At 43.2% G+C, this 248,663-nt stretch overlaps 3 protein-coding genes across 3 annotated transcripts in view; 2 read left to right on the top strand and 1 right to left on the bottom strand.

Annotated features, from left to right (window-relative positions):
• Positions 1-7,408: 7,408 nt before the first annotated feature.
• On the top strand, positions 7,409-34,117 carry SULT4A1 (sulfotransferase family 4A member 1). Its single transcript, XM_032220727.1, has 7 exons — positions 7,409-7,763; positions 18,054-18,184; positions 22,588-22,668; positions 22,777-22,903; positions 26,013-26,107; positions 27,189-27,327; positions 33,963-34,117. Exons 1-7 carry the CDS (start codon positions 7,595-7,597, stop codon positions 34,073-34,075), a joined length of 855 nt encoding a protein of 284 aa, XP_032076618.1. The 5' UTR covers positions 7,409-7,594; the 3' UTR covers positions 34,076-34,117.
• A 20,864-nt stretch (positions 34,118-54,981) lies between these two features.
• Positions 54,982-199,392, top strand: EFCAB6 (EF-hand calcium binding domain 6). Its single transcript, XM_032222120.1, has 30 exons — positions 54,982-55,153; positions 57,719-57,939; positions 61,277-61,359; positions 61,930-61,996; positions 76,563-76,699; positions 83,382-83,520; positions 90,474-90,587; positions 92,327-92,475; positions 95,512-95,622; positions 105,446-105,557; positions 108,699-108,866; positions 111,779-111,850; positions 111,976-112,136; positions 119,703-119,876; positions 121,504-121,675; positions 124,800-124,914; positions 131,197-131,312; positions 132,245-132,480; positions 146,255-146,351; positions 148,237-148,355; positions 151,298-151,486; positions 157,909-158,064; positions 161,465-161,663; positions 166,608-166,796; positions 178,491-178,694; positions 187,085-187,282; positions 189,261-189,438; positions 192,065-192,249; positions 194,877-195,026; positions 199,270-199,392. Exons 1-30 carry the CDS (start codon positions 54,982-54,984, stop codon positions 199,390-199,392), a joined length of 4,506 nt encoding a protein of 1,501 aa, XP_032078011.1.
• Positions 199,393-223,516: 24,124 nt separating this feature from the next.
• Positions 223,517-248,663, bottom strand: part of MPPED1 (metallophosphoesterase domain containing 1) — a 72,394-nt gene continuing 47,247 nt past the window's right edge. The window contains exons 4-6 of the mRNA XM_032222081.1: positions 238,012-238,127; positions 230,307-230,420; positions 223,517-223,635 (exon numbers count right to left, since the gene is read on the bottom strand). Coding sequence (XP_032077972.1) covers positions 223,517-223,635; positions 230,307-230,420; positions 238,012-238,127 — 349 coding nt within the window. The remainder of the gene's footprint in view (positions 223,636-230,306; positions 230,421-238,011; positions 238,128-248,663) is intronic.

Here is a 248,663-nt window from a genome sequence, read left to right as displayed (position 1 = left end):
ACAGAATAGAATAGAATTCTTTATTGGCCAAGTGTGTAATGCCATTTTCCTGCCAATTAATGTTGAGACACTTGTCCCTTGCCCAGAGTTCATTCCAGTTTATTCCCAAAACAACCAATCAGCTAATTTATATTACAACCAAAGCAATTAAAGCAGAATTAAAAATAAGCATCACTCCTCCAATGAGAAACACAACTTCTAAGCAATATAACCAAGTGTTTCAGAAAAAAACCTATTTAGTAACAGTTCTGTTTACTGGCATATTCCGTTACAATCAATGTGGCTACATACGCAGTTACAATTGGGATTCACATCAGAATAAAGATGTTGGACATGAGGCTGACTAGAGAAATCTGGATTGGACTGTATAAATTTATCTCTGGATTAAAAGACAAAATGCCACTACTCCATCTTTTGGAGCAATTTCCTACCTCACAAGACAACTTTCGTCAGCTTTTGAGAGCAAACCATTTAAAAATATTCAGAAATGCTAAGGTGAGCTAAGTATCCTGCTGGTTTTAGTAAATTCGTTAAATTTCTTAGGAAAAGAGTAGAGATTTGATGCTGCAACCCAGGTCTATGATCCTTGATCTAAGCTCTGTTCCAGTGTTTCTCAACCTTGCCAACTTTATAACATGGTGACTTCAACTCCCAGAATTCCCTAACCAGAGTAGCTCGCTGGGGAATTCTGGTAGTTGAAGTCCACACATCATAAGGTCTCCAAGGATGAGAAACACTGTGTGTATTCCAACTTGCTTAAACTGCCATAACCTAACCTACGGGCTTCATAGTGACTTTCTGGAGTGGAGTTATAGTCAAGCCCCTTCTCTCAGGACAGAGATGGGGGCAATAAGAGTCTTGCCATTGACCAGTTAACCAGCAACTCACCCATGAAGACCAACTAGCAGGACACCAAGGGTACTACCTGAACAATCCAGTTTAGGATAGTCATTCTATTTTCCTGACCTCAATATTGCATTGAGAAACACTCGTGAAGACACACCCTTCACAGATATGAGTTGTCTCGACAAATTAGGCAAGTCGGAAGGGTTGAGCCATCTTTACTGGATCCAAAAAATCAGATCATATCTTCAAGCATTTACAAATCTTCCCAATGGCCCACTTCTGAATTCTTCCTCTCCTTGAATTGTGAGCAAGCTGGAATGAGAATAAGCCAGCAGATTGGCAAAGGCTAAGAAGAGAGCTATAGGCTTTCAAACACTGTAATTCAGATCAAGACTGGTCAGATCTGCCATCTGTCACCGCTTCAACCCTGCTTCGCTGTGATGGCAGCCTTCCATAAAATGGGAAGGGGAATGGGAAGATAGGGAGAGGAGATGACAGGAAACAGAGGTGCCATCCAGAGACAACAGTTGAAAGACTCAAGGTCACAAGCCTGGGAATAGAATGAGAAAGGCCCATCCAAAGAGATGCCAAAACATGGAACTGTTACCAGAACACTAATTTGAACCTTATGGGACACCACCAAGATGACCAAGCGGGGAGAGCCTGGGAGAAAAGAAAGTGACCGAGGTTTTGCGGGAAATCCTCAGATCTGGCTTCACCAGCTGGAGTCGAGGGTCTTTCTTTCCTGAATGTTCAAGCTGGGACAGTATGACAAAGACTGACTTTTCCTCTTAAAGAGAAACCTGGAGATAACACCTTTCACTTCCCTTCCCAAGAAACAGGACAGCATGTATAAAGTAACATTTAAGCTGCTTTCTTGGCAACTTGATTGGCATTCTTTACAATCTGATCATATTTCTTACCTGTCTTGTGGATTAAGGTTTGTAAAGTACATTAGGGTTTTTTTTATTGTAGTTTCAGTGCAGAAATGCTAAAGACTTTGGTCAGGTCAGAACCTGGTTAATGTGACCAAAGGTTTGACTGTTTATAAAATTTGACAGGAGACAAAGTCTAAATGAACCTTTTTGTCCTCTGATGACTGATAGCAAAGTAGTGTACATAATTTCATTGTTATCGTGTTTACTGAACTTTTAAAGAGGGAGCAAACCATATAGAGTCTACAGCTTTACTTGTTGGTTTTTAATTTAAGCTTCTTAATCTCTGACATCTTATATATGTAGCAACTCATTAGTGCCTATCATTTTCACAGTTTTTTTCTGGCTTATTATACTATTATTGCTTAATGTTACAATGAGATTACATTATAAGAGTAGTTTATACGTGATCAAGTTTGCATGGGGCTGTATTTGGTCAAGTACCAAAATTAAATAGGCTGATTTTGCTTCTCAAAGTTAGCATCTCCTGACTTCTTCTGTTGCAAGTCAATTCACAGATAAAATTCTAAAATTACAGTGGCAACAGCCAGATAACTATAAAACAAGGTTTTTCGAAACACATTAGTAAAATTCAGCTTTAAATGTTCTACCTGTACTTCATGGCAAGTTTTACACACACGCACAGGCACAGGCACACGCACACACACACACACACACACACAACCATGTTTTCCTGAAAATAAGACCCAACTGGAAAATTAGCCCTAGCATGATTTTTCAGGATGGTTGTAATGTTGTGGTCCGGCAGCGGCTTGTGAAGCTGGCAGCAGAGTTGGACAGTAAAGAGTTTGAGGAGGAACATGGGTCAATTCAGAAGTTCAGGGGAAGGCTCGGACGAGGGCTCTGCATCGGAGGCAGAGAGGAAGCCAGGGCCATTTGGGAGTTATGTGCTGCCTACCGGAGCCCCCAGAGTTGGACATCAGCAAGGCAGAGGAACAGGGAGAGCCTGTTCCCAGTGCACGAATGTGCAGAGCTGCCAGAAGGCAAGAACAGTTAAGACAAAAGGGACGACTTGGGAGTAAGGCCTGGAGATGATTGGCCCCTCCCTTAGGACATAAAGAAGGAGCAAAGGCACATGAACCTTTGCAGGAAGCAACTTCGTTCTGTTTGATTTAAATTCTGAAGCTCCTTTTTGACTCTTTGCTCTGTGTGGCCTTGCAAGCTAACTGCCAAATAGGTCTGGCAGCGTTTCAAGGGAGGTAAAGGTGGGTGCTTATCAGCCTTATCCCGAAAGACTTTGGCAGATTTCTGTCGGACTCTTTACAAACTATTTGTGACTCATTAAGGGCTGTGAATGAACATAATTCACAGCCGGTGAAATAAAAAGAGGGTTTTGGGGACTAAGTGTGTACTTTTTAATGTATCAGGAAGCGTAGGTCAGAACCCGCCAAGTCCAGAAACTCCTTCTTGCATGGAAGCCTGTGGTGACCAAATGGCCTCCATCTTCACCCGCATCTTTAATAAATCACTGGAGATGTTATGTTCCTTCTTGTTCTACCATCCTCCTGGTTCCCAAGAAACCCTTCATCAAGGAACTGAATGACTATAGATTGGCTGCTCTGACATTTGCAGTTATGAAGACCTTGGAAAGATTACTGCTCACTCAACTGGAATTCATCATGGACCCACTGTTAGACTTCTTTCAGTTTGCCTATTGCGCAAATGGCACAACAGATAAGGCTGTCAATATGTGCCACACCTTGCAACATCTTGAATTCCCAGGGACTTAAGCACTGATCCTTTTTGCAGACTTCAGCTTGGCCTTCAATGACCTTCACTTTAACCTGACTCAGCTAGCTTTGCTTGTCCATTCTTGTAGGTGGATTCTTGTAGGCCCTTCATGGTATTGGATCTGGGTACTTGAGAGACCGCCTGCTGCCAATTACCTCCCACAGACCCATTAGATCTCACAGGGTTGGCCTCCTCCGGGTGCCATCTACCAGCCAATGCCACCTGGCTATTACCCGGGGGAGGGCCTTCTCTGTGGCAGCTCCGGCCCTCTGGAATGAACTCCCCGCAGGGATTCGGACCCTCACCTCTCTCCAGGCCTTCCGAAAAGCCATCAAAACCTGGCTTTGCCGGCAGGCCTGGGGGTGATGAGTTCCCTCCCCTCTCGACATGTATGGTTGTGCGACTGTTGTTTACTTTTATTATTTGTATTTTGTTTTTTATGTTCCCTTTTTTCCCCCTTGAATTGTTCGCCGCCCTGAGTCCTCCCGGAGAAGGGCGGCATACAAATAATAAAATTCTATTCTATTCTATTCTATTCTAAACTTTCTGACAGGTAAGAAGCAACAGGTGAAGCTAGAGAAAACCCAAACAATTAGCATAGGAGCTCATCAAGGCTATGTGATGTCTCCATTACTCTTCTCTCTATATACCACAAGTGTCAAACTTATGGTGTCATGTTGCCTTCACGTGATGTTTCACAATGTTTTTCCACAGCTGGGGTGGGTGTGGTCTGCACATGACACATCCAGCCCATGTGCCACCAGTTCCACATCCCCGCTTTATACAAATGACTACATCCCTAAGGAGCGCTCTGTTAAACTTCTGAAGTTTGGAAATGATACAACAGTTATTGGTCTCATTCAAAGATGGTGATGAGTCTCCGGTGGTGGGTTTCAAAAATTGTTCGAACCTACTCTGTGGGTGTGGCCTCCTTTGTGGGAGTGGGTTCCCGCCCATGTGACCGGATATGAAGATGCCGATGACACTTGTCAGAACCACCTTAAATTACCGCACACACAGCACTGGAATGCATAAGAATATGATGTAAACTTGTTTTTTAAAAGGCATCTTTGGTTTGCGTTAAAACAACTTCAACACACGCAACGTTCTGATTGCACCACAAACTCAGTAGTCATCCTTACCTTTCACAGAGGCACTGAGTTTTATAAATATGAGCCTGATAGTGTAGAATAATCATATCCAAGGACCAGTGGTGGGTTTCAAAAAATTTTGGAACCTCCTCTGTAGGTGTGGCCTGCTTTCCAGGTCCACTGGTGGAACCTCTTCTAACCGGTTCGGTAGATTTGACGAACCGGTTCTACCGAATAGGTGCGAACTGGTAGGAACCCACCTCTGCGAGTCTCCATATAGATGGGAGGTTGAACAACTGGCTCTGTGGTGCAGCCGGAACAATCTAGAGCTGAACATGCTTAAAACTGTAAACACAGTGGATTTTCAGAGGAGTCCTCCTATTCTACCACCTCTTGCAATATTAAACAGCATGTTATCCATTAGACTCCATGTTTTTGGGTTATATAATCTCCCTGTAGTTGAAATAGACACTTACCATTGTACGTTTTGTATATGGCTAACCTTTTCCAGACTGAGTGCCCAAGGCACCCGTGCACCTGAACCCCCAAAATGCAATGCATGTACGACTCCCTTGCATGTGCCCACCCCATGCATGCGCAGCCACCCCCACATGCCCCGTGCATGCACACACACACACCACATGCCCCTGCACCATGCATGCATGCACACACCCTGTGCATGCACACAAACATCCTGCGCATGTGCACATACCCTGCACATGCATGCACATCACCCTGCACATGTGCAAACAGCTCCCCCATATGCCCTGCCTGCCCCTGCGCATGTGCATGCATGGCAGAGACCCGAAGTCCAGCTGGCCGGTGGGAAACAGAACTGGGGTGACGGCTTGCGTGCCCACAGAGAGAGTGCTGTGTGCCACCTCTGGCACACATGCCATAGGTTCACGATCACGGGTATATGGTATGGTTTGGTATGGAATGGGAATTTAATTCATTATATTGAATCCACTTGTATTAATCCCATTCATCACAATCAGATATATCAACATTGTTAATTTGTGGGTTGCTTGCTATATAATGGTGAATGCAACCACCATGGTTTGTAAATCAAACTTTGTGTGGTACTAGATTTATCACAACCGTGATTTATTTAATGAGCCACAGCCAAGAGGTTGTGACTTAGCACACTGTGTGAGCTTTTTCCAGAAGCAACTTTAAAAAAAACCAGTAATGGGTCTCTTCCCACAAAAAGTCTGTATTCCTAAAACTTAAAGAGTCAAAATAATAGCAACAACACTTATATACTGCTTCCTCAGAAGGATGGAAGGCTGAGTCAACCTTGAGCGGTGAGAATTGAACTGCCTAACTGCTGGATTGGCAGTCAGCAGAATCAGCCTGCAATATTGCATTCTAACCACTGCGCCAACATGAAGTTGGATTTGTGCTATCTGGGAAGCTTGTTTGTTAGCTTTGATTTAGCTGATTCCCCCAAAGCTAAGCAGTGTCAGACCTGGTGCTGTAACATATTCAGATGACAGACCAGTAGGATAAAGGTTCCTATCTCAGCTTTCAAAGCCTTTAGAACTGCAGGGAAATAAAAAACCAATTACTACCAACCTGCCTTCCATTGGGGACTTGTATACTGCAAGAGTCAAAAAGAGGGCTGTGAAAATATCTACAGAGTCACATCCTGGACATAAACTGTTTCAATTCCTACCCTCAAAATGACACTGTAGAGCACTGCACACCAGAACAACTAGACACAAGGACAATTTTTTTCCCTGAATGCCATCACTCTGCTAAACAAATGATTCCCTCAACACTGTCAAACTATTTACTAAGTCTGCATTACTACCGTATTACTATTAGTCTTCCCATCGTTGCTATCACCCATCTCCTCCCACTTATAACTGTATGACTGTAACTTCGTTGCTTGTATCCTTACAATTTATATTGTTTCCTAATGATTCGATTGCTTATTTGTACCCTATGATTATATTAATTGTTGTACCTTATGATTCCTGATGAATGTATCTTTTCTTTTATGTACTCTGAGAGCGTATGCACCAAAGACAAATTCCTTGTGTGGCCACTCACATTTGGCCAATAAAGAATTCTATTCTATTCTATTCTATTCTACTCTACTCTACTCTATTGCATGAATGCAACTCATTTGGTTTGTTTTACAACACACCCGACTGTCGGGACTAGACAAGTATTGTGAGAATGGACTGCAACACAAAGATAGGTTGGTCAGAGAGCCTTTTTGCTGGGGAGGGGGGATGGATTCAGTGACAGATGATCCCGATTTTGCTGCCACCTGGAAGCGTTCATAAGAGCACGCTCTTCCCAGTTCGCGGGAAGTGGCGTTTAGATTCGATCCGAGGGAAGCTTCAGATGAGAGTCGTGTGAACCCGGCTTACGTGCAACACGGGTTCTCGGCGGGGCTGCTCCTGAGCTAGTAACCTCCGTGGCTAAGGCGCCCTGCTTGTCGATCACAAAGGGTCGGCAGTTGGAATCCCTAGTATAGGTTTCCTTCGTGAGCGGGGGGGTTGGGTTAGATGACCTCCAAGGTCCCTTCCAACTCTGTTACTGTTCACTGAGCATCTCCCAAAGGAAGGTCGCCCAACCCACTTCGCTTCCGGACCCCGAGCGAGCCTGGCGCCAGGCAAGGGAGCAGCTAAGGCGGCGAGAGACGCCAGGCACGCCGAGGGTTAAGCCGGGCGGGCTTCGGCTCCGCTGTGCCGCGGCGGCGGCGGCGGCGGCGGCCTCATCCCTCCTCCTCGCCGCATTACATCATCGCCCCCGGAGCCCATTCGCTGAAGGCCGGTTCCTGCTTGGCCCGCGGAGCGCAAAGCTTGCCGCTGACCGGACCTAGCAACCCGGCTTGGCGGGCTGACCGACGGACGAGTGAGCGGGAGAGCGGGCTCCTCCTTGGCGCCGAGAAAGGCAGCGTCCCTGCGCCCTTGCAAGCAGCCGGCGGCTCCCGGTCGGGCTCGGCGGCGGAGGATGGCGGAGAGCGAGTGCGAGACCCCCAGCACTCCCGGGGAGTTCGAGAGCAAGTACTTCGAGTACAACGGGGTGCGCCTGCCGCCCTTCTGCCGCGGGAAGATGGAGGAGATCGCCAATTTCCCCGTGCGAGACAGCGACGTCTGGATCGTTACCTACCCCAAGTCAGGTAGGAGGCGGGGCTGCGCGGCGGGCGGGGAAGGGAAAGGAGGCGCCCGTCCATTCCCCCCCCTTCGCTCCCCCCCCCCGTTTGCCTCTCCCGGTTTCCCCCCGTTTTCTCCTTCGCCCACCTGACTCCGGGGCGAAGCCCCCCATTGGCCTCCCTCCTCCTCCCTCCGCCTCGCCTCTTCTCCAAGGCCAAGAAGGAGAAGCCCAGAAAGTCACGCAACTATGGCTCCTTTCCACTGGCAGTGGAAAGGAGCCATAGTTGCGTGACTTTCTGGGCTTCTCCTTCTTGGCCTTGGAGAAGAGGCGAGGCCAGTTGGCTTCTCCTTCCCACGGACGCGTCGCAAACCTCCTGCGGGTGCCGTGGGGTTCCCTGGGGGTGGGGTTTGGGTGGTCTTTAAAGGGGGTGTTGATGTGTTACTACTGTGGTTCTCGTTTTTCTATAACTGCAATGATGATGATGATGATGATGATAGATGATGATGGATGATGATGATGATGAAAAAGAAATCGTGTGTTGTCCCGATTGTAATTGGAGCCCTTGGAGCAATACCCAAAGGGCTACCTCGCTATTTGGAAATCCTAAATTTATCAGACATGAACATTCTGATTCTACAAAAAACCATCCTACTTGGAACAACTTATATCCTCCATTACCTTAACAGTTCCTAGGTCCTTGGTTAGGACTCCAGCTGTTGAGCTACCAACCAGCCCCAAAGGCTGTGAATCTCACCAAAGATTTTTATTATGATGATTATTATGATTATTGCTAAGATAATGTCTAACCTTACCTGGCTGTCTGCCTTACCTCCTCTGAGATTCTAACTGGGTTGGACCAAGGATGAGGCCTAGGGAATTGTAGGGATGGGCTTGCCAGCCAAGATGCCCGTTTTGAGGCCTGAAAGAAGCAAGGTGAAATAGGGGCATTGCAAAGGACTTTTCCCCCTCCCTTCCGTACCTGAAAGTTGTAGGCTGAGATGTGCATTTTAATCCATCTTTAAAAAAAAAACTGATTATCGTTTATTCATTAAACATGAAACTCTGTCAACTGAACATTTTAAACATTTAAAAGGTTTTAAACATATTAAAAAAACTGATTATTATTATTTCTTTTATTCATTAAACATGAAACTCAGTCGTGAACATTTAAAGATCTGTCACAAATGCCAATGACTGGTGCTAATGGTTGATATGGGTTGCTGCCAGCGGCCTAGGTATCAACCAAGTATCTTCTTAAAATATACAATGTTCCTAGTAGCACAGTTTTTTGCAGTTCTGCTGCAAAAAATTGCAGGAAGCTGCACTTTCTTGATGTGTAGATTATCATCATCATCATCATGATTGAAAGCATTGTTAAGGAGGCATGTACTGAGAGATAACCTTATTTAATAAAGGAAGGGCTCATTTTCAGATCAACAGAGGTGAATCCCAGAGGGATTTATCTCCCCCTCTCGGGGTTATCAACACAGCTGAGTGCAGTTGGAGCAGTTAGCCAGCTTCACAAGCTATACCAGGTCAGGCCCCGTTCCTACTTGAATGGAGACTGCTGGAAATTCCAGTACGGTTGGCTAGCTAGGGAAGGCCCATCTTAAAGGAAAACAGTGAGCCTTGAGTTACAGGATATGGGAGAGAGAGAAGGCAGGTGATGCAAAGGTGGACTGGTCCATATGGATTTTGCAGAGGGAGAAAGCTGATTCTTTCCTGCTTAAGGTTGCAGTCTTCCCATCTTCTCAGCTTTCCCATCCTCCTGACATGTTCCAGATGCTCAGGCTACAAGGAATCAACAGAAACTGCTAAGATTAAACACACACACACACAAAACAAGGTTATTCCAAAGCAGACAGGAAACAATTCTTCTAATTGGACATGTGAATCCATCCATATTTATGGGTTTGCCCATCCCAGTGTTCTCCAACCTTTCTGGCTTTGCAAACTGGCCGGGGGAGGGGGGAGAAAGGGAATGGTTTTGCACGAGCAGTGGGCGAGCGCGCACACTTAGTTCCCTTTGCACGAGCAACAGGCACCCTCACTAGCCACTCACACAACAGGAGCTGCGTGCATGTCTGCTTGCCTGCTGCTCACAGAAGTGGACCTGCACACGGATGCACGCACGCACGCACGCACCTGCCATTTCTGTGACCCAGTTCTGAACAGGCTGAGGCCTGACCTATCCTGTCTCCCAGCAGAATGATGTTAGGGAAGAGCACAGGAGTCCATTTAGGTTATTAATTAATTATTGTGGCCTAATGTTCTTAATAAATGTAAGGTAAAGGTTCCCCTTACACATACGTGTTAGTCATTCCCAACTTTAGAGGGCGGTGCTCATCTCCGTTTCAAAACCGAAGAGCCAGCACTGTCCGAAGACATCTCCGTGGTCATGTGGCCGGCATGACTAAATGCCGAAGGGGCATGAAATGCTGTTACCAAACCACCAAAGGTGGTTCCTATTTTTTCTACTTGCATTTTTACATGCTTTCGAAATGCTAGGTTGGCAGAAGCTGGGACAAGTAATGGGAGCTCGCTCCGTTACGCAGCATGAGGGATTCGAACCGCTGAACTGCCGACTTTTCTGATCAACAAGCTCAGCGTCTTAGTCGCTGAGCCACTGCGTCCCTTCTTAATGTTCTTAAGGGTCTCTGCCCAATCGGCGGGGGTACTTTCAGAATTGAGAGATGAATTGCGACCTTCCTGGGTAGGCCAGACAGGAAACACGGTCAGAGGTGCAAATGTTACTTTAATGTAAGGACACTTTAAACGTTTTTGCAAGTCTGAAAGAAGAAATCGCCCAGGCAGTTCGACTAACATGCAGACCTGAGCATTCTGTGTGGCCTTGGGACACTTCCAGTCCTTTGACTGTCCTTGTCTGGCTCGCATCAATTGGAAATTAGAAATCAAATGCAAATATAAACAGGATGATTCAGGGCGCAGGAGAAAAAGCCAAGTTGTTGCCCGCCACTGCGCAGTCGCCCGATGCTCCTTTCCCTCAATGTCCCAGAGATGATTAGGGAAAAAAACAGTGAAGAGATTGAGATGGGAGCAAAGTATGGTATGAATTCAAGCCAGCGTCTCGGATCACATTTTGATTGACCTTGGAAAGCCACGTTCTTGTAGTCTGTACTCTGTACCTTGGTTCCTAAGGCAGGACTGCACAGTAGGAGACGTTCTGGAAATTGTCGGACTGCCATTCTCATTGCTTTGATATAATGGCTACAGATGATGGCTATTAAATGTCACCTGGCGGGTCAGGTATTGCTCAGTTAAATTCACGTTTCTATATTTTTAGTTTGCTCTATTTGCTTGCATTAAATTGCAACTATGGTTAACTGAAAACTGATCAGTATTTGGTAGTTCAAGACTCTAGAAAGAGGGCAGAGAAGAGCAACAAGGCTGATTAGGGGACTAGAAGCTAAAACATATAAAGAACGGTTGCAAGAACTGGGTATGTCTAGTTTAAAGAAAAGAAGGACTAGGGGAGACATGATAGCAGTCTTCCGATATCTCAGGGGTTGCCACAAAGAAGAGGGAGTCAAGCTATTCTCCAAACCAGGAGTCACCAACGTTTCAGGGTCAGGGACCACAAAATTCATAATTTTAAATCCCACGGACCACTCAAATGAATTTAAAAAAATAATGAATAGTATTTAGTGCAATATAAAAAACGCAAATAATTTTTCTGTGGGCCACCAAAATTTTCTCGCCGACCACGAGTTGCTCACAGACCACCAGTTGGGGACCGTTGCTTGAAAGCACCTGAGGGCAGGACAAGAAGCCATGGATGGAAACTAATCAAGGAAAGAAGCAACCTAGAACTAAGGAGAAATTTCCTGATGGAACAATTAATCAGTGGAACAACTTGCCTCCAGAAGTTGTGAACACTGGAGGTTTTAAAGATGAGATTGGATAACCATTTGTCTGAAATGGTATAGGTTTTCCTGCCTAAGCAGGGGGTTGGACTAGAAGACCTCCAAGGTCCCTTCCAACTCTGTAATTCTATTCTATCTGAAAAAGCTGCTTAGTAAACCAGGAGAACACACTGTTCCCAAGAGATTAAACTCTCCCCTAGATCTCCAAATCCAAGGTAAGAAGACAATGCGATTAAGAGGAACTACATAACTCTCTCTCATTGTTTCTTGTCTCTTCCTGGATATAATGCCCTCTGATGCAGGGCTGGGTTCTGGCAGAGGCTACTGCTGGTTCGTTCAGGGATGTGGCTCGTGTGTGCGCGAGTGCACGCATGCACACTACAACTAAAATTGCTCTGCGCATGCACAGAAGCAAAAAACAAGATGGCGATGCCTACCACGTCACCGGGAGAACCAGTTCAGGGGCGTGGCAGGCCTGAGGTACTGCTGGTTCCAGCAACCCAGGCTGCCAAGTTACTATCGGTTTGGCCGAGCCGGTAGGAACCCATCGCTGCCCTGATGTAATGGCTGAAAGTCATGGGGCATGGAATCCATCCTGTCAGGAGACCATCAGGTTGGAGAAGGTAGTCAAGTATTTTTTGGAGTATAAGACGCACCAAGGTTTTGAAGAGGCCAATTAAAAAAAAAAAACTAGAACAGTTTTTGCACTCTTTAACCCCCCCCCCCCAAAAAAAGGGCATGGATAGCATTTAGGAGGCTTGTAGAGTGCTCCCGGGAGGCGCGGGGGGGGATGAGCAAAAGACGGCTCATTTTTTGCAAAAACAGGCCTGTTTCTTGTCAAAAAAAGAGGCATGGATAGCCTTATGGAGGCTTATAGAGAGCTCCTGGGGGCTGAGGGGCCAAATTTAGCAAAAACGGCCCATTTTTTGCTCATTTCTGCCCTCCCAGCCCCCAGGAGCTCTCTGAAAGCCTCCATAAGGCTATGCACGGCCATTTTGATGAAGGAGGCGGGGCTTCGGGATGCCAAAAATGCTGTATTTAGTGTATAAGATGCGCCCAGATTTTCAGCCTCTTTTTTGAGGGAAAAAGGTGTGTCTTATACTCCAAAAAATACGGTATATTAGAGTGCCATTGATATTTTTAAAAAATATTTTGATATTTTAAAAATCCATTAGATTTTTAAAACACGAGGCTCCTTCAGTAAGTCCAAAACCCTGAAATGGTTATAGCATCAGAAAGTTTAATTTTTCAGAGCACATGAACTCCTAATAGGATACGTTCAGCTTAATTATAAATCACAGTTAATGACTAAGCATTAGGTGCAAATCCATCCGGCTCCGTCTTAAGAGAAGTCAATTGTACATTGTGAGACTAAATAAATTGTCATGTAGGCCAGCAGGAAAAAAAGGATGGCTTGAAGGTCTGGATGTTTCCTATTTATATGTTTGTTTTGCATCTGCTTATTCTTGCCATCCCGTCATTTTTTGCTATGAAGGATTTTCCCAGATTCTGGGCAAAGATTTAATCGAATGGGGTAGAGAAGCTACAATAGCATGCAAGAGCCAGATTAGACCAGCTGGCTGCATCTTTATTGCTTTCTGAAGTTGCACATTTGAAATATTTATGACCTGCTGCTGGCACTAAAAGCTTCTACTTGATTTCCTCCAAGCTTCAGAGAAAATTGTTTTATAAACTGCAGACGATACTGTAAATTTAGACTCATTTTGCAATTCTCTTTTGTTCTCGGGTTGCTTACGAAACTTAAAACTGGTTGAGTTAAACCTTAGGATACAAAAGTCTCATGTCCTCAACCCCAACCACCCAAACCATAATATAGCTTATTTTAGAGCAGGGATGTTTAACACAAGGCCTGAGGGCTGGATCCGGCCTGCGGGGCCACCCTGGAAACAGTGAAGGACCAGCCCACAGTGCCTCTGCCAGTGAAAACGGACCTAGGGAGGGCTGCATGTGCTGCAGGAGGCCCTCACAGCCGAAAACGGAACTTGCGAGGGCCACGGGTGGCACTTCTAAGCTCTGTTTTTGCTGGCAAAGGGTTGCAGGAGGTCATTGCAGCTGAAATGGAGCTCAGGAACCCATTTTCACTGGCAGAGTGCTCGGGCCACCACAGGCACCCCCAACATGAGTACCGGCGAGCTGGCCATGCCCATCCTGGCCACACCCACCCTGATCCCCCAAACACAACCTTGATGTGGCCCTCAATGAAATCGAGTTTGACACTCCTATGTTAGACTCTATGTGTTTAGTGGATTGGCAGAAGGACGAGGCAGGAGCCAGAACTGCCAGAACGAGAACGGTTTATTCGAGGTAACTATTTACAGGCGATTCAGCATCTTCCCTGCTTGACAGCTATTTATATGGAGCTGTCAAGCAGGGAAAGCCAATGAGCGCACCCCTAGTGGCCCGCGCTCAGCCAAGCCGCGCCTTAGCCAATCAGGGTGCGGCTTGGCTTGTTGCTAGCCGCTAGGACGTAAGTCGAGAACTTTCCGAGTCCTCAACACCCCTTCCCCCCAAGCGAGAGCGCATGAGCGGCGTTGGAGCATGCGTAGTTGGCCAGATAGGTGGGGCGGTGCCGGACCCACCCAGAATGCCTCAGTCCTGCAGGAGTCGTCGGAGGGGTGAGTTGTGCTCGCTGAAGCTCCTCCCCGAAGGGAGTGGAGCTCCGAGTGATGCCATCTTGGGATGGCCCAGAAGGCGGGTGCAACTCAGCTGGTAGGCCGGGCCGTGGGGGCGTGGCGTCTGGGGAGGAGTCACGGTGCCGGTAGGAACTACAATTGTTATAACTGGGGAAAGGAGCTGGATCGGCTTGAGGCAGAACTGGGGATGTTGGCCAGCAGGTGGCATCCGGGTACGTGGGGCCTGCCTGGGGAAAGGCCCATGTGTTTAAATCAGGAACCGCAAACTCGGGTTGAGCAAATGAACGGGCAGATGGAAGTCCTGCAACATCGGAGTAGGAGAGGCCTGCCTGGGGAAAGGCCTCAAACTGGAACCTGTTGACTGGCTGGAGGGCAGCGGTGTCCTGGGCCCCTGGATCAGAAGGGGCGCTGGTCTCAGTGGAAAGACGCCTCCTTAACTGATCCACGTGGCGCCTCCATTCGGATCCATCGGCCAGTCCGACCCTATAAGAACAGGGACCGGTTATGGACAGAATAGAGGCAGCCACCCATTTAGCGTCCTCAGAGAAAGAGCGGGCCCAAACCAAGTCCCCCACCTGGAAAGAGCGGGAGGGGGGAACCCCCAGGTTGCACGGCTGCTCCCCTGAATAGAGTGGATGGAGCCTATCCAGGGGGGTCCGCAGGCACCGACCCATCAACAGCTCCGCGGGGCTTTTGTTGGTCGTTGGGCAGGGGGTGGAGTGTTGGCCTAGCCTGTGTGTGTTTACCTTTATTTTTATTTTATTTGAACATATTTTTAACACAGAGAGACATACATGAGATAGGCATATGTTTTATATTTTTATGTGTATTTTTATGTTTTTTCTGTCGTTTTATATGTTATCTACCTTTTGTAAAGACTTCTAGCTTTAGGGAGTTATAAAAAAAAACGACACATGAATCTTTGCATGAGGAAAAACAAAACCATAGGGAGTGGTTTTGTAAACACTATTGCTACACGCAAAATGTGTGCAATGTTTGTATTCCTACCTGAGGAGGACTCAAATTACACTTGGTTGGATTTCTGGTTGGATTACTTGAGGAAGAAATGAAGACGTTGGAGGTTAACCACGCCACTAAAACTCCAAGACACTCGCACACAAGATACTCCGAATTCCTGTGGTGAACACAATGAACATGATAAGCTTGTATTAAATTCTTTATCCAAACTGAGTCTATCAAGAAAGATGAATTGGAAGTCTGTATTCAAACAAGAAAAATAAAAATGGCAAGGGCAGAATAAATTTAAAAAAACCAGGAAGGCAGCTCCTGCCCCCTCTGCAACGGAGCACAGGTAGTCCTCAACGTACGACCATAATTGAGTCCAACAGTTACGTTGCTAAATCAGAAATTTCTAAGTGAGTCTTGCTTCCTTTTACATGCCCCAGTGGGAAAGTGAATCACTACAGTGGTTAATTTAGTAACCAGGTTGTTAAGTTATGAGTTTTTATTTTGTACGCTGCCCTGAGTCCTTTGGGAGAAGGGTGGCATATAAGTCCAATAAACCATAAACCAACCAAGTGAATCTGGCGTGACCCGTCAAAACCGCGTTCCACAAAAGCGCGGTCGACAAAATCGCGTATGTGACGTCATCACAACGCGACGAAAAAGATCGAAAAATTGAAATAAAAATTAAATTACAGCAAGCCGATTCACATAAAGGTAAGCGTTAGGTTAAGGGTTAGGGTTAGGGTTAGGGTTAGGTTAAGGGTTAGGGTTAGGTTTAGAGCGTTAGCGTTACGTTTAGCGTTAGGTTAAGGGTTAGCGTTAGGTTTTTTTGTTAGGTTAAGGGTTAGGTTTAGGGTTAGGTTAAGGGTTAGGTTTAGGGTTAGGTTTAGGGTTAGGTTTAGGGTTAGGTTTGGGGGGGGGTTAGGGTAAGGTTTTCGCTTTATTTTTACATTTTTCTATCTTTTTCGTTGCGCTGTGATGACGTCACATACGCGCTTTCGTCGACCGCAATTTTGTCGTCCGCGGTTTTGTGGTGGAACCGAATCTGGTTTCCCCATTGGCTTGTTAGAAGGTTGCAAAAGGGATCACATGACTCGGTTGTCAAGCATCAAGTGGTGGGATGCTGTGGGTTTAACAACCTGTTCAATGAGCGCACACTTTGCCTAAAGCACTTGCATGTAACACTGAAAATGGAGCATTTAGAAGCTCAGCTGCTTACCTTCCAAGTCAGCAACTGTAAGTAAAACAGCTGGGGGAGGGAATCAGCTGTGGCACACGATTGAGATGAGCTAGAAAGCAGGAGATAAAGGATAGGATAGGGCAGGAGCAGGTGGGCGGGGCCAACTGATCATCAGAGCTACCGGTTTGGGTGAACCAGTCCGAACCGGCTGAATACAATCTCTGCAAGCATCCGAATGTAATTCACGTGACAACTCGATGCTACAACGGTCATTAGTATGAAAAATAGCACTTAGCAATAGCACTTAGACTTACATACCGCTTCACAGTGCTTTACAGTCCTTTCTAAGTGGTTTTAGCATACAATGGTCATAAGTCACTTTTTTCAGTGCTGTTGTAACTTAGAACTGTCACTAAGTGAACTGTTATAAGTCTAGGACTTCCTGTTCTCAATTTTATATCCTCCCTCAGGAAGGAAACACACAGTTACCTGAAAAAAAGACATTGCCAAATTATCAGTGATATGAAGTAAAGTATATTAGAATTCCCCAAAGAAAAAGGTCATGTCTTGGTGGGTGGAGATTCACTACTTAAAGGAACAGAGTCAACAATTTGTAGACTAGACAAATTCTTAATGGAAGGGTATTATCTTCCAGGTGCAAAGAAGCTCCCCAAAATGATGAAGCCCACTGATTATTATTTCTTTCTCTTTTGGGCTGTGACTTATGATACAACTAAGAGCCTGAAAACAATTCCAATGGACTATGAGCAACAAGGCAGGATAATCAAAACATTAGGAGCACAGGTGGTAATCTCATCTATACTTTCAACTGTAGGTCAACATCCAATGAGGGAACAAGAAGATTTTAGAATTGCTAAGTCAAAGAATGGTGCTGTCATGAGAACTTTGACTTTCCACATCATGGATTACATTACTTGCTGGAAGAGCTTCCAACAAGAGATGAATGAAGACCATGGATGAAGACCAGCAAGAATATGTTTGCCAAATATCTGCTCATCAGAAAGGGTTTAAGCTAAAACTGGTAGGGCAATGTGACCAACTAATAGAATTAAACCACAAATCGGATAACAAGAAGAGAAATGGTGAAGAAAGGACTCAGAAGTAAAAAAGGAAGAGATACAGGAAGCAAAACTATGAGAATTATAAAGGGCTCAAATAGATTTGAGCAGGGGGTGGGGGTGGACTAGAAGACCTTGAGTTCTCTTCCAACCCTATGATTCGATGATTTAGTTAGTTGTTACTTGATCTGTTACTTGTCTGAAATGGTACGTTTCCTGTTTGAGCAAGGGGTTGGACTAGAAGACTTCCAAGGTCCCTTCCAACTCTGTTATTCTGTTACCTACTGGACTTTCCCATATATAATTCCAAAGACTACTCGGGATGAAATTATGGGTTTTATTCATTTTGAGAATCTATAAACTGTCAGTGACTCTAGGCAGCTTACAAAAAAAGAGTCCATAACATCTGGAGATGACTAGGTTGGGTAAATAAACACTGCAGTAAGATGCAAGATCTGGAGATAAGTGTTGATCATCGACTGATAGTAGAAAACTTTCTCTTCTCTTGGAAAGTTTGTATTTTGTCTCATTATTTTTCTCAATATTTTGCAGGCACAAGTTTATTGCAGGAAGTGGTATATCTTGTGAGCCAAGGAGCAGATCCTGATGAAATTGGGTTAATGAACATAGATGAGCAACTTCCAGTCTTAGAATATCCTCAGCCTGGTCTGGACATTATCAAGGTACAGATGAATCCTCAGATCGGTGTTAATTTTGGAATGATGATGTTGCTGCTCAATTGATTTTGTTTTCAAGCTCTGTTTGATTCCTTGATGTATTTGAATAGTACATCATTATGAATGTTATGGTTTTAATGCTTTGAGATGATACATAACTTCGTATAGAATTCAATAATTCACTCCTTCAAGTTATTCTTGGGCCTAATGATTATGTACTGGTCCTCTATATCGTCTTCTGTATGAAACCCTTCAAGTACCTGAAGGCTGTGTCCATATCTCCTCAATTGTTTATTTTGAAAGCAAAGTATACCAAGATCCTTTCACCATTCCTTAGCAGGATTGATTTCCAGATCTTCCATCATCTTTGTAGCCCTTCTTTGAATTCCAATTTCTCAATTACATTTTTGGACTTTAAATCTTGAATCCCAATGGGATCTGACCAAGATAGAATTGAGCGTGGCACGACAAAACCGCGCCCGTCAAAATAGTGGTGATAAAATCGCGTCGCTAAAGCCGCGACGTCATCACCGCGCGTCATCACCGCCGCGACAACAGCGCAGCAACAGAAGGGCGCTTTAAAACGGCGCCACGGCAGAAAGCCGATTTCAGTTAAGGTAAGGGTTAGGATTAGGTTTAGGGATTTGTTTTAGGGTTAGGTTTAGGGTTAGGTTTAGGGTTAGATTTAGGTTTAGGGTTAGATTTAGGTTTAGGGTTAGGTTTAGGGGTTAGGTTTAGGGTTAGGTTTAGGGTTAGGTTTAGGGTTAAGTTTAGGGTTAGGTTTAGGGTTAGGTTTAGGGTTAGGTTTAGGGTACTGAGTGCTTGGGAATGCACGGATTTGCCCTCCGCGATTATGTCATTGCGGTAGGGTCGCGTTTTTCCTTAGCGCTTCGAACGGCGCGAATTAGTCTTCGCGCTTATGTCTCCGCGGATAAGGGCTTCGCGGATTTGTGGTGGAACCAGAATTGAGAGGAACAGTTGCTTCCAGGGCTCTGCTTCAATTAACGAACCCCCAAATAGCCCTTGCTTTTTTTAATGATTACATCACACTGTTGGCTATGAAGATTTAATAAATGTCTCCCCCAACAACCTCATCCAAGACACTTGCACAAATGTGTTCCTGCTGAGTGACCTGAGACAGTCCCACTTGTTTCGGTATGCAGCATCTTTTGCATGGGCTAACACTCAATCCTGTCTCCAAGCTGTTCTGCCAGTTCAGAAGGGAGAAAGGATATATGTTTGGGTGGCAATTCCAATAGATATGATATGATAGCTGTCAGTGTTCCAAATATCATCCAAAATTAAATCAGAGTGTTAGGGGTATCTCCGTTGGGAGACAGAAAGTAGTGCAGCGGAATGTACAGCTAGAGAGAAAGAATGTTGCTAGTAGAAACACACGGATAGAGTTTTAGACACTGCTAGTAAAAACAAGTAGCTTTACTACTGACAATTGCTTCACAAGCAGTGATAGTAGATAGTAGATATTAGTCCAAACACAATTCAAAGAACAAACAATAGCTTACAGTCGCAGTTCACATTCCAGTCATCAAGTCCTCAAGCATAGGACAAGCAGAGTAAGAGTGAGTTCTCTTGACTCCTTCTTATTGTAAAGTTAATTACAGTTGTTAAGTACATCCACTCATTTAAAGCAACAACGACCATTTGTTATTGTATATAGATATATATTGCCTACCCAACACTAGGAGTATACTCCCAACACAGATTTCAAGGCAGATCTTTCCTCAAAGTTCTAATTTATTAAGAGAGACATGTTGGTACATCTGTGGAACCCCGAATCTGAAAGCTTCCCGGGGTTCCCACCCAGTTGAAAGTTCATGATCTTGTCCCCACACCCACAAGTCCATCACATGGTCCAATCTTCCTCTGCCAGGCTGGCATTTCCACCCATTCACTTCCGGTCAGGTGCAGAGGTGTCGAGACAAAGGATGACCTTGGGCTTCTAGAAAGGAATGTTTTGTTTTGACAACAACACATTCTACAATTCTACTCCTTACTATTCCCCCTCCCAATTACCCCACTAATGAAACAGCACAGTAAAATAATAGTGTGTGGCAGGCCAAAGATCCTAAAAGGAATATGACTGCAGGCCTAAATAACTTTATTGATTAGCCTATAGGCCATATCAAAACACAAGGTTCAAACACATATTGCCAATAAAACTTTATACAATTTAAAATAAAAGCAAGGTAAAATACAATAGTTATAGGATAAGATACAATATAATTTAATACATAAATATAAAAATAAATATATAAAATAGAATAAAATGACATAAAATTATATTTCGGTATCACCCTTACAATCTACCTAGCGATTGTGGGTGCACCTCGGTACACCCATGTTACACCTATCCTCCACGAGCTGCACTGGCTACCGATCGGTCTCCGGATATGCTTCAAAGTGCTAGTCGTAACTTATAAAGCCCTTCATGGTATTGGACCTGGGTACTTGAGAGACCACCTGCTGCCAATTACCTCCCATAGACCTGTTAGATCGCACAGGGTTGGCCTCCTCCGGGTGCCATCTACCAGCCAATGCCATCTGGCTACCACCCGGGGGAGGGCCTTCTCTGTAGCAGCTCCAGCCCTTTGGAATGAACTCCCCGCGGAGATTCGGACCCTCACCTCTCTCCAGGCCTTCCGGAAAGCCGTCAAAACCTGGCTGTGCCAGCAGGCCTGGGGTTGATGAGCTCCCCTCCCTTCTCGACTTGTATGGCTGTATGACTCATGTGTATTTTAATTACGTGTATTGTGTTTGTATCCCCTTTTCCCCTTTTGAGTTGTTCGCCACCCTGAGTCCCTTCTGGAGAAGGGCAGCATACAAATAAACTAAATCTTAAATCTTACCCCAATCAGTCCTACATATGCAGTTCTCAACCGAACCATTTTGTTTAAGTACTGTGCTGTGTTAAATGTTATTTTCAGGTTCTGGCCATGCATAAAGTAAGTTGTTTTGATATGGGGACCCCAATGGCTCATTCATTTGGTACATGGACCAAGGTACCTGCCTCTCACCCCCTTATACAAGCAACCATCAAATAGGTTGTGAGCCAGGTCTTCTACCTCTGCCACTCTGCAAATGCAGAGAGGCTTATTGTAGGGTATAAAATGGAATCTCCCATATCTGGCTATTGTGTCAAGCTCTTCCATTTCCAATAGATGGAATTCCAATAAGCTGCTGATGCCATGGCTGCCCTGAGACATAACATTTTTAGACCAATGTTTTCCATCCTTCATCATTTTAAGAGTTGTGGATTTCAACCTTTGCTAGCTGGGGAATTCTGGGATGTTGAAGTCCACACCTCTTAAGCTGCCCAGTTTGAGAAACATTGGCTTAGACCAGGGGGTCAAACTCAATTTCCTTGAGGGCCTTGTCAGGGTTGTGTTTGACCTTGGGGGTGGCCAGCTTGATTTCACTTGTTTCAGGGGCACCTGTGGTGGCCCGAGTGCTCTGCCAGTGAAAACAGAGCTCGGGAAGGCTGCGTGTGGTTCTCCCAAGCTCCATTTTCACTGGCAGAGGCACTGTGGCAATGGTGGGTTGCAATTTATTTTACTACCGGTTTGCTCGTGTGCACACGCTTGCACGACACTTCTGCGCAGAAGTGTCTGGGTGGGTGGGAGGAGCCTCCCTCCGCCACCACTACTGGTTACCCCAATCCAGGGGAAAATGGCAGCAACCCACCTCTGCACTGTGGGCTGATCCTTCGCTGTTTCCAGGGTGGCCCCGTGGGCCAGATCTAAACACCCCACGGGCCGGATCCAGCCTGCAGGCATTGAGTTTGACACTCCTGTCTTACACCGTTCAACTCCAAGAAATAGCATAATCTATTGACTTTTCGTTCATTCCTTTTTACCTCTTGTTTTATGTTTTTTTGCGGGGACCTGTTTGAATATTTATTATGCTGGCCAGAGGTGGGTTCCTACCAGTTCGCACCAGTTCGGTAGAACCGGTTCGTCAAATCTACTGAACCGGTTAGAAGAGGTTCCACCAGTGGACCCAGAAAGCAGGCCACACCTACAGAAGAGGTTCCAAACATTTTTGAAACCCGCCACTGACACACACACACACACACATACATACAGACTCACACAGAGAAAGAGAAAGCGAAAGAAAGGAAGAAATAAAGAAAGAAAGAAAGAAAAGTGAGAGAGAGATGAAAGAAAAAAAGGAAAAAGGGACAGAGAGAGAGAGAGAGAGAGAGAGAGAGAGAGAGAGAGAGAGAGAGAACACATGGCTGGCAAGCCACTCCCACCAGGTCACATGGCCGGCAAGCCACTCCCACAAAGGAAGCCACACCCACAGAGTAGGTTCGAAAAATTTTTGAAACCCACCACTGATGCTGGCCCATGTCAGCCCTGAGCCTTCATGTTCTTCTCTGCCCATTACAGGAACTGACATCTCCTCGCCTGATCAAAAGCCACCTGCCGTACCGCTTCTTGCCTTCTGACCTGCATAGCGGCGAATCAAAGGTAGCCTTCACTGGTCACCTACGTTACCTGCCCTCTGCAGGTTTTCTGAGCTAGGGAGGTGGGATGGAGGGCGCATTCTGCTCAATGAATTGCTTTTCATCTCCCTAGATCATATACATGGCTCGTAATCCCAAAGATCTGGTCGTCGCTTATTATCAGTTCCATCGCTCCCTGAGAACCATGAGCTACAGAGGAACGTTTCAGGAGTTCTGTCGGAGATTTATGAACGATAAGTGTAAGAATTTCCCACCTGTTTTGTTAAGCAGTTTCCTTCACTCTGTTTTGCATTGTGCAAGAACCATAGGATGGGTGGCTTGGGCTATTAACTTGCCGTCTAAGACAGCCTCTCTCAACCGCAGCAACTTTTAAGATAGTGTTGTTCCCCACCAGCGGCCAGCAAAGTTGGCTGCAGAGTCGGACAGTGAGGAGGTTGGGGAGGAGCATGGGCCAGTCCTGGAGGCTGGGGAAGGCTTGGACGAGGGCTCTGCGTCGGAGGCAGAGATGGGGCTGAGGCCATCTGGCTTTGATCAGTTGCCTACGGAGCAAAACAGCAGTGAGGCAGAAGAACAGCTAGAGCCTGTTCCCAGTGTGCGCATGCACAGAGCTGCCAGAAGAAAAGAACAACTCAGAAATCAGGGTAGACTTGGGAGTAAAGTCACAGGTGGAGTGTGATTGGCTCCTCTTTTATTTCCTATGGGAGGGGCCAATCACCTTCTACCTCTGACTTTACTCCCAAGTCTACCCTGATTTCTGAATTATTTTCTTCTGGCAGCTCTGCGCAAGTGCACACTGGGAACAGGCTCCACTTGTTCCTCTGCCTCACTAGCTCCGTAGGCACCTGATCGCTGCCAGACAGCCTCGGTGTCGTCTGTGCCTTGGATGTAGAGCCTTCATCCCCAGCCTCCAGGACTGGCCCATGTTCCTCCCCAACCTCCTCACTGTTTGACTTTGCTGCCAGTTCTGCTGGCCGCTGGTGGGCCACAACCGATAGGTGTACGGTATTTCAACTCCTAGAATTTTCTAGCCACCCATGATCTAAGGCAGGGTCCCCCAACATTTCCGGTTTTGCAGACCAGTGAGGTGGAGGATGAGATGGTTTGTGCAAGTGGCCAGCAAGCGTGCACGCAGCTCCATTTTTGCAAGCAGTATGCACAAGTGCCTGCTGCTCACGTCAATGGAGCACATGTGTACACACTCATCCGCTGGGTCAGGATGCCGTTTCTATGGCACAGTTGCAAACCCCTCACAGCTCACCGGTCGGCAGCAGCCCATAGGTTGTGGGCCGCTGATATAAGAGATGAGCGTAGACGCTCTCTGAGATTTGAGAACATGAGTAGCCCTGAATTAGCATGGTGACTTCTTCAGCTTCTAGAGCTAAAGACAATGTTGGCTATTTGATATGGACACCTCTAGGTCCCACAGTCTCAGAGGGTTAGCCGTATGGGGAATTCTTGACAGGCAACCAAAATTGGGACTGGAAAATTAACGGTAGTCATTGTGAGGTAGTTAAGTGAGGCATCATGTGACTGCACCCAATTTTATGAACTTTTTGCTGGGGTGGCTTAGCAAGACGTTATATGATCATAACTTGTGTTCCACTCTGCCATTGACGTTGACTGGCATGAGAAACTCGGTAGAAAGGATGCAAATAGCGATGCTGTGAATCAGAACACTACCACTGTTCCAGTTGCAAACTAAGCTTCCAAATGCTTGAAGCCAAGTGTCCGGATTGTGATCAGATGACCAAAGTGACACTGCAAGAATTGTAGGGGTGAGGACTGGTCGTAAACCACCAGTCCTTTAAACTTAGAACGATTGTTAAACACATGATCATAATTTGATTATCTGTGTCTTGGAGCATGTTAGGTAAGCTCCCCGTTGGGAGAGCGTGTGCGTTCAGAGAAGCGTTGTGAGAGTTGTGTTGGAGAACACACAAACCAGCATACAGAGACACTGCAGTTTAGTAGGCTTTTACTTTTGTGGAAAAAGAGGTATCAGAGTCCATCAAACAGTCCAAGTCATACACGGATAAGACAGTCAGTCATCAATGTCTTTCAGTTAAGGGATAATCCAAATAATATAGTCCATAAACATACAAACAGTCCAGTACTCATAGTTTGCTAGCAGTTGCAAAATGTACAATAGTTCACGGCACTTTCTAACAGCCAGCTTCCAAAACACTCAGATCAGATCAGCCCAGCATCTAACAGAGAGCTAACGGTCATTCTGGCTCCCTCTTATGGCCGATTGAAGAAAACAGCAGCCGATCACATTTTACAGTATGATTTAAAGAAACAGGTATAGCATTGTTACATGATTTATATATTGCCAACCCAACCGTTAGATTATATTCCTAACAGAGCAGATCAAAATCTGTGAGGTGGCAGGCACGGAATCATTATCAAACCCTGACGTTTTTTTAATGATGCACTAATGTACAGAAGGGCAGGCTTTGATTGTGGCACTGTGGCCATGTGTGACAGACTTTGATTCCTTCTTCAGATGATCCCGAGAACATAATGCTTGACTGCAACCACTGTTTATTTCCTCATTATGTTGCAACCAAAATCTCTCTCCATATGAACCACTGTTGGTCAAGCAATAGATCTGAGCAGGAAAGACTCTCACAAGTCCTCTCCTGTTTCAGATAACTTCAAATTAGCAGCTTGTTTGCCCGATGGCAGAAAAAAAGTAGATTCCCTTGAGACACAAAATGTCTGTTTCCCCCAAACTTGACCTGGACTGAAGACCTCACCCTGGAGAAGAACATCTAAATGGTCCACTTTTCTTCTGAAGGTCTTTTAGAATGGTAGGAAAAACGTAGACTTCTTGAGACACAAAAAGTCTGCTTCGCCCAAACTTGACCTGGACTGAAAACCTCACCCTGGAGAAGAACATCTGAATGGTCCACTTGTCTTCTAAAAGTGGACCATTCAGACTTCTTCCCCAGTGTGCGGTCTTCAATCCAGGTCAGGTTTGATGGAAGCAGACTTTTCGTGTCTCAAGGAGTCTACTTTTCCCCCCGCCATCGGGCAATTTTAGAAAGGGGGGAAAGCCATGCTATACCCTTGCCAGTTGGCCCCAGTGATGCCCGTGACACCATACCCTCCTCGGAAATCCAGGAATGATGCAAGATAAGTTTACCATGTTGTCATTGTGGGAGTGAGGCCAGTTGGAGTTATTTTCTTCAGTTGGATTTTGACACCAGTCATATTTTGAGAACAAAACAAAAAATATAAATGCAATATAATGAGTTTTGTATTCCAGTGAAAATTTGCCCCCAAAACAATATTTTTTTAAAAAAAAATCTTGAGTATTAGCTATTATGTTTTCTGTCTCTATAGTAGGTTATGGTTCATGGTTTGAACATGTCCAGGAATTTTGGCAGCATCATATGGATTCCAATGTGCTCTTTCTCAAATATGAAGATATGCACAAGGTAATTATCCAAGCATATCAAAGATTTTTCACCCAACCTGTAAGCAAGAAGTGTTCCCCCCACTTGATTCCTTTGAAGCAAGATCAAAAACCTGGCAAGAGACAGAGATGTGGGTTAGGGTTCTCTCTTTGAGAATTGAATTCAGGGTGATTCATTGGCCTATTCAATCTTTCCCTATTGATCCACCTAAAACAAGGGATGATTTAATGTAGGGATCCTCAACACCCAGTCTGAGGACCAGTGGTGGGTTGTTCTTACTGTCACTACCGGTATGCTGATTGCAGTCTATCCGTGCTCACGCCTGACGTGCGCTGTGCACGCATGCGCAATCCACCGCCTCTGCAACACCCAGCTGCTTGTCGGGGCCAAATGAGCCACCGTACCGGTACGCTCTCAGCTGCTCCAGGCCACTACCCGTACGGCTGTACCAGTCAGGACTGGCTCCAACCCACCACTGCTATGGATCCGCACCAGTCCGTGGCATGCGAGAAACCAGGTCACGTAAAGAAGCGAAGCCCCCATCCGCGGGATGCAGGCAGCACACGAACCCACGGGTTGGGTGGGTGTCCATGACAATTCGGTAGAGCCAACTCACTGTGGGACCAAAGTTACACGGCTATCAAAGAAGCAGTGGACGAGAATCATTAAAGAAGTTGTGCAAAAGGAGGGACAGAATGAAATGTGAATGGCAAAAATTAAACTATTTATTTTAAATAATTAAACAGAATTGTTAACTGTCCCGCGGTGAATTGTCCCACAGAAAGTTGTTTGTGGCAAGTTGTCCTGCCGCGAGTTGGGCATGGTGAGTTGGCCGCAGCAAGTTGGCTGGGGCATGCCGTCTCATTCCCAACCACGGTGCCTCCGATCCGCGGAGAAACCTCTCTCTATGGAATTGGTCCCATGTGCCGTAAAGTTTGGGGGCCACCGATTTAACATATATAAGAAGCTGCTATTGCTAAGCCTGCATCAATATTTTTTTTTTGGGGGGGGGGCAATAACTGGTAACCAGAATGTATTTTTTGGAACTGCCTTATTTTCGACTAATTTCTTCTCCGCAAGTCAATATCCTCTTCTTTCACAGGATCTTGCAACCCTGGTCGAACAGCTAGCGAGGTTCTTGGGCGTCGCCTACGACAAAGCACAGTTGGAATCGATGGTTGAACATTGCCACCAGCTCATTGATCAGTGCTGCAATGCTGATGCCCTTTCAGTGGCCAGGGGTAGGTGTCAGAACCTTTGCAAACGTTCGCCCAGGTGGGATGTGTTTAATGGTAACCCACTTCTATGACATTTCCAGAGTGGAATGCGTAGCCGTTGTCCTTTTCCCAACGCTAATCGTTTAGAGTATTTTGAAGACAAAGAATTGGGCTATAAACCTGAACCATGGTTCAGGTCAATCAGCCTGAAGCTAAAAAAATACAAATTAGAGGGTAGATGGGGGAAAAGGTGCATTTCCTGACCACGGAAAGCTATCGTTCAGGAGGCGGGCTTAGAATTGTTTTTGTTTAATTTTGAGGGAGCTAAAACATGCAATCGTTATCGCCTGAAGAATTATAATTTAGAGCTCTGAATGTTGGGATTTGTTTTCTTCCCAGCCTCAGCAACTTGACTTCAAGTCCCAGAATTCAATAAATCTTAAAGCTGCCACGGTTGAGAAACACTTGTTGCTGTTGTTAAGTTGGTGAAGTTGTGTCCGACCCATTGTGACCCCATGGAAAACGTTCCTCCGGGCTTTCCTGTCCTCTACCATCCCCGGAGTCCATTTAAGTTCACGCCTACTGCTTCGGTGACTCCATCCAGCCACCTCATTCTCTGCCGTCCCCTTCTTCTTTTGCCCTCAATCTTTCCCAGCATGAGGCCCTTCTCCAGTGAGTCCTTCCTTCTCATTAGGTGGCCAAAGTATTTGAGTTTCATCTTCAGGATCTGGCCTTCTACAGAACAGTCAGAATTGATCTCCTCTAGGACTGACCAGTTGGATCGCCTTGCAGCCCAATGGATTTGCAGGAGTCTTCTCCAGAACCATAGTTCAAAGGGAAACACTAGCTTAGATTAAAAATACAGGGACAGAGGAAAATGAGCATCTAATGCAGGGTTTCTCAACTCTGGCAATTTTTAAGGTGTGTAGACTAACTAGGGAATTCTGGGAGTTGAAGTCTTAACTTGCCAAGACTGAGAAGCAATGATTTAATTACTTTGGCTGGAGATGACCAGCTGAATGTTTTATCTGCTGTTTGGTTAGAGGGCTGTCGCGAGCTCATGGATGTCGGGACGCTGCTTGGCAAATTTGCACTTCTCTTCTGCTGGTAAACTTTAAAACTGTTTCTTCTCTTATTATCATATTTTTCGGAGGATCAGATGCACCAAGATTTTGAAGAGGCAAATAAAAAAAAAGTTTTTGCACTCTGCAGACATGTTTTTCACGAAAACAGTCCCCCCCCCCCCCAAAGGGCATGAATAGCCTTTAGGAGGCTTGTGGAGTGCTCCGGGAGGGGGGGGGGCAAAATGAGCCATTTTTCACAAAACAGGCCCATTTTTTGTCAGAAAAAGAGCATGCATAGCCTTTAGGAGGCTTTAGGGGGCTGGGGGGGGGGAAATTAAGGAAAAATGAATGTATAAAATTCACTGAACTGCTACTATGTCTGTGTTTCAGGTAGCTAGATCAGGAAAAAAGAAGCCATAATGAAAAAGGTAGTCTCAACTTACAACCAGTTGCTTAACAGCTGTTTGAAATTATGATAAGTCCTGAACAGGTGCTTTATTACCCATAAAGCACTTTATGGCTGTTTTAAAATGTGCCGATCCTCGTTACATGAACTGCATTTCAGGCTCTCGGCAAACAGCTCGCCTTTATGACTGGTTGTAAGATCCCGTTGTCCTGTGACCACAATTTCTTTATGTCATTTGCTCCTTACAAACAAATGTGCATTTGGAAGAATGGGATTGCACAAATAACCCCGGCATTCACTTAATAGCAACAGTACGTAGACTTATATACAGCTTCGCAGTGCTTTACATCCCTCTCTAAGTAGTTTACAGAGTCAGCATATTGGCCCCCAACAATCTGGATCCTCATTTTACCAACCTCAGAAGGATGGAAGGCTGAGTCAGCCTTGAGCTGGTGGGAATCGAACTGTTGGCAATGGGCAGAATTAGCCTGCAATACTGCAGTGTGACCATGGGTCTCAGTGGTGGCGCAGTGGCGTTCTTAACCACAGTGGATTTGCTTAACAGCCACTGCAAAAAATGTAAAATGGGTCCAATCACAATGGTGCCTTGGCTTTCAAAGCGAAGAATTATAACCAGAAATGCAGTCCCAATTGTGGTTGTATGTGGACAACTGCCTGTGCACTTCTGTGTTGATATAGAGTGCAGTAACAGAATCTTGAAAGTCTGACAGCATTCTCCTCCTTCCTTCTTATATCAAAGTGAGTTTATCTTGATTTCTTTCTCACCCTTTCCTGTTTTTTTCTGGACTAAATTTATGATTTCCTAGTGACTGACGCATACCTTCTTCCCCACACTGCCATAACTAGTTTATGGCAGAGACCTCACTATCACGGCTACCTATTTATCGGTGCTCAGGAGCACCGTCATTCGAATGGCTAGGATGCTGGGTTGGAGGTTAGCAAGCCCACGTTGGAGACCTGCCTCAGGGCAGGGTTGAGCTCCCGTCCTTCACTCCAGCTCCTTGATGGGGGCATAAAAGAAGCCTCCAACTGGGCGTCCCCAGTTGGGCATTGTTGATGTCACCAGCTTAATCCTTTCAACCCAGTAAAGCGCCTCGATGCTCCTGAGATGAATGCAATTTATTCCGTGGTGAAATCTACCGGTTCTGTGGGCATGGCTTGGTGGTGGTGGTGGAGTCATGTGACTGGGTGGGCGTGGCTATGTAGTCATGTGACTGAGGGGGGTTTCAAATGACAGAAACTCACTTTAACAATGTCCTGCTGGAGCAGGGGGTTGGACTAGATGACCTCCAGGTCCCTTTCAGCCCTGGATTGCTGTGCTCTTTCAAGGTATCCTCTGAAGCTGTGTCTAGTGCCAGGTTTGTGGTCCTTCCTCCCTCTCCTTTTTCCCTTCCTCCCCGCTTCTCTCTCGTTTGTAGCACCCCACACTGCTTTTAAAAACTTTTTTTTCCTGCCTATTCGTCTGAACCGGCAGGGGAAAAATGCTTTAAAAAGTGGAGGAAAAGCTTCCGAGAATCACGCAGCTCACAGCTGGCCCACGCGATCCTTGGAAGCCTTTTTTTTTTTTTTTTTACTACCAGAACCAAGGACAATCATCCCTACCAGTTCGGGCCGAACTGGGCCAAACCGGGAGGATTTCACCCCTGAATTTATTGGTGCTCCATGAAAGCTTACAGATTTGCAGTGCTTCAGCCTTGAATTGTTTAAAGTTGCAATGAGCTGTTTTCCCAGAACGTGAGAACTCTTTCATAAAAGACGTGAAACGTGAAACAGCAGCTGCTTTCAGAGGAAATGAAGTTTGTGCATCCGTAATACTGTTGTTATGTTTTCCCCACTAATGTCTGTAACACCAGGTAACCAGAAATAATCCCTAGGATAGTGTGCAGCAGGAGTAATCGTGTTTCCCGGAGTATCTGCCTGCGAGCGATGGACATATAAAAGGAGGCAGAGCTTCGATCCAACATGCATGATCTTTCTCTTTGACTTTTTTGAATGCTTCCCCTGCCATAGCTCTGCTTCTTTCCTGCAAAACCAAAGTTCACCAAAATACAGAATCGTTTTAGTTCTCCTTCATTTGGTCCTGAGCACATTTATACTAACCTCAAAATGAATGAGTGGCTAAGAAACTGAGCTTGTCGATCAGAAAGGTCGGCAGTTCGGCAGTTCGAATCCCTAGCGCCATGTAACGGAGTGAGCTCCCGTTACTTCTCCCCAGCTTCTGCCAAGTTTGAAAGCATGCAAAAATGCAAGTAGAAAAATAGAGACCACTTTGGTGAGAAGGAAACAACGTTCCCGTGCGCCTTTGGTGTTTAGTCATGCTGGCCACATGACCACGGAGACGTCTTCGGACAGCGCTGGCTCTTTGGCTTTGTAACAGAGATGAGCACTGCCCCCTAAAGTCGGGAATGACTAGCACATATGTGCGAGGGGAACCTTTACCTCACCAAAATAGATGCCATATAAGAAAGATCCCCCCCCCCGAGTATTCAAATTTATTGCATTTGTACATTGCCTGCTTTTTCTGCCCACTTTCCCTTCCTATTTAATTTTGTCCATCTTTCTCATATTTGTAATGATTTTTCCCTTTTTCTCCAAATGCATTCTGAACACCAAGGTGTTTTTTGTTTTTTCTTGCTGTGTCTTGAAATGTGTTTCCATGCTTTAAATATAACTGTGGACTGCTTATAACTTTTTAATTTAGCTTAATTCAATTTGGTTTATCACAATGTACATTTTCCTATTTATTTTGCTTTGTTTTTGTTCATTTTTATTTTGTTTTCCTTTTAGCTTATTGATCTTTGCCCAGAAGCTCACTCTCAGTTGCTGGGAAAACGGGTTCTTGCTTAGCTCACCTTCCTTCCCACTCAACCTCCCAAACCAGTTTCATGAATCAAAACATGAATGAACCCAGGTGGGTGACTCTTTGACCAGCTGTCCAAAATGGCTACCGGAAAGTGAAACTCATACGATGTATTTGCAACCTATTGCAATGGGATGCAATGTTTTGGGGATTTAAGTGACAGCTCAAATCCCAACTTTGCTGTGATATCTGCACATTGAGTGTGGTTTAGTATGGTTTATATTTAAGAGCAAGTATCAAAGATGGAAAAGGGGAATCAAGCGTCTTGCTACTTAACCTCCGGGCCCTGCTGATTTTCCAGTTCTTGGTTGTTTTCCTCAAGAGGTTCCAAATCCCTTTGGAGACAAGAACCAGAACTTCATTTTTCGAGGGTCTTGATATTATTCAACTGGATCTTGAAAACCTGATAGTTTCTCCCTTATTTCTCTTATATACCTGTTGTGGCCCGCCAGCAACCAGCAGAGCTGGCAGCAGAGTCAGACAGTGAGGAGGTTGGGGAGGGCCTGTCCTGGAGGCTGGGGAAGGCTCAGGCGAGGACTCTGTGTCAGAGGCAGAGAGGGGACAAAGGCTGTCTGGCAGTTCTCAGCTGCCTTCGGAGCTAGACAGCAGTGAGGCAGAGGAACAACTGGAGCCTGTTCCCAGTAGTATGCGCATCCGCGGAGCTGCCAGAAGAAAAGAACAACTCAGAAATCAGGGTCGACTTGGGAATAAAGTCACAGGTGGAAGGTGATTGGCCCCTCCCATAGGAAATAAAGGAGGAGTGAAAGGGGACTGGGCTTTTGCAGGAAACAATTTGTTTGTTCGGTCGTTAAGATTTGTTTCAGGAGTGTATAAACCTGTCTGTGAATCTCAGAGACTCTGTGCCCAGTCTTTCCTTACACAGCATCTAATTTGGAAAATATTTACATGGCAACTTTCTAAGATAGATAAGGCCTGTAGTCATAACTATTCCTTTGAAAGACTCTTTGCCAGGCCTTGCTGAATGTGAATGAGAGGACTACATAAAAGGGGTTTTGTTAGAACCAAGACTCTGCCTCATGCTTTTTGGGGAAGCCTAGGTCAGAACAATACTCCAGAAAATCAAGGGATCTTTAGTTTCTTCCTCACTCACTCCTCCCTTCCACGGCTAAGCTGATGTTTACATAATGCCATCAAGACCATCTCCATAGTGTTCTACAAGTGGTTCAGTGCATTTCAAATGTCCCTGGAGTTGGCAGGTGTAACAACAACTGTTGTTTTAACTGTACGCAGATCCAGTAATTCATCTTAAACAGAAGACTTAAGATGCAGCCTTGCAGCTTCCAGCAGTATTGTTTCTGGAGGGGGAGGGTTTAAAAAGTGGTGGGAAAAGGGGGCAGGGCAATCCCATGGTTGGATACCACCTTGCCTGTCTTTGCTCTCTTCTTCTGTGGTTTTCAGAGATGTCAATCAAGCAGGGGTGATGTAATCCAAAGCACGGTAGATGACGAATATGCTGAGAGATGATTGATGGAGAGTATTGTGGCCCACCAGTGATGCTAGTAGCAGATTCAGACAGTGAGGAGGTTGGGGGGGGGTACATGGGCCAATCCTGGAGTCTGGGGAAGGCTCTGATGAGGGCTCTGTGTCAGAGGCAGAGAGGGGGCCAGAGCTGTATGCCAGTTATCAACTGTCTTCAGAGTCAGACAACAGTGAGGCAGACAAACAGCTGGAGCCTGTTCCCAGTGTGCGCATGTGCAGAGTTGCCAGATGAAGGGAACAGCTAAAGAACGGGTCGACTTGGGAGTAAGGCCACAGGTGGACAATGAATGGCCCCTCCCAGAGGAAATAAAAGAGGAGCGAATGGGGAGTGGAGTTTGCAGGAGACAATTAGCTTGCTTAATTGGTTCACGACTCTCTGAGAGTCCTTGTCAAGTTCTGCAGATATCGGCCTGTCAGCTCTCCCAGCCAGATAAAGTCTGTGACTGTAAATCCTCCCTTGAAAGACTTTGCTGAATGTGAATGAGCAGAACTCACAATAAATTAATAAAAGCGGTTTTTGTTGGCACCAGGAGTCTGCTTCATGCTCTTGGGAAGCCTAGGTCGGAACAAAATTTTATGTCCAACTCTTTGATTGATAAAGCTGTAATTCCCACATAACCGATGACAAACCTTTCCTTTGGACTTGTACTGGGGGTTTCACTTTCCAGATTTAGAGTGGCCAAAAGATTCTGCAATTTGCAGGGTGATATATGGTAGGTTTTTGTTCTTCTGAAAGGTCTTCTACATCTTATAATAATCAGCATATTTTCCCCTCCCTCTTGTTCCCTTCCTTTTTTCTATCTTCCAGGACGAATTGGGCTGTGGAAAGATATCTTCACTGTCTCGATGAATGAGAAATTCGATTTAGTGTACAAGCAGAAGATGGGAAAATGTGATCTCACGTTTGATTTCTATTTATAAAGCAGCCAAATGACAATGCATGAAAAAAATACAGAGAATCTAGCTAGAAGTGCTTTCTGCATTTATTTATTCCTGGCTGGACATAGTACCATATTTGTTATGTGTATCATATTTAAAAAAATAAAATAAAGGACACACTGCATTGGGATGTTAACCTCAGAGAGAACTCGGTCAGGCCGAAGGTCTACTTAGAGCAGCATTTTTTTTTTTGCAAGTTTGATCAGTTGAAAGCTACTGGATAGCTTTCAAAGTTTTAAAAGCAGAAGGTATATGAGTCTAGTGTGCTCTGTAATGTTTTTCTTTTTCCATATAATCTACGCAGAAAGCAACTGTTACAGGGCAGCTGAAAAATACAGTGGATTCATAAATAAAGAATTCTATAATTTTATCCTGCAGAAAGATTTTCCCCCTTTTCTCTTTTCCTCCTAAGTTGCATTAGGCATCCCTGATGTATATGGTTGTGTGTGAGTGTGTTTGTGTGTAAAACCTGAGACGTTGCACTATGGAGCCTCAAATCACAACCCATTTCCTCCATCTCGTCTTATGGATGCAACTCCAATTGAGTGGCCGGAAAAAATTCCAAATGTTGCATATAAAAGAACATGAAAAGTGTGTTTGCTATTACAAATTAAGAGTAAGATATATGTTCAGCAAACCTCACAGTAGGTGGATTCAGAAATATATATTGCAGGGATGGCGGGTTAGGGTGGTTTTTTTTTTTTAAAGCAAAGATGGTAACTGATCCTGTGACTGTCCTTTTTCGGACCCAAATATGATACAATATACACTCAGGCACTTGCACCCTATACTCAGCAGAGAGAGTTGGGGGCAAATCTTTGGGGCACTTACTCCTAAAGCCCAAACAAAGAAGGAAAAATATGAAGATGGATGGTGCTTTCATTATATATTTAGATTTAGAACCAACTCACCATGGCCAACACCATGGCTAACTCACCATGGCCAACACCATGGCTAACTCACCATGGCCAACACCATGGCTAACTCACCATGGCCAACACCATGGCTAACTCACCATGGCCAACACCATGGCTAACTCACCATGGCCAACACCATGGCTAACTCACCATGGCCAACACCATGGCTAACACCATGGCCAACACCATGGCTAACTCACCATGGCCAACACCATGGCTAACTCACCATGGCCAACACCATGGCTAACTCACCATGGCCAACACCATGGCTAACTCACCATGGCCAACACCATGGCTAACTCACCAAGGCCACGTTGCACTATGGAGCCTCAAATCACAACCCATTTCCTCCATCTCGTCTTATGGATGCAACTCCAATTGAGTGGCCGGAAAAAATTCCAAATGTTGCATATAAAAGCAGTCAAAGCCTTAACTGTGCATGTAGTCCTCGACTTATGACCATAATTGAGCCCCAAGTTTCTGTTGTTAAGCAAGACATTTGTTAAGTGAGTTTTGCCCCATTCTACAACCATCCTTGCCACAGTTGTTAAGCGAATCACTGTAGTTGATAAGTTGACAACCTGGTTGTTAAGTGAATCTGGCTTCCCCATTGAGGTTGCTTGTCAGAAGGTTGCAAAAGGGGATCACATGGCCCCGGGACACAGCAACAACGGTCATAAGTATGAACCAGTTGCCAAGTACCTGAATTTTAATCCCATGACCCTGGGGATACTTCAAAGGTCATAAATCTGAAAATGGCCATGTCACTTTTTCATTGCTTGTTTCAAAGCCGAAGAGCCAGCGCTGTCCGAAGATGTCTCTGTGGTCATGTGACTGGCAAAACTAAATACAGAAGGTGCACGGAATGCTGTTACCTTCCCACCAAAGGTGGCTCCTATTTTTCTACTTGCATTTTTATGTGCTTTCGAACTGCTAGGTTGGCAGAAACTGGGACAAGTAACGGGAGCTCACTCCATTATGCGGCGCTAGGGATTCGAACCGCCGAACTGCTCACCTTTCTGATCGACAAGCTCAGTGTCTTAGCTACTGAGCCACCGTGTCCCTTTCGGTAACACTGTACTATGCTCCAATATTGATTTTCCAGACTAGAAATCCTGGCTTTACAGACCATAATAATAGTAAGCTTTACTTGGGACAGCTTACATCCTGCGACGATGCCTCTTAACACCGTCAAATATCAACATCTGCTTATCCCAGTTCTTCGGAAGGAATTGATAGATAGATAAAGAATGCCAAATCCGATTTGAACATCTGGTGAGAGTCAAGATAAGTATTAACGAATGTCCAGCAGAGGGAGATACGACACCAAAAAAAAAAAAGCAACATGAGCTCAACCCACAATTGTAGTCACATCTCTCTACCTGTGGAGAGGAAAACAATGCATAATATTTATTAATGATTCTTTTATTAAAGATCTATCTTTTTTAACACGATTTCTCCATTTCCCGCCCCCACCCCCAGTGTGGACCAAAGAGTTAACGTTCTTGGACAACTCTCAAAAGATAATTTCCTATACTCCTATCTTATACATCACTTGCCTCTGAACATGAAAAGTGTGTTTGCTATTACAAATTAAGAGTAAGATATATGTTCAGCAAACCTCACAGTAGGTGGGTTCAGAAATATATATTGCAGGGATGGCGGGTTAGGGTGGTTTTTTTTTTTAAAGCAAAGATGGTAACTGATCCTGCGACTGTCCTTTTTCAGACCCAAATATGATACAATATGCACTCAGGCACTTGCAACCTACACTCAGCAGAGAGAGTTGGGGGCAAATCTTTGGGGAACTTACTCCTAAAGCCCAAACAAAGAAGGAAAAATATGAAGATGGATGGTGCTTTCATTATATATTTAGATTTAGAACCAACTCACCATGGCCAACACCATGGCTAACTCACCATGGCCAACTCACCATGGCCAACACCATGGCTAACTCACCAAGGCCAACACCATGGCTAACTCACCATGGCCAACACCATGGCTAACTCACCTTGGCTAACTCACCATGGCTAACCCACCATGGCCAACACCATGGCTAACTCACCAAGGCCAACACCATGGCTAACTCACCATGGCCAACACCATGGCTAACTCACCATGGCTAACTCACCAAGGCCAACACCATGGCTAACTCACCATGGCCAACACCATGGCTAACTCACCAAGGCCAACACCATGGCTAACTCACCATGGCCAACAACATGACTAACTCACCAAGGCCAACAACATGGCTAACTCACCAAGGCCAACACCATGGCTAACTCACCATGGCCAACACCATGGCTAACTCACCATGGCCAACACCATGGCTAACTCACCAAGACCAACTCGCCACGGCCAACTTGCTGCAAGATAACTTTCCACGGCCATCTTGCCACAGGACAGCTCACTAAAGTTACACTAAAGATACAGTGAAAGAGAGTCATTAAGGAAAGGATGCAAAAGGAGAGTGGGAATGAAAATGCGAATGGCAAAAATTAAACTATTTTTTATTTTATTTTAAATAATTAAGTAGAATTGTTAAAATTGTCCCACGGTGAGTTTTCCCCTGGCAAGTGGTCCCACAGCGAGTTGGCCATGGTGATCTGGCCGCAGCAAGTTGCCTATGGCAAGTTGCCCCTCCAGTGTGTGACCCTTTGCTTGCAGATCAGCCTCTGAACCCCAGATACATCATCAGTGCATGAGCCAAGCCTGTATCTGTGATGGATTGTGACATCACCAGGAGTAGGGCTACACCACCATCTTCTGTGTGTTCAAGGCTTTCAATTGCCTGCAAAGGCCATCAAAGCACAACTATGCTTATACTAAGTGCCTCTTTGGGAGGCCTTATAAGGCTTTGCTTCTGGATTTCAACTCAGCTTGTCAACCCACAGGAATTTTAAGTAAGAGTTGAACTGAATCACCTGGGGATCGTCTTGACCAACCTTCAGATTCCTATTCCAGTGAGATTACTAGACAGAGAAACACAAGGTGTGTATATTTAAGAATGAAAAGCAGAAGTGTTATGGTGAAGGAGTGGGGAGAAGGTTTGGTATCGATTTTCAAATAAGTGAACTATGTTTACTAAGGGTGGGATGCAGTGGCTCAGTGGCTAAGACCCTGAGCTTGTCAATCAGAAAGGGTCGGCAGTTCGAATCCCTAGCGCCGCGTAACAGAGGGAGCTCCCGTTACTTGTCCCAGCTTCTGCCAACCTAGCAATTTGAAAGCATGTAAAAATGCAAGTAGAAAAATAGGAACCACCTTCAGCGGGAAGTAACAGCGTTCCGTGCACCTTCGGTGTTTTGTCATTCCGGCCATATGACCACAGAGATGTCTAGCTGGGCAGTGCTAGTTCTTTTGGCTTAGAAACAGAGATGAGCATCGCCCCCTTGAGTCGGGAACGACTAGCACATAGGTGCGAGGGGAACCTTTACCTTTATCTTATGTTTACTGAAATATAGCACAATAAATGGCTATACCTTGGTCGGTCTTCTGAAAAAGCTAAGCAAAGTGCTACTTAGGTAGCGTGTGGCTCAAACAGCATTAGTAAAACCAGAGTAATAGACTATGTCCTTTGGATACCCCCACATAACAAAATCAAACAAAGGGTATCTATATCTTTACTAATTTATATAGTACCCTGTTTCCCCCAAAATAAGATCTCCCTGAATAATAAGCCCAACCGGGCTTTTGAGTACATGTGCTAAGATAAGCCCTCCCCCCAAAATAAGCTGTCCCTGAAAATATTGCAACCTAGCAGCAGCCATGAAATGACCACGCTCGCCGCCTCCTGCACCTCAAAAATAATAAGACCTCCCTGAAAATAAGGCCAAGCGCTTATTTCGGGGGTCAAAAAAATAAGACCTATCTTATTTTCAGGGAAACACAGTAACATTTTAATATATTTTAATATTGCTTACTATTCCATGCTGTACAAAGAAAGTAAAAACCTTCTGAATGTGTTTTAAAATTACACAAAACATGTTAAAGTGTGGGAGGAAACCGAGAAAGGACAAAACACATTTATCCGTAACATTTCACACAAGCTGGTTGCATTATAGTTAAGAAATAACTACACTACCACAGAAAAACACAATTACTTATTGTTTATATGTACACTGTGAGTTTATGCACCGGAGACTAATTCCTTGTGTGTCTGATCACACTTGGCCAATAAAGAATTCTATTCTATATTCTATTCTATTCTATTCTACTCTATTCTATGCTATTCCTATTCCTTTCCTATTCTATTCCTTTCCTATTCTATTCCTTTTCCTATTCCTATTCCTATTCCTATTCCTATTCCTATTCTTATTCCTATTCCTCTCCTCTATTCTATTCTATTTCTATTCTAGCCTATCCCTATTCCTCTATTCTATTCTATTCTATTCTATTCTATTCTATTCTATTCTATTCTATTCTATCCCATTCCTATTCCATTCCACTCCACTCCTTTCCTTTCCTATTCTATTCTGTTCTATTCTACTCTATTCTGAAATCTTTCCTGAAAGTATTTGAGAAAATATTAGCAGAAAAAGAAATGACTTTGCTGTACAGTACGTGCATATCCTTGTTCCTCTGGTTGGTTGGCCATCCAAACAACCAGAAGAAACTAGACGAACTGTTTGCAAATTAGTTAGCTGAAATGTGCAGAAAACATGCCACTGTTGTAATGGAAGACTTTAATTACCCTGACACAAACTGGGAAACAAACTCAGCAGGGAATGGGAGACCAAGCAGGGCCCAGAATGAACTAAGACTGGTAACTAATGCCAAAAAACAACAAAAAATGAGAGAGCTTCTTTCAATAAATAAGGAAAAAGAAAACAGCCGAGGAAAGAATAAGTTCACTCATGGAAGCCGATGGCCAGAAGGTGACAGGCAGCAGGGAGAAAGCAGAACCACTCCATTCCTTCTTTGTACCTGTTTTTACGCAAAACGAAGAAATAATCCAACCTATCAGCCGTAGAGGAAGAGTTCCCGGTTCTTGTGGACATATGGCAATTAAGTGGCTCCATGAAAACAAGCTAGAAGGGTTGCTTTGTGTTGAGGGCTCCACCTGTTTTCCATGTATGTTGCCATTGTGGTTGCCATCTTGACTCGTTTTTGGCCATCTGCTGTGTCCCCGTCGCCCCCACCATGCTTGGGAACCTCTGCTGAGTTTGATCCAAGGAACCTGACAGATAAATATGCTCACACCTGATTAGATTTGATTAGGAATCCCCAGAAACCTACATAGCTTTTTGACTAGACTGGAAAGCAAAGGGGAGAAGGGCAGATCTTAGAAAAAGCCCATTACCAGAACTATATTCTGGACATGATAATAATACTCGTGAAGTTAGGAGAAGATGCAAAAAACAAGGTTAGTTGCTTTTACGGCTAGAGACCGTTACGAAGTTACATCATCACTGAAAAAATTACTTACAACCAATTTTCACACATGACCATTGCAGCATCCTCATGGTCACCTGGACCAAGATTTAGATGTTTGGCCACTGGTTCATATCTACGACGGTCGCAGGGTCCTCAGACCTTCTGACAAACCAAGTCATTGGGGAAGTCAGATTCACTGTCAGCCTCTGCTTTGCTGCTGCTTCGGCTGCCATTGAAACGGGGAGGGGGGGCATGGTATTTGGGAGGGGATTACTAATTGTGCTGGAGGAAGATTCTGGAGTTTCTGCTGCCTGTCTTACTGCGCATGCGGAGGAGGTTTCCCGCCAAGGCCAACGGCACCGTCATTCCATCTTGGTGATGCCTTTCGAAGTTATCTTGCACCTGACACTTGGGAAAATTATGATTGGACTGTAACTGGGATGCCAAGGGGTGGGGAATGGGTTATTCTATATATCATTTGCTTTCGCGCCTAAATAATCAGTCTTCGCTTTGCTACACTTCTGATCATTTATAATTAGCAAAAGTACACTTGATTTCTATCAATGGAGTGTCGTGGTTTTCTTTCCTAATTATTCAATGGAGGAATGCTGACATTTCTATCAATGGAGTCTCGTGGTTTTCTTTCCTAATTATTCAGTGGAGGAGTGCTGACATTCACTTAACAACCGGGTAATTAACAACGGCAACGATTCACTTAACAACTGCGGGCAAGAAAAGCCGTAAAATGGGTCAGAGCTCACTTAACAGATGTTTCACTTAGCAACATAAAGGAGGGGCTCAAGTATAGCCGTAAGTCAAGGACAACCAGTTATTGCAAATGTGGGGAGGGAAAAAAAATGCTCTGAGATCACTTTCTGAAGAATCTTGGAATTTGTACATTTGTACTTCAATGCAAGAAGAGTGGCTCAGTGGCTAAGACGCTGAGCTTGTCGATCAGAAAAGTCGGCAGTTCGGCGGTTTGAATCCCTACCGCCGCGTAACGGAGTGAGCTCCCGTTACTTGTCCCAGCTTCTGCCACCCTAGCAGTTCGAAAGCACGTAAAAAATGCAAGTAGAAAAATAGGGACCCCCTTTGGTGGGAAGGTAACAGTGTTCCGTGCGCCTTCTTCGGGACTTCTTCGGACAATGCTGATCTTGGGCTTTGAAAGAGAGATGAGCACCACCCTCTAGAGTCGGGAACGACTAGCGCATATGTGCAAGGGGAACCTTTACCTTTACTTCAATGCAGGGTTTTTCAATGTTTTCTTTTTCTTCTTCTATTTCTGCTGCCCCCATGATAACCCATTTCTCCGCCTTGTTGGTTTTGCCTCTCCCACCATCATCCTTCAATCCTCACATCACCTTCCTCCCCCTCTCAAATCTGGAAGGGCTTCTTTCTCTTCCGCTTCCTCTGCTTCCTGGCATTGTCAAAGCCTCTAGCAAATGGGGGTTACAGGACCTGGAAAGAGAGAATGGGGCAAGACCTATCTTTTTTTGAGTGCAACTCTAAGTCAGTGTTTCTCAACCTTGGTGACTTTAAGTCCTGTGGACTTCAACTCCCAGAATCCCCCAGCCAGCACAGCTGGCTGGGGAATTCTGGGAGTTGAAGTCCACAGGACTTAAAGTCGCCAAGGTTGAGAAACACTGCTCTAAGTGTTGGGATTTGTGTAAATATCAACAGTCCTCCCACCCACCCACACCTCTACCCCCCAGCGAGTTGGGCTAAAATAATTTATAAAGACATGCAAGAATCAGGAACTTCTGCTATGGAATGTACAGTCGAGCCCAGAATTTATGTTGTTAAGTGAGAAATCTGTAAAGTGAGTTCTTGCCCCACTTTACGATTTTTCTTACCACACCTGTTTAAGTGAATCCCTGTGGTGGTTAAGTTAGTAACACAGCTGTTAAGTGAATCTGTGTTTCCCCACTGATGTTGTCAGAAGGTTGCAAAAGGGAGGTCACGTGCAATCGTCATAAATGTGAGTCAGTTGCCAAGCATCTTTTTTTTTTTAAAAAAAATAGTTTTTATTAAACGTTTTTGCCTTTAAAAACAGGAAAAAAAACGCAACAAAAAAAGAAAAAAACAGGACAAATATAACAACATACAAAAGTTATACAGCCTTCTGTTTAGCTTTGTGGTTTTCCATCAAGCATCTGAATTTTGATCACATGTTCCTGGGGATGCTACTAAGGTCATAAGTGTGAAAAAAAAAGGCCACAAGTCACTTTTTTCAGTGCCGTCGAACGGTCACTAACTGTTGTAAGTCGAGGACTACCTGTATTGTAAGAGAGAACCCCAGTGTTCGAAAAGGGAGTGGGTACTGAAATCACACAGAGACCCCAGGAACTGCAGGCAGCTGAGTTACCTCCTCAAAGAACAGTTAGGATTTGCCTAATACGAGCAATGCTACTGATCATCACGACATCTGGGACCGCACAATCAAAACCCCCATATGTAACAGCCATTTAAAAGGGTGGGACGTAAACATCTCGTGGGCACCACCTATTATGATTCCCCCCCCCCCCCCCCACATTCATTCTGATATCATAGTTCTTATTTTTGGCATCTCATTCTCAATGGTTGGTATGGCTTGATTCCTATCGATCATTAAAAAGTGGACAGATTTGATAGCAGTTGTTTTCCTTTGACCATATAGAATAGGAAAGGAAAAGAAAGGAATAGGAAAGGAAAAGAATAGGATGGAATAAAAATAGAAGAGGAGAGGAGAGGAGAGGAGATGAATAGGAATAGAATAGAACAGGAGTATATAGAATAGAATAGAATAGAATAGAACAGAATAGAACAGAACAAAAGTATGTAGAATAGAATAGAACAGAACAGAAGTATGTAGAATAGAATAGAACAGAAGTATGTAGAATAGAATAGAACAGAACAGAACAGAAGTATGTAGAATAGAATAGAACAGAACAGAAGTATGTAGAATAGAATAGAACAGAACAGAACAGAAGTATGTAGAATAGAATAGAACAGAACAGAAGTATGTAGAATAGAATAGAACAGAACAGAAGTATGTAGAATAGAATAGAACAGAACAGAAGTATGTAGAATAGAATAGAACAGAACAGAAGTATGTAGAATAGAATAGAACAGAAGTATGTAGAATAGAATAGAACAGAACAGAACAGAAGTATGTAGAATAGAATAGAACAGAACAGAACAGAAGTATGTAGAATAGAATAGAACAGAACAGAACAGAAGTATGTAGAATAGAATAGAACAGAACAGAAGTATGTAGAATAGAATAGAACAGAAGTATGTAGAATAGAATAGAACAGAACAGAACAGAAGTATGTAGAATAGAATAGAACAGAACAGAAGTATGTAGAATAGAATAGAACAGAACAGAACAGAAGTATGTAGAATAGAATAGAACAGAACAGAAGTATGTAGAATAGAATAGAACAGAACAGAACAGAAGTATGTAGAATAGAATAGAACAGAACAGAAGTATGTAGAATAGAATAGAACAGAACAGAAGTATGTAGAATAGAATAGAACAGAACAGAAGTATGTAGAATAGAATAGAACAGAACAGAAGTATGTAGAATAGAATAGAACAGAAGTATGTAGAATAGAATAGAACAGAACAGAACAGAAGTATGTAGAATAGAATAGAACAGGAGTATATAGAATAGAATAGAATAGAATAGAACAGAATAGAACAGAACAGAAGTATGTAGAATAGAATAGAACAGAACAGAAGTATGTAGAATAGAATAGAACAGAAGTATGTAGAATAGAATAGAACAGAACAGAACAGAAGTATGTAGAATAGAATAGAACAGAACAGAAGTATGTAGAATAGAATAGAACAGAACAGAAGTATGTAGAATAGAATAGAACAGAACAGAAGTATGTAGAATAGAATAGAACAGAACAGAAGTATGTAGAATAGAATAGAACAGAAGTATGTAGAATAGAATAGAACAGAACAGAACAGAAGTATGTAGAATAGAATAGAACAGAGTATATAGAATAGAATAGAATAGAATAGAACAGAATAGAACAGAACAGAAGTATGTAGAATAGAATAGAACAGACCAGAAGTATGTAGAATAGAATAGAACAGAAGTATGTAGAATAGAATAGAACAGAACAGAACAGAAGTATGTAGAATAGAATAGAACAGAACAGAAGTATGTAGAATAGAATAGAACAGAACAGAACAGAAGTATGTAGAATAGAATAGAACAGAACAGAAGTATGTAGAATAGAATAGAACAGAACAGAAGTATGTAGAATAGAATAGAACAGAACAGAAGTATGTAGAATAGAATAGAACAGAACAGAATGTATGTAGAATAGAATAGAACAGAAGTATGTAGAATAGAATAGAACAGAACAGAACAGAAGTATGTAGAATAGAATAGAACAGAACAGAAGTATGTAGAATAGAATAGAACAGAACAGAACAGAAGTATGTAGAATAGAATAGAACAGAACAGAAGTATGTAGAATAGAATAGAACAGAACAGAAGTATGTAGAATAGAATAGAACAGAACAGAAGTATGTAGAATAGAATAGAACAGAACAGAAGTATGTAGAATAGAATAGAACAGAAGTATGTAGAATAGAATAGAACAGAACAGAACAGAAGTATGTAGAATAGAATAGAACAGAACAGAAGTATGTAGAATAGAATAGAACAGAACAGAACAGAAGTATGTAGAATAGAATAGAACAGAACAGAAGTATGTAGAATAGAATAGAACAGAAGTATGTAGAATAGAATAGAACAGAACAGAACAGAAGTATGTAGAATAGAATAGAACAGAACAGAAGTATGTAGAATAGAATAGAACAGAACAGAACAGAAGTATGTAGAATAGAATAGAACAGAACAGAAGTATGTAGAATAGAATAGAACAGAACAGAAGTATGTAGAATAGAATAGAACAGAACAGAAGTATGTAGAATAGAATAGAACAGAACAGAAGTATGTAGAATAGAATAGAACAGAAGTATGTAGAATAGAATAGAACAGAACAGAACAGAAGTATGTAGAATAGAATAGAACAGGAGTATATAGAATAGAATAGAATAGAATAGAACAGAATAGAACAGAACAGAAGTATGTAGAATAGAATAGAACAGAACAGAAGTATGTAGAATAGAATAGAACAGAAGTATGTAGAATAGAATAGAACAGAACAGAACAGAAGTATGTAGAATAGAATAGAACAGAACAGAAGTATGTAGAATAGAATAGAACAGAACAGAACAGAAGTATGTAGAATAGAATAGAACAGAACAGAAGTATGTAGAATAGAATAGAACAGAACAGAAGTATGTAGAATAGAATAGAACAGAACAGAAGTATGTAGAATAGAATAGAACAGAACAGAAGTATGTAGAATAGAATAGAACAGAACAGAAGTATGTAGAATAGAATAGAACAGAACAGAACAGAAGTATGTAGAATAGAATAGAACAGAACAGAAGTATGTAGAATAGAATAGAACAGAACAGAACAGAAGTATGTAGAATAGAATAGAACAGAACAGAAGTATGTAGAATAGAATAGAACAGAACAGAAGTATGTAGAATAGAATAGAACAGAACAGAAGTATGTAGAATAGAATAAAATAGAACAGAAAAGGGGTATGTAGAATAGAATAGAATAGAATAGAATAGAATAGGAAAGGAATAGAATAGGAAAGGAATAGAATAGGATAGCATAGAATAGAAATAGAAGAAAAGAGAAGAGAGGAATAGGAATAGGAATAGAATGGAATAGAATAGAATTCTTTATTGGCCAAGTGCGATCAGACAAACAAGGAATTAGTCTCCGGTGCATAAACTCACAGTGTACATGTAAACAATAAGTAATTGTGTTTTTCTATGGAAGTGTAATTACACTTCCACAAGAGTTATCTGCACGACTAAGGCTTTCTGGATTCTCCCACCCTAAATGGGGGAAAAGAATAGAAATAGAATAGAATAGAATTCTTTATTGGCCAAATGTGATTGGACACAGAAGGAATTTGTCTTTGGTGCAGATGCTCTCAGTGTTCATAAAAGAAAAGATACATTTGTCATGAATCATGAGGTACAACACTTAATGATCGTCAAAGGGTACAAATAAGCAATCAGGAAACAATATCAATCATAAGGATAGAAGTAACAAGTTACAGTCCTGCAGTCATAAATAGGAGGAGATGGGGGATAGCAATAGCAATAATAGCAATAGCAGTAGACTTATATACCGCTTCATAGGCCTTTCAGGCCTCTCTAAGCGGTTTACAGAGAGTCAGCATATTGCCCCCAACAATCTGGGTCCTCATTTTACCCACCTCGGAAGGATGGAAGGCTGAGTCAACCCTGAGCCGGTGAGATTTGAACCGCTGACCTGCTGATCTAGCAGTAGCCTGCAGTGCTGCATTTAACCACTGCGCCACCTTGGCTCTTTTCGATAGGAACGATGAGAAGATTAATAGTTATAGTAATGCAGACTTAGTAAATAGTTTGACAGTGGTGAGGGAATTATTTGTTTAGCAGAGTGATGACATTTGGGAAAAACATGAGAATGAACTCTCATGCCAAATACTGGAAACAATCCAGTAAAATTGACATTTGGAAGAGAGAAATCTGGTAGAATCAAATGACCAAACTGATGGGATTTCACCTCCTTAAGGGCAATAAACTTTTGCTGGGCCCTATCCAGGAATAAGATACTTCTGAAACGGGCAAGATACTCCCCCTTGCCCCAATATTCTGCCCAAAAGCCAAGAATGTTTCATCTTTAAAGGTTAATTAAAGGTTAAAGGTTAATTCTTGGAAAGCCTCTGCCATTACAGCACAAGACCCATCTCTCTCCTCCTTTGCTGAGAACAAAGTCTTAGCTTGCCGAAGTCAGGAATCACGAAGAGTTCAAAGGTTTCAAGAACGCCCATAGAGAGGGCAATGCCACTTTACCATCTGCTTCCTCAGACAGTTCTCTTCGCACTGTCTGATGATCCGAGTTGGCTGAGTGGGATGTGAAAATCCACCCACTACGGTTGTGGCATAGTACATAAGCAGGTTCCTGGCGAGGGGATGGATTGCATCCCTGCAGCTGCCTCCCTCAAATTTGCCAGGCTGACCTTATGGGCAAGTTGAGAAGCATATGCCTGCAGTCTACTAAACCAGGATTGAGTCAGGTCCTCTTGAAAAGACGGTGCCGGACCCCTGGATAGTTATGATAACTGAAGCACATGCGAACCATCACTTTATTGAGGCATCTCTGCCAGCAGTCTGGTCATCATCATATGCCAACAGAAGGAGAGGCTCGGCTACGACATGCCTGCCAGCATCTGTCTATGAAGCTAAAAATGCTAACTAATTAAGCTGCGGGTTTACTATCCCTTCTGATGAGGGAGGGAGAGACAGAGAGGGAGGGAGAGAGAGAGAGAGCGAGGAGGGAGAGAGAGGGAGGGGGGGTTGTTCCCCTCCTTATCTAATCCTATTTTTCATGGACAACCACCGAGGCCACCCTAGGAATATTTTATTTTTATTTATTTGTTTGGCTAACATGTACAAGGTAACAAGTTTAAGTATGAACATAAACATGAACTAAGCAAATAAATACAGATAAATGGGGACAGTAAGAGAGGGATGGTAGGCATGCTGGTGCGCTTATGCACGCCCCCTTTACGGACCTCTTAGGAATGGGGTGAGGTCCATGGTGGACAGCAGGGGTGAGTTTCTCGCCCCGTTCCAACCGGTTCGGTTGGAACGGGGCCGGCAGCGTCCTCGTGCACGCGCGCAGCGCACGCATGCGTACTAGCGTTTGTGCGATGCTCCAGCTGCTCCTGGAGGATTGCGCAGGCGCTGTATGCATCCTGCGCATGCGTGGAAGTGCAGAACTCATCAAAACCGGGTAAGGAACGCGGGTGGGCCCTTCGCCGTTCCCGGAAGTTACTTACTTCCGGGTTCACCGACCAACCGGTTCGCGGGGACCGCCGCGAACCGGTTGAAACCCACCCCTGGTGGACAGTTTAAGGTTAAAGGTATGGAGGGTTTGAGGCTGTAACAATGGAGTTGGGTAGAGCATTCCAGGCATCGATCACTGTTACTGAAGTCGTATTTTCTGCAATGGAGTTTGGAACGGTTTACCTTAAGTTTGTATCGGTCGTTTGCCTGTGTATTATTGTGGTTGAAGCTCAAGTAGTCATTTATAGGTAGGATATTGTAGCAGACAATTTTGTTTACTATGCTTAGGTCACACCGCAGGCAGCACAGCTCCAGATTGACCAAGCCCAAAATTTCGAGCCTGGTGGCATAAGGGATTTTCTTGTAAGTAGAGGAGTGGAGTACTCTTCTCGTGAAATACCTCTGGACTCGCTCAATCGTATTAATGTCCGATATACAGTGTGGATTACAGGCAGACTAGCTGTATTCGAAAATTGGTCTGGCAAAGGTTTTGTATGCCCCAGTTAGCAGTACACTGTTGCTGGAGAAGAAGCTTCGCAAAATTAGGTTAACAACTCTTAATGCCTTTTTTGGCAATGCTGTTACAGTGAGCTCTGGGGCTTAGATCATTTGAAATAGATCTTAGGGAAATATGGAGGAACATGTCTTAAATATGTTGCTCTGTTGAAAATAGCAGACGGAGAGTGATTTTGATTGAAGTCAAAACTGTTAAAGAAGGGGGCTCTTCAACTCCTAGACTTCCCCATCCAGCAAGGGAAAGGGAAGGCTCAGCAACGGTGGTTCAGAGTGCAAACACCTTGGAGGCAAGATGGTTGCGCATATGGATGCTGCAGCTGGGCACTTCTTTTTTCAGTGTATAGTGTGGATTGGATTTCCCGCTTGATTGAACCCTGTGGGACAAGAGGCATCTATATTCGGCGAGCCTTTCTTTAGCCTTTGGAAAAGCTGGCCACAACATCATCCTTCAACATCTCTAGAAGGAGGACATCCAGAAGAGCTTGATGAAGTGAAGTTAGTTCCAACTGCCATTCAAGATGGCTGCGCCCACGGATGAAACCTGTGAGGCAAGGGGCATCTATAGTCGGCAAGGATTGAAATGTGAAAAGACTATGACAGACAATTTTATACGTTCTCATAAAATACCGGAGGAGGCCAGCTAGGCCTCTCTTGGGAGAGCCATGGATCACTATCCCTGTAGGAAGGAGGAGAAAACGGAGGACAGGAAGAGAAAGAGAGGATGTCGTGAGGCCTTCTTTTAAGCTGAGAGGAATTGAAGATATATGTGGACATCATCCTTGCAGAAATAATAAGTTTGCTCCCCGCTCCCTGACATTCTTTCAAAAAGCATGAAGACATTGTTTTGCCAGCAGGCCAGAGACCCCCCTGGGTACTACGGAGTCCAACAAGGGGTTGGTCCGATTGTTGTTATCAGGGGTATCCTTATGCTTTGTCAACCATCAAAGACAGGGAAGAGCTTTTGACTATAGAGGTAGTCCTCACTTAGTGACTTCTTGTTCAGCAGCCATTCAAAGTTACAACAGTGCTCAACAAGAAGACTTACGGCCAAAGAGCTTTTGACTATAGAGGTAGTCCTCACTTAGTGACTTCTTGTTCAGCAACCATTCAAAGTTACAACAGTGCTCAACAAGAAGACTTATGGCCGGTCTTTGAAGTTGTGGCTGTCGCAGTGTCCCTACAGTCACGGGATCGTAATTGGAGCACTTGGCAATATGTTAGAATGGTCACAGCTTCCCGCAGTCACATCATCCCCACTTGTGATCTTCACTGCCAGCTTCCAATAAGTCAATGAGGAAACCAGCCACCCTCTGATGTTGTGCTTAATGACTGCATACGATTCCTTAACAACTGCAACCTGAACTGTCATTCTACACTGAAGAGGGGATTTAATTTCGTTGTACAAGGTGCAATGACAATAAAGTAAGCTAACTAAATAAACCTAACAAACTTCTTCCTCCTTGAGCTGCTGCGCGAGGAGTATTAACACGCGCAGGACGTTTGGGAGAATGGTTTTCAAACATATACTGTGCCAGTGCATTTTGTTTTTCAAATATCAAAAGAAGACTATGAAGTTGGCAACAGGAAAACTTAGTGTTTGGATGTTGAAATATAAACAAGTTTAAATCATTCCAGTTGCCCATCAGGGAGATGGTTTCAGCATCCCTTTCTTGATCTCGTGACCCGACAAATGCACGCGCGACAACAGCGCGCCAACAAAACCGCGGTGATAAAACCGCAACGTCAACAGCGCGCCCACATAGGTGCGCCAACAAAAGCGCGATTAGGGTTAAGGTAAGGGTTAGGGTTAGGTTTAGGGTTCTTACTTTGTTTTCGCATTGTTTCTTGATGGCATGCTTTTGTCAGCGCTCTTTTGTCAGCTCACCTATGTGGGCGCGATTTCGACATCACAGTTTTCTCGGCGCGCTTTTGTCGGCGCGCTTTGGTCGTGCGTGCATTTGTTGGTGAACCCTTGATCTGACATGGGTTTTTTTTCTTAAATTTATATCTCACCTTATTTTTTTTTATGACTCGAGGCAGCATGCCTAATATTATCTGTTCCTGTTTTCTCCACAAGTGACTAAAAAATAAGGTGGGCTTATTTGGTAGGCTCCATAACATATGTGGGGTTTATTTGGTGGCCTCCATGATACACACACACATACGTGTATGTGTGTGTGTGTGTGTGTTATCAAAATATAAAATACAAGTGAAAATAAATTTACTCTAATGATAGTCCTTGACTTACAAACAAATTGAATCCAAAATTTATGTTGTTAAAAAAAAACCTTAACAGTTGTTAAGTGGGCTTGCCCCATCTTAAAGCCCATCCTTGCCACCGTTGTTAAGCAAACCGCTGCAGTTGTTAAATTAGTGACCCGGTTGTTAAGTGACTCTGGTTTCCCCACTGATTTGGCTTGTCAGAAGTTCGCAAAAGGTCATCATCACACGACCACGGGACACTGCAACCGTCATAAATACGAGTCGGTTGACAAATGTCTGGATTTTGTTCCAGTGATCAGGTGGAAGCTGCAACGGTCCTAAGTGTGAAAAACGGCCATAAGTCACTTTTTTTCAGGGCCACAAACTTTGACCTGTCACTAAATGAATGTTTATAACCCAAACGAGCTCGACTACTTTTGTACCCAGAGGGCGAGCCGCGCTCACTCGCGAGTTCCCGCGAAAGCCGCTTCCCCACGTGCACCGGGTCAGGGTCCCCCCCCCCCGCCCTCCTGATTTTTGCATCCAGCATTTCCTGCTCTCTCTCTCACCTGGTTTTGCACGCGGGGGACCTTTCGGAGTCCAGGAGTCCTTCCGCGTGACTTTTCGGACGACGGGCACCGGCGCGAAGGTCTTTCCCGACGTGCAATTGTCTTGCGAGTTAACGGTTGCCGAGCTACTGCGCGGCCTTCTCGGCGAATCGGGAGCCGCACCTGGCGTTGCTGTGGCCACGGCGTCTTGGCAACGCCGCATTAAGGCAGCGAAGCCGCGAAGTGCAACTTTGCAAGCGGGACGCGGGCATTCCGACCATCTTTTCTCACACTCGCGGTGGGAACCTCCTTGCCCTGCTCCAGCCCGGGCACCGCTGCCTTTTTTACGACCGAGAATGACGTCGCAGAACGGAGGAGGAGAGAGACACGGTTGGTTTATTTCTGCGTCGGGAAAACAGAGTGGTTTTTTCCCCCCCTCCTTGCAAAGAGATGCGGGAGCTTGTTGGAAGAATTAACCCCGTGCAGCCCAGGAGCAGCATTCTCGGCTTCCTATAACCCAGCAAAATAGGTTAGCTTGAGAAATTAGGGTTGGTCCTCCTCCAGCAATGTACTGGGATTCGATCTCACCTTTCCGAGGCAGCGCTAATTCTGCAGGGTATCAGGTTGTCTCAAGGTACGATTGCCATGGCCGGTGTTTGCAGTTGCCTTGTGAACAGAGTTAATTCTGCTTTCTGAATTTACGCAGCCTACATCGGCTTAAGAAAACAAAAAAAGTGAGGTGTCAAATGTAATAAGTAGGTAAGTAACAAGCAAATGGGCTGAACCACAAACTAGCCCCAGGCAAAACTAACCAAACGGAGAACACGCAAAGTTAGCAAGCAACCAACTACAGGGTGGTTAGAAGGTCCAACTTGTAGCATCCTGTGCAAATATTCTGAGTGAGCACATTTACATCATCACAGATCCACAGTATTTCCACTCATTGCAACAATTGCAATTTTAATCATGGCCTCAGCAAGAGATACTAATGACCTATCTATCTATCTATCTATCTATCTATCTATCTATCTATCTATCTATCTATCTATCTATCTACCTACCTACCTACCTACCTACCTACCTACCTACCTACCTACCTACCTACCTATCATCCATCCATCCATCCATCCATCCATCCATCCATCCATCCATCCATCTATCTATCTATCTATCTATCTATCTATCTATCATCTATATCAATCATCTATCATCTATCTATCATCTATTTATCTATCTCTCTTTCTATCTGTCTGTCTGTCTGTCTCTATCATTCTTTCACCCACCCTCCCACTCATCCATCCATGGATTGAGTTCTATTTAGTTTAATAAACTAAATACATAAAACCTTTTCTGTTTCACCTTGCTCCACTTTGATATTGTATTTATTCCTTCATATTGCTTTCTACAATATGTCCCGTTTTTGAATTAAGAATCACATCTGGTCACTTTAAAATATGGTTATTAAATAAAATAAACAGATACATCAACAAATTTACAAATTAAATACTGTACTTTGTGTAGGTGTGTGTAGGTGTGTGTGTGAGAGATATATATATATATATATGACTGAAGTAAGACTGAAACAAAAGGTGTTTAATATATTAAAGTATGAAATAATATTTATTTTATAAATAACATTTATTTATAAAATAAATAATATTTATTTATAGAGTAGATAATATTATTTATAGAGTAAATAATATTATTTATAGAGTGAATAATATTATTTATAGAGTGAATAATATTATTTATAGAGTAAATAATATTTATTTATAGAGTAAATAATATTTATTTATTATTATATGTTAAACTTGGATGTACACGTAGCCTTACATGGCTAGTGGGGCGCATGAGAAGTCCACCCCCCACATGTTTTAGTAACTAAAATGGGTGGACTTCAAATCCCCACATTCCCCAGCCAGCCATGCTGACTGTTTTAACTACTTTTGAGACACTCAAAATCACTCTGCATCTGCTACTTCAGCTGGAAGAATAAATTTATGTCACTTTTCTGTATATTTTCCCTAAGATACTTGCAAGGCGGCCTGGATGGTTTCCCATGAAAAAAAAAACAGAAAGGAGAGAACAGCCTGTGCTTGCCTCTCTATCTTCCTCTCTCTCAGAGGCTTCTGTGGTGTGGGGGAAACTTTTATGTGGGTCACCAAAGTTGCCACTTGAACTGATCCACAATTGCAGACTGGTACACTGGCCTCAACCCTTTATCGACCCTGGGTCTCTTTCAGTTGAATTTGAGGCAAACTACAACAACTTTTCTGCTTTGGAAGTTTCTGTCCCTGGAAGATTGTGTGTCTCTAAAAGGAGGTTTAAAACCATCTTGTTCCTTTTTTTACTAGCGCTGAAGGAGTCCTCCACTTGTGATTAATCGCTTATTGATTTTTTAAAAAGTTTTATTCATAAACATTTTTAATACAGTGTATTGTCAGGGTGTACCATTTACAAAAAGAAAGACCAGCAAAAAAATACTAATAATTATTAACACATAAACTAATAATAGTGGAAGGATACTGCAGAATCTCCATTCCCACCCCACTTCAGGGAAAGGATACTGCAAAATCTCCATTCTCACCCCACTCCAGGGAAAGGATACTGCAAAATCTCCATTCTCACCCCACTCCAGGGAAAGGATACTGCAAAATCTCCATTCCCACCCCACTCCAGGGAAAGGATACTGTAAAATCTCCATTCTCACCCCACTCCAGGGAAAGGATATTGTAAAATCTCCATTCCCACTCCACTCCAGGGAAAGGATACTGTAAAATCTCCATTCCCACCCCACTCCAGGGAAAGGATATTGTAAAATCTCCATTCCCACTCCACTCCAGGGAAAGAATACTGTAAAATCCCCATTCCCACCCCACTCCAGGGAAAGGATACTGTAAAATCTCCATTCCCACCCCACTCCAGGGAAAGGATACTGCAAAATCTCCATTCCCACCCCACTCCAGAGAAAGGATACTGTAAAATCCCCATTCCCAACCCATTCCAGGGGAAGAATACTGTAAAATCTCCATTCCCACCCCACTCCAGGGAAAGGATACTGCAAAATCTCCATTCCCACCCCACTCCAGAGAAAGGACACTGTAAAATCCCCATTCCCAACCCATTCCAGGGGAAGAATACTGTAAAATCTCCATTCCCTTCCCACTCCAGGGAAAAGGATAAGGCAAAATCTCCATTCCCACCCCATTCTGGGGCCAGCCGGAGGTGGCATTTGCTGGTTCTCCGAACTACTTAAAATTTCCGCTACCCATTCTCCAGAACCTGTCAGAACCTGCTGGATTTCACCCCTGCATTGTGCCATCTCTGCTCCTGAGCAATTAGCAGAGGCTTGTTTTGTTCAACTTCTTTCTTTGTTCTCCCTTGTTTCTTGCAGGAACAATGTCCAGAGTGGTGAATGCATGTGATTACAAGACTTTATGCCCTCAGTCCCATGGGATTGTCTTCAACTCCAGAGCCCAATCCAACTCCTCAGGGCGAACTTCCACACGGAGTAGCAGCAACAGCAGCAGCAGCAAGACCAGCAGTGAAAGCTCTGTCCAATCTGAGTCAAGTAAGGGACCTTCTTGATGGGCCTGTTCCACATTTCAGGCACAAACAGGCAAAAGATTTCAGACCAAACTTCCCCTGTTGGAGGAAGCATTTGCAACCAGCAATGGTCATGCCTTAGGCCAGCGGTTCTCAACCTTTTCTTCCCCATGGAAACCCCTTTAAATACCTTTTCTGGCCAAAGATCCCCAAAATGTAAGGTTTAAATCACAACATTCCATAAACCTTTTCCATAACAATCATAACCACAAAGCTTTGTGGAGTCCCTGTGGTGAATCGTGCTCCCCTCCAGGACCACAGGTTGAGAACCACTGCTGTAGGGAAATGGCTAACATGGACATAGTGAAGTTGAGTGATGCTTTTATGAGGCCTAGTCACTTTGGCATGTTGGAAGGAATGTCCTCCTGGGTTCAATTCCAAGTGGGGGAAAAAAGATACTGGAAACATGGAGGCCGCTCAGAAAGATGGTTTTAATGGTGGACAGGACCCCATGGTTTGAGGTCCTTGGGAAAAAGGTGATCACATGCTTCAAGATGTTGGGTGAAGAAGAAAGAGGGCAGAGATGCTGAGAGTGTCCTGGTTTTATACCCTCTCTGAGCCCCGCCCCATAGCTTCCCGTTCCTGTGTAACAAATGCATTCTGATTGGTGGTGAGACTCCCAAGGGGCGGGGCAGGGGCATCTTTATAGGCTGTCTCCCAGGCTTGCTTGACTTGCTGGGTGATGATGTCATCTTCCCAGGTGCCATGAGGTGAGATGGGTAAAGAGCTAACACAGTGGTGGGTTGCAGGCGGTACTCCCCGGTATGGGTGTACTGGAGCCTGCCCGGAGCACTGAGTACCAGTACGGTGCTCCGGAGGGCCCACCTGCCCACCCGAGCTACTTACCTGTCCTTTACAGCCTTCACTGCTTCCGCACACGCGCATGGTGTGTACAGCACCTGTGCGATGCTCCACCGAGCAGCTGGAGCGTCGTGGAGGCTTGAGGAGGCATCGCAGGCAGGTACAAAGCATGCGTGCACTGCACGCGTCCATGTGGATGACGCTGGGCCCATTCCAACCATCCGGGATTTGGAACCCACCACTGGGCTAACCTCATCTTCTGAGGCCCATGCCTTAATCCCATCACCCTGGAGCCGAAGTGGGTAGATCTGGCTCAGGTCCTAATGGCTCATTCACAAAGGTGGGAGCTGCTGAGTTTTTGCCTGTCTTGAGTTTCTACTTCTCATTGATGAAAGAAATGTCCTTCTGGGTTCAGCTCCAAGTGGGGAAAAAGACACTGGAGACATGGAGGCTGCTTGGAAAGATGGTTTATTGTTGGACAGGGCCACATGGCTTGAGCCCTGAACAGAAAAGGTGATCACATGCTTCAATGTTGGTGGAGAAGAAGAGAAGGGCTGAAGGAGGAGCTTGCTAGGCTTTTTATAACCTGTTTAGTCCCACCTCTCTGTTTCCTGTTCCTGTGTAAGAAATGTATTCTGATTGGTTGTCAGATTCCCATAGGGCCATGCAGGGGCTACTCTCTAGGCTGTGTTTTGAATCCAGGTATGGGTGAGTTCTCAGATGCCATGTGGTCAGTTGAGTAAAGGGCCAATATTATCATCCCTTTACTCCCATCCCCTCTGGGGCTGCAGTGGAGAAGTCTTTATTATGTAAAAGGGACTAGCCTGGCCTTCTCAATGGCCCATTAACAGTGGGGATGGGCAGGAAGCTACAGGCAACTATTCTGTCTTTTAAAACATGTTTCTTTCTTTTCACATCCAGAGAAATATTCTGCCTTTTCAATATTTCCTAGGATATTTCATTTTTCTGGGAGAGGGCTCGATGATAACTTCCCACATCTTTTTAGGGGAAATATTCTGCCTTTTTAATGTTTCCTAAAGTATTTCATTTCTCTAGGAGAGGGGTGGGTTTCAACTTCCAACAAGCACAAAACATTGTACAAGCTTCGGTTTTCAAAAGCTCACCCCTAGGCAAAAGATTGCCAAAAGTAGTGAGTGAAGAAAGATACCAGTGGCATCACTTGCTTTGCCTTCATCTCAAAATGAAGATTAACTCTTCATTTATAAATAAACTCTGTGCATTTGTTTGCAATAGGTTACTTTATATTCCTGCAAACAAGTAATCTTTGAATTACTACTGGTCTTCAAAGTTACAATGGACTTCAAAAAAAAACAACACAACTATTTACGAGCTGTCCCCAAAGTTACCACTGCCCCCTACTGGTCATACGATCACATTTCAAATGTTTGGGCACCAGTTTTCATTTACAACTGGTTGCAGGGTTCCACGGTCACTGGCAGAAAATGGCAAAAAAAAAAAAAAAAAAGACCATTTGCATAACAATATGATTCCATTAATCATCATAAAATGGATGTAAAATTGAATTGGGTCATGACCAAAACAACTTACTGCCAAAAGTCCAGCTCCCGTTGTGGCCATAAATTGAGGGCTACTTGTAAAGAAAAGATTTGCTTTGGAAAGGTTTGCATTTCATTCTGTATCATTAAACTTTATATTCAATTTGTATCTATTTTTAAGAAGGCTTCATAGCTCATACTGTCTTTTGCAGCTGTTTCTGTCAATTCTGTCCCTGATTCCACGCTGTCATCCGATGTTATTGAGCAGATTTTGCTTCAGAAAATAACTGCAAAAGAAGATGAAATCAAAAAAGCATTCCAGATTATTGATATCGATCAGACACTGAAGATCACAAAGGGTGAATTTAGAAGAGTGATTGAAACATTCATTTTACCTCTGACAGATGAGCAGTTTAATGTGGTGTTGGCAAAAGTATGTATTCTCATATCTGCTGCACATCAATGTATTTGTGTTCATTGAACTCGATTCAGTAATGCATTTGTTGACTGTATTCTGTTAAAGAAATCGTGGTTGCTCAGGATGACTTAATTAATAAATTAAATCTGCAGGAAATTGCATTGTAATAAACTAGGGGGCTGTGCATAAGGGACGCGATGGCTCAGTGGCTAAGACGTTGAGGTCGATCAGAAAGGTCAGCAGTTTGGCGGTTCGAATCCCTAGCGCCGCATAACGGAGTAAGCTCCCTTTACTTGTCCCAGCTTCTGCCAACCTAGCACTTCGAAAGCATGTAAAAATGCAAGTAGAAAAATAGAAACCACCTTTGTGGGAAGCTAACAGCGTTCCGTGTGCCTTCGGTATTTAGTCATGCCAGCTACATGACCACGGAGACGTCTTCAGACAGCACTGGCTCTTCGGCTTGGAAACAGAGATGAGCACCGCCCCCTAGAGTCAGGAACCACTAGCACGCTTGTGCAAGGCCTGAGATATTCTGGTGGTCTCCCGGTGTAAATGGCATGTGGGAATGATCTTGGGAGACTGGGGGTGAGGTGGGGAGAGATGCTGTCTAGGGAATGATTGGATAAGAGATGGCACAGCCAGTAGCTGCGCAATGGGCACAAAAAGAAAGTCCAAAAGGAAACCCCTTAACTTCTCATGCTGTAAGAGATAATGGCAGATTTGGACACTCTAGGACAGGGGTCCCCAAATCCCAAGCCGCAGCCCACTCCTGGGCTGTTGCCTGTTCAGAATTGGGCTGCACGAGTGGCTCGCTGGTGCACATGCATGTGCCGCTTGACTTGCATAAGATGTGGTCCAGTGCGCGTATGTGTGCAGCTTGATTTGCATGAGCAGTGGGCCAACGCACACATGCACAACAGGGGTGGGTTCCAGCAGTCACTACTGCCAGTTTGCTCGTGGGCTCTTTGCGTGCCCGCGCTTAATACACGCTGCATGCGCATGTGCAATAAAAATTGTTCTGCACATGTGCAGAAGCAAAAAACAAGATGGCCAGTTTGGGGGCTTGGCAGGCCTGGGTCGCTGCCGGTTCCAGTGACCCAGGCCATCAAACCACTACCAGTTCGGCTGAACCGGTAGGAACCCACCACTAATGCACAATTTACAGAGGTTGGTTCCCCTCTCCCCATCGGGCGGCCAAGCTGCAAAGGTTGGGGATCACTGATATATATGTAGTCTCACAATAAAGTCAAATTAGCTCATCTGATTGTGTTTTCTGTCTGGTCTACCTGGGAAGGCTGATATCTGTTCAATCTGTTCTGACCTTGCTTGTGTTTTCAAAATTAAACACTTAGAGCAGAATGAGCCCACCATCTCCTGTCTCTCCCACTGTGGAACAGTTTCCTGCCATTCATGGACGTGTCTGTGTCATCCTCTTGACCACAGGGTCAAAATAATTCATTATTACTCTTCTCCAAGGTATAGCAATAGTACTTAGATTTATATACCGCTTCACAGTGCTTTATAGCCCTCTCTAAGTGGTTTAAAGAGTCAGCATATATTGCCTCCAACAATCTGGGTCCTCATTTTTACCCACCTTGGGAGGATGAGTCAACCTTGAGTCGGTGAGATTTGAACTGCCGAACTGCAGCTAGCAGTCAGCTGAAGTAGCTGGCAGTAACTGCACTCTAACCACTGTACCACCTTGGCTAGACAGACAGACAGACAGACAGACAGAGGATGGATGATGGATGATGGATGGATGAATGGATGGATGGATGGATAGATAGATAGCAATAGCAGTAGTAATAGCACTTAAACGTATATACCGCTTCACAGTGCTTTACAGCCCTCTCTAACCGGTTTACAAAGTCAGCCCATTGCCCCAACAACCTGGGTCCTCATTTTACCCACCTTGGAAGGATGGAAGGCTGAGTCAACCTTGAGTCGGTGAGATTTGAACTGCTGAACTGCAGCTAGCAGTCAGCTGAAGTAGCTGGCAGTAACTGCACTCTAACCACTGTACCACCTTGGCTAGACAGACAGACAGACAGACAGAGGATGGATGATGGATGATGGATGGATGAATGGATGGATGGATGGATAGATAGATAGCAATAGCAGTAGTAATAGCACTTAAACGTATATACCGCTTCACAGTGCTTTACAGCCCTCTCTAACCGGTTTACAAAGTCAGCCCATTGCCCCAACAACCTGGGTCCTCATTTTACCCACCTTGGAAGGATGGAAGGCTGAGTCAACCTTGAGTCGGTGAGATTTGAACTGCTGAACTGCAGCTAGCAGTCAGCTGAAGTAGCTGGCAGTAACTGCACTCTAACCACTGTACCACCTTGGCTAGACAGACAGACAGACAGACAGAGGATGGATGATGGATGATGGATGGATGAATGGATGGATGGATGGATAGATAGATAGCAATAGCAGTAGTAATAGCACTTAAACGTATATACCGCTTCACAGTGCTTTACAGCCCTCTCTAACCGGTTTACAAAGTCAGCCCATTGCCCCAACAACCTGGGTCCTCATTTTACCCACCTTGGAAGGATGGAAGGCTGAGTCAACCTTGAGCTGGTGAGATTGAACTGCCAAACTGCAGCTAGCAGTCAGCTGAAGTAGCCTGCAGTACTGCAGTCTAAACCACTGGACCACCTCGGCTCTATATGGATATTGTTTTTTGTTTTGACTTCTCAATTTAATACACAGCCTTGGAATTTTCTAGTGGTTTTCCCTCCAAATACTAGCTGGATCTCACCCTGCTTAGCTTTTTGAGATTAACCAAGGCTCGTTAATAGCAGCAGAATTATAGTTTTGAGAAACGTATCTTTGGAAAGTGATCACAGCAGATGGTAGCCAACTTGACTGCTGTTGTGAAGAGAAACTGAATGTACAATGCTTTATCACACAGGAAATATTGTAGTCTGGGAACATTTTACTACTTAACTCCTTGGAATGAATGGCTTAATTAAGAGATTAGAGACCTCAGATATTTTTGTTTTAAGAATTCCAACTGAATTAATACTCCTGTTAAATAGAAGCAGTATGTTGAAAAGTTATATAATAAGATAAATCCACCAGAAACCTGCATAGGATTTGAAATAGTTTGTTATAACTTACAATAGGCAATATTGAGAACATTTGAGATTGTAAATATTTCGATGCAAGAGATTGACTGTTTGGTGAACTTATTTATTTGGAAATGTATTACCAAAGAAAGGTGATTATGCTTTTAATTATATACTACTGGGATGAAGAATGAGAAGGGATGGACACGATCATTCTCCACTATGTCGAAACATATCTCAAAGTAATCAGCTTTTTTAAAAAACCGAAACAGGTTCCAGGAATTACCAGAGTTACAGTTCCGTATCTGGAGTTTTTGTCAATGTTTTCGAGGCCCATCAGTAGCGTCAACGGAAAGTAAGGATGTTGATTTAATTTATTTTTTGCTGTTTTAAGTAACAGAGAAATCGAAATAGCAAAGTATGAATAGCAAAGTATAAGGCTGCCAGCGTAAACAGCATTTACTTACAGCAGCAATAAGCAAAATTAGGCAAATAAGAATGGAAGGCAAACACTTGACTTGGGCTTCTGTCTTCAGCAGAAACTCCATGTATACAACAGACCTGCTTTTCTAGTCAAAACTGAAGAGCCAGCTTGTCTGGCCAGATACTTCCTCATATTTCTAAGCAGAACTGGATGGTCTTTATCCCACATCAATATTTGCTTGGTAGACGTAAATGTAAAGGCAGGATAAAATAGATTAAAAATGATGTAACTGTTAAATATGATGACACAAAGGCTGTACCCAGATGACCCACTGTAAGATTAATGATGTAAGAGTGGTGATGGAAAAAAAAGAAAGGAACGCTACTGACAAGGCTCAATTGCCACCAGAAGTTCTATTTTTATCTTCAGCTAAAACTATTGGTAAGAGGGCAGGCTTGATCAAAAGAACTGAGCGATCTTAATTTCTGGTTGGTTTTTCAGGTGGAATAATCTCCGAGAAAGCCGAACCAGGACCTTAAGCCAGATGGAGTGCCTCTTACGAGAGAAGGTACCAACCCACAAAGGGGCTTCCACCTCAGACAGGATGCCCAATGTTGCAAAACTCAAGAGCTAGTTGTAACTCAGAAGCGCCTCACCGAAGGAGCCCATAGCGAAACGTTTTGTCCTCAAACCCAAGGGCCTGCACCAGTGATGGGTTCCGGATCCCGGTGCAACCGGTATGGTGCAACGGGGCACGGGGTCCACCACATGAATGCACACATGCATCCTGCCTTCCAGCGACACCTCCATGAGCCTCCAGCTGCTCAGCGGAGTGTCACACAGGCACCGTATGCGCCATGCATGTGCGCAGAAGTGTTCAAATACAAGTAAGGACGATGGGCGGGCGGGAGGGCCCTCTAGAGCATCATACCGGAACGGTACTCAGTGCTCCGGGCAGGCACTGGTATGTCCGTACTGGGGCATACCGCCTGCAACCCACCACTGGCCTGCACTCTTGTTACTGATCTCCCAATCTCAGGACACAGCAAAGGGGAAATCCCCATGCATTTTTTGGAGACAGTGGAGGATTCAGAGGCCTTCTTCTCCTGCATTTCATGATCCTTGGCATCTTAAGTGCTAAAGGAGCAAGACCAGTCCCTCACGAATTTCTATCAGCTGTAGACATTCTCAGCAGTTGTGGGAGAGAATGGTGCAGAAGTAGGGTGCCTGCAGGATGGAGCCAAAAAAAAAAAAAAAGCCAAGTTATAAGCCCATGAAAAACCAGCAGAGCTTCAACTGTACCGCCATTTTGGCTCTTTTGGCCATACCTTGCAGTATCTTTACGCTAGAAGTCTCATTCTGCCTGCACATTCTCTCCCTTTCAAGATTAACCATCCTCTAGAGTGGTGTTTCTCAACCGTAGCAACTTGAAGAGATGTGGACTTCAACTCCCAGAATTCCCTAGCCAGCAAGGCTCGCTGGGGAATTCTGGGAGTTGAAGTCCACATATATTCAAGTTGAGAAATGTTTGAGAAAACACTGCTTTAGAAATTGAAGTCTGGATTCCTGGAACAGGGTATTCATTGCCAATAGTAAAAATGCCTGAATTGCACCTAATTCAAGGTGAATTCCTCGAGTTGGTCTAAGTCTCTTGACCAGGGCTGGTTTCTCAGAGCTGTTTGAAGTGACAGTCTAAGCTGAAGTTGTTGTTGCAGCCTGGCCTTAGCACATTGGCACCACCCAGTGTATGCCTGCATGCCCAGGTGGCTTTCTACCAGGTGCCAGACAAGGTCTCTGGTGGAGGGCATCTGTCTCTGGCACCCAAGACTGTCAGCTATTTGCATATTAAAGAACTGTCAGGGCAAATTGCAGCCAAGAAATGCTTTCATCACAGCAATGAAACCTCTCCATCATCACTCAGGGTTTCCATGGCTGTGTTGTGCTTCAGTTTGGCTATGAAGGTGAATGAAGCAGAGTCACCAGTGAGTTGCCACATTAATGAAGTGATTTTTTTTACTACGTTTCCCCCCAAAATAAGTGAGGGTCTTATTTTCTTTTGATCCCTGAAATAAGCGCTTGGCCTTATTTTGGGGGAGGTCTTAATGTTTTTGAGGTGCAGGAGGCGGTGAGCGTGGTCACCTCATGGCTGCTGCTATGTTGCAATATTTTCGGGGAAAATATGTGCTCAAAAGCCCGATCGGGCTTATTATCCAGAGAGGTCTTATTTTTGGGGAAACAGAGTAATTTTTAGAATAGAATAGAATAGAATACTGTATATACTCGAGTATAAGCCTAGTTTTTCAGCCCACTTTTTGGGCTGAAAAAAGCCGCCTCGGCTTATACTCGAGTCAGTGAAAAATTTGCCCGAAATGGAGGAGAAAAAGGGGCGGGGCCATGCCGCTGGGTGACACTCGTGAATGGCCCAGTGCCCCTGTGAGTTTCCCCTCCCTCTGTGTCAGTTTGCCGTGCAGCGCGCACCGCACCATCCCCCCTCCTCACGTTCTAATGTAATGCAGGGCTGTCTTACGATTCCCCTTCCTCCCCCTCCTGCCGCTCTGCAACGATGTCCCACCTCCTCCTTGTTATGGCAAGCAGCCACATAGCGATGTCCCACCTCCTCTGGTACAGTGATCCAATGATAGGAATCACTGTGCCGTGTGTCATAGGAGGCGGGACATCGCTCCCGCTGCTGCACGGGACATCATCATCACAGCGGGACATCAGCATCATGAGGTGAGTGAAGTATTTCATTGAATACACCGCTAGTTTACTGTTTTTCTTTGAAATAAATATTCAAAAACATTATTGGTATCTATTTTTATTTTTGAAATTTACCGGTAGCTGCTGCATTTCCCACCCTAGGCTTATACTCGAGTCAATAACTTTTCCAGTTTTTTGTGGTAAAATTAGGTGCCTCGGCTTATATTCGGGTCGGCCTATACTCGAGTATATACGGTAGAAAAGAACTTTATTGTCACTTTGAATGTAAACTAATCAGCATACATTAAAATGAAATTTTGTTACATTCAGTTCTCAAAGGGTCACCACCTCCAATATACACTCACTAACCATGAATAAAATAAACAAATACAAAATTAGGCATGTAGCTACATGCATTATATGACACAGAGAAACAACACAGTCTAGTTCGGATGTACATGTACATGGCGAGAAAAATGGATCTTGTGAGTTTAGCAGACGGCTGGCATAGGGGAACGAAGCTTTTACAGAATCTGGCAGTCTTGCTAGAAATACTTCAAAACCTCCTCCCAGAGGGGAGCAACAGAAACAAATTGTGAATGGGTGTGTGGGGTCTCTAACAAGGCGTTGAGCTCTAAGCACATAGCACCTATAAGTAGTATCCTGAATGAAAGGAAGCGAGCTTCCTATAATTTTCTCGGTTGTCCTTACCACTCTCTGTATGGACTTTCTATCTGAGGCACTGCTGCCTCCAAACCTCAGTGTCTCTAGAGCAATCTTTCTCAATCTTGACAACCTTAAGATATGTGGACTTCAACTCCTACAATTCCCCAGTTAACATGCTGGCTAGGGAATTCTAGAAGTTTCAATCGATACATCTTAAAGGATGCTGGTTGGAAAGTTCTGGCAGTTGAAGTCCACATATCTTAAAGTTGTCAGGGTTGAGGAACAATGGTATAGAGAGCTCTGTTCAGCTTTCTGGGTTACAGAACAGACCATGCCTGGTTTAAAATCCAGACATCCTTTAATTCTTTAAAAAAAAATCCAGCATCAGGAATCTTATTAGCATCACATCAACAGGGATTTCACATATGCAATAAACAACAGTACGTTAAGGTGTAAACATCTTTCTGCCAACATAAGGGCTTTTTCAATTGCCAGAACACTACAAAGCAGGCTGAGAAGAAATGAAAAGGGAGAGGAAAAGGTTGCCATTCCCTTTCCATAGTAAAGTTCTTTTTTTTTTCCTTTTCATTTTGTGTTTATGGGTATTTGAAAATAATCTAATTCTTTCCTATCTGGTTTGGCCCATCTTTACCAGCTGGTAAATAGGAAACATTCGCCATAGGAAGCCAATTCACTGCAGAGTGTAAACAGATGGAATCAATATGAAGTGACAAGTTAGACTGTGCTACTGAAAAGAATGGAGCCAAAATGAACAGCATAACAGTCGCTGTACTTATTTTGTTCCAATTCATTTGGTGCGGAATAGCACTTCATATCTCCACAGCTGTGGCCTTCCATATCTTTGATTTTGTGTGTGTGTGTGTGTGTGTGTGTGTGTGTGTGTGTGCACAGGTTTTTGAAAACAATTTCACTCTGGCTTTGGGGGAGGGAACAATTCCAAATAATTTTTTTTTAATTTGCAATTTTGTATGAAAGAGTTCAACTGTAAAGTGATGCAGAAGCATATTTATTGCTTAGAAATTTGTTATTTCCTTTTTTAGATTATTTTTAAGACCCTACGTCTTTGTGTTTGTGTGAAAATACTTTGGATAGAAGCATCTCTCTTGTGATGTATCACACATGAGCATTGTTCTTTGTATTCATTCTTTGTATTTAATTAATTGCATTGGAAGGGGCTTGTTTGTTTGTTCATTTTTTAAACTGACAAAGACTTTGTAGAACTAATATTATAAACCAACAAGAGCTATCTGCACGACTAAGGTTTTCTGGACTCTCCAACCCTAAATTAGGGAAAAGAATAGAACAGAATAGAATAGAATAAAATAGAATAGAATAGAATAGAATTCTTTATTGGCCAAGTGTGAATGGACACACAAGGAATTTGTCTTGGAGCATATGGTCTCAGTGTACATAAAGAAAATATACATTTGTCAGGAATCATAAGGTACAACACTTAATGATAGTCATAGGGTACAAATAAACAATCAAATCCTATTAGGAAACAATTAGTATATCGTAAGGATACAAGCAACAAAGTTATAGTCATACAGTCATAAGTGGGAGGAAATGGGTGATAGGAACGATGAGAAGATTAATAGTAGTGCAGACGTAGTATATAATTTGACAGTATCGAGGGAATTATTTGTTTAGCAGAGTGATGTCATTCAGGGAAAAACAGTCTTTGTGTCCAGTTGTTCTGGTATGCAGTGCCCTATAGTGTTGTTTTGAGGGTAGGAGTTGAAACAGTTTATGTCCAGGATGTAAATATTTTCACAGCCCTCTTTTTGACTCGTGCAGTATACAGGTCCTCAATGGAAGGCAGGTTGGTAGCAATTGTTTTTTCCACAGTTCTAATTACTGTATTTTTCAGAGTATAAGATGCGCCGAAGTATAACATGCACCTAGATTTTGGGGAGGAAAACAAGGGAAAAATATCTGCCTCCCAGAAATTTGCCTCCTTGCAACAAACAGTACAGACAATATACATTGTTTATAGTGTTATATTTCAGACTATACTTGTACAGACGCTGGTAGGAATATCTCCTCTCCTCCCGGCACGCACCCCCCTGACTAAAGCGCTTCCTTTCGCCCGTCCGAGCTCTGCTGTGGGCGAAAGAAAGCACTTTAATCAGTGGGGTGCTGGGGGAGAGGACTGCGTTGTGCATTCTTTCAAAAAATCAGGTGTCAGCTTCTGCTTTGCTGCTGCTTCAGCTGCCATGAAACGGGAGGGGGGGGCGTGTATGTGGGAGGGTTTTAATTGATGTGCTGGAGGTCTGCTGCAGGAATGTTCTAGGATGTTCCAGTCGTTGGGGTTTACGCATGCGTACGTGTTTCCCGCCTGCATCAACGGCCTTCACATTCCATCTTGGCCTGTCTTTTTGAAGTTATCTCACACCTGACATTTGAAGGACTTATGATTGGACTGGAGCTTTGATCCTAAGGGGGGGGAACGGGTTTGCCTATATATCAATTGCTTTCGCGCCATATTATTCAGATCTTGCTTCACTACTGCTCGCTTACCATTTATAATTAGTAAAAGTACTTTGGATTTCCAACCCATGGAGTCTCTTGGTCTTCTTTCTTAATTATGGAATGGAGTGGGGCGTGACAAGAAGCAAGATCTGAATAATATCCCTTTCCAGGAGATTTACGTCTACCGAGAAGGGACATAATGTCTTCTCCGACCAGAGAAGAGGAAGGCGCCGTGGGAGGGACGGATTCCAGTGAACTGGGACCTCCCGACCTTTCTTTACACCAGCCCAGCCCGTCTGACCGACCTCTGCACGAAGATTTATGTCAACTACAAATTTCCAATCAGCCTGAGCCTTCCCCCCTACCCCGTTGGTCAACTTCAGTGGGGCAAAGAGAAATAGAGACAAGCTGGAATGCTGGACTCACCCAGAGACCACCTCAACAAACTTCGCTGGAGCCAGGGGCCGTGAGGAAACCTCAGGCGGGTGAATTCCCTGACTATTGGAGCCAAAGAGGCGATGAAGCTGAATGGAGAAATTATCAACACCAGGGCCCCGTGAGAAAACCACAGCGGAGTGAGTTACCTGATTATTGGGGTCAAACATTTTTGGAGGACAGGAGGGGGGAGGAGGAAAGAGACTGGAGAAGTTGGCAACGTCACCCACGCCAGGATTCTCCCCCACCCCCCCCTCGGCCTGTATCACCCCCTGCGGCTAGAGGTTTTGCTGATCAAAGGGGACCTCCCCCCAGGCCCCCCCTCGACGACATCGGATGGCTAAAATTCCTCCCTTGCCTGTGCGTTTTAATGGTGCTTCAGCCACCCTTCCCTCCTTTCTTATGCAAGTCTTTAACTACATGGAAATATATGGGCGGGACTTTGAATCTGACACTTTAAGGGTCAGAATGGTTCTTTTATCTTTGGATGGTGAAGCGGCTACGTGGTCAACGGCTTTGCATATGTCTGGTTCTCCCCTCTTGGGGAATTTCAACCGTTTTATGGCGGCTTTCCGCCAACGTTTTGATGACCCGTTAACTGAGAAGCGGAACAAATTAAAGTTTTTAACCTTTGACCAAGACGATAGACCAGTCGCCCAATACATCCAGGAATTTCAATGTCTCTCTCAGTACATGAGAGGCTGGGGGGAGGATGCACTTCTGGACAGATTTGCTGAAGGCTTAAACGCTGACATTTATCAACAATGTGTCAATCGTAACCTGCCGAGGCGTTTAATCACTTGGTTTGAACATGCTGCTGACGCTGAACTTGACTTAATTCGTCTGCGTTATGCCACTGAAGAAAGAAGGAAGCGAAAAGAAAGAGCTGCCAAGTCCCTCCCCCCTCCTACTACTCAAGCGCTTTCCAGACGCCGAGGCGACGCGAGGGAGCCCCCTTCTGGCTCCTCCAGGCCTTTAACATGTTTTCGCTGTGGGAAGCTTGGGCATACGGCCCCCCTCTGTCGGGCGAAATCACCCCTCTCTGCCCAACCCCCTCCCAGACGTGAGGAGAAACCTGCCAGGGGCTCTGAAAAGAAGAAGAGGGAAACGGCTTTCGCTGGGGAAACCAACCCCCCTCCTCTTCCCCAACCATTAAAGGATGACGCGGATGCTAACTCCTCTTCTTCTGATGACTCAGATGACGACACTTCACCTCACTGGGTGAGTTCAAACAAGGGGCCCCTTCTACTCCCTATTGAATTAAAAGTTCCTCCTGAGGGGACACCTGCCACCCTCCTAGCATTACTGGATTCCGGCTGTTCCCGGTCCATGATCAACCCAGCCATGGTTGAGAAATTAGGCCTCAAATTGCGCACTTTGAAAACCCCTATTGTTTTTTGCCAGATAGACGGATCGGTTGCGGGGGGGGGGCCCGCCCATTTTTTTACTGAGCCTTTGGAAATGAAAATGGGTACCCACACTGAATTAATCTCTTTTGTGGTCGCACCTGGCATGGACAGACCACTTATTTTGGGCATCCCGTGGCTCCGGAAGTGGAACCCTCACATAAATTGGCAGACAGGCCGCTTGCGTATTCGCTCCAAAGTGCCTCCATTGGGGGAGGGCTCTCCAAACCAACCTGACGTCACTAACGTTCCTGAAGTAGCCGCTAGGGGGCAGGAGAGGATTGCAGGAGAGGAGAAAATTCCGAAAGAATATTTGGATCTTAAGGAAGTCTTCAGCGAGCAATCTTCGGACATTCTGCCCCCCCACAGGCCTACTGACTGCTCCATTGACATTTTGCCCGGGGTCAAACTCCCAAAACCCCGCATTTACTCCATGTCGCCCAGGGAAATGGAGGAGATGCGTTCTTTCATTGACAAAAATTTGAAACGTGGTTTCATTGAACCGGCCCGACCCAAGGTGGCGGCCCCTGTGCTGTTTCGTGAGAAGAAAGATGGGTCTCTTCGTTTATGTTGTGACTTTAGGAACCTTAACGCCATATGTTCTCAAAACCTCTACCCACTCCCATTGATGAAGGACTTATTGGCGCAACTGGGGAAGGGCCGCATCTTCACAAAATTGGACCTGCGTGAAGCGTACTATAGGGTTCGCATTAAGGAGGGGGACGAATGGAAGACCGCCTTTAACTGCCCTCTTGGTTGTTTCCAGTTCCGGGTCATGCCTTTTGGCCTACAGGGGGCTCCTGCTGTATTCATGCAGTTTATTAATGAGATCCTGCACGATCATCTCTATAAGGGCGTTATCGTATATCTGGACGATATCCTCATTTATACCCGCTCTCACGACCACCACGTCAATCTGGTGCGCACTGTTTTGAAAAAACTCCGTGCAGCCAACTTGTATGCCAAATTGTCTAAGTGTGAGTTTCACCAAACTACTATTGACTATCTGGGCTACCGTATCTCCCCTCATGGAGTTGAAATGGACCCCGAGAAGGTAAAGGCCGTCACTGAATGGGACGCTCCCAAAACTCGTAAACAACTGCAACAATTTTTGGGTTTCGCTAATTTCTACCGTCAATTTATTCCCTCTTTTGCCGACATTGCTCTCCCTATTACTAATTTGCTCAAAACTAAAGGCGACCCAAAACCTAAACCCAGTAAGCCTTTGGACTGGACCATGGAATGCCAGGCGGCGTTCGAAAAGCTTAAACGCCTTTTTGCCGCTGAACCAGTTCTTAAACATCCTGACCTCAACCAACCCTTCGTTGTCCAAGCTGATGCCAGTGATGTCGCAGTTGGGGCTGTTCTGCTACAAGCCAATGACCAGGGTACCTTACAGCCTTGCGCGTACACCTCACGTAAACTCACTGACACGGAACGACGCTGGGCGGTCTGGGAGAAAGAGGCATTTGCAGTTCGTTGGGCCCTCGCTACTTGGCGCCACTTCCTTGAAGGCTCTAAACACCCTTTTGAGGTGTGGACTGACCACAAAAATTTGGAGGCGTTGCGCACGCCTCGCCGTCTCTCCCCAAAGCAGATGCGTTGGGCCCAATATTTTAACCGTTTCAATTTCACTCTGAAGTATATCCCGGGTGGAAAGAATTTCATGGCCGATGCTTTGTCCCGGTTACCTCAATATAATTGTTCCAAGCTTAGTATCGTCCAACCGCTCTTGGCGGCTCCGGTGCTCACACGTCACCAGACCAAGGCCCAAAAGGACGTGCCTCACGACCTGCTTTCTGACCTCAAAGCAGCTCTCCCTCAAGACGACTGGTTCCTGAACCATCGGGACGAATGCACCATGAGAGACGATCTTCCGTGGATTGGAGCTAAATTATACATCCCCGCTTCCTTACGTCTTGTGGTCCTTCGTCGCGCTCATGACTCCAGGATGGCGGGTCATTTTGGATTCGTGAAAACTTTGCACCTCGTGAAGAGACAATTCTGGTGGCCCTCTTTAAAAAAGGACATTGAACTTTATGTCTCCAGTTGCCCGGTTTGCGCTACCGCCAAAAAACCTCCGGGGAAACCACACGGACTTCTACAGTCCGTCGCCCGCCCCATTGCCCCGTGGAAGGAGATTTCTATGGACTTTATTGTGGACCTTCCCGAGAGCCAGGGGCACACGGTTATCTGGGTGGTTACTGATTTGTTCTCCAAGCAAGTTCACTTCGTGCCTTGCCACAAGATTCCTTCCGCCAAGGCCTTGGCTAAGCTCTTCCTTTCCCACATATACCGCTTGCATGGCGTTCCCGACCGTATTATCTCCGATCGTGGAGTCCAATTCACCTCCAAGTTTTGGAAGGAGTTCCTCACGCGTATTGGCTCCGCCCAGGGCCTTAGCTCCGCCTACCATCCTCAGACTAATGGCGGCTGTGAACGTACTAATTCCGTCCTTGAACAATATTTACGTTGTTTCATCAATTATCAACAGGACGATTGGGTGGACTTGTTACCACACGCTGAAGTGGCCTATAACAATTCGGTTCACTCCAGCACTGGGTTCACCCCTTTCAGGGTCGTTTATGGCCATGATTTTGTTCCTATCCCCGAACTACCTACGGCCCAGCCTCAGGTTCCTTCCGTGGCGGACTGGAGTGAACGTCTCAGTCGCCTTTGGCCCCTCACTCGTTCCACCTTGGACGCAGCCCACAAGGCTCATAAGAAGCAGGCTGATAGGAAACGCTCTCAGCCTTATGAGTACCACGTTGGTGATTTAGTGTATTTGTCTACGAAATTCTTGCATACCACACAGAAGTCTAAGAAATTGGGTCCCAAGTATGTTGGCCCTTTCCCGATTTTGAAAGTTATCAATCCTGTTTCGGTTCGTTTGCAATTGCCCAAACATCTTAATCGGATCCATCCGGTATTCCATATCAACCTCATCAAGCCAGTTCGGGTGTCTGACCTGCGGCCCGCAGATGACCCTCCGCCTGCTCCGTTGCTTGTTGATGGGGAACGTCATTTTGAAGTCCAGGACATTCTGGATTCCCGCAGGCACCGCAATCGCATCCAATACCTTGTGGCTTGGAAACATTTTCCCCCCTCCCACACGGAATGGGTTGATAAGTCCCACGTTCGTGCTCCCCGCTTGCTTCGGAAATTTTATGCTGCTTATCCCGACAAGCCTTGACTTTTCTCCTTTCCCTCTCTTGTTTCTTTGTTGTTTGTCTGTTTTGTTCTGTGTTGTCTGTTTTGTTTATTTTTTCTTCCAGGCCTGACAGCCTTTTTCCGGGGGACGGCCGGATGTCAGCTTCTGCTTTGCTGCTGCTTCAGCTGCCATGAAACGGGAGGGGGGGGCGTGTATGTGGGAGGGTTTTAATTGATGTGCTGGAGGTCTGCTGCAGGAATGTTCTAGGATGTTCCAGTCGTTGGGGTTTACGCATGCGTACGTGTTTCCCGCCTGCATCAACGGCCTTCACATTCCATCTTGGCCTGTCTTTTTGAAGTTATCTCACACCTGACATTTGAAGGACTTATGATTGGACTGGAGCTTTGATCCTAAGGGGGGGGAACGGGTTTGCCTATATATCAATTGCTTTCGCGCCATATTATTCAGATCTTGCTTCACTACTGCTCGCTTACCATTTATAATTAGTAAAAGTACTTTGGATTTCCAACCCATGGAGTCTCTTGGTCTTCTTTCTTAATTATGGAATGGAGTGGGGCGTGACATCAGGACTTTTTTAAAACGCTGCGGGACGCGGGACAAATTGTTAGAAATCGGGACTGTCCCGCCAAAAGTGGGACGTCTGGTCACCTTAAGCAAATAGCCTGATTAGCACAAGAAAAATATATATGCCTCCAGCAATTTGCCATGTGGAGCAAACAGCTAGTTTCACTTTCAATTTCTCCCGAACATCAGCTGTTAGAGGCTGCAGGGATTGCTGTAGCTTATTGAAGCCTCCCCAAGGGCCTGTTTGCTGCAAAGAGGTAAATTGCTGGGAGGCAAAGGCCAAAGGGTGGGGGACCATTGAGTGGGTGGGGCTACATTCGGTGTATAAGACGCACCCAAATTTTCACTCTCTTTTATGGGGGGGGAAAGGTGCATCTTATACTCTGAAAAATACGGTATCCATTGAAATCTGTGTCTGTCTTGTTGGGTTGCAGAACCAAACCAGACAGTTATAGATGTGCAGATGACAGGTTCAATAAGCAACCTTGAAATGGAAAGGGGCTCCTCCAAGAAGGTTGAGTGGTGGTATTCAGTAAACCAACCAACCAACCCAATTCCATATTGTGCCTTCAAGGATTGTAGGTGAACCTTAGTTGCCAAACTCTGCACAGGCAGTCCTCAACCTATGACCACAATTGAGACTGGAATTTCAGCTGTAAGCAATTGCGACCATAAGTCAAGTCACCACATGACTAGACTCAGTTTCACTACTGTTTTACAACAATCATAAAGAGAGTCACCATGGTTGTTATTTAGTATTCAGTATTCAGCAAGAACTTTTTTTAGTTCAAAGAAGCCAGCCCAAAAGTCGGTCAAGCCAAGAAATAGACCAGAGGTGGTATTCAGCAGGTTCTGACCAGTTCTGGAGAACCGGTAGCGGACATTTTGAGTAGTTCAGAGAACCGATAAATACCACCTCTGGCTGGCCCCGCCCCCATCTATTCTCTGTCTCCTGAGTCCCAGCTGATCAGGAGGAAATGGGGATTTTGCAGTAACTTCCTCCATTCCCCGGGAATGGAGATATTACAGTATCCTTCCCCTGCCATACCTACCAAGCCATGCCCACAGAACCGGCAACACAAATGTTTGAATCTCACCACTGAAATGGACCTTATAAAGATTCTATGAATTTTACTTTATAATAGAGTCCCCTAGCAGAATCTTGAAAGTCTGTCCAGAATCTTCCTGCTTTTTTTTAAAGGACCACAAGATTCTAACCCTAATAGAAAATGAAAAAGCTAAAGTACCCTAGAACTAGAATTCAAACAGACAAACACCTGCCACATAATACTCCAGACTTAATATTTGTCAATAGAATAGTCAAACTATTCTCCAAGGCACCTGAGGGTAGAACAAGAAGCAATGGGTGGAAACTAATCAAGGAGAGAAGCAACTTAGAACTAAGGAGAAATTTCCTGACAGTGAGAACAATTAATCAGTGGAGCAACTTGCCTCCAGAAGTTGTGAATGCCCCAACACTGGAAGTCTTTAAGAAGATGTTGGATAGCCATTTGTCTGAAACCGTATAGGGTTTCCTGCCTAGGCAGGGGGTTGGACTAGAAGACCTCCCACGGTCCCTTCCAACTCTGCTATTGTATTGTATTGTATTGCATTGTAATTAGAAAGACAAAGAAGTGTGGATAGTGGATGTAGCCGTACCTGGAGACAGCGGAACAGAAAAGAAGGAACTGCCGAAAATAATTAATGCAAAGACCTACAAATAGAAGTAGACGGACGATGACAAAAGAAAGCAGATAGTACCAGTAGTGATAGGTACTTTGGGTGCAACCCCAAAATACACGAAGTGCGTCATCCGCATTGGCAAAACCGCCATCAGTCAATTGCAAAAGGCAGCATTACTTGGAACCACTTTCATTTTGCAATAACATCTTTAATACTATCAAACAATAACATCTGCCTATCCCAGGTCTTTGGGAGGGACTTGTTAGGTGGGTAAAAAATACCAAATACATTCTGAAGATCAGTCTGACTGCAATGAACCGTAATAATAAAAATTACACATATGTATATAAATAGTTTTTTTTTAAAATACATAAAAAGGATCATGTTCCACTAATGAAAAATTGATGAGAATACAGAATTGGAAAAGTAGTTGAAAATCAGCAGGTCAAAAAAGATTGTGGGATTTCTGAATATAAACTGATAAAATCTTGGTTCATAACACACCATATTTAACTACGGTTGAAAAGAAGAAAATGTGGATAATTGATGTGGAAATACCAGGAGATAGTAGAATAGAAGACCAAGAATTGAAGAAAATGACCAAGTAACAAGATCTGAAAACTGAAGCTAGAAGATTATGGCATAAACCAGCCTTGGTGATCGCAGTGGTTATTGGCAGATTGGGCGCCATACCAAAAACTCTTAGACAGAACTTGGGAAATCTGTGCCTTGACAAAATTTCCATTTGTTAATTACAAAAGGCCATATTGCTTAGATCTACACATATACCATGCTAATATATTACAACATCCTAGATTCTTGGGAAGAACTCAATGGGTATGAAATCCAACAGCTGTGATTTTACATTGCTGTGAACAGACAATGTATAAAAATGTATATGTTGTCTGACTCTCCAATGAATTATTTGTTTATAGAACATTCATTTAGAGTTGGAAGGACCTTGGAGGTCTTCTGGTTCAATGCCCTGCTCAAGCAGGAGACTCTCTACCATTTCAGACAAGTGGCTGTCCAGTCTCTTCTGAAGCAAGCTTGGATTAGTTGATTGCTCTTAGGAATTTTCTCCTTGGTTCTAGGTTGCTTTTCTTGTCCTTTGGTGTTTTTTTATGCTTTATTATGCAGAGTGTGTATCTAGTGATCTATAGGATGGCTGATACCACGTGATTTAAAGCAAGCATTAGTAACTGCTTGTCCTGCCTTCTTGGGGATATTTTGCATGAAAATGGATATTTTTTCTTTGCAACAAATGCAACCCATCCTTCTGACAATTCCTTGCTCCTCTTTTTAAAAATATGGATGTGATTTCAGAGGGAGGTAGATCCTTGACTTTCACCCTCTAAATGTATCTTGGAGGATCAGGTGCTGTGTATAACATTTCAGCAGGGATTTTACTTGCAAATGGAGAGATATTGAAATGGAAATTGTGTGTAAAACTAAATGTAGATTTGTATCTTATGCTTTCAAAATGTACTTTCTGCTATATTACCATACAGTTTTGTACAGGTGGAAAAAAGAAAGGAGGACTATAAAAGTCATCAATCTCATTTTGATACAATTTTGTAGGAATTCTAACACATCTTCTTTCTGTCTTTGAAGGATAATTTACTATGCAGAATACTAGCATTTTGCAAATACTTACTCACCCAGCTGTTTCTTTTAAATAGGTTACTCTCCTCAATATTATGTTCAGTCAATCTCCACCTTTCAATAGTTGAACAAATGTCTTGCATGTATTTACAATTAGCTCAGGATTAAAGTACAGTTTTGGAAATTAATTTTTGCAAACGTAAGTTTGAAAGAAACCCTTCCACTGCGCAACTTCTACAACATTGGGTCCCCCCCGCCCCTCATAATATTTAGAAAAGAAATTTAAAATCCTTTGGTGGAATAGTAACTCATACTGTTATATTATTTGATATCAGAACTCAATATTAATGTGAACTAGCACTAAGGACACTTTGGTATTTCAATACAACCCTTTTGAAAATTCTTAACAGATTTCTAAAAAGATCAAGCACTTCATCAAAACTTGCAGACTTTTTGACTATAATCAAAATGGACAGATCCAGCGGCATGAACTAAGAAGAATTCTTGAAATCAACTGCTTCAAGATGACAGATTGCGAATATGACAAGTAAGTAAAAGCACAAGCAAAAGGCACTTTTAGAATCACTATGGGAAGCTTACCTTACATGTAGTAATTACTATTATGTTTATTTTAATAGACGGAGGTTTATTTTAGTAAGTTGTGTTTCCTTAACAATGACAGCCCTAGATAATAGATATTAAAATATGTCTGCTGCTATGACAGTCCTGTTTATCCATTGTTATTCTTTAACATAACTTAATGGTGTTATTCTGACCTTGGGACACAATGGTCCTGTTTGCACCTCATGATTTCCTGGTTCATGGAAGAAAGGAATCATAAAATCCAGCTAACACATCCAGGAGGGTAATTCAGAGGGTTCACTGACAAATGTGCGCTCGACAAAAGCGTGACCGACGAAACTGTGGCGAGAAAACTGCGAGTTCTAAATTGCACTGACGAATGAACGCAGAAGCGCGCCAACAACAGGGCGCCGACAAAAGCGCGCCTTCAACGAACAAGTAATAACTGCGAGTTCTAAACCTAACCCTAAACCTAACCCTAACCCTAAACCTAACCCTAACCCTAACCCTAAACCTAAACCTAAACCTAACCCTGAACCTAACCCTGAACCTAACCGTAAACCTAACCCTAACCCTAAACCTAACCCTAAACCTAACCCTGAACCTAACCCTGAACTTAACCCTAAACCGAATCCTAAACCTAACCCTGAACCTAATCCTAATCCTAAACCTAACCCTGAACCTAACCCTGAACCTAACCCTGAACCTAACCCCGAACCTAACCCTGAACCTAACCCTTACCTTAACTTAAATCGTGCTTCTGTCGGTGCGCTGTTGTGGGCGCGTTGTTGTGGGCGCGTTGATGACATCACGGTTTTCTCGCCATGGTTTCGTCGGTGCGCTTTTGTCGTCCGTGCATTTTTCGGGTCACGAATTCAGAGAGCCTTGAACAGCTGGTTTGGGGCTGAAATAATTCTCCTTGATCAGCCATAGCTGAAGAACACACTAGTGTTAGTGTGTAAGAATCCATCCTCTTTATCATCATCTGAGAGGAAGTCCACATCTTATAGAGGTCCTCAAAAATCAACTGTCACCCATTACACAATGTTCTACAGTGTCATCAAGTGTGCCGGCATACTTTTCATGCTTAAATTCAAAGTGGGGGGAGGGTTAAATACACTTTTGCAAATTTTGGATGGGAGGGACTTTCTTATGGATAACCTTGCTAAGAGAAGCCACAGATTATCTTGATTAGCTAGAGTGAAGAGTTGAGTTTAATATGACGATGGAGTTCTTCACTTAGGAATTTTTTAAAAAATGCACAAATGTAAGATAGGGGATACCTGGTTTTTGGAATACCTGGATAGTAATTTGTAGAAGTCTGAATATGAACTGGTAGGGTGATGTGGTTTCAAATGGAGAACAATGCAACGCAAGGCTGTATCAGCTGAAGTACAATATACCGTATTTTTCAGAGTATAAGACACACCTTTTTCCCTCAAAAAAGGGGCTGAAAATCTGGGTGCGTCTTATATACTGAATACAGCATTTTTTTGCCTCCTGAAACCCTGCCCCTTCACCAAAATGGCCGTGCATAGCTTGTAGGAGGCTTTCAGAGAACTCCTGGGGGCTGCGGAGGGCAGAAATGAGCGAAAAATGGGCTGTTGTTTGCTCAATTTTGCCCCTCTCCAGCCCCCAGGAGCACTCTATAAGCTTCCTAATTCCCTTTATTTTTTACAAAAAACAGGCCCGTTTTTCACGGAAACTTTTTATGCTCATCCCCCCTCCCCCCCCCAGCACTCTACAAGCCTCCTAAAGACTATTCATGCCCTTCTTTTTGGGGGAAAAAAAACAGGCCCGTTTTGGGGAGATTGGGAGAGTGCAAAACCCTTTTTAAAAATTTTGCCTCTTCAAAACCTTGGTGCGTCTTGTACTCCGGTGTGTCTTATACTCCGAAAAATACGGTAATTTCCAACTGTCTTGAAGCTTCATTGGATTGTACATTGGCCAAGTCTTGAGTATTGTGTCTTCTGAACATTGCATTTTACGTAGGACTCAGGGATCAGATCAAGTTTACAGATGATGATTACAAGAGGGAACACTAATGGGGTTTAAAAAAATTAAGTTGCTGACCACGGTTACGCGAGCAAAACCCTGCCCTTTTTTGCACATGGTGGCTTGCAGATAGAGAAGGAGAAAAGAGGTTCAGGCATGTGGTTGTGTCCACTATCTTGACTTTTTTTTATTTCTCTGTGGATGATCCTGGTATATGTTTTACTATTGGAGCTGGATATGTTTAGTCACAGGAAACGGTGAGAAAAATGCAAGAAAGGGACTCACACAAAAGCTCAAGACCTGTTCTCTCTCACTGCGGCATATAGCAGTGATGGCAAACCTTTTCGGTACCGAGTGCTCAAACTGGAATGTGTGCATGAATGTGTGCATGAACCAGAGTGCCGGAAATCTGAAGATCAGCTAGCCAGCATGCGCATGCCTGTTTTTTTGGCCATTTTGGGCGCATTTCAGGCTGTTTTGTTTGGGGGGGGGGGTGTTTTTCAGGTTGTTTTCAGGGCATTTTCAAGGCCATTTGTAGCCTGAAAACAGCCCGAAAAACAGACTGTCTTCTGGCCATTTTGGGGGCCGTTTTCCAGCACCCCGGCACCTGTGAAAACCAGTACCAGAAACCAGAACAGCAACTGGCGATGGTGCACATGCCCACCGAGAGGGCTCTGCAAGCTACCCCTGGCACGTATGTCATCTCTGGCACGTGTGCCATAGGTTCGCCATCATGAGCATATAGGATATGCAAACTATATAGCAACTGCTAGCCAATTTGAAAAGATCTCAAAAAGTTGAGCAAGATTATACCTGATTAGTACTGGTAGTGGGCTAAAAAAATAACTCCAGGAGACAGGAGAGAGAGTCGCAGCCTGGGTTCGTAGGAAGTCTCATTAGTTCTGCAACACTACATTTATTGCAAGGTTGCAATAACAGAATCTTGCAAGTTGAAAGCATTCCCCCCCCCCCTCCTGTCCCTTTACTTTCCTGAGAAACAGGGAAGGGTCCCTTACGACATTCCCCATTCCTTCTGTGAGCTGGGATATCTCTTTGTATGACCACTGTCTAGGTTGAGGCTCTCTTGCCTCTCACAGCCCATTAGATTGAATGGGAGATTATCAGAAAATCCCAGAATTATGGGCTAGACAAGACTATGGCAAAACCCTTCCCTACTAGAGTTCATCATGAAAAGCATAGTTGTGTTTCTTTGATAGCTGGGCTATTGTATTTTTTTAAAAATCAGTAGCGGTGTTGTGGGTTGGCTCCCTGATTTGGGCTGTATAAACGCAACCAACTGCTACGTGGCATCGAAGGGTTAATTTGGGCCATCTCTTGGTAGCTGTTAAATGCCCCAGGCTTTTGTGGTACAAATATGGTCCCTTCAATATGAGGAGTCTGTATCTTTCCTGAAGCCTGGAAAAACTTTAATTTGGAAAGTTTAGAGAGCTGTAATGAGCTGCAATAGCAGAAACATTAAGCTGAAGAGGGGAGAGAAATTAGGACAGACTATTTATTTGTTTTGCTTTGCTCTAAATATTTTATATCTCTTGTTACCAGCAACCTCAAAACAAATTTTAGCCCATATTTACAAGCTGGGCTTGCTGCTTGATATTCCTCTTTTTTATGGGCACTTGGCATGTTCTCCAAAATTAGATGAAAACAAAGGAAAAACCCGTCTTATAATTTGGTGCACATAATTACAGAACAGAAGCCATGCTTTTTAAAGCAGAGCCATGAAAAAAACAACAAAATGTGGTTTTATTTGATAATAAATCTTGTACTTGGCATCCAATTCTTCCATGTGATAAATCTAAATGGATGTTACTAGAACAAAAGGACGGTTCATAAAAAGTATCACAAATTTTTATCTGGTTCATTTAAACCTGACTTAAAATGATGACATTTATTCTCTAGAGATTTGTAAAATGTGTGTAGCCAAATGGATTCCTCTTTGGTTGAATTTAAAATGGTTCTTAAGGGAGCTGCAAGAAAGCCTTTAAAAGTTTCTTCCATAATGTCTAGTGTTGATTAAACAGGTACATGTTTGTTTATTAATTTTGTAAGGTAAAGCTTGACTCCTGGGGACCCACCGACACTGTCCGTATAATTTTGTTGGCAGCTATATGGAAATACATCTTCCGGGAATCTTTTAGCACCCCAGTCTAACATACAATTCTATCAGCTATCAGCTAAGCGAGTAGGTGATGCAAAATCCCCTTGCTTTAAGCTGAAGCCCTGGTACTTCGTGGACACATCTTGGTGCAATTCTGCTCCTAGTAGAGGTGGTATCCAGCAGGTTCTGACCAGTTCTGGAGAACCGGTAGTGGAAATTTTCAGTAGTTTGGAGAACCGGTAAATACCTCCTCTGACTAGCCCCACCCCCATCTATTCTTTGCCTTCCGAATCCTAGCTGATCTGGAGGAAATGGGGATTTTACTACCGGTTCTGTGGACGTGGGCGTGAGTTGGCTTGGTGGGCTTGGCATGGTGGGCATGACAGGGGAAGGATAATGTCAAATCCCCATTCCCACCACACTCCAGGGGAAGGATACTATAAAATCACCATTCCCACCGGTAAATACCTCCTCTGATGGCCCCACCCCTCTCTGCCTCTCGAGTTTCAGTCGATCGGATGGAAATGGGGATTTTGCAGTAACCCTCCCCTGGAGTGGGGTGGGAATGGAGATTTTACAATATCCTTCTCGTGGAGTGGGGTGGGAATGGAGATTTTACAATATCCTTCCCCTGGAGTGGGGAGGGAATGGAGATTTTACAGTATCCTTCCCCTGGAGTGGGGTGGGAATGGAGATTTTACAATATCCTTCCCCTGGAGTGGAGAAGGAATGGAGATTTTACAGTATTCTTCCCCTGGAGTGGGGAGGGAATGGAGATTTTACAGTATCCTTCCCCTGGAGTGGGATGGGAATGTAGATTTTACAGTATCCTTCCCCTGGAGTGTGATGGGAATGGAGATTTTACAGTATCCTTCCCCTGGAGTGGGGAGGGAATGGAGGTTTTACAATTTCCTTCCCCTGGAGTGGGGTGGGAATGGAGATTTTACAGTATCCTTTCTCTGCCAAGCCCACCAAGCCATGCCCACCAAGCCATGCCATACCCACAAAGCCACACCCCCAGAGCCAATATTAAAAAATTGAATCCCACCACTGGCTCCTAGGATATATCTTTATAATGTTCCAGTTCAGCATATTGGCTCAGAGGATAAGATGCTCTGGAGGGTTTCCATCCAAACACTGACCAGGCCAAACTTTGCTAATCTTCTGACTCAGAGGTCAGTTTATGACTATTCTAGCTATACCCATTATTATTTTTTTACATTTTGTAAGGATCCACGTCCAAGGGTTTAGAAGAGGGAAGAGGTATCAGTTGTCTTACTTCTAGGGATAGTCAGAAATAGAGCTAGAGCGATCCCATCCGGGCTCGACTGTAGTGCTTTTGATCTTTGGCTTATTTTGGTTTATTTACACAAGCTGCTAATTGTTCCCCTTTTATCTGTGCTGATATTAAGATGTCAGGCTGAACCAAAGTAGGCCTCAAGCCTGAACCAAACTAGGGTTTCATGATATTAAGCTTTAACTGTTCACATAGAAATTGCAAGGTTTGCTTTTAGGACATAGTGCGGTTAGACACGGGTTAGAAGGAAGTCTGCACATGAAATATGCTGAAGCAAAACATCTATTTTAACCTATCTGCTGGCTTGGCTGTTAATCTGTTTGGTAGACACATATTGTTAGTTCCTCAAAATACGAGCTATGCATGTCCGTTAGCTGACCCATGTATTATGACATCCTGTAGACATATTTTCTGTAACTCAAGGGCAAATCTTGAGGGGTGTTTCCAAAACTAACAGATCGCTTTAGCTGAAAGTGATAAACTATATAAGGAAGTTCCTGAATTTCACTCAATGTTCAGGCCATTTATTCTGAACCTGCGCAAATAAACTTTCCTTCTCTGAAGAGCTGGCTTGTGTATCCTGTCTTTTCCTACAACAATATTATGTTTCAACATCTAAGGGTAATATTTGGAAATAGTTGGAATAGTCTTAGACGTTGGGCTGAAGGAGGCATCTGAGCTCAAAGGAGAATATTGACTATTTATGATAAACTAAAAAAGTTCTTAACATTTTTTCAAAGGGAAAACGAGGGCAGGGGGGACTTGCCATGAATTACAGCCTTCCAGTGGCTTCTTCTAAGTCAGTCTTGGCAGCTTGAAGATATATGGAATTAGACTCCCTGCAAAGATGACAGCTGTGCTAGTTGGGGAATTCCGGGAATCAAAGTCTTCAAGTTGCCAATGTTGTCCTAAGTTGTACGGGTGACACAGACAATGCAATCGAAATGTTTCTTTCTGGGTGTGTTTCAGAAAAAGAAGTAAAAAGATGAATGTCCCTTTCTTTTACAATCTTCCCAAACTGATTAGGAAGAGGGAAAAATGGTTCCTAGAAAGTAATTAATACAGTGGGGAATGATAAATAATAAATCATTCGGGATCAGAATTTACAAATTAAAGAAAATATCGTACATAGCTCCTATTTTGATTATTATATTCATCATTTTGTATATATGGTTAAACATTACATTGGTTTATTCTCCAAAATTTAATGAACCTGTGTGTTTTTTGTTTTTTTTTAAGATTATGGAATCGGTATTGTATTTCAAGAACAAATACACTGAATTATAAAGAATTTTTGCAATATCTTGGCATAAGTTTGGAGAAGAAAAAGAAAAAGAGAGCTGAAAAGAGAATAGATTCAGGTAGGCATCTTAAGCGGGTTGAAGGAAGCAGCATTAAACCATCATTTCACTGCTACAAAGTTTGGTTTCCCCAATTAATATATAACGTATAGGGAGGGGACTGTATTATTGCAAGATCGGAACATCAAGCAAACTCACTCATTATAAAATTTTGGTGGGTGGGGGAGTGGGTGTGGGGGAAGAGAAACAATAAACCATCCAGAAACCTTAAGGAAATTATTACTCAATCAATGAACGACAATCCTTTTAACCAAAGGGCAATTTCATGCTGCAGCTACTTGTATTCTGCGCTGCTTCCAGCTGTTTCTTAAGGCAACTTCTGAAATTCCAGGTGAGATTGGGTGATGGCATGCAAGCCTTGATTGGTTGTTCCCCTGCTTCTTGCCCTTCCCATTCACGCAGGAAGGCAAAACTGATTGGCTGGCTGGCTGGATGCATCTGTCTACTGAGACCAGCCTTTCTCTCTAGGGCCTGTTCACTCTTCACTCATCCCTATGCTTTCCCAGATGTTTTCACACATGAATGCCTTTCCAAGTTATATTCTTTCACTCCAAAAATCCATCAGAGTGAAAAGAAAATAAGCCAATGTCAACAACGGAAAGAGGGAGAAAGAGGAGGGAAAAGAAGAAAGGGTAAAGGAGAGGAAGTAAGGAAGGGGTAGTAAGAGTAGGAGAGAGGGTAAGAAGGCGAAGAAGAGAGTAGGAGTGGGGGAGAGGGAGGGGAAGAAGAAAAGAGGAAGGAGAGGAGGAAAGAAGAAGGTAGAGAAAGGAGGTTGGGAAGAAAGAAGAAGTAGGGATGTTGCAAAATAAGATGGATGTACAGGGTGGAAAGAAAGCAACCCCGATTATGGTTTTTATATGCTTAAACAGATTGTGATAAGTGCTGGAAGAGAGCAGATAAATATTAAGAGTACTCATGAGAATGTATATTTTTGAATGTATATGGAAAGAAAAAAATAAAACTTTTTACAAAACCAAGTTATATTCTTTTTTTAAACCCTTTTTTAGACACACAAACCCATTTCTCCCCCCCTTGTTACCGCATCCAAAATTAAGTCAGAGTCCAAGGCAAAGTACTGCTCAAAGTTCCAATTTATTAAGAGAGCCATGTTGGCACATCTGGGAAAACCCGAATCTGAAAGCTTCCCGGTTTTCCCCACCCAGTTGAAGGTTCAAGATCTTGCCCCTACACCCATAAGTCCATCCCATGGTCCAATCTTCCACTGCCATGCTGGCAGCTTCCACCGATCCAGTCAGGTGCAGAGGTGCAGAGACAAAGGATGACCTTGGTTTTCTAGAAATGATTTTTGTTTTGGCTACTTTGCATTTAACTCCATACCATCCCCCCTCCCATTTTCCCACAATAGTAGAACAATACAAAGTGTGGCAGGCATTCCAAAAGGAATATGGCTGCAGGCCTGACACCATTGTTGCTCTGATGCCACAATAATCAAAGCAACAGGAAGCAGGTTCTTCTTTATACTTTCCTCTAACAAAAAATTGCCAACTACCAACTAGTGGAGCACATAGAACATGACCCAGGTTGAAAAGGCTGCCCAAGGCAGTGAACAAGTACTGCGGGCGAATGGGTATGCAAGCAAAATGGTCTTGGTAAAGTGAAGCAAACCATTGGAGATGACCAGTTCTGATGGACTTAAAACAATTTAGTTCCAACATCAAGTTTTGAATTTCAAGTGAAAAAATACAGCAGAATAACAGAATAAGAGTTGGAAGGGACTTTGGGGGTTTTCTAGTGCCACTCAGTTGAATGGCTGCCCAAGTTTAATTTTTGAAAGCCGCCTGGGATAATAAAGTAGATTAAAATATGGATTAAAATATAAGAATGAAGACATGGCATAAAAGGGACAGTTAGACGTTTGCTTAAAGGAAATGTCATCATTCTCTAACCACAAGATGTTCCAGCCAACGTCCCTATGTCAAAAGTCCAAACCACAAGGTTCAGATAAAGTTCATTAATGACACGTACCTGTAACAAAAGGAGAAGTGAGACCCTCATCTACTTATAAGGCTTTCCCCCTAAAATAACCAATAAGAAATGAGTTAAGTATTTCTGTGTTGTGCTGCTTTTGAGAATGTATAAGAACGCGTGCTTCGATAATGAAAATTGTTCAGAATTTGCAATGTTAGCTATTTCGCTAACTTTCTGAACCTGGCTGCCAAATAAACTTTTCCTGTATCCTGAGAAGTCTAAAGCCTGTCATTTTCTGCAACAATAGGACACCCACAACTTTTAAAGGCAAGCCTTTCCACTGGTTTCTTGTTCTCACTCTCAGGAAATTTCTCCTTAGTTCTAGATTGCTTCTTCTCCTTAATTAGTTCCCAACCATTCTTGTATTACCATCTGATGCTCTGGAAAATGGTTCTCCCCTCCCTCTCATCTTTGTGGCAGCCCTTCAAACAATGGAAGACTACTATCATTCCCCTGCTAGTCCTCCTTTTCACTAGACTAGACATATCGGTTCCACGACAAATGCGCGCTTGACAAAAGCGCGCCTGATGAAACTGCGGCGACAAAACCGCAAGTTCTAAATCGTGCCGACGAATGAGCGCATAAGCGCGCCGACAACAGCACGCCAACAGAAGCACGCTCTAAACCTAACCCTAAACCTAACCCTAACCCTAAACCTAACCCTGAACCTAACCCTAACCCTAAAACTAACCCTAACCCTAAAACTAACCCTGAACCTAACCATTACCTTAACTTAAATCGTGCTTCTGTCAGCATGCTGTTGTTGGCGCGCTGTTGTGGGCGCGTTGATGATGTCGCAGTTTTTGCGACGCGGTTTCGTCGGTGCACTTTTCTCGTGAGCGCATTTGTCGGGTCACGGACATATCCAATCCCTGCAACTGTTCTTCTTATGTTTCAGCCTCAAGCCCTTAATTATCTTTGCTGCTCTTCTCTGCATTCTTTCCATAGTCTCAACATCTTTACGTTGCGGTGAGCAAAGCTGGGGCATTCAAGGTGTGGTCTTATCAAGGCCCTGTAAAGCAGGATTAACGCTTCATCTGATCTTGATTCTATCCCTCTGTTAATGTAGCCTAGGATTGCATTGCCATTTTTTTGGTGGCTGCAGCATATTTCTGGTTCATGTTTAAGTGATTGTCTATTACAGTGGCAAACCTATGGCAAACCCTCTCTGTGGGCACATGTGTCATCGCCCCAGCTCTGTTTCGGGTCTCTGCCGTGCATGCACCCGTGCCTCCCACCAGCCAGTTGATCTTCAGGTCTCTGCTGCACATTTGCGGAGCGTGCGGGCGCACATGCGGCCACATCTTACAGTTTGGATGGGGCGCACACTTTGGGCACTTGGTTCGCCATTACTAGTCTATTAGGACTATAGGATCCTTCTCCCAGTTACTGCTATTGAGCCAGGTTTCTCCACATCTGTACACTTGATTTTTCTTGCCTAAGTGTAAAATCTTACTTTTCTCTACCCCGAATTTCATTTTGTTAGAGAGGTCCCAGTGTTCAATGTTGAGATCCATCAGGACGTTGAGGCTATCTTCTGGAGTGTTGGCTATTCCTGTCTGCTTGGTGTCTGCAGATTTGATGTGTTTCCCTTCTATTCCTTCATCTAAATTGTTTATGAAGGTATTGAAGAGTATTGGACCTAAGGCAGAACCTTGGGGTACCTCGCTGCTTCCCTCCGTGTAGATACAGTTCCAGTAACGACTACACGTTGAATGTGGTTTGTTAGCCAGTTACAAGTTGTGATGCTGTCTGTCTCATATTTTTCTAGCTTAACAAGAAATAGGTTGTGGACTACATTGTCAAATTATTTACTGAAATCCAGGTATACTACGTCGACAGCATTTTGCTGGTCCACTAATTTAGTCACTTTGTCAAATAATGAAATAAGATTTGCTTGGCATGATGTGCTTATGACAAATCAGTGTTGGCTTCTGGTTATAACTTTGCTTGTTTCTAGGTGTTCACAGATCTGTTGCTTTTTCAGGATAGTTCTGGTATTGATGTCAGGCTGATTGGTCTGTAGTTTCCTGGATCTCCCGCCACCCCCACACTTTTTTTTTGAAGTTGGGGACCGCATTAGCTCTTTTCCAGTCGTCTAGTACAAAGGTCTTCAAACTTGACAACTTTCAGACTTGTAGACTTCAACTCCAGAATATACCTGGCTGGATTCTGGGAGTTGAAGTCCACGTCATAAAGTTGCCAAATTTGGGGACTGTTTTGACCCCCCTCCGTAGGGTGAATCACGCCGACACAAGGTTACTGTTAGCCATGCTTTATTCACAGGAATTACTCACAGACAAGACTTTGGCAGCAATGCAAACTCCCACAGATAAGAGATACATACAAGAGCTTCTCCAGCTTAGTATAATGGTTGTGTCCTGCAAAAGGTCTCCTCCCAAAGTCTCTTCTTATATACTCTCTACGGAGGAGCCCAAATCACGACCACCTGGGCCCGATTATCTTCTATGTCTCCGTAATTGCTGCCTGCACTTATCCGCCCTTCTTTGCCTGGCGTCCGGGATCAACTCCCTTTGCTCCTCTCCACTGCTCCAGGGCGTGACATCATGGACAAACTCCCTTTGGCTTTCAACGCTGCTCCATGCCTCAGGCGCCTCCTGGTGGCCAACCAGCCTCTCTGGTCCCTGCTCGGAGTCTGAATCCTGCCCAGGGTCCTCCACATCGTCCAGAGCTGACACATAGGGTCCCTCGCTATCGGAGTTTGTCGGCAGCTCCAACGGCTCTTGCTGGGCCACAACAGGGGGCCCCTGCTCTAGTAGTTTCCCAGCGCTCAGTACCTTTGAATGATATGATACAAATGGTTCCAAGATCACGCCTGCCAGTTCTTTCATAATTCTGTGTTGTGATCCATCAGGTCAAATGATTTGAACTCATGTTCTCTTACCATTTTCTTGCTTTTTATAGTTTGAATTCCTACTCTTGTCTTTCGTGGTTCTGTTTTTGGCAGGTTGGACTATTTTTTTTTCCTTTTTGTGTGAAGAGGCAAGGAAAGAATTAAGCAGCTCTGCTTTTTCCCTGCTGCCCATCAATTTCCATGCTATCTTCTCCCATTAGCGGACCAATTGCTGCTTCTGCTTTTATTTTTTATGTGTTGAAAGAAACCTTTTTATAAATTATTTTTGACATTTGTTGCCAGTCTTATTTCATTCTGTGCCTTAGCTTTCCTGACTTCATCTTTGCAGAATCTGCTTTAGTTATGTGCCTCTCGTTCTATTTTTTTCATACTTATTCTTTTGGCCTTTGAGTTTATTAGAGAGCTCTTTATGCAACCATTCTGGTTTCTCCTTGGGTTTCTTATATTTCTTTTTCAGTACTATTATGCTGGACTGGGCTTTTATAATCATATCTTTTCAGAGTTTCCCAAGCTTCTTGAGTTGTTTGCCCCCTTTAAGATTTTCATCCATGGAAACCTTTCCAAACTCTCCCTAAGTTTGTTGAAATCAGCTCTTTTAACACTGGCTTGATTATGTTCTATTGCTTATGTCTGCATTATACTGAATTCTAATATGACATGGTCATTCTCACCCAAAGTTCTTGTGGCATGAGGTGCATTCACCCTTGGCTGCAAATAGTAAGTAGGAGATCTCATTGGTTTCTGTGCTTAGGAAATGACGAATAGCCCACACTCCTGATGGCCAAGTAGAAAAGGCAGATCTAACTCCATAATAAATCATATACTCCCTGATCTATTACAGGGTTCTCCGAAAATAAAAGTATCTTGAATGTAGAAAATCACCATGTTGGATTAAACACTAGACTTAGTTTCTATTTCTTCTTAGCTTCCTGTTCTGACCCCCCCCCCCTCCGTCCAGGAACGAAAGCTGAGACAAACGTAAATGAGAATGTTTTTAATAAGTCCAGATTCTCGGTGGCTGACAGCCAAATCAACAAAGAGATAAGCACTTTGGCAGCAAGTCCTACAAACCTTGGCAGCAATGCAAACAAACTCTGGCAGCAATCTAGCCTACCAAGTTTGTTTCTCATTAGTCCTTAACGTTGACTTCTGCAAGAAGGGCGTGGCACAAGCAGTCTCTTTTATAATCTGGAGAGGAGCTTAATGAGCATCAGCTGAGCGTAATTACCTCCTGTAATTACATAGTTGTTCTTGATGCGGAGTAGCCCTTTGACGGCGTGCATCCCAGAACAACTCACAGGTGGTTTCTGGATCACTCACTCTTGTCTCCTCCCCACTGATGCAAGGCTCAGGTGCCACCTGGTGGCCAACCAGTCTCTCTATGCCCTGCTCCGAGTCGGAACCCTGTCCAGGATCCTCCACCTCCTCCAGGGCCCACTCATAAGGCCCCTCGCTGTCGGAGTCTGGTGGCAGCTCCAATGGCTCTTGCCGGGCCACAACAGCTTCCTATGTTGAAATGATATTTTGTATGGTGGAATATTCATTCATAGGGACCTCTTTCCAAAGACTTCCAAAGTTGCTGCACCCCAATCCATATCTTTCCTCTATTTCTATTTATTAGGTTTACTAGACTTAAGGTTCTTGTATAAAATGAACGAATTAATGAATGAATAATAAAGGGGGCTCATAAACTTCCTGTTATCGATCTGTATTTGTGCGCATTGATTCTTAAATGATTTCTAAATTGAATTTATTTATTTATTAAATGTATGTGCTGCCCAGAAACTCTGGGAAAAATTAAAAATTAAATCAATCAAAAGTACACAACCAATATTTGCAAGATATTTGTCCTTCCATAAAATCTTGCAATATTTTGGTAATATTTTTCAATTAAGCACACACACCTATTTTAATATTGTTCATTTTGTCCCAGTTTCTGTGACGTTTTACAAAACTTTGCAATAGTGAACATATTGCTACAAGATAGTGATTTGAACATCAAGTTATTTGCTCCGGAGCAATATAAAGCAGCAAGCAATATTATTTTTCTTGTTCAAAGAAAACTAATGGAATCTTGCTTAACCATAGCTTTTCTTAACAGCACAGAATGAATCCCCAGAAAGCAAGACTAGTGAATCAAAGATGTCCTTACCTGCCACAACTGGATACAACTTGACAAAGATCCATCTAGATAACACTGCAAAGAATTTTAGAGAAAAAGTAAGTTCAATGCCAAGACGTTTCACAGGAATATTGAATAATAGGTTTTCATCACCTGGAAGAGGCTAACGGCACCATATCAGAGTGTTGAAAAATTGCTTCATTGGTTTTAATATTCTCATAGCATCATAAAATCTTATGGCTGGAAGCAATGGTGGGTTTCAAATTTTTTTAGAACCTCTTCTGTAGGTGTGGCCTGCTTTATGGGAGTGGCTTGTGACTGGGTGGGAGTGGCTTGCCAGCCATGTGACTGGGTGGGCATGGCCAACTTGTAAAATGTGGTGAAACTCACTTAACAACGCTCTTGCTTAGCAACCAAAATGTTGGCTGAGAAACTCTGGCATTTGAAGCATGCAAGTCTTAAAGCTGTCAAGTTACAAGACCCTTGCACCCCTAACCCTTTAGAAAAGAACTCCAGGGGTGTTCAAACTTGACAGCTTTAAGACTTGTGGACTTCAACTCCTGGAATTCCTCCTCTCGCTCTTCATCTTGATGATGTGTGGATGGGCAGGAGGAGGGAGCTGGAACCAGTTCTAAATGGCACAGTAGATTTGTGGAACCTCTTCTATAGAAGAGGTTAGAACTGGCAGGAACCCACCCCTGGCTGGAAGGGACCTCAGAGATCTTCTAGTCCAATCCTTGCTCAAAATAGGAGCCCTACTGTGAACGGTTAATCAATGATCTATCTTGCCTCCGGGAGTTGTGGGTGCTCCATCTCTGGAGGTTTTCAAGAAAGCACTGGACTCCTATTTGACTGGAATAATATAAGTCTGTGATGGAGAACTTGTGGCATGCGTGCCCAAAGCGGCACAGGAAGCCATGTCACCCGGCACGCACAGCCTTGCCTGTTTGTCTTCTAGGTTTCTGGCTTGCACGCACGTGTGACAATCAGCTGCCCTTCGTGTGCACAGCAGTGTCGAATGGTGTGCGCATGGGTGCCAGCCAGGTGATTGTTGACTCGCACATGCATGCCAGAACCCAAAGTTTGGCTTTTCCTGAGCACGATCCCTCTGTGCAGGTGGCAGTGACAAAAACTGACCTGCGCATGGGTTCACCGACAAAACTGCGCTTGACTAAACCGTGCCCGACTAAACCGTGTCGATGACGTCATCAACAGGGCGACAACAGCGCGGAGACAGAAGCATTCTGTAAACCCTAAACCTAAAATTAACACCTAAACCTAACCCCCCTAACCTAACCCTAAACCTAACCCTAAACCTAACCCTTAACCTAACCCTAAACCTAATCCTAACCCTTAACCTAACCCTAAACCTAACCCTTAACCTAACCCTAACCCTTAACCTAACCCTAAAGCTAACCCTAAAGCTAACCCTAAAGCTAACCCTAAAGCTAACCCTTACCTTAAGTTGAATCGGCTTGCTTTCAAAGCGCTATTTAAAGAGCCTTTCTTTCTCCGCGCTGGCTGTTGTCACCCTGTTGATGACGTCAACGACGCGGTTTAGTCGGGCGCGGTTTAGTCGAGCGTGGTTTTGACGGGTCACGCTGCGCATGCGTGCTGGCCAGCTGATCGTCGGGCACGCATGAACACGAGAACCCGGAAGTTTGGCTTTTCCAGAGTGTGGCTCAGACAAGCCCGTGTGCATGCGCAGAAAGCAAACCGGTTGTTCAGCCGGTAGGAACCCACTCCTGTTTGGAAGGAATTGTTATAATAGCAGCAATATATCTTCAGCTCAATATTTTATGAGTAAAACTATGAACTGTAAATCTATTCTTTACAGTTGCGTTCAGTCTATGAGGATGTTGTAAAGGCCTTCAGAGCATATGATGTCGGTCGAAGTGGATTTGTTTCTTTGGAATATTTAAAATCAGTTCTTAGCACATTTATATTTCCAATACAGCAAGATGTCTTCCAAGAATTAATGAATAGGTAAGTCAACTGCTATTTTGCTTTCAAACCAACCCAACCCTGTGTGAATTTATTACCCTCCTGAAAGTTGTATTCATAATATAGCATATTCAGCTTAGAGACGTAGTCATATGTTTTGCTCTGTTTGACCAATTTATGGTACTATTGTGATATTTGGGTATGCCTAGTAGCACGATAATTTATAATATATAAACATTCATCATCTCACTCCAAGCCAGAATCATATTTGGAGGTGTTTTTTTTTCCTGCAAGAAGCTCCATATGATTTTGATAAACCACTCTGCATGGAACGGGTAGATGTTTGTTGAAGAAAATGGAAAGTCATCTAATGGGAAATGATTGCTGTGTTTATTATCTGAAGCAAATCAGTAGAGCTTGCTTCTAAGGAGACACATAGAAAATAGGACAGTGCACTCTTTGGAAAGGATTTGAAAGAGGTGCTTTGAAGCTTTCTATTACTAAGCAAAAGCTTTCAAGCTTTTGTGTGGACCTGAAAAAAAGATACCGTTGCTGTAAGGGGGCAGTGCTGTTTAAAATAGCCACAAGTTTTTCAGAATCCTGTAAAAAAAAATCCCCCATACAACTTAATGAATAGCAGGGAGAATTTCTTTAAGCCATTTTTAAAGCATGCCCCACTCTTATTTCCCCCCCCCAAAAAAACAATGCTTTGAAACGTCTTTATTTAATAAACTTTATTAAAAGCTTTAAAGGGAACATAAAAAACGTAATACAAAATGGAGAAAACAAAGACAGAAAGAGACAAGAAAAAAAATGACAAGTCGAGTGAGAAGGGATAAAAGGAAATAGAAGCTTCAGATTTCCTTGCCAGCAAATGCAAGGATGATTACAAAATTATCTCTTAGTGTATGACTAGAAAAAAAGTTACTTTTTTCTATGATTCATTTCCCCCCCGATCATTGAAACAACGTCTTAAGTGCATTTTTTTCAGTTTCACGCAAAATGTCTATAAGGGGGTTGGAAGAAATGTCCTTCTGGGTTCAGTTCCAAGTGGGGAAAAAGACACTGGATTCATGGAAGTTGCTTGGAGAGAAGATTTATTGATGATGGGCAGGACCACGTGGTTTGAGGTCCTGGGGAAAAAGGGAAGAGATGCTGAGAGTGCCCTGGTTTTATGCCCTCTCTGGGCTTCTGAATTTGAGCTTGCATTCTGATTGGTTGTCAGACTCCCATGGGGCCATGCAGGGGCAGCTCTGCAGGCTGGCCTAAGTCCCAGGCTTGGTTGAGCCTTTGCTGGGTGATGATGTAATGAAAGGGCTTTGGGATTCCTATTATGGCTCTTCCTGAAGGAGGTGGATCTTTGTTATGTAGAATAGACCAGCTCAGGCCTTAATGGCCCATTGACAAAGGTGGGTGGGGTGAGTTTCTGCCTCCCTTTCAGGAGAAATATTCTCCCCTTTTAATATTTCCTAAAATATTTCATTTTTCCAGGAGAGGGGTGGGTGCTAACTTCCTACAAAGAATTTCCAATCAATCATAAATATAGAAATTGTCTTTTTCCTGATCTAGGAAATTAATTTAACCAAGTTCTTCCATTTATTTATTTTTAAAGTTAGATGTAAGCACGTAACTGGGATAGTCATTGCTTATAGCTTTCCAGAAGGAACTTTTCTCCTAGGCCTTTATGTATGCAGTGATTCTCAGACAGTTCGGCGGTTCAAATCCCTAGCACCATGTAACGGAGTGAGCTCCCGATACTTGTCCCAGTTTCTGCCAACCTATCAGTTCGAAATCATGCAAGTAGAAAAATAGGGACCACCTTGGGGGGGAAGGTAACAGTGTTCTGTGTGCCTTTGGCATTTAGTCATGCCGGCCACATGACCACAGGGATGTCTTCGGACAGCGCTGGCTGTTCAGCTTAGAAATGGAGATGAGCAGTTCCCCCTAGAGTTGGGAACAACTAGCACGTATGTGCAAGGGGAACCTTTACCTTTTAAGAGGAAGAGCAAAACCTTTCTAATAATGCTATAAAGAGGGAAGTCCAAGTTTTGAGCTGCCACATCTATTAAGCTGATATTGCACAGATATGCTAATGTTAAAGCTGCAGCATTATGAATATAGAGACAAAGATGTGATGCAGAAATGAAACAAACAAGTGACTTTCCCTAGATTAAAGATTCATTGTTAGAAGGATTTAAAATAAATTTTGTACTGAATATGTGGGAGACGGCTTTAATATAACCAGGGGTTGTGACACAATATAACCACAATACAACCAGGGGTTGTGACACAATACACACACACACACACACATATATATTGTGTCACAACCCCTGGTATGCCCCAATTATGGGAGGAAGCTAACTGCTTTCATTATCTGTCTATCGGCTCGTCACAAGAGTCCATCACGACAGAAACCCAATATTTTTACTGTTGCCTTTGTTACATTTGTTGTATTTGTGCTGATAAATAATATATACACACATATACATACATACATACATACATACATACATACATACACACACACACACACACACACACACACACAGACATATTTTCCCTTTTGTATGAGATGGTAAGAAACTATTTGTAATTTTATTGAGTTACTAAAATATTTATGTGTCAACATTTTATAGCTGCTTCTGCTAGATGTTTGATATTGTAAAATGTTGTATTGTTCACAATGCATTCAGCATATATTCCATTGTAAAATTGCTTGAAATTATCTGTATATTCCTAAGGATAACATTGATTATTGTGTAAAGTATCAGTTATCGTTGTTCTAATTCCATTGCTGGAAACTGTTGAGCTGTAAGATTAAACCCATTAAATAGTGTATATTTGGAGATTTGTCCTCTTCACCAGAAACTAAAAGTTTATAATTTATATTATTTTGTATTTGATGGGAGATATGTACAGAAGAAAAATACTGTATAATTTTTTTGGGGTGGACCAGACCAATTGCTCCAAGTTTTCCTGAGCTCAGAGAAATGGTCTCAGTTATACTGGTGAATACCCCAGATGTATAAGAAAGCCATAGTATTAAAAATATAAATATACTGTTTTGTTGTTCAGATTTGGAATAAGATTATCCAAAAATATGGCTTGGGAGAAGTTTCTAAGTAAATTCCAAGATCCTTTGGTGTTTGATAGTGGCCAAGCGTCTTCTAAAAGGAAACATCACAGGTAGGAGAGAAGTTCTGCTTATAGATTCCATTTATTTCTATGATTCCTGCAATGATCCTCTGGACCAGTTTTCACCCTTATATGTACACAGAGGAACACTGAAGATGGTGGGTTTAAATCCTATGAAAAGCAGCTTAAAAAAAACCTAGAAAATATTTCACCTAATGTTTCTCAATCTTGGTGACTTTTTGATGTGTGCACCAACTGCCAGAATTCAATTCAATTAGTTCCTTATCCCACCTGGTTGGTGAAGGACTCCAGGATGGTGAGTAGCTGGTCTGGTGGATTCAGCGATAAATTTCTCATTGTGAGAAAAGAGGCTCTGGGGCCGTGGATTGCCCCCTCCTCAGTGGTGGGTTTCAAAAATTGTTTGAACCTACTCTGTGGGTGTGGCCTCCTTTGTGGGAGTGGCTTGCCACCCATGTGACCGGATGGGAGTGGCTTGCCGCCCATGTGACCGGATATGAAGATGCCGACGACACTTGTCAGAACCACCTTAAATTACCTCACACGCAGCACTGGCATGCATAAGAATATGATGTGAACTTTTTTTTAAGAGGCATCTTTGGTTTGCGTTAAAACAACTTCAACACACGCAATGTTTTGATTGCACCACAAACGCAGTAGTCATCCTTACCTTTCACAGAGGCACTGAGTTTTATAAATATGAGCATGATACTGTAGAATAATCATAACCAAGGACCAGTGGTGGGTTTCAAAAAAATTTGGAACCTCTTCTGTAGGTGTGGCCTGCTTTCCGGGTCCACTGGTGGAACCTCTTCTAACCGGTTTGGTAGATTTGACGAACCCGTTCTACCGAATAGGTGCAAACTGATAGGAACCCACCTCTGCCTCTCCTTCAAAACAAAAGTCACTTGATCCTACTTACCTGAACAACTTTCATCCAGTTTCCCACCTTCCCTTCTTAGGGAAGGTGGTAGAAAAGGTGGTTGCCTGGTAGCTTCAGAGGGCCCTGGCTGAAACAGATTACCTGGATCCCTTCCAGTCATGATTCAGGCCCTGTTATGGGGTAGAAACAGCATTGGTCGCACTTGTCGATGATCTCTTGTGAGAGTGGGATAGTTGTAGTTCAACTATCCTTGATCTCTCAGTAGCCTTTGATACCATTGACCATAGTATCCTTTTGGGTTGGCTGGGAGTTTGCGGCTGAGCAGTGAAGACTTGTGCTGGTTTGATTCCTTTCTCCAAAGCCGATCCCAATTGATATCGATAGGGAGTGAGAAGTACAGCCCATGGCTGTTCCTTTGTAGCATGCTGCAGGGCTCGGTACTTTCTCCACTCATTTTTACATGAAACCACTGGGTGAGACCATTCGCCATCAGGGCCTGAGATATCATCACTATGTTGATGATACTCAATTTTATATCTACTCCTATGGGGATCTAAGTGATGCTGTTGCTTCCCTCTTGTGCAGAAGTAGGTTTCACATAATTTTACCACCAGTTTGTCGCACACCAAAATTTTGAGCACATGTGCGCCTTCCAGCATGCATGTGGGCTTCTGTGCATGTGTTTTGCTCGTGCACGTAGCTTGCACGCATGCATATGGCTTAGAAAACATGGCTAAATAGGATGGCATAGCACCAGGGCAGGAGTGCGGGCCGACCCGCCGGTCTCCACTACTAGTTCGCCCGAACCTGTCTAAACTGGCTGGATCCCACCACTGCTCTCGTGGTGCCTGAAGGCTATGTGGGTTTGGATAGGAACAACAGGCTTCAGGTGAACTCTGGCAAGACTGAATGGCTTTGGGTGCATGGGATTTCAAGATCCGGGATACTTTAACCAACTTAGTACACTATCCCAGACAGACCCAGTCTGCACTTGGGGGTTCTGGACTCACAACTCCTACTCGAAGGGCAAGTCATAGCCATGAGTCACAGATAGGAGAGCCTTTGCACAACTTCGTGTTGTGTGCCAGTTGTGGCCTTTCCTGGATCGGGAGCCCTAATCATTGAAGCCTTGGCCATGTCATGTCTGGGCCACAATGTGCTCACATGGGGCTACTACCCTTGAAAAGCACTTGGAAGTTTCAACTGGTGCGCAGTGCAGTGGCACGTTTTCTTGGCGGTGACTACCTAGGGTGGCCCAGGCTCCATCCCTGCTCCACAAACTGCAATGACTGCCGGTTTGCTTCCAGGTGCAATTCAAAGTGTTGGTCATTACAGCCTTGGGTTGCACATTTCATTAATACTGGTTTGCTGTGAAGCGGGTGCATGTGCCCGGCTTTCCGCGCATGCGCTTTGCTTGTGTGTGTACCTACTGTGCATGCTCCTGGCCTCACAAATGTGTCTAAATAGGACATCATAGACCCGGGGCGGGTGGGTGGATGGGCCCACCCGCGATTTCCGCTACTGGTGGACCGGTCCGAACCAGCTGAATACCACTTCTGGGACATTACCTTTAAAGCCCTTCATAGCATGGATCCAGGTTACATGAGGAACCATCTTATTCCACTGGGACTGGTCCACCCCACCTGTGCTGGCAGAGGAGGAAGTGTGCCTAGACCCAGGGCGGGTGGGTGGGCGGGCAACTTTAAGGCTTGTGGACTTCAACTCCCAGAATTCTCCAGCCAGCTTGCCAGTTGGAGAATTCTGGAAGTTGAAGTCCACAAGTCTTAAAAGTGCCAAGTCTGAAGACCTCTGGATTGAGAGGTAATTCTCATTCTACACCCTCCCTCCCCATTATTAACTATAATTCAATTTTTGATGGTAGCATCCATTTTTATTGTTTTAGAAATATTTAACTTTTATGATTTCAATACTTTTAATGCTGTAAGCCGCCCAGAGTCTCTTTGAAACGAGAGGGATGGCAAATAAATATAATAAATAAAACAAAAAAACATAACAGCAATTCCAGCTTTGTGAATCATGTACGTGGGTGTTACAGATCGCAGAATGCTCTCATTCTATATATAGAGAGAAACATTCTTCAATCTTCTTGGACAATAAATCTAAAATGTGATCTCCAAAACGATCCAAGCGTTGACGTGGAATAATTTTTTTCTTTATTTTGCTCTTGGACTCCTTTGCTGCAGTGAGCTTTGAAGGTTCACTATTATAAACTTGCAGATTAAAAGGAAAAAAAAAACCCTCATCGTCTTCCCACACTACATATTTTATTGTAGAATACTTGCATATTGCAAAGTGTTATTTGGTATATACAGTATTAGGAGAACATATACTCACACAGTATAGAATATTAACTGGAAGGAAGGAAGATCTTCGAATGCGTGGAGATGGACAAATTGACTAAGGAAGTTGAAGGTGATGAAAGAAATGTCCTTCTGGGTTCAGCTCCAAGTGGGGAAAAAGACACTGGAGACATGGAGGCTGCTTGGAAAGATGGTTTATTGGTGGACAGGGCCACATGGCTTGAGCCCTGAACAGAAAAGGTGATCACATGCTTCAATGTTGGTGGAGAAGAAGAGAAGGGCTGAAGGAGGGGCTTGCTAGGCTTTTTATATCCTGTTTAGTCCCACCTCTCTGTTTCCTGTTCCTGTGTAAGAAATGTATTCTGATTGGTTGTCAAACTCCCATGGGGCCATGCAGGGGCTACTCTCTAGGCTGTGTTTTGAATCCAGGTATGGATGAGTTCTCAGATGCCATGTGGTCAGTTGAGTAAAGTTCCTTAATCCCTTCCCCCTGCAGCTGCAGTGGAGAAGTCTTTATTATGTAAAAGCGGCGGGGACTTTAGGGCAGGCCATTACCGGGGAAGGAGGGTTCGCTACATTACAGAGATCCCTCCTTCCGGCCCTATGAGTCCCACTCCGAGACCAGATGGCGCAAGTAATCAGGACCCTGGACTCAGGCTGCTGTCGCTAAATGCCAGGTCTGTGGTACATAAAGCTCCTCTCGTCCGGGACTTAATTTTAGACGAGAGGGCAGACCTGGCATGTATTACTGAAACCTGGCTGGGCCCAGAGGGAGGAGTCCCCCTTGTAGAGCTGTGCCCAGAAGGATTTCAGGTGCTACACCAGCCGAGAGCCCAGGGAAGGGGTGGGGTGTGGCCATTGTTATCCGGGAGTCGTTAGTTCCTCGTAGGGTCCCTGCTCCGGAGCTTGTCGGGTGTGAGTCTCTGCTGATAAAGTTGGACCTCAAGGGTCAAGTGGGTCTGCTGTTAACGTACCTGCCTCCCAACAGCGTTGCAGCAGCCCTCCCCTTGCTCCTCGAGTCGGTAGCCGAACTGGCAATTGAGTTCCCTAGATTGATGGTCCTGGGGGACTTTAATTTGCCGTCGCTCGGTGAAAACTCTGATGGGGCGCAGGAGTTCATGGCTTCCATGACAGCCATGGGCTTGACCCAAGTAATTCGGGGCCCAACCCATTCGGCGGGTCACATGCTCGACCTCGTATTCCTCTCGGAGCAGTGGATTTGTGATCTTGGTCTGAGGGGTAACGACATCATACCCCTGTCGTGGTCAGACCACTGCCTACTGAGGCTCGACTTCCGGAGACCAAACCCCCACTGTAGGGAGGAGGAACCGACCAGGTGGTTCCGCCCCAGGCGACTTATGGAACCGTTAAGGTTCCAGACGGAGCTTGGGGTCATTCCTGATACTTTCGCCCACAGTCCGGTAGAGACTCTGGTTGCTGCTTGGCACTCGGCAGCATCGGAGGCCCTCGACCGGATTGCGCCACTACGGCCCCTCCGAGGCGGCGGATCCTGGAGACCTCCTTGGTTCACCGAGGAACTCCGGGAGATGAAGCGCCGGAGGAGATGCCTAGAGCACCGATGGAGGTCCGATAAGTCCGAATCGAACCGAGCAATGGTAACCACCTGCACCAAGGAATACACCAGGGCACTTAGGGCAGCGAAAAGATCTCACATAGCCACCTTGGTTGCGTCCGCTGAGTCCCGCCCAGCCGCCCTGTTTAAGATAACCCGCTCCCTACTAAATAAAAGGGAAGCGGGGGAACCCTTGCAGGGCAGAGCTGAGGATTATGCCCAATTCTTAGCGGACAAAATTGCTCGGTTTCGGTCGGACTTGGACTCCATCCCCGCAGTTCCAGCCGAGGCACAAGAGGATCAAGTAGAACATCTCTGGGTTGAGTTTCAGGATGTTACCCCCGGGGATGTGGACAAGGCCATGAGGGCTGTAAGTGCCTCCACCTGCGTACTGGACCCGTGTCCCTCATGGCTGGTTACTAACAGCAGTGAGGTGACACGAGGCTGGATCCAGGCGGTTGTTACCGCCTCTCTTCGGGAGGGGAACTTCCCCGCCGCACTGAAAGCGGCGGTGGTGAGACCCCTCCTAAAGAAACCATCTCTGGATCCAGCTGTTCTTAATAACTATCGCCCAGTCTCTAACCTTCCCTTCCTTGGGAAGGTTGTTGAGAAGGTGGTGGCCTTCCAGCTCCAACGGTCCTTGGAGGAAGCAAACTATCTCGACCCCTTCCAGTCAGGCTTCAGACCCGGTTACAGCACAGAAACCGCTTTGGTCGCATTGACCGATGATCTCTGGAGAGCCAGAGATGGAGGACATTCCTCCATCCTGGTCCTCCTTGACCTCTCAGCGGCTTTCGATACCATCGACCATGGTATCCTTCTGCGACGACTGCGGGAGGTGGGAGTGGGAGGCACCGTGTTGCGGTGGTTCTCCTCCTACCTCTCGGACAGGTCGCAGTCGGTGTTAGTGGGGGGGCAGAGATCGTCCCCTAGGCCCCTAACATATGGGGTGCCTCAGGGCTCGGTCTTATCCCCCCTACTATTCAACATCTACATGAAACCGCTGGGAGAGATCATCCGCAGGCACGGGATCAGATACCATCAATATGCGGACGATACCCAGTTGTATCTGTCCGCCCCGTGCCAACTCAATGAAGCGGCAGACGTGATGAACCGAGGCCTTGAGGCCGTTATGGACTGGATGAGGGTTAACAAGCTTGTGCTCAACCCAGAAAAGACCGAGTGGCTGTTGTGCTTCCCTCCCAAAGATTCGACCAATATTCCATCACTCAGGCTGGGGGGTCAAATTTTATACCCCTCAGAGAGGGTTCGCAACTTGGGAGTCCTCCTGGATCCACAGCTATCGTTTGACCACCACCTGACGGCTGTGACCAGGGGGGCATTCGCCCAGGTTCGCCTGGTGCGCCAGTTGCGACCCTACCTGAATCGGGAGGCTCTCACAACAGTCACTCGGGCCCTTGTGATCTCTAGGCTGGAATACTGCAATGTGCTCTACATGGGGCTGCCCTTGAAGAGCATCCGGCGACTTCAGCTAGTACAGAACGCGGCCGCGCGAGCGATTGTGGGTGCACCTCGGTTCACCCACATAACACCTATCCTCCGCGAGCTGCGCTGGCTACCTGTCGATCTCCGGATGCGCTTCAAGGTGCTATTAGTCACCCATAAAGCCCTGCATGGTAGTGGATCTGGATACTTGAGAGACCGCCTTCTGCCAATTACCTCCCTGCGACCAATTAGATCTCATAGATTGGGCCTCCTCCGTATTCCATCGGCCAGCCAGTGCCGGCTGGCAACTACAAGGAGGAGGGCCTTCTCAGTAGTAGCCCCGACCCTTTGGAATGAGCTCCCCGTGGAGATTCGTACCCTCACCACCGTCCAGGCCTTCCGCACAGCCCTTAAGAACTGGCTAGCCCGTCAGTCCTGGGGACAAGGATAGCCGCCCCTCCCGAATGATGAATGTATGTTGCTTATTACTTTTATTATATGTGTCTACGTCATTGTTTGTATTCCCCCTTCCTGATTTTATGTGAGCCGCCCTGAGTCCCCTCAGGGAAAAGGGCGGCCTACAAATGTTAATAAACATCTAAACATCTAAACATCCAAAAGTAGACTAGTTTGGCCTTAATGGCCCATTAACAGTGGGAATGGGCAGGAAGCTACAGGCAGCTATTCTGTCTTTTAAAACATCATATCCAGAGAAATATTCTGCCTTTTCAATATTTCCTAGGATATTTCATTTTTCTGGAAGAGGGCTGGATGATAACTTCCCACAATGGAAAGGAGGAATCATAATACTATCTAGTTTGGGGAAAATGGTACAAATAGTTAGATGATAGAAATAAGAAACCGGAAAATATAAAATGTATAGTAGAAGAATTAGGATACAGCGATAAGAGGGTAGGAAGAATAATCTAGGATATATGAATGTAAGAAAAAGAAATACATTATAACAAAGGGAATATGATAGCCTGATACAAATGACTAAACACAAACAACTAATCAAAGGAGTAAAAGACAAGGTGATCACAAATGTAAAATTACAATGTATGGAAGGGGAAACAATAACTGTAAAGATACACTGAGAGATATCTGTTGTGAGAAGGAACGCTCAGTTCCGGTGTTGTTTGTAAGTTACCATATTTTTCAGAGTATAAGACGTACCTTTTTCCCTCAAAAAAGAGGATGAAAATCTGGGTGCGTCTTATACACTGAATACAGCAGTTTCTGCCTCCTGGAACCCCCCCCCCCCTTCACCAAAATGGCCTTGCATAGCTTGTAGGAGGCGTTCAGAGAGCTCCTGGTGCTGGGGAGGATAGAAATGAGCAAAAAAACGGGCTGTTTTTGCTCAATTTTTCTCCCTAGCACCAGGAGCACTTTATAGACTTCCTAATGCCCTTTTTTGTCAAAAAAGGGCACATTTTCATGAAAAGCAGGCTGTTTTTTGCTCATTTGTGCCCCCCCATCCAGGAACACTCTACAAACCTCCTAAAGTCTATTCATGCCCTTTTTTTGGAAAAAAAAATGGGTCCGTTTTAGTGAAAAATGGGCCATTTTTCGGAGGTTTGCAGGGTGCAAAAACTTTTTTTTAATTTACCTCTTCAAAACCTTGGTGTGTCTTATACTCTGGTGCATCTTATACTCCAAAAAATACGGTATATGTATGTTTTTGTTGATGTGTTTAAATGTTTTTAAAAAAGAACATTAGCTGGGATGAAGATGACTTTGCCTCCCCATGTGAATTATATCCTAAACTGCAACTGCTTCAAAGGTGGGTTCCTACCAGTTCAGCCCGGTTCGGCCAAAACCAGTAGTGGTATGCTGGCCTGGGTTGCAGAACCGGCAGCGACCCAGACTGGCCATGCCTCCGAACCGGTTCCCTGGTTGCTGCAGCCACCCCCGCCATCTTGTTTTTGAGTCTTTCGCATATGCAGAACAATTTTTATTGAACTGTGCATGCGCGCACAGCTCGTATGCAGTGCGCCCACGAGCAAACTGGCAGTAATGCCAGCTAGAACCTAACCCTGAACTGCTTATTGCAAAGGAAGAAGTAAGTTGGGGACTAACTGAGTTACCCTGGAAGAAAAGATCTGTATCATCACTCATATTCTTGAAAAATCTCTAATAATCTACTGAGAAATTTCACATGGTTTAGAAAACCTGGAGTTACTAAAAGAGATTGGAATATGGAGATTTGCTTTTGTCTTTCATTAAGTCTCATAAGAGTTTGACAGATATTCTAAATTGTAGCATATTGTATGGTAGATGGGGGAGGGAGAGAATGAGACATTTAAGAAGTCCTTATGCAATCTCCATCTGTTGATCCTTCTTTGTGTGCAAATGTTTTGCACCAAGGCTTTGCACTGATTATAGATTTAATATACAAGATATCATTGCAGGGTTGGGGGTTAACCTGAAAGAACAGCCCTTTTTCTCCTCCCAATCTCTCCTTCCTTCCTTCCTTCCTTCCTTCCTTCCTTCCCTCCCACCCACCCACCCACCCACCCACCCACCCGGATTTCATTCTATAGAGCTTACATTAATTGGGTCTTGGGCCCTAGCTTTTGAGCACTGAAGTTACTACAAGTTACTACTTCTCTATAAGAACCCTTCAAAAATTGAAAGATGGCTAACATGTCTCCCCTCAGCCTTCTCTTCTTTAAGTTAAACATACTAAGTTCCTTTTTATAAGATTTAGACCCCACAAGACTGTTGGAAGAAATGTCCATCTTAGTTCAGTTCCAAGTGGGGAGAAAGAAAACAGGGAGACTGCTTGGAAGGATGGTTTAATGGAGCAGAACAGCGGTGGGTTTCAAATTCTCCTTTTGATTTTTTCCCCACTTTACAGGGCTAATCCTGTAAGGAAGGCAGGAAGAAAACATCCTGGTGTTGTTTCTAGCCTAATCTTTATTGCCCTGCTTACAGAAACTGCCTCTCCTGTTAACCCTTATTACATTGTAACAGCTAAGACAAAGCGCCCATTGACCTGAGTGATGTTGAGTTCGCTACGCCCACCCAGTCACATGACCACCGAGCCCCACCTACCCAGTTGGTCATTAGGGCAGAGAACCGGTTGTTAAATTATTTGAATCCCACCACTGGTTATACTTCTCTTGACCCAGCCTAAGATTTCTCTGACCTTTTGGGCAGCTACAGTAGACCTGTGGGCTTCTGCTTAGGACTGCAGCTTTTCATTTCTTTTGGACTCAGAGAGGGGGTTCACTGGTTTATTTCCTAAAACAGGAAAATGCACAGCATTCGTGATGAACTGTTATCCAGATTCCCAGGAGGGAGGGAATACATTCCAGAGGAGCAAGAGAGAACACAGTTTTGATAGTTTGTGTGAGAGGAAGAAGATGAAGATGGTGACTCTTCGCTAATAGTTCCCAAAGTACATGTTTCATGGTGCATCTACCCTGCTTTAAATTGGCAAGAATTCTATCTATATTTGAGGAACAATAAAGAAACCTGATTAGAAGAGTCTCAATGAGTGTTTCTTAATTTTTGAAGCCTGACACATGAGTTCATTCCTAGTGATATTAACTCAGGTTTAAAGTTTTCTCCATCTTGAAATGTGCCGCCACATCACGCAACAGAACTCAATTCATATTTTCCTTACAGAAGCAGAAAATTGGATGAAGCCTTGTCAGGTGATCGAATTCTCTTAAAGCTGCATGGACATATCCAAGACGCTTATTCTTCTCTGAAGAAGGCTTTTTTGATGCTTGACAGAGTATGAGTATTGATAAGATGCCTCTCCTCTCTCCCCTTTCCTGCACAGTTATTCTGTTCGGGATCTTTCAGACATTTTTACTTTTGCATTGAATTGATCTTAAATTATTCTTGTGAACCCAAAAAGCAGGAGTTCATTAGCAAAAAATAATAAACTTTCCTTGTAAATAAAGGCAAATATACATTTCAGAATAATGTTGCAATCAGGGGTGGTATATACTTACCTTCCCTATTGATTCGCAAATGTGAGCGCATGTGCCACATCCGTGCATACACTCAGCCTTATGTGCATGCGCTTTGGCTAAAAAAATATATGCCTAAATGGGATGCCATAGAGCCTGAGGCAGATGGGCGGGGCCAGCCACGATTTCCATTACCGATTTGGGCGAACTGGTCCGAACTGGCAGAATACCACTTCTAGTTGCAATATCCAATCTGGGTCAGTCACCAGGACTAGAGGTTTAGTCTTCCAAGCTTTTAGACTCATGCTGGAGTCCATCCTCAAGGAACTTCTCTCTCACAGAATATGCACTTTGGGCTATTCTGTGTGTAGTATTTATGTGGTGTCTGATTGTGTGTAGCTTTTTAGTTGTTAATTGGGGTGTTGTCTGTTCGTTCCTTGTGCTGCCAAATCTTCAGTCCAAATACCTGATAAGCTGGAGATATATCAGCATGCCCGTTGGCTGACAAGGGGCCTGTTTCCCAGGCTTCAATCATTTTCTTGGCTATTTTTGTACCTGCTCAGCTAACAATCTTAGTAGCTGTGAAATTGAATGTATGTCGTTCATTGCAATGTGATGTTATCAATTTCAGGTCGCCTTATCTGACTGCTCACTTGTGTTCTTTCAGTCTGTTGGTTAGCTTCCTCCACATCTGTCCTACCTAGTCACAAGGGCTATCTAATACAATTAAAGTTGTCTGATTATATTAAATACATTTAGTCAAATATAACTTAATTTCCATGGCTTAGATCCATACCTAGACTATGGCGATTAGTTCAATGAACTCCATTTTAAGCAGGACATTGACAAAGTAGAGGAGAGCAACCAAGATAATAAGGGACATGAGGGGAAAAATATATTAGTTGAAGGCATTGGGTGGCTTGGAAAACAGATGGTTCTGGGGAGACTGGAAACTGTCATCAAGTATTGGAAGAGCTATCAATATAAAGAGTAAGAAAGATGATCTTGATAGAGATATGTAGAAACTGTTGACATGATAATACTTAAAAGCAGCTCAAGCAGAGGCTTCCTAATCCACTACACTATAAAAAGAAAAAGAGATACGGTATAATCAGACTTGGAAGGTTCTGTTATTATAACTAATTTCAATTAAATTAATTTTGACCTTCCAATGGAGTTGATTTCCTTGGTCTACAGTACCTAGTGGTGCTGATTCTCATGTAAAAGACAGGGCAGGGGAGATGACTGGGCCAAAGTAACTCAGTTGGCTTTCAACTCAGTTTTCAACCCAATCCACTTCACAGGGTTATTGTTATGGAGAAAATAGGAGGAGGACGATGTGTTGAATATGTTCCCTGCCTTGAGTTATTTGCAGTAATAATAGGCAAGCTATAAATTAAATAAATAAACAATAAACAAAAAGAGCAATCTGTTGAGAAAACCAATGCTTAACTGTTTAGGATCCATTAGAATGGTATATGTAAACCATTTTGCTTAATCTCTCAGAGTAGAAAGATACAGGTGTCACATTACATCTTATGCCACTTTTATAGCAATAGCACTTAGACTTATATACCACTTTACAGTGCTTTGCTGCTCTCTCTAAGCGGTTACAGAGTCAGCCTATTGCCCCCAACAACTTGGGTCCTCATTTTACTCACCTCGGAAGGATGGAAGGTTGAGTAACCTTGAGCCTGGTGAGATTTGAACTGCCTAATTTGCAGGCAGCCGGCAGTCAGCAGAAGTAGCCTGCAGTAGTGCACTCTAACCACTGTGCCACCGAGGCTTATGAGGTTGTAGTATATGAACTCCAGCCTCATTTTGGGATAGGGTGGAGAACTGTAAGCCGCCCTGAGTCCCCTCAGGGAAAAGGGCGGCCTATAAATAACAAATAAATTCAAATTCAAATTCTTTAGTTTTATCCTGTTAACACAATGTACGGTGTTTTTAGTTATACCGACTACAAGATGTGAAAGATTTGATCTGTATTGGGAGTTGACTTATAGCTGGATCTTTTCTGTGGGGTTCAAACATTTTACCGAGAATTGAACTCCATATCTCTCTAACCTGAAAGCTTCAGGGAAGATGCCAACCACATAGACTATAGTACATCCTTTGCCGCCAGATCACTGAACACCAGAATCTTCACCACCATTGAATATAGTAATCTAAAGCAGTGTTCCTCAACGTCAGTTTGAAGATGTGTGGAATTCTGGAAGTTGTTCCAGAATTCCCCAATTAGCATGCTGATGGGTTGAAGCCACAGATCTTAAGGGTGCTGAGGTTGAAAAACAGATCTCAAAGATCTGGTAACATATGCCAATGACTCCCAATATGGATGAAATCAGTTACATATTGCCTGATAGCAGCTACTTAAAATAAAGGAAAAGCAATCTTTTGCTGTCCCATGTATGTCCATTTTGAGCTATTTCCCTTTGGGAGTAAGTTTCTCACTGTTCCATATGCTAAACCAACGTAAGAAAATTCATATGATTCTTGACAACGTTAATTAGAGATAAACTGTAACAGAAAAATGCTATTTTTCTTCCTATGGAAGACAGATAAAGTGTTTTCTTACTTTGATTTCGATTTCTTATTTTGATTTTCTATAAACTTGTGGTAATCACCATATCTAAAGCAAGAGGTATAGTGGGAGTGGGAAGGCTACATGAGAATTAAAGTTTTCTCAGTCTGAGTGGCATCAAGATAGTGAACAATGGGCATTCCTTCCAAAGGCATCTTTCATTCTGGATTTTAAAATAAATAAAAAAATGTAAGTTTTGGCCAATGTCTTTACATAAACATTAGATCTGAAAAATTAAATAATAATATAAATAAATAAATAACTTAATTAGTAGAGTAAAGCAGATTGAATATTTTGTAGACTTGTGAAATGAAAAGTACGTTATGGGCTTTATGCTGTCTTTTAATACTGTTGAATGCTCTGCTTATGTTTTTAGAATCAAGATGGGAAAATTACAAGAAATGAACTTCGACGTATTTTAGATTGCATCATGTTTCGAATAAGTGATGATGATTTCCAAGAACTAATCAAGATAATTGATCCAGATCATACTGGACATCTAAGCTACAATGAATTTTTAAACCTCTTTGAAAAAGATTTCGTAGTAAGTTTCATCACCAATCACTTATCTACATTTCTTTCTGGAATAAATGATTAAAGCATGAAGCAAACATTTAGAAACAGCTATTTCTAAGCTTTGGGGGCGGGGGATATATTGTCAACAGATACTACTGTATACAATAATACAATAGCAGAGTTGGAAGGGACCTTGGAGGTCTTCTAGTCCAACCCCCTGCCTAGGCAGGAAACCCTAGCGTTTCAGACAAATGGCTATCCAGCATCTTCTTAAATACTTCCAGTGTTGGGGCATTCACAACAACTGGAGGCAAGCTGTTCTGTTAATTGTTCTAACTGTCAGGAAATTTCTCCTCAGTTCTAAGTTATTTCTCTCCTTGATTAGTTTCCACCCATTGCTTCTTGTTCTGCCCTCAGATGCCTTGGAAAATAGTTTGACAGTTTCTTTGTGGCAACCCCTGAGATATTGGAACACTGCTATTATGTCTCCCCTAGTCCTTCTTTTCATTAAACTAGACATACCCAGTTCCTGCAACCGTTCTTCATATGTTTTAGCCTCCAGTCCCCTAATCCTCTTTCTTGCTCTTTTCTGCACTCTTTCTAGAGCCTCAAAATCTTTTTTACATCATGGCAACCAAAACTGAATGCAGTATTCCAAGTGTGGCCTTACCAAGGGATTATAAAGTGGTATTAACACTTCGTGTGATCTTGGTTCTATCCCTCTGTTTATGCAGCCTAGAACTGCAGCACACAGCTGGCTCATATTTAAATGGTTGTCCACTATGTCTCCAAGATCCCTCTCACAGTTACTACTGTTGAGCAAGGTACCACTTATACTGTACCTGTGCATTTCGTGTATGTGTATGTATATATATATATATATATATATATATATGTATGTATGTATGTATGTATGTATGTATGTACGTACGTACATACATACATATACATATACATATACATATACATACACACACACTTCATGCACCTCCCAAGATTCCTCTCACAGTTACTACTATTGAGCAAGGTACCACCTATATTGTACCTGTGCATTTCGTGTATATATATATATATACCCTGATAAGGAGTCGAGCTCTGTGGCTTAGTGGTTAACACATCTGCCTAAGATGCAATACAGCACAGGTTTTAATCCCAGTAAGGGTATGGCTAGCTGATGTATGTATGTATGTGTGTGTGTGTGTGTGTGTTTGTGTGTGTGTGTATACATACATACACACACACACACACACACACACACACACACTTCATGCACCTCCCATTCCTTGGGCTCCTCTTGAAAGCTGAGTCATGCTGTGGCTGGGGAGAACTTAGAGCTATGAAGTTGCAGAAGAGCTGAACTTGTGAGAGTCAGTCTGCTGACAACAGCAAGTCACACTATCAATCTTGAAAAAGTTAAGTAGGGTTGAGGTTAAGCGTCCTGAAAAACAGCAGTGCAGGAATGTCTGCACTGAGTGTGGTAAACTCTGTGTAAGAAACAGGTGGAGTTTTGATCACATAGTCATGGCTGCCATCTTGATTTTATTAACTATATTCTTATCCTGTGGACACCCTTACGTTGATAGTAAACAATTTCTGTCCTGCTGCTCAGAAGAACCACATGGACAAATTTGTGAGGTCTCCAGGAATCCAATCTAACTTGGAGGAGGCTTTACTAATAGTCTTTGACTTATAACTGGTCACTTAAGAGACTGTTCAATATTATGATAGACCCCAACAATGTACTTATGACCCAGATTCAGAGTTCCAATAGCTGTACCCCTCCTGTGGTCATGTGACCTCATTTTGGGCACTTGTACCCATCCTGCACTTATGGCTGTTTGCAGGGTTCCACATTCACATTGCAATTTACAACGTTTTTTGCTGGAGATCGGCGTTTACTTCCAGTATCTAGAAAAAACACCCATTGCAGACAATGGATTTGCTTAGCAACCATGTTGTTCAGTTAATGACTGCTACATTTGCTTAATGACTGCCACCAAAAAGTCATAAAAATAGGACACAGTCATGTAATGACCCACTTAACAACTGGCATAATTTATGACCATAATTCTAGGCTCAGTTATGATTGTATAGTAAGTAAAAAGCTATACTTCTTACGATAGTTTTGATTTACTTATGGTTTACTGGTGTGGCCCGGCAGAAGCCGTTGGAGCTGCTGCCAGACTCCGACAGCGAGGAGTCTTATGAGTCGGCCCTGGAGGAGGTGAAGGACTCTGGACAGGGTGCCGACTCCGAGCAGGGCGAGGAGGGACTGGTTGGCCACCAGGTGGCGGCGGAGCCTTGGATCAGAGGGAGTGATCCAGACAATACCTGTGAGTTGTTCCAGGATGCACGCCATCGAAGGGCTACTTGGCGTCAGGAATAACTGCTGATGCTCATTGAGATCCTCTCCTGATTATAAAAGAGACTGTTTGTGCCACGCCTTTTTGCAGAAGTCAACGTTCACGATTTAGAGAAATCAACTTGGCAAGTTGGATTGCTGCCAGAGTTTGTTTTGCATTTGCTGCCTAGGTTTGTAGGACTTGCTGCCAGAGTGCTTATCTCTTCGTTTATTTTGGGCTTGCAGCCAACGAGAGTCTGGACTGAGTAAAAGTATTCTTATTTACGTTTGATTTTGGCTTTCGTTCCTGGACGGAGAAGGGGGGTCAGAACAGTTTACTACTGAATGCATCAACCTTTTGCTTTACCCAATAGACACAAGAAAGGTATGCCATACAGGTAGTCCTCGACTTAATGACTTAGTCCTTTGATTAGTGACAGTTTCGTCAGAACCGGTGCGAACCACCTCTGATATTGACCACAAATTTTCCCACATAGTGGTGTAGTGCAGATTTTAAAAACCTTTATGTTCTTTCTGAGCTTGATCTTTGGAAACAATATGAGAGAATTCTAATTTAACTTTTTTTTTAATCCAATTAGACAGATTCAAAATGGGCTACTAGTTCAAAGAAGGCTAAAAAGCCAACTTCTGTCCTCGAAGCATGGAATATTGTAAGTAACAAAATGCTTTCTTTTAAAAAGTCACTCGAGAATTTTGATTTATTGGAGTTTATAATTTCCGCAATATTACAACTCTCTGTAATTTGAACTTCCTTGCTTAAATGATTTTATGCTAGGCAGAAGATGTTCTAACGGAGCAAGTGAAAGGGTACTGGAATGAATTTAACAAAGCTTTGCAAGCATGTGATTCTCGAAATGAAGGTATTATTAGCAGAAATAACTTCCGAAAGATCCTTCAGCTCTATTGCCCCACATTAACAGATGACCATTTTATTGCGTAAGTAAATACTTTAACAAATATTCATTTCAAATGTGTGTTTTTTCTCCCCTGCTTTTTATTCTCATCTCCCTTTGGACGTCATCATTTTTTGGCTATTTATTGTCATCCATATTTGTCATTGTGGGCCTTTTTTAAAAGTCCAAGATGAACATCGGTTCCTAGAAAAAGGTGTCTCAATAAACTACAGCTTTCTAATTAATTTCCGTAGATCATGGTGGCTCAGTGGCTAAGAGACTGAGCTTGTCGATCAGAAAGGTTGGCAGTTCAGCGGTTCAAATCGCTAGTGCCGCATAACAGAGTGAGCTCCCGTTACTTGTCCCAGCTTCTGCCAACCTAGCACTTTGAAAGCACATAAAAATGCAAGTAGAAAAATAGGGTCCACGTTTGATGGGAAGGTAACAGCATTCCATGTGCCTTTGGCATTTAGTCATGCCGGCCACATGACCACGGAGACATCTTCAGACAACGCTGGCTCTTCAGCTTTGAAACAGAGATGAGCACCGTCCCCTAGAATCAGGAACGACTAGCACATATGTGCGAGGGGAACCTTTACCTAATTAAATTCTGTTTCCCCGCCTTACTCTTCCCACCAAGTTACAACATGACAAACCTTGTTGTGGAGTTGTACAAAATACGATGCCATTATTCAGCCCATTCTAGGAAGTTGAGAACCAATTGCCAGAACATTTCTGTTGAGGTCAAAGACAGAAAATCCAAAATTGGGGGTTAGTTTTGCACACCCTGGTGGTATACAGAGAAAAAGCTGGCTCAAAATTTATTTTATTTATTTATTTAGTTTCTCAAGAATCTACAAGATAACAGGTATAAGCAGTGGTGGGTTTCAATTTTTTTTAGAACCTCTTCTGTAGATGTGGCCTGCTTTGTGGGAGTGGCTTGCCAGCCATGTGACTGTGTGGGTGTGGCCAACTTGTAAAATCTGGTGAAAGTCACTTAACAATGCTCTTGCTTAGCAATCAAAATGTTGGCTCAGAAATTCTGGCATTTGAAGCACCCTTAAAGCTGTCAAGTTACAAGACCCTTGCACCCCTAACCCTTTAGAAAAAAACCCCAGGGGTATTCAAACTTGACAGCTTTAAGACTTGTGAACTCAAACTCCCAGAATTCCTCCCCCAGTCATGTTGGCTCAGGAACTCTGGCACTGAAGTGTGCAAATCTTAAAGCTGTCAAGTTACAAGACCCTTGCACCCCTAACTCTTTAGAAAAAAACCCCAGGGGTGTTCAAACATGACAGCTTTAAGACTTGTGGACTTCAACTTCCAGAATTCCTCCTCTCGCTCTTCATCTTGATGATGTGCGGACAGGCGGGGGGAGGGAGCTGGAACCGGTTCTAAACGGTGCTGTAGATTTGTGGAACCTCTTCTATAGAAGAGCTTAGAACTGGCAGGAACCCACCCCTGGGTATAAGCATAAACATGGACATGAAGAAAGGAAATGAATAAATGGAGACAGTAGGATAGGAACAGTAGGCACACTGGTGCGCTTATGCACGCCCCCTTTACAGACATCTTAGGAATGGGGTGAGGTCAACAGTAGACAGTTAAGATTAAAATTATGGGGGTTTGGGGATATAACAACAGAGTCAGGTAGTGCATTCTAGGCAGTGGTAAGTTTCAAAAAATTTTGGAACCTCTTCTGTAGGTGTGGCCTGCTTTCCGGGTCCATTGGTGGAACCTCTTCTAACCTGTTCGGTAAATTTAATGAACCGGTTCTACTGAATAGGTGCGAACTGGTAGGAACCCACCTCTGATTCTAGGCATTGACCATTCTGTTGCTGAATTCATATTTTCTACAATTGAGTTTGGAGCGGTTTACCTTGAGTTTGTATATATTGTTTGCTCGTGTATTATGGTGGTTGAAGCTGATTGACAGGTAGGACATTGTGGCGGATAATTTTGTGTATTACACTTAGGTCAGATTGTAGGCGGTGTAGTTCTAGGTTCTCTAAATACAGGTTGTGACGGGATCCAGAACCCACCACTGGTAGTACCCTCTTTCAAGCATACAGTGATGATTTTGAGTGTAAAACCAAATACATTGGACCTTTGGAATTGCATCATGCTTGAGTAGAGCTGTTTAAGGCCAGAATACCCATGAAGTGATTCAAACAGCTTGTTTCAAATTAAGCCAGCTCTTCCACACTTGGAATTATTTAGCCATGGTGGTGCACAGTGGTGGGATTCCAAATCTTTCTCTACCAGTTCTATGAGAGAGCGCGTTGCGCATCACTCAAAGACTGCCCTCGATGTCAGCGCTGGTGAGCTGAGCTGCTTTTTTGGCTCAGCTGAGGCGCTGGTATCTGCTCTGCCGCACAAATCAGATGAGGTAAAAAACAAGGGAATATAGGAAAAAGAACGATGGGGGCGGGATTGCGGGCCCAACCAGAGGTGGTATTTGCCAGTTCTGCAAAGTACTCAAAATTTCTGCTACCGGTTGGCTCAAACAGTCCGAACCTGCTGAATACCACCTCTGATGGCACAGTGGTTAGAATGTGGTATTACAGATCGTTTCTGCTTATTGCCAGGAGTTCGATTCTGATAGGCTCAAGATTGACTCAGACTTCCATCCTTCCAAGTTCGGTAAAATGAGGACCCAGATTGTTGGGGGCAAGATGCTCTCTCTGTAAAGCACCATAAAGTGATATATAAGTCTAAGTGCTATTGCTAATTATTAACAAAATTGTTTTGGGGACTTTAAAGGTCATCTAGTCCAATCTTCTGCCGAGAACAGAAATAGTCAGACCATTTCAGATCAATAGTTGTTCAATCTTTCTTGTGATGGAACTCCCACAATTCCAGGAGGGAAGCTGTTCTGCTGCTTCATAGCTCTCATGATGAGGAAATTCTTTATTTTGAGTTTCCATATCCCTCTATAAAGCTTCCACCCATTGAGACTTGTTCTACTATGGAGGTAGTATGGAATATAAGTTTACACCCTCTTCCCTGAGACATCGCATTAAGGACTGGGAGATTGTTTGCCATTAGCCTCTCTTCTTTAGGCTAATCATATCCATTTCAGTTGTGGAAAAAACTACTACTACTTCCATGCACTTGGGAACAAGTGGAACATCTAGAGGGAAGTTGGTTGTACAGAGTAACAGAGATGACTTTGCAAAAACTATGCATAGATTTTTTTCAGCAACACCTGTATGAATATGCTTTAAGCCAGGAAACAAAGAAAATGGCAGAAATTCAGACTAAGTGTTGCTTAATGTTGAGACCCTGGAAAAAGTGCAGAGAAGAGCAACCAGGATGGTTAGGGGACTGGAGACTAAAACTTATGAAGAAAGGTTACAGGAACTGGGCATGGCTACTCTAGTGAAGAGAAGAACCAGGGGAGACATGATTCCAATATTTGAGGGGCTGCCATAGAGAGGAGGGGGTCAAGCTATTTTCCAAAGCACCTGAAGGCCAGACAAAGAATAATGGATGGAATGACCAAGGAGAGATTCAACCTAGAAATAAGGAGGAACTTTCTGAGAGTGAGAACAATCAACCAATGGAACAGAAGTTGCCTTCGGAAGTTGTGAGGGCTTCATCACTTGAGACTTTCAAGAAGAGATTAGACTGCCATTTGTCAGAAATGGTGTAGGGCCTCCTGTTTGAGCTGGGGTGTGTGTGTTGGACTAGATGACCTATAGGGTCCCTTCCAACTCTGTTAATCTGTTAAATCTGTTAACTCTCTGGTTAAAAGAGGGAGGAAAGGGAAAACACAGGCAGTCCTGCAAGAGCCGATTATTTGAGCCAATTTCAACAAAGGAGACTTCCCATCAAACTTTTGCAGAATATTTTTCTGACCTGGCCCACCTCAAAGTGCTCAGAAACCTCTGTCGCATTGAGGGACTAGATGGGAAGTCATTTGTATAGCTCAGATAAAACTGAGGATCTCAAAATCTGAAGCCAAAGTCAACATGCTAAAATGCTAATATGCTAAAAGCATAGAACTAAGGGGACCTGTTTTTTGGGTGTGTGTCTTCATCCATATAATGGAGTAGCTTTCTGACTGAACATGACAATGACCAGGATGTCACAGACCTTCTGGTAACTGTTCAAGACTGAATTGCTCCAGAGAGCCTCTTCTAGTCTAGTAAATAAGACGATGCAGGCATATGGTAGATGGTTCTATATTTGATTTGTGTATTTTTAAGGATTGATTTTATGTTTACACCATGGATGTTTTATTGCATTATTGTCTGTTGTTGTGAATATTGAAACTCCTTTGGATTGCAGCAGGCACAAATGGATTGATGAAATAAATAAATCTTGCCAGTTTGGCAACTTTCAACAATATGAATTACAGTATAAGTACAAAGAAACCAGGCATATTTACACCTTCCACTTTCCATTTACTGTGCCTTCTGTAAAATGTCCTGGTAGCCAGTGCCCTGCAGGTTAAGTCACTAAATTTCCCACAAATCCAGTACTTTAAAATAGCAGAAAGTCAGATATATTGTTTTGTTTCTGCAAACTGCCTGGGTTTAAGGTGGTAGCAGACTAAAAATCTAATAAGTAAATAAGTAAAATTATTTTCAGCAATTTTGACATTGGGAGTTGTGCAAATATCTACCTTCTAAGACAGATAATAATTTCAGACCCCTTTGCAGCAACTTAGCATTAGACTAGTAATGGTAGGCAGTGGCTCAGTGCTTGAGCTTGTCGATCAGAAAGGTCGGCAGTTCGAATCCTTAGTGCTGCGTAATGGAGTGAGCTCCTGTTACTTGTCCCAGCTTCTGTCAACCTAGCAGTTCGAAAGCACGTAAAATTGTAAGTAGAAAAATAGGGACCACCTTTGGTGGGAAGGTCACAGCATTCTGTGCGCTTTCAGCTTTGAGTCATGCCGGCCACATGACCACAGAGACGTCTTTGGATAGCGCTGGCTCTTCAGCTTTGAAACAAGGATGAGCACCGCTCCCTAAAGTTGGGAATGACTAACACCTATGTGTGAGGGAAGCCTTTACCTTTACCATTAGGATGATGACAAGTTTCATTCAGTTTTATTAACAGCTTTATTAGAGAAGAAGGGATTAGATTACAGAGTCTTGGAAACTGGATTTATGCATTTTAATGCTCCATCAGTCAATAGTGTGTTACAGTGAGAATCTTCTTGCTGACTGCCTCTTGGAGTTATGGGGAAGTTGCCGCTCACTTTTCTGAAATGGGAGAATGTGCAAAGGTTCTGGTTGTGTATTGTTTTGTAAATTCCCACACTCTTCCCCAGGTTCTGAGAGATCCATTACAGACAGTTGTGTGCAGTGTAATCCTGGGTTATACAGGTAGTCCTCAATTTAGTGACTTAGCCTTTTGTTTAGTGACTAAAGTTACAACAGCTCTTATTCTAACCATCCATAGCAATCTCAAGGAATGTGCTGTAGAAACATAAAATCTACTGGGCTTTGTCTCGTGAGAGCAGTCTTCCAATATCTCAGGGGTTGCCACAAAGAAGAGGGAGTCAAGCTATTCTCCAAAGGACTAGAAGGCAGGACAAGAGGCAATGGATGGAAACCAATTAAGGAGGGAAGCAACTTAGAAATAAGAAGAAATTTCCTGACAGTTAGAACAATTAATCTTGCCTCCAGAAATTGTGGATGCTGCAACACTGGAAGTTTTTAAGAAAAGATTAGACAACCATTTGTCTGAAATGGTTTAGGGTTTCCTGCCTAAGCAGGACTAGAAGACCTCCAAGATCCATTCTATTCTGTTCTGTTCTGTTCTGTTCTGTTCTGTTCTGCTCTGTTCTGCTCTGCTCTGCTTTGCTCTGCTCTGCTTCACTCCGCTCCCCATCCATTCCATTCCATTCCATTCTATTCTATTCTATTCTATTCTCTCTTCCCTTGGAAACCATGAACTAGAAACCGAGGCCAGAGATGGAAGTCAAGGCAAAGGAATAGGGAGAGCCCCCTTCAGCAGTGGTGAAAGGCCCTTATCCAAATTCACCTGATTATGCCAAGGAACAGTGGATGGCACTGTTCCTTCACAAACACAGAGCTGCTGAGAAATTCAGCATTCATTGTTACAGAAGTCAAGTTGACATGACTTCTAAGCATTCTGAGAATAGATGGCAAGAAGACTCTTGCAGGTTTTATAACCAGGAGATGTAGGTCAAACAGTTAAGGCTTCTGCTTTTGTGATTTACAGCAGATAGCATTTTTGGCCTTAATTAGGTCCTGCTGCACCTCTTTGGGGCATATGGCAATTTTTTTGCTGCTGAGACTGGGTGTCTGGCATATGTGTTGCAGATGGTTATTTGGCAGGTGAGATTCAGAATGAAAAGCAGTAATGAGATTAAAGATGTTTCATTACATGCAATTCTGCAGATTGTATTCATCTTTGTATCTATTTTCCTGTAATGCTGAGGTCCTGTATGTTCACATCAACTGAAATCTAAATGGGCAGTCCGGTTAGTAGAAGTTCTGTCTGTCCCATTCTCCCTTTCATATATTTTAAATGTGGCAATTTTCCCCCCTCCTTTAATGAAATGTTATTTTCTGGTGCAGCAGAGGTTATTTATTGGTTAACCTTACATTTGAGCCGACTTAAAAGATATCTGATTTGCTGTGAAAAGAATTATTCAGCAACTGTTCTTGGAGGGTTTTTTCTAAATCTGTTTTTGATTTTTTTTAAAAAAATATTTATTCAACTTATGAAGCACTTAACATATTCACTGGACTATTCACAGTTTAAAAAATGCAACCCAAGAAAACCATGTAAGAGCAGAAATCAGAAAGCTAGTTCTCGAAAGAGCAAAGGAAATCATTGAAGGTGTTTTACCATGTGAATCATATCTCTTTGTTCTTTATCACCAGTGAAGTTTTAGTTGATTAGCAGCACAACCATACAAGAATTCTTTTGGCACAAAGAAATATAAAGACTTTGGTACATGAATATAAAGCAGGGGTGGGTTCCTGCCAGTTCTAACCTCTTCTATAGAAGGGGTTCCACAAATCTACAGTGCCGTTTAGAACTGGTTCCAGCTCCCTCACCTGACTGGAGGAGGAATTCTGGGAGTTGAAGTCCACAAGTCCTAAAGCTGTCAAGTTTGACCACCACTGGGTTTTTTCCCCCCTAAAGGGTTAGGGATTCAAGGGACTTGTAACTTGATAGCTTTAAGACCTGCATGCTTCAATGCCGGAGTTCCTGAGCCAACATGACTGGAGGAGGAATTCTGGGAGTTGAAGTCCACAAGTCCTAAAGCTGTCAGGTTTGACCACCACAGGTTTTTTTTTTCCTAAAGGGTTAGGGGTGCAAGGGTCTTGTAACTTGACAGCTTTAAGACTTGCGTGCTTCAAATGCCAGAGTTTCTGAGCCAACATTTTGGTTGCTAAGCAAGAGCATTGTTAAGTGAGTTTCACCACATTTTACAAGTTGGCCACTCCCACCCAGTCACATGGCCGGCAAGCCACTCCCACAAAGCAGGCCACACCTACAGAAGAGGTTCTGAAAAATTTTGAAACCCACCACTGATATAAAGGGACAGAGAGGGTTACATTTATGAGATGTATTATTTATCAAACATTGATCATAATTGTTTTGAATTGGTGATGTACAGGCTGTACCAGAAATACCAGGATGATACTACAGAAGGAGTTCTCTACAAGATGCTCTTGCACAGTTTAGGAGTGTCCGACTTGCCAAAAGAATTAACAGCTGACACCACCAGCACCTCTTCACCACGAGAGACTCAGCAGGCAGAGGAGAAGAAGCCAATGGATCTTCCAGAAAGGTAGCCCATCAGAAAGGTAGCCCATCTGGGACTGCTAAAGTAGACACGTCATAATTATGGCCTTCATCTGCTCTAAGCAAATCAAAGCATCTCAGGGGCCTAAAATGATCTCAGAAAAGTAAGCAAGAGTCACATCTGGTTAGTGGTTGGAAGGGAGACCACACAGAAAGCTAGACTGGGAAGTTGAGAAGTTATTTCTTAAGCAATAATACTACACAATACAATAATATTGTTGCTTAAGAAAACCACGCAGATCCCCTAGCGGTCTTGCTTGACTCAAATGTCTCTTTGTCATTGTTTAATTTGCATATTTAATACCCCCCCCCCTCTTCTAGCTTGGAGCTGCAGTTCAGATTGATTGCTCTTTTGTTGTCTTCTGAGAGAAGCATTAATAAAGAAAAGCTTTATTTTAAGTGAAAATGTAGAGCTTTTGTAGCCAGCAATGGCCTTGTCCTCCATAATGCCCATCAGTGCATTAAAGGTATGAATGAACCATTTATCTACATTGCCTTCCACAGATTCTTCTAACTGAGCATTACTCAACCTTGGCAACTTTAAGATGCCAGGTGCATCACACGCTGGTCACGGCCATGCCCGGTTTAGCAAAGGGGGCGGGGTAGTCCTGATACTTTACGTGACACCACCATGATGTGACTTTGACACTCCTGTTCTACCCAGTGGAGACTTTAAGCCTAATGTAATTCTGGCAGTGGACTAATAGGATTCTCAGTTTCATAGCAGAACTCCAGGCGTTGCCCAGAGAAATTAACCAGCTGCAGACTCAGAAGGAAAAAAGATATTATTATGACATCTTATAAGTATTTCAATATTAGATTAATATTGTATAATGCTTGACCCAACAAAATCACTTTTGCACTTATTGGTTTAGGATATTCATTGACTCTGGATAAAATTAAGACTGGTGGCTTAGATATTTTTGAAAGGAGATTTAGAAAAGGCATATCTCTGAATGCCTGATAAATAACTATAAACACAGGTAAGTACTATATGTGATGTCTTCATCTATCATGGTTCCTAGTGGATGTGTTCACTCATATATTACTTTTCCGTTAGGGGTTCCCTTAATTCCCTCCTTAATTTTAATCACAAACTGCCTTGTGAGAGAGACTGAGAGCACAACTAGACCAACATCACCCCGTAAGCCAGTGGTGGGTTGCAGGTGGTACGCCCCAGTACGGGCATACCAGTGCCTGCCAGGAGCACCGGGTACCATTCCGATACGGTGCTCCGGAGGGCCCACCCGCCTGCCCGAGCTCCTTACCTGTATTCCGCGCACGGAGCATACGGCGCCTGTGCGACGTTCTGCTGAGCAGCTAGAGCATCGCGGAGGCATCGTGGAGGTAAGGACGCATGTGCGCGCTGCCTGTGTGTGCCCGTGTGCTCCACGCGTGCATGTGGGGCACTCTGGGCCCCGTTGCACCATACTGGTTACACCGGGATCTGAAACCCAGCATTGCCATAAGCTTATCTAGCTGTGGGAAGAGTTGTGTCTTCTTACTCCAATGCGCTTAAAGGATGGAGTTTCACTCACACCATCACAGCCATCATCCTGACTCTCTGGGCCTTACCATGCAGATGCCCCTGTTAATCATTCTTCCAGTTTTAGAATGAAGCAAATTGAAGACCACATCTACAAACAAGCCAGGAATAGAACTGTTGATGAAGTCCTTGAAAGGCTGAGGGATGGGATCCTGCATCAGGAAATGTGCATGAGGGATGCCTTCCTTGCTTATAACAAGCAAGCTAGCGGGAAGTTGACTAAAACTGATTTCCGCAAGGTAAATAGAACCTTATTTCATTTTAATTTACTCTTGCTCATTCAAACCAACTTAGTCTTTTGTCTTTTCTCTAGATAGCTTCTTAATTTCACTTTAATTTACTCTCGGTCATTCCAACTGATGTTTCTGTGATGTCTTTTTTCTTGATGGCTTCTCCGCTTAGGGCACTGCTTATATCTTGGTCTTACGAAAAGTCTGTAAATAGTTTAGGGGGGGTGGGATTCAAAATATTTTATTACCGGTTCTGTGGGCATAGCTTGGTGGGTGTGGCTTGGTGGGTGTGCCAGGGGAAGGATACTGTAAACGCTCCATTCCCTCCCCACTCCAGGGAAGGATATTGCAAAATCCCCATTTCCTCCCCACTCCAGGGGAAGGTTATTGCAAAATCTCCATTTCCTCCCCACTCCAGGGGAAGGATATTACAAAATCCCCATTCCCTCCCCACTCCAGGGGAAGGATATTGCAAAATCCCCATTCCCTCCCCACTCCAGGGGAAGGTTATTGCAAAATCTCCATTTCCTCCCCACTCCAGGGGAAGGATATTACAAAATCCCCATTCCCTCCCCACTCCAGGGGAAGGATATTGCAAAATCCCCATTCCCTCCCCACTCCAGGGGAAGGATATTGCAAAATCCCCATTTCCTCCCCACTCCAGGGGAAGGATATTGCAAAATCCTCATTCCCTCCCCACTCCAGGGGAAGGATATTGCAAAATCCCCATTCCCTCCCACTCCAGGGGAAGGATATTGCAAAATCCCCATTTCCTCCCCACTCCAGGGGAAGGATATTGCAAAATTTCCATTCCCTCCCCACTCCAGGGGAAGGATATTGCAAAATCCCCATTCCCTCCCACTTCAGGGGAAGGATATTGCAAAATCCCCATTTCCTCCCCACTCCAGGGGAAGGATATTGCAAAATTTCCATTCCCTCCCACTCCAAGGGAAGGATATTGCAAAATCCCCATTTCCTCCCCACTCCAGGGGAAGGTTACTGCAAAATCCCCATTCCCTCCTGATCAGCTGGGACTCGGGAGGCAGAGAATAGATGGGGGCAGGGCCAGTCAGAGATGGTATTTACTGGTTCTCTAAACTACTCAAAATTTCCATTACCGGTTTTGCAGAACTGGTCAGAACTTGTTGAATACCACCTCTGCTCCCACTCATATCATTTCCACATAGCATTGCTTACATTTTCTGTTACCATCTTCATTTTGTACCTTGGACTTCGTCATGTTTAGAAAAGGTTTAGGTATCAAAAGACGCCATGAAACTCAGTCCCACGCAAGAGAATTTTGCACTGAGGGGCAAAGAAACATATTTGAAGGGCATTTAGCGGACCCTTTGCCTAAAAACACAATTTAAATCCCAGTTTAGGGACATTGAGGGTGGACAAGAATTCAGCCTCAAAGCAGCAGAATCAAAGCCACAAGCCCTTTCTTTACAACCTGGATGTAAATAACACACCACTGATATAACTGGATATTTTTAAGAGTTGTGGTGGTGCAGTGGTCAGAATGCAGTACTGCAGGCTACTTCTACTGACTGCCGGTTGTCTACAATTTGGCAGTTTGAATCTCACCAGACTCAAGGTTGACTCAGCCTTCCATCCTTCCGAGGTGGGTAAAATGAGGACCCAGATTGTTGAGGCGGCAATAGGCTGACTCTGTAAACCACTTAGTGAGGGCTGTAAAAGCACTGCAAAGTGGTATATAAGTCTAAGTGCTATTACTATTGCTATTGCTATCTATCATGAGCCGTGGTGGTACAGTGGTTAGAATGCAATACTGCAGGCAACTTCTGCTGACTGCCGGCTACTAGCAATTCAGCAATTTGATTCTGACTAGTTCAAAGTTGACTCAGCCTTCCATCCTTCCGAGGTGGGTAAAATGAGGACCCAGATTGTTGGGGGCAATAGGCTGACTCTGTAAATGGCTTAGAGAGGGCTGTAAAGCACTGTAAAGTGGTATATAAATCTCAATGCTATTGCTACTGTTATATTTTTGTATGCTGGTACTCTTAAGTGAAGATACTTGAATGAAATACGGTATATGGGCATCTTCTCTCTTGATTTCAGAAAGGGTCTTGTTCTTGCAGTTGCAACAATGCCCATGAAATGGGGTTATGTCTGGGAATTCCATCATGCCATCCCAGCACAACTGTTTCTCTTGGATTAACTCAACAATACACCGCAAGGAAATGAATTGTTTCTTTCTCATTTCTCCGCTCTTGTAGCTCTAAAATTAAACATTCGATCTGATAGCAAAAAGCTATACTAAAATACAAAGCTGCTAATCTCTTTTTAAAGGCTTTCAAAATCTCCCGAAGAGTGATAATTTGTTAATTAGCACATTCTCACTTTTTTTCCACGTTTTTAAGCCAGTCAGCCATTCAATGTTTCTTTTTTTTTTCCAATGGTACATCAGTAAAATGAAATAGAATTGCAAGAACAATTACCACTGAAGCCATTACAAAAGGACTAAAAAAAAATACTGTACAAACACAAAAGAACACGCTCAAATTAGAAAAGGTGGGGAGAGTTGGAATTATTAAGTGGAGAGAATGGCAAACTGAATTCAGTTCTCTTACTGTATTTTTAACTAGCAGTTTCTACAAATTTTATATGTTCAAAACCACACCAAACTACGTTGCTGCAAATTTACTAAATGATGGGGATTTTGTGCATTTTCAAGCATCAATGGCTCTTTCTTGAAACAAAGTTTTGTTGGTTTAGCATGATGGGTATTTGTCTATTTTGAATTCAATTCAAGAGAGTAGATATTGTGTATATTGGTTGATGTTGGTTGATAAGAGCCGAGGTGGCGCAGTGGTTAGGGTGCAGTACTGCAGGCCACTTCAGCTGACTGTTATCTGCAGTTCAGCAGTTCTAATCTCACTGGCTCAAGGTTGACTCAGCCTTCCATCCTTCCAAGGTGGGTGAAATGAAGACCCAGACTGTGGGGGCGATATGCTGACTCTGTAAACCGCTTAGAGAGGGCTGAAAGCCCTATGAAGCGATATATAAGTCTAACTGCTATTGCTATTGCTATGTTGCTACCAGTGACATTCCAAGGGTTTGTATCCTGCACAGTGTTATATAATCTGGTCATCTTTTCTCTCTCTGACAGTTGCTGGAGGATATTCAGATGCCAATGAGTGATGATCATTTTAATCTATTAATTGAAAAAATAGGATTCCCAGTTGGAGGCTTGAGTTATCTTGATTTTGTAGCAATGTTTGAAGGTGAGCAAAATACATTGCTAAGTAATATATTGATGCTGAGATACGGATGTTGCATCTACTTCCTGGCTTTTTCAAATTCAGGTGGAAATTAACTATTTTGTGATAAAATCTTTACCAAATATGTAATGCACTTGTCAAATTCCAGAGAAATGAATGAACAAGGAAGCATTCTGTTTCTGCCTAGCTGGGATCAGCCAGCTGTGCGGTGTGAGAAACCCGTAGTTTAGACAAGTTGAGAAGTACAACCACTACTAGTGTTGGTCTTATCTTCTGAACTGAAAAGAAGAGAAAGTGGCAGTGGTCCTGCTTGAGTTACATTCTCTTCTGTCAGCAACTAATAAACTTTCTCCTCTATTCAAGAAGCCAAAAAAAAAAAAAACCCTTACTAATCCCTTTCAATTCTTGTATTATGCACAAAATAAAAAATAAATAAGAGAGGGCCTGATGACATCTTTTCAAACTAACACACATTTTATTCAAAGGCATCAGGATGACAGGAACTTGGCTGAAGCTTCTCAGAACCTGGACATGACTAGGAAGGAATCAGCTTTATTGTACAACACAACTGGAGCCACTTCAAGGAGTTAATTGCTTTCTGACATATTAGAAAGGAGTAGGAGTAGAAAGGAGTATATACTGTATTTTTCAGAGTATAAGACGCACCGGAGTATAAGACGCACCAAGATTTTTAAAAAAAGATTTTGCACTCTGCAGACCTCCCCAAAATGGCACGTTTTGCAAAAATGGGCCCGGTTTTTGTAAAAAAAAAAGGGGGGGGGCATGCGTAGGCTTTAGGAGGCTAATAGAGTGCGGCTGGGGGTGGGGGGAGCAAAATTGAGCAACAAATGGTCCGTTTTCCACTCATTTCTGCCCTCCCCAGCACTCTGGAAGCCTCCTAAAGGCTATGCATGGTCATTTTGGTGAATGGGGTGGGGTTTTGGGATGCCAAAAATACTGTATTCAGTGTATAAGATGCACCCAGATTTTCACCCTCTTTTTTGAGGGAAAAAGGTGTGTCTTATACTTTGAAAAATACAGTAGCTGCTATATATCTGGTATCTCCTTGAAGCACTTTCTACAATGACAGCTATGGATGGCTGGTTCCAAACCAGAATCATTAGAATAGAATAGAATAGAATAGAATAGAATAGAATAGAATAGAATAGAATAGAATAGAATAACAGAGTTGGAAGGGACCTTGGAGATCTTCTAGTTCAACCCTCTGCCTAGGCAGGAAACCCACACCACTTCAGACAAATTGTTATCCAACATCTTCTTAAAAACTTCCAATGTTGGTGCATTCACAACTTCTGGAGGCAAGTTGTTCGACTGATTAATTGTTCTAACTGTCAGGAAATTTCTCCTTAGTTCTAGGTTGCTTCTCTCCTTGATTACTTTCCACCCGTTGCTTCTTGTCCTGCCCTCAGGTGCTTTGGAGAATAGCTTGACTCCCTCTTCTTTGTGGCAACCCCTGAGATATTGGAACACTGCTATCATGTCACTCCTAGTCCACCCTTTAGAAGCTGATGGCATCTAAAGATGGGTCTGTCATGATAATCTTAATGAGTGGGAAAGGTATCGTGAAAAAACCTGTGCTTTCGAAATTCCACAAATAGCTTTGGAGCAGGATTGAAGACAGACATGCTGTATCTTGCTCAATTCTCTAATGCTAATGCTTGTAGAGAGTGAAAAGCCATAGATCCATTGAAGCCATATCTGGTTAGTATTTGGATGGGAAAATCCATGGTTGTAGGCTACATTGGATAGGAAAAAAAACCATAATGGAATAAAGAACAACCACCACATTAGTGGTGTGGCAAAAATTTTTTTTACAGGTTTGTACATATAGTTCTCAGGATTTGAGCTCAGCTTGAAGGAAATATCATCTTTTGCCTAAGTGTAAAACCTTACTTTTAACTATGTTGAATTTCTTTTTGTCAGGTAGCACCCAGTGAAATTGGTCATATGTTATCCTTTTTATTTTAAGGTTGTTGCCAGATGAATCTGGATGGACAGATTGACTAAATCTGGACCTGAGGTGCTAAAAACTACTTGGTATATTTTAATCCTTGGGATAGTTTAATCAAAAAATGGAATGGATGAATAAGGGCATTCCTTAGACTTGGATTCTGTGAAATTCGAAAGAAAGGGTGCTGGCAATTCCCTGGTATTGTCAGGCATGAAAGATCAGGTCTACACATAAAGGTACAATTAAACCGATGTATTGCTAATCATGACTATTCCCAAGAATCTTCTCAACTGATGGTTGACACCAGTGGTGGGTTTCAAAAATTGTTGGAACCTACTCTGTGGGTGTGGCCTCCTTTGTGGGAGTGGCTTGCCACCCATGTGACTGGATGGGAGTGGCTTCCTGCCCATGTGACCGGATGGGAGTGGCTTGCCGCCCATGTGACCGGATATGAAATTATGAATTAGTACTTAGGTCGGTCCAAGTAGCTATTCAGAAGTTAGCGGTTAGAAGCAATTGTAAAGCAAGATATGGAATTAAAACCAGAAATATTTTTTTGGCTATTTGAAAGGGAGTATAATATATATTTAATTTTACACATGTTAGCCGCTACTGGAATTGTGTTTGCACAACAGTGGAAAAACAGAGATAGGTAAATGAATAAATATTACAATATGCATGAATAAATACATTGACAATTAAAATCAAGAAGGCTTTGAATACTTTTTCACGTGGGATTGGTTTTAGCAATTGCCAACTAATGGAAACAAAAATTAGAAATCCAAAAGTATGAAAGAAAACACCAATTATGTAAGGAAAGGTCCCTAAAATGTATAAGGAAATATTAGTAGATCATTATTAATGCATAGATAACTGCGGGACATTACACACCCGCCAGTGGTGGGTTTCAAAATTTTTGGAACCTCTTCTGTAGGTGTGGCCGCTTTCCGGGTCCACTGGTGGAACCTCTTCTAAGCGGTTCCATAGATTTGATGAATCGGTTCTACCGAATAGGTGCGAACTGGTAGGAACCCACCTCTGGTTGACACCTGCTTGAGGTTAGATAAGGGTCAACAGAATTCAAAGGAGGTTGGACTTTGTGTAGGGATTCTAGGCTAATCTTTTTTTTTAACTCTGCCCCCAATGTCTGCCATTCCTTCTCCTATAGTTATGTACAAACAGGAGAGACCTCCTATGTTGAGAGAAGAGAAATTTATAGAAATGTTTATCAGGGTTTGGCTTTGCAATGAAGTGTTTAAACTGAATGCCAATGTGTCTCAGATTAGCTTTTGACATATCTATGGAGTAATAGCTAGTAAGAACTGAAAGGATACTATTTTAGGTATCTTTTGAATTGCACAAAGCTGTAATGATTGAACTATTAAACAGCTATTCACCAGGCCTGAAAAAGAAGAAAAACCTGAAAATTTCTGGATGATGGAGAAGGGAGGACTTGAAGTCAAGCTGAATTAGTTTTAAAGGAAGGAGAGTGATCTTTATGATTTGGAAGAAAGGAAGGAAAGACTTTGGTGTTATTTTAAATACTGGTGATAGAATCTTTCCCCCACTTCTCTTGTATAAATCAGACAGGATGTAATATTTCCCAGTGTTATTTGTTGAAAATACTAGTTCCAATGGCCATATACTGTATTTACTAAACTAAATCCAAGCTTAGGGTTAGATGATCCAATTACTATTCTTAACTGGGCAACAACTCCTCTGGATTTCCATTGACATAATTCCGTAGCTTTCTGGGAGTGTGAAAAACATTTATTGAAGACTTAAACACCGGGCCCTGTCTAACAAAATGAAATTTAATGTAGAGAAAAATAAGCTTTTACACAGAGGCAAGGAGAACCAATTGTATAAGTATAGACTAGATGAAACCTGGCTTAATGCCAGTAACTGTGAGAGGGATCTTTGAGTCCTAGTGGACAATCACTTAAATATGAGTTAATAGTATGAGGAAGCAGTCAAAAAAAGCCAATGCAATCCTAGGCTGCATTAACAGAGGGATAGAATCAAGACCAAATGAAGTTCTCATACTGCTTTACAAAATCTAAGTAAGACCACACTTGGGATACTGCATCCAGTTCTGGTCATCACAATATAAAAAAGATGTTGAGACTCTGGAAAGAGTGCAGGAAAGAGCAATAAAAATGCTCTTTTTATAATAATAAAAATAATAATGACTAGTGGGCTGGAGGCTAAAACTTATAAAGAATGGTTACAGGAATTGGGTATGTCTAGTCTAATGAAAAGAAGGACTAGAGGTAATACAGTAGTGGGTTTTGGCTCCCGTTGCAACCGGTACGCTGCAACGGGAGCCAGGCATGCACCATGTACACCAGCGCTGCGCCCGCATGCACACCCACCGCCTGCAATGCTCCAGCTGCTCGGCGGAGCGTCGCGCAGGCGCTGAACTCTGCACGTGCGTGAGCAGAGGTCCCGTTTCCTTCAAATACAGGTAAGGAACAGGGCGGGCGGGAGGGCACTCCAAAGCACCGTTCCGGTACAGTGTTTGCTGCTTCCGGCAGGCACCGGTACATGTGTACCGGAGCGAACCGCCTGCAACCCACCACTGGGGTGATAGCACTATTCCAATATTTGAGGGGCTCCTACAAAGATGAGGGGTGTCAAAACTATTTTCCAAAGCACCAAAAGGCAAGACAAGAAACTATTTTTGGAACCTAACCAAGGTGAAAAGCAACCTAGAACTATGGAGAACTTTCCTAATGGTGAGAACAATCAACCAATGGAATAGCTTGCATTCAGAAGTTATGGGTGCTCCATCATTGGAGGCTTTCAAAAAGAGACTGAACAGCCATTTGTCTGAAATGGTATAGGATCTCCTGCTCAAGCAGGGGGTTGGGCTAGAAGACCTCCAAGGTCCCTTCAAACTCTATTATTCTTTGTTCTATGTATCGTGATTACTTAAAATACCAGAGATTTGGGTTTCTCTCCAACACTCAGTAAGCAAAACGTTTGAAGCAAATACAGATGTGCATATGCACACACCTATGCAAACATTTTCCCATTGTGAAAATAATCCCCAGAGCATCAGCAGCCTTATTGCTCCCATAACATCCAGTTCTAAGCATGTTCTCTGTGAATATTAGAGATTGTTTGTATATTTATTTTACTGTTCTAGTTGTATTGTTAGCAGTCTTAATTGTGCCCAGCCTTACAGAATTCCTGTTAGCAATGGCCGATTAGACTGTAAGGTGAAATGGCAATTAGAACAAGATCCTTCTTTAAAACAAATAATATCACACCATACAAATTAGCCAGAAAAAAACTCTACATATGACAATTAAAAAGCATTTGTACAGAGCAAAACAATTCAGCTGCACAACACTGTCAAAAGATGCATTTTACAACATTCATTAGCTCAAACAAAGCCACCTTTTGTCAAGCAGTAAAAACCATAGCATCTTTTGCAGAAGTGCTTTGATTTCACAGATTTCTGCACTGGACAAACACTTCCACTTCAATGTTGTGTTGATCATCAAATATTAAATATTATTCTCCATTCAGGTCGCCCCACTGTACTATGTATGGCAAAAGGGTTTGTAGGGAAGGGATAAAGTCAAAATGGCCAGAGAAAATGTGAGATCAAAGCCTAGCTCTGATTTTACAGTTATATGTGTCACCTTAAGGGGAATTGTCTTGCAGGGGGAAATGACTCCTGTGAGTGATATGAAACTGGAAATCTCTGTCCCTCCTACGATGCAACGAAGCCATTTCAGTGGTGGGTTTCAAAAATTGTTCGAACCTACTCTGTGGGTGTGGCCTCCTTTGTGGGAGTGGCTTGCCGCCCATGTGATCAGATATGAAGATGCTGATGACACTTGTCAGAACCACCTTAAATTACCTCACACACAGCACTGGCATGCATAAGAATATGATGTCAACTTGTTTTTTAAAAGGCATCTTTGGTTTGCGTTAAAACAACAACACATGAAATGTTCTGATTGCACCACAAATGCAGTAGTCATCCTTACCTTTCACAGAGGCACCGAGTTTTATAAATATGAGCTTGATAGTGTAGAATAATCATATCCAAGGACCAGTGGTGGGTTTCAAAAATTTTTGGAACCTCTTCTGTAGGTGTGGCCTGCTTTCCGGGTCCACTGGTGGAACCTCTTCTAACCGGTTCGGTAGATTTGATGAACTGGTTCTACCGAATAAGTGTGAACTGGTAGGAACCCACCTCTGAGCCATTTGCAGAAGACAACCAGAAGCGCTATTAATATTCAAATCTATGTCATGCAAAAGGATAATATGGATTGTTATTGATATAACTATTTCAGATTCCAGATTGTGTGGAGCCTGTTCAAATCGCCAAGTCAATGCTAGCAAAAGTCATTTCATGTCTGCTGAAGAATGTCTCAGCCAGTATAGTGACAAGCTTGCAGACGAATATGGGGTAATTACATTCAGATTTCTTCTTCTTCTTCTTCTTCTTCTTCTTCTTCTTCTTCTTCTTCTTATTCTTCTTCTTCTTCTTCTTCTTCTTCTTATTCTTCTCATTATCATTATCATTATCATTATTTGGATTGGTTGATTATTTTCAAAGACAGGAAAATCAGGAAGTTCAGACTGTTTATAATGAATATAAAGGTTTATTGTAAGCTCATGTTCTCTACAAGAATCTGAACTACTAATAGTCAAAGCAAATTGGCAGTAGATCAGAGTTGGTGGAATTCAGGGTGGGCTGGACTTAGATTTCTTGTGGGCATGAAGGTACTTGAGACAGATGACACATTTGACTCCTCCCTCAGGCTCAGCCTAATCATTTCCTACATGTATATAGCCACCCATATCAGCAATGACTCTGGACCTTTATCAGAATGGTATATACAATCCACTTTCCTATAAGCCCCCCAGAGTCTACTAAAGTGAGTGGCCATAACAAAATTAATGAAATAAATGAATAAGTGAGTATTCCGTTATGCGGCGCTAGGGATTCGAACCGCCGAACTGCTGACCTTTTTGATCGAAAAGCTCAGCATCTTAGCCTCTGAGCCACCGCGCCACCGCGTCCCTATATCAGAATAAATAAAACAAAATAAAAATCAGAACAGGATATACTATTAAAAACTTCTATATGGTTGTCCAAACTGGCTTTAAAAGAGAACATTCAGATTTCCCATGTGACTTGTTTCCTAAATAGTTTTAAATTTAGAATTTATATCAATAATCCAGCAAAATGATTATTTAAAAAAAATACTCTTAGCTGAAGAGTTAATGTTATAGTATAATATAGTATATGGTACAGTATATGGTATAATATAGTTTCTTTGAGTGGAAAAGGTAAGTTGATCAAATTTTGATTCTCATTTGGATATTCCCTACTAGGATGCATATATTGCCTTCCGTAAAATAGATAAAAACAGTGATGGTGTGGTCACAATGCTTGACTTCCGACGCCTCCTGGACAATTTAATGATCAGCATGACAGATGAGGAATTCGTGCGTCTTCTTGGTATGTTGGGAATGAATGAAACCTCCACCCTGAATTATCCAGAATTCCTTCAGTTGTTCCAAACTCACACAACTAAAGAGATGCGTCCTTGGTTGACCACGTCTTACAAGTAAGAAGAATAGAAATTTGGTTTATTTCGACTTACATTATCATTTAATTTGTTCTGATGCTTGCAGGCAATACAATGGTTACTGGCTTCATTTGAGTTGGTGATGAGTCTGCATCAGTGGTGGGATTCAAAAAATTTTACTACTAGTTCTGTGGGTGTGGCTTGGTGGGCGTGATGTGGCTTGTTGGGCATGGCTTGGTGGGTGTGGCAGGGAAAGGATACTGTAAAATCTCCATTCCCTCCCCATTCCAGGGAAAGATTACTGCAAAATCCCCATTCCCTCCCGATCAGCTGGGACTCGGGAGGCAGACAATAGATGAGAGTGGGGCCAGTCAGAGGTGGTATTTACCGGTTCTCCGAACTACTCAAAATTTCTGCTACTGGCTCTCCAGAACTGGTCAGAACCTGCTGAATACCACTTCTGGTCTGCATATAGATGGAAGGTTGAACAAAACCTAGTTTAATAGAAAGAAGGACTAGGGGAGACATGATAGCAGTGTTCCAATATCTCAGGGGTTGCCACAAAGAAGAGGGAGTCAAACTATTCTCCAAGGCACCTGAGGGTAGAACAAGAAGCAATGGGTGGAAACTAATCAAGGAGAGAAGCAACTTAGAACTGAGGAGAAATTTCCTGACAGTTAGAACAATTAACCAGAGGAACAGAAGTTGCTTCCAGAAGTTGTGAATGCCCCAACACTGCAAGTCTTTAAGATGTTGGATAGCCATCTGTCTGAAACGCTATAGGGTTTTCTGCCTCGGCAGGGGGTTGGACTAGAAGACCTCCAAGGTCCCTTCCAACTCTGCTATTGTATTATTATTGTATAACTGGCTCCCTAGTGCAATCGTAACAATCAGAAGCTGAACATGCTTAAAACTGTAATGATGAAAGTGAATTTTAGAAGGAGCCTTTCTATTTTATAACCTCTTACTATATTTGACAGCATGGTATCAGCAGTAGAGTCTTTCACGTTTTGGGGTTCTATAACATACCTGAACTTGACATGGACATTCAACATTAAAACCATAATTAAAAATGCACAACGAAGAATATTATTCCTGTGTGAATTCAGGAAGTTCAGATTGCCCCAGGAGCTGTTAATATAGTTTTACAGAGGAATTATTGAGAGTGTTATTGTGTACTTCCAGAACTGTCTGGTTTGGTAGAGCAACCAAACAAATAGCTGCAGGGTTCAACGGATAATTAAGACTGCAACCTACTTGCCTTCCATCAAATACCTAAGGTCAGAAGGAGCGTAAGAAAATATCTGAAGACCCCTCACATCCTGGACACAAGTTATTTCAACTCCTTCCCTCAAGATGGCGCCATAGGGCATTGCATGCCAAAATAGACACAGGGACAGATTTTTCCCTCCTGCCATCACTCTGCTGAACATCTAATTCTCTCAGTGTTGCCTTATGTCTACTAACCCATATAGTGTGGCTATAGTATTATTATCTTATTATCTTCTTTTCTCCCCTTTTATTGCTATTATTATTATGATTGATCTTTAATTGGATTCACAGTCCGGGACTGGTAAAAACGTAACAGTTCAAGTCCTAACCAAGGGCTTAAGAGCTGTTAAGGTAACATCTGAGCATATAGGCAGATATGATGATGATGATGATGATGATGATGATGATAGTGGTGGTGGTGATGTTGCTTTGCATATACACCACGTCAGTGGTGGGTTTCAAAAATTGTTCGAACCTACTCTGTGGGTGTGGCCTCCTTTGTGGGAGTGGCTTGCTGCCCATGTGACCGGATGGGAGTGGTTTGCCACCCATGTGACCGGATATGAAGATGCCGACGACACTTGTCAGAACCACCTTAAATGACCTCACACACAGCACTGGCATGCATAAGAATATGATGTAAACTTGTTTTTTAAAAGGCATCTTTGGTTTGCGTTGAAACAATTTCAACACACGCAATGTTCTGATTGCACCACAAACGCAGTAGTCATCCTTCCCTTTCACAGAGGCACTGAGTTTTATAAATATGAGCATGATAGTGTAGAATAATCATATCCAAGGACCAGTGGTGGTTTCAAAAATTTTTGGAACCTCTTCTGTAAGTGTGTCCTGCTTTCCGGGTCCACTGGTGGAACCTCTTCTAACCGGTTCGGTAGATTTGACGAATCGGTTCTACCGAATAGGTGCGAACTGGTAGGAACCCACCTCTGCGCCGCGTGCTTCTGTACCACAGACAAATTTCTTGTGCATCTAATCACATTTGGGCAAATAAAGTATTCAATGCAATTCAGTTCAGTTCAATTCATTATATTAATCTGAAGCAAATTAATATTGGATGCCAGAAATGTTATGTGGGATTCTATGGTGTAAAGTAATTTAGGATGCAAAATATTTCAAGAAAGCATCAGAACATCATTTTGTTCTTTTTTGGTAGGAATTTAAGCATATTAGACAGTGTATTAATGAATATATGAATTATGAATAATGACAAATGAGTGAATGTATTTTTGCTTTTTAAATACTTATTAATGTTTTTAAAAAAATCAAGCATTTTCATAATTATCTTTTTCAAATCTTACATACAGAATTTTTAAAAGTAATTGTCAGCTCTACCAAGTAGACTAGGAATAAATTCAACAGGAAGGTTAGGGCTACTTTTATTGAGTAGCTATATAACAACAAAATCTTCCAACTCTGATTGTGCTGGGTCTTCCCCTTCTTAGGCCCAAAAGAATTAGGGAGTCCTCTGCCTGAGTATATGCATATTTGTTTGGGATTTAAGAAACACTTTCTCCTTGTAATAATGGATCTGATCGATCTGTCAAGATCATCTTTCTTTCTACTATAACTCAGTAAAGTTTGTTCATTCAGAAGATTTGGTTCCATTGTACCAAAATGAATTGAAATGTGATTGGCAGCCCCCATTTCAGTGGAAGAATCCACAGAAAAACAGTAAGAAAGCTTGGATACATCTTTTTGCTTTTAGGAGTCTACTGTAATTTTCACCCAAAATTCCTACTTTATGTTCTACAATCTGCAGCTTGTAAGATCTTTGGCTGGTGTTTTTTTTAAAATTAGTGTTTAAGGTTCCTATTGGAATTTAATTATATTGCTTTCAATTGCACTGTTATTTCTGAAAGCAACTTTGTTTTTCAGGGAAGTGAGATATAAATAAATATTCTATTATACATTCTGTATGCAAAGTGAAGTATAAGCACTTGATTTTCAACATCCTGTAACTCAGCTGTAAGGTAACCTAGGCAACCATTTAAGAAGCTTTTAAAAGCGTCCTCATCACAGATCCACAGTATTGGAAAATTTATGAGAAATCTGGAAAACCACAACAGGGTTTTTGTTTTTTTTAAAAAAAAATTCATTGCTTTCCAGTTTCATGGAAGGGGAGCATAAAAGTGCCTGTTGGCCATGCTCCTTCTGTTGCATCCCTTCAACCTTACCACCTCTAGGAATTGAAGGGCTAAAATCTACATGGAGAACTTGCTATACCTTGCATCCACATCCATGATTTTGGATTGATTTTCTTGAACTCATCCAGTTGCAATGAGACCGTACTTGGAGTTCTGAGTACAATTCTAGACATTACTTTTCCAGAAAGGTTAGAACAGGAAAGCAGAGAAGGTGACAAAGGTGATCTCTATGAGCCCAGACTAAAATAATTTGTGATAGTCAAATCAAATCAGAATAGAGATGTAAGGGACTTTGGAGGTCTTCTAGTCCAACTCAAGCAGAAGATCCTATATCATTTCAGACAAGTGACTGTCCAGTCTCTTCTTTAAAACCTCCAGTGATGAAGGCGAGCTGTTCCATGGGTTGATTGTCCTCACTGTTAGGAAGTTTCTCTTCAATTCCAGGTTCTTCTCCATGATTAGTTTCAATCCATCGTTTCTTGTCCTGTCCTCTGGAGCTTTGGGAAAATAATTTGACCCCCCCTCTTCTTTGTGGCAGCTTCTAATATGGACTACTGCTATCATGTCCCCCAGACCTTAATTTCTCTAGATTATCCAAACCCAAATCCTTCAACCGTTCTTCATATGTTTTAGTCTCCAGGCCTTTAGTCATCTTAGTTGCGCTTCTTTGCACTTTTTCCAAGTCAGCCTGAGGAAAAGAATTTGGAAGGGAAAGATGATGTTATGGCCCGCCAGCGGCCAGTGGAGCTGACAGCAGAGTCAGACAGTGAGGAGGTTGGGGAGGAACATGGGCCAGTCCTGGAGGCTGGGGAAGGCTCAGACGAGGGTTCTATGTCAGAGGCAGAATGGGGCCAAGGCCGTCTGGCAGTAATCTATGGAGCTAGATAGCAGTGAGGCAGAGGAACAGCTGGAGCCTGTTCCCAGTGTGCGCATGCGCAGAGCTGCCAGAAGAAAAGAACAACCCAGAAATCAGGATAGACTTGGGAGTAAAGTCACAGGTGGAAGGCTCCTATAGGTCCTCCTATAGGAAATAAAAGAGGAGTGAAAGGGGAGTGGGCTTTTGCAGGAAACAATTCATTCGTTCGGTTGTTAGCTTCATTTCAGGAGTGTGAAGACCTGTCCGTGAATCTCAGAGACTCTGTGCCCAGTCTTTCCTTGCACAGCACCTCATTTGGAAAAATATTTACATGGCAGCTTTCCAAGATAGATAAGGTCTGTAGTCATAAATATTGCTTTGAAAGACTGTTTCCCAGGCCTTGCTGAATGTGAATGAGAGGAACTCGAATTTGTTTAATAAAAAGAGTTTTGCCAGGACCAGGAATCTGCTTCGTGCTTTTTGGGGAAGCCTAGGTCAGAACAGATTATGACTGAGCTCAAGTTCATATAAGGGTGCCATAAGATGAGCAGGAACTATTTGTTCATTGGCATAGAAACTTGGTGCAGTTACTCAAATATCCTTTAAATACAAGGATGAACTTCAGTAAAAATTATGCAAGAATGGAGTAATCAGCTTACAAAAGTTATAGGTTCTTCATCTCTCAAGATTTTAAGAAGAAGCCTGACAACCACTTCTCCTACTTGGGTTAATTAGTTTTCCTGCCCATTGCAAAGGATGATCTTGATGATCCACATGATCCTTCCCAATTCTGCAATTCTGCGATACCGCGACAACATTTTTGCTTTCTTGGCCAGAGGACTATTCTTTTTTTTTTTTAATTAGAAAGTTTTTTAGTTTTAATTTGAAACAAGTACAACATCTTTCTTTACATCTATAGAAAATGTATCAGTCAATCACAAATAAACTTTGGTACATCTCCTCCACAGTCAACAAACATATCTCATATTAACTCGAGCATTTTAACTCAGATATTCATACCTATCACCATCGTCATATATCCATTTTCATTTGACTGTAATTATTATTTAAAACTATTAATAAAAGTAATAATCTTGAACAATACATGCCCACACCAGTGGGGAAAAAGAAAAAAGCAAAAAGAAAAAGCAAAAAAAAAAAAAAAAAGCAAAAATAAAACAAAAAAAGACAAAAAGAACAAAAGACAAGGCAGGAAAGAAAAAACAAAAAAAAAAGGGAAAAAAAGAACACAGGTATCTATTATAAAAAAGAAAAAGTATATCAACTGGTTACAACATGCTTTGGTGCATCTCTTCCATTAACTCATATTAATTCAAATATCTTAACTCAAATGTTTACCATATTAACATCATTATACCTCCACTTTTAGTTAACTATATTTATTTAAACATCCTTCATCCTTAACTATGCCAAAGAATTAATCCATAACACATGCTGACATTTCATTTACTTGTTTGTAAAATCCTCTATTAACATCAAATCCTCATATCCTATTTTAGCTGAACATCCATAATATTTAGTTATATCATATATCATAACATTTTCCCCATATTAATTAACATTTAGCTGTATATATTTTATTTAGTTTTTTAATAGTGATAATTATTGTAATTAATACCCTTTATGTATAATCCCAGAGGACTATTCTTCATCCATTCTGTTGGATGAAAAAGACCATGCTTAGACCACTACTGCTCTGGAGAAAGAGAAGCAATTTGCACTGGAACTCATGACTTCCTTTGGAAGTTCATTGACAATTAAGCCAACTTCTTGATCTTGTTTCAAAACAGATTCTCAAGAAGAAAATATAAATAGGTTATTACTTAATACTTCCTTAGATAGTACAAAGTTATCCATTCAAATGGATGGTTCTCAACTATTAACACCTATAGATTACTTTTGGCCTTTCTTGGTTTTTGGTTAAGACTAGGAATGGAATGGAATAGAATAGAATAAGAGAAGAGAAGAGAAGAGAATTCTTTATTGGCCAAGGGTGATTGGACAAACAAGGAATTTGTCTCTGGTGCATAAGCTCTTAGCATCCATACAAGCAACAAGTGATAAATCATGATAATCATAAAATACTATCATCATAAATCATAAGATACACTGAGCGTTGGTCATAGGATATTAAATAGTCAATCAACATAAATCATGGTACTAATAAAAGCAGTCAACATAAATCTTGAGATACAAACAAAAAAGTTATAGTCAAAAGAAGCTAAGGAAATAAGTAATAAGAAAGATGAGAAGGATAATAGTAATAGTAATACGACTCTATTAGGTGGTTTGACATCCCAGGGCATAAGATAGCATTGTGGGAATTAGTTGTTTAACAGAGTAATATTATGGGGAGGGGGAACACTGTCCATTTATGTAGGTTCCCATACCATTTTGTCTTTCTCTTAGATTGCTCTGCTTTGTCCCTCTTGATATTCAAGAGTTAGGTTATTCACGATGGCTGGCTTGAAATACAGAGAGATTGCAGTTCCAGGCAATTCATGTTTTCGGTTTACTGTATTATTCCTTGATATGCTGCTTTCAGTGCACCGGTTTGAGACTACAGTGTATTTTATGAACTTTCCTCACTACTAAGCAGCTTATAAATTTGAATATAAATATGAACACACACAAACATTCTAATGCATATTATTATTTAATATTGTCAGTGTTTATAATACAGTGATGACTTAATCACACATATTGAAATAGGCTAAATTTGTATAGCTCTGTAGCTAGTGAGAGATTGCTTAGATAAAATCAGTTTGACTTATTTAGCTTTAATGATTTTTGGGATCAATAAAAGTGCAGTTAGATTTCAGCATCAAGTGGAATTCAACTTGGAATTGCTAGATTAGCCCTTGATCCTATTTGCAAGGTATTAAAACCCTGACTTTGGTCAATCAGAATAGAGCTTGAAGGGACCTTGGCGGTCTTCTAGTCCAACCCACTGCTCAAGCTTAAATTATCCTTAAATTATGGCCCATGGGCTTCATGAGGCCCATCAAAGCCATTAATCCGGCCCATGCAGGACCACGAGGTTGCCCTGCCCACATCTCCCTGCCCACCCTTCGGCTGACTGCAAGACTTACCTTTGAGAGTCCCGCAGGCTGGAACTGAAATGTAAGGCCAACAATTTTGGCCTGCAAAATGCTTGTAGAGGTGGGGGGGATATGAAAAACGCGACGCACAGACGCCCCAGGAGGCCAAAAAAATGGGCAAAACGCCCCTTTTTCATTTCCCCTGCCTCAGAAGCAGTGGTGGGTTTCAAAAAAATTTGGAACCTCTTCTGTAGGTGTGGCCTGCTTTCTGGGTCCACTGATGGAACCTCTTCTAAGTGGTTCAGTAGATTTGACGAACCAGTTCTACCGAATAGGTGCGAACTGGTAGGAACCAACCTCTGCTCAGAAGGTAGATAGAGAGAGAGAGAGAGAAGGAGAGAGAGAGGGAAACAGATAGAAAGAGAAAGAGAGACACAGAGGGGGAGAGAGAGAGAAGGAGAAAGAGAGACAGAGGGAAAGAAATAAAGAGAGGGAGAGAGAGAGGGAGAGAGAGAAGGAAAGAGAGAGAAGGAGAGAGAGGGAGAGAGAGAAAAAAAGAGAGAGGAGGAGAGAGAGATTTCTCAAGCTCCTTTGGGCTGAGAAGAATTGCTGCAAAACTGAGTTTCCTGAAGAGGACCACTAGACTCCTAAACAACTGGGGGGAAAAAAACGATCTAGTAAAAACAAAAGCAAATAAAACACCCCCAGGAGCAAACCAAATTAAAGTTTAATTTATGTTCATTGTTCAATGGACTGTTACATTGGCCATGCCCACCCAGTCACATGACTACGTAGCTACGCCCACCCTCCCAGTCCACCCCCCCCAACAATCTGAGGGACCGTGAATTGGCCCCCTGTTTAAAACGTTTGAGGACGCCTGCCCTATACCATTTCAGACAGGTTTTTGTCCAGTCTCTTCTTAAAAACCTCCACTGATGAAGCACCAACAACTTCTGAAGGCAACTTCTGTTCCACTGGTTAATTGTCCTCACTTTTAGGAAGTTTCCCCTTAATTCCAAGTTGCTTCTCTCTTTGATTAGTTTCCCTCCTTTGTTTCTTGTCTTGCCTTCTGGTGCTTTGAAAAATAATTTGCCCCGCTCTTCTTTGTGGCAGTCCAGTGGTGGGTTTCAAAATTTTTTGGAACCTACTCTGTGGGTGTGGCCTCCTTTGTGGGAATGGCTTGTTGGCCATGTGTTTTCTTTCTTTCTTTCTTTCTTTCTTTCTTTCTTTCTTTCTTTCTCTCTCTCTCTCTCTCTTTCCTTCCTTTTGTCTCTCTGTTCCTTTTTTCTTTTTTTCATCTCTCTCTCACTCTTATCTTTCTTTTTTCTTTTTTCTTTATTTCTTCATTTCTTTCTCTTTCTCTCTCTCTCTATGTCAGTCTGTGTGTGGGGGGGCAGTGGTGGGTTTCAAATTTTTTTGGGACCTCTTCTGTAGGTGTGGCCTGCTTTCCAGGTCCACTGGTGGAACCTCTTCTAACCGGTTCAGTAGATTTGACAAACCGATTCTACCGAATAGGTGCGAACTGGTAGGAACCCACCTCTGTGGCAGTCCCTCAGACACTGGAATATTGCTAGGATGTTACACCTGATCCTCCTTTTCTCTAGAGTCTAGACCAGGGGTAGTCAACCTTTTTATACCTACCGCCCACTTTTGTATCTCTGTTAGTAGTAAAATTTTCTAACCGCCCACCGGTTCCACAATAATGGTGCTTTTATGAAAACCTAATGAAAATGTTTTTAAATAATGCTATGAATTTTTTTAAAAAAGGCAATTAAATTTAAAAAAAGGAAAGTGCTTCAGTATCGGACAAAACCCCTACCGCCCACCATGAAAGCTGGAATGCCCACTAGTGGGCGGTAGGGACCAGGTTGACTACCATTGGTCTAGACTAACCGAATCCAAATCCTGCAACTGTTTTTCTTGTGTTTTTGGCTCCAGGATCTTAGTGGTTCATCTTTGCACTTTTCCCAAAGTCTCAACGTCTTTTTAGTAACGTGGTGACCAAAACTGGATGCAGCATTCCAGGTGTGGCCTTACTAAGGATTTATAAAGCAGTACTAATACTTCACATTATTTTGACTCTATGCTTCTTTTTATACAACCAAGGATTGTGTTGGCTTTTTTTTTACTGCTTTCACACACTACTGGTTCATGTTTGAGTGATTGTCTGCTAGGACTCCAAGGTCCCTCTCACACTTACTGTTTTTGAGCCAGCTTTCGCCTAATCTGTATTTGTTCCTTCGGCTTTTTTCTCTCCTAGGTTTTCTCCATTATTAAATTTCACATTATATTTAGTCTGCCAGAGCTGCGGAGAGAGATGCTGGTTTACTAAGTAATTTATTTTAAATTTCTGTAAGACATAGGGGGGGAATAGGATGTAAACCAGGAATAAACAGTGCTGCGCAATATAGCGAAAATTAAAGAAACGAATAAAATCCAAATTTGATAGAGCTGCAAGTGGGAAGAACTTTCCTTTTTATTCCTCTACCACAAGGAACGAAGCTCCCACTAGGTTGTGTTTGCAGCTTGATTGGTCTTCAGTGGCAATCATGTTCTTTGTAATTTTCTTTTTCGTTGAGAGTAAAACAATGTCACAAAAGAACAGAACCATTTTCATCTTGTTACTTAATGAGAGAACCGTAAACTGCTCAGGATCCCCGTAGACTAGCATAGAAACCCAGGAAATATATAAAATAAATTGATGCTACAATCTCAACCGTAAGATTTAAAAGTAAGTGTCCATAAAAACCAGTTGAGTGGTCCAAAACATGAAGAGCAGAGTTTTTCTTGATGTTTTAGATTGCTGGTAAGAAGATGCACACCTCCAAACATAGCGACATTGCCTGGAGAGACAGTTTTCTGTCATCAGGTTCTATTTCATTCTGCAAAATATGTACAGCGTATTTGGCTGTTGGCCTAATTGGAATCAGTGGGAGTCTTCTAGTCAACTTTATGAGATCTTTGTTTGGTTTCAGTGTAGTCTTCTATTATATTAAGTGTGAGACATAACTGTAGGCATTTTGTTTGTGGAATGGGGATGAATAGGAAGTAAGTAAGTTTGTAAGTTTAATAACATTTATATGCCGCCCAATCCCGTAGGACTCCGGGCGGCTTACAGTACAGAAATAATAAAAAAAAGTAAGATACAGGGAAGAAAGATAGATTTAAAATACAACACATCATGCACTCCATTCAGAATGGGGCTGGACCGTATTCTGGGGTCAACAGCCCCAGGCCTGCTGGAACAGCCAGGTTTTAGTGGCTTTGCGGAAGGCCAAGAGAGTGGGAAGGGTCCGAATAGCAATAGCAGTTAGACTTATATACCGCTTCATAGGGCTTTCAGCCCTCTCTAAGTGGTTTACAGAGTCAGCATATTGCCCTCAACAACAATCCGGGTCCTCATTTTACCCACCTCGGAAGGATGGAAGGCTGAGTCAACCCTGAGCCAGTGAGATTTGAACAGCCGAACTGCAGAACTGCAGTCAGCTGAAATAGCCTGCAGTGCTGCATTTAACCACTGTGCCACCTCGGATCTCTGCGGGTAGATTATTCCACAGGGACGGGATGGCTACAGAGAAAGACCTCCCCTGAGTAGTTGCCAACCGGCAACGGTATCCGGAGGAGGCCCAGACTGTGAGATCTTATGGGTCGTTGGGAGGTATGTGGCAGGAGGCGGTCCCGCAGATATCCAGGAATTGAAGGGGGAGGGTTGCTGCCGGCATTACTGGTGCAAAATTTTTTGTGTGCGCACGCTCGCTTCACTCACACATGCACCAGTTGCATTTTGTGCGCATTTGCACAAAAATAGATCTGTGCATGCGCAAAAAGTTAAAAAAGAAAAATAATGTGCAGTGAAAATTGTTCCGTGCATGTGCAGAACCAAAAATCAAGATGCCGCTGCCATATGAGAACCAGTTCAGGGGCGTGGCAGGCCTGGGTCGCTGCCGGTTCCAGCGACCGAGGCCGCCAAACCACTACCGGTTTGGCCAAACCGGTCCAAACTGGTAGGAACCCACCTCTGATAAGAATGGCTTAATGCTTCCTACTCTGTCTCTCTACTCAAAAATCCAATCTTGAATTCTGTTCTTTTTCTTCTCTCTAGTTCCACATTCATCCCATCAAACTTCCAGGTATAATCCTTCAAATTAGCCTCTCTCACTTCACACATAGCTTGAACTCACCTAAGTCAATATTAAGTGCAATTCTTTATTTTTTAAAAATGTATCCACAGCCAGAAAGGATGATGTTGCATGGTTGAAAGAAAGCCAGAACAAAAACTCAGGAGGGGAGCTTCATCGCTGGCTATTTAATACTATGTGCCAAAAAAAGAACCTGGCAAGCTAGAATGATCAGTCAGTAATTTTTTTCCGGGTTTCCTAAGGGAACAAGAAGCCAGGAATCTGCATATAAGTTAATAAAGCCTTGAGAGAGTTTGGCTGCTCCTTCCTATGCGGGCCATATGGGTAGACAAATGCCTGCTTATTGGTTTAGACCAGAGTTCCCCAACCTTTCTGGGTTGGCAGCCTGGCCTGGGGGGCAGAGGTTGTGTTCTGCCAGTTTGCACCGGGCGAACCGGTAGTGGCGACGGGGCACCCAGCTCTGTTCACCCACCGATACATCATCAGTGACCTTCCGCGCATGCATGCGTGCTCGGCTACCGAACCGGTAGTGAAAATAAGAGGATTTCATGTCTGCCTGAGGGGAAGGGGATGGTTTTGTGGGAGGGGCCTGTGCATGTGCACATGTGTATACGCCAGCATCCACAATCTTCGCAGCAGTGTTCATGCAAGTGGGCCCGCAAGCCCCCACAACGAGGCTTGTGCAAGTGGGGTTGAATGCACATGCATGTCAATTCACACATCCCGGTGGCGATTAGGCCATGACCTGGTAGTGGGCTGCGGCCTATAGGCTGGGGAGCCCTGGTTTAGATGAGGGGCTGTGTCATGGCCCACCAGCAGAGCTGGCAGCAGATTCAGACAGTGAGGAGGTTGGGGAGGAACATGGGCCAGTCCTGGAGTCTGGGGAAGGCTCTGACCAGTGCTCTACATTGGAGGCAGAGGTGGGGCCAGGGCCGTCTGACAATTATCAGCTGCTTTCAGAGTCAGACATGAGTGAGACAGACGAACAGCTGGAGCCTGTTCTCAGTGTGTGCATGCACAGAGTTGCCAAATGAAGGCAGGGGTGGGTTTCAACCGGTTCGCGGCGGTCCCTGCGAACCGGTTGGTCGCCAAACCCGGAAGTAAGTAACTTCTGGGAACGGCGAAGGTTGCGCCCGCCCGCGGTCCTTACCCGGTTTTGACGAGTTCTGCGCTTCCACGCATGTGCAGGACGCATACAGCGCCTGCGCGATCGTCCAGGAGCAGCTGGAGCGACGCACAGACGCTAGTACGCATGCGTGCACTGCGCACGTGCACGAGGACGCCGCCGGCCCCGTTCCAACCGAACCGGTTGGAACGAGGCGAGAAACCCACCCCTGAACGAAGGGAACAATTAATAAACAAGGATCGACTTGGGAGTAAGGCCACAGGTGAATGGTGAATGCCCCCCCCAATAGAGAATAAAAGAGGAGCAAAAGGGGAGTGGAGTTTGCAGGAGAGAATTAGTTCATTATATTGCGGCGTCTGAAAGATATCGGCCTGGCCACTCTCCAAGCCTGATAAAGATCAGTAATTATGAACTATCTTGAAAGACTGTGGGAGAGGAAAGACTTTGTTGAAGTGGAATTCACTGTAAATTAAATAAAAGCGGTTTATCGGGACGAGGACTCGGCTTCGTGCTGCTGAGGAAGCCTAGGTCAGAACTGGCTACTCTTCTGATATGGGTTCAGCATAACTTCTGAAAGAGCAAAGCATACAACCTGCACAGCACAAATAAAAGAGATGTTGCCGCTTATCAGTGGCTTTAGCTGAATTTTATAGTCAAACGGGCACAACAATTTTCTAGTGATCTTCAGACCGCTGTATGCTGAAGTTGCACTGGATCCTTTAGACCAGTGTTTCTCAACCTTGGTGACTTTAAGTCCTGTGGACTTCAACTCCCAGAATCCCCCAGCCAGCACAGCTGGCTGGGGAATTCTGGGAGTTGAAGTCCATAGGACTTCAAGTCGCTAAGGTTGAGAAACACTGCTTTAGACATTTATAGAGCTTGCTTTGGATTTACATATATTTTATATTGCTATATATTTTCCCTTTAAATCTCAGCTGCAGTTCAGACATTTGACCAATCCGTATTTGCATATGTTGACAAGAATGAAGGGAAGTTTTAAAGAGATTTTTAATTTGCAGCTGGAAGGGGGGTGGGGAGTAATTTTAAGGAACTCATTTGTATGCAGATCTCTGAGGTAAGTCTTAAAAACTCTCTGTACGAGACATAAGAAGAAAACAAACAAACAAAACTTGTAAGATGTTAATGAACCCTTTTAGAAAAAAAAATAACTATGATAATTTTTGTTTTCTAAGACCTAGGCGGATTGTAGCAGATGCAAATCTTGCTTGCGAACAAGCTCACAACTATCTTAGTATCAAAGCACAGAACAGATGGGGTGACTTGGCTATGGTAAGACCTGAGTAGCTTTGAAACATACATGTGCCTAAAATGCTTTTAGAGCTTCAGACAATGCTTAGCTTTTGATGGGATGTGGGATTTTTTTTTTATTGTTGCTAAACAACCTTCTAAAAGCAAACCCTTAACAAACATAAACAAATAGCTCATTAGCGATCAAAATGAGTAGTAGGCTTGAAAATAATGTATTTCACAATCTGAGTTTAAGCTGCTGAGCATTTCAGATTCTTTAAAAGAGAGAATGCAGCAAAATATACCGTATTTTTCGGAGTATAAGACGCACCTTTTTCCCTAAAAAAAAAAAAGGCTGAAAATCTGGGTGCATCTTATACACGGAATACAGCATTTTTTGCCTCCTGAAACCCCCTTCACCGAAATGGCCATGAATAGCTTTGCTGATGTTGTCAGATTGCAGATTTATATGGTATTTTATAATTTATAAAATTATATATATCGTATTTTTTGTGAAATCCCGCCCCTTTTACAAAAATGGCCATCCAGAGCTGTAGGAGGCTTTCAGAGAGTTCCTGGGGCCTGGGGAAAGCAGAAATGAGCAAAAAACGGGCCGGTTTTTGCTCAATTTTGCCCCCACATCCCCCAGGAGCACTCTATAAGCCTCCTAAAGGCTATCCATGCCCCTTTTTTGATGAAAAACGGGTTGGTTTTTTTGCTCATTTTTGGTTCCCCGCCCCCAGGAGCACTCTATAAGCCTCCTAAAGGCTATGCATGTCCTTTTCGCAAAAAACAGGCTCTTTTTGGGAGGTTTGCAGAGTGCAAAAACTTTTCTTTTTTTAATTTGCCTGTTCAAAACCTTGGTGCATCTTATACTCCGGTGCGTCTTATACTCCAAAAATATGGGTATATCTATTATATTTATGCAAGTCCATGGTTGGTGGTAATGAGTCTAAAATGCATAGGAGTTTCAAACTTGATAGTTGAAATAAGCCCCCGCCACAACCAACTCACCATGGCCAACTCACCACAACACGACTCGCCGTGGGACAAGAGTTACACTAATATCGAGGAAATGGTGAGAAAGAATCGTTAAGAAAAGAATGCTAAAGGAAGGACAAAAGGATATGTTAATGACAAAAATTAAAATATAATTTTTAATTATTCTAAGTAATTAAATTGAATTGTTGAATTGAGTTCAACAATTGCAATGAGTTGGCCACGGTGAGTTGTCCCGCGGCGAGTTGGCTGTGGCAAATAGGCCATGGCAAGTTGACGGGGGCAAGTTGGCTGTGGCGATTTGTCCCATTCTGATCCAGAGTGTGTATTCCATTAATCCCTTCCACTGCAAACATTCTATTAAGTAAGAATTATCCATATTGGATCTTGCAGAGAATTTGTAGGCTTTAAGTTATACCGTGATAGGCCCAAGGTAAGTAACAATAGCAGCAGGACTGAAAAGCAGAGAAAGCAAAGCATTTTTACTACCGAACCAGTAGTAATGGCGGCTGGAACCCACCCCTGCTTCTCTTCCTCAATTATACCGAGGTGGCGCAGTGGTTAGAGTGCAGTACTGCAGGCCACTTCAGCTGACTGTTATCTGCAGTTCAGCGGTTCTAATCTCACCGGCTCAAGGTTGACTTAGCCTGCCATCCTTCCAAGGTGGGTGAAATGAGGACCCAGACTGTGGGGACAATATGCTGACTCTGTAAACCGCTTAGAGAGGGCTGAAAGCCCTATGAAGCGCTATATAAGTCTAACTGCTATTGCTATATTGTATCCTCCACTTCTGATTCTGGGCCCTTTTAATTCCTTGAGATCGTACAGGACTTTTCTTTTTTATGATTGTTTATGAATAGAAGATAAAAGCTGCCTTTTTATGCTTTCAAACATTTGTCTCTGTTATTAAATATATTTTATGTTTTAGCACTTCCATGAATATGATGCCGATGGAAATGCCATAGTTACCAAAAAAGATTTGAAGGACGTTCTCTTTAGATGTGGTATCCCAGTAAACCCCAAAGAATTTGAAAAACTTTGGGCAAGGTAAGGCTTTATTAATAATATCCTTCCCTCATTACTTGTAGATTTTAATATACATCAGGATAAATAAATTTCTACTTTTTTTTAAAATTACTGTATTTTTCGGAGTATAAGATGCACCAAGATTTTGAAGAGGCAAATTAAAAAAAAAGTTTTTGCACTCTGCACACTTCCCAAAAACAGCCCATTTTTTCGTAAAAACAGGGCCGTTTTTTGTAAAAAAAAAAAGGGGGGGGCATGCATAGCCTTTAGGAGGCTTCCAGTGTGCTCCTGGGGGCAAAAATGAGCAAAAAAAGGTCCATTTTTCATTCAATTTTGCCCTCTCCAGTTTCAGAAGGCCAAAAATGCTGTATTTAATGTATAAGATGCACCCAGATTTTCACCCTCTTTTTTGTGGGGTGGGAAGTGCGTCTTATAGACCGAAAAATATGGTATACCACTCTCTGTGTTGTCTATGGTTTTATCTGTACTTGTCCGATTGATTTGCCCATGGCATTATATTTGAAAGTTAGAAACAATTGATTTGATTGATTTGATTTGATTTGATTACATTTATATGCCGCCCTTTTCCCCAAGGGGACTCAGGGCGGCTCACAATTCAAATCAGGGGAGGGGGGTACAGACAAGAAATTAAAAAAAGGTGGAACATAACAATACATAATTTAAAAACACACAGCAGTCATACCATTCGAGACGGGGGGCAACAGCTCTTTAGCCCCAGGCCTATCGGAACAGCCAGGTTTGATGGCTGTTGATGTTATCATCTGTGTCAATCCCCCATTCTCCATCAATGTGACTTCAGTTTATGTTTTTCTGCTCTGATTTTGAAGAACACTTTTCTTTGTTACGATGCATTTGCCCATTTGGGATAGTTGTCTCCAGTTTCTGGTATGCCAACCCCAGAATCTCACTGCCTGCATCCAGGGGTGGGCTTCAAAAATGTTAGCAAGGGGTTCTCTGCCCAGTTGCTGGGTGGGTGTGGCCATGGTGGGTCTGGTCTAGTTGGCCTCCTGCACCACAGTGGGTGGGTGTGCATTTTTGCCCTCTCTGGGCTCCAGAGGCCTTCCTCGAGTCTCTGGGAGGGCGAAAACAACCTACCAAGGCCCTGGAGGCCCTGTGGAGGCTGGAAACTGGCCGGTTCTGGCCTTACTGAACTTCTGATAGGCCCATTTTTTGCCCTCCCTGAGCCTCCACGCCAGCCCTGCACTTACCTGCATCCAAAACGGGCCACATGGGGACTCTGGGAAAGGCTGGATGGGTGGGGCCAGCCAGGAGTGGGATTTGGGGGTTTTCTGAGCTACACAGAATCTTAGGTTCTCCTGAACCCCTGTGAAGCCCCAGCAGCCCACCACTGCCTGCATCGCACAGCAACAATGTCCCTTCCATTGAGTCATTATTTGCTACAGTCGGTAATACCTTTCATAGCTTTCTGGATTCAAAACCCAGCAAAAATTGATTTTTTTTAAAAAAAAAATGCTATTGCACTTTCCCTGATGAGCCTACTCTTTTTTTCTTTTATTGTTTTGTTTTTAGATGCACCATTTCAAAATGCAACACTGGACTTCTTTTTTAAAAAGTGCAAACAACAATAGGGCACTTAGGGAAAGAACAATGGAAATTTTTGTAAAAGGCCCATTTTTACCAGGGTTTGACTCAGGAACCTTCTGTTTACAAGGCAAAAGTTATAGCTATTGTGTCTGTCCATGTCAAGTGGTCTGGGGTAGTGGTGGGTTTCGGATCCCGTTGCAACTGGTACGCTGTGACGGGCCGGGCATCGCACAGGCTCTGTACACTGCGTGCGCATGTACAAATGGCCCGGTTGGGTCAAATACAGGTAGGGTGGGTGGGTGGTGGGTAGACCCTCTGAAGCACCGTACCGGAACGGTACTTGGTGCTCCCAGCAGTCACCGGTAAGCCAGTTACCGGGGTGTACTGGCGGTAACCCACCACTGGTTTGGGGGAATCCCTGCTCGACCACCATGGATTTCAATAAAATTTTGTGTGAAAATATTGTGGCTCACAAAAAAGGTTAAAGTTCGGCTTTTTATATCTCTGGATGGGAAGATATGTGAAACTTTGTCCATAATAACTTAGCAACACAAGGTTTTGAAATACAAATTTCATTCTCCTGCTTTCCAATAGTTCCCAAATTGAGTGTAAAGTTGATGGTTTTTTTTTAAAACTGCCAAAAATAGCGTATTTTGAGCCCGCTTTTACAAAAAAAGACCTTTTGGAAACTCTGTTAAATCATTCTCATTAGAAAGAGCATGTTTCAAACCCCCTAAAAAAGTAGGGTTGGCTTTTCATAGCTGACGTATAAAACTCTAAAAATAGGGACAAAGTTGAGGACGTTGTAGGCATTGGTATTTGCTGCTTGTCTCACCATGGGGCTACTCTAGGTAGGTCAGAACAATAAAAAATTAAGAAACAAAAAGGAAATTTAAGCAAAGTAAGAGTAAAACAATAGAACAAGGAAAGAAACAAGGAAAAATAAAATATAAAATATATATGACTAGAATGCAGATCAGTGTGGTCATTAGTTTAACAGTGAACAGCAAGACAAAACTGTCCCCCATGGATATCATCTCCATGCTTTGTCATATTCCAGAGATAAATAGCCATTATGCAAAGTACGCACTTAACAAATGGACCATGATCCATTTCTTATGGCAAATAAGTATTCCTAAGTATTTGCAGTAAGTATTCATAAGAAGAAAATCAAACTAGATTATCTTTCCTAGAAATTGTTCCTATGGCTATTACATACAGCATAGTACCTTAGTGAAACACTTATTTCTTTTTCTGATATATCTTCCACATTTTTCATATAGCTGTGTAACACTTGCTCCTAAACCGAGCATAGACAATTCAAGATTCTGTCATATGCAGGGCCCATAAAGCAATGAATAAGCAAAACTACTTTGTCTTCTCTGAACTTTTAAAAGGTATGATCTGAATGCAAAAGGCTACCTTACTCATCAAGATTTCCTGCAAAAAATGGGTGTGGAGAATGTACCTTCTGACAGTGGTCTCAATAAGCAGTTTTCAGCTGATGACTACCGACACTTTTTGGATCATTACAAAAGAGATGAAAAGAAGCACATTGACATCAATGAAATCATAAATAAGATCAGGTAACTTTTCATAAATAACAATCAGGTAACTTTTCTTGATCACCATTCTTATATATTTGAGTTGAAGAGGAATGTGTCACCACCAATGGAACAATTAGGTCATTTTATTAATTTTTCTGGAAGCCCCTTTAGATGGCCTTGAATGTTACTTTAATGGTGAATCGAGTAATTAATATTTTGTTGTTACTGCAGTCAGCGTCATGATAGTATTTCATATTTTTTGGGTGCCTTCAAGTCAATTTTCCACTCCTGGTGACTGCTTGGATTAGTCCCTGCAGTTTTCTTGACAAGTTTTTCAGAAGTGCTTTGCCATTGCCTAGTTCCCAGGACTGAGAAAGAGTGACTGGCCCAAGATGATCCAACTGGATTTGTGCTTTAACTACTATACTACACTGACTCTCATTTCATGGTTACATTAGAATAAAAAATAAAGCCCAGTTTGCCAGTCCAGATGTTTTGTACTACAAAACACAGGTTTGTATTTTCAGTTGACAGAAATCAATATATCATACATATAATCAGTGCTGGAATTCAAAAATTGTCACTACCGGTTCTCTGGCATGGCTTGGTGGGCATGGCTTGGCGGGCATGACAGGGGAAGGATACTGTAAAATCCTCATCCCTCCCCACTCCTGGGGGAAGGATACTGTAAAATCTCCATTCCCTCCCCATCCCACTAACATGCTTTCCAGTTCTGTTCTCCTGTGCAAGGCAACAAAAGAAGACCCAGCCAATCAGCTGGGACTTGGGAGACAGCCAATAGATGGGGGCGAGGCCAGCCAGAGGTGGTATTTGCTGGTTCTCCAAACTACTCAAAATTTCTGCCGGGTCTCCAGAACCTGTCAGAACTGGCTGAATACCACCTCTGCATATAATAAAAAAATAAGTTTGTTTCTGTAGCCCCGATGCAGACACATTTCCTTGGGTATAAGCCTTGTTTTGCTTGAAAAGAGATTAAAGTCTGCCTACGTATATACTATTAAAGTTCTGATTTCCAAAATCTTCAGCTTGGAGAAACCATGCATCATATAGCAAAACGTTTTGAACCAAACTACCTCAAATGAGATAACTTACAGAATGCCTTCAAAATCCAGGAGCCATGACTCCCATGGAAATGAAATTTGCATTTTAAGGCATAAACCAGTTTTTGATATAATAACAATGTGCCATAAAACATTTCCTGTGCCAGGGACGTGCAGTCACTAGAGGCAAGGGAGGCGGAGCCTCCTTAGTCTCCTGAGAGAAAGGAAAGAGTTTAAAAATTTTTTTTTAATGAATTAAAGCCAGGATAGTTGCTACCAGATTTCAAGTCACAGTGGCTTGGTGTCTGCTCTCAGTGTTAACTAGGAGGAGGCGAGAGAATTCGGAGCCTCTTTTGCTTAAGGAATTTTTCGCCTTTTAAAAGTTAAGGCGGAGTTAAAAAGCAAAAGATTTAATATGCAAAAGAGGCACTGATTCTCCCGCCTCCTGATCTGGGAGCAGCGAATCATGTCTTGCACTTGAGTGACTGCGCAAGTGCAAGGGTGATTCTGGAGAGGTTTTTCTTTGACCACTAGCCGCCATTTCTTCAGCAGCCAGCCCAGCACCGAGCGGGGAGGACGACGAAGAGGAGGAGGAGAAGAGCGGTGAGCCCTTGTCGGGTGGGGGTAGGTGGCTGGCTGGCTGGGAGAAGAGTGGTGAGTCCCTCCCCAGCCAGCCAGCACTCACCCCCACCCGACCTGCTCCCTGCTTGGCCGGCCGGCTGGTTGGCACAAAGACTCACCGCTCTTCTCCTCCCAGCCAGCCAGCCACCCGACCTGCTCCCAAGAATGTCAGTGGGGACGGAGGAGGCGGGGGGCGAGGCGGCAGAGCGTGGCAGTGGCGAGGACGTTGCTTCTCGCCGCTGCCACGCTCTGCCGCCTCGCCCCCCGCCTCCTCCATCCCCGCTGACATTGAGGAGAAGAGCGGTTTGTCTTTGTGCCGGCTGGCCGGCCAGGCAGGGAGCAGGTCGGGTGGGGGTGGCTGGCTGGCTGGCTGGGGAGGGACTCACCGCTCTTGCCTCACCAACGGTATCCTTCACCGCACGTCACTGTCCTGTGCTAATGTTTGATTATGCTATACAGTTCAGTGTCAACCATTTTCAAAGCAGATACATTTCTGAATGTATCCCAACTTTTGCAGTGAAAGAAGTACATTAGAAGTTCTTCCATTGTTGAAGGCATTGCGGAATCTGGTAAAGCAATATTTATGAAACAATGACCCAAGGGAATTGTCTATTGTTTCTTAAAGAATAAAACGAATCTCCATAAATATATGTACACTGAACCCTGCTTAAGTTCGCTCAGTCCCTCATTTCTGAATATCTTTTGCCTTAAATTATTTGTCTCTTTGCAGTGCCTGTCCAACTCTTTCACTGTTGTCTATCTCTATAATTCTTTTATTTGTCTATATCTTTACTCTCTGTATTTCTATTTATCTACTCTATCCATTAATCATTCCTCTAGTGGCAGTGGTGAAGGATACTGAAAAATCCCTATTACCTCCCCAGGGGAAGGATACTGTAAAATCCCCATTCCCTTCCCAATCCCTGGGGGAAGGATATTGCAAAATATCCATTCGCATCCCACTCCAGGGGAAGGATACAGCAAAATCCCCATTCCCATCCCACTCTGGGGCCATCCAGAGGTAGTATTTGTTGGTTCTCCAAACTACTCAAAATTTCCACTACCGGTTCTCCAGAACCTTTCAGAACCTGCTGAATTTCATCCCTGTCTGGTGGCCATTCTCATAGAAGGAAAGGTTTTAGATTTCCCCATTCCTAGAAACATTATTGCAAGTATGCTTGTTTCTGTCAATCTAAAGATGTATTTTTCAACGTCAGCAACAATGTGGATGCACTTCAACTCCCAGAATACCCCAGTCGGCATGCCAGCTGAGTCCATATACCTCTTAAAGTTGTTGAGGTTGAGAAACACTGGACTAAAAGAAGGCAAAAGATAGAGATTTCTTCAGAATTAATGGGACGTCTCCATTCTCCACGATCCTTCTCTGACCCAAGAGCTTTCATTTGTTTCTCTAAGAATTTTCTGGAAACATGGCTGGCACCAACTTGGGGAAAAATGACACCAACTTGGGCAAAGTTGTTATTTTTTTTTTTCTATTGGGGTGAATTTTTCTCCACCCTCACAATGAGTTTGGCGCTAAAACAATCCAAAGCAATTGGTATGATTGGTGGCTACCTTTTAATGCTCGTGAAAATACCTACAGACCCCTCACATCCTGGACATAAATTGTTTCAACTTCTACCCTCAAAACGACGCTGTAGAGCATTGCACACCAGAATAACTAGACACAAGGACAGTTTTTCTCTGAATGCCATCACTCTGCTAAACAACTAATCCCCACAACACTGTCAAATTATCTATTAAGACTGTATTACTATTATTCTTCTATTCTGTATTACTATTATTCTTCTCTTCCTTCCTAGTACCTATCTCTTTCCAATTGTTTTATTTGTTTCCTAATATAATTTGATTGCTTATTAGTAACCTTGACTATCACTAAATGTTGTATCTTATGATTCTTGATGAATGTATTTTATTTTATTTTTCTTTATATACACTGAGAGCATATGCACCAGACAAATTCCTTATGTGTCCAATCACACTTGGCCAATATAGAATTCTATTCTATTCTATTCTATTCTATCATTGTTTCTTCTTTATATACACTGAAAGCATATGCACCAAAGACAAATTCCTTATGTGTCCAATCACACTTGGCCAATATAGAATTCTATTCTATTCTTTTCTATTCTTTTCTATTCTATTTTATTCTATTCTATTCTATTCTATTCTATTATATCATTGTTTCTTCTTTATATACACTGAAAGCATATGCACCAAAGACAAATTCCTTGTGAGTCCAATCACACACTTGACCAATAAAGAATTCTATTCTGTTCTGTTCTATTCTATTATTATATTATATCATTGTGTCTTCTGTTTCACATATAACTACAAAACCAAAATTTGGTTACCTTATACTTAAAGATAAAAAAAACAAAGAGGAGACTCCTTAAACCATTTTAATAGTCTTTGATGTCTGCAATACAATGGATCTTCCTTCCTTCAGCCTCTATAATACAGAGAAACCTGTAAATTGTTGTTCTTTCCATTCTGCCCAAATGTTTTATAAAATATGTTTCTTAGCTTATAGTTTGCCCAGAATTCAGTTGACAAAGGCTTCTGAGAAACTTTGAATTCAAGGAAGAGGCAATCTGGATGTATATATTTTTCTTTTGTTTTAGCTTAAAAGGAACAAATATCCCAAATTAGAAATGTTTAAAAAGGGATTGTCCTGTATTTCAAGAGAAATCCAAAACATTGGCAAGTGAAGTGATATTTTTTTTAAAATGTTTTGTTTTGGCAACTTTGCTAAATCCATAGTTTTCAACATATACTTGGTACTTGGGATTTTAATTTTTTGCCATCATTGGAATAATTACTGCTTGGCAACCATTTACTCGGTCCAAGAAATGGCTAACTCTTGATTTTCTAAAAATAAAGAGAGAAAGTAGATTGTGATTATCTTTTTTTCATTGTTAGCATGTACTAGAAGCTAGTTTTCAGGCAATGAAGCCAGCATTTTAACTACTTAGGCACGTCTCAGGCATTCAAAAGGATACAGGAGTTTTGCTGCTGATGTCATATTGCAGATTTATATGGTATTTTATAATTTATAAAATTATATATACCGTCTTTTACGGAGTATAAGACACACCTTTTTCCCTCAAAAAAGGGACTGAAAATTTGGGTGTGTTTAAACACTGAATACAGCATTTTTTGCCTCCTGAAACCCCGCCCCTTTTGCAAAAATGGCCATGCAGAGCCTGTAGGAGGCTTTCAGAGAGCTCCAGGGGGCTGGGGAAGGCAGAAATGAGTGAAAAATGGGCCGTTTTTTGCTCAATTTTGCGCCCCCCCAGCCCCCAGGAGTACTCTATAAGCCTCCTAAAGGCTATGCAAGCAGTTGTTTTGACAAAAACGGGCCCATTTTCATGAAAAAGGGTAATTTGTTTGCTCATTTTTTGAGGGGGCACCCCCAGGACCACTCTGCAAGCTCCCTAAAGGCTATTCATGCCTTTTTTGTGGGGGGGGGGAATGAGCCCATTTTCGCAAAAAACATGCCTTTTTTAGGAGGTTTGCAGAATGCAAAAACTTTTTTAAAAAAAATTGCCTCTTCAAAACCTTGGTGCGTCTTATACTCCGGTGCATCTTATACTCTGAAAAATACAGTAATTCATTTATGTATTTATCACGGGCATATTTCCGGCATTCTGGAACTTCTGGGAGACCCATTTCCGCACTCCCTGAGCTTCCATGCAGGCCCTGCACTTAGCTCGCATCCAAAACAGACTACATGGAGAATCCTGGGATGGGCGGGGCAGGATGGGAGTGGCCAGCCAGGGGTGGGATTTGGAGGTTCTCTGAACAGGCTATTAGCTATGGGTTCTCCCGAACCTGGACGAACCAGTCCACCCCTGTTGATGCCCATGTGAGAGCTGTGAAAGCTAAGGCTTATACGCACCTATTTCCATTAGATGCCCCAGTCTTCTGGTTGGCAAGCTTTCTAACGATCCTTTTGTGCGATGCACATAGATTGTAAGAAAGAAAAGCTGTTTTTCTGCACCTCTGGCGCTTTGAATAAGTCTTCTCTGCATTCACATAACAAACCTACCCAGCTTCCTCCTTCTAAATGCCTGTTTGTGCCAATACGGTTTGTTTTTTCCCCATGAGGTTCTGGGAAATTGAGGGGAAGATCAGGAGACAAACTCTGGAGTAGATATGCTGGTAGAGTATGCTTTCTGCCAAAAATCTCCTTCAGCTCTGGAAGATTCTAAGAGAGGCTTGCAGACTGACACAAAACCACAAATGGGTAATGTTTTGATAAGCATTTGGGGAACCACCACCAGAAGCAAGCTTAGTTTCCTGATGACCAGTGGTGGTTTATGACCAGTACACCCTGGTATGGGCATACCAGTGCTGCTGGGAGCATCAGGTACCGGTATGGTATGATGCTCCAGAGGGCCCACCCCCCTGCCCGCTCTCCTTACCTGTATTTGACCCAACCAGGCCATTTGCACATGCACACAGAGCGTATGGTGCCTGTGCAATGCTCCGCCGAGCAGCTGGAGTGTCGTGGGTGGTGGATACACATGCGCGCCTGTACGTGGTGGACGCCCGGCCCAGTTGCAGCATACCAGTTGCAACGGGATCCGGAACCCACGACTGCTGATGGCCGACCATGTCCCATTCATACAAGCTCAACCAGGCTTCCCAATTCACAAGGAATGCCCTGGCTGTATTGCATCTAAACTTTATAGCTGAGGAAATAGAGATTGTTTTTAATGAGAAAGTAGTAACTGAAACTTGCCTTGCTTTCAGAGAGAAGTATCATGAGTTCTCCCAAGACTTCCACAGGGCCTTCTTGCAACAGGATAAACACAAAGAAGGCTGCATTTCGGTGGATAGCCTACGTAAGATACTGGAAGACTTTCAATGTAGCCTTGGCTATGAACAGTACAGTGAACTCCTGTACAGGTTGTTATATTTGACACAGCTTTAATGGAATTAGACTTATTTAGAAAACAACAGAATGTCTATACAATCAGCAGACTTAAGAACTTGGTCCAGGCTACACTCGTGATATCTGTGTTTCACTGCATAGAGCAGTGTTTCTTTACCTTGCTAACTTGAAGATGTATGAACTTCAACTCCCGGAATTCTCTTTTCCGGGAGTTAAAATCCACACATCTTCAAATTGCCGGGGTTGAGAAATCCTGGCTTAGAGAATTAGACCATCAGTCATCTGTTTGTTTGCCCTGGAACTCAATTATTAATCTACCAGTTTATTGATATTTCATAAGAACAACTGGAATATATTATTTCATTTATTCATTTCATTTCATTTATTATATTTATATGCCACCCTTTTCCCCCGAAGGGGACTCAGGGCGGCTAACAAATCAAATCAGGGAAAGGGGGGGTACAGACAAAAAATAAAAAATAAAAACGATACATAACAATACATAATTTAAAAACACTTCACTAATAGATTAGATACTATTTATAACCTTTGTCCTACAGACATAGTATCTGCACAATTTCAGCAAATCTCACTTTTATGGTGCTCAAGTGTAAGGCCCTGCCACAAATTAAATATCTAGGAAATATCTAGAAATTACCTTTTAATTTAATTTTGGGATCGATTTCACACATACTGCACAAAAACTGTTCCAAGAAACAGTCCAAGTATTTGCAAAAGTTCCAAAGAGAATGCTTTTGCCAACTCTGGTTGGTCTGATAAGAAATACTCTTTTTATTTCTCGTTTCCTGAGACCACACAGTAATAATAATTCTTAAACTATTGTGGAAATACATGCATTTTGTATAGCAAAAAAACATGAAGCTTTTTGTGCGAGCCCAAGGACTGTGATAGCTAATTGAGGCAAACGGCACAAAGGAGCTGTTAAAAGTAAAATATACTTACCTTTCTATGCTAAAGTAGGCTTAAAACGGCATAAATTATTCAAGAATATGAGATTCAGGCAAATTTCACTCCCAAAGGAGTGAAATTCCAAAGAAGTATCTTTTATTCTGCTTTTAGAAAGATGACTGGAAAGAGAAGCCAAGCCTAAACAAAATCTTTTCACTTTACCTTAAATCGAGTGATTATGCTCCTTTGAATTAAGCTTGTAATAAGAATTTTTGCTGCCTGCTCTTATTCCTCAAAGACTTTTTGATGATAAATACTTCCATTCATTGTAATTTTTTTTTTGTAAACTAGTCCTTTCTAGACCGAAAAGAGCCTTTTCACTCCACTACCCTGCCTTAAATAATAGAGCAGATTATGTTAATACCGACTTGGCAATTTATTCCTCCCACTGAAGTGTGTTGATTATTTCCTTTCCCACTGTTTCTCTAGTATTTGACACGGGCCCATGGTAAGCATTGCAGCTGCAAGAGGCAAACACAATGCTCTCTAAAGGGCTATGGGGCACAGAACTGCTAATATTGGGGCTCTGCATTCTGCTGCTTTTATCTTTTTTTTTGGGGGGGGGACATTTCTGGCAATAGTTTTCCCACCCATCTAATATGCCATTCTGGCAATGATCATTTTTTGTTGTTGTTGAAAGAATGCTCTGCAACTATCCTTCAGTGAAAACCAAACAAACAAAAATATGCTGTTGGATTGCTTATCGGTGCAGTCAGGGATGGGCTTCAAAAAATTTAGCAAAGGGTTCTCTGCCCAGTTGCTGGATGGGCGTGGCCATGGCGGGCGTGGCCTAGTCAGCCTCATGCATCATGGGGGGGGGATTTTTGCCCTCCCCAGGCTCCAGAGACTTTCCTTGAGCCTCTAGGAGGGCGAAAAGGGCCCCAGAGGCCCTCTGAAGGCTGAAAACGGGCCTGTTTCTGGCCTTCCAAAACTTCTGGTAGGCCCATTTTTCGCCCTCCCTGAGCCTCCACTCACACTCTGCACTTTCCTGCATCCAAAACGGGCTGCATGGGGACTCCGGGGAGGGGAGGGGTGGGCATGGCCAGCCAGGAGTGGAATTTGAGGGTTTCTGTGAACCCCAGCAGCCCACCTCTGGGTGCAATCAATATAGCCTAAAGGAAGAAGTGACATCAATCTTGAGTGATGATGCCCTTAAATCAAGTCTGCTTCCAGGAGAGTACATGATAACCCCACAAAGGTAGGGGCATCACTTGGAAGTTATTTTTTCACCTCTAGCCTAAAGTTCTGGGATTCCCCACAGATGGTGTCCCATCTGTGTATTAATTAAGTCCACCAATTCACAGAAAGCCTGTTTCAGGATCATGTATCTTAGATAGATTTCCTATCTATTATGGTGGCTTGCACTTCTTGGATTTCGCAGTTCAAGAATGGGGCGCCTTGCCCAACTGGTTGAGTGTCTCCCAGTCAGCATTCATGCCAAACGGGGGGGGGGGGGGACTAAAACTCATAGCTTCTTGGTTTCTAACCCAGCATCTTAGCCCCTAGACCAGTTTTTCTCAACCTCAGCCACAAAGATGTGCAGACCTCAACTCCCAGAATTCCTCAGCCAGCATGGGGAATTCTAGGAATTGAAAACAGCACATCTTAAAGTGGCTGAAGTTAAGAAACATTGCCCTACACCACACTGGCTCTCAGTTTAATGAGTGTATCTTTGGATCCAGCCATTAGTCACTGAGATACTATAGGTACTTAAGTTTAGATTCAGTTCTTTTCGTTGTCCCTAGGATTTTGTCAGGTAATTAGGATTTAATAGCTGCCAGCTGATGAAAGGTTGTAAGCTGTAAACTGGAAGCTGATGCAATGACTGTAAGATGATTAAATCAGGTGTCTATATATATAGGTGACGTCCCTCTCTCTTGTCACGTATCTCATTTTCTCTCCTTGAGTCGGAGGTGAGTGGTAAGGAATTTATCTCCATGTGGATGTCTGAGTATATAAACCACTATTAATTGTATAGAAGCTCTGTGTGCTATGTGCTCTGTATTGCTCCTGGGTTGATAATAATAGTCACGCTGCTAAAACTCTTGACAGGTTATGGTTCCAGTCCAGAGAGAGGGTCAGAGTGACTAGAGAGCTTAGAGAGAGGAGTTAACGCAGTGTCAGCTTGCACCAGAGTAAGTGGTGATTTTTATCCAGCATCCAGTTCCAGGAGATATGCAAGACAGAAATTCAAAAGCTAAACAATCAGATCAAATGTATGCAAATAGATAATTGCTTATTTCCTAGTATTGTAGCTGAGCGCTAAGAAAAACAAAAACAAAAGTGCAGCCTTCAGCTGGCAGGCAAGAGATAAACATGACTGCCAGCGCTAGCTAGCCATGTTGCAGCCCTCAAACTGTATCAAAACTGATACTGCATTATTAACGATTCGTTTAGAAATAATGTTTAGGAAACAAATCTTCAGTCTTATTTTTCCCTCTTCAGTTTAGGAATTAATATACACGAGAACAAGCTCTCATATTTTGATTTCCTAAGACTTATTGATGACCGCGCAGCATTCAGATACAAGAAAAAACACACGGTACCCCCCATACCGCCCATCAGCTTTGTGCAACTCAGCATAGATGAAGCTATGGCTAAAATAAAACAGATGGTTACGGATTCTTCTGATTTGCTGTACAAGGTGAGTATTGTGCAATTGCTTCAATGCTCCCCATCCATGGCCACGTGGAGAAAGAGAAAATTTGGTGACCCAACTTGTGTTTCCAGGAGACGCCAGGCACATAGAAAATTGGGCCGGGGCAATGCATAAAAAGATTCCAGAAATGGTGCCAAAAAAGTGTGCCACGTTTCTGGTTTCTGTTGTATCTAAGGAAGTATGTCTATTTGGTTGGTTATTACCTTTAAAGCCCTACATGGCTTAGGACCAGCATACCTGCGAGAGCGCCTACTGCCACATTCCTCCCAATGGCCGGTAACATCCCACAGAGTTGGCCTCCTTCAGATGCCGTCAGCCAGACAATGTCGGCTGGCAACTCCCTGGAGGAGAGCCTTCTCTGTGGCTGCCCCGACCCTTTGGAACGAACTACCCCCAGAAATCCAGACCTCACCCACTCTCATGGCCTTCAGAAAAGCTGTCAAGACCTGGCTTTTCCAGCAGGCCTGGGGCTGTTGACCTCATTGTTGAGGTCCAGCCCCGACTGAAATGAATGTATTTGTGTTGTTTTTAACTTGTCTTATTTTATTTTTATTTTATTTTATTTCCTTTCTTTCCCCTTTTGTAAGCCGCCCAGAGTCCTCCGGGATTGGGCGGCCTATAAATAAAATAAAATTTAAACTTAAACTTATTTCTCACCCTATCGCAGGATGGTAGTTGTGGTCCGTTGGTGGCCAGTGAAGCTGGCAGGAAAGTTGGATAGTGAGGAGGTTGGGGAGGAACATGGGCCAGTCCTGGAGTCTGGGGAAGGCTCGGGACGAGGGCTCTGCGTCGGAGGCAGAGAGGGGGCCAGGGCCATCTGGGAGTTATGTGCTGCCTCCGGAGCCTCCAGAAGCTCTGCAGCGAGGCAGAGAAACAGGCTCCCTCTGTTCCAAGTGCGCGTATGCTCAGAGCTGCCAGGAGGCAAGAACAGAAAGGACAACTCTGGAGTAAGGCTTGGAGGTGTGGCCCCTCCCATAGGACATAAAAGAGGAGCAAAGGCACGTGAGCCTTTGCAGGAAGCAACTTAGTTCGTTCTGTTTGATTTAAATTCTGAAGCTCCTTTTTGACTCTTTGCTCCGTGTGGCCTTGCCAAACTAGCTGCCAGTTAAGTCTTTGGCAGCGTTTCAAGGAAGATAAAGGTGGGTGCTTATCAGCCTTATCCCAAAAGATTTTGGCAGCCTCCTGTAGGACTCTTTTACAATTATTTGGGACTCATTATGGGGCTGTGAAGATAATCCACAGCCTTTGACATAAAAAGAGGGTTTTGAGGACTAATCGTGTGCTTTTTACTGTATCGGGAAGCCTAGGTCGGAACATGTACCTTCTCAGACATGAAACTCCCCACTTAATCCTGGACAAAAGGGATATTCATATCTGCTTTCCTTGGGGAAGACCACCCAGGGAGACAAGACCATACTATGAAAACTCACATTACTTCTAAACAGTTGTTAGAGTAATAACTTGAGCTCAAGGCCTAAATTTGTGGTGCTTCTGATGTTCTGATCCTGTTGAGCCATTTCACTGCCAAGCTTCCCAGTTCATGAAAATCGATTGGGGGTGGGGAAGAGAACTAGTTTCTAATTCAGATTGTATCATGTTGAACCCAAAATTAAAACGTGGTGACATTTCTCTTAGTTCGGTGAAGGGATGCTGTGTGTTTTGCACTTGGTCATAAGTCAAGAAATGGATAGAACCTGTCTGGAAAATCTGGAATATTTTCTTCCCTTTGTTACAAGATATCATAGAATCTGAAAACCATAAGACAAAGAATGCATTGTGGCCCCATTAGAAGGCAGAAGCATAGTACCGTATTTTTCAGAGTATAAGACACACCGGAGTTTAAGACACCAAGGTTTGAAGAGGCAAATTAAAAAAAGTTTTTGCACTGCAAACCTCCCCAAAACAGCCCATTTTTCATGAAAATGGGCCCATCCCCCCCCCCCCCCCAAAAAGGCATGAATAGTATTTCGGGGGCTTGCAGAGTGCTCCTGGGGTGTGTGTGAGCCCCCCTCCAAATGAGCAAAAATGGGCCCATTTTTTACAAAAACAGGCCCATTTTTTGTCAAAAAAAAATGCATGCATAGCCTTTAGGAGGCTTATAGAGTACTCCTGGGGGCTGGGGGGGGGCAAAATTGAGCAGAAATTGGTCCATTTTTCACACATTTCTGCCCTCCCCAGCCCCCAGGAGCTCTCTGGAAGCCTCCTACAGGCTCTGCATGGCCATTTGGTGAATGGGGCGGGGTTTCAGGAGGCCAAAAATGCTGTATTCAGTGTATAAGACGCACCCAGATTTTCAGCCTCTTTTTGAGGGAAAAAGGTGCGTCATACTCCAAAAAATATGGTATATCAAGCATAGTATATCAGCTACTTTATTAACATTGGCAATAGCACTTAGACTTATATATCGCTTCACAGTGCTTTACTGCCCTCTCTAAGCGGTTTACAGAGTCAGCATATTGCCCCCAGCAGTTTTACAGTTTCCCCCCATCCTCTACTTAAGTCACTGGCATAGGAAGGCCTTGTTTGCCTGGATGGTCTACAATAAACTCCCACAGCGATATCCCTTTTGTTCTTGTTTATTGTCATGCAGGGTTGTTTATTTTTAAGCAACAGAACAATTCAGTAATTGGTTTAACACCGTAATATTTGTCTAAGTCCCCACCAGTGGTGGGTTGCTCCTCCCGTTCCAACCGGTATGGTTGGAACAGGGCTGGCGGCGTCCTCGTGCACATGCGCAGTTCACACATGCGTCTTAGTGCCTTCCCGATGCTCCAGCTGCTCGCGGAGAATCGCGCAGGCGCTGTATGTGCCATGCGCCTGCGTGGAAGCGCAGAAGCCTTCAAAGACTGGTAAGGAGCGCAGGCGGGTGGGTGGGCCCTTCGCCGTTCCCGGAGGTTACTTACTTCCGGGTTCACCGACCAACTGGTCCGCGCAGACCGCCGCGGACCAGTTGAAACCCACCCCTGGTCCCCACGGTGTATATATTGTATGTATATGGCTATTAGGGCCGTGCGGGTTTTCAAAGGGGACTTGCTTCAACCAAGATTCATTTAGAGGCCCTCAAATAGGGTATGGGGTTGTGTGGCATTCTCCTCCAGGCAAAGGTCTTCTTCAATAAGTTCCTCGCAAGGAGGTTGAAAAGTGGAAGCTGAAGTGGTGCCAGGCAAAACAGCCAGTTTCAACAAATGCGGGTGTTTCATGCCAAAGACCTTCCAGACTTGAGCACTTCAGCACATAGGAATCCTGCAGCATTGTGCCAGCTCTGCATGGCCTGAAACAGTGGTGGGATTCAAAATTTTTTACTACCAGTTCTGTGGGTGTGGCTTGGTGGGCATGGCATGGCTTGGTGGGTATGGCATGGCTTGGTGGGTATGGCTTAGTGGGTGTGGCAGGGGAAGGATATTGTAAAATCTCCATTCTCTCCCCACTTCAGGGGAAGGTTACTGCGAAATCCCCATTTCCTCCGGGTCAGCTGGGACTCGGGAGTCAGAGAATAGATGGGTGCAGGGCCAGCCAGAGGTGGTATTTACCGGTTCTCTGAACTACTCAAAATTTCTGCTACTGTTCCCCAGGACTAGTCAGAACCTGCTGAATGACACCTCTGGCCTGAAAGCACTTCAGCCATTGTTGGGAGAGAAGGCTGAGGGAAGCTCGTGTAGCTTTGACATGCCACGCACCATCGAGCAAATTATCTTGCTATTCCATTGGCACCCAAAGGGCTGCATGTTAGAGTGGGCCCAAGCCACCCTTTCTGGTGAGAGAGAAGCTCTCTGAGGATGGGCTCCAAGACAATCCGAAAGCTCGGAAGACTAAACCTCTGACCAACTCAGATTGGATCCTGCTACCTTAGTCTGGGACTCATATACTTGCCTTTATCCACGGACACAAGTTTCGTTGCACAGGCCTATACACCTGCTTGGAGGCTAGTGCTCACAGACTGTTTGTTTAGTTATTTAGTTATTTAGTTATTTAGTTATTTAGTTATTTAGTTATTTAGTTATTTAGTTATTTAGTTATTTAGTTATTTAGTTATTTAGTTATTTAGTTATTTAGTTATTTAGTTATTTAGTTATTTAGTTATTTAGTTATTTAGTTATGTTAGTTAGTTAGTTAGTTAGTTAGTTAGTTAGTTAGTTAGTTAGTTAGTTAGTTTGTCAAAAATGTAAGAGATAGCAGATATAAGTAAACATGGCCATGAACACAGGAAATGAGTACAAATAAATGGGGACAGTAGGACAGGGACGGTAGGCACGCTGGTGTGCTTATACACGCCCCCTTACGGACCTCTTAGAAAAGGGGTGAGGTCTACACTAGACAGTTTAAGGTTAACATTATGGGGGTTTGAGGATGTAACAACAGAGTCGGGTAGAGCATTCCAGGCACTGACCACTCTGTTGCTGAAGTTGTATTTTCTGCAATCGAGTTTGGAGCGGTTTACCTTGTTTTTTTTATCTGTTGTTTGCCTGTGTGTATTGTGGTTGAAGCTGAAGTAGTCATTGACAGGTAGTTAATGTTAATCTAAATCAATGTGATGTCCAAATTGAATGGATGTTTAATTCACACATGTATAGAAATGTGTGCAGGAAAGTTCCCCAGCTGTTCTGCTGTTCGAAGCTCTCTCCATCTTTGCCCAGTGCTCTCCGGCTGAGTGGGTTGCTATAGGCAACTGTTGTAAACAGCCACCGCCCCCTCCCACCAGGCGAAATAATCCTGCAGGGAGAAGAGGCTGTTAAGTCAGCTCATAAAGTGCTGGGATGAGAATTCACAGGGTTCTTTGCACGATTTGATGTGTTGCATATTTGTTGAAGGAAAGAACAGGTTGCGTGCTCCCTCTTATTCGTAACATTCTGCATGAGCTTTTCTGCTAGAGGAATAAGATTGTCCCAAACCAGCTTATTTTTAGCTACTTTGCTTGTTTCTTCCCCACAGGCCTTCTCTGCTTTTGATAAGGACCATACTGGGACAGTTTCAACCCTTGAGTTTCGGCAGGTGCTGCATCATTTCTGCTTCACACTTTCAGAGAAGCAGTTTAGCCATCTTCTGAAACTGCAGCGACTTCGTGGCGAACACGCCATTGACTGGAAACATTTTCTGCAAAAATTCAACTTCCTCTCGGAGGTAAGAATGTCAGTCACTTCTACTGTACGTGGGAGGGAAGAACAGTTGGAAGCAACTGGGGAGGAAACAGCTTTATTTTGCAATAGGGATGCATTGTTCATTTGAGAAATGAACAATGTTGGACTGTTTCCAAATGGCTTGAACTCACAAGGCCAGATCAAGAAGCAAAACTGACCCTTGCAAAAGCATTATTCCCCATTTATTCCCTATTGAATCTCCTCTGTTCAGCCTTTCCAATCCAAAGCATAAGGGGGGTGTCCTTAAATGTTATCAAGCATTCCCGGGTTTAAATAAATGGGATGCAATTTGTCTGGATGGGAGGGGACTGATCCAGGTTACATTATCTGTATGTTTGAGTATGTTCAGGGGAAATCTTCCTATTAATGCATGTGGAGACCTATTCTTCCCCTGGACTATTTGGAGGACAAGTAGAAATTTATTCCCATCAAAGGGAAACCGGTCTCTGGACTTCTTCCCCATTCCAATCTCTTTAAAACAGGGATAATTGTTACTTATTTCATTCACTTGAGTGATTTCCTGCATACTGAAAGACTATACAACTTCTCACCCCCACCAAAGGCCACTCTACTTCTAAGCCTAGAAAACCTGAACATACTTACTATATGTAGTAGTGTTTAGTTTATTTAGTAGTAGCATATACTACTAAAACTCTTGCTATTTTTTGATCATTTGTAACCTTCAATTGAGCGAAATTGTATCAGAGAGGGCAACCATGTTTGAATCAACGTACGTCAGATGGGCTAACTTACATCTCAAATCAGGGACCCTCGACTCCTATGGGATGGAAATTTGGGAATGTTATTTGATCAGTGATGTTATGCCTCTGTGCTGCCACAGTCAGCCATGCTCATGTGATTGACATTTCCAACATTCTCTCCCAGGAAAAGCCAGCAGGATGTTGCTCCCACTGATTTTTGCCCACTGATGGTCATTCTGAGGGACATGGTGGCTCAGTGGCTAAAATGCTGAGCTTGTCGATCAGAAAGGTCGACAGTTCGAATCCCTAGCGCCGCATAACGGAGTGAGCTCCCATTACTTGTCCCAGCTTCTCCCAATCTAGCAGTTCGAAAGTATGCAACAATGTAAGTAGACAAATAGGAACCACCTTTGGTGGGAAAGTAACAGCGTTCCGTGCGTCTTCAGCGTTTAGTCATGCCGGCCACATGACCACGGAGACGTCTTCAGACAGCGCTGGCTCTTGGGCTTTGAAACGGAGATGAGCACCGCCCCCTAGAGTCGGGAACGACTAGCACAAATGTGCAAGGGGAACCTTTACCTTTACCTTATGGTCATTCTATTTCACTAATTAGGTAGGCAAATATCTTTGAAACAACAACCCAACAGTTGTCAAGTTTCCATTAATGGAGTGTTTTTTTAAAAAAAAATTATAAGTTTTAGCTCTATTTCTTTCCTAATTACATGAGAAATTAACCCTACACAGGCTAGCACTCAGACATCCTTTCAGAATTCTTCATCTAAGGGAAGAATAAGTTTCCCACCACTTCTGAATTACACCACGAACCTCAAGAAATGTTCTGTACATTAAAGCAAAACCAATAAACCAATAAAAACTCTTTGCTTCCTATACTTGTAGAAATCAGCTGTTCTTTCATCTGACAAATATGCTACCTGAGGCTACAGCAGTATAGCTTATTTTGGCTGATCCTAAAAAACTATCAAGGACTGGAGGGGGAAGTCAAGGAAACATCCCAGAATAACACAAGGGCAACTTCTTTATTACCCTGTTTTCCCAAAAATAAGACCTCCCTGGATAATAAGCTCAATCAGGCTTTTGAGCGCATGCGCTAAAATAAGCCCTCCCTGAAAATATTGCAACACAGCAGCAGCCCTGAGGTGACCACGCTCACCACCTCCTGCACCTCAAAAATAATAAGACTTCCCCGAAAATAAGGCTGAATGCTTATTTCGGGCTTTTGAGCGCATGCGCTAAAATAATCCCTTCCCCCAAAATAAGCCGTCCCTGAAAATATTGCAACACAGCAGCAGCCCTGAGGTGACCACGCTCGCCAACCCCTGCACCTCAAAAATAATAAGACCTCCCCGAAAATATGGCCTTACTTCAAGCTTTTGAGCGTATGCGCTAAAATAAGCCCTCCCACGAAAATAAGCCCTCCCCAAAAATATTGCAACACTGCAGCAGCCATGAGATGACCACACTCGCTGCTTCTTGCACCTCAAAAATAATAAGACTTCCCTGAAAATAAGGCCGAGCACTTATTTCAGGGGGAGGGGGGGGTAGAAAGAAAATAAGACCCTGTCTTATTTTTGGGGAAACACAGTATTGCAACATGGGGATATCCAGTTGGTTACAAGGAGCCCAACTCTCCTTGAGTGATTTTTAAAAAAAAGTTATTTATACTTTTTTCTTTAACGTCCATAAGTAGTTGGTGAACAGTGTATTGTCCTTGAGTGAATTTTTAATGAAGCTCCTTAAACATTTGGAACATGATAAAGTAATTTCAAGTAATTCATGACAAAGGTTATATTGATTAAGCTTTATGGCCAAGGTTCACATGTCAGAACAAAACTGACTAGATCAAGTAGATTTCATCCAGACTAGAGATTCTACTTCCTTCCAATACCAACCATTTTGCCCGAAGCTGATATTGCTGAAAGTCATAAGATCTGGAAAGGATTCTGTTCAGGAAGGCATAAAGCAGTCTTCCTGCGGTATATCAGAGGTGGTATTTAGCAGGTTCTGACCACTTCTGGAGAACTGGTAGCGGAAATTTTGAGTAGTTTGGAGAAGTTCGCTCTACATGGGGCTGCCCTTGAAGAGTGTTCAAAGACTTCAGTTAGTCCAGAACGCAGCGGCGCGAGCGATTGTGGGTGCACCCAGGTACACCCATGTCACACCTATCCTCTGCGAGCTGCACTGGCTACCCATTAGTCTCCGGATCCGCTTCAAGGTGCTGGTTGCTACCTATAAAGCCCTACATGGCATCGGACTTGGGTACCTGAGAGACTGCCTCCTGCCGATTACCTCCCATAGACCGATTAGATCTCACAGGTTAGGTCTCCTCCGGATTCCATCCACCAGCCAATGTCGGCTGGCAACTCCCTGGGGGAGAGCCTTCTCTGTTGCAGCTCCAGCCCTCTGGAATGACCTCCCCGTGGAGATCCGGACCCTTACTACCCTCCCGGCCTTCCGCAAAGCCACCAAGTCCTAGCTGTTCCAGCAGGCCAGGGGGCTTGTGAAACATCCAGCCCCACGGAAACTGTGAATGTTGCATTTTTTTAAAGTGTTGTCTTTGTCTAGTTATTTCCCTTTCCCTTGTCTATTGTGAGCCGCCCGGAGTCCTTTGGGAGTGGGCGGCATACAAGACAAATAAATAAATAAATAAATAAATAATAATAACAATAATAACAACAACAACAACTGGTAAATACCACCTCTGACTGGCTCCGCCCCCATCTATTCTCTGCCTCCTGAGTCCCAGCTGATTGGGAGGAAATGGGGATTTTGCAGTATCCTTCTCCTGGAGTGGGGTGGGAATGGAGATTTTACAGTATCCTTCCCCTGCCATGCCCACCAAGCCATGCCACACCCACCAAGCCATGCCACGCCCACCAAGCCATGCCATGCCCACAGAAATGGTAGTAAAAATTTTTTGAATCCCACCACTATCCTAGTATACTCTATATGACTTTTTTTTAGCTTAATGATCCAGAATTCAGCCAAATCCAAACAGAATGTACTTATTTGAATTTTTATTTATTTATTAACAAGGCTTATTGGCTGCTTCAGTCTACTGATTTTGAGCAGCAAAGAATTTCCCAAATACATAATTTGGGACTAAAAACAAAGAAGTATATAATCATTTTTTTAAAAAAAAACGTACATCGCAGTGACACATATGAAACAGGGAATTACATTCAGTGCAATAAAAGGAAGTTCATCATCTCCAGGGTGATTCTTAAATAATATTTTAATGAAAAGTCTGTTGCCTAACAGAAGAGGGAAAGAATAGCCCTTTTCGGCTTTTGATATGATTATTCAGACATTTTTGCTGTTGATCTGATTTGGGAGAACTTGGTAGAATTGAGTTATGGGGAGGATGAGATAAATATTCCCGTTCCATAGCCATTAACACGAATTAGCATAAATAACAAAAGCTCTTATTGAATAGGAGGGAGTGCTATTTTCTCAGCAGAAAACATCTCCTTTTAGGGTGGGGGGAAGCATACTAAGGACAGAGCTATGCTAAAATGCCTTTCTGGCATGTTCACTTCCTACCTACAGAGAAACACATTTTAAAAACAACATCTAAAAATTTGGTGGCGCAATTCCACGTGGAAAATATCCTGCTATCTACCTTGCTGCCTCATTGGAATGAATCTGCTTGATGACCGGCTCTTGTCACAGTCCTGGTTTGAGGACAATTTTCTTACCCTCTGTTCCCACCGTGAAAATACAGGCAGTCCTCGACTTGCAACAGTTCATTTAGTGACGTTCAACCTTAGAACGGCACTGAAAAAAGTGACGTCTGACCATTTTTCACACTTTATGACCATTGCCGCATCGCCATGATCATGTGATCAACATTTCAATGCTTGGCAACTGAGTCACATTTATGACGTGTCCTGGGGGGGTCACAGGATTCCCTTTTTGCAACCTTCTGACAAGCAAAGTTAAGGGGGAAGCAAGACTCACTTAACAGCTTAATTTAATAAGTGCAGTAATTCACTTAACAGTTGTGGCAAGAAAGTTTGTAAAATGGGGCAAAACTCACTTAACAACTTTCTCACTTAGCAATATAAATTTGGGGCTCAGTTGTGGTCATAAGTCAAGGACTACCTTGGGACACAGCAACGGTCATAAATATGAACCAGTTGCCCTCCCCATCACCCTCATGCCTTTTATTTTCTTTTTGAATGCTCAGCATTATTTTCCATTAGCTTCCATTTTGTATGAGGCTCAATCGGAGGATGACTTGCAAAAGCACAGAGTATTTTCTGTCTACCTATAATATCTGTGCAAAGTGGTCAAATTAGATTGCGTATTAATTAGTGTTTTAATGTCATGGTGCTTTTGAATTCATTTTGGTTTTAATTACTTCCAAAGTGTTTCTAGTATATTTGCACTTTTTACATGTATTTACTTTTCAAGCAAGGTGTGAAGTTACCAAAGGAAGCTAGACACAGGCGTCTTTTTAACACAACAGGGAACCATATAATGATTGGATATTAGCGTGGCCAAGGCTCAAAAATCTCTTGGAAATAAGAGAACTATAAAATGAGGGTTCAATCTAGCTTGAATTAATTAAATAATTGGTTGGGAGCAGTGGTGGGATTCAAATAATTTAACAACCGGTTCTCTGCCTTAATGATTTCTTCCAACAACCAGTTCACCAAACTTGCTCGGAAAGTTAACAACCGGTTCTCCCGAAGTGGTGCGAACTGGCTGACTCCCACCACTGGTTGGGAGGTCTTGGATTTCTAGCCAGGAAAAGGCAGTGCAAGTCCACCATCAGCTGTTGGATTGCTATGGCCATTTTGGCCCATTTGGTTGTTGTAAAGATGAAATGAAATATACTCTTGTCTTGAGAAAAATGGGATATAAAGCAGCGGTGGGTTTCAAAAAAATTTCAAACCTACTCTGTGGGTGTGGCCTCCTTTGTGGGAGTGGCTTGCTGGCCATGTGACCTGGTGGGAGTGGCTTGCCGGCCATGTGTTTTCTTTCTTTCTTTCTTTCTTTCTTTCTTTCTTTCTTTCTTTCTTTCTTTCTTTCTTTCTTTCTCTCTCTCTCTCTCTCCTTCCTTTTGTCTCTCTGTCCCTTTTTCCTTTTTTTCTTTCATCTCTCTCTCACACTTTTTCTTTTTTTCTTTTTTCTTTCTTCCTTTCTTTCTCTTTCTCTCTTTGTGTCTGTCTGTCTGTCTGTCTGTCTGTCTGTCTGTCTGTGTATGACAGTGGTGGGTTTCAAAAATTTTGGAACCTCTTCTGTAGGTGTGGCCTGCTTTCCGGGTCCACTGGTGGAACCTCTTCTAACCGGTTCGGTAGATTTGATGAATCGGTTCTACCGAACTGGTGCGAACTGGCAGGAACCCACCTCTGATATAAAGTTAACCTGTACATTTTTCATAATTCCTAACGCATTCTTCTTCAATTTGATGTTTTATAAGTCATGCCTAGCAAACCTCAGGCATTGATCCCACTGGCTTGGAATTATGGGTATTGTAATCCAACAAACAACAAAAAGGGACTTTTTATTTTCTGCTACCACAGAACTGACATTGTGGAGTTCCCTAAAATGCCGGGGAACTTTGCTGCAGTATCTCTAAGCTGCGATGGTAAGCAAGTTTTGATTCTTCATTAAATTCTCCTAATTCCTAAAAGTCCCCCCCCTCACTGAATTTGAACCTTTCCACACAAGATAATAACTTGCAAAGAATTGGTTGTGCCCTTCAAGAAGGCAGAACCAGCCAAAACTTCCTTCCTCAGCAGTGGGGCAGACACTGGAAGAGGATAAGAATGGTGATGCTGCTATCAATTTTTTTAGCATTTTGAAGCATACATTTTTAAATTTAAAAGAATAATCCATGGGGGAAATCCATTTATGCATAGGGACTGATTTTGCAAATACTGTATTCACTTCAGAAGAATACGACCTTGAACTGAAAAGGAACATCATCTGAAAAAAGATTAGGTAGAATCTAGTCTGACTTTTTGGGGGTATATTTTTGATGCAGTCCCATTTAAAGGGGAAAACCAAAACTTCCTTTTAAATAAATACAGAGAAAATACAATACTTCAAGAAATATATTTAACTCAATAACCTGGGTGACTGTCTAAGAACATGAGAGTGACCCTGCTGGATCCAGGCAGAAACCTCTTACAGATTAACAGAGTTGGAAGGGACCTTATAGGTCATCTAGTCCAACCCCCCACCCCGCTCAAGCAGGAGACCCTACACCATTTCTGACAAATGGCAGTCCAATCTCTTCTTCAAAACCTCCAGTGATAAAGCTCCCACAACTTCCGAAGGCAACTTCTGTTCCATGGGTTGATTGTTCTCAGTGTCAGAAAGTTCCTCCTTATTTCTAGGTTGAATCTCTCCTTGGTCAGTTTCCATCCATTATTCCTTTTCTGGCCTTCAGGTGCTTTGGAAAATAGCTTGACCCCTTCCTCTGTGTGTCGGCTCCTCAAATATTGGAATATTGCTATCATGTCTTCCCTTCTCTTCACTAGACTAGACATGTCCAGTTCCTGCAAAGTCTCAACATCTTTTTTTATAGTGTGGTGACCAAAACTGAATGCAGTACTCTAGGTGTGCTCTTACTAAGGCCTTATAGCGTGGTATTAGTACCTCACTTGGTCTTGATTGTATCCCTCTGTTAATGCAATTTAGGATTGCATTGGCTTTTTTGGCTGCTGCTGCACACTATTAGCTCATATTTAGCTGGTTGTCCACTAAGACTCCAAGATCCCCCTCACAGTCACGGCTATTAAGCCTGGTCTCACCCATGTGTATGTGTCCTTTTGGTTTTTCTTACCTAAGTGTAGGACTTTACTTTTCTCTACATTGAATTTCATTTTGTTACATAGGGCCCAGTGTTCAAGTCTGTCAAGATCAGTGGTGGGTTTCAAAAATTGTTCGAACCTACTCTGTGGGTGTGGCCTCCTTTGTGGGAGTGGCTTGCCACCCATGTGACCGGATGGGAGTGGCTTGCCACCCATGTGACCGGATATGAAGATGCCGACGACACCTGTCAGAACCACCTTAAATTACCTCACACACACAGCACTGGCATGCATAAGAATAGGATGTAAACTTGTTTTTTAAAAGGCATCTTTGGTTTGCGTTAAAACAACTTCAACACACGCAATGTTCTGATTGCACCACAAACGCAGTAGTCATCCTTACCTTTCACAGAGGCACTGAGTTTTATAAATATGAGCATGATAGTGTAGAATAATCATATCCAAGGACCAGTGGTGGGTTTCATAAAATTTTGGAACCTCTTCTGTAGGTGTGGCCTGCTTTCCGGATCCACTGGTGGAACCTCTTCTAACTGGTTCGGTAGATTTGACGAACCGGTTCTACCGAATAGGTGCAAATTGGTAGGAACTCACCTCTGGTCAAGATCCAGATGGATCTTGAGCCTATCTTTTAGGGTGTTAACTATTCCTTCCAGCTTAGTATCATATGCAAATTAATCCATCATATTTTATTTTTGCAATACCAAATCGGGTGCTTTGCTGGGCTTGCATGCAAGAGATGGACACATTCCCTGTCTCCAGGAACTTGTCCTCTTGCAACTGGGACTTTGACGCCAAGTGCCCCAAAATTGGAAATAACACTAGGGCTCAGTTCATTTAGTGACCATTCGAATTTACAACAGAATAAACGACTTATGACCATTTTTTCACACTTATGACTTATGTGGCATCCCCAGGGTCATGTGATTTACCAGCTTGACAACTGGTTCATATTTAGGACGGTTGCAGTGTCCCAGGGTCATGTGATCATCTTTTGCAACCTTCTGATCAGCAAAGTCAATGGGGAACCCAGATTCACTTAACAGCCGTGTTACTAATTTAACAACTGCAGTGAGTCACTTAACAACCAGGGCAAGAAAAGTCGTAAAATGGAGCAAAACTCACTTAACAAATTTCTCAGCCCCATCAATTCTGGGCTCAATTCTTGTAAGTCAAGGACTACCAGTATTTAAAGTATTAAAAATTAAAACTGATGTATTTGCTGCTGGTTCTGCATCTCATCATTATTTGATAGGGTTTTAATAATGTATTATTTTTTTAGGCTGGCAAATAATTTCGTTGCAGACTCCTGAGAGGGTCTTAGAGGACTCCCAGAAACAGCAGGAGAGCGCATGTGCACACGTTCCCACATGCACGAACAGTGGGCAAGCATGTGCACGCACGCTCCATGCGTGTGAACAGCGGGCACGTGTGATGCCACTTGCACAAACGGAGCTGTGTGTGTGTGTGTGTGTGTGCTTGCCGGCCACTTGTGCCGAACGATCCTCCCTCCCCCCCCCCCCCCCGCTGCCCTCCATTGGTCTGTAAAGCCAGTTGAAAGAGGGAATGTGTCCTAGGCAACTCTTTAAGAAACACTGCTCTAATCCAACCCAGTGCAGAAGCTCACCATTTCCACCTCCCCTCTCTATGGCCATCCAGGATCCAGCTAAACATGTCCCCATGAAGAAGAGTCTGTCATTTCCCAAAAGACTCTGTTAATTGTTGGATCGTAGTTATGATTTAGACAACAGGTACAGTGTAATAGTGAAGGCATCAGACTAGAAACTGGGAGACCCTGAGTTCTAGTCCTGCCTTAGGCATAAAGCCACCTGGGTAATCTTGAGCCAGTGACTTTCTCTCGGCCCCTAGAAAGGGGGCCGTAGCAAGCTATTCCCAAAAAACCTTGCCAAGAAAACTACAGTCAGTCTCCGAAAACCAAACGCGATCGAAAGGAAGAGATGAAAAGCAGTGATTTATTGGTTGGATGGTTCTCCCCGCCCTTCCTCCCCCCACCCCCAAAATACTCCCTTCCCCATTTTAGCCACGTATCATGGCTTCATGGAGCCTAAACTGATGTCTACCAGCCAACTCTTTTAAACCAGTTGTCAGAATATTCACTTTCCAGAATTCCAGAGCAGTTGAAAGAGGGAATGGTGTGGGGATAAATCAGATCTGGTAGTCAAAAGGTAAGACTTATTTGAAATTAAAGATCTTAGGAGACCGGATAAACGCCAATGACTGAAAAAAAAAAAAAAAACAGACTTTCGGAGAGATATCCTTACCATGAACGCGGATGTAATTTGAAAGATGATTGTAATACTCCTGGTGTGTACACATACACAGGCCCAAGGCTAAGCTTTGCTCCTTGGTTTATCTAGACCAGTGTTTCTCAACCTGGGCGACCTTAAGTCCTATGGACTTCAACTCCCAGAATTCCCCAGCCAGCTGTGCTGGCTGGGGGGTTCTGGGAGTTGAAGTCCACAGGACTTAAGGTTGCCAAGGTTGAGAAACACTGATCTAGACCCAAAATGTATACTGCATACCTGTGAGGTCAGCCATCTTGAGATGAGTCCACTGAGCCACAGAATTGGTTTTATATGCACGTCATAGAACAGAAGTTGTATACTACCTATTTACCAATATAGCTTTGGGCAGTATATTGAATTAAAGTCCCAATAAAATATAAAGCTTTAAAACACATACCTGACAAACCATAAGATGCATAGAGGGTGCAGTCAAGGAACTCAATTCATCCCTCAAATGCTGAGGCAAATAAAAACCTTTTTAATAAGTGCCTAAATTGTGGCACAGTTGATTTCCGGGAGGAAAAGGTATTCCAAAGAGTTTTGTATCATAACAAAAATCCTCCTCCTCCACGTCTAAGGACTCCTTAAAGCAGTGTTGCTCAACTTCAGCATGGTCAGTAAAGGTATGTTATAATAATACGACAACATTGTTAGCAATAGCGGTTATTATACAGCTTCATAGGGCTTTCAGCCCTCTCTAAGTGGTTTACAGGGTCAGCATATTGCCCCCACAGTCTGGGTCCTCATTTTACCCACCTTGGAAGGATGGAAGGCTGAGTCAACCTTGAGCCGGTGAGATTTGAACCGCCGAACTGCAACGAGCAGTCAGCTGAAGTGGCCTGCAATACTGCACTCTAACCACTGTGCCACCTTGGCTCTTATTGTTTCCATCCAATGAGTGACATGGTATACATGTGGTTTCTGAACATTTTGTACCCAGATCTATACATTGAACGTATCCAAGTTCCATCAGGGTAAAGACTTTCTCTTTCCCAGGATTTAGTACAAATAAAACCAAGTACAGGTTTATATTGCAGGTCTCTAAAAAGCTACACACACAACGGGCACCACATAAATACCACACACAGAGTAGCCGAAAGCACACACACTGCTAGAGAGAAGTTCCCAGAGGATGGGCTCCAACGGAGTCCAACAGCTCCGAAGACTAAACCTTTGGTCCCGTATAGGATGTCGAGTCATTGGAGTTCATATACTATATATGTGTATGAAGATTTTATTCAGTGCTTGAAATGGGCCACCACAGTTGTGTACCGACCAAGCCTTCTTTTTTCTATTTCCAAATTCGGCAGGTTTTCCTGCATGTATGATTATTATGTAAGTGGGCGAGAACTGTGCAGTAAGCTTGTTTTATTGTTTTGACTGACTTTCTCTGGGAATTTTCTAAACACTTGGTCAAATTCCTTCCTTTGTATTATTCCCTCCTTTAAATCTACTGCGTGGATGGGCATTACCATGGATCTAAGTAAGTAACTAAGTTTATTATGGTCTTAGACCAGGATAAATCATGACTATTTCCCATTTTTTTTCCTGACCCAGCTTGGAGAAAGGCTGAGTGAAATTACCTTTGCAGAATTCAATTACCCAGAATTTTCCTTATGCTCAAAAGTTGGGTGTGTTTTAAGGCAAATAGTAACCTTGCTTCATAGTTTAAATACAGGCATGACCCCCCCTTATTCTTGACCTCTTGCCCTTTCCCCTGGCATTTCCTGATATACCGTCAACAAAATCATATGGTGCATAAAGTCCAAGTTGGCCTTGGTGACACTATTGGGGGCAGGATTCCTGCATGATCTTTAAGAGGCATTGGATCCCTTTGAAATTACTTTCTCTTATACATTCTAACCAGGCAGAAAGAGAGCAGACTCGATTTGCTTGCTGGGATCTATCCAATCAAGAGGTTTTGGCCCGCATACAGGAGGTAGTGAGCGCCCGCTTCCAAGCCATTGAACAGGAGTTTAAAAACGCGGATAGCACAAAAACAAATCTCGTGCCTAAAGAGGTCTTCAGAGACATCTGTAACCGACGGTTCTTGCTTCTAACTGATGAACAGGTGAGCAAAGTGGGAATTTATTTCCTTAGGATTCATTCTGCTCTCTCCCGGACAGAAAAATACTCAGCTAGGAAATATTGATATGGCCATGCCAAAGTACTACTTTGTTTTACCTGTATAAATAATGCATCTTCCCTTCTTTCAGTGCCTAGGAGAATCGCTTTTATGCAACTCAATACAGAAGTGACTAGTGGAAATGTTACAACATAGGTGTATATTCTTTCACATTAAAAAAAAATGTTCTCTTACTTAAAAGTGATAGCTGGTTTTACCCCTTGTGTGCAAAACTACTTGATTCTTACATACATTTTTATTAAAAGTTTTACAAAGAACCTAAAAACCAACACAATCTAATAAATAATAATAATAATTTTAAAAAGGCAAATGTACTGAAAGGAAAAAAAAATGAATAGGAAGAAGCTTCCAATTTCCTTTGAGGCATATGCAAGCACAGTTACAATTGTCTTACTCTATGGTTACACCAAAGGGGCACTTTTTTCTATTATCCAGATTTTTTAAAATAATCATTGAAATCACATCATAAATGTGATGCAGGAGGGGGTGCACAGGTAAACCCACCAGTGGCTGGCCAGGTTAGGAGATCCTAATATGCTGAACACTATAAATCCTAATATGCTGAATATTATAAATTTATATTAGCTGACATTTCACTCTGGTGTACTGGAGTTCCAACTTTGACTTTTAGCTTCCAACTTTGACTTCTCACTTCCTCATAAGTATTAAAAATAGTGGACTTCCTGTGGGAGGAGCCTGTCGCCGAAGGAGCTCAACGGAGCCCCTCTCAGAGTTCTGGTCTGTATATCTAATTAAGATCAATAGATATCACCCCTTTCTGGCAGAAAGGGGCAGGCAGAAGCTCAGGTGCTAGGATTTATTCGTAGTTCACAGCCCCCTTTCTTTTTTTTTGGGCTGCGAACGGAGAAGAGATCCAGCGTAACTGAGCTCTTATCTCCAGCCAGTTCCTCGCAGCTGCCTTTTTGCAGCCCTAGACAGGCGACCCCCCCACTCAGGACAATGATAAATTGTTTAAAGCAACTTAAGCTAACACGAGCGGGTCTCACTCCTGTGATGTTTTTTTTTATAACTATCTAAACACCAGCCTTGTTTTTCCTTTGAAACTTCTCTGTGCAATTGGGATACAAAATGGCGTTTTTACTGTGTTGGTGTTGATGACGTAATTAACCGGCTTTATCTCCCCGGAGACTGCTACTCATTAACAAGCAAAATCTACAAATAATTTATTGAGAACTGACCAGCTGAAGACACTGTTTATCTGTTTATTCTCAGCTTTTATCTATAATGCCTCCCAGGTCTAAGCAGGCAAAAAAATCCCCCCTGCATGTGCTTAAAGAACTTGTTAGTAAATCGCTGCCTTTGTCTCCTACACCACCTACTGGAGATTCCTTGACACAGGAGCTTTTCTTTCAAATAATTAATGACTTTAAACAAGAAATTAAAGAATTTGTGCTGGATTTATGCGATAAAATACAGACTAAAATTGCCCAAATAAAGGCGGATATGTTTGAAGTTACGTCTACTTTGACAGATTATATCGAAGAAATGGAGACTAAACTGGAAACTTTGGAGGGGGCTAATTTTAATTTGACTTCTAATATCCAAGCATTACAACAAGAGATTAGAGATACTCGAACACAACTTACAATGATAAATTATAACAGAAAGGCGTCTGCAATAAGAGTCAGAGGACTGCCCGAAAAGAAAGGAGAGAACTTGAAACAGACGTTTGTAGAAGCTTTCAGCCAAGCGGTGGGAGGTCCGGGACTCAATTTTGATTGGAATATTCGAAAAATCTATCGCCAGAATTCGCGTGTAGCAGAGCAACGACAGCTTCCAAGAGACATAATTATATACTTTTTCACAAGAGAATCCAGAAATGCGATCACTCAAAAGTTTTACAATAACAGGCTCCGAATCGATGGCCATGATTTGTTTGTCTTTAAAGAAATCCCGCTCCAGATGCTGCAAGCAAGGAGAGGCTATACTTTTTTAACCCAAGAACTTAGAAATCGTCAAATACAGTATAAATGGGAAGCTCCAGTTGGAATCACAGTTACATTTGAAAATCAAAGATTTCGTATTAATTCTGTTTTGGAAGCTCGGGACTTTTATTATAAAACTCTGAAGGCGGGGCTTCTTGACTCACTCGGAAACGCGGAAGGACAAGGTGAAGGAAAGACAAGCAGCAAGTCACTTGGTTACAAGAAGGAGGGAGTTGTTCTCCCCCTACTGGAGAGGCAGAAGAGCGGAAACTGAGGATTCAGTCATATTTTCAAAGCAGCGGGACACGTGGTTATAAGGCAGAGGGTTGCCTTCTCTTTCCGAAAGGGCAGAAGAGTAAAGAATATAGATCCAGCGATGTCTTTAAAATACTTTCTAAGCTTTTGGACTGATTAAAACTTTAGGATTTCTGTTTGGTATGAAATGGTAAAGCTGTGTACTGATGAGGAATGGAAAGAAGCATTGCTTATTCTAGACAGATATTATACGGGACTTTTACAAGACTTATTTGAATCTCAATCCAAACTGCGCATGAAGTGTTTTCTGTGAGGAAAGCGGGGACTAAGATTTATTTGAATTGCGGTTTGGGATGAATGGAGTTGGGAGGAGTGGGGCAGAAAGGAAGGTGGAGCGGGCTATTGATGAAGGGATCTTGGGATTGAATGAATTGGTATGGATTTTGGGCACACATTTTACGGATTTACATGCTTGAAGTATAACATAAAAAGCTCAGGATTTTAAAGTGAAGAGCGAGATCCTAATCTTATGCAATTTGGGCTTGGGAGGAATGGAGACGTGAAACGAAGGGTAGGAAGATGAGTAGCGAAAGTATGATTAGACTGCTCTGTATTTGAAGATAAATTGATTTTTGTATAAACTAATATTTGAATATAAGGTTAAGAAAGGCTATCTGGAGAGTCTACAGGAAGATGGGGTAAATATCAAAGAAGTAAGGGACGAGGACAAAATATAAATGGAATGATTCACACTGTTTAAATTTTAAGAATGATGGGAGGCTGAGCATAATGCAAAAGATTTTTAAATTTTTTTTTAATTTACTTTTTCGTTTTTTCTTTTTTTTTCTTTTTCGGAGTGTTCTTTTTATTTTATTTTCATTATTATTGTTAATAAGATATTTTGAAGGTGAATGGTACTGAACTGTGCCGGGTGTGGGACCTGGGAAGTCGGAGGGGGTTAGGGAGGGGGGTTCATTGGGGGTGGGTGGGCGGGTGGAGATATAGTTTCAATATATAGAATAAGAAGAATACACTTGTATACTGTTGATCCTTATATTTTCTTTTTATTTTTCTCTTTTTTTTTCTTTTTGCTTTTTTCCTTTCTTTTTTCTTTTTAGCGTAACTGAATAGATTAAGGAATAGAGAAATGCACCATAGTGAGAAGTAGAGGAAAGGAAGAGGGAGAAGTAAGGAGGGAGGAAGAGGGGAATGTAAGGAGGTTGAGAGGGGAAGGAGGGTGAGGAAGGCGAGAAAGGAAGATAGGAGGGGAAAGGGAAGTAGGAGGGGTGATCGTTGGAGGGAGAAAGGAAAGTTGGAGGGGGAGAAGAAGGGGTGTATGAAAGCGATAGGTTGGGTTTATGAGTTGTGTTTAGGTTGGGGTTTTTCTTTTCTTACTATTATATTATTATTATTGCAAATATCCAGTATATAAGTGAATGTACAAAATTGAAAATGAAAATGAATAAAACATTTAATAATAAAAAAAAGTATTAAAAATAGTGCTGGAACAGTGTGGCAAGAGGCTGTAAAGGAGGGGCACAGGAAGCCAGGCGTGGTCGAGAAATAGAACAGAGGTGAAACAGCTGATAGCTTAAGAACTTCTCTTTTTGTATTTTTCCTATGTACTTCTCTGTAACATTCCAAAATGAACTTCTCCTTTCCAAATGTCATGCTTGTCTCGTGTATGGAAACGCCTTGAGAATGCACAGTGTGGGACACGGCATAAAAGTAGCATCCTGGGCAGAGCCTAGGCAGTTCAGATTTTGGTGTGTGAACACGCTGAACTCGATGCATCAAATAAACCTGTTTGTCAACCCCTCTCCATTAATTAATTAGGAAAGAAAGACCACGAGACTCCATGTGTGGAAATCAAGTGTACTTTTACTAATTAAGAATGATTAAAGGCATAGTGAAGCGAAGTCTGATTATTTAGGCGCGAAAGTGATTGATATATAGAATAGCCCATTCCCCACCCCTTGGCATCACAGTTCCAGTCCAATCATAATTCTTCCAAGTGTCAGGTGTGAGATAACTTCAAAAGGCATCACGAAGATGGAATGTCGGTGCCGTTAGTCCTGGCGGGAACACCCACGCATGCGTAGTCCGATCAGCCGGTAAACTCCAGAACCTTCCTCCAGCACAATGAGTAACCCCTCCCAAATACCATGCCCTCCCTCCCTGTTTCATGGCAACCGAAGCGATAGCAAAGCAGAGGCTGACACTGTTTCTCTCGCACCTTCGTGGTCTCGAGTCCTGGTCTTTCGTAAGTAGATTGCAAACCTCAATCTGCTGCAACAAATGCACTTTCATGAACAAACCTGATTCTTGATTCTTGAGCTTTTTGATGTAAAGGAGAACTTGACCCAGAGAAGATGGGTCTCACTCTTGTGGATCTGTTATCAGTCACTGTTCTGAACTTTTGGTCCCCTGATTCCAAGGAGGTTGAGATGCTGTTACCTTTGCAGCATCTCTGGCCCAGGAATGAACCAATGAGAGAATCACAACTGGTACTAAGATGTGCTAGAAATGTAATCTGCTTTAAGTCCAATGGAGGCTGACAGGAAGGAGGTGAGGACAGACAATGGATAGAAGTTCTTCAGGAAGCCTTCTTTGTTAATAGATCCAAGATCCCTGTTCCGAAAGCAGCTCTTTTTTTGCTTCATGTTAATGAATCCTGGCACCCTGTACGAAAATTATAACTGGAACCCATTTAAACAGGGGTCAACTAGTCTTAAATATACCAAGAACTCAAAAGAGTCTGAAACCGATTGAGGCCAAGTCCCCAGTTCCTCTACTTTTGTTGAAGCTTCTTTGGAACTACCTTCTGCTGGATATATGTGAAGTTTTCCATTTCATCTTGTCTGTTACACAGTTGATAGATTTCCCAGGCTGGCAACCTTCAACTGATAGTTAACCTGGAACTCAAAGTAATGATAATATTCAGTTGATGCTTGGGGAAAAAAAAACACATTTTGACGTCCTCTAAGTAGCACAGTGTGCTTTGCTTTGTATAATTTATAATATGGTAGACATGTGTCCGATGGGGGAAAGTTAAAAGGAAATTCAAAATGTACTTGTGGTCTTTGATGTTTTCCTGTAACTTGCCACATGCAAATCAAAGCCTTAGAGGTGATGAGGTTTTCTCTAAGGTCTAATCTGTGGCATGTCAGGAAGTTGAGCAAAGTGTGTGTATGTGTGTATATGGGAGTATGCATGTGCATTAAAGAAAAAAAATTAACTTGCCTCTTCAAACCCCAGAACAAATCATTAACCCTTCGTAGAGTATATACTGCATTAGAAATACAAGCCATGAAATTGGCATTGAATTTCCATGTGTGCATATCCACAGTGATGACTTAATACCTTCATCCTAGGCTTTCCTGCACTGATCCCATTTCACTTGTTCAGACAGTCAGCCCAAGAACCAAAACAAAGGAACAACCAAACTTTTTTTATTTCATTCCTGGATCCAACCCAAGCACCGTTTTCTCCTTCTCTTTCTCTTTCCCAAAGGGACTTAAAGAAGAATCAGATCAGGGTAGACCAGTAAAAGAGGAAAGGGTTTTCTGCAGATAAATACTGTCACACTTCCAGAATGTAAAATTAAGCCGCAAGAACAAAACTGGCCTTCAGTCTTACAGTGTTGCTCAGGGTTTTTTTTTGTCTGAGATCACAAACAAGATCAAGTTTCAAAAGCAGCAAGGCAATCCTAGGACAAATATTGGGGTAGCAGGAAGATGCCGTCCAGAAGCTAAGCACATTAGGAGCTGGGAAAACAGGAAATGGCGGTATGGCCAGGCTGAACTCATTCTTCCAGCAGTCTTATATTCATTGTAAATATTCAGGTTGTTGTTAGTTGTTAGCTGCGAAGTCGTGTCCAACCCATCACAACCCCATGGACAACGTTCCTGTCCTCTACCATCCTCTGGAGTCCATTAAAGCTCACGCCTACTGCTTCAATGACTCCATCCAGCCACCTCATTCTCGGTTGTCCCCTTCTTCTTTTGCCCTCAGTCTTTCCCAGCATTAGGCCCTTCTCCAGTGAGTCCATCCTTCTCATTAGGTGGCCAAAGTATTTGAGTTTCATCTTCAGGATCTGGCCTTCTAAAGAGCAGTCAGGGTTGATCTCCTCTAGGACTGACTGGTTTGATCATTTTGCAGTCCAAGGGACTCGCAGGAGTCTTCTCCAGCACCATAGTTGGTCCAACTTTCACAGCCATACATTGCAACTGGGGAAACCATAGCCTTGACTATACGCACTTTTCTTGGCAGGGTGATGTCTCTGCTTTTTAGTATGCTGTCTAGATTTGCCATAGCTTTCCTCCCTGGGAGCAAGCGTCTTTTAATTTCTTGGCTGCAGATATTCAGGTTTCTTGGCCAGAAAGATTGCTTACGAACAAAGCCTAACTTCGAGGTGAAGTTTAGTTTGCAACTGTATGTCCCGTCTCTTAAAGCCTTCAAGGTTGGGATCTTGGAGGTTTCAACCACTGAGCCAATTCACCAACTGAGTCCCCAGGCAAGTTCTCAGCTTCTTTTATAGGCTCTTTATTTATAGATCCTTCCTTGTTCTTGGGTATAAAAAAACAAACCCAAGGATCAACAAAGATACGATGTGCTTCCCCCGCCCATCTGTCCTATTTCCATTAGATATTCACACTTCCTCAGTGTTTTAGGTCTCATCTGTAGACCATCTTGCGTTTTCTTTGTTAAAGACATATCCTTGCAACAGAACCTCCATCTTGCTGCCAACTTCCTGCTGAGACAGGTTGAAGCTGGATTCAAGTGGGAAAACAGGGCTTTGTATTGGAAAATATAATGCAACCTCCGGAGTGAAAATTCTGATTGACCCTAAATGAGGTCAACAATGGGTAGAGCTCCCACTGTCCCACTGTGGGACCATTCCCTGTCCCTTCTGACCACAGGGCTCTTCTTTTTACTCCATCCCATTTTTTAGGCTGTGCCTCCTATAGGAGCATCCTCTCCAAATGTCAAGATGGCAACTGCAACAACTGATGCCAATAGAAAGGGGATAGGATTCGCATATATTATCCTGCCATCTTTTACCATACTCTATGTCAAGGCTGCTTCACTCAGTAACCAAGAAAGAAACCACTCAACTCCATTTTTCAGAATTAAGAGTACTTTTACTAGTCATGAGTCGATAGTAGCTAAACAAAGCGAGGTTTGAGGCAAAAGCGCGCATAATCATAGATATCAATATGTGACCCAACCCCCTCCCCCTGGTAACCTTAGTCCATAGTCCAATCAGTACATCCCACAGGTGTCATGTGGGAGACATCTTCAAAAAACATCATCAGGCTGGTATCAGTCTCTCCAGTGCTGACACTTCCCCACCCACAAACAATGCCCCCACTCCAGTGGTGGGTTTCAAAAATTGTTCGAACCTACTCTGTGGGTGTGGCCTCCTTTGTGGGAGTGGCTTGCCGCCCATGTGACCGGAAGGGAGTGGCTTGCCACCCATGTGATTGGATATGAAGATGCCGACGACACTTGCCAGAATCACCTTAAATTACCTCACACACAGCACTGGCCTGCATAAGAATATGGTGTAAACTTGTTTTTTAAAAGGCATCTTTGGTTTGCGTTAAAACAACTTCAACACACGCAATGTTCTGATTGCATCACAAACGCAGCAGTCATCCTTACCTTTCACAGAGGCACTGAGTTTTATAAATATGAGCATGATAGTATAGAATAATCCAAGGACCAATGGTGGGTTTCTCAAAATATTGGAACCTCTTCTGTAGGTGTGGCCTGCTTTCCGGGTCCACTGGTGGAACCTCTTCTAACCGGTTTGGTACATTTGACGAACCGGTTCTCCCGAATAGGTGCGAACTGGTAGAAACCCACCTCTGCCCCCCTCCCAGTTTCAATGGCAGCCAAAAGCAAGCAGCAAAGCAGAGGCTGACACTCTATGGCCACCAATGAATTTCCTTTATCATAGAGAAGATTTCTACCACCTCAAATGGTCGAGGGAACCTTGTTTTCTTGGTCTGTGTTACCTGCTTGAGAAAATTAACCTTTGCTTGTCTCATCTATCGTGTCAAATGCCTGACTTTATATATTGTAATAGATCTGTTTCTGTGTGCTTAGTTTGAAAATCTCTGGAACACAGTACCTCTCGATCTGAGTGGGAAATTGAAATATTCTGGATTTTTGAGGAACTTCAGCTCTGAAGGAGGAGGAATGTCTGATATGACCAACGTGGATCCCAGCAAACCACCCTTGGGTGGTGAACCTGAATCACGGATTCCTTTACGACCCAAAACAGCAACCCAATCTCCAAAGAAGGTGAATAGATCATGTCCTTCTTCTGATCTAGAAATGAGACTCAAACATTTGCTTTTTTCTTTGGCCATTTGGATGCCATCACAGAGCCATGGTGGTGCAGTGGTTAGAATGCAGTATTGCTGGCTAATTCTGCTGGCCGGCAGCAGTCCTTGAATTAATGTATAAATCATAAGATCAGACTGTGTTGACTACACCTGCACCCCACCCCCACCAGAGGTCTTGTCATAATGGACTCACATCAATTCCAGGCTACCACCAACTGCTCAGCAGAGGCTGTCCACATCCAGAGCAATAGCAATTGCACTTAGTACTGCTTCATAGTATGGTGATTAAGTGATTTACAGAGTCCTTATATTGTCCTCAGCAAGTATGGCCCAACAGAGCCAAGGTGGCGCAGTGGTTAGGGTGCAGTACTGCAGGCCTCTTCAGCTGACTGCTATCTGCAGTTCGGCGGTTCAAATCTCACCGGCTCAAGGTTGGCTCAGCCTTCCATCTTTCCGAGGTCGCTAAAATGAGGACCCAGATTGTTGGGGGCGATATGCTGACCCTGTAAACCGCTTAGAGAGGGCTGAAAGCCCTATGAAGCTGTATAATAACCGCTATTGCTAACAATGTTGTCGTATTATTATAACATACCTTTACTGACCATGCTGAAGTTGAGGCTGACTCTGTAAACTGCTTAGAGAGGGCTGTAAAAGCATTGTAAAGCAGTATATAAGTCTAAGCGCTATTGCTATTGCTATCTTCCTTTCTTGAGGTTTTAATGTGTAATTCCATATTCTTCTCACAACTGAGAAGGCAGCCAGCAAAGACTTGAAAGATTTTATGTCAGAACTTCAGAAATAGTGAAGTCACATCTCGTTTGAATAGAGTTTTAGTCAGTGGTGGGTTTCAAATTTTTTTAGAACTTCTTCTGTAGGTGTGGCCTGCTCTGTGGGAGTTGCATGCCGGCCATGTGACTGGGTGGGAGTGGCTTGCTGGCCATGTGACCAGGTGGGAGTGGCTTGCTGGTCATGTGGCCAGGTGGGAATGGCTTGCCAGCCATGTGACTGGGTGGGCGTGGCCAACTTGTAAAATGTGGTGAAACTCACTTAACAACGCTCGTGCTTAGCAACCAAAATGTTGGCCCAGAAACTTTGGCATGTGAAGCACGCAAGTCTTAAAGCTGTCAAGTTACAAGACCCTTGCACCCCTAACCCTTTAGAAAAAAACCCCAAGGGTGTTCAAACTTGACAGCTTTAAGACTTGTGGATTTCAACTCCCAGAATTCCTCCTCTCACTCTTCATCTTGATGATGTGTGGACAGGCGGGGGGAGGGAGCTGGAACCGGTTGTAAACGGCACTGTAGATTTGTGGAACCTCTTCTATAGAAGAGGTTACAACTGGCAGGAACCCACCCCTAGTTTGATTCCTAGTGATTTCTTGGACACAGCAATCTAATTTTCTTAGTAACCACATGAGTCCTGATTTATTCTGATGTTTTCTTTACCTTTTTTACGATCCAGTTTACCCAGCAGTCCAAGTCCTTGTCTGGGTCATCTCCCATCCAAATATTTGCCAACTCCAATCTTGCTTAGTGCCGAAAAAATAACTTTACAACTGGTCCTCACATTATGACTGTTCCGTTGTTCCCACAGTCACATGATTGCCATTTGCATGGTTCACAACCACATCTGAGAAGCAGAGTTCACGGAGAAGCTGGCAGTAAAATTCCAAGACGTGGTTACGTGATGCCTCACTTAATGACTGCCACAATTCATGTGAGGATTCATGTAACAAGCGTGTTGCCTAGCATTGGAGCACCAGTGCCAACTATGGTGGTTAAGTGAGGTCTATCTGTAATCATTGTGATTCTCAAATGAAAAGAAAATTTCTAACCGCTATCCTCAATTTTATTCTGCCGCAGGTTCCGAAAGCAATTGCATTTCATTCCCTTGAAGCCTGAATGGCAAGCTGAGAACTTTGTCCTCTCTTTTAGGTCCCAGGTGCTAGCAGACCTAATACAGCACCAGTTCCCACTCCACCTATCCTGAATTGCCAGCCAATTGAAAGTAAAATCCGCAAAAATGTTCAACACTGTTGGAAAGAAATCCTGAAAGAGTGCAGAGAGAAGGATGTGGAGCGCTCAGGAGAAATCTCAGTGGAAGATATTTTAGGTTGGTTTGTGTCTTTTTCTAAAAACTTGTTCAGCATTTAGAATTTGAAAGGGGAACTGAATGTGGCTGCTGAGCTTGTAAGCAGATAACAGAATAACAGAGTTGGAAGGGACCTTATAGGTCATCTAGTCCAACCTCACGGCCAGGGGGACCCTACACCATTTCTGACAGATGGCAGTCCAGTCTCTCCCTGAAAGCTTCCAGTGATGAAGCTCCCACAACTTCCGAAGGCAATTTCTGTCCCATGGGTTGATTGTTCTCACGGCCAGAAAGTTCCCCCTTATTTCCAGGTTGAAACTCCCCTTGTCCGTTTCCATATAATTATTCCTTGTCTGGTCTTCAGGTGCTTTGGAAAATGGTTTGATCACCTTCCCCTCTGTGGCAGCCCTTCAAATATTGGAACACTGCTATCATGTCTCCCCTGGCCGTTCTCTTCACTAGATTAGCCCATGTCAGTTCTTACAACCCCCTCATCATCTTTGTTGCTCTTTCTAGAGTCTCGACCAGGGGTGGGTTCCAGCCTCTGCTACCGCCGGTTTACTCAGGAACACGCTTCGGGCTTAGCAATAGCAAAAGCAGTTAGACTTATATACCGCTTCATAGGGCTTTCAGCCCTCTCTAAGCGGTTTACAGAGTCAGCATATTGCCCCCAACAACAATCCGGGTCCTCATTTTACCCACCTCGGAAGGATGGAAGGCTGAGTCAACCCTGAGCCGGTGAGATTTGAACAGGCGAACTGCAGAACTGCAGTCAGCTGAAGTAGCCTGCAGTGCTGCATTTAACCACTGTGCCACCTCGGCTCATCTGCATGTGCAGTAGCAAAAAATAAGATGGCACCACCTATGGTGCCGCTGATAGAACCGGTTCGGGGGCGTGGCAGGCTGAGTTACTACCTACGCGGCCGAACCAGTCTGAACCAGTAGGAACCCACTTCTGGTCTCGACATCTTTTTTTATAGTGTGGTGACAAAGACTGGATGCAGTATTCCAAGTATGGTCTTTCTAAAGCTTTATAGTCGTGGTCTCAGACATTCTCACCAAAAGGCTGCTATCGGGGGCATCCACACATTGTGGTGAAAACAAATCAAGATGGCAGCCGTGATGATGCCTTGCACATTAAAAAAAGCAAACAAACAGATGAAGCTTCAGTCCCACTGCCTTGGCTGCATCTTGACTTTTTTGACCACTTTAGGTAGACAGCCCGGGCTGCTCTCTATGGTAGGTTTCTTTCCACTCACCCCAGGGTTTGCCCCCATCTATTTCCCTTTACCTAGGCAGCCATACCCCACTGTTACCTTCCGAAAATGCACGCATCCGTGTGGGACCATCAGCAGCAAAGTTCTTTAATTCTCTTTTAATTAAAAGTGCTTTAATTAAAATCAGATGTGGCATGGAGATTAATGGGCACCAAAGGAGTGGTGTGTTGGTTCTTCTTCTCATAATTCTGTAGCCTCCTGAGTTCTTTGATTGAGCAATTATTCCACTTAGGAGCAGGCTTGGAATTTTAATAGAGATATATCACTCTTTTTTGCTACTGTCAATCTTCCTATCATGCTGCTCACGGAATCCTACCCAGAGAAGCAAAAGAAAAAAGATTTTTTTTTTAAAAAAAAATCACTATCATTTTGAGTGCATCGGGTGTGGTCTAATTTTTAAACCTATCTCCAATTTCCCTGTGGTTGATGATCCTGATTCTTTTTAGCCTAGTTTAGTTTTTCTCTCCATGTGGTTGTCTTCATGTGAAATCAGACCAATATCATCTCCAGGGTTAAGAAAGACACATGGTTACCAGCATCAGATCCAGATTGACCTCTGTCGGTCGGTCTCTGGAAAGTATGTTCAAGATGTGAACACCAAACTAGCTCCTCTTGACCATATCAAACAAAAATGATTGGTGATAATTTTTTTTCAAGGTGGCTTCCATGTTCTTTTTCGCCTGCAAATAACACAATTCACACATACAAATAAGCTTTAGTGCACCGATCTGTACTTAGGTATCCCTTCGTAATTCCTGATGTATTTCCATGAATGTTTGCAAGATGTGGACAAAAGAAGTCAGGATGGCAACTGTGATATTGAGATCAATACTCCAGTGTGTGTGTGTGTGTGTGTGTGTGTGTGTGTGTGTGTGAGAGAGAGAGAGAGAGAGAGAGAGAGAGAGAGAGAGAGAGAGAGAGAGAGAGAGAGACAGAGAGAGACAGAGAGAGACAGAGGCAGAGGCAGAGAGACCAAAAGAGAAAGAGACACAGAGAGAGGGCTTTGACTGCAAAATTTACAGCTAACACCTTGGCTTTTTAGTTTACATCCTACAGACATAATCTAATGTAGATAATCCAAATTATGGATGTATTTGGGTGATATGCTTGATTAATACTCTACTCAAGACCAGTGCTTCTCAACACTGGCAACTTTAAGATGTATGGACCTCAACTCATAGGAATCCTGGGAGCTGAATCCCACAGACCTTAAAGTTGCTAAGGTGGACAGACACTGCTCAAGAAGTTTGTCCAATGCAGCTGAGGGTATCATTCCTATGATTTCAACAGAAGAGATCCAAATCTGTCATACCCAGATGCAGGTTTGAATCAGTTCAGTTGGTTTTATCTTGCGACCTTGGTTCCTACAGGTATAATAGAGAAATTCCATTTGAATTTAACCAATGAAGAAATCCAGCAGCTGATAACAAAATATGATTTGAAGAGTGTAGGCAAGTTTGCTTATTGTGACTTCCTTCAAAGCTGTGTGCTGCTGTTTAAACATCAAGAAGTACCTCCTCTGCAGAGACTTCTGATCCAAACCTCACGGGTCCAGGTAAGCACTCCGTGGTGAAAGGGGGAACTTCTGTGCTAAGAGGGGGATGCTTGAGTGGGATGCTTGTTTTCCCTAGTTAGACATCGTTCATCTCCCCCAAGTAGGACAGCTGTTCACATCAACCCAGACCCAGTCCTGATTGCAATGTAGGAAATATATCCACAGAAGGAGAATTATAACTGCAGAACTGAAATGAATCAGTGTGGGCACATGACCCATATATGCACACAAATGTCATGTGCAATGACCTGCAGCTTACAAAACCACCTGCCATTCAATACAAGGTGTCGGTTGGAAGAGATGTCACCAGACACCTTCTGACCTTCTGTCACCATTGACTACTCCGGCTCTCCTCTTACAAGAACCTTGGTTTAATATATCTGAAGTACATCTTTGTATATCTCAGTGGATTTTTTTAACCTCAGCAACTTGAAGATGGGAGGAGTGGGATTGGGCATGCTGACTGGGGGTATTCTGGAAGCCAAAGTCCACCACCCAACTTCAAATTGCTACGTTTGAAGAATGATGACCTACCCAATGAAAGGGGATTGGTCACTGACTTTTCCTTTGCCAGAAACTAGGCAAAGTTTCACACAAAACTAGGGCATACAAAACCTTTGCCAGACCAATTCTCAAATACAGCTCATCTTCCTGGACTCCACACTGTATATCGGACATTAATACGATTGAGCAGGTCCAGAGGTATTTCACGAGAAGAGTCCTCCACTCCTCTACTCACTATAGAATTCCCTATGCCACCAGGCTTGAAATTTTGGGCTTGGACAATCTGGAACTGCACTAAGCATAGTACACAAAATTGTCTGCTACAATATCTTACCTGCAGAGGTGGGTTCCTACCAGTTCGCACCAGTTCGGTAGAACCGGTTCGTCAAATCTACCGAACCGGTTAGAAGAGGTTCCACCAGTGGAAAGCAGGCCACACCGGAAAGCAGGCCACACCTACAGAAGAGGTTCCAAAATTTTTTGAAACCTACCACTCACACACACACACACACACACACACACACACACACACACACAGACACACAGAGAGAGAAAGAAAGAAAGGAAGAAATAAATAAATAAAAAAGAAAAAGAGAGAGAGAGATGAAAGAAAAAAAGGAAAAAGGGACAGAAAGACAAAAGGAAGGAAAGAGAGAGAGAGAAAAAACACGTGGCCGGCAAGCCACTCCCACCAGGTCACATGGCCGGCAAGCCACTCCCACAAAGGAGGCCACACCCACAGAGTAGGTTCAAAAAAAAATTGAAACCCACCACTGCTTACCTGTCAATGACTTCTTCAGCTTCAACCTCAATAATACACGGGCAAACAAATCAATACAAACTCAAGGTAAACCACTCCAAACTTGATTGCAGAAAATATGACTTCAGCAACAGAGTGGTAAATGCCTGGAATGCTCTACCTGACTCCGCTGTTACATCCTCAAGCTCCCACAGCTTCAGCCTTAAATTGTCTACAATGGACCTCACCCCATTCCTAAGAGGTCCGTAAAGGGTGTGTGCATAAGCTCACCACTGTGCCTAACGTCCCTGCGCTACTGTTTAAGATTTAAGATTTAATTTATTTGTATGCCGCCCTTCTCCGGGAGGGACTCAGGGCGGCGAACAATTCAAAAGGGGAAAGGGGATACAAACACAATACATATAATTAAAATACACAAGAGTAATACAGCCATACAAGTCGAGAGGGGAGGGGAACTCATCAACCCCAGGCCTGCCGGCACAGCGAGGTTTTGACAGCTTTCCGGAAGGCCTGGAGAGGGGTGAGGGTCCGAATCCCTGCGGGGAGTTCATTCCAAAGGGCCGGAGCTGCAACAGAGAAGGCCCTCCCCCGGGTAGTAGCCAGATGGCATTGGCTGGTAGACGGAACCCGGAGGAGGCCGACCCTGTGCGATCTAACGGGTCTGTGGGAGGTAATTGGCAGAAGGCGGTCTCTCAAGTACCCATGTCCAATACCATGAAGGGCTTTATAAGTTACGACTAGCACTTTGAAGCGTATCCGGAGACCGATCGGTAACCAGTGCAGCTCACGGAGGATAGGTGTAACGTGGGTGTACCGAGGTGCACCCACAATCGCTCGCGCGGCTGCATTCTGGACGAGTTGTAGTCTCCGAATACTCTTCAAAGGCTGCCCCATGTAGAGCACATTGCAATAGTCCAGTCTTGAGGTCACGAGGGCATGAGTGACTGTCGCGAGTGCCTCCCGGTTCAGGTAGGGGCGCAACTGGTGCACCATGCGAACCTGGGCAAATGCCCCCCTGGTCACAGCCGACAGGTGATGTTCTAAGGTCAGCTGTGGGTCCAGGAGGACTCCCAAGTTGCGCGCCCTGTCTGAGGGGTGTAAATTTTTACCCCCCAGCCTGAGTGATGGAACACTAGCCAAATTCTTGGGAGGGAAACACAACAGCCACTCGGTCTTGTCTGGATTGAGTACAAGCTTGTTAACTCCCATCCAGACCCTGACAGCCTCCAGGCACTGGCACTGTTCCCATCTATTTGTATTCATTTCTTTCGTTCATAACCATGTTTATCTTTATACCTGCTATCTTGTACATGTTTGACAAACTAATAAATGCTAAACACTAAATCTTCCACATCTCTGCCAGAGCATCTCTGGACCACAGTCCCCTACCTTTCTCAATGCAATGATGAGGATTCAACCCCAGATCCTGCACTGCTGGCGGCCAATGAGGCGGACATTTAAGTTCTATGATGAAAGCGGGACGGGCCTTCTCAGCATCCAAGATTTCCGACAGGTAGTGTGCTTATTGCTAAAGCTTCCTCTGTGCAGAGCTGATGACTTCATAGGCACAGCCATGAAGTTAACCCTGGGAATCATATGGAACGCTGGTCTTTTTCTTCTGTGGCTGTTTTGCCCAGACGAGTCTTCTGCTCTGTCAATTCACTGGTGTCTCTCATATCAAGTCCAGACCTGCTTCGTTTCCAAGCACAGATAAGGTGAGCCAGGTGGCATCACCTGCTGAGACTAAATGCCAATTTTAACACCTTCACTCGTGTTTATGTTCAAGCTACCAAGTTGAAGGAAATTGCCATTTGCAATAGGAAACTCCCTGCACACGTTAAGTTGCAAGATTTGAGCAGTGGGTTGTAACGACACTTATCCATGGAAAGCTTTTCCTGCCAAGGAGAAAGGGGTCATGGGTTTTTTTTTGGGTGGCATTTGAAGTTATATTTTATGTGAGCTTATGTGAGCTTGTATGAAGGCAGTAACGAAGGCGTGATATTTAAGTGCTTCCTCTGATTGGTTTCTTGTTTTAATTGGTGGCTTTAATTAGATGTTTAAAAACTACTATTTACTTGGTTATAGCTTTGCTACACCAACCACAGGAGGGATGTTGGGACCAATTTATGGTGTAAATATACAAAGACAAAGGCTCCCTCAAGTCACGTTCTGCTCCTAAGGCCCTGTCCTCGTACATTTTCTTGATCACAATGCGAAAATACTTTTCCATTGTCTTTGCTGACATGAAAAGATTGAGACGAACAAAATAAAAGTATAAGAACCATTTCCTGTAATTTTCACAGCTGGAAGTAGTTCACCCAGATCCTTCTTTTTTTAAAAAAACTGCCTTCATTCAATAACTGTTGGTCATCCTATACCTGTTATGGAGAACTTATGGCACATGTGCCCGAAGTGGCACTTAGAGCCATGTTGCCTGTCACATGTGGCATTGCCTGTTCCTCTTTCGGGTTTCTGGCATGCACGGGCACACGACGATCAGGTGGCCTTCACCTGTGCGACAGTGCCGGAAACCGAAGAGCTGGTCTTCCATTTTCTGGCATGCACATGTGCATCGGCCAGCTGATCATCGTGCACGGATGCACCACCAGAAACCAGAAGACCCATTAGCCGGCACGCATCCCGGAAACCGGAAGTGCATGCACTGGAAACCGGAAGTTCATTTGCTGGCATACACATGCCCTCTGCGCAGCTCCTCTTCCTGGTTGTGCCCCCGATCAGCGCGCATGCACCTTTTTGGGGATTCAGTGCAAAAAGGTTCACCATCCCTGTACTTTATGGCTCTTATTTTCTTTGTTTTTGACTTGATTTGTATCTTCTGCTAAGGGCAGATGGGCGCGTTAATAATGCCAACATTTCTAAACAATTATTGCAGTTTTATCTTTGTGGGATTCAAGGAAAATAGAGAGAAGCTACCACTTAATTTCAACTGCCTCATGTTTGTATCTTTAATCATTGGGAAGGTTGGTTTTCTCAGAGCAATTGGAACTGGGAGCAGGCTGGCATAGAAACCATCTCAGTTCCTCTCTGCCTCTCTAGCAGTTTCAGTCATCCTAATAAATATTTCCCAGCACAATTTAAAAAAAAAAAAAATAGTCGAGCATGAAACTGGGCCGTATTACAGAGAGTCCTCGACTTATGACTACAATTGAATCCAAAATTTCTGTTGTCAAGTGAGAATTTAGGAAGTGAGTTTTGCCTCTTTTTACGACATTTCTTGCCACAGTTGTTAAGTGAATCACTGCAGTTGATAAGTTAGTAACCTGGAATCTGGCTTGCCCATTGATTTTGTCATAAGGCTGCAAAAGGTGATCACATGGCCCCGGGACACAGCAACAGCCGTCGTAAGTATGAACCAGTTGCCAAGCATCTGAATTTTGATCACAAGATCATGGGGATGCGACAAAGGTTGTAACTGTAAAAACACGGTCATAAACCAACTTTTTCAGTGGCGTTGTAACTTTGAATGGAGACTAAATGAATTGTTGTAAGTTGAGGATTACCTGTATTTAAATACTACAGGTAGTCCTCAACTTCTGACTCTAACTTAGCGACTGTTTGAAATTATGATGGTCCCTGAAAAAGCTACTTATCACTTACCTGCATTTGAAGTTTTGATGTCCTCCCCATCCACTCCCATGAGAGCATTTTAGGTGGTCACCAACCAGCTACTGTTAGGAGTCTCCCATGGTTTGTGATTTGCAACATTTTTGCCAGAAACAAGTATTTACTTCCAGTTTCCAGCAAAAAAAATGCCCCTTAATGAACAATGGATTGGCTTAACATCCGTGGCATTCACTTTACAGTCCTGTGTTCACTTAATAACTGGGTGAAAAAAAATCATAAAATCAGGCATGACCACATGATGACCTGCTTAACAACCATCACAACTTATTGTTGTGGCCTGCCAGTGGCCAGCGGAGCTGGCAGCAGATTCAGACAGTGGGGAGGTTCGGGAGGAACTTGGGCCAGTCCTGGAGTCTGAAGAAGGCTTCTATGAGGGCTCCGTGTCGGAGGCAGAGAGGGGGCCGGAGCCATATGCTAGTTATCAGCTGCCTTCAGAGGCAGACATCAGTGAAGCAGATGAACAACTGGAGCCTGTTCCCAGTGTGTGCATGTGCAGAGTTGCCAGACTAAGGGAACAGCTAAAGAACAGAGGTCGACCTGGGAGTAAGGCCACAGATGGATGATGGATGGCTCAGAGGTGGATTCCGGCAGTCATTACTACTGGTTTGCTCCTGGATGCCTCTCTCTCTTGTGCACTTGATGCACGCTGTGCACGCATGTACAGTATAATAAAAATTGTTCTGCGCATGTGCAGAAGCAAAAAAACAAGATGGCACCTCTTCCTGGAGAACTGGTTTGGGGGTGTGGCAGGCCTGGGTCGCTGCCGGTTCCAATGACCCAGGCTACCAAACCACTACCAGTTCGGTTGAACTGGTCCAAACCAGTAGGAACCCACCACTGGAATAGTCCTCCCAGAGGAAATAAAAGAGGAGCGAAAGGGGAGTGGAGTTTGTAGGAGACAATTTGTTTGCTTAATTGGTTTGTGACTCTCCGAGAGTCCTTGCCAAGTTTTGCAGATATCGGCCTGGCAGCTCTCTATGCCAAATAAGGTCTGTGACTGTAAATCCTCCCTTGAAAGACTTTGCTGAATGTGAATGAACAGAATTCACATTAAATTAATTAATAAATTAATAAAAGGGGTTTTTGTCGGGACAAGGAGTTTCTTCATGCTCTTAGGAAGCCTTGGTCAGAACACTTAGGACCGTACTAGCAGGCTCAATGACAGTCATACGTCGAGAACTGTCTTTATTTTAAACAACAACAAAAATTGCCTCTCTCAATATAGCAGTATAGATTCCTCCTTGGGTTAATAGACGTGGATTTGGGATTGAAAAATGGAAGTGATGGCTTGCAGTTTTTGGGTACCTGCCTGAGATGTGTTTGGCCATTGCTGTCTTAGTCGTGTTTTTGTTTCAGAAATCTATCATTTCCAAGGAAAGCCTGTTTTAATCTTTCATTAGGACATGGTTGTCACAGTTGATTGAATTGTGACACCCCATGTTGGCCTAATTCTCAAGTTAATAGTTTTCTTCATGATCTCAGATCAGAACAGCAACCATAAAGCCAAGTTGTCCCCCCGGGGTGGAAATTTAAAAAAAAAATGTTTTGACCTCTGCAGACCTCCAAAAAACGGCCTGTTTTTCACGAAAAAGGAGGCATGAATAGCCTTTAGGAGGCTTATAGAGTGCTCCTGGGGGGTGAGGGTCCACCAAAATGAGAAAAAAATCGCCAATTTTTCATGAAAACGGGCCCGTTTTTGTCAAAAAAAAATTGCATGCATAGTCTTTAGGAGGCTTATAGAGAGCTCCTGGGGGCTGGTGGGCCAAAATTGAGCAAAAACGGCCTGTTTTTCACTCATTTCTGCCCTTCCCAACCCCCAGGAGCTCTCTGAAAGCCGTCTACAGGCTCTGCACGGCCATTTTGTTGAAGGGGGCAGGGTTTCAGTAGGCAAAAAAATGCTGTATTTGGTGCATAAGATGCACCCAGATTTTCAGCCTCTTTTTTTGAGGGAAAAAGGTGCGTCTTATACTCCGAAAAATACGGTATGTCAAATATTCTGAATTGGTTGTGCTTAAACAAATAGTGTTCCACTTTGATTCTCCGCTACAAAATTTTCTTGATGGTAAATAATTAAAGAGTAGATCTACATCCTGTTTCTATCTCTTCTGCAGGTGCTGCGAAAATATGGAATCAATCTCTCTGAAGAGGAATTTTTCCACATCTTGGAATATTATGACAAAAACTTAACTTCCAAAATCTCCTACAATGAATTCCTCAGAGCGTTCCTGCAATGAGAAAAAAAAGGGGGGGGTTGAAGGGAAATCACCCTTCAACTTGAAGAACCATTAGCAAAATGTATTAATTTTGAAGTTAATAAAACCGAATACATTCAGCCTTTTGGGTAACACTTCATCAGCAATCTTCTAAAGCTGATAGTATGAAAACTCGTAGTGCCTGGTGAAGCCAGTCTTCACTAGGTTGGGACTATTAATTTTCTCAAAATCCATTTAGCTGTGAAAATAGAAAACAATTACAGTGACAGTTCCAAGACAACCCCCCCACACACACACACAATTAAAGGATTATTAAGAACAGGAATGCTTAATTTAGATTTTAAAAGGCAACATACTCAATTTTATCTGCTTCAGTTTTCTAAATGGATTATCTTTAATACGTTATACTCCATTATTCAGAAATTGGATACCCCAGAATCCAGCAGAAGTCAGTGGTGGGTTGCAGGCGGTACGCCCCGGTACGGGCATAACGGAACCAGCCCGGAACACCGGATACCGTTCTGGTATGGTGCTCCGGGGGGCCCACCCGCCCGCCCAAGCTCCTTACCGGTGTTTAAAGGCTTCTGTGCTTCTATGCAGGCGCATGGCGCATACAGCACTTGCGCGACGCTCCACGGAGCAGCTGGAGAGTTGAAGAGCGTCACAGAGGCTCTTGAATGCATGCGCGTGCTGCACACTTCCATGAGGATGCCTCCAGCATCCCACCACTGGCAGAAGTGGTAGCTATGAGTACACCTATAGAAATTGTTTATGCATACATTTGATCCCAGTTTTGATGTATCAAGTTTGTTAAAAATGGGCCCCGGCATAATTAAAACGTCCTCCTGTATCCAAATAACATTTCCAGAGCTGGAATAACGTATTCACTTGAGGGGATGCCTGTCAGTGTCTCTTCCTCCCATCAGCCTGAAATAATTTGTAAGAAGTTGGTGGCCAATTGAAACTTTTCCTCCACCCTCTGCTTTTTTTTGCATAATCCCTCATCTTTCTCCACCAGAGATGTCCGCAGGGACATCAAATCGTCAAAAAAGTTGTTATTCATGCTGGATGCTGCAATCCTTTCAAATGTTTATACCTGTTCTAAGCTTCAACCGCAGATGCTGAGGGAATCTTCTTGGCTTGCTGCTCTTCTCTGCACTCTTTTAGAGTCTCCACATCTTTTTTACATCATGGTGACAAAAACTGGATGCCGTATTCCAAGTGTGGCCTCACCAAGGCATTACAAAGTGGTATTAACACTTCACGTGTTCTTGATTCTATCCTTCTGTTTATGCAGCCTAGAACTTGATGAATGTGCCAATATTATTTGCTAAATTTGTGTGGATGTAGGTTTACAAGTTCTGAAATCATTGTTTTACTTTTTAGAAATATCTATTTGAGACAATCAGAGCATCCAAAAGTTCTGTTTTCCTATAATTGCAGCCGTCAGAGTTGCTTCTGGGCCTCCAACATAGGCATTTAATGTCAGTGGACATAACAAAATATTCAGATACTGTTAGGTTTCTCCATGATTCCACTTTTTGTTGCTGCAGCAGGTGGGCAGGCTTTTATTTCAAAAGGGTGACTGCATCTAATACAGTATTAATTTCTTTTTGTGGTTTGTGAAAACTCATCAGATTTGTCAGGAACATGTTTTTCACCTGTGCAGTGATTTTAAATTGTTAACACAGCAGCAGGGGTGAAATCCAGCACGTTCTGACAGGTTCTGGAGAACCGGTAGTGGAACTTTTGAGTAATTCAGAGAACCGGCAAAGGCCACCTCTGGCTGGCCCCAGAGTGGGGAGGGAATGAAGATTTTTCAGTATCCCTCCCCTGGAGGTAGGGTGAGAATGGAGATTTTGCAGTATCCTTCCCCTGGAGTGGGGAGGGAATGGAGATTTTGCAGTATCCTTCCTCTGGAGTGGGGTGGGAATGGAGATTTTGCAGTATCCTTCCTCTGGAGGTAGGTGCGAATAGAGATTTTGCAGTATCCTTCCCCTGGAGTGGGGAGGGAATGAAGATTTTGCAGTATCCCTCCCCTGGAGGTAGGGTGAGAATGGAGATTTTGCAGTATCCTTCCTCTGGAGGTTGGGTGCGAATAGAGATTTTGAAGTATCCTTCCTCTGGAGGTGGGTGCGAATGGAGATTTTGCAGTATCCTTCCCCTGGAGGTTGGGTGAGAATAGAGATTTTGAATATCCTTCCCCTGGGGTGGGGAGGGAACGGAGATTTTGCAGTATCCTTCCCCTGGAGTGGTGCAAATGGAGATTTTGCAGTATCCTTCCCCTGGAGTGGAGAGGGAATGGAGATTTTGCAGTATCCTTCCTCTGGAGGTTGGGTGCGAATAGAGATTTTGAAGTATCCTTCCTCTGGAGTGGGGTGGGAATGGAGATTTTGCAGTACTCTTCCTCTGGAGTGGGGTGGAAATGGAGATTTTGCAATATCCTTCCCTGGAGTGGGGAGGGAATGGAGATTTTGCAGTATCCTTCCCCTGCCACGCCCACCAAGCCACACCCACAGAATCGGTAGTAAATTTTTTTGAATTTCCCCACTGCACAGCAGCCACTGCTGGAGAGAAAAGAGCATTTGAAGGGTTGGCTAGAATAACACTTATAACCCAAAAAATGGAGTTACCTCTATGGAGATTCTCAGTTATCCAAGTCATGGTTGTCCCAAAGGTGCTTTTTCAAGAGGCAACTAAACTTTCTGGTTTTTTTTCTTTTTTTGCATAAAGTTTTTTATTTTATAACATAAAATTTCCATTTACAAATGAACAGTGTGTTCTCTGGTACAAATTTTGAAAAAGAGTAATCATAGTATTTCAACAATATTTATTACATTGATAGTCATTCTATAATGATAAAAATAATAATCATAATATTCTCTTTTCTATCTTCACAAACCTGCCTTGTTTCATTGATCCTTTTCTTATATTTCCATATTTCTAACTTCTGTTTATTTTTAGCTAACTATTGATAAAATAAATCCCGTATCAAGAAGTGCTCAGTGTGTTCCTTTTCCTTAATTGCAAGTGTTAATCTCTTCATTTCTGCCCGTTCTAATAGTTTTTTAATCACATTTTCATCTGTAGGGATCTCTTCATTTTTTGAACTTTCTGGGGTTTTTTTCCCTTTACTTTCTTTCAGCTCTCAGAGCTGAAGAAGCTTCTTGGATGAGAAGCAAAAGACCTCTAAAGAAAAACAAGAAAGTCCATTTGCCTCTTGAAAAAGCACCTTTGGGTTATACAAGCCAAGAGGTTTTCCAGTAGGACTCTTATCTTGAAAAATTGTATCATCCTCTGCAGAAATAGGACAATGAAATGCTAGGCATAGCAGATCACTGCATGTAGCCTTGTGTAAGTAATTAGAATTCTGAACATTAATAAAAAGCTTTTAGAATCCTTGTAACCTTTTATATTTAATCCCCACTTGAAAACGGCTCTCAAGTCATTTCTGCTCCTAGAATTTCTAATATTCTTTGGTCCCTGAAAATGCTGCACTTTTAAGTACAGGATTCTTGTTCCAGGTTCTGAGATTAAATAATACCAATAAAGTAATAAGCATTCCAAAGTTGGTGCTATATTATTCTTTTTTTTTTTTTTTACTTTTTTTCGCAATTAAGAGTACATCTATGTTTGGTCACCCCTTTTCTCCCATATTTAGAGCTATTGTGGAGAAGAAAATTAAGCCCTTCTTTTACAGTTCTAATAATGAGAATTATTTTTTTTAAAAAAGATTTTTTCCCCCTTCCTCTGCCAGAAATGCAATAATTAGAACAGCTGGAAGACAGAAAACACATGTCACATACTTCCCCGGTCTCTGCTCTGCATATGGCATGTCTTGCAGCTACTTTAATTTATCCCCAATTGTCAAGATCCCCGAAGCTGCCTCCTTTCTGCCAATTGTCTTCAGAACTTGAACTGCTGTAAGACGAAACAAGGCGGTGGGGGGAAAAAAAGCATCTCGGATTCTTGTCTCAAAATTCTTGACACACCATGCAAGCATGTTTTTCATTAGTGCTTCTGGCAGGAGGATTTGACTCAACCACTTTCGATGAATAAAAGAAGCAAGTTCCTCCCCCCTCCCCCCCTTATATAAAAACAAAACTTACTGCTTCTGAAAAAGATCTGCTGTAAAAATGGGGGAAAGCAATTAATTCTCGAATACAGCTCGTCTGCCTGGAAGCCACACTATATATCGGACATTAGCACGATTGAGCAGATCCAGAGGTATTTCAGGAGAAGAGTCCTCCACTCCTCTGCTCACAATAGAATCCTTTATGCCACCAGGTTTGAAATTTTGAGCTTGGACAATTTGGAATTATGCCTCTTGCAGTCGGACCTAAGCATAGTACACAAAATTGTCTGCTACAATGTCGTACCTGTCAACGACTTCTTCAGCTTCAACCACAATAATACACAGGCAAAAAATCGATACAAACTCAAGGTAAGTTGCTGCAAACTCGATTACAGAAAATATGACTTCAGCAACAGAGTGGTCAACACCTGGAATGCTCTACCTGACTCCTTGTTACATCCTCAAACCCCCACAGCTTCAACCTTAAATTGTCTACTGTGAACCTCACCCCATTCCTAAGAGGTCCGTAAAGGGGGCATGCATAGGTGCACCGGCGTGCTTACCGTTCCTGTCCTACTGTCCCCGTTTATTTGTATTCATTTCCTTTATTCATGTCCACGTTCATCTTATGCTTGCTATATTGTACCTGTTTGACAAACTAATAAAATAAATGAATCGATAATTCAGACTGCAGGGACTCACTGAGTTGCAAGCGGGAGATTAAGATGTACTCCGGACCATGCAGAAGACACAACCGTCAAGTCAACCTGGTGATCGGTGTGGACACCCTGATTGAGTTTTGTTGTTGTTGGTATTTCCGTGTGGCTGTCTGGTATTTCCCAGATGGCTGGAGGGTGTGGAGGGAGAGGTCAATGTTGTTTTCTTGGCAGCAGGAGAAAGACCCTCCGCTATTGTCTTCTTGCAAGATGTTTCTTCAACTTCCCAGCCAAGTCGGCTTTTCATCCTGGTTATTAACAGGAGTGACAACAGGGACTTTTGCATAAGTAATAGTGCATCTAAAATACACCCCAGATATGCTGTGAACAGCAGTCATGGCACATGTCAAGAAGGGAGGGAGCTGCAACTTCATAACAGCAAGAGCCATCTTAGCCTTGTTGGCCCCTTTCCCCCCATCCTTTCCAATTCTCGTCCCACCAGACAGAAACTCCTGCTGAAATTCTTTCTTGAATTTCTTGTATTTAAGCTGGGGTCCGCCACCTTCTTCTGTGTAGGCCTTCTCTGGAGACATGGCCCTCTCTCTTAGCCAAATCCACTGGCCTTAGATCAACCTCTAGGCTTCCCCAAACCATGAAGCAGACTCCTTGTCCTGACAAAAAACACGTTTTATTAAGTTACTGTGAATTTCTCTCATTCACATCCAGCAAAGTTTTTCAAAGGTGAATTTACAGTCACAGACCTTATCTGGCTTGGAGAGCTGCCAGGCCGATATCGTCAAAATGCAATTCTGTACTTGGCAAGGGGTCTTTGAGAGTCACAAACCAATTAAGGGAACTAATTGTTTCCTGAAAACTCCACTCCCCTTTCACTCCTCTTTTATTTCCTATGGGAGGGACCATTCACCGTGGACTTGTGCCTTTACTCCTGAGTCGGCCCTTGTTCCTTAGGTGTTCCCTTCTCCTGGCAGCTCTGTGCATGCGCACATCAAGAACAGGCTCCAGATGTTGTTCTACCCCACTGATATCCGACTCCAAAGGCAGCTGGTAACTGTCAGATGGCCCTGGCCCCCTCTCTGCCTCCGACACAGAGGCCTCATCAGAGCCTTCCCCAGACTCCAGGACTGGCTCATGTTCCTTCCCAATCTCCTCATTGTCTGAGTCTGCCAGCAGCTCTGGTGGCCACTGGCAGGCCACAATAGAGACACCTTTCATAAGGGAAAGAAAGAGGGTGTGGCCCCAAAAAGACATGGGGCTATTCTATAAACACAAATGTATATTTATTTATAGGCTTGTAGTACCATCCAAATCACCACGATTCATTAGTACCATTCAAATCATTACAATTCATTACAATTGATTCTACATCAGGGCTGAGATAGAATCACAAATCTGAATTCTTTTTTTTTAATCACTGCAGGCAGGGTGGGTATGATATTTTCTTTTGGGAGTGCAAACTGGGTGATTTCAGGTGGCTGGCCAAATCTGGCATGTGGACTGTAGGTTGCCAACATCTTCTTTACATAACAGGTTAGAAGGGGATAGCCCAAGTATCAGGATTCCAGTGGATGCCCTAATTAACTCATGAGCGTTGAATCAAATTTCAAAAGAAATCCAGTTATTTATTAGGAAGCGACATGTCAACATATACCTGAGTGAAGTCAACTTTGCCGCATGTGATTTATGGTTCAACTGTGACCCTGTTTCCACCCTCTAATTAAAAGATGGTAGTGACAATAGTGCCATCAAAATTCTGGCAGTTTTTTATAGGTTGTTCTTGGGCCCCATAGTCTTCTTTTGGCACAACCTGGACACTCAAACTGGTTTGAGCTCTGCTTCCCAGAACTGTAACCAATCTGATATGGTTTGCAAGAATTTTCAGACTGTAAAAAAATTTTAAGAGCCTGAAACAAACCCACATTTTCCATCTTCTTCCTATCCCTGCCAAAAGTAAAGGTTCCCCTCGCACATACATGCTAGTCATTCTCGACTCTAGGGGGCAGTGCTCATCTAGGTTTCAAAGCTGAAGAGCCAGCGCTGTCCAAAGATGTTTCCATGGTCATGTGGCCGGCATGACTAAACGCCAAAGGTGCACGGAATGCTGTTACCTTCCCACCAAAGGCATTCCCTATTTTTCTACTTGCATTTTTACATGCTTTTAAACTGCTAGGTTGGAGAAGCTGGGACAAGTAACGGGAGCTCACTCCGTTACACGGCACTAGGGATTCGAACCGCTGAACTGCCGACCTTCTGATTGACAAGCTCAGTGTCTTAGCCACTGAGCCACTTCATCCCTCCTATCCCTGCTAAATCATATATCAGTATATAACTAAAGATAGAATATAGTCCACGTGCCGCTCTCATCATTCATGAATTATTGTACACAAAAACAGCTGTCATTGCATGGTAGGTATATATCGTGATTCCAAAAAGAATTGTGTATTATGTTTAATACTAAAATATGCTTACGTTTTCAAAAGTAAGCTTGGCATGAAGTCTTGGAAACAATATAAAATAATGGTGCCTTCAAGTAACCAAAGGCATCATGTCATTTGAAGGATTGTTCTGGTTGAAGTAGGTGAGCGATCAATGAATGGCAATGTGGATTAAAATGGTCTTCTAAACTTAGATGTGTATTTAAGCGTCTTCAACAAGGTTGTGATGCTGCCATCACATACACAGAAAATTAATTAGTACTGATTTTGAAGTATCGCTGCCTAAAAACAATGCTTTGTTTAGTTGCAGGAATGAATTAGAACATCCAGATGTATTTGTTGATTATCTTGCCAAACAGACACTGGGCTTAAAATAAATAGCTGACTTAACAATTGGAAGTGCTGTAGTTTAACATCCATCCCAATTAGACCCTTGTTAGACTTAATTGTTTGCAAGCATTCGTTCAGTTGCTTTTTATGTTTTACAGCCATGAACCTCCCTAGGGCCAGGGCATACACAGCTGTGGGAGGGGAAAATCTGGACTTGTGTCTCCTGATGCCTTTTTGAAAACTTAAAAGAATCTGGCTGTATCTGAAGAGGGATGGTTAATCATATCCTTCTCAACATAACTATTGTCATGGCAACTTGATAAACTCTGAAAAAGGAAATGAAGATCCCACATGGTAATGTTGGAAGAAATGTCCTTCTGGGTTCAGTTCCAAGTGGGGAAAAAGACACTGGAAACATGGTGGCTGATTGGAAAGATGGTTTAATGGTGGACAGGACCACATGGCTTGAGGTCCTGGGCAAAAAGGCTCATGGAGAGAGGGAGAGGGAGAGGGAGAGGGAGAGGGAGAGAGAGAGAGAGAGAGAGAGAGAGAGAGAGAGAGAGAGAGAGAGAGATTTATACCCTCTGTTGGGATTTGAATTGGTTGATTGGTTGAGTTTTGCTGAGAACCTGGCTCACCACAATCTGGTTCAATTGTAGTTTAAGCCACCTTGAAACACAGGTCTTTGTAGAGTCTGCAATATGCATGATCAAGCGAGGCATCGGTGTAGGTTGGCCTATATTTGCACTGGGAGAAACGGGGAAAACACTCTTTTGATGAGTAGCTGAGAATATGAGGGGAAGTTACCTTTCCAGCAGGCTAAGGGTAGGTTGAGGACAACCTTCTCTGATCCTGCCCTCCCGAAACAGTAGGTGGTCTTATTCTGAAGCAAGCAGGAAGGGGGGATTAGGCCTCTAAGCCCTCCTGTTACAATACTTTAAGGACTTTTCTTTGTTCTGATGAACCTTCTAAACCCAGTTTTAGCTCTATAGTTTTTAAAGCATGTAATTATAGTCATTTTATTCAACAGATACTTTTTCAGGGAAGAAAACACATGAGAGACAGCATTTTTTGAATTAGAACATAGAATAATAGAGTTGGAAGGGACCGTGGAGATCTTCTAGTGACTAGTCCAACCCCCTGCTCAAGCTGGAGACCCCATACCAGTGATAGCGAAACTTTTTCACCTCGGGTGCCCACCCACATAATTTAATGCCCCCCCCCCCCCGTGCTGTGCCTCCTGTGCATGTGTGCATAAAACCACCACCACCACCCATTGCCCCGCACATGCACGCACAGCTTTCCTGGAGCCTGGAGAGGGCGAAAAATGGCCCAACACAAAAACCAGAAATTTGGGAACGGCCTTCCGGATTGCCCATTGGGCCATTTTTTCCCCACAGAGACCTCAGGAGGTTTCTCTGAAGCCTCCGGAAGGCACTAAACAGTCCAACCCACAAACCGGAAGTGCATTCCTGAACTTCCGATTTGCATGTTGGGTGGTTTTTTGCCCTCCAGAGTCTTCAGAGAAACCTCTGGAGGGCGAAAAATGGCCAAAAATCAAGACCGAAAATCAATTGGCCAGTGATGACAGCAACGCCTCGTGTACCCTCAGAAATGGCTCTGCGTGACACATCTGGCATGCGTGCCATAGGTTCGCCATCACAGCCCTATACCATTTCAGACAAATGGTTGTTCAGTCTCTTTGTAAAAGTCTCCAGTGATGGAGCACCCACAATTTCTGAAGGCAAGCTATTCCATTGGTTGATTGCTCTAACCCAGGGCTCCCCAACCCCTGGTCCATGACCCACAGTTGGGCTGTGGCTCACTGGAAAGTGGGTCGCACAAGTGGCAGGTGAGAAAGCTGCATTTGCAGAAACAGTGGGCGCAGTTGTGACTCCATCTCCCCTTTCCCCACCTCTGTTGCTGCCGGCACACTGGTCCGCCATGCCAGAAAAGTTGAGGACTGCTGCTTTAACTGTTAGGAATGCTCTCTTTAGTTCTAAGTTATTTTCTCCTTGGTTAGTTTCCATCCATTGTTTTTTATCTTACCTTTGGGGGCTTGGAAAATAGTTTGACACCCTCATCTTTGTAGGAGCCCCTCAAATATTGGAACAGTGCTAGCATGTCTCCCCTATTCCTTCTTTTCATTAAACATGCCCAATTCCTGTAAACCAGGGGTGTCCAAACTTGGGAACTTTAAGATTTGTGGACTTCAACTCAGCTGGGGAATTTTGGGAGTTGAAGTCCACAAGTCTTAAAGTTCCCAAGTTTGGACACCCCTGCTGTAAACATTCTTTATATGTTTTAGCCTCCAGCCCCCTAATCATTTTTGTTGCCCTTCTCTGCACTTTTTCCAGAGTCTCAACATCTTTTTTATATTGTGGTGACCAGAACCGGATGCAGTATTCCAAGTGTGGTCTTGCTAAGGCTTTGTAAAGCAATAGTAGAACGTCACACTATCTTGATTCTATTCCTCTATTAGTGCAGCCTGGGATTGCATTAGTTTTTTCTGCTGCACGCTGTTAACTCATATTTAACTGATTGTCCCCTATGATTCCAAGATCCTTCTCACAGTTGCTGGCCAAAATTCACCTAAACTGTACCTACACCGTTGGTTTTTCTTGCCTAAGGACAAACTTTGCTTCGCTCTACACTGAATTTCATTTTGTTAAATAGGACCCAGTGTTAAGGTCTGTCAAGATTTTTTTGGATCTTGAGCTTGTCTTCTGGCGTCTTGAGTATTCCTGCTAGCTTAGGGTCACCTGCAGATTTGATGAATTCCCCTTCTATTCCTGATGAAAGAAATGTCCTTCTGGGTTCAGCTCCAAGTGGGGAAAAAGACAGTGGAGACATGGAGGCTGCTTGGAAAGATGGTTTATTGTTGGACAGGGCCACATGGCTTGAGCACTGAACAGAAAAGGTGATCACATGCTTCAATGTTGCAGGAGAAGAAGAGAAGGGCTGAAGGAAGGGCTTGCTAGGCTTTTTATAACTTGTTCAGTCCCACCTCTCTGTTTCCTGTTCCTGTGTAAGAAATGTATTCTGATTGGTTGTCAGACTCCCATGGGGCCATGCAGGGGCTACTCTCTAGGCTGTGTTTTGAATCCCGGTATGGATGAGTTCTCAGATGCCATGTGGTCAGTTGAGTAAAGGGCCAATATTATCATGCTTTCCTGTAGTTGCTGGTGAAGTCTTTATTATGTAAAGTGGACTAGCTTGGCCTTCTTAATGGCCCATTGACAAAGTGGGGATGGGCAGGAAGCTACAGGCAACTATTCTGTCTTTTAAAACATGTTTCTTTCTTTTCACATCCAGAGAAATATTCTGCCTTTTCAATATTTCTTAGGATATTTCATTTTTCTGGGAGAGGGCTGAGTGATAACTTCCCACATTCCCTTGTCTGGATCATTTATGAAGGTACCGAAGAGTACTGGGCCTAACACAGAACTTTGATGTACCCCACTGCTTACTATCCTCAATGTAGATGAAGTTCTGTTCAGGACTATATGTATGATTTGTAAGCGAGTAACAAACCTCTCTGATGGTGGTGTTATCTATCTCACATTTTGCTAGTTTGCCAAGAAATAGATTCTGGTCTACTTTATCAAATGCTTTACTGAAATCTAAGTATACTATCTCCACAATGTTTTATTGTTCTACTAATTTAACACTTTGTTGAAGAATGAAATAAAATTTGGTTGACATGATCTGTTTTTGACGAACCCATGTTGGCTACTAGTTATAACTTGGTTTGCTTCTAGGTATTTGCAAATTGTTGTATGGTTATCTTTTCCAACATCTTCCCAGATATTGATGTTAGGCTGATTGGTCTGTAATTTCCTGGATCTGTCCGTGGTCCCCCCCCAACTTTTTTTTTTTTTAATATAGGAGCTACATCAATTCTTTTCCAGTCCTCAGTTGGTTCCCCAGTGATCCAAGAATTTTGAAAGATATATTTTAATGGTTCTGAAATCACACCTGCCAGTTCCTTCAGAACTCTGAGATATAGTCCATCAGGACTCAGAGATTTGAATCTGTCTAAGAGCTGATAGATATTCTTTTACCTTGTTTTCACTTTTTTGATTTGCATCCCTAACCTGTCATTTACTTTCTGTTTTGGTAAGTTGAGTACTGTTTTCTTTTCGTGTGAAGACAGATGAAAAGTATGAATTAAGTAGCTCTGCTTTCTCTCTGTTGCCTGTTATTTCTTTGCCATCGTCTCTCATTTCTTGTTTTTTTATACGTTGAAATAAACTTTTAAAATTGTTTTTGACATTTGTCGCAAGTCTTACTTCACTCAAAGCCTTTGCTTTCCTAACTTTATCTTTGCTATTTGTTGATATTCTGCTTTAGTTATGTGTCCCTCTTTCCATTTTTTTATTTATCCTTTTCTTCTTTCAGTTGGTCTGAGAGTACTGATGAAAGAAATGTCCTTCTGGGTTTGGCTCCAAGTGGGGAAAAAGACACTGGAGACATGGAGGCTGCTAGGAAAGATGGTTTTAATGGTGGACAGGACCACATGGCTTGAGTCCTGAACAGAAAAAGGTGATCACATGCTTCAATGTTGGTGGAGAAGAAGAGAAGGCTGAAGGAGGGGCTTGCTAGGCTTTTTATAACCTGTTCAGTCCCATCTCTCTGTTTCCTGTTCCTGTGTAAGAAATGTATTCTGATTGGTTGTCAGACTCCCATGGGGCCATGCAGGGGCTACTCTCTAGGCTGTGTTTGGTTGAGTTCGCAGTCCCATAATATTAATCGCTGTCAGATTCCACCAACAGCTCAGCTGGCCACTGTTGGGCCACAACAGGCGTTGATCCCCCTTAGCCTGACCAAGTCTTCTGTAGTTATAACAAAGTGTGGTGATAAATCAGCAGTCAAAGAAGATGGAGGATTATGAATTTTGTGGGCGGTTATTTGTCCCCATGCCAACAGAATGTGCCATTAGGAAAAACCAAAGCATTTCTTTCCCTAGTCCCTGGCTTTGACATCTGTACAATGGGGAAATTGGCAATATCCAATCCTTTGCAATGCGCACCGTCACAGATATGTGGATATTACCGTAATCGAACTAGTGTGGGAAGCAGAAATTTTAACAAGGAGAGTGTGCATTTATCTGGTTTGAAATGCTTTGGGAATCAAAGCAATGATTTCTATATAGGTTAGAAACAATGCCATGTAATGAAAATACATTTTCTTTCATACCTTTATGGAAAATGGAATAGTAAGCTGGTCGTGGCGGCATTTTGATGGTGAATGGCTGGGCTGCCCCTAATCAACATGTTAAAATAAGTCATGAAACAAAGCTTCTGAATGCCTAAGATCCATAACTTTCACCTGAAAGTTTATTTGAAAAATATACATGGTAGAACTATACATACTTCAAAACAATAGCAGTGGACTTATATACCGCTTCATAGGCCTTTCAGGCCTCTCTAAGCGGTTTACAGAGAGTCAGCATATTGCCCCCAACAATCTGGGTCCTCATTTTACCCACCTCGGAAGGATGGAAGGCTGAGTCAACCCTGAGCCGGTGAGATTTGAACCGCTGACCTGCTGATCTAGCAGTAGCCTGCAGTGCTGCATTTAACCACTGCGCCACCTTGGCTCCCAAACAGGTTTGGAACAAATGCTTCAAACCCTTTGTGATCACAGCACACTCCACTATTCACTGAAACAACCCTTCTTTTCTCGGACTTTCATCCAGCGCTGGAAAAAAAGATGCCACAGCTTTAAGTGGTACATTATCTTCAATAATACGGAGATGGCTTCTTAGCTTCATGGCTGCACAGAAGCTGAGGACACTTAAATGAACAGCCAGGGGTGTCCAGAGCACTTGCCCAAATCATTTTTGTAGTCCTAATAGATGGTGAAAGCCAGACTATCCAGAAAGAGGATACAATGCTTATATTATTCCACAATTCTCACCCTGAAAAGAATCAGCCCTCCTGCACCTCAGGAAAAAGATGGCTGCACAGGAGAAGGGAGAAGTGGTTCTGAGGAGTCAGGGTCGGATTCAGCCGGTTCGGGCGAACTGGATGCTAATTTTACATCTGGTTCACTGAACCGGTAGTTGGAAGGACTGGCCATGCCCAGCCCGCTCCTCCCAGGAGTCTCCATACAGCCTGTTCATCATGCCAGGTAAGTGCAGGGTGAAAAATGGGGCTCCCGGAAGGGCAAAAAATGGGCTCCCGGAAGTTCCGGAAGTCTGGCAATGGGCCTGTTTCCGCCTCTGGAGGGCCTCCAGAGCCCGTGGGAGGCTGTTTTCTCCCTCCTAGAGGCTCAAGGAAAGCCTCCAGAGCATGGGGAGGACGAAAACACCCCACCGTTCCCGTGGTGCAGGAGGCTGAGTAGGCCACACTCCCCATCGCCATGCCCACCCAGGAGTTCATGATCTTCCAGACATCCATTGCCTGTGATTAGTTTCATCTGCATTCATGATTTCCGTTCTGCAAATGATACCTCAGTTTTAATTTACAGCATTTGTAAAACGTAAAGCCCATTCTTTTTTTTTTTTCCTTAGTGTAAATATGTTTTATTTTCATTTCATTTCGTACAGTCACATATATACTGTGCATAACCGGGGCATATAACATTGAACAATAAACACAGCCCTCCCTCTTGTCAACAATACCCCCCAAAATACAAACCCAATATGGGTTTGTAAGCCCATTCTTGAAAACACTAGAGTCTTACTGAAAATCAGGTGTGGTAAGTTTAAGATTGTAACGCTTTTGCCCCATATATCTTTATACACCCTGGTGATATGCAAAAGCACTTTTATATATCAAGAGGGGAAAGCAACAAAGAGTGTTAAAATTGTGTATTTATTATTTATCCAGAGCATGAGGAAAATGCGTCATGCATCTTTAATGAGAAGAAATGAAGTTATAATTCATTTGTTTGGAAATATGAACTATTGGCCTGATTTTTGTTTTTGTTTTAATTCAGTTGCAATGGTGACCTAAACTAGATATTTGAAATTAAATGGAAATATTTCTTCTAGACACAAGTGCTGCTCGGAGAACAATCTTATCCAAAATAATATCATTTAAATTTCCTAATCATTTATAGATGGCCATTTTAAAGGCCATTATTTTGAATAAAGCATCATTTCCTATAAATTAGAGATAGACAAGCATTAAAGTTTTTACACTTTGTATTAAATTCACAAGAACTGTTGTGTGCAGTTAGGTTTTTTTAAGGGAAGGTAAGTTCTAGATGTCCATCTGCATAGACCAGGGGTGGGTTTCTCGCCCCGTTCCAACCGTACTAGCGTCTGCGTGACGCTCCAGCTGCTCCTGGAGGATCGCGCAGGCGCTGTATGCATCCTGCGCATGCGTGGAAGTGCAGAACTCGTCAAAACCGGGTAAGGACCGTGGGCGGGCGCGCCCTTTGCCATTCCCGGAAGTTACTTACTTCCGGGTTTGCCGACCAACCGGTTCGCAGGGACCGCCGCGAACCGGTTGAAACCCACCCCTGGCATAGATGCCAAAATACCAGAATTTAACACTTTCACTATATACTCTTTAAAATCCTTGGAGCGGGTTTTATATTTTACTGTTTCCTGAAACACATTTCTGCATTATGTCCATAAATTATATATTTTAGTATATCATTATAAAAAGTACAACATCCTGCAGGAAAAGCAAACCAGATACTCTGATATAAAAATGGCTTCTTCTCAGTTAAAAGCAAAGCCCTAAGTCCTTTTGACTTCATTAAATGCAATTTAATTCCACCATATAACATGATTGCTAAATTGCCATATCCATGACTGTCTTTCAGGCAGAGGTGGTATTCAGCCAGTTCTCTCCAGTTTGGGCAAACTGGTAGCGGGCGGCTGAGGGAGGCTCCGCTCACCCGCCTCGATGTAATGTGTGAGAACTGCGCATGCACAGGAGACAGTGCGCATGCACAGATGTGGCACATGTAAGCGAAGCCAGGTGGTCACATTTGTGAAATGGTAGGAAAGGTAAATGAATCCCATTACTGCTTTCAGACTATTTTTAAAGTCAGGGAAAAGAAAGAAGGGAGGGAGGGAGGGAGGAAGGGAGGAAGGAAGGAAGGAAGAAAGGAAGGAAGGAGAAAGAAAGGAAGGAAGGAAGGAGAAAGGATGGAAGGAAGGAGAAAGGAAGAAAGAAAGGAGGAAGGAGAAAGGATGGAGAAAGGAAGGAGAAAGGAAGGAAGGAAGAAAGGACGGACGGACGGAAGGAAGGAAGGAAGGAGAAAGAATGGAAGGAAGGAGAAAGGAAGGAGAAAGGATGGAAGGAAGGAGAAAGAAAGGAGGAAGGAGAAAGGATGGAGAAAGGAAGGAGAAAGGAAGGAAGGAAGAAAGGATGGAAGGAAGGAGAAAGGAAGGAGAAAGGATGGAAGGAAAGAGAAAGAAAGAAAGAAAGGAGGAAGGAGAAAGGAGAAAGGAAGGAGAAAGGAAAGGAAGGAAGGAAGGAAGGAAGGAAGGAAGGAAGGAAGGAAGGAAGGAAGGAAGGAAGGAAGGAAGGAAGGAATCCTTCCCAGTTCTACAGTCCCAAGGCAGCCAGAGGCAGCCAGTGCTCAGCCCTTCTTCCTCTGACAGGGACAGATGAAACTCCAGACCTGCAGCTGGTCTGTTCTAAGGCCCGGCTTCCCCTTTTACAGAGTTTTATTGCCAGTGCACATGGTGGTCTTAAAAGGTAAATGGAAAGGTAAAGTTCCCCTTGCACATATGTGCTAGTCGTTCCTGACTCTAGGGGGCAGTGCTCATCTCCGTTTCAAAGCCGAAGAGCCAGCGCTGTCCGAAGACCTCTCCATGATCATGTGCCCGGCATGACTAAACACTGAAGGTGCATGGAATGCTGTTACCTTCCCACCAAAGGTGGTACCTATTTTTCTACTTGGGAAAAGCTGGGACACATAACGGGAGCTCACTCAGTTACACAGTGCTAGGGATTCGAACCGCCAAACTGCTGACCTTTCTGATCGACAAGCTCAGCGTCTTAGCCACTGAGCCATTGTGTCCCTTATGATGGACTTAATCACAGTTTAATTTATTGAATTAACCTCTGTTGTCCACATTTGCAAATTACAATCAGCCTCACTAAAAATGTTATGTTCACACAATGTCCCCAGCTGGTTATTTGTGATTGTTTTTTGCCCCATACAATCACAATCTGGATACCTTCAACTGAGCAAAAGTGTTTCTTTTATTAGTAGGGCCACATGTTGAAGAGGATTCCGGTCTCTTCAAGAGAGCTTGTGGCATCACTCTAAAAATAAAGGTTCCCCTCCCACATATGTGCTAGTCGTTTCCGACTCTAGGGGGCAGTGCTCATCTCTGTTTCAAAGCCGAAGAGCCAGCGCTGTCCGAAGATGTCTCCGTGGTCATGTGGCTGGCATGAATACCAGCCACATAAATACCGAAGGCACACAGAATGCTGTTACCTTCCCACTGAAGGTGGTGCCTATTTTTCTACTTGCTTTCAAACTGCTAGGTTGGCAGAAGCGGGGACAAGTAACGGGAGCTCACTCTATTATGCAGCGCTAGGAATCTGAGCCGCCAAACTGCCGACCTTTCTGATTGATAAGCTCAGCGTCTTCTTAGCCACTGAGCTCCAGTGATATCCAAATGCAGGTTGCCATTCTCCTGAGCACATAGATGCCAACTCGCTTCTAAAGTGGGTCTGTAGGCACAATCTGGCTGGTTTTGGCAGAATCTGGGCATAATTCTCATGTAAGATGGATAACTTCAACTGCTTATGGATTATCCATGGAGCACCCACTGTTCTGTTCTGTAATTCATTGCCATGATATAGCAAATAAAGCCTAACCCATTTGTCCTGAATGCCCCCAGGTATACACCACATAATTGCTAGCTTTAAAAGATTTGTTTATTGTTCTAACATGCTTGAGAGAAAAATTACAACAACGTTCCAAAGCATATATAAGACCAAGCTGACTCCGCTGGTGTATGAGGAGGCAAAAAATAAAATAAAATTCAAAACCCATACTTGGGAAATATATTAGCGAAAACTAAAACATCTCCATGTGTTCTCTAAAATTCTTCTTCAGTCTCTGGTATGTTTAGGGCTTAGGGCTCATCCACATGGCATCCTTTTCTCAGCTGGAAGACACCCCAGTTCATATTCATGGAGGACTTTTTCTTGCAGCTAGGTCCTACTGAGGCAGAGTAAAGCTAGACCAAATTGGTGAGGCAAGGAAGCCATGTTATCCACAGACAAGCAGAAGGCCTTCCATACAAACATTGTAGGAATCTCTTTAGCGATCAAAACCTTGCAACAGTTGTTTCTCCATGGTTATTCAAGGTTCAGCTGAGGAGAAGAGGGTTGTGGCCCACCAGCAGCCAGCAGAGCTGTCGGCAGAGTTGGACAGTGAGGAGGTTAGGAAGGAACATGAGCCAGTCCTGGAGTCTGGGGAAGGCTTGGATGAGGGCTCTGCATCAGGGGCAAAGAGGGAGCTAGACAGCAGCGAGGCAGAGGAACAGGTGGGGCCTGTTCCTAGTGTGTGCATGGGCAGAGCTGCCAGAAGAAAAGAACAACTAAGAAAGCAGGGTTGACTTAAGAGTAAAGTCATACCTTGGAGGTGATTGGCCCCTCCCATAGGAAACAAAAGAGGAATGAACGGAGAGTGGGCTTTTACAGGAAACAATTCGTTCATTCGGTCCTGAATGTTCTGTTTGTGATTATAAAAGACTCTGTGCCAAGTTTTGCTTTGCCCTGTGTTTTGGAAACTAGTTATCTGGCAGCACTCCAAATGAGATAAGGTGCGTGTGGATAAACATTCCTCTGAAAGACTGTTTGCTAAGCCTTGCTGACTGTCAATGAAAGGAATTCACAGTCGTGTAAATAAAAGAGGTTTTACAGGAACCAAGACTTTGCTTCTTGCTTTCTAAGGCAGCCTGGGTCGGAACAAACAGCACCTCATCCAGCCACCCTATATTCCTTAACTTCCATGAGGCTTACATTCCCCTTGGAAATCTAGAAGTATAACCACATCCAGCAAATGTTTCCACTCCTCCCTCTCCCCACTGCTAATGACCAGGGCATTTCTGTGAAGGCACCAACACCAACTTCCCAAGGTATAGTGAAAATTAAGGTTGGAGAGCAGCTCTTATTAAAATGAACCCAATTTTCCTCCAACTCAAGGACAGTAAATTAAGCACTTTAAATTAAGGTAAAATAATTAAGACAAATTAAGGACTTTAATTTATAAAAAAAGAAGAAAGAAGTCACAGAAACGATCAGTCCACTAAAAGGAGAAGATGGCAAGGAAGTAATGGGCAGTAGAGAGAAAGCAGAGCTGCTTAACTTATTCCTTGCATCAGTCTTCACGCAAGAAAAAAATAAAGCTCAACCTAACCAAAACACAACCATAACAGTCAGACTAGAAACAAAAATTAAAATAAACAAGAAAATCGTAAGAGAACATCTTTTTGATCTAGATGAGTTCAACTCACCAGGGTCTGATGGATTACAACCTAGCGATCTTAAGGAGCTGGCAGATGTGATGTTGGAACCATTAAATCATATTTTTCAAAGATCCTGGAGCACTGGGGAACTACCTGAAGACTGAAAAAGAGCTGATGTGGTTCCCATCTTCAAAAAAGGGGAAAAACCAGATCCAGGAAACTATAGACCAATCAGCCTGAAATCAATACCTGGGAAGATCCTGCAAAAAGATAACCAAACCCCCACCCCACCACCAGATCTACAAATCCAGATCTAGAAGCAAGTAAATTTGTAACCAGAAGCCAACATGGGTTTGTCAAAAAGAGATGATGCCAAACCAACCTATTTCATTCTTTGACAAAGTGACTAAATTAGCAAAATGCTGTGGACATAGTATACTTGGATTTCAGTAAGGCTTTTGACAAAGTAGACCACAACCTACTTCTTGGTAGGCTAGAAAAATATGGGATAGACACTATCATCACTAGATGAATTTGTAACTTGCTGCAAAACTGCATTCAATGAGAGAAGTAAGCAGTAAGCAGTTCTGTCTTAGACTCTTCAATATCTTTATGAATGACTTAGATGAGAGAATCAAAGGGGAACTCATCAAATTTTCAGATGACACTAAGCTGGCAGGAATAGCCAATACCCCAGAAGACAAGCCCGGGATCCAAAAGGATCTTGACAGATTTGAACACTGGGCCTTATCTAACAAAATAAAATTTAGTGTAGAGAAAAGTAAGATTTTACATGGGCAGGAAAAAACCAAATTTTCAAGTACAGGTTAGGTGAAATATGGCTCAAAAGCAGTAACTGTGAGAGGGATCTTGGAGTCCTAGTGGATATGAGCCAAGTGTACAGTAGCAGCCAGAAAGATCAAAACAAAAACTAAGGCAATCCTTGATTGCATAAACAGAAGGATAGAGTCAAAATCATGCAAAATATTAGTACTGCTATATAAAAACTTAGTAAGACCACATCTGGAATGCTGCATCCAGTTTTGATCATCACTTTATAAAAAAGATGTTGAGACTTTGGAAAGAGTGCAGAGAAGAGCAACTAACACGATTAAGGGCCTGGAGACTAAAGCATAAGAAAAAAAAGGCTAGTATGGTTCAGGGGTGGCTTCTTCTGGCTTCTTCTACTGCTGGTTCGCTCAGGGACGTGCTGTGGGTGCGCACACTTGATGCATGCTACGCGCATGCGCAGTAGGTAAAAAAGGTTCCACCACAAACCCACGGTAGACTAAAGCGCGCTCGACGAAAGCGCGTACGTGACGTCATCACAGCGCGACGAAAACAGCACGCTGTGAGCGGTAAACTTAAAATTAATGCGTAAATCTAAACCTAACCCCCCCAAACCTAACCCTAAACCTAAGCCTAAGCCTAACCCTTAACCTAACCCTTAACCTAACCCTAAACCTAACCCTAAACCTAACCCTTAACCTAACGCTAAACCTAACGCTAACCCTTAACCTAACCCTAACCCTAACCCTAATGCTTAACGTAACCCTAAACCTAACCCTAACCCTTAACCTAACCCTAAACCTAACCCTAACCCTTAACCTAACCCTAAACCTAACCCTAAACCTAACCCTTACCTTTATGTGAATCGGCTTGTTTTAATTTAATTTTAATTTTAATTTAATTTATTTTTAATTTTATTTGTCGCGCTGCTGATGACGTCATGTACGCGCTTTCGTCGGGCGCGCTGTAGTCTACCGCGGTTTTGGCGTGCCATGGGTAAAAAATGCTTCTGCGCATGCGCGAAAGCAAAAAACCCAAGATGGTGGCACCTATGGCGCCGCCGATAGAACCGGTTTGGGTGTGTGGCTGGCCGAGTTACTACCTACTCGGCCGAACGGGTAGGAACCCACATCTGGTATGGCTGGTTTAAAGAAAAGAAGAACTAGGGCTGACATGATAACAGTATTTTAATATTTGAGAGGCTGCCACAAAGAAAAGGGACTCATCCTATTTTCCAAAGCACCCGAAGGCAGGACAAGAAACAAGGGAGGGAAACTAATCAAGGAGAGAAGCAACTTGGAATTAAGGAGAAACTTCCCAACAGTGAGAACAATTAACCAGTGGAACAGAAGTTGCCTTCAGAAGTTGTGGGTGCTTCATCCCTGGAGGTTTTTAAGAAGAGCCTGGACTTGTCGGAAATACTACAGGGTCTCCTGCTTGAGTAGGGGTTGGACTAGAAGACCCCACAAGATCCCTCCCAATTCTATTATTTTGTATTCTGCATGGATGAGAGAGAGAGAGAGAGTTTAAGAGAATTTGAAGGTTTGCACTTTTGGCTACTTTTTGGTCCATTTTAACATCACCCAACTTTTGAACAACAATCCCGTTATCCTAAAAACTGTGGAACCAACAAAGGGTCTTAATACAGTTATTTCCTTTTAAAGATTATAACTCCTTTTGTAACATTCTCACATAAAAATACATAGCATTTTGAAAGAAGTATCATCTCATGGAGAAATATTCAGAGAATATCTCCTGATTGACATACAAGGGGGGGAAAGGGGGAGCTGCTTTTTTTCAAAATGTTCACTGCATTTTGAGGTGTTTGCAATGTGCACGTAAGCCTTCATTTGAGAAATGCAGTTTGTTTCCTCACGATTTTCACTACAAAATCATGATTTTTCACTATAAAATCTATGTTTTAAGAAGCCACATGGAGTCATAGTATAAAATTCCACTACCTGATTGTGTATAATAATAGGTGGCAACTTGTGGAAACATTCTGTGCTTGGGAAATCTATAAGAAATTAATCTTTATTTTTTGTTGCTAGCTTGCTGGCATGCAAGCCTTAATTTGCATTTAGTCATTTGCTCATCTCACATACCCGCATACCTCAGTTAGGAGTGAGGGAAGCTAATCCACAAAAACAAATTGTTAAAAAAAAGAGGGTTACCCTACAGCGGTGATGGCTAACATTTTTCCCATCGCGTGCCAAAAGTGGGGGGAGCGCAGGGGAGTTACGCGCGGGCGGGCCCACACCCATAATGCTATGCGCACGACCCCCACCCTCCCTCCCGCTTTTGATGCACGATAGATCCGCTTTTCGCTCTCCCCAGGCTCCAGAGGCTTTCTCGGCACTTGGGGAGGGTGAAAACAGCTTCCGGAAGCCTCCAGAGGGCAAAAAACGGTCCTAACCAAACTTCCGTTCCTGAACTTCTGGTTTGTGGATTGGGTTGTTTTTCGCCCTCCGAAGGCTTCAGGGAAGCCTCTGGAAGGCAAAAAATGGCCGAAAAAGAAGGCCGAAGTCAGCTGGCCAGGGCGCACTAACAAATGGCTCCGTGTGTCACTTGTGGCACACATGCCATCACAACCCTACAGTGAGAAATCTTCTCTGTGGCTGAAAATATTGGTCAGTTGCTGAATAATATCACAGATCCAGTTAAGCTGAAGCTGCAAATGATGCCAGGGAAGCTCCTGGGCACCACAATAACAAAATAACCCTTTCATGTTCAGTTGTGACATAGTGAGAAACAGATGTGTACATAGCATTTAGCACTTTTCATGGTCTTGGCTTGTGAATCAATCAATCAATCTTCAATGTGAAAATGTTTGCTTTCCATATCTGGAGACTTCTGTACCTCTGATTTTACAGAACTAGCAACTGCATTGAATTTCTTCTAATGCTAGTGATCACATTGAAGTGATTCTTCGTGCTTGACGTCAGGATTGCTATGTCTGATTTATCAATGATGTGCTATCTATTCAGTGCTGATTTTTTTAAAATCTTGCCATTATTTTTTTTATAAATAACTCAAGGCAGTGAACGTATTTATTACTCCTTCCTCAACTCCTATTTTCCCCACAATAACAACCTTGTTATTGGTTATTGGACTGAGAGAGAATGATTGGCTCAAAGTCATCCAGCCAGTTTTCATATCTAAGATGGGACTAAAACCAGTGGTGGGATGCTGCTGGTTTAACAACTGGTCTGGTGAGCGCATGCACAGCGCTGAAAATGGAGCATTTAGAAGCTCAGCTGCTTACCTTCCAAGTCAGCAACGGTAAATAGAACAGCTGGGGGAGGGAATCAGCTGTGCCATGCAATTGAGATGAGCTAGAAAGCAGGAAATAAAGGATAGAATAGAGCAGGGGTGGGTGGGCGGGGCCAGCTGATTGTCGGAGCGAACCGGTTCGCCTGAACCTGTCCGAACTGACTGAATACCAGCTGTGACTAAAGCTCACTGTCTCCTGATTTCTAGCCTGATACCTTAACCACTAGGCCAAACTGGCTTTCAGTCCCAATGATCATACAGATCGGTCTTATCCAGGATCACTGCTATGACCAAATTATATGTAAAAACAACAGCAAAAACCAACAACAGGACCCGAACAACCTGTTTAATTTGCTTTGGGTAACTGTGGCTTCTACCTGATGCTTCCACATCATTGCTCAAGAAAAATTCAGCGGAGGCCACTGCTATCGGCCTTAAGAAAAATTCAGTGGAGGCCACAACCTAAAAGTTTGTAGATAAGATTTAAAAGTAGCAGAATATCTTACTTATCGGGAGGAAAAATTAATTCCTGAGTTTTCATCTGATTTTAAAACCACATCATTTTTAAAATGTTTCTGTTGTGAACACAAAATTCAGTAATTCATATTATAACAATTTTCTTTCCACGTTCTTTCCCTGTTGCAAACAAGAGTTGCTGTTTTTCTGAACAGAAAGAATAGGTATAGACTTCGAAACAATGTAGGATAAGACTATTATTCTTTTGGTGATTACATGGAGATACTGTTTAAAGAAAGTGTATTTCACACAATCACAAATTTTGACTCTCGGTGTGATTATTCCTCTGTACAGATATAAATGAAAAGGCTGTTACTGAACACACATATAAAACTGCAAGCATTCATAACAAATCATGTTGCTGAAGAGATGTGTCCTTTCATAAATTCAATACAGCATATGGAATATACAAAATGCACCAATGTCTATAATGCAGAAGTTGTTTCCTTTTTCATATTAACAATTTTTTTTAAAACAATGAAATGCTAAACCCAGGAATACACTTTCCAAAGGTTGTGATGCCAAACGCCTTTGTTACTTGTCCATTTCTATCTTTCCACATTGTCTATAAAGAACAATAAAAATAATGCCACAATCTCATGGTTACTTGGCTCTTTTACAGTGGCATAAATTACATATTTCCATTCTGGCACAATTATGTGTTTCTTGGAGTAGGTAAATCAATTACTATAGGTGGATTCAATGGCTGGTAATTCATGGTACAGACAGAAGCATTCACATAGGTAGTCGTTCCGTCAGCCATAACACCGTAACCTAAAAAAATTAAAAACATTGTTATAAATAAGCTGTTCTTCAGTACACTGTTTCTGTTATACATCAAAGTGTCCCTGTTGGAATCTGAATCTGTGGGGGAAGATGAGCTGGAACGAGAGCCGATAGAAATTGAGAGGGCATCTCTGTTGGCCTTGCGGGAAACTGGGAAAGGGTAGAGTCAAGGCTTTTCAGGATCAGAAAGGCTTGGAGACAGGGAGGAGAAGGAAAGACACAGCTCAGACGAAGAGTAAGGACCACCCACTCCTGATCCTAGAACTCGGAGAGAAGAGAGAAGGCAAGAACGCAGACTGAGCCGGCTACTAGGGAAGAGAGTGTCCCACCCACCCCCTTCAGAGCCAACAGAAATTGAGTGGGCAGCTCTGTTGGCCTTGGGGGAAACTAGAAAAGGGTAGAGTCAAGGCTTTTCAGGATCAGAAAGGCTTGCAGACAGGGAGGAGGAGGAAAGACAGAGCTCACTTGAAGAGCAAGGACCACCCACTCCTGATCCTAGAACTCGGAGAGAAGAGAGAAGGGGAGAACTCAGACTTAACCGGCTACTAGGGAGAAGAGTGTCCCGCCCCCTTCACAAGGCACACCTGGGGATTGAGAGGTAAGGAGGTGCCAGTGGGAGGGGCATTTGTCAGTAACAAGTACTGAATCTGTAGAGCCTTGTGTGCACTTGCTGACCCCTGGAGATTACTGTGCTCTGTCCTGTAGTGCTTGTACTGTTTGCCTGCTTCACTGAACTTCTTGCCCTGGTTACTGTTTGGCTAACCTTGCTTACTGAACTGCTGGAGGTGCACATGAGAGTTTTGCTCCAGGACTTGTAATGCACATGGGGACGTTCGGGGGCAAAGTTGGAGCAATAAAGGGGAGTTAGACCTGTTCTCTGGCTATGTTGCTTTCATGCCACGCCCCATTACACAAAGTTTGGCCGTATAAAAATTCTAATTCATCCCATTGAACATCAATCAATCACAGCACTAAACATGAATGCCTTCTTGAATCCAAGCAAACAGCACTCTGATGCCCCCTCCTCTTTTGTGAAGAATAGTTTCCCATCCCTACAATTTAAATAATTCCCTGTACAATTTAGGGCCCCTCTGCAATGAATTTCCCCTCTCTAAAACTTTAACATTAAAACTGAATTGAGATTAGGCCCCCTCCAACTGAATGCACGATTCTACTTGGTTCTTCAAGAAGAAAATGGGGCTCTTCTTATGAAATCATCATTAGTTAAGGATGAAGGATGTTTAAACAACTATAGTCAATTAAAAGTGGAGGTATAATGATGTTAATATGGTAAACATTTGAGTTAAGATATTTGAATTAATATGAAATAATGGAAGAGATGCACCAAAACATGTTGTAACCAGCTGATATACTTTTTTTTTGATAATATATATTTGATAATATATACCTGTGTTCGTTTTTTTTCCTCTTTTTTTTTGTTTTTTGTTTTTTATTCCCTGCCTTGTTTTTTGTTCTTTTTGTCTTTTTTGCTCTTTGTGTGTGTGTGTGTGTGTGTGTGTTTTCTTTTTTGAGTTTTTCTTTTCCCACTGGTGTGGGTATGTGTTGTTTAAGAATATTATTATTATTAATATCTTTAAATAGTAATTACAGTCAAATGAAAATGGATATATGATGATGGTGATATGTATGAATATCTAAGTTAAAATGCTTGAGTTATGTTTGTTGACTGTGGAGGAGATGTACCAAAGTTTATTTGTGACCGACTGATACACTTTTTATAGCATGTAAAGAAAGATGTTGTACCTGTTTCAAATTAAAAATTAAATTTTTTTTTAATAAATGAAATCATCATTCAAATCAGTGGTGAAGTCTAATTTTTTTCCCCACCGGTTCTGTGGGCATGGCGTGGGGGTGTGTGTCATGTGACTGGGTGGCCGTGGCTATATAGTCATGTGACTGGGGGACAGACTGGGGGACAGAACTCACTTTAACAATGTCCTCCTGGAGCAGGGAGTTGGACTAGATGACCTCCAGGTCCCTTCCAGCTCTGAATTGCTGTGCTATTTTAAAGTCTCCTCTGAAGCTGCGTCCAGTGCCAGGTTTGTGGCCTTCCTCCCTCTTCTTTTTCCCTCCATCCCTCCCTCCCCCTCCCTCCCTCTCTTTCTTTCTTTCTTTCTTTCTTTTTCCCTGCCCTCCTCTTCCTTTTTTCTTTCTTTCTTTCTTTCTTCTCACTTCCCTCCATCCCTTTTGTCTCCCATCCTCTCTCTCACCCTCTCTCTTTCTTTCTTTCCTTTTTCTTTTTCCCCTCCATTCTCTCCTTTCTTCTTTTCTTTCTTTTCTTTCCTCTCCCTCTCCTCTCTCTCTCTTCTTCTCACTTCCCCCCTTTTTTCCTTTTTCCTTTTCCTCTTTTTTTTCTCCCTTCTTTTCTTTTCTCTTTCTTTCTTTCTTTCTTTCTTTCTTTCTTTCTTTCTTCCTTCCTTCCTTCCTTTCTTTCTTTATTTCACAGCACACCCCATCGCCTCTGTTTTTGGTCTAGCAGGCCTCAGGGAAGCCTCCTGGGAGCAAAAACAGACCCCAAATGCTAAAAAAAAAGTTAAAAAAAGTTCCTACCATCATACAGCACAACTGATCGGTGGAATTTTTTTCTACTTTGTTAAGCATTTGTTTAATACCAGTTCAGAAAAACCGGCCCAAACCAGCAGCATTTCACCCCTGGTCCAAATGAATGGATATTAAGCCTCTGTTCAAGGCAGGGTCTTTGCATGTTGGACCTGGAGGTCTCCATAGAATTCAGATTCCTTTCAGATATTCTGAAGCCAAATTAAATGTACATCCAGAGTGAATTAAGAAGAAAAAAGGAAAAAGCATATGTACCATCAGAGCATTACGGTTTACTTGCTCTGTTTCTTGCTTTTACCCCTATAAAGATATTTTCGACATTAAGAGCTTTTAAATAGTACTGTGTTTTCCCCAAAATAAGGGTCTTATTTTCTTTTGAACCCCAAAATAAGCACTTGCCCTTATTTTCAGGGAGATCTTATTATTTTTGAGGTGCAGGAGGTGGCTGCTGCTGTGTTGCAATATTTTCAGGGAGAGCTTATTTTGGGGGGAGGGCTTATTTTAGCACATGCGCTTAAAAGCCTGATTGGGCTTATTATCCGGGGAGGTCTTATTTTCAGGGAAACAGGGTATTCAGAGGCTGAACATCTGTTACTTCTATATAACTGAATGTCACAATGATCCATGTCTCCCTTCATAAGTTGGCTTTGTTGCTACCCTTCAGATACGAATGTTTCGAAATAACCTATTAATTGCAGCAGGTTCTATATGCTATGGAATTTGACAGAGTGCAATTCAGCTCAGAGGTGGTTCCTACCAGTTCAGCCAAGTAGGTAGTAACTCGGCCTCCCATGCCCCCGAACCAGTTTTATCTGCGGTGCCATAGGCACCACCATCTTGTTTTTTGCTTCTGCGCATGCACAGAAGCATTTTTTTTACTACTGCGCATGCGCACGTGCTCCTAAAGCGCATCCCTGAGTGAACCGGCAGTAGCAGAAGCCAGAACCCACCCCTGCTTCAGCTAAAGTATAGAGACCTTTTGCATAGAGCAAATCATAAAGTAAAGGCTGAAGGAAATTTATTTTACAGAGAAGCAAAATGCAGACATTTGAGGTTAATTATGATTCTGGAAGATCCAAAGTTTCAGACAATTATTATTCCCAAATTATCTTTGAAAAACATATATCTAATTCTAGCAAAAATTTGTTGTAGAGTATCTTTTTGGCATTGTATGAAAAATCTTGAGATACAGAGATAATAATGTAGATGTAATAAATGTACGTCGAAAAATAAAGCAGGGTGCAGAGAGGATAATGAGGAACAGCTTTTTACTGAAAATAATAGAATTCTGTCACATGAGGAAGAGGTTTAAAGGCGGATGTTTTTACAAACAATAAGGTTTTCATGAAAATAGACTGGTGGTACAGTAATTATTTCTTTCCCAGAAATTCAATAAATGGACACTTGCTTTTGTCTCTTTAGTTAGTAGCACATATCAGCAGCATCCATGTCATAATGGAACATTCTAGTACTTAGGTTTTTTGTTTATATCATCATTTTGAATAACTTGAGAAATTCAAGGTAAAAATCTACTTTGTTGTTTTATTTTAAATTACTATCATCTGCTGGAAATACACTATATTGCCAAAAGTATTCGCCTACCCATCCAAATAATCAGAATCAGGTGTTCCAATCACTTCTATGGCCACAGGTGTATAAAACCAAGTACCTAGGCATGCAGACTGTTTTTAAAAACATTGGTGAAAGGATGGGTCGCTCTCAGGAGGTCAGTGAATTCCAGCGTGGAACTGTGATAGGATGCCACCTGTGCAACAAATCCAGTCGTGGAATTTCCTCGCTCCTAAATATTCCACAGTCCACTGTCAGCTGTATTATAAGAACATGGAAGTGTTTGGGAACGACAGCAACTCAGCCACGAAATGGTAGGCCACGTAAACTTGTCCAACATCAGTGTGTGACCTCACAAATGCGCTTCTGGAAGAATGGTCAAAAATTCCCATAAACACACTCCTGAACCTTGTGGACAGCCTTCCCTGAAGAGTTGAAGCTGTTATAGCTGCCAAGGGTGGACCAACGTCATATTGAGCCCTATGGATTAGGAATGGGATGTCACTTACAGTAAGTTCATATGCGAGTAAAGGCAGGTGAGCGAATACTTTTGGCAATATAGTGTATATTAGCAATAGCAATAGCAGTTAGACTTATATACCGCTTCATAGGGCTTTCAGCCCTCTCTAAGCGGTTTACAGAGTCAGCATATTGCCCCCAACAACAATCCGGGTCCTCATTTTACCCACCTCGGAAGGATGGAAGGCTGAGTCAACCTTGAGCTGGTGAGATTTGAACAGCTGAACTGCAGAACTGCAGTCAGCTGAAGTAGCCTGTAGTGCTGCATTTAACCACTGCGCCATCTCGGCTCTTATTATATATTCCTGTTCCTTTTACTGTGTTTATTGCTTAATAGATGCTGGTATGAAATAGTGGAAAGAGCTCCATTGTAGAGTCTGAGCCAACACTAAACTGGTAGTCCTCAACCTATGACCACAATTGAGCCCAATTGTGAATCACTGCAGTTGATGAGTTAGTAAACCAGTTTGTTAAAGGAATCTGGCTTCTCCGTTGACTTTGTTTGTCAGAAGGTGGCAAAAGGGGATTACTGTACATGAAGTTGGGACACAGCACCAGCCCTAAAAATGAACCAATTGCCAAACATATGAACTTTGAGCACATGATCGTTGGACGCTGAAAAGGCCATAACTTGGAAAATGAGCATAAGTCACTTTTTTCAGGGCTGCTATAACTTTCAATGCTCACTAAACTGTTGTAAGTTGAGGACTACTCTATCTGTATATTTCTGCCACTGAAAGCAGGTTCCCGAGCGCCGTTTTCAGCTGCAATGGCCTCCTACAACCCTCTTCCAGTGAAAACGGAGCTCGGGAAAGCCGCACGTGACTCTTGCGAGCTCAGTTTTCGGCTGTGGCAGCCTCCTGCAACCCACAGCCAGCAAAAAAGGAGCTCTGTTTTTGCTGGCGGAGACACTGTGGGCCAGTCCTGCGCTGTTCCCAGGGCAGCTTCCTCAGGCCAGATCTAAGCATCTTGATCCGGCCCCCAGGCCTTGGGTTTGACACCCCTGGGCTAGAGTTGGCATTACTAGTTGATAAAAAGTAGGTCCTTCAAGGGGATCCATAGGAGGGGTTCACCGACAAAAGGGCGAACGACAAAACCGCGCCCGACTAAACCGCGTCGCTGATGTCATCAACTGGGCGACAACAGCGCAGAGACAGAAGCACGCTGTAAACCCTAAACCTAAACTTAACCCCTAACCCTAAACCTAACCCTAAACCTAACCCTAAACCTAACCCTTAACCTAACCCTAAACCTAACCCTTAACCTAACCCTAACCCTAACCCTAACCCTAACCCTAACCCTAACCCTAACCCTAACCTAACCCTAACCCTAACCCTAACCCTAACCCTAACCCTAACCCTAACCTAACCCTAAACCTAACCCTTAACCTAACCCTAACCCTAACCCTTAACCTAACCCTAACCCTACCCCTACCCCTACCCCTACCCCTACCCCTACCCCTACCCCTACCCCTACCCCTAACCCTAACCCTTAACCTAACCCTAAACCTAACCCTAAAGCTAACCCTAAAGCTAACCCTTACCTTAAGTTAAATCGGCTTTCTTTCGACGCGCTATTTAAAGCGCCCTTCTTTCTCCACACTGGCTGTTGTCGCCACGTTGATGACGTCAGCGACGCAGTTTAGTCCGGCGCGGTTTTGTCATTCACCCTTTTGTCGGGTCACGATAGGAGGGACTATATGTGGTGGTGGGGAGTCAACATAGTGGCCATGATTGTACAGTTGCCTTATAACCATTTTTTGTCCTCCTCTAGGGACACAATTACTCACTCTTGCTCCTCGCTGTGCAAAGACTGATTTTTAACATCTTATTCAATGTGACAGAAGTTTTTTTTATAGCCCAAAGCAGAGGGGATTGAAGTGCAATCAATCAACATATCTCTTGCCTACTCCAGTGAATATCTCAACAACTTTGTGTTATTCATTTTAATTTTCATGCATGAAAATAAGACACACGCATACAATTCCTGACCTTCATGAATGTGTCCGAAAACATGCAGTCGTGGCTGTATTCGTCTCTGGATTGTATTCAGCAGCTCAACACATCCCACCCGTTGCATTTTCTTAGGAACCCAGTCTAGAAAACCTTCAAAATAAGAAACAAACACAATTCATAAGGTGCTGAAAAACTTTATATCTCAAATTCAAGACTCTACTTCTTTCTATATCTAGCTCTTCTAGCTGGAAACCTATTTTTGTTCATGTACAGAAATAAGAGTGAATGACAATCATACAATCGAATAAAATTGAATGATGATGTATACAAGCACGAGGTGTTATATAAGGTGACCAGATTTTCAGATTGGTAAAGAGGGACACCATTGACCGGGGGCGGGGGGGGGCAGCTTGATTAAAAATTTTATATTTTGTCAAAAGGTCACACAAGGCGATTACATGACCCCAGGATACTGAAAGCATCATAAATATGAATCTGTTGCCAAACATCAAAATTTTGATCACGTGACCATGAGGATGCTTCAATGGTTGCTAAGTGTGAAAAATGGTCGCTAAGTGTGAAAAATGGTCATCAGTCACTTTTTTCAATGCCATTGTCACTAAATGAACTGTTTGAAAGCTAAAGCTAGCTTGCATTATGCTAGCTTACATTTTCAAGAGAGAGAAGCTAAACTCCTTATTAGAATTGAAATAGAAATTAGTAGAGTAGAGTAGAGTAGAGTAGAGTAGAGTAGAGTAGAGTAGAGTAGAGTAGAGTAGAGTAGAGTAGAGTAGTTTATTAGCCAAGTGTGATTGGACACACAAGGAATTTGTCTTCGGTGTACATAAAAAAAAATAGAATACAACACTTAGGGACTTTTTTAACACACACACCCGGGACGCGGGAAAAATTGTGAAAAAGCGTGACTACTGTATATACTCGAGTATAAGCCTAGTTTTTCAGCCCACTTTTTGGGCTGAAAAAAGCCGCCTCGGCTTATACTTGAGTCAGTGAAAAATTTGCCCGAAATGGAGGAGAAAAAGGGGCGGGGCCATGCCGCTGGGTGACACTCGTGAATGGCCCAGTGCCCCTGTGAGTTTCCCCTCCCTCTGTGTCAGTTTGCCGCGCAGCGCGCACCGCACCATCCCCCCTCCTCACGTTCTAATGTAATGCAGGCCTGTCTTACGATTCCCCTTCCTCCCCCTCCTGCTGCTCTGCAACGATGTCCCACCTCCTCCTTGTTATAGCAAGCAGCCACATAGCGATGTCCCACCTCCTCTGGTACAGTGATCCAATGATAGGAATCACTGTGCCGTGTGTCATAGGAGGCGGGACATCGCTCCCGCGGCTGCACGGGACATCATCATCACAGCGGGACATCAGCATCATGAGGTGAGTGAAGTATTTCATTGAATACACCACTAGTTTACTGTTTTTCTTTGAAATAAATATTCAAAAACATTATTGGTATCTATTTTTATTTTTGAAATTTACCGGTAGCTGCTGCATTTCCCATCCTAGGCTTATACTCGAGTCAATAACTTTTCCAGTTTTTTGTGGTAAAATTAGGTGCCTCGGCTTATATTCGGGTCGGCCTATACTCGAGTATATACGGTATTCCGCCAAAAGCAGGACGTCTGGTCACCTTAGTGTTATAGTCAATCTACCAACTAAAAGCTGCATTTGTGTGTGTGTGTGTGTGTGTGTGTGTGTGTGTGTAAGATAGAGATGGTTCTAATAAATGCAAATATACAATTTTGGTCAAAAAACACAAAAGAAAGTCTCAATAAAATGTATCGGATAATTTTATTATTCTTTTACCTGTACATTAGGATGTGGTTTATTGTTGGGGTATAACCAGAGGTGGGGTCCTACCAGTTCGCACCTATTCAGTAGAACCAGTTTGTCAAATCTACTGAACCTGTTAGAAGAGGTTCCACCAGTGGACCCAGAAAGCAGGCCACACCTACAGAAGAGGTTCCCAAAATTTTTGAAACCCATCACTGGTCCTTGGATATGATTATTCTACACTATCAAGCTCATATTTATAAAACCCAGTGCCTCTGTGAAAGGTAAGGATGACTACTGCGTTTGTGGTGCAATCAGAACATTGCATGTGTTGAAGTTGTTTTAACACAAACCAAAGATGCCTCTTAAAAAACAAGTTTACATCATATTCTTATGCATGCCAGTGCTGTGTGTGAGGTAATTTAAGGTGATTCTGACAAGTGTCGTTGGCATCTTCATATCTGGTCACATGAGCGGCAAGCCACTCCCATCCAGTCACATGGGTGGCAAGACACTCCCACAAAGGAGGCCACACCCACAGAGTACGTTCGAACAATTTTTGAAACCCACCACTGGGTATAACCCAAGTGAAAAATATAAAAGAAGCTCAGATGCCACTTTTGATATTTGTAATGGAGCTAAAATAATTGCGATGTCTTAAATGCAGATTTTTAGCAGAGAAATAATTCACTTAACAGTTTAGGCATTCAACAAAGGAGTTGTCAGCCAATGACAGTAATTTGTAGGAAAAGGATCGAATCTAGGTGTGAAGGGAGCAGTTGACTTTAGTTAAGAACAGTGAATATAATTATTCCTCAGGGCTTCAATATTTGCTTTCTGGCATATTAAAAATTATAATTTGGTGGCAATATTTGGAAAATCCTGGGAATTCTATTCAAGATCTTCATCTTGGGGCAAGTGATTATGGCCCCATTCAGACTGAGATTACGGTATGTCAGAGGAAACTCAGTTCTTCTCCCAATCCTGCTGTTTCCTTGTATTAAATGGATACACAACTTCGTTTGACAGGGTTAAAAACAAATACAAACTACTGTCCACTCTTTCTGTGAGGAGTTATCTTAAGGCTGTGATGGTGAACCTGTGACATGTGTACCACAGGTGGCACACAGAGCCCTCTCTGCGGGCACACCAGCTGTTGCCCCAGCCCAGCTCCACCGCGCATGCCTTGCTGATTTTGGAGGTCTCTGCCGCATATGAGCAAGGGTGCATGTGGGGGACATGCGCATGCATGCATTAGGATGTGTGCGTGCATGCATGGGGGCGCTCACATTGTATTTTGGGGTCTTGCGCGGTTCCCCGTGCACCATTTTGGACCTGGAAGGCTTCCTGCACCAACCTGCAAGCCAAAATGGGGCGTGGGGGGCTGCGCGAGGCCTCCCACTATGTGCCATTTTGGGCCTGGGAGGCCTCCTGCACAAACCTGGAAGCCAAAAAAGGGCAAGGGGGGTTGAGTGCATGGACACAGGGGGCGGGGAATGCCAGGGGGGTCATGCGCACATTGTATTATGGATGCAGGCGCACACAGTTTTGGTGCGCAACAACATAAAGATTAGCCATCACTGTCTTAAGGCATATCTTGAAACTTGTAGGAGAATTCCCATTGAGCCAGGTATGATATGTTTGTTATGATATTATTTTTACAATTCTGTGTTGTCTGAAAAAGATGGATGCAGATCAGTGATCTTCATCCCAAAGAAGGCAGATCCTAGTTCAATGTTGGGGTTCTTCACAGTAGAAGGACTTCAGATGTGGACCAAAGTTGTGAGAATTGGTGAGCTCCCAACTGTTAGGAATATAATCTAACGGTTGGGTTGGCAATATATAAATCATGTAACAATGCTATACCTGTTTCTTTTAATCATACTGTAAAATGTGATTGGTTGCTGTTTCCTCAATCGGCCATAAGAGGGAGCCAGAATGACTGTTAGCTCTTTGTTTGTTAGATACTGGGCTGATCTGATCTGGGTGTTTTGGAAGCTGGCTGTTAGAAAGTGCCGTGAGCTATTGTAAGTTTTGCAACTGCTAGCAAACTTTGAGCACCAGACTGTTTGTATGATTATGGACTATGTTATTTGGATTATTTGGATCCCTTAACTGAAAGACATTGATGAGTGACTGTCTTATCCATGTATGACTTGGATTGTTTGATGGACTGATACCTCTATTTCCATGAAAGTAAAAGCCTACTTAAACTGCAGTGTCTCTGTATGCTGGTTTGTGTGTTCTCCAACAACACTTTCACAATGCTTCTCTGAACGTACTCGCTCTCCCAACGGGGAGCTTACCTAACACCAACCATTAAATCACATTGAAGCAGAGGCTGCAAGAACTCAGCTGGGTGAATGTGGATTTCTGCACAGAGCAATAAGTTGAACTCATTGGCTTCTCAGTGGCTTCTTTCATGCAGAGCTCTGATTGGGGATAATGGCTGAAGAAACCAAGATGATGCATTCTGAGGAGCTAATGAAGCTTCACACGAATGGCAGAATCCAGCTTCAGCACACTTCCAGGTGGGATATGAAAAGAAGGGTGCAGGGTCAAAAAGTCAAGGTGCCATCCATAACAATGCGATCAATCCTCATCCTCATCTTTTAATGACCCCATCATCCCATGAGTGTTTAATGGCCAGATGCCCTTCCTGTCGCCAGTGCAGAGTTTTGTTCAGTAGATATATTCTCAGCGTGCCCAGAGAGAGAAATATCTACCTCTACCTAAGATCGAACTTACAACTTCCTGATTATGAGGCGAGAGCTCCACCTCTAAGACACTGTACCACTCCCATAACAATGCGATCAATGCCCGGCCCTTTTGTGTCTATACAAAACAGGAGTGGGGCTTCAGTCATGTAGTGGTACTGGAATGTTTTCACATGCTGTAGTACACACAAACACACACACACACACACCGCCCCAGTCCTGGAAATAGTCCTTGGCAAATAAGTGAACTATTCCAGAAGCTGGAAGCAGAAAAGGGCAACTGTGTTTTCTTCCATTTCCATTTCTTCCTAGTTATGATAGGCTTGCTGCAGGGGTGGGTTTCTCGCCTCGTTCCAACCGGTTCGGTTGGAATGGCGCCGGCGGCATCCTTGTGCACGCGCGCGGTGCACGCATGCGTACTAGTGTCTGTGCGATGCTCCAGCTGCTCCTGGAAAATCACGCTGGCGCTGTATGCGTCCTGCGCATGCGTGGAAGCGCATAACTCGTCAAAACCGGGTAAGGAGCGTGGGTGGGCGGGTGGGCCCTTCGCCGTTCCCGGAAGTTACTTACTTCCGGGTTCACCGACCAACCGGTTCGCAGGGACCGCCGCGAACCGGTTGAAACCCACCCCTGGCTTGCTGGGGTGAGAATTGCTGAATTTAAAGTGAGGACGGAATTCTCTTAGCTAAGGAAAGTTCAGCTGAATATTGGGAACTGTAATTACACATATTTAACCGGGATAAACAGAAGCGAACGCTTGCCTTATGTGAAAATTAGCAGATTGTTCCGTAGTGCGAATAAATTCCTCTAATAAGTACCTTCATTTTGCTCATTTTAAGAACTTGCTGCTACATTACAGAGGCACAGCTCTGAGTTTCTGTGAAATTGAGGATTTGAGATTGAGGGCAGCAGTTGGAGGTCTTAGGGTATCATGCAGAATGAATCCAACCTGAATGGCCATCTGAGACCTTTCATGAAACCATGTGCCAGGTAAAGCCACAGACTCAGCTTTAGTAAATAGCAGAGATAGCAAAATTGTTCCTGCATCTAACTCTAACTTTGCCATCAGTTGCTTAAACCAGGGGTCCCCAACGTTTTGGACCTCAGGGACCACTAAATTTACAATTTTAAATCCTGTGGATCTAACTGCCAAGTTGATTGTTGGCAACATTGATTTATACTTTTCTGGTGATTGCAGTTATTACTGTTTAACCCACATTTTAAAAGAATGGAAAGAGAAGAATATCTAAGGCAGTCGCTAGGTGTCATAAATTATTCTTAGTTTGTGTAGTCAGGTGTACACAATAAGTTGCAAACATATGGGAAAGCTTCAGAAGGTTGGCATTGCGTGCAGACAAAAACATGTTCAACATAAATAACGCTTAATTTAATGAAGAAGTTAATTTCATGGATTTTAGTTTGCAAAATTTTTGAAGTGGAAATACTTTTTGCCTTTTTCTACACCACCTCATTTACAATGAATTATTTCCAGCCGTGTGACGGCAACTTGAATTTCAAGCCTCTCTTTGCTTGAGCAAAGTTTTGCAACAGCAGAAGTGGGCAAGTTGCCGTACAATACGACGTCCGTGAGAATCCTGCGCAAGGGCACCATATGTAATTGCCAAGGTTCACTGGTTAACAGTGGTGGAAGAACATAAACCAACGAGAAGGGAAAGAACCGGAACATGGTGCAACCAGGTGGTTGCTAGAGGAATGAAATGTGAACAGAAAGGCAAATCAGAAGGGTAATTTGGAAAAGAAGGTAGAGGATTTTTTTTAAATGAAAGAGGAGTGAAGGAGACAATTCATTCTCTCAACTGAACAATTCATACAGTTCCAACCAGATCAGTCACAGCAGGCTGGATTGGAGGGGAAGGGATTGGGCTGTGAGAATTCAGGAGTGAAATGTAGGCGTGGCTTGGTGGGCATGGCAGGGGAAGGATACTGCAAACTCCCTATTCCCACCCCACTAACCTGCTTTTCAGCTCTGTTCTCCTGTGCAGGGCAACAAAAGAAGACCCAGACAATCAGCTGGGACTCCGATCAGCTGGGACTCAGGAGGCAGTGAATAGATGGGGGCGAGGCCAGCCAGAAGTGGCATTTGCCGATTCTCTAAACTACTCAAAATTTCTACCAGAAGCAGTCAGAACCGGCAGCATACCTCCTCTGGCTTATATACTAAGTCCTAGGTTGAAGGACTACAGAAAGGCAGGAAATGAGAGTTGGGTATGAGACAGTGGTGGGTTTCAAAATTTTTTAGAACCTCTTCTGTAGGTGTGGCCTGCTTTGTGGGAGTGGCTTGCTGGCCATGTGACCGGGTGGGCATGGCCAACTTGTAAAATGTGGTGAAACTTACTAACAACGCTCTTGCTTAGCAACCAAACTGTTGGCTCAGAAACTCTGGCATTTGAAGCACGCAAGTCTTAAAGCTGTCAAGTTACAAGACCCTTGCACCCCTAACCCTTTAGAAAAAATCCCCCAGGGGAGTTCAAACTTGATAGCTTTAAGACTTGTGGACTTCAACTCCCAGAATTCCTCCTCTCGCTCTTCATCTTGAGGATGTGCGGACGGACGGGCGGGGGGAGGGAGGGAGCTAGAACTGGTTCTAAAGGGCATGGTAGATTTGTGGAACCTCTTCTATAGAAGAGGTTAGAACTGGCAGGAACCGACCCCTGGTATGAGATAAAAGATTTAGGGGCCTCTGTAATGGGAAGTGTAAAAAAAGTCAAGATGGTAGCTGATCTAAAGCCCCACACATGTTGCACGGAAAAAGGTCAAAACTTCAAAACACAAATTGTGGCTGCCCTTTTGAGTTTGTTTTACCCCTGGCTGTGTGAATGCTCTCGATAGTATCTAATGGTGCCCTATTCACTTGAGAAATGTGATTATTAACTTGTAGAAACTTTTGAGTTGGGAGATACAGCGTTCGCTTGCAGTGAGATGCCTTTTAAAAATTTGCAATGCGAATTTAACTCCGCTTTAACTTTGAATTATTTTATTCCCAGTGATTAACGAAGGACAATCCTCTCAAGAGACTTCACTAATGTTAGGGCAATAAGCAGACATGGACGACTACTGTATTTCAACAACAAAAAATCACCCAGGAACACACCAATTTACATCTGAAGAGCTGCATGGAAAAAGCAAAGCCTGAAAATTGTGATCTGTCCCCAAGGACACGGCAGAGACATATAAATTGAACTGAATCAGATAAGCGTGTTTCAGTGTTTTCTTACCAAGAGGTGGTCCGTGTGTAATAAGAATGTCTATTCCATCTGGAATTAGGTTCCATTTCTCTAAGAGCGCTTGGCCTCGTGGAAGATTGAAGCCCCAGCCATAAAACCAAGGTTGCCTGCCAAAGAAAGGGGAAGGTAAGTCTTCAATGCTTCACACATGCTGTAGTCAGCCAGCTGAGCTCCAGTACAAGAGGAGAAGGCCTCTGAATCCACACAAGCGATGCATCTAATAGCTCAACTCAAATGTTACAAAAGCATCTGTGTGCCACTGCAATTCTGAGTTTATTTATAATGCATGGACACTGGTGTAATCTGAAAAAAACCATTACCATATCTACTTTCAAAGAATATTAATTAATAAGCAATTAATATTACACTTTTACTAATTTTAGAACATTTGAGCCAATGTAGATGACCTCTAAAGTAAAGTAAATTGCCTTGCTTGAGATTTCTGCATTTATTCTCCTACTGTGTTTGGATAATCTCTTTATTATAAAGTGAGTTCCTTCATTCCAAATACCGTATTTTTCAGAGCATAAGATGCACTTCCCCCCCCCCAAAAGAGGGTGAAAATTTGGGTGCATCTTATACACTGAATGTAGCCCCACCCACCACCACCCTTTGGCCTACCAGCAATTTGCCTTCTTGCAGCAAACAGTGAACAGTCTGTTTCAGTTTCAGCACAGCCTGATTAGCACAAGCAGCTGATTGTCGCCTCCTGACGATCAGCTGTTTCAGGCTGCAGGGATTGCCATAACCTATTGCCGCATCCCCGGGCCCCATTTTTGGCCTCCGCATCCCACTTTTGGGCTCTGTGCACCCTGTTTTCGGCCTCTGCATGCCCTATTTTCTGCCCATTTTGATTCCAGCCGCCCAGAAGCTGAAAACGAGATGCGGAGGCGGGTCAGTGAGCAGTAATAGGCTATGACAATCCCTGCAGCCTGAAACAGCTGATCATCGGGAGGCCCCATGATCAGCTCTTTGTGCTAATCAGGCTATGCTGAAACTGAAACAGACTGTTTGCTGTTTGCTGCAAGGAGGCAAATTGCTGGGAGGCAGAGGCAGAATTTTTTTTCTTGTTTTCCTCCCCAAAAGCTAGGTGTGTCTTAAACTTCGGATTGTCTCATACTCTGAAAAATACGGTACCTGTGAAACGTCTTATTTCCTTGACAGAAGCATTTGGACATGATAAGAGCCTAACCTGAAACACATAGGAGAATCAATGCGACACTTAATACAATGTAGGGAAGACATGATAGCAGTGTTCCAACATCTCAGGGAGGGAGTCAAACTATTCCCCAAAGCACTTGAAGGCAGGACAAGAAGCAATGGGTGGAAACTAATCAAGGAGAGAAGCAACTTAGAACTGAGGAGAAATTTCCTGACAGTTAGAACAATTAATCAGTGGAACAACTTGCCTCCAGTAGTTGTGAATGCCCCAGCACTGGAAGTCTTTAAGAAGATGTTGGATAACCATTTGTCTGAAATGGTGTAGGGTTTCCTGCCCAGGCAGGGGGTTGGACTAGAAGACCTCCAAGGTCTCTTCCAACTCTGTTATTCTATTCTAAGAGGTACAAGCAATCCTCAACTTATGGCCACAATTGAGCCCAAAATTTCTGTTGTTCAGTAAGACATTTGTTAAGTGAGTTTTGACCCATTTTATAACTTTTCTTGCCACAGTTCTGGTGAATCACTGAAGTTGATAAGTTAGTAGCCTAGTTGTTAAGTCAATGTGGCTTCCCCAATGACTTTGCTGATCAGAAGGTCGCAAAAGAGGATCACATCATCCTGGGACAGCAGAGGTGGGTTCCGGCAGCTGCTACTGCCGGTTCACTCAGGGCAGTGGTGGATTCCGGATCCTGTTCCAACTGGTATGGTTGGAACGGCTCCGGCGTCACCCACATGGACGCGGGCAGCACACGAACATACACACATGGCGCATGCATGCATTGTACCTGCCAGCGATGCCTCCGCAAGCCTCTGTGATGCCCCAGCTGCTTGACGGAGCATCGCACAGGCACTGTACAGACCATGCACGTGTGCAGAAGCACCGAAGGCTTTAAAGAACAAATAAGGAGCTCGGGTGGGCAGGTGGGCCCTCTGGAGCACCATACCGGAATGGTACCCGGTGCTCCAGGCAGGCTCCGGTATGCCCGTACTGGGGCGTACCGCCTACAACCCACCATTGACTTAGGGACACACTTCACATGCATGCTTGATGCGTGCTATGTGCGCATGCACAGTACTAAAAAATTGAAGTAAGAAACAAGATGGCAGTGCCATAGGTGCTACCAAGAGAACTAGTTCAGGGGCGTAACAGGCCGAGTTACTACCTACTTGGCTGAACCTGTCCAAACTGGTAGGAACCCCACTCTGTGGGACACGGTAAAGGTCGCAAATATGAACCAGTTTCCAAGCATCTGAATTTTGATCACATGATCATGGGGATGCAGTAAAAGGTCGTAACCATGAAAAACTGTGGTAAGTCATAATATTCAGTGCTGGTGTAACTTTGAACAGTCACTAAAGGAACTGTTAAGTCGAGGATTACCTGCATTAACTTTTTTCTTTCGATCTTTGTAAAACTGTTTACATGCGCACCAGTCATTTTTTTTTCTTTTTTGGCTCTTTTTTTTTTTTTTACAAACTAGGAAAATACAATTTTTAACAGGGTAAAATTACCATATCTTTCGGAGTATAAGATGCACCAAGGTTTTGAAGAGGCAAAGTTTTTTTAAAAAAGTTTTTGCACTCTGCAAACCTTCCCAAAAAGGCCAGTTTTTCGCAAAAACGAGCCCATTTTTTTTTTCAAAAAAAGAGCAGGCTTAGGAGGCTTGTAGAGTGTTCTTGGAGGAGTGGGAGTGAGGCCAAAAATGAGCAAAAAATGGCCTGTTTTTTGTTAAAAAAAGGGGGAGCACTAGGAATCTTATAGAGTGCTGGGGGGCAAAATTGAGCAATAAATGGCCTGTTTGTTTGTTCATTTCTGCCCTCTCAAGCCCTCAGGAGCTCTCCGAAAGCCTTCTACAAGGTATGCACAGCCATCTTGGTGAAGGAGCAGGGTTTCAGGAGGCCAAAAAAATGCTGTATTCAGTGTATAAGATGCACGCAGATTTTCAGCCTCTTTATTGAGGGAAAAAGGTGCGTCTTATACTCCGAAAAATACGGTATTTGGAAAACACACAAAAAAATGTTGTAATACCATGGTGTTAAGTTTGGAATGGATTCATCTAGTAATGGGCTACATCAATTGCATATCATTGCATTAATTGCACAACAATGGAACCGTGGTGGCGCAGTGATTAGAGTACAGTATTTTAGTCTACTTCTGCTGAGTGCTGATTGCCAGCAGTTTGGCAGTTCAAGTCCCACCGGCTCAAGGTTGACTCAGTCTTCCATCCTTCTGAGGTTGGTAAAATGAGGACCTAGGTTGTTGGGAGCAATATGCTGATCTCTAAACCGCTTAGAGAGGGCTGTAAAAGCACTACAAAGCAGTATATAAGTCTAAGTGCTATTGCTACTCTATTAATGCAAACCTACTTAATGGCCTCATACTAGCCACACCTATCACACTGTATTAGAAGAAGAAGATTAGCTTAGAAATTGTGGATCTAAGACTCATTTAATATGAAAGCAGCACACTATAAACTGTAGAGAGTAAATGTGGAGAGATACAGAGTCCGACACATCTGCTGGTATGTCAGTTACTACCAGAAACATGTACCGATAATGACTTATTTTTGGCCAATGACAAAGCCAAGAAGGTGGCTTCATTCTTAATCTAGACATGGAAGAAGAACAAATAAAGTAGCAAAATATTTCTGTATTCATAAAATGCAAGATGCCTTAAATTAACTTATGTTTTATCACTCTTTTAATTATGATGACTCGGCCTAGAAGCAATTCTCCTGAAAACAAAAACAAAATTAGTATTAACAATATGAAAAAGAATCCCATACTTATTTCTGCTTTTCAGAAAGAAGTATTAAAAACCAAAATATGCAATAAATTACCCTGTTTCCCTGAAAACAAGACCTCCCCAAATAATAAGCCCAATCGGGCTTTTGAGCACATGCACTAAAATAAGTCCTCTCCCAAAAATAAGCCCTCCCCAAAAATATTGCAACACAGCAGCAGCCATGAGATGACCACGCTTGGCGCCTCCTGCACCTCAAAAATAATAAGACCTCCCTGAATATAAGGCCAAGTGCTTATTTTGGGGGTCAAAAGAAAGTAAGACTTATTTTCGGAGAAACATGGTATATACAAAGGTGTCAACCTTTAGACATCTACACTCAATTAATAAGTTGTTCTAGTATTCCTTAGCAAACTGACCTATTAAAAGTAGATAGAAACAGCTTCCCTCCAGAAGTTGTGAATGCCCCAACACTGGAAGTCTTTAAGAAGATGTTGGATAGCCATTTGTCATGGTATAGGGTTTCCTGCCTAGGCAGGGGGTTGAACTAGAAGACCTCCAAGGTCCCTTCGAACTCTGCTATTGTATTGTATTACAATTAAAAGAGAAGATACCTTCATTTATATGATGTTTAATGAACTGCACAGCTTCCCCGGCAAAGAGCCTGTTCCTCTGAACTTTAATAAGCAAAATCATATCAGGCCAGACCTTCTGAGTACCTTTGCAGTTAAGATCTTCAGAAGCAGAGGAGGCATTCTGCTAGCTTGGACAGATTTGCCCGAACCGGTCGTGAAAATTGTGGGTGGCCCCGCACACCCACCACCCACCCCAGCCCTATGCTGTTCCACCTAGCACTTTGTTTGTGTAGCCCAGTTTCTGGCATGCCACGGATCGGTGCTAATCCATAGACCAGGGGGAATGGGGATTTTGCAATATCATTCCCCTGCCACGCCCACAAAGCCACACCACACCCACAAAGCCATGCCACGCCCACAAAGCCACACCCACGGAACCGGTAGAAAAAAAACTTTGAACCCCACCACTAAGTTGCAGGCTGGGAAGGGGCACATTCCTAACCTGGCTGAGATATACTGTATATCGCTTCCAATCCAAATTGTTGGATTATATCAGATCCAAGAAAACTATTGGGCTGATCCTTTTTAATCTCTAGATCACAAAATTTGAAATGTACAATTAGTAGTTTTGGAAAAAATAAAAGATCTGTGCCACATTCTCCTGCTATGAGTTCTATTACTCTCATTTTTCAGATTCAAACCTTTTGTTCTGCAGTTGCTGTTTTGATGTAGTTTGCATTACATCAATGTTAATAATAAAAAAAACACTGTTTCAAAAATTGAATGCGTTGGTTGTCACATCAGGCTAACTGCCTGCTGCTTTTGCTCTGTCCCATAAGGAAAGAATGAAAGGCTGGTATGATTTTATAAGCTTTATAATAAGTGCAGCTTGAAGACTTTATAGTATCAGCTGCTCATTTTTCATAGATGTTTCTTTGGAATAGCCTGAAATCACTCCTTGTCTGCATTTTTAAAAAAAAGATAATTCTTTGAAAGTCTTCTGAACTATTCCTTGTACATTGCTTGACGGTTTGCATAGTACTGATACATTAATAGCATTTTCAGAAAATTATGTTGTCTTCCCCTTTTCTGATTTTTAAATGTGTACCTTTGAAATCCTATCAAGATTACACACAAACCTAAATATATGTAAAAATATGCACACCAAGAGCTATTTTGAATGCAAACTATTTTTCAGAGAGAATCAGTGTCATCTAACATAAGAATTTACTGGGACAGAGGATGTAGAAATCTTTAAAAATTGTCCTTTCCTCTTTTTTAATAGATAACTCTTTCAAAGATCTTCTCTCCCTCCCCTTGATTTATTTATTTCCCTGTAGTTATTCTCCCTATCATCTCCAAGTTTCCTCATCTGAGTATCAGAATGAAATGCTTATGGAGATCAAATGATATGCTTCTAATCCGCGAATTAATTCACTTTTTTTTTTAAACTGTGGACAGAAAATCAGTGGGCATCTCCACCCAGGCAGTTAATACTGGTGCAATTAATACAGTTAATTTAGCAGTAGAAGAAAATAATATTCCACTCTTCTGTTACTAAACAATTTTAGGGGAAGGGAAAACATAATAGGCATGTCTCTCCTTCCTAACCTTGAGACTCTAAAAAGAGTGCAGAGAAGAACAACAAAGATGATTAGGGGATTGGAGCTAAAACATATAAAGAACGGTTGCTAGAACTGGGTATGTCTAGTTTAATGAAAAGAAGGACTAGGGAAGATATGGTATCAGTGCTCCAATATCTCAGGGGTTGCCACAGAGAGGAGAGAGTCAAGCCATTCTCCAAAACACCTGAGAACGGTTGCAGGGACTGGGTATGTCTAGTTTAATGAAAAGAAGGACTAGGGGAGACATGATGGCAGTGTTCCAATATCTCAGGGGTTGCCACAAGGAAGAGGGAATCAAGCTATTCCCCAAAGCACTTGAAGGCAGGACAAGAAGCAATGGGTGGAAACTAATCAAGGAGACAAGCAACCTAGAACTAAGGAGAAATTTCCTGACAGTCAGAACAATTAATCAGTGGAACATCTTTTCTCCAGAAGTTGTGACTCCTCCAACACTGGAAGTTTTAAAGAAGAGATTGGATAACCATTTGTTTGAAGTGGTATAGCAGGGAGTTGGACTAGAACATAGGACCCCCAACCTTTGGGGCACCAGGGCCTGGTTTTGTGGAGAGAGGTTTTTCTGCGAATCAGAGGGGATGTGGTTTTGTGTGATGCCTGCATCCCATGAATGGGGCTTCCCTTGTTTGTGTAGCCCAGTTTCTGGCATGCCACGGATCGGTGCTAATCCATGGACCAGGGGCGTGGCCAGGGTTGGAGTGTCCAACGTGACGTCACTTGTGGAATGCCCTACCTGCCTCTGTTGTTAGAACCTCAAACCCTCACAGCTTCAATCTCAAGCTGTCAACCATGGATGTTAACCCATTCTTAAGAGATCCGTGAAGGAGGCGTGCATAAGCGCACCAGCGTGCCTACCATCCCTGTCCCACTGTCCCCATTTATCTGTACTTACTTCCTTTGTTCATGTTTATGTTCATGCCTATACTTGTTATCTTGTACATGTTTGACAAACAAACAAATAAAAATAAATAAAAGCTGTATAATTCAATTGTAAAACAAACCGAAATCCTTTAGAGGGGAACAGTAATAAAACTTGTACAATGACGTGGCTGCATATGAGTGCCCACCCTCTCCTAAGTAGGGGTGCGACTGTGCTGAGAGTTAACCAATCAGATTCAAACTGATGTTAAATAGTAAACAGTACCCCCTGCCATCAATTAAAGTGACTCTGATCAAGCCCATATAAAGTCCAGCTGTTCTAGTAGGACTTTTTTTATATATACTTACTCAATTGCCTCTTACAGCAAAAAAGCCACAATCTGTAAAGAGCTTTAAAAAGTTGACACCAAGCTGGCAGGAATAGCCAACACTCCAGAAGATCGGCTTAAGATACAGAAGGATCTTGACAAACTTGAACATTGAGCACTATCTAATAAAATGAAATCCAATGGTGAAAAGAGTAAGGTTTTACATTTAGGCAAGAAAAACGAAATGCACAGGTACAGTATAGGTGGTACCTTGCTCAGTAGTAGTAACTGTGAGAGGGATCTTGGAGTCCTAGTGGACAACCATTTGAATATGAGCCAGCCGTGTGCAGCAGCTGCCAAAAAAACCAACACAGTTCTAGGCTGCATAAACAGAGGGATAGAATCAAGATCACGTGAAGTGGTAATACCACTTTATAATTCTTTGGTAAGGCCACACTTGGAATACTGCATTCAGTTTTGGTCGCCATGATGTAGAAAAGATGTGGAGACTCTAGAAAGAGTGCAGAGAAGAGCAACAAAGATGATTTGGGGACTGGAGGCTAAAACATATGAAGAACAGTTTCAGGAACTGGGTATGTCTAGTTTAATGGAAAGAAGGACTAGGGGAGACATGATAGCAGTCTTCCAATATCTCAGGAGTTGCCACAAAGAAGAGGGAGTCAAGCTATTCTCCAAAGCACCTGAGGGTAGAACAAGAAGGAATGGGTGGAAACTAATCAAGGAGAGAAGCAACTTAGAACTGAGGAGAAATTTCCTGACAGTTAGAACAATTAATCAGTGGAACAGAAGTTGCCTCCAGAAGTTCTGAATGCCCCAACACTGGAAGTCTTTAAGAAGATGTTGGATAGCCATTTGTCTGAAACAGTATACGGTTTCCTGCCTAGGCAGGGGGTCGGACTAGAAGACCTCCAAGTTCCCTTCCAACTCTGCTATTGTATTGTATTACTATCAAAGGGCTCTTATTGTTGGAAGGTATCAGTCAGGATAAGAGTACACAAATTTTTCCCAAAGCATTAGATATACCATGGAACATAAATAATCATCAATGTGGAGAAAATATGGCACAACAGTGACATTACCAAGAACGGGATGTTCCTCCAAAATTGATGAATAAACAAAAAGAAAACTGGTCCGAGAGGCTGCCAAGAGGCCTATAGAAACATTGAAGGAGCTGCAGGAAATTCTGACAAGTATTGGTTGTGTACAGGGCTGAAATGCTATTGGTTCAGGCCGGTTTGCCTGAACCGGTAGTAAAAAAAAAATGCTACTGGTTCGGGCGACCGGTAGCCAGCTGTGCGACAATCAGCTGTGCCATGGGATTTATATCCGCTAGAAATCATGCGGCACAGCTGATTGTTGCACAGCTGATCGTTGGAACTTTTAAAAACTTTTTTAGCATTTTTTTTTGCTACCGGTTCGGACAAATAGGTAGTAAAAAAATGCTTTAAAAAAGTTTTTAAAAAGTTCCGGCGATTGCTTGGTACACCTGATTGTTGCACAGCTGATCGTTGGAACTTTAAAAAAAACTTGTTTAAAGCATTTTTTACTACCTATTCACCTGAACCGGGTTGCACTACATTGCCTACTTAAACCCATCCTGAGGACTTGAGTGTTGAGGGAACAATGTGCCCAGTTCTGTGCCTTGTATGCTTGTGCCATATATCATGGCCTGTTTGATTCTTGAACTGTTTTTCTGGACTTTGTGTGTGCCAGTTGGATTCAGTCACTCTTGCTGTGCTGAGCTTGAAATCTGGACCTGTGAAATGGGTGCTTTCTGAGGACCAGTTTGGGGTTTTTTGAATAAACACCTGTACAACTCTTGCCATATATGAGGGATGGGGGAATTGCAGGGCAGCACAGCTTTGTGCCCAAGGCAGAACTAGAACTCACAGCCTTTCAGTTACCTGATACCTATCTGTAGCTTTATACCTTACCCACTATACCAAACTAGCTCTCATATTTTGATATTAATGTTATTCAAATCATTTGCAGTGAGCAAGTGGATCTTCTACTGATTCCCAAGCAAACATTCTTTGAGTCTCTTTATCAAAATCTGTACTTTATATAGACCTTCCCTGAAATTTCTATCTAGAAGCAAACTGTCATGTATTTGAGCTAAACTGATCTTTGAAATGAAATGGACATGTTCATCTGTTTCCAAAAGTACAGGACAGTATATATAATCCTATACTGTATTGTAGTTTAAAAATTAATTTAATTAATTTAATTTAATTTAATTAAATTTATTAGATTTATAGGCCGCCCAATCCCGGAGGACTCTGTGCGGCTTACACAGAACAGAAAAGAAAAACAAACAAAATAAAAATAAAGATTAAAATTCTCCAACACGCATACATTCAAATTGGGACTGGACCCTACATAATAAGGTCAACAGCCCCAGGCCTGCCGGAACAGCCAGGTTTTAACAGCTTTTCTGAAGGCCATGAGGGTGGGCGAGGTCCGGACCTCTGGGGGTAGCTGATTCCACAGGGTCGGAGCGGCCACCAGGGACGTGCAGTCACTAGAGGCAAGGGAGAAGGAGCCTCACCAGTCTCCTCAAGAAAAAGAAAGAAATTTAAATATTTTTTTAAAATAATTAAAGCCAAGATAGTTGCTACCAGATTCCAGGTCACAGTGGCTTGGTGTCTGCTTAGTGTTAACCAAAGCAGGAGGCAAGAGAACTCGGGGCCTCTTTTCCATAAGGAATTTTTCGCCTTCTAAAAGTTAATAAAGAGTTAAAAGGCAAAGAAGTTCAGATGGAAAAGAGGCACTAATTCTCCCGCCTCCTGATTTGGAAGCAGCCAATCATGTCTTCTTGAGCACGCTTACGTTGGGCGGGGCGTGCTTCAGAGGAGAGAGGAGTGGGCGAGAAGGAGGAGGCTGCCTGCCTCTTTGCTGCAGACCTGGGCGCTTGGCGGCTCCCGCGATGCAAAGTAAGTGCCCCACCATCCCCGATGCTGCCGCCCGCTGCCCCAGCCTGCTTCTCCAGGCTCCGCTGCTGGAAGTCCCGGATCACCTCTTGGGGAAGGCTGGGTGAGAAGCGGAGCGAAGCTTCTCTGCGGCCTCCCGGTGCTGCCCAGAGGCTCTTGCAGGAGTACGTGTCAGTGGCCAGTGGCCTGGAGCGGCCCCGGCTGTGAGACAGACAAGGGAGCACTTAAAGCAGCCGTTGCCGCCGCCGCCACCGCCCCTCCTTTGCCCGGTGGGGCGGTGGTGGCGGCAGCGGCAGCGGCTACTTTAAGTGCTCCCTTGTCTGTCTCACAGCCGGGGCCGCTCCAGGCCGTCGGCCGCTGACACGTGCTCCTGCAAGAGCCTCTGG

Source organism: Thamnophis elegans, chromosome 7 (genome assembly GCF_009769535.1).
Source record: "Thamnophis elegans isolate rThaEle1 chromosome 7, rThaEle1.pri, whole genome shotgun sequence".
Taxonomy (NCBI): Eukaryota; Metazoa; Chordata; class Lepidosauria; order Squamata; family Colubridae; genus Thamnophis; species Thamnophis elegans.
The sequence above is the reverse complement of the archived record's forward strand: the minus strand, read 5'-3'. Positions and strand labels throughout refer to the sequence as shown.

Bases quoted from the DNA above. Each gene is read 5' to 3' on its own strand.
- SULT4A1 (XM_032220727.1), top strand. From the start codon at position 7,595: ATGGCGGAGAGCGAGTGCGAGACCCCCAGCACTCCCGGGGAGTTCGAG. The intron at 7,764-18,053 runs GTAGGAGGCGGG...AATATTTTGCAG, and splicing joins CGTTACCTACCCCAAGTCAG to GCACAAGTTTATTGCAGGAA. The intron at 27,328-33,962 runs GTAGGTGTCAGA...TCTATCTTCCAG, and splicing joins TGCCCTTTCAGTGGCCAGGG to GACGAATTGGGCTGTGGAAA.
- EFCAB6 (XM_032222120.1), top strand. From the start codon at position 54,982: ATGTCCAGAGTGGTGAATGCATGTGATTACAAGACTTTATGCCCTCAG. The intron at 119,877-121,503 runs GTAGCCCATCAG...TTCCAGTTTTAG, and splicing joins CCAATGGATCTTCCAGAAAG to AATGAAGCAAATTGAAGACC. The intron at 148,356-151,297 runs GTAAGGCTTTAT...AACTTTTAAAAG, and splicing joins TTTGAAAAACTTTGGGCAAG to GTATGATCTGAATGCAAAAG.